We start from the raw sequence: 288,358 nt of genomic DNA on the forward strand, positions 1-288,358 counted from the left end.
GAAGACCGTGGAAAATTAGATCCCGTCCCCCTCCCCACTCCTCGGCCTCTCCGGGCCGTGGAGAGGCTCGGGGCGCGGAAACGTGCCGGCGTCCGGAGCTCCGCAGGCTGGCGGGCACGCACGCGCCGGCCTGAGAGCCCTTCTGCCCAGATGGATTCTCATAGTCTCACAGACGCGCGGGGGATCGATACCGGAGGGCGGCCGTGCCCGCTCCGTCCCGAGCCTTCGGGTGCCGCTCGGCAGCTTCTCCTCAGCTCAATACGGCCGAGGATGTTAACCCCTTCCCGGCGGACTCCCACCTGGTCGCTGCCACGGGTCCGTCCATGCGTGGGGGTGGAAGTGGGAGTTCCGTTTTGAGGGTGCCCTGGGTACTCCGCAGCTGTTCGTCCCTGCAGGCGGCGGAGGCCAAGAGCGCTACAGGGCTTCCTTACTGTCCAGGCCGTGGCTTTTGTCGTCTTTGCCCGGGATAGGATAGGGGGCCGTCCGGGGCAGGGTCGGGGTGCGGGCGCCCTTGCGAGGCCACGAGGCCGGCCAGGGGTCCGCGCACCTCCTGACCTGGGGCCCACCCTGCCTACACCACCCACGGGGGGCCCCCGCAGAGGCCACGCCCCCGGGCCCGCGCTCACTCCTGATTGGCCGGCTCAGCGTGGAGGTGGCTCAGAGGGCCACTCGGCCCGCGTCTCAGCTATAAAGGCAGCCCGGGCATGATCGCCTGGCGAAGCTTTGGTGGCTGCCGCTCTCGCCGGCTCCCACGACTCCCTGCCGACCCTCCCGTTTCTCCTGGTGGCTCAGAACTCCGGACTCCACCATGCCGAGGGGCTTCTTGGTGAAGCGGACTAAGCGGACGGGCGGGTCTTACAGAGTTCGCCTAGCCGAGCGGGGTTTCCCTCTGTCGGGTCCCCTGGTGGTGGCGCCGCCCGGCCCCGACGCCAACCTGCCCCGTGTCGAGAAGGCAGCGCCCCCCACCCAGGAGGAACCTAGAGAAGAGCTGACGATGGAGGCGGCCCAGGAGCTGTCGGGGCCACCCTGTCGGGCGGCCGGGGTGAGCCTGGGGGAGGGCGGGCAGGAAGGTGCCCAGTGGAGGGCCAATGGGAGGGAGGGCCCCGGGCCCAGCCCCGCCAAGCCGGCGGGCGCGGAGCTGCGCCGCGCCTTCCTGGAGCGCTGCCTCCGCTCGCCGGTCTCCGCCGAGTCCTTTCCCGGGGGCGCCGCCTCCCTGGCCACTTTTTCCTGCTCGGTGGCGCCCGCCGCCGCCCCGACCTCGGGGGAACAGTTCCTGCTGCCGCTGCGGGCGCCGTTCCCCGAGCCCGCGCTCCAGCTGGACCCCGCTCCGCTCTCGGCCACCCTGCACGGCCTGAAGCGGGCGGCGGGCAGCGAGCGCCGCGCCAAGGGACCTGCAGGCTGCTCGCCCGGGCCCGCCGCTCCCATCGCGGCGGGGATCAAGAAGCCAAAGGCCATGAGGAAGTTGAGCTTCGCGGACGAGGTGACCACATCCCCGGTCCTGGGCCTGAAGATCAAGGAGGAGGAGCCAGGGGCGCCGTCCCGGGTCCCGGGGGGCAGCCGCACGCCGCTGGGGGAGTTCATCTGCCAGCTGTGCAAGGAGCAGTATGCGGATCCCTTCGCGCTGGCCCAGCACCGCTGCTCCCGCATCGTGCGCGTCGAGTACCGCTGCCCCGAGTGCGACAAGGTCTTCAGCTGTCCCGCCAACCTCGCCTCCCATCGCCGCTGGCACAAGCCTCGTCCCGCCGCTACCACCACCGGCTCCTCCGCCGATGGGAAGCCACCGCCCTCATCGTCTGCATCCTGCGCCGATTCAGGGCACCTGGCATCGTTCCTGGCCGAGGGGAAGGAGAACAGCCGGGCCGAGCGGACTACGGATCAGCACCCGGAGGCTGAGGACAGCTCCGGGGATAGTCAGCACCAGGACAGCGCTCCGCGCCAAGGCCTCCAAGTGCTGGCACACCCCGAGCCACAAGTACTACCGGCCCCGTACACGGAGGGGGTGTTGGGGCATCGAGTGCCCGGGCCGAGCAGTGGTTCGGGGGGCTCTGAGATCTTCGTGTGCCCGTACTGCCACAAAAAGTTTCGTCGCCAGGCTTATCTGCGCAAGCACCTGGGCACTCACGAGGCGGGCTCGGCGCGCGCGCTGCTCCCCAGCTTCGGATCGGAACGGGGCCCGGCCCCCCTCGCCTTCGCTTGCCCGCTGTGCGGGGCACACTTCCCATCGGCAGACATCAGGGAGAAGCACCGGCTGTGGCACGCGGTCCGCGAGGAGCTGCTCCTGCCCGCTCTGTCGGGGGCTCCCCCGGAGGCGCCCGGGCCTGGAGGGGCGTCGGAAGGGAGTGCTCAGCAGATTTTCTCCTGCAAGCACTGCACGTCCACGTTCTTCAGCTCTCCGGGCTTGACCCGGCACATCAATAAATGCCACCCCTCGGAAAGCCGGCAAGTGCTGCTGCTGCAGATGCCACTGCGGCCGGGCTGCTGAGGACCAGGGCAATTTCCGAACTGGCCTCGGAGAAAGCAGTTCCTGGGAGACTTTGTGGGGTCTTTCCGCAAGTCCCCTTCCCATGGTTTTTCTCCTAAAACTCTCCTAGTCGTTCTTCCGCCAGGGGAGCGGACAGAGAAGTAAAACCCCTCTCTAGAGCAGGTATGTATATTGTATAAAACAAACATTCACGGTCAAAGTCAGCTTTAAATCCGCCTCACGTTTCCCAGTAAAATAGGATTGTTTCCCCCGCAAAACTCTGGAGACCCCAACGAATCCTATGATTTGTAATTCCTATGGAAAGTCGCAGTGAATGTGTGCATGTCTCAGTGGCTAACCAAAGTGAGAGGCCATCGGTATTTTTTTTTCTCTCTTGTCATCACAGGCGCCTATGTAGTCTCTGTCTCAATAGGGTCAGACATCTTGAATTGTATATTCTGTGAATTAAAAGTTGTGACTGGTGCCAAACACAGGAGGAAATATTCAAGACCTAGATTCATGGCAAGGAATTTAAGAGAACGGTTGCTGCTCTTGGGGATTGAGAATCTCCCGTCTTTTCGTAATTACACATATTTGTCTATTCTGTGTTTGGAAGTGAGGAGGGGCCACTTTTCTGGAAGGAGTTGAGACACCCGCTAAATTCTTCAGAGCTGTTTTGTGTGCAGTATTCAGAAAGCTACTTCAAACTTTTAAAAAAGCTATGTAGCTTTTGGGAAATACGGAACTTTTTTCCCCTGAAGTTTGACTGTTTTAGTAATAAAGTTTCACCCAAATGAGTGTTATGTTGTAAATCTCATACTGTATATTATATACTAAATGGTTCAACTTGTGTTAATATCTATAGTACTTTATGGATCTAAATGACAACGTCCTCAATATTCTATATTTTCTTTTCAGCAGCAAATTTTGAATACATTCTGTACCCATCTCCTAATAGCCAGTGTTACACACTGGCTGAGCAGTGCTTGACAAATAGTTCAGATCTGTAAAATGCTTACCACCAAATAAATGTACATAGACTGTGCTTTTTGTCCTGTGTCTTAAGAATTGATTGAATACAGCATATTTTCAAAGCCACATTTCTTCTCTCCACTATGCCAGTATTTTATTTTAGAATCATAGTAACCAATTTAGACAAAATACAAAGACAAGGGATATTATATTTTGCAAATGAATATAATGGTACAGGAATGCAATGAGAAATTTTCCTTTGAAATTTAGCTACACAGATTGAAGCTACAAAAGAAAGCACATGTACTTTCAAAAGACACTCTTCTCAAGAAATGGCAACAAAGTGCATCTTAGTTATTTGAATATGACAAAAATGAATAACAATAGTGCTAATTTCACTATTAGAAGCTGGCATTTACATGCCATTTTATTGCATACATCAATACTTCAGATATTCATTTTAAAAAGAGAAAGCATCTTAGAAACATGTAAATAGTTAAGTTTGAGTTTCTCTTTAAATAGTTAATCTTGGCTGTGGAAAACGGTCTATACTGTTTTTTCGAAGGGACTCCAGTTATCTATTTATTTAATAAGCTTGCACAGGAATTTGTCATCACAAGAAAAAAAAAGTGCAAAGGAATTCCTGTTATTTTAGAAAAAAACTGTAAAGTTTTATTCCTGAAGGTGTATTATTTATAAAACTATGAGAAATTTAAGGAACAAGGTGAGATAAATTGGATGCTTCAACACTGGTATGTTGGTCAAAGTTTCTAGCCAGACTTTTTGAAGTGTAAGATTTTGTGTTTCTGATGACTGTGGTAGGATCTGAAAATAAGTTGGAGTGTGCCCTGAAAATGGGATTTACCTTCACTTTTCATGATTAGCTTTAGGCTTTAAAGTCCAATCAGCTAGTCCTGCTATTAAATCTGAAAACATATGAAACAAGACAAATTATGGAGAGCAAGTGATAAGAATATTTTTATTGTGTTGTTAAACACCATGTCATCTTTTTAAATCTCCCCCATTACAAATTTGTAGACACTACATGAATACATAATTTATATGCTACGGGTGCCAGTATGATGTATTTACACATGCAGTTGGTACCAATGTCATGCTACATTTCCTTACAAGATGGCCATCCAAAACAGAATGTAAGCAGCTGATCTGCTATAGGAAAACACTTTTGGAGGGTGGAGTGTACACCAACTTGCACCTGTGACTTTATTATTAACAGTATTAGATTTAACTTAAGATTTCTAGGTCACATTCTCTTTTCTTTTTAATAATACACATAATTTGAGATAATATTTATATCAGAAAAGTATTTTCCTCCTGCACACCACTTATTTTTTGGTACTGAAGAAAGAACATAGATATACCAAGATCTACAATAACAAAGGGCCAAAACCTCAAAACAAATAGCATATACTGGTGATACCACTTAAAAAGCAGAACATTGGAAAAGTGTTTGGAAGCTAAACAGAAATCAAATTTCAGTAGTGATTTTTCTCATTATTGGCTATGTCATGGTGTTACACAGCCAAAAAATGAAACACTGCCTTAGAAAGTAGTTAATGCTAAAATCATTTAGGTTCGAATTTGAGATACATGACCATATACTGAATATTTTATAACATAAATAATCTATACACACCCTGTGTATTAACAGGTTTGTAACAGGCTAATGTTGTTCTAACTGTATAAATGTTTAAACTTAATTTTACATTTGTAAGGATGGGATATAGCTCAATAGTAGAGTGATTGCCTAGCATGCTTGAGACCCAAGTTTGATCCCCAGCACCACAAAAAAAGTTTGCATTTGCAAAAGATTTGTATTTATTGAGCAATGAAGCTGCAATGGGGCACAATAAATAAAATGAAACTATCTGTCCAATTATGCTTTGGCTCAACATTAATCATGAAATTAAAGGTAAAACTACTTAGACATAATTCTCTGGGCAGGTAGTGAGTATAGATTAAAACTCTACCCCCTCAGGATATGACAGCTTGCAGCATGGGTGGGGGGAGAACTGATTAAATAGCCCAAACCTAAAATATTAAGTTACAAATTATTTTAAGTCCAGTGTTTTCTCAAATGTACAGGAAAGAACATGCATATTTGGCAGACATGAAGGCCTGAAAGAGTTAATGCTATGTTTGGACTAAAGTGGCTAGCTGCTGATGACTGCTAGGCTGCTTGTGTCCTTAGGATTTATTGGCTGAACCAGAAGAACGACGCAGCTTCATGGACATGCGGCTTTTGCTAGTTCGAGGAGACATTGGAGAGGCCAGGTCAGCCCCATCTACCTGCGTTGCTGTGGGAGCTTCACTGGGTAGAACCTCTGGGTAGGAGCCTGTAAGAAATAGCACGGCCATTAGTGTAGTTATCTAGGCCTGTCATCCCATCAGAAAAAAACCTTTCTGTTACTATCTGGACCAAGTATACTAACTCTTAATGAGGTCTTTTGAGGGGAAAAACAAGCCCCAAACTTGCTTGTTACAACAGCTTATGAATGTATTTAAAACAAAGTGATCTGGTAGCTCATGCCATCATATCAGCAAGAAAAGCACCAATCATCATCTCCAGAGCTAGAACCGTTGGAAAAGCAATGGGAAGCTTTGGGCAGAAAGAACAGATATCCAAAGCAACACTGGCATGCAGAGGAAGACACACGAAGCCGGTGAGAAAAGACCAATCTTATCTCTAGGGCACAACCAGAATAGGGCTTTTACTGTCCAGACTAGAGGAAAAGAGTGCCCCACAGTTCTAAATAGTTATATCCCAAAGAGGAACTAGGCATTTATGAGAACATCTAGATGCTAGGTATTTAAGTAGGGTTTTAAAAAGAGCAAGATAAAGCTTGGGGAGAGGAAAGATAAGAATTCTCATCTAAAATCAGTAAACAAAAAGACCAACTGACCTTAGAAATGTAGACATGCTAATATAATTTCACTAAACCTTTTTTCTTTTCTTTTTTTTTTTTTTTTAGCCAGAACTGGGGCTATGTACTGTCCTAGGGCTTTTTTGCTCAAGGGCTAATGTAAACTTCTATACTTATACTTTTCAATAATAACAAGTAGGTGACCAGCGGAACTGGTCAATATAGAAATTGAAAACAAGCAAAACAAATTTAAATGTATTTTTTGTGTCATTTACAAAACAGTTCTTTACTCCTATGATTCTCCAATGAATAACAATACTGCCCAAACTTGAAAAATATACCATCTTAAGTATTTACTAAATAACTGAGTAAGATATTAGAAAGAAAAATACTTTAGAAAAAAAGAAAAAGTACAAATAAAATAGCCAAATTAAAAAATGAGTAAGGTACTTCAGTAGACATTTTGTGGGTCTTAAATATGAAAAAATTCTTTGTGTCACAAGCAAAACACCATACAGGCATACAGGCTGTATGCTTGAACTTACATTCCTCCTTTTGGCATATTTGTTAGCCAATGCAATACTTCATTGACACATCCAACTTGGAGACTATTATGCTAGCTAGTACTTACACATTTGTGCTTAAAATGAAGTTATAAATATTTATAAGAAAAACAAAAAAATGTTCAATAAGGAGTTCAGATCTTATTATCTTCATCAAAAATGTGTATGTGTAGAACACTTCAAAGTATTTTTTAAGGCCAAATGTTATAATTACGCTTTATTTTTGAAAAATATCCTGTCACTCATAATCCAAGTCAATATCCTTCTTAAAGTAATTTCCAACATTTTCCTAATTGAACTGAGGTTGGCCTTCAAAATAAACGAGGAAATACTTTGTTCAACTTTTCCCAAAGATCTGAATCCACTTATGGTAGACTGTAATGGCTAATCCTGAGAAGAACATGAATCCATGGTGCACTGTGGGAAGTCCTATAAATGGAAGGCAGGAGGAGGGGAAAGCAATAGCTGATGGTTTTCTGCTAATGCATACTATTCCCAGCCAACACGAGAGGCCTTCCCATGGCTGTTTACCTTGAGGTGGCCAATGTTTTCTAGCGGAGGTTTTGGGAGGAAGAGAACTATCACTGCATTTCTTTCTTTGTTGTGAATGAAGAAATGGAGTAGCGAGCAGAAGTGAGAAAACAAAAGAGAAGATAGATAACAGATAATGAGAGACACAGTGCAGAATTTACAGGTGTTAACTGAGGAGCAGAGTAAAGAATAATCAAGTTTTTATTAGGAAATATAATTGGGCATGCAATGAGTTAGGGTGATGATGTTTCACAATGGTCAATGCTTTTTAAATTCAAACATTATACTTACCAACTAATAAAACAAGTTCAAACAGGAAAAAAGAAAAGAAGAAAGAAGTCTATGAGAGGTTCCATAAATATCTTTCTTTTAAAGTCACTGTACTGGTGGTATGTTATCCTATCACTTGGTCTTGACATCTCTAGACATACTCTGATATATTAGAAAGCTATATAGATTATTATTTGGTCGGTCATGGGGCTTGAACTCTGGGCCTGAGTGCTGTCCCTCAGCTCTTCAGCTCAAGGCAAACACTCTACTACTTGAGCTACAGCACCACTTCCAGTTTTCTGGTGGTTTATTGGAGATAAGAGTTTCTCGGACTTTCCTGTCTGGGCTAGCTTTGAACCACGATCCTCAGATCTCAGCATCCTGAGTAGCTAGGATTACAGGCGTGAGCCACTGGCGCACGGCTCCACATTAGATTTTAATTACATAAAATTAAATCAGATCCTTGGTACATTAGCCTTTCAACTGTCCAACAGGCAAGTGACCAACACAGTTTTTATTAAAGTATGCCTAATTCAAAGAACATTGTCTTACATAATCCTTTTCTTTCACTACTTCAAAAAATAACAGCAAATAAATTGAATAGATGCCTAGGTAAGTAATCTCAGCTTCCTCACTTAAATATATTTTTTTGCCAGATGCTGGTGGCTCCTGCCTGTAATCCTAGTTACTCAGGAGGCATAGATCTAAGGATTGTGGTTTGAAGCTGTCTGAGTGGGAATGTCTATGAGACTCATCTCCAATTAACCACCAAGAGCTAAAAGTGGAGCTGTGGCTCAAGAGGTAAAGTATTAGCCCTAAATAAAAATTAGCTCAGGGAAAGCATCCAGGCCATGAGTTCAAGTCCCAGCACTGGCTATAAGTGTAGAAACAAGAAACAGCATTTCCTCCATGTCTTCCTTATTGCCTTCAGCCAACTCACACTCAAATCAGGCTTTTTAGTGTGTGGTATATAGTTTTAGCCAATGATATACGTGGTATATACTCAGTATACCAAAACTCCATAAACAATTTATAGTAGGGAGACCTCAATTTTAGATATAAAGAATATAGTGACACATTTTAGGTCATGCTCTATTCTGCCTAACTAGTGATCTATGCTACCCAAGTCATTAAGAATGTTCTTAATTACTTTTATTATTATATCTTCAAGAATGAATTTGAAACATTTCTATGGGGTGTTATATTTATACATAAGGCATCGGTTACACACTTCCAGTGCTCACACAGATTGTATCACTATCTTGATAATATAATAAACTGATTATATATTGCACACTGGTTACAGCAAACTATTAAAATAACATGATGACTTTGACTTCAGGGTTCTACACACATTTAAAAAAGGAACACAATGGATTTTAGTTTATTGTCATTTTGTTTGTACTGTTAGGTGACAAGCATAACAGTTTAAAACTACTGAGTTACTGGGTAAATACAGCCTTTTGAAAACAATTTGAATACTGAACTAAGACACACTGAGAATATACTAGAAAGGACATGGACCAGACAGACAGTTGTAGATTAAATGCCAAGTCTGACACCTAATTAGCTATCTGACCTTGAAAACTTTTATTTGTAAATAAGAGACAATATGTTATTTTGCCAAGTTGTAGTGGAGATTAGTGGATCACATGCAAAGATCATAGAATGTAGTAGCTATACAATAAAACAAAAAATAGAGCAACATTTAGTAGGCTTTGAGTCAGAAAAATATTAAAAAGAAGGGGTTGAACAGAATTATTTTTTAAAATAAAATAGGTGATGATAACCTCAAATATGATGAATACAATATATCTTCAGGTTTAGTTCTGGGGGAATCAAAGAATTTATCCTCTCCTATTTGATAGCCCTATAAAATATAATCTTAGATTATCCAAGTAACTGTAATATGTTAAAGAGGTTGGTGAGGGCTGGGATGTTGGCTCAGTGATAGAGTGCTGGCCTTGTATGCATGAGGTCCTGGGTTCGATTCCTCAGCACCACATAAGCACAAAAAGCCAGAAGTGGTGCTGTGGCTCAAGTGGTAGACCGTTAGCCTTGAGCTGAGGAGCTGAGCGACAGTGCCCAGGCCCAGAGTTCAGGCCCCACAACTGACCCCCCCCCCAAAAAAAAGAGGTTGTTGAGTGATTAAGATTAGCATGGATACTGCACTTAGTGTCATAAAGAAAACATCGCTACATAATTTAAAATAAAGCAGTACAGAAATACAAAGAAGCAGTTTCACCTAAAAATACTTTAAAAATGGCTGGGTGCTGGTAGCTTATGTCCTAAAATCCTAGCTCTTCAGGAGGCTGAGATATGAAGATTGTGGTTTGAAGCTAGTCTGGGCAAGGAAGTCCGTGAGACTCTTATCTCCAATAAACCACCAAAAAAAGCCAGAAGTAGAGCTGTGCGAGTCTTGAGTAAAAGAAACTCAGGGATAGCATCCAAGCCCTGAGTTCAAGCCCTAGGATTGGCACAAAAAATGTATCTTAAAACTACTAACTGCAAACATAGAACAATTCAGATAAGCTTAATAAATTTTACCTCCTTATGAATGAGAAAATGGTATAGATTAATTTCAGTTTATATAGATAATAAATAGCAAGATTATGATTAAAATTCAAATCCAGATCAGCCTGATTTCAAACCCTTGTCAACCTTAAAGACTCTATCTACCTATCTATCTATCTATCTATCTATCTATCTATCTATCTATCTATCTATCTATCTATCTATCTATCTATCTATCTATCTATCTATCTATCTATCTATCTGTGGCTTGAATCTATAATCCTAGCTACTTACGAGGTGCAGCCTTAAGTTTGAGGATAGCCTGCATAAAAATGCTCATGAGACTCCATCTTGATCAATGGCTGGGTGTGGTGGTGCCTCCAGTTATCTTAAGCTACAAGGGAAGCACAATGGCTGGATGTGGTAGCATGGCTGGATTTGGTAGCATGTGTCTGTCATGCCAGTCACATGGGAAATCACAAATAGGAGGAACACAGTCCAGACTGGCCTGGCATAATGTGAAAACCTACCTAAAAAGTAACCAAACCCCAAAGCAGCTGTTAGAATGGCTCAAGTGGTAGACTACCTGCTTAATAAATGTGAGATGCCAAGGTCAGACACCAGTACTACAAAAAAATTTTTCCCCCAAGGAGTAGGAAAAGTAAAACCCTCAAAATAAAAATTACTTAATTTGTAAATAAGATAACTGGACAATTATTCTATCAAAAACAAGAAAGGATGACAATTAAGCCAATGTGGTGGCTCATCTCTGTAATATTAGCTATTTGAGAGGCAGATACTGCAAGGATCATGGTGTGAGTCTAGCCTATAAACAAATTTGTTAGACAATAACTAGTTGCAGTGGCATATGCCTGTCATTTTGGCTAAAATAGGCATAAAATAGAAGGTTCAAAGTCCAGATACTTTCGTTGTGAAAAAAAAAAAAGATCCTCTCTCCACATTACCATTGCGAAAAGGACCAGAGGTGTGGTTCAGCAGCACAGCACCTACCTAGCAAGCACAAGGCCCCACATTCAATCCGAAAACTGGGGTGGGGGTCGGGGGGGGGGGGGAGACTAAATGGATAATTGTAATAGTTAAGACCGTGCACTCTGAAGTCAGGCAGGTGTACACTGGCAAGCTAGGTTCAACAAGAATGAGGTGATTATTTCTAAAGGTAAATAACACTTTGTTTTTATTATTTTTAATTTTGTAAAAGTACCATGAGGACTGAATGAGAGAATGCATGCACAGTAGTTAGCAAAGTCTGGTATTTAGTAACTGCTCAACTATCACTTTTATTTTATTATTTGCATTTCAAAAAAATTTACATTGGGTTGGGTATAGTGGTACTATACTGGGAAGGTAGAGATCAGAAGGATTGCAGTTTGAGGCCATCTTGGGCAAAAAATGTAAGACTATAAAAAACAACTAAAGCAAAACAGGACTAGAAGCAAGGCTCAAGTGGCAGAGCACCTGCCTACCAGGTTTAAGTTCCAACTCTGAGACAACTACCAAGAAACCTCCCTCCCCCTGAAAATACAAAAACACATCCAAATGAAACAATCTAATAATATTCTACTCCAAAAGGTCAATAAATGCTATTTAAGTTCAGCATTATTTGCCTTTGGGCCAACAATATATAAGCCAAATTTCCAAGTTCAAAGTACCAAACAGAATGTGTTTGGTTGCCCATAATTTCAAATTAATCTAGTGATAATTATGTACAAGCAGGAATCTTTCTTTCTTTTTTCCTTTTCTTTCACAGTACTGGGGTTTGAACTCAGGGTGTTATGCTTCCTGAATGTTCTTAATATTGAGCCATGAATCTACCCTGGTTTTTGTTACTTTTCATAGGAGCTTGCTTCTTGCCTGAGCATGCCTGGGAGTGGATTTCAATCCATCCAGCTCTTCATTGAGAAGAGGCCACAAGAATTGGCTAGCCTTGAACCAAGATCCCAATAATCTCAGCTTCCCAAGTAGTGGGGATTATAGATATGAGCTACTGGCACCAGGCTAAAGTAGTTTCTTTCAGATCACTTCAATACTTGGAAAGGTGAGGAAATTTTAAAATAACTTTTAAAGTAGAACATTGACCTTAGGCTTTTTCCTTTTTTTCCTTTTTAATGGTACTGGAAATTCAACTCAAAGGCCCCTGCTTGCCTAGCAGGCATTATACTGTTTGAGTAATGCCTCTGAACCTTGGGCTTTAGTTTTTTTTTTTCAGATTTTTTTTATGGGGCTGATCTCAAACTGTAATCTTCCAAAGTCTTCCCCATGAATAGCTGAATTACAGTTGTGTACCACCATGCCCAGCCTACAAAGGCTAAATTTTGATAATTTGGATCTCAGAGATTTAAACAGATCTGACAATCATAAATCCTACGCTATTTGTAGATGGTAAAATAGTATTTGTAACAAAAATGAGCTTAGAATGAAGGTGAATTTGACGCTATTTAAGTCTTCATAATTATTAACTTATTTGATTTTGTTTTGTTTTGTTTTTTGTTTTTGGGTCCGGTCATGGGGCCTGAACTTTGGGCCTGTGTGCTGTCCTTCAGCTCTTCAGCTCAAGGCTAGCGCTCTACCCCTTGGGCCACAGCACCACTTCCGGCTTTTTTCTTTTTTTGCTTATGTGGTGCTGAGGAATTGAACCCAGGGCCTCAGGCATGCAAGGCAAGTGCTCTACCACTAAGCCACCTTCCTAGCCCAACTTATTTGATTTTGATGGCATAAATATGTAGTATATATTTTAGTATTAATTTTTTTTTGTGCTAGTATTAGGGCTTGAACTCGGGGCCTGGGCACTGTCCATGAGCTTTCTTGCTCAAGGCTTGGGACTCTACTACTTGAGCTACAGCTCCACTTTTGGCTTTTATGAAGATAAGAATTGCAGATTTTCTTGCCAGGACTGGCTATGAACCACAAACCACGATCCTCAGACCTCAGCCTCTTCAGTAGCAAGGATTACAAGCATGACCCACCAGTGCCCAGCTTATGGTTGTATTTTTAATGTTGAAATTGAGAAAGAGGAATGTATATTTTCAACAAAACAGACTCCTTTTTCTTGAAAACAGTAGGGAAAAATTTAACAATTTCTGAACTACCACAGGGAGGGGCAGGAGGGGAGAGGTGTTATAAATGTTAAAAAAAAGGTTATAAAAAAAGTCATTATCAAACTTCTGATACTTTCTAATACATGTCTGATAATGATAAAAGGTTTTTCCTGTATTTTTTAAAATAAAAGACAAGAAAAATCTAATAATGTTTTAATGTAGTTACAGAAGATGAACAAAATGTGACATCACAGTATTTCCCTCAATGACCTTAGGGATAAAAATAATTTCCCTTAAGTATCCGTGTAGTGCCACAGACAGTGCACTTTGAGAAAATATAGTTATAAATTTTATCAATCACAAAACATCAAAATCTTTCATTTAAAAAAAACACTGAAGGTTATATTAAAATCCTTTTGGGGCCATGTACAGTGGCTTATGCCTATAACCCTAGCAACTTATGAGGCTGAGATCTGGGGCATCATTTTCAGGTCAGCTGGGTTCAAAAGTTCCCAAGACCCCCATCTCAATATTAACAAAACAAAACAAAAAGCTGGGTATAATGGCATGTGCCTGTCAGGTAGTTGGAAAGCATAAATATGAGCAATGCGATCTAGGCTGGACAGGCAAAAAGGGAGAACTCATTTAAAAAATAGTGGGAAAAGGGCCTATGTATTAGAGCTTAGCAAGCACAAAGTTCCAGGTTCAAATCCTAGCACTACTAAAAACAACAAAGTCACTGAATTTAAATATCAACACTTGATACCTTGTTAACCAAAAAGTAAATTTTAGATCATCTTGTACCAAATTATATAAACTTAAAAAACATTTCTCTTTCTCCCTCTATCTATACGTATCCTCAATTTTTATTTTCTACTGGAGATTGAACCCAGACCTTTGAGCATGTTAAACATGCAGTCTTATCATTGGGCTGTGTATTCTGTACCGCTACAAAGTATGTTTCTATATTATTCACGAAGTAAGGATGGCTTGAAAGTATATAATTATCACATTTGCTATTTCTTTATACTCAATTTCAAATTAGTGCATTAATAGTGATTATTTTATATATAAGAACCTAAAATTGATTTTCAATTGCAATTATGAATCCATTTCCTCAATAGGGTAAATAAATTTTTATCATTATGTTAAAAATAACAAATCTACCCATGCTAGGCACTCAGGAGACTGAGGCAGGAGGATTGTTTGAGACCAGTCTAGGGTCAAGAAACAAAAGAAAAAAGAAAAAGCAATGAACAACCACAGAAACAAAACACCTAAAAAACTTAGCTGTATTATGTTTGAAAAGCTGATGTCAAGCCCAAATTTCTCCAATGGCTTAACTTCATGTCTACTCTTTCCCACTCTGAATTAAAACTTTAAAGACAACTCTATAATAATGTAAAGAAATATATTAAGCAACACAAAATAAAGATAGTTCTCTATGTATGTGTCATGACAGAAAAATCAAGATTTGAAATAAATGAAGACAAAAATTATTTGTTAGATACTTTAAGACATTTTTGTTGACACTGTAGTACACATGTAGTCTTTAACTTTGTGTATGTGTGTGTTTTCAGGTACTGGAGTTTGAACTTGGAGCCTAGCACTGTCACTACTTTTTGCTCACAGCTGACTCTCTACCACTTGAGCCACACTTCCACTTGTTTTTTTTTTTAAACTGGTTAACAGAAGATGATCATCTCATAAGTTTATAAGTTTATGTATGCCCAGACTGATTTTGAACTTTGATCCTTAGATCTCAGTGTCCTGAGCCACCAGTGTTCTGCCAGTATTTATCTCACTGTGTTGAACTCAGAACTGCTCTGATAGAAAATTTATTTCCTAATGATTAAAACCTCCAAAAGCTTACACAGAGAATGAGTTTAGTAATATAGTCACAAGCATTTACAGGCAAAAACATTCTTAAAAAAACTCAAAGAAATTTACAGCACAGCAGTAAGTTTATATTCAAATTAACATTTTATTACTATTTAGGTAATTATACTTTAAATAACTTGTAGGATAAATAAATGAAACATTAACGTACTGAAAAATGAGGGCAACTGAGCTTTGACTTGGCTGTCATACTTAATGTCTTGGAAGGTGAGAATACTAACATATCTTACACCTGACTGAACATGCAGGACAATATGCAAAATATGTAAAGAACATTAACATTTGTACTAAAAGAAAAACTCCAGCTGGTAAATAATTGCAATTGAAAACTGATGAGCCTTTATGTACATATAAAGGGAAAAGTTAGTCCAAATGTGGTCCAATTATCTATAGTTTATGGCTTGACTTTATGATACTCAGGACTGTTATTCATACCTATTTCAATGGAGTCTGATATTCTCTATTATTAATAATGACATTGCCAGGTATTCTTAAGTAGTTTTAATGTTGCTGTTTACTAATGTCTTTTATTTTTCCCCCAATACTAATTTTAGATAGTGTCAATCCATTAAAGCTAATTTTACAATTTTTGTTTTATTAAAAAAATTCAACCTAGTCTAAGGTAATTTTTTCTTTGCTAGATCTTTTATATTAATTAAAAGGGCTTTAACTTTTTGGCAAAGTTATCTTTTTAATGGCAAATCACTGATAGGAAGGGAAGCTTTGGTTTTATTAACTATACTTTTATTGAGAAGTATAATTCTAAAAAAAAGAGAAGTATAATTCTTTCTTCTTCTTAATGTAGATGTAGATACGTTAGGTTAAAATAGGAATGCCATGTCTTTAAACTTATTTATTCACCATAAACAAAAGTAAAAGGTTTCTTACCATTAACTTCCTATTATGCTCTTTTACTACTTCCCTTGAACACCATTACAACACTCATCTTTGCACATTGGGTGCCTAGTGCAGAGCAAGGCACACAGAGGAAAGCCATTTGATGGAGTTATCTAGTAACAATCCAACACATTACAAGATACAAAAACACACCACTTCAGTTAAATAGTACTATTTTTTCATGCTGAGAAACAAACAAAAAGGGTCAATATAACTAATTTCAGCAAAGGAGTCCTATTATTAGTTATTTAAATCCCCAAACCATGTTAGTGTTTCATGCAGACCTGGGTTAGTACTTCTGTAAAAAATTTAGTGAAAATTTCTGAAATGTTTAGTATAAACAAGGGCAGTGTTAAGTTTGCTTACTGTCTGAATTACAAGCTTAGAGCTTGCTACTTTTGAAAAAAGGAAATGGGAGAAGAACAGAGGATGTTTTGATTGACACTTTGTCTTACCTTCAGATAAACAGAACTGATATTTAATGATCTAAAGAGGGAAAATAAAATAAATGAAACAATCATAAGGAGTGCAAGATATTACAGAATAGGAAGGCCACGAGTCATTTTATTCTTACTGATTTCTTACAATTAGTTAATTGTATTAATGCAGTACCCTCTTAATAATCCTTAAATATAACATAATTTGCTATAGCAAGTACTTCTAAATCTAGACCACTTTAGCTTTATTTATAAAAGTAGAAATGATGAGGCAATATTCTTGGCCATAAAATTTGATCTCGTAAAGTTGAGAGCACATACTCAACTTGTGTCCCTTTGCAGATACTTCAGTCATGATCCCATGAGATTCAGTCATTAACTTTTAGCTCGGATAAAATGTGGTACCTGTACTTTTATGAAGATTGTCGAACCACATTTAGGTAAAAGAAAACATAAATCAAATGTACAGGTCAGATTCAAATAGTGGTGAAAAATATATTTCAATGATTAGAATTTCACTCAAGCAAAACTTTTGTTTTTTTCTTTTAGAAGAAAAGGGTATTGCATTTGAAGTTCCAGTGACAACAAATACTTGCTTTTAATCTTACCTGCATCACAAGGTAAATGATGGTAGGGAGCTGGAGAAAAAACCTGTGCTGCAAAATCTTCAAATGTTGTTGGTTCTAAATGGTGCTGGACAATTGTTTGTAAGTATCGTGCTCTCTCCTCATAGCTGATTACCCTCTGTTAAGGATGAACTTAAATACAGCTTACATTGGAAATGAACAGTTCATACAAAAGGACTTTTTGACTGTTTCTCCTTACTAATAAATTACTAATCTTATCTATAATTAAAAGTATGCCTTCTTAAAGTGTAAAATACACCTGTTAACGTAAGTTTACGCCTCATGATATTGCTATATGAGACACATTTATTAGAAAAATATTATAATTCTAAACTGCTGCTAGATTTCTTAAGGTCAGCCTGGGCTCCTCTAACATTGTTAATCAGCTTCTGCCTACAGATTTACTCTCAAAAGCCATGCAACAAATGCTATAACACTGCTTAAAATACTGTCAAAAAGTCTATATTTTTCCTTTGAAAACACTTATTGTAAAGAATTCCTGCATTATCATCTTCTTTTTCTAAAATCCCCAAGTTTTCTCAACAATTGTTCTCATTTTGAATGGAAGACTACTGTTGCTGTAATCCTTGAATAACTTCATGTGGTTAAGATAAACACATAGCTGAATCTGTATGTCAGGAAAAATACCTGGTCAATTATAACACTGAAACAAGCAGGAATATTTGCAAAGAGTCCACAGGACTCCTAAATACTGTCTAACAAAGCATCTACAGGGTACTGACACTGACAGAAAAATACTGTACTTCCCTTTCACCACATTTTCTTCTCTGATATTATTGACAAGCAACCAGTACCTTGAAGTGTTGTTGCTTTTGAACAACCCACTCCAGGCTTCCTGTTTCAGCAGGTCTGATTGTGCTGTTAGCACAGAGAGGGCGAGAAAGAGAGAGAATATTTCTGTTGTTCACGAAAGCAACTATGGAAATGGCTGTCAAAATGTAGAGCAGCAGGCAGCAACATACAATTATCAGGAAAAACTCACATGCTGACTTCATGTCGTATAGTTCCTGAACTGAGAAATCAGTTAACCTTTCTTCTACAACTTTGAAAAGTTTTCCTGCTGTACTGGATGTGCTACATTGACATTTAAATAAGGATAATAAAACATGAGACATTTAAATAGGGACAATAGAAATTTGGGTTCTCTTTGCTGAATTTTTTCTAAAGCCCATTTTAATATTTCCTTCTCAAATTTTGTTATTTTTAAGATTGTAATTTATTACAGTTGTACAATTCTAGAAATTATAGCTTAAGTGATAATTCAATGGGAGACACTGTGGCTAGTTATAAAGATTTATTGACTGCAAAGAGATTAAGAAAGGCATAAGAGTCAAAACTAAGATTGTAATGGATATCTATTCAACAATGAACTTTGATGATTATGTCTTTTGCTTTTAAGTGGCTTGTATACTATCTCTGTATTACAATTTTACATATCAAATATTGAAATAACTTGAATTCAACTTCCTTACAATTTCATATTTTCAATTCTGTACACACTGGACACACTGGGATGAACTTTAAAGAATTTTACTCATGAAAAGAGTTACAACAGATGCTATAACTAAAATGATCGGTGGTAAGAAAGGATTTTATGGAAGGATAACATTTTTAAGTCCAATTTACCATAGAAGAATAATATATCACACTTTTAAAAGAGGGTATATGGTTATAAATTGAAGAGGATGAAACTGATGGTTCAATCTAAATAATACCACATATCTCACAACTTGTTGGAAAGTACTTTTTTCATTGGGGGAGATTCACAGCTGCCGAATTTTCTGCAGTTAATAGAGTCCTTTGATTCACAGCAGTGCCCCTTGTACAAAAAATACTGGCCTTTGTGTATTACCAGAAACTAATTTTCTATTTGGCTGAAAAGGGAAAAATGGGGTTATTGCTTCTCCCTCCTACAGAGCTTTTCATTATGCCTGATGCACTCAACTTCTAAGCTCTTCTGAGAAAAAAAAATAACTGAAGAGGCAAGAGGTAGAAAAATGAGCTTGTTAGCACATTAGAAGTGAAGTATCTTGGTGGGCCCTAGAAATTCCCAGTGGTGTGTTAACTTATCACTCTATGCATGCTGGCACTGATAGTCTCCCAATTGATCACTCTCTTTTCGCACCAAAGGTGCTGCCAGGAAGCAAGGGCTGAAGGCCCACAGGAGAACAGTCTGCTATCAAAACAAGCTGTTTTTAAAAGTCTGCTTGAATGGGTAAAATGCTTCATGAAAAGTAGGGTGGAGACACCTACCTGCTTTGAAAATGCTCTACTTTCAGAGGACCTATAAATGAAATATTTTACTTTATATTTTATTTTAGAGATTACACAAAAAATTAGGCAGAAGGAAAGCAGATGTTAATATTTGTAAAACAGGGAGGATATTTCCAAAGCAAGCAAATGATTATCTAAATACAACACATTTTGAAGGGTAATCTACTTTGCTATAGAAAAGGTTTATAAAACTGAAGAAACCATAGTACGCTGTTTCTAAAAACTAAAATTATCCAGAGATACAATATGTTCATTTTATGTAAGATATAAATGGGTTTAATTAAATTTCAGTAATTTTTTTTAAATGATGGAATTTTTTCCCCCTGGTCCTGGGTCTTGAACTCAAAGCTTTCTTTGCTCAAGACTAGTGTTCTACCACTTGAGCCACAGCTCCACTTCTAATTTTTTGGAGGTAAGAGTCTCATAGACTTTCTTGACTAGGTTGGCTTTGAACCTTAATCCTCAAATCCCAGCCTCCTGAGTAGATGGGATTATAGGTATGAGCCACTGGTACCTGGCCTAAAATGATTTAAAAAAAAAATTGAAGTCTACATGGCAAAGAAAAACAACTTTTCTGAGGGGGGAGAAGGGAAGAGTCTGGGACTCAAACTTGGAACCTGACACTTTCACTCACTGACTTGTGCTCTACCAACTGAGCCATGCCTCCAGACCCAAGAAAAATAACCTTTAATGACTGATTTAAATGAAAAGATGGTGTACACACACACACACACATCTAGTTTCATTTTTGGCAGGTTAATTTCAGAAAACATTGTTCACTTGGTAAATAATTATAGTCCAAGGTAACTCATCTTCTAAAAGCTATATGTTTTTTTTATAATTTTACAATTTTAATGGAAAAATTTAAATTAAAAAACATCAAAACCAACATAATTTATTATACTATAATTGAATATATATATCTTCATTTTACTTCAGAAAACATACTAAGGAGATATAATGAACTTTAAGTATTTATACCACAGTCTTGGGTCCACAACAGGGTCCTTTTGTGGTTGCAGTCATAAAGTTCCAAACAATACTGTTCATATCTGCAATTGTAGTCAGAATCTTACAGTTGTGAATTCTTCTATCTCCTTAAAATAAATTACCTTTTTTTGGTGCTAGTTCTGGGCTTGAATTCAGGGCCTGGGTGCTGTTCCTAAGCTGCTTTTTGTTCAAAGCTATAGCTCTATCACTTAAAGGACTTTTTGTGTAGTTTAGTGGAGATAAGAGTTTCACAGACTTTCCTGTCCAGGCTGAACCTCTATCTTTATATTGCAACCTGCTGAGTAACTAGGATTACAGGTGTGAGCCAGTGGCACCTGGCTGATATGTACTTTTAAAAGGCAGCCTTCTAGGGAAGAGTTATTAGTACCTATACATTGATTGGCACAAAGAAATTCAGTGGCTAGTCATAAGAAAGCTCACATTCCTACTATGAGAGTTGCCAATGGAACTGAAATTAAACAACAACAACAACAACAACCCTGAAATGGTTAAGATGATTAAAAAGGACAAAGGTAAATCACCACTACCACCAACAAAAATCCAGAAAATTTAAAGTACAAATTTAAGTTGAATTCAGAATGTTTTTCTTATAAATTTAGAGTAACTCAAGCTAAAATTAGCTAAAAAGATTTTGATAAGGGAGATTTAGCTGGTAGGAATCTTTAATACAGAAGTAGTCAATCAAAAGAAATAACACACAGGTGCTGCAATCATAGCAATATAATTACCCACTAATCCTCCTTCCTTCTACTTTCTGTAAAAGCAGAAAAGAGGAAGGGAATATTACTATTCAAGAAATAGTAAAAGGAACTGAACATGTTCTGTCATAAAGAAATAGCTAAATCGAATCTGAACTTCATTAATACTAAGTTAATATAATTAGACATTTTAAGTATTTTACATTTCAAGACCAGCTGAACTGGGGTTCAATTTCACCTCGGTTCTGGAAACTATGAATTCTCTTTGCCACAGTCTATCTGTACATTAAATGGGGTTAACATACCTGACCCTATTTACTTCCTTCAAATTTAAAGGATTGAATAGAGGACACCTGAAAAGTACTCTGACATCTCTGCAGCAACGCATGTAATGTTTGGCTTACATTTTTATAAATAGCAAATGCTGTTGTTTTTTTTTCTTTCTTTCTTTTTTTCTTTTTTTTGTCGGTCATGGGTCTGAACTTTGGGTCTGGGTACTGTCCCTCAGTTCTTCACTCAAGGCTAGTGCTCTACCACTTGAGCCACTTCTGGCTTTTTCTGCTTATGTGGTTCTGAGAAATCAAACCTAGGGCCTCATGCATGCAAGGCAGGCACTCTACCACTGAGCCACCTTCCCAGCCCCAGCAGATGCTGTTTCTTGAGAACAATTTTTCTTTTCTGTCTTTGTTTTTTCTTCTGAGACAGGCCTCCCATGTTGCCAAGGCTAGCTTTAAGCTTAAGGTCCTCCCACCTTAGCCTCTCCAAGTGGCTGAGACTACATACCACTTGTAGCCTGTACTATCATGCCTTCAGATAATTTTTCCTGTCAGTAAGAAATATACTTACATGTTCAAGAATCTACTTAATATTATGTATACAGGGATTCATTCTGATGTAAGGAAACTGATTTCTTTGGGGAAAAATAATACGAAGAAAAGGTACTGCAGAGAGTTAAATAATATCAAGTATTTCAATTTTATTAATATATGGGGAGAAGAGATTGAAGATAGATTTGGTTTAACAACTTGTAACTGGTATATTAGATTGATGTATGGAAATGTCACAGTGGACCTCTTCTGCAACTTTTGTAACTAATATAGCTTTTAGAAAAGGAAAAGTAGTAACAACTTATACTCTTAAGAAAATTTGAGATTTCTTCATTCTGAACTGCTTTTATTGCTACAACACTTTGTTCTGTGATTGCCAATTCCATGTCATACTCCATTAGGGTGTATATTTAAGTTACTTGTAATTTATAATCAGCCTAAAAGAAATATTTTTTGTACACATATATGTCTACATATGGATTTTTGTGTAAATACATTTCTATATACATATATACAATGCAAGAATATAATTTATACAAAAACTATAAAAATTACAAATGAGGGCTGGGAAGGTGGCTCAGTGGTAGAGCGCTCGCCTTGCATGCTTGAGGCCCTGGGTTTGATTCCTCAGCACCACATAAGCAGAAAAAAGAAAAGCCAGAAGTGGCACTGTGGCTCAAGTGGTACAGTGCTAGCCTTGAGCTGAAGAGCTGAGCGACAGCACCCAGGCCCAGAGTTCAGGCCCCATGACTGGACTCCCCCCCAAGAAAAATTACAAATGAAAGAAGATATCAAGATTTTATGCTATTATTTTTCTTTTAAGTTGAGATTTAATGTTCTATTTCCTAAACAAGAGGGAAAAATAGTTTCCTTTTTGTTGTTGTTGTTTTCCCTAGTGGGGCTTGAACTCTGGGCCTGGGTGCTGTCCTTGAGATCTTCAGCTCAAGGCAAGCACTCTACCACTGAGCCACAGTGCCACTTCCAGTTTTCTAGTAGTTAATTGGAGATGAGAGTCTCACAGACTTTTCTGCCCTGGCTGGCTTTGAATGGTGATCTTCAGATCTCAGCGTCCTGAGAGCTAGAATTACAGGCATGAGCCACTGGCGCCTAGTTTACTGTTTACTTTTTAAAGGTAAGTATGAAGTGTTTGTGTCTATGATAAATGGGCTAGTTTGAGGTATTTAAAGCCCAGTCTGAAATTCCTAATTTTGTAATCATTTGCTTTAACTATATTTCTATGGCTTCTTTATAATTTTAATACTAACACATTCCATGCTTGTTCTCTATATAGAGAATTCCAAGAATGATAATTATGCTTGACATGAAATGTACTCACTGCCTTACTCATCTAACTGTAACCCCTCTGTATAGCATCTTTACAATAAAATTTAAAAAAGAATGATAATTATAGGAAAAGGGAAAATTCCAATAGAAAAAATTACTTAGAAATTTTGAGAGAGAAATTTGGACACAGTACATTAAATTTCATTTTGAGTTGTAATTTAAGTAAGTTGAAATTTGAGTACAATATTCAATATTCACAAATTTGAAAGCCATGTTTGTGATCTGGTTAGGTACTGAGGCTATGAAGATGAAAATATACATGGTCTCCGCTCCAGGAAATGACTAAAATTCTAAGTATAGTTTCTCTGAATGTGAATGTGTACTGCTTTTCACATAAAGAAACCATGTAAAATTTAAATATTATAGGTTGAACCAATATACACTGGGGACCATCTGTATTTGGCTTTAAAAAACCATTTAGCGAGGGATTATACCAAGTCAAAGTAACAGTAAGAGTATTTAGGAACATTTGAACTAGAAGATAGATATATCCACCAACATTCTTTTAGGAAAATAAGCAAAATGTTTATTCAGCCATAGATCTTGCCTAAGTAAGAGTACAGACATTTGTTTGGAAAAATAAAGCTGCTGATGGAAAAATCTGGAAATTAGACTCCCAATCTCTTAATAGTCCAGTATTCTTTCCTCAGCCAATCTCAATGATCTAAGTTTTATGAGAGAGAGAAAGAAAAAAGTTCTATCAGGCAGGTTACCATTTTTATTATTAAGAATTTAAATTGTTATTATAAAGGTGATGTACTGAGGGGTTATTGCTTCATAACTCAAGGAATGAACACATTTCTTTTGGGACAATATCATGCTTTCCTTCACTCTCCCAGTTCCCCCCCACCCCCTTTCCATGCCCACAAGTTGCATAATTCATTTTCAGCATTAGGCCTGATATCTTAAGAGTGCCAAAACAATGTTAGCTTACATTCTAGGATTTCATGAGTTTTGGAAAATGTATGTATGCTGTACTATAATTTACTACATTTTAGTTACTATATTAGAATAAAAATACTTGGATATTCTAAAATAAAAATGAAAAAAAGTCACATTCAACATTTTAGCCTTAGAGGGCCTTGAAATATCTTCAAACATTCTGAGCTAATATTATTGCAGTTTTGAAAAATGAAAAATAAGAATTTTATTGAGATATATGGTCTATTTCAAGATCTCATATTATTATTGGAAAGTAGCATATTTCCCTAATGTAGCTTATGAAATAATAGGTACTGCTTATTTATATGATGAAGGTAAACTAGAATGCTTACCCTATAAAACAATGTCTGGTAAATTAATAATCTAGTGGGTGAAAGACATTTCATTTCTCTTCTACTATAGCTAGCTTCTTCAAGAAACATGTAGTTCATTTGTAGTAAAAAAAATCCCCCTAAACAAATGGTATAAATTTTGGTATTGCTTAATTATTCCATGTTAATAGAAATTCTTCTGAAAGTCTGCAACAGGTTATGACAAACTATTTTTTGTGGTGATTTATTCTAATGAAATTCTTTAGTGGCTGATACTATCTACATGGTGAAGGAAAAGCTGTGATTTGTCAGAGCAGACAAAGCTGGGCTCTAATCCATCCTTTTAACCATATTGCCAAGTCTATATTGTTTTCACTGCGTCTCAATTAGAAGACAGGCAGGACACCTGGTACTTCTTTATCTAAGTCCCATGGGCTGCCAGATGACTCAAAATCCATAACAGGTGCTAAGGCAGTGTGAGGATAGCCCTATTATTGAAAGCTGGAGTTGAATAAAATTCGTACCATATATAATTGCTTATAAACCAGTCAATTACTAAATGAAAACATTAAAAAGTTGATAAGTCTATATTTACCAAAGCTCATATAAAATATGTTAGAAGATTAACTTTAAATAATTTAAAACTAACAGCTTTGAAAATCTTTGTGATTTAATCTAATTTTGGTGGTTTCCAAAACCATTACTATGATTATCAAATATGCATATTATCTATCCTACTTTCATAAAATCATATAAAAACATTTAATAGAAAAACGAAGTTACCTCTATATCAAATTTAACGGCAAATTCTTGATAAGATCTACTTGAAAACGACGTATATATTAACACATATGTGCATATCATATATAATAATATCAAGCTTTTATAGATAGTAGAAAATTGTTTCAAATCATTAGTATTAGAATAAGTTTAAAAAACACTGGGGGAAGCTGGGCATGGTGATACCTACCTGTTATCTCAGTTATCCGGAGGCTGAGGCAGAAGGCTTGAGAGTTCAAAGCTCACCTGGGTTACAAACCAAGTTCCAGGCCACCCTGGGCTACATATATATGAGATCTTGTTTCAAAAAACAAAGCAAAACAAAACAACAAACAACAATAACAACAACAAACACACTTTGGGAGACAGAAACACAATCACTTTGGGTTGCTTCTTTGGGGAATAAAATTTCAGTACATGAAGACTGAGGAAACAATGTGTTTGAATTTAATATACTAAACTTGGACCTTGTAACAATATTGCAAAAAAGGAAAAAAATCCCTAAATAAGTAAAATTTTACAGTGTACAATTACTTAAGTATTATCTTTGCCCAAATGTGAACTAATGTAATTAAGAGTTTTTTTTAATGCTGTAATTATTAGGAATATAAAAAAGTGATTCTATTATCATATTAAGCAGTAACAAAGTACAGCAGCAAACTGTCAGTTAAGACAGTGTCACAGAATCTATGACAAACAGTATATTAGCTTAAACTAATGCACTATATGCCCCCAGGGAATGACAGGCTTACACACTGGACTTTAACATCAAAATCTATCCATTAATCTTGACTTAAATATATTCTATTCTGCAGTAAAAGGAAGAATGGGCATTCAGTGAATTAATGTATTTGAAATATTGCACTGCTGCCTATTTACTAAAATCACTTCAGGAGAGCAAGGAGAAGGAATACTGATATATTTATACAGATTTACTAATTTTACAAAAAATACATTTGACTTCTCCAAATTTAGCAAGATCATTTCATTTATAAAAAGTTTACAGACTTATAAAGCATTCTTAAAATATCTCTTCCTGATACTATTTAAGGACACGTTACATAAACCACAATTCTGCAATATCATTTAGCCAATTTAATTTTAGCTGGAAAAGAAAATTATCTGTGGAAATATACTATTAGACTAACACCCTTGAAAGCTGAGAACTAGTTTATTAGTTGTATACCTTAGTTGTACAAGTGGGGCTCCACTTGTACATATGCACAAGGTATTCCTACCAGACTCCCTGCCTCTATCACTCTCTTATCCCTCTCCTGCTTCTTAAAACAATTTCAGCTGGCTTCATTGTCCTTTTTTGACACAGGAAAGGAACTACTTGTACCATATTCATCTTCATTCATCCTCTTCATTTGGCCAACTCTATGCTGCTCCTTCTGTTACCAACTCTCCAACTGAGCTTGTAAAAACTAGTTTTAATAAAAAAATTGTAGCTGATTGTTTCTTTGTATTAGAACTATCAACTACTTGTTGATAAGCCTAACCATCAGCTGCTTGTTGATATGGCCAACTGGAGTGCTTAGACAAATATCATGGCCCATTTACTTTATATAAAAAAGAAACAACCTACACATTTTTAGATATCCAAATTAGAATCCATCCAGATAACCAAGTACTACTAAAATGGTTATGTTACTCATTTAAATAATATAGTATTTAAGTTTGAAATGTGCTAATATTATTTTTGGTAGGTTATGTTAGTACTTTTAATTGTTACACAGAAAATGTACATTTTTATACTTATATAACGTAAGTCAGATACTATTTGGAAATTCTAAATGGGACAGTATAAAGAAAATTAAAGCAAATTTATAACTTTATCTGGTATGTGAAATGTGGAGAGTTTTGATCGACTTCCTCTTAAAATTTTTTATGGAGAGAAAAGGATACTATTTTAATCTAAATATAAAAATATCATAAACCAAAACAGATGTTTACTCTGCTGTAATCTGTTTGACTGAAAATAAATAATGGCATGTTAACAATGGATTACTACAGGTGGTTGCTTAAATATATTCATTTGCTTTCTTTTTGATAGTAGCTATGTGCTAAATAAAAGTCAACACTCCTATCAAGAGAGTAAGTAAATATAGAAACATCAGTTCTACAACAGCTATTTTTGTTCCTTCTCTTTTCGAACAGCAATTAGTAAAGCAACCCCTTCCCCTCCTCCCTAGCTGTCAAGCTGTTCAGAGCAGTTTGCAACTTGACAATGGTACCATTGTGAATGCTCTCTGGGCTTCCTTCCCACAGAGAGTTAAATGGGCAGTTCCTGCTGCCCATGATTGGTGTCCAGTGAAATAATACTCAAGAGCCAGGTTTTATCAGCTTCACGCCAAAGAAGTGAAGCCAGGGAACCCAAGCCTTCATATCATACTGGACCATATGCCAACCCTGAAGGCCCCAAAGGTTTATCACTAAGAATCAGGATCCATCATGTCCCTTGTGAAATTTTCACTTCACACACCTTATGTGAAATGCAAGGCTTCACTAAAACTGCGCCTTCTTTACAACTGGCATGAACAGATGGACAGTAACAGTGGTTTGGCAAGCAAAAGTTAAGATTTAAATAATGCTGTATTCTAGTGTTTGAGAGGGAAAGCAGTTACAAGAAAATGGGGAGAGTTTTGACCCCCCACTTAATTTTAATTCCATTACTGAATTATAAACTCAGTATCAAAAGCCTTATGTTTAATAAGTAAAAATTACTTAAAAGCACCTGATTTTTATATTTTAATAATGATTTCAGCTTTAAAACTTTAATTTGCTTTCAGAATTCCTAAATACCATATTATCTTTTAAAAAATATTAAAAAGACTGGGATAAAATTTGTACATTATGTATTAGGCATGGTGAATAATAATGTAAGTATACAAGTAGATCTTCATCACCTACAGACTAACTCTGGGTATTTGTTTTTTTTAAAGTGTATCTTAAACTATTTTTTAATTTAACTTACTGTAATGGTGATTTACAGAGAGGGGTTATAGTAACACGAGTCAGATAATGAGGACATTTTTTTGAGCAGTGTCACCTCTCCCTCATATTCTCCCAGTTTTTCCCTTCCCACTCCCTCCCCCCTATGTTGTATAGTTCATTTCCAACATAGTCTCCAGTGGGTAACACTGCTGAATTGGTTCACCCTTTGTCCCATTGTTTCAGTGCTTCCCCTTCCCAAATCAGATAAACTTACTTACAAGACAAAGGGTACAGAAATAAAAAAACAGTGACAAAGGGAATAAACTGAAGGGAGAAAAATAACTGCAAATAGTACAATAAAAAACCTCTTGTTTCTATTTCTTGGGAGTTCATTTCAATAAGCACCATTTTATATGATCATATGCACATAGTTATTGAGCGCTGTGATCCTCTCCTAAGAATATCATCCTTTAACACAGGATTTTAATATGAAAAAAGAATCCCTGTTCTATCATAGGTGAGAAGTTAAAGATGGAAGAAGAGAAACATCAAGTTTGGTTGTTTTTGGAAATACCCTGCCTGTATCATCATTGCAGTCTGTGTCTTCATTCTAGTGCTCTGAGGTATGCCTTAACTATCTAAATTGGCATATATAGTAGTGCTTTCTTTTTCTTTGCTATTTTTCCCCCATGCACTATAAGAATAGGATACTTATGGGTACTGGTGGCTCGCACCTATAATCCTAGCTACTTGGGAGGCTGAGATCATGGTTCAGCTTGAGCAGGAAAGTCTGTGAGACTCTTATCTCTATTTAACCACCAAAAAACCAGAAGTGGCACTGTGGCTCAAAGAGGTAGAACATTAGCTTTGAACAAAAAGAACTATGGGACAGTGCCCAGGCCCTGAGTTCAAGCCCCATGGCTGACAAAAAAAAGCATAAATGCATTTATTTATCAATAATGTATAAAAGTGTAACAACACAGGCTGGGTTCTTGTGGCTCATAACTGTAGTTCCGGCTACTGAGGTGACTGAGATCTGAGGACTGCAGTTCAGAGCCTGCCTAGGCAAAAAAGACTGAAAGATTCTTATCTCCAGTGCATCAGCAAAAAACTTGAAGTAGAGCTATGGCTCAAGTTGTTCAAGTGGTAGAGAGCCAGCTGTGAGTGAAGAGTAGAGCAAAAGGCCCTGATTTCAAGGACCAGTACCAGCACAGTAGCACACAAAAAAGTATAATCTATAAGAGGACAAAAATTATTTTATAGAAGTGAAAGGGACTGTTATGCAAGAATGAAGAGTCTAACCTCCAGTTGTGGTCCCTTTGCCTTATATTACCCAGTGGCACACATTCTTTGCACACATCCACTTTATGCTGTCATGCCTTTTATCTGCCTCTAAAAAACTCGCTCTGAATTGCAAAAATTGTGTATGTCTTTAAAGTAAGTAGAAAAGAATTCCTTGGTAAAACTACTCCTAGTACTTCAGCCTCTACTATCTGCTACCAGTTAAAATTAATCATCTTCGTTGGCCTATTTTGTGTATCTCACTACTGCTGGATTATCATCACTGTGCAATTCTTTCTCCTCTCCTCTCCTGTGGCAGATAAGCTCCACGAAAGCAATAACTTCCTCTCTATTTCACTGCCTCCCATAGAAATAATATGGTGAATTAATTAATGATAGATATCAAATTACCTGGGGGATAAATAATTTCTTAGGATTTTTGCTAATTCTTAATACTAAAGGAAGTGAGAGCTCTTAGGGATACTCTACATACAGCATCTTCTTAGCAGAGACACCAAGTAGTATCCTCCCCAAGGCAACATCTATTACTGACAGCAAGTAAGAGTGCCTTAGCTGGGCTGGAAGATGGCTCAGTGGTAGAGCACTTGCCTCGCATGCTTGAGGCCCTAGGTTTGATTCCTCAGCACCACATAAGCAGAAAAAAAAAGCCGGAAGTGGCACTATGGCTCAAGTTGTAGAGCGCTAGCCTTGAGCTGAAGAGCTGAGGGATAGCACCCAAGCCCAGAGTTCAGGCCCCACGACCGGACCCAAAAACAAAACAAAACAAAAAGAGTGCTTTAGCTAACAGATGTTCCCTTACCTCTTCCCAATACTGACAACTCATCTCTGAAAATTATCTCAATTATCCTGCTAATAAAAACACACCAAGTCATCACCAAAATATAAAATCTGATGTGTGTGTGGTTGTTATTTTAGTTTATGCACATGTCAAAGGCAATTTCTTATAGTCCTGGTTTTCCTCTTCTTATGTACCCACCATACAAATTTAAAATTATAAGTTAGTGTAACAGAAAGACTAGAAGGGAGGGATAGAAGAGTGACAGTGATAAAAGATGAGCTGGTGGCTCAAGCCTGTAATCCTAGCTACTCAGGAGGCTTAGATCTGAGGATTACAGTTTGAAGCCAGCCTAGGTAAGAAAATACATGAAATTCTCTTTAACCATCATTACAAAAAAAAAACAAAACCCTGGAAATGAGGCTGTTGTTTAAGTGGTAGAACTCCAGCCTTGAGTGAAAAAGCAAAGGAATAGAGCCCTAGCACCATTGTGTGCACATGCACACAGACATACACTGCACTCATAAAATGACAAGTTGAATTGAAACCCCTTTGTACAACTACTTAAAAGTACTACTACAAAAGGACAGAGATTTTCATTCTTAAAAGAAACTATGCTAATCAGAGTATATCTGAGGATGTGGGAGGGAAGTGATGGTAGGGGAAAAACCAAGGAGGCGGCAACAATGCTTGATAAGAAAGTACTCATTACCTTGCTCATGTAACTGTAACCCCTCTGTACAGTATTCTCACAATAAAAAACTTATTAAAAACTATACTAGTCATAACTTCAATGAACAAGTAAACTTGTATAGGGATGTTTGAAAACAGTCTTGGGATAAACAGGAAGTTGTGAGGGTAACATAAAAAGAATTTCTCACAGGTAAATAATGTAAACCAGTTTCAGTAACAGTCTAGGACCATCATAAAAGTCTTTTAATAAATTTAGGCTTGTATTTTAGAATATTTCCAGAGTTTGCATAGAGGACAATAATACCATCAACTACAATGTTACTGTGATTTTCCAAGCAGTTGTTACATATAAAAGTTTAGTGTTTCATGTGGTTAATTTCTTGAATCCTTATACCAATCCTGAGTTTGACTCTGTAATTGTACTCTTTTTACAGATTAAATTAAGAATAGTCCATACTTATTGATGTTATCTTCTGAGAAAATGATCCAAAAAAGACAGTAGATAAGTAAAATTACGTAGTTTCTCAAGAAACTAATTTTCTTCTAACATGAAATGGCAGCAATATTGATGGGCCCCACAGGACACTTCACAATGTCCTATCATAATGAAAGGCAACCACATTAGTGGAGCCAATCAATTACATTTCATTTGATTTCTGGCTCTCATACTTTTGCAACAGGTTCTTTACATTTGAGTAGAACTTCAGGGCCAACAAACTGTGACTAATTGAACAGTGATTATTGGCTTTTGGTAATTTGTCTGATAAAGTTAAAGGAAAACCTAATTCTGGCATTTAATAAAAAGTCAATTTAAATACATTAGAAAAAACAAGTAATATTGTTTGTAGGAAAGCATATTAAATCTAGGTAAAATTCACATTATTATTATTATTATGAAGGTGATGTACAGAGGTATTACAGTTTTGTCAGGTGATGAATACATTTCTTTTTGGACATCACCCTTTCTTTCCTCTAGTATAATGTATTCTTTAAAGATGTTATTTAATTATGTAGTACCCTTCATACTGTATTATTTCAGAATACTACATATGTAAATGTACATACACATACAGCTCCAAGCTATCAGTTCTAAGAATGACAAGTTTTATTTCATCTACTTAAATCCTATCCCTAGAAACTTCAGATTTTCTATATATTCTTGATCTTATTCCATATTACTTTCTTCTTCTTTGGAACTCTTCATAGTAATTTGCTTATAATCCTACTATGACATTTTAGTAGTATCTGTATTTAACCTACACAAATCCTCTTACATACTTTAACTCATCTTTAGATTACTTGCATAATGTAAATGTTACATTAATAATTATATTTTTAGGGAATAATGACAAAAATAAATAAGTCATTGTTTAGTAGACATGTCTATTTTTTCTCCCTACATTTTTGATCCAAAGTGATCTGAATACATACATGGATGCAGAATCTATAGATCAGAGTACATTATAATGTATTTTAATTCAGTTTAGGGACTGGCAAACCCAAATTCTGTAGGGGACCCAAGGAAGAACTGATGTTTCTTGAATCTAAAAATTAAGAATTGTTGTTACCTGAATCATCTGGCAATAGAATTCCCTTAATTCTCAGGTGACTTCACAGTCATTTTTTCTCTTAAGGCCTTTGACCAGATGAGGCCATCCTGCTTTATGTGAGGGAAACGGGCTTTATTGATTTAAATAGCAATAACATTTAAAAAAAAAACAAAAACAAAACCACTTCCAGTAACATAATATGTAACCATGACCAGGCAAGTTGGCAAATTAACTATGTAACCAAAAGACTATGTCTATGAACCAGAGGATTTGTTTATGTTAAATGCAAATACTATATCTATGTAATATAAAGAGCTTAAACACTTGCAGATTTTGGTATCCTCAGGAGTCTTGGAACTAATTGTCCATGGATTTGGAGGGATATAACAACATAGTCAAAATGTTTTTTAGGTCAAAACAAATAATTTTTTTTTAAGGAAGAATCATGAAATTAAAACTTTAGAATTATTTCCACTGGGGGGTGAAACTAATGAAACAAACAAAATACACACTCTTTGTAGATAGCTAATAAAATGATGGCTAAGAGCAAACCTGAAATAGTCCTCTGATCCAGTGGTTACCCAGAATCTGTCTGGTCTTTTTCCTCAGTGTTGCATTTCAATTCTAATTGCATGATCAAACAACAAACTGAGCTCAAGACAAAAAAGTACCTAGCTGAGAAAAAAATCTAAGGTTGCATGAAAATGCTTTTCAAGTACAAGAAATGACAAGTGAAGGAGAGATTTCAAAGCCTGAAAGACAGTCATCAATGCTGACAGATTACTGTAATTCTCGTTGCCAGCATGATCGATTTGGGCAGCATATGACAATCAATACTGCCCTCATTTAGTGAACAACATTAGATTCATAGGAACAGAAGATGTTCCTAGGATAAATTTTAAACTCTTTTTAATGATCATAAACAGAACAATTTATGCTGTGGAATCTTAGTGGGCACTAATACTGATATAAGGTAATTGACCCAGCAGGACAATTACCCAAATATAACTAAGTTTATTCCATTTTTTACTTTTTTATTTACGAGGAATAAAATATTAACTAGTGATTTTAAAATTCTACTTCTACCACAAGTTTGATTAATTACATTTCTAAAATCACTTCTTAATTCAAATGAAGAGGTATTCCTAAATTTAAATGTCTAGTAAATTTATGTAAACTTTCATTTAAAAAGTAGGTAATCTTCAAGTATAGTGGAGCATACCTGTAATTTCAGCTACTTGGGAGCTGAGACAGCCAAGTTCAAAACCTGTTTCAAAATTAAAATACAAATTAAAGAAAAGTGTTGGGAGTTGGGTGTTGGTTGCTCACACCTGTAACCCTAGCTACTCAGAAGGCTAGGATCTCAGGATCCCAGTATGAAGCCAGCCCCAGCAGGAAAGGCTGAAAAATTAATGTGGTACAGTGCAGCCTTGAGGAAAAAAAAGTTAAGGGATAATGCCCAGGCCCAGAGTTCATGTCCCAGTACAGTCACAAAAACAAAACAAAACAGTTGTTAGGGATGTTGCTTAGTGATGGAGTGCTTACTTGCCCACTCAGCATATGTACTGGGTTCAATCCCTAGTACAATAAATAATAACAATAAAACAAAAAGTGAGTATAATATACCTGTTACTGTCTTATAACATTCTTTCCCTTCTTCATTCTTTTGAGATGAGGTTTCTATGTTGTCTAAGATAGTTTCAAACTCTTAGGCTCAAGTGCTCCTATCAGCTTAATCTTCCAGGTAGCTACAGGTGATAGCTACAGCTATCACTCCCTACTGCTCAACATTTAGAATAGAGAACTTTGTGTATCTTTGTGAAAAATGATATTCTTAATATTAAAAGGGATAGGGGCAGCCAGGTTCCAGTAGCTCATGCCTATAATCCTGGCTACTTAGGAAGCTGAGATTTGAGGATCGAAGTTCAAAGCCAGCCCAGGCAGAAAAGGCCCTGTGGGACTCCAATTAACCACTCAAAAGCCAAAGTGGAGCTGTGGCTCAAAGTAGTAGAGCCTTGAGTAAAAGAGCTCAGGGACAGCACCTAGACCCTAAGTTCAAGCCCCTATATCAAGGGATAGGGGCATCTGTAACTATATGGCGTTGTCCCTTGGTATCTGTAGATGACATTGGCATATAACCAATATAATTCTCTTGTACACTATAATCATCTCTAGAATACTTATAGTAATACCTATCCAAATGTAAGTACATATAAATATAATACATTATTTTGTTAAGGAAAAAAGAAAAAAAATCTTTTCAATATTTTTCATGCACATTTGAATTTTTGAATCTGGAACCACGGATGTAGACGGATGACTATACCTAAATACGACAGGGGAAAAATTTCTATAGTTTCCAAATTCAAGATTCCAAGTCAAGAAAAATCTGTTTGGTCTGATTTAATATTTTTACTGTAACTGTTCTACAAGCATTTTTAATTGGTAGAAATTCTTCTGGTTTGCTTTTTAAACAAGTTTTCATGTTTACTATTTTCATCTGAAATCTCTTCTCATCCTAGAATTTTCTCTAATGTGGTTTATATTAAGGTCTCAACACGGTTAACTGTTATAAATGTCATAATGTAGGGCTGGGAAGGTGGCTCAGTGGTAGAGTGCTTGCCTTGCATGCCTGAGGCCCTGGGTTTGATTCCTCAGCACCACATAAGCAAAAAGAAAAAAGCCGGAAGTGGCGCTGTGGCTCAAGTGGTAGAGTGCTAGCTTTGAGCTGAAGAGCTGAGGGACAGTGCCCAGGCCCAGAGTTCAGGCTCCACGACCGGACTCCCCAACCCCCAAGAAAATGTCATAATCTAGGTCTGAGAATGTAACCCAATCAAATAATCTGCTAATGAGTCAAAAACAAAAATCCCAAGTAGGCAATTTCTTGGTATTGGGTGTTATTTTTAAAAATAGAATATAACCTTTAAACGTATGAGAAATTATTACACAAAATAATGTAGCTCATTACGACTATTAAGCACATCCAAATTCAGTAGGCTATTTAATCTTTACACAAATTCTGAGATGGGTAGTAACAGCGTTCTCTCTCTCTCTCTCTCTCTCTCCCCCTTTTTACCAGTCCTGGGGCTTGAACTTAGGGCCTGGCCTAGACACTGTCCTTATGCTTTTTTTTGCTCAAGGCTAACACTCTACCACCTGAACACAGCATCACTTCTGGTGTTTTTTGTTTATGTGGTACTGAGGAATCAAACCCAGGGCTTCATGCAAGCTAGGTAAGCACTCTACCACTAAGCCACATCCCAGCCAGTAACATTTTTTAGATAGATAAAGTAAGTAGTATTCAAAGATTGCCTGATTTAGGTGGGGTTACAACTCTGGTAGAGAACTTGCCTAGCATGCTCAATGACCTGTGTTTGATCTACACTACTGCAATAAAGAAATTCAAGGGCTGGGAATATGGCTTAGTGATAACAGTGCTTGCCTAGCATGCATGAAGCCCTGGGTTCCATTCCCCAGCAACACAAACAGAAAAAGCCAAAAGTGGCACTGTGGCTCAAGTGGCAGAGTACTAGCCTTGAGCAAAAGAAGCTCAGGGACAGGGCTCAGGCCCTGAGTTCAAGCCCCAGGACTGGCAAAAACAAAAACAAAAACAAAAACCCCAAACCAGGAAATTTGATGGCTTTACTAAGGTCAGAAGCAGAACAGAAGTGAAATTCCTTTATTCATTCCTCCCTTCCATTCTTACTTTCCTGCCCTGGCTGGCTTCCAACTGTGATCCTCAGATTTCAGCCTCCTAAGTAGGTAGGGTTACAGGTGTGAATCACTGAGGCTCAGCCAAATTATATTCTTAATACTATCATTCATTAATGTGATAATTTCAAGTGCAAGTAAAGATATGTAACATTTATATGTCACTAAACTTAATTTAATGTATCTGTAATTCCATTTCATAGTGTCAGAATATATATAATATGGGAATCAGAATGCTAAAGTCAATTTTATCAAAAGAAAAAACTGTATGTAGCAATTCACCAAGTTATAATCACAAATCAATTTCATAAGATATTTTCAAAGATTCCTCCTTTAAATTATTATTATTAATATTATTATTATTATTGGTGGCAGTATTGAAGTTTGAACTCTGGGCCTTGTGCTTTCCAGGCAGGCTATCACTTGAGCTATTCTGTTCAATTTAAGCCATCTCTTTAAATTTCCAAGACGTGTTATGTTGTCCACAGTGGCCTTGAACTCTCAGTCATCCTGCCTCAACCTCCCAAGTACTGGGATTATAGGTATGCTTTAGCACACCTAGCTTCTTTTTAAATCTTAACAGTATTTTGTTCCTTAGTACCAGCTACTTGGGAAGCTGAGGGTAGATTATTTGGGTTCATAAGCTCCAGACCAGGCTGAATAAAATGGCAAAAACTTCATATATATATAAAAAAAAGATTATTGACTGGGCACTGGTGGCTCACACCTGTAATCCTAGTTACTCAGGAGGCTGAGATCTGAGGATCGAGGTTCAAAGCCAGCCTGGGCAGAAAAGTCCAGGAAACTCTTATCTCCAATAAACCACTAGAAAACCGGAAGCGATGCTGTGGCTCAAGTGGTAGAGTGCTCACGCTGAGGACAGCGCCCAAGGACAGAGTTCAAGCCCCATGAATGACAAAAAAAAAAAGAAAAAGAAAAAGAAAAAAGATTATTTGTGCATATTGTATGACAGCCACTATTTTAAGGACTTATACATTGTTACATATACTGAATTATTATCCCACAGTATTCTCTTTTTATAGATGAGTAAATTGGGGCCCAGAGAGGTTAAATAATATGCTCAGCTCAAAGTCCAGACACCATCTAGTCTCTAAAACTAGACTTCTAAGCCTTCCATAGCTTCCTCTCATAGATTCATATCTCTATGTTATTCTCTCTGTTTGAAGGCTCTTCTTAATCTACCCAATATGATAACACTTATTCATCAAAAGAGTTTCTGGATACCATTATCCATTCCAGCTGAGTGAAAGTCTCCTTGTCATATATCTTGCACACATCACTTTTAAAGCACATATACACTTTTCTGAGTTCTTCACACTGTTTTGGTTATTTCTGTACCTTCAGAGAAGTAGACGGTTTGCATTTTTGGAACATTAATGAGTTAATCAAAAGGTTAGTATTTGTGAATAATATATAAAAATATACATGCACATGGTGGCATGTACCTGAATCCCTGCAGATTACAGAGAGGAGGATGATCTCAAGTTAAAGGATAGCCCTGACAAGTTAGTGAAACCCTACCTCAAAAACAAAATACAAGATTTGTGGCATACTTCAAGTGGTAGGATGCTTGTACTGGGTTCTATCCCCAAATTATAGAATAATAAAAAAGCATATCAAAGAAAATACATCATTCAAGTATCATAGCTACTTAATCACTTTACCGAGAAATTTTACTAATTATCAATAAAAAGAAATTCAAAGGTCTTTAACACATAAAGTACACATATATTGCAGTAGAAATGATAATTTTAAAAAAGGATACAAGTTTTGATACAATGGAATTAGTGATTTCAGAGCACGGCTTGCATTTATAGCTGTTGATCGAACCATAATGGGAAGAACCTTTCCATTCACAATAGCACCATCAAAAAGGGGGCCAAAAAAGGGAACCTGAGAAATTAGTACATAATTATACATTCAAATAGAAGAAAGATTGTAAATAAGAGTAATCAAGATACCTAGTGATACCTAGTATCTAAAAGTGGTTTTTTTTGGCAAGTCGTGAGGCTTGACCTCTGGGCCTGGGTGCTGTCACTGAGCTCCTTTTCTCAAGAGGCTATCATTCTACTACTTGAACCACAGCGCCACTTCCAGCTCTTTGTGATTAATTGGAGATAAGAGTCTCCCGAACTTTCCTTCCCTGGCTGACTTCGAATTGTGACCCTCCTGAGTAGCTAGGATTATAGGCTTGAGCCACTGGCGCCTGGCTCTGAAAATGTTTTTGCTTCCTCTTCTTTTAACAAAAATACTAGGACAATAAACAAACTCAAATACCAATATCTAGATTATGTCCATTTAAAAGAATTATGTGCTTCATGTAAAAATGACTAAACAATTTATGCTCCCTGACCATATTCAGTTTTCTACAGTTTTAATTATGTATACAAATCAACAACATTGGAAGTAAATTTCTTTTCTCTCCATTGAACATACAAAGGAAAATACATGTATTTTTATTGTCAGGAGGTTGGTTTTTCATTATTTCTATTAGATACCAACTTTATAATTGTTAATATGTTTCACATGCAATGCTCTCTGAACTCAGGTGTTGACGGTTTGGTCCCCAATGTAATGTTTAGACATGGAGCACTGGGACTGATCATGAGGGTTCTTACCTGATCAATGGATTTATCTATTGATGGATGCATAATTTTATGACATTGAGAAGTTGGTAAAAACGGAAGTGAGGCTTTACTGGAGGAAATAGGCCACTGGAGGCATGCCATTGAAGGATATGCCTTATCCCTTTTCCCTTCTTCCCTTTGCTTTCTAGTTGGCATAAAGTGAGCTGCTTTCTTCTACTACACCCTTCCTTCTGCCATAATGTGCTACTTGCCCAGAAATATGTGACCATGGTCTGAGCCCCCTGTAACTGAGCCAAAATAAACACTTCCTTTTTTTTTTCTTCTGACCCTGGGGCTTAAACTCAGCACTTCAGTACTGTCCCTGAGCTTCTGTGCTCAAGGCTAATGTTCTGCCACTTGAGCCACAGCTCCACTTCTGGCTTTTTAGTGGTTAACTGGAGATAAAAGTCTCATCGACTTTCCTGTCTGGGCTGGTTTTGAGTCATAATTCTCAGATCTCAGCCTCCTGAGTAGCTAAGATTATAGGCATGAGCCTCTAATTCTTACCTTGAAAGAAAATACTTTTACAATAGATGTTTTAATTCTTTTATTACGAATTTGCAGGGTTCTTGTTTATTAACATAGGAATCATATGTCATAATATAGAAATCATTCCCTAGTCTAATGACAATGATTATTTCTTATTGTATCTTTCAGGAATAGTAGTAATTCTCTAATTAGAAGGTAAGTCCTTTTATGACCATAGTACAAAGGCACTTTTACTCATAATTTACTTAGCATTTTTCATTTGAGCACAATTTCTTGTTATTTAATCTAACACCTCCAGAACCAGACTTAATAGAATCTTTCTAGCTGCCAGAATCTGTGTTGTAATTCCTTCCCATTTTGAAAACTTGATGCCTGGTATAATTTTTTTCCTATGGTATGGAAAGAACCCACAAATATACACTTCAATATAATTCAAAAATATTACTAGTATGGAAGCTAAGGAGTTCTTACCTCTGGTTTTTTCATGATTTGGATGCTGAACATATGATTTTTCATTGGATATATTATAATTAGGACATCACCAAATTCTGTAGGGATAATTCCTCTCCTGTAGTCTCTAGTATGCTCTGACCAAACAATATGCACTTCGTCATTTCCTAAATGTCTTAACTGGAAAAGAAGAAAAATAAATGCTTTATAAAAGCTCCGTGAGTATAGTTATATAGTGACAATATATCATAAAGAGCAAAAGTTAAAAAAGTTTAAATTTCATTTTATCATTTTCACTTGATGCACACTCAAAGACATTAAAGGAGACACTGAAAAAGACCAGATAATTTTGACTATCCAGTCAGTGAGAAACAGACAGAACTTAGATAAAAAGAGTCACAGTCCACTGTTCTAAACTAGTAACTGCATCAATTTTCTACTACCAAACCTTTCAAAAGGCTGTTTAAAAGAGTGACTGATTTGACATTTTTTTTTTCTGATCACTCTCTGGACGTACTAATAAGCAGTGATGTGGCTTGAAAAAGTCAACCAGAAGAAAAATGAAAAAGATTATTAAAAATTTGGATAATCACTTATAAGCTGGGAAAAAAAAGCTTCAACAAATTAACTTCCAGGTTTCCTTGCCTATAAAAACTTAGAATTTCCTAAAAAAAAAATAAAAAACTTAGAATTTCCTTCAAACAGAGCTTTTGAGTTCTTCTGGAAGCTCAAAACGTAAATTAGGTATCTGTAGTGCTTATACTGTTGGTTATGGCAAAAGTTAATGTTATGATAAAACTAAAAAGACATTAAAAATTGGATTTCTAGTGAATTAATAAAAAATGAACTCAATGTCCATTATTCTTAAGCTTTCTTCTTGGAGAGTAATGTATGAGCCTGGTTTTATTATAAATTTTCATCATCATGTAGACGATGAATACAACCATTTAAGTCTAATTTTGGTACATATCTTACATAGGCTTTTAAAAATTTTTTTTATTGTAAAGATACTATACAGAGGGTTACAGTTACATCTTACATAGGCTTTTAAAAGTTACTTTTAGGTAACTGTACACATTGGAGATGGAAGTTTGGAAGACAGATGTAATAAGTATCAGTGATATTTATACTGAGAGCTACTGTATATAATTTCCATTTTTCAAATACAAAATTTATGTTAAAGACTAAAGATTAGCCCAAAAATCCAATATATGACTTAAATAGAGAGTGAGGCAAAGTCCATCTAGTGAAAGGGTTTTTTTGTTTTGTTTTGGGTCTCTCCTTAAACCTGGAGTTAATTCCTTATACTTGTGTATAACACACACAAATTATATAAATGTAGGACTTGGACTTTGTGACATTTTTAAAAATCAAAAAAGAAATTACACAACTCAGAAAAGCCATGGCTTCATAATTTCATTTTTTAATCAAAATACTTTAAAAATATCCTTCCTATACAGCCATTCCATGTGTCAGCTTCCCTAATAGGTTTATGTTAACTGAATACAAAAGAAATGTGAAATAAATTTAACCAGGAGGGATGATCCAATCTAATTTTGATACATTAATGTCATATGCTGTACATGTTACAATAGCAGCCAGATCTAATACTAAGCTCCGGGCTATACTAAGATTTCCAAATGGCAGATTGTTCTAAGTGATATCAAGTATAATTGAAGTAATAAACGATAGTAAAAGCTGAGCACACTGTCAGGAAGAATTTAAGTATTTACTTTTTAAAATTAAATGAGTTAGGTTAGGAAAGACAAGACAACTGAAATAATGCAGGTCTCAATTTACAGAAAATTCCTTTTATTTATCTGCTACATTAACCCTTGAACTCTTGCCAAAACTATCTGTAATTTCTAGTGTCTACTTATCTAAAGAAACAAGAGGGGAAAAGAGGTACTGTATTTTTATCTTATAACCAAAGCTTGTTAAGTATCTTTCATAAAGTATTAAAAGGATGTTACAGAAGTTGCATATAAAAGAAGACACATTTTTGCCAAGAACCTGTAATGAAAGTTTTTGGCAATGAGCCATGTACAAAATAAAAAGTCATTCTAAACATGTTCAAATACTTAAGTGAAAAAGTTTTGGGAAAATTTTGTCACTGAAATTTCAATACTGAAAACATAATTACTGAAGGCTGTGTCATGATGGGGCATTTAAAAATGTTTTTTTATTGTTAAAATCTGATATACAATAATTACACAAAAATTATAGTCATTTTTTAATTTTTACCTTGAGAGTTGTGTGTGTGAGCCAGTCAGTACTGATACTGGGGCTTGAACTCAGGATCTGAGTGCTGCCCTTTAGCTTTTCTGCTTAATGCTAATGTTCTACCACTTGAACCACAATTCCATTTCCAGTATTTTGTTGGTTGATTGAAGACAGCAGTCTCATGGACCTTCCTGCCTGAGTTGACTTCAACCAAGATCCCCAGATCTCAGCCTCCTTAGTAGCTAGGATTATAGGTGTGAGCTACTGGTTCCTGGCTACTGGGAATTTCTGAAATACTATTGAAAGAATGATTTTTATTTTTGTCAGTTGTAGGGCTTGAACACAGGGACCAAGCTCTTTTGCTCAAGGCTAGTGATCTACCACGTTGAGCCACACCATGAACTTCTGGTTTTCTGGGTGGTTAACTAGAGATAATAGTCCCATGGACTTTCCTGCCTGGTCTGGCTTTGAACCTTGATTCTCAGACCTAAGCCTCCTGAGTAGCTAGGACTACAGGTGTGAGACAACAGCACTAGGCTCAAAAGAATTATGTTTTTAATGATTAAAAATTAATAGATATTTCAAGTATACCTTATATAGCATTTTGTATTTATTTTATGTATTGTCAACAGATTTTCCTATACTCTGAAAATTCTCAGAAGATATCTTATTTACATATGTTTAGACCCAAATGACAATTCATTCTGAAAAAAACTTCTGAATACATGGAATAAGTCTAATAAAATGACCGGCAATAACTCTTCCAAATTCACTTCAACTGCTACTAAGTCATCTTGAAATCCAAAGTAACATAGGCTATAGATTACCACTATTCATTTACAAAGATTATGAAATGAAACTCAGTGTGTATAAGATTTAAGTCCTTGATATATTACAGAATTTTAATACTGAAGAGACCTTAAGGGAGTATTTTCCCTTCGCATTATCCCAAAGTTATAAACAGCCTGTCTTTTCTCAGTTTTAAGGTTATAGATTTTAATAGTTCACAAATTAGCTCATTCTACTTTTAAAGTATGGCAATCACTAAAGCTGGGTGCTGGTGGCTCACACGTATAATCCTAGGTACCCAAGAGGCTGAGATCTGAGAATCTCAGATCTCAGAGAAGCTAGCCCAGGCAGGAAAGTCTATGAAACTCCAATCTCCAATTAACCACCAAAAAAATAAGAAGTGGACGTGTAGCTTAAGTGGTAAAGCACCATCCTTAAGTGGAAAAAGCTAAAGGACAGCACCCACATCCTGAGTTCAAACTCCAGTACTGGCTCACAAAACAAACAAATGAAAAAAAAAAAAAACAACAAACCCCAAACAACCCCCCAATCATTAGAACATTTTGTGCAAACCTGAACTCCTAAAGCTAGTCCTTCCAAATTGAAACTTCCCAAATAAAACCAATTTATATCCTATATATTTTCAGATATCTGAAGGTGAGTCTAAAAGTTAAAAGTGATACAAGTATAAATGAAGTAATGAATGACAGTAAAAGTTGAGTACACTGTCAGGAAGAACTTTTTCAGGTTAAAAGTGTCACTATTAATTCCTTCTTATAGTTTACAAGCATTCATTATCCTGATTATTGCCTCAGTTGACTGATGTTTTTACTAAATTGCACTGTTTGGGATAGACTACAGTATCAATATATGCTCTTATGTAGCAAACACACTAGTGGCTTTGTTTCTTCCTGCTTTGTTTTTTTTTTTGCATCTTTATTACATTGCTTAAATGGACCTCTAAGTCAGTTTTCAAAGTTCTTTTAAACATATACAATCAACTGCTTAGAATTAAGGAGAAGATTTCACATTTATTCCTATTAAATTTTTTTTTAAATAAGTTTTTTTTATTGTGAAAATACTGTACAGAGGGGTTACAGTTACATGAACAAGGTAATGAGTACATTTCTTATCAAGCATTGTTGCCTTCTCCTTTGTTTTTCCCCTACCATCCCTATTAACTTTCTTAAGTTTGTCAAGATAATCATCATATTAGCTTGATTCGGCTATTTAATATGTTAGTTCTTTTCTAGACTAGAGTTATCTGTAAAGTCAAATTTCTTCCTTTCTTTTTTTTTTGGGGGGGGGGTCCAGTCGTGGGGCCTGAACTCTGGGCCTGGGTGCTGTCCCTCAGCTCTTCAGCTCAAGGCCTGAGCCCTACCACTTGAGCCACAGCGCTACTTCCAGCTTTTTTCTTTTTGCTTATGTGGTGCTGAGGAATCGAACCCAGGGCCTCAGGAATGCAAGGCAAGCGCTCTACCACTGAGCCACCTTCCCAGCCCTCAAATTTCTTTATCTTCCTAACTGTTGGATGGGACAGGCTTGATAATCATAGGTTTTCTTCCTGGTTAAAAAAATACTTATAATTATCAAAGAAACTTATCATATGCTTTTTTATTAAGGGCTTTATTAAGGATTTACTATTTTAAGTTATTTGTGAGAATTCACTAACTTTTCAGAATATTATAAGACAAGCACAATTAGTATTACTGCTGTTTTTTAAAGCAGGTGAGGAATTCGAGTTTAGAAAGAGGAAGTGGCTTATATAAGATCAAACCCCTGGTAAATGGTAAGGATTAGTCTTCTAACCCAGATAGGCCAGTTCCAGAACCTATATTTTAACCATTTCCCTACATTAACCATTTCCCTCTTGTTAAATAATTAAATGTTCTGAATATGATTACAAATCAGTCACGAACACAGTTACCAAACTATTAATACTACATTTCTTTAAGTTGTCTACAACAACTTGGTTAAAACTTTAGATACTAGTTTATGGCTGTCCCTGATATAGTAATCCTATTAAAACAAATTAAGTTATCTTGATGTGATTTGTTATGGTGAACTTATGGTGGCTCCTAATGATGGCTACTTCATTATCTGAGTGCTCACAAACCATCTGTTTAATAATCCTATTTTGCTGGGCATTGGCATTGAGCTCATGAATGTTGGTATTTTCTGAATTCTGGCCTGTTTTGTCCTTTGTGAGAATGAAATAGTTGTCATTGCTATAGACTGAATATTTCTGTTGCTGCCAAACTTAAATGTTGACATTCTAACTCCTGATATGATGGCATTAGGATCTTGGGAAGTGACTAGATCCTAAGGGCTCTTTTATACAGGAGAAGTGCCTTTATAAAAGACACCTGACAGCTTGATTGCCACTTTCACCATACAAGGTTACAATGAACCTGCCAGTACACCTTTATCTTGCCTGCCTCCATGACTATGAAAAATAAATTTCCATGTTTACCAGCCATCCCGTCAATGCTATTTTTGGTATAGCATCACAAACAAAAGAAGATACCTATCTTATGGCAGTGCTTTTATGCTTCATGAGATCAACAGGAAATCCAGAGTTAATTCTACATTTGCTCAGTCAAAATATCACTCAACTGGGGCTAGCGAGAAGTCATCTATAGTAACTATTATTGCTCTCATAAACCAGCTTTCCATGACTTTCTCATTTGTGTTAAAGACAAGTAACTATCAACTAATTATAATCACAAGCAAAACCTGAGAGTCTTCTTTGATTCTATTGGTTTGCTTGCTGAATTTCTAACATGCCCATTAAAAACATATACATTGCCTCATGTTGGTGGCTTACATCTATAATCCAGCTACTTAGGAAGCTGAGGTCTGAGAATGAGGGTCAAAGCCAGAAATAGCAGGAAAGTCTGTGTGACTCTTCTGTCTAATTAACCACCAAAAAGCTCAATTGGTAAGAGTGCCAGCTTTGAACAAAAATGCTTAAGAGACAGCACTTAGGCATTGAGTTCAAGCCCCACTACTGGCACAAAAAAAACATATCAGCCCCACTACTACAACTGTACTTTTTTTGTACTTTCGTTCCCATTTTCTCCACTGTTACCCTATATCAGATGCTAGTAATTCTATATTCCTGAACTAGCCATGAGTTTTTGAAAGTTCTCCTTTTTCTCCCTTCATCCTTCCAACTCATCTTTTTTTTTCACTCACTGACAAATGTGAACTTACTGACTGCACTGAAGTAACTTTTGCAAATGCATTAATGAGGAAATATAGATGCAGTCTCTGCTCTCAAAAGGAAACACAGAACTGGATGCCAGTGGCTCACAACTGTAATCCTAGCTACTCAGAAGGCTGAGGTTTGAGGATTACAGTTAGAAGCCATCCCTGGGAAGGAAAAGTCCCTGAAACTTTGATCTCTAATTAACTACCACCACCCCCCCCCCCCCCCCCCCCCCCACACACACACACACACACACACACGAAATGAAGTTGTGGCTCAGTGTTAGAATACTAGCTTTGAGCAAAAAAGCTCAGGGATAGCACTTAGACCCTGAGTTCAAGCCTCAGGAATGGCACCAAAAAAGAAAAAAAGGACATAGTAACCAAATGAGAACTAAAAGAATTATTAAAAATACAGGTAATACTCTAAATATATTACACAGAATAACACTGATCTGTAATGGCATTTAACCCAAAAGTTGAAGTACACTTGTACTTAGCACAACATATATTAACAGATTCCTAAAGTGTGTGAAAAATACCCTTTCATATTTTTATCCTTAAGTGTTTGAAAAATATCCTTTTTTTTTGGGGAGGGGGGACTGGTCCTGGGGCTTGAACACAGGGCCTGGGCTCTGTCCCTGAGCCTCTCTGTGCTCAAGGGTAGCACTCTGACACTTGAGCCACAGTGCCATTTCTGGCTTTTTCTGAGTAGTCTATTGGAGATAAAAAGTCTCAAAGACTTTCTTGCCCAGGTTGGCTTAGAACCATGATCCTCAGATGTCAGCCTCCTGAGTACCTAGGATTAGAGTCCCCAGCTCCTTTCATAGTTTTATGTAACATATATTTTTCTACTTTTATTCCCTGTCTGGATCATTATTATCAATTTAAAAAAGCTTCTCAAAGGCATGGTAAAGCTTTTCATGGCATTTGGTAAAAACTGCTATTTAAAACAATATCTTGGTCATAATATTTTTTTTTTTTTATTGTAAAGCTACTATACAGAGGGTTACAGTTACATGAGTGAGGTTATGAGTACACTTCCTCTTGAACATTGTTACCCCCTCCATTGTTTTCCCCCTACCATCCCCTCCCTCCCTCCCTTCCCCGAGGTTTTTTTTTTTTTTTTTTTTTTGATTGTGATTAAATGATTACATAATTTCAAAGTCACAAGTTCATTCTAACTTCCCTGGAGCAAATTGTCTACCACAGTCTGTAATATATAACAGTGTTCACATGTTATATACCATATTTGTGATCAGCAGCATGAGGATATTTAGTAGTGGTTCAACCAGATGAGCGAGAGTTCTTTGTTTCTTAAGTCCTGTTAGTTTTGTCGTATCACCTAACCTTTTGGATTTAGCATCCACTTATCAGGGAGACCATGTACCGTTTGTCTCTTCGTTCTTGGCTTACCTCGCTCAACATGATTCCTTCTAGCTCCATCCATTTCCCTGCAAATGCCATTATTTTGTCATTTCTAATGGCTGCATAATATTCCATTGTGTATAGATACCACAATTTTTGGATCCATTCATCTGTGGTGGGGCACCTAGGTTGTTTCCATATCCTAGCTATTGCGAACAGTGCTGCAATAAACATGGAGGTGCACGTGTCCTTGTATATTGGTTCCTGTTGTTCAGGGTAGATGCCTAGAAGTGGTATGACTGGGTCGTAAGGGAGGTCAATCTTTAGCTTTCTAAGGACCCTCCAGACTGCTTTCCAAAGTGGTTGTATAAGTGTACATTCCCACCAGCAGTGTAATAGGGTTCCTCTTTCTCCACATCCCCTCCAGCATTTGTCGTTGGCTGATTTGTGGATGTGGGACATTCTGACTGGGGTAAGGTGGTATCTCAGGGTTGTCTTTATTTGCATTTCCTTCACCACTAGGGATGATGAACATTTCCTCATGTGTTTCTTTGCCATTTTTATTTCTTCATTTGAGAAGTCCCTCTTTAGTTCCCTTGCCCATTGGTCATAATATTTTTTGTGATTTTTTTTCTATCATTACTAGATACACAGTATAGAAACATAAGTATCTTTAATTGTGGCATTTATTTAAATACGCATTAGTCATATAACAGATGTATATAGGTAGTTAGCTCTTTTGATTTGTGTCCATTTGTTGCTGTGGTAATTTACTCATCAAACATTCATTAGGTACCTATGCCTGGTACTAGATGCCAGGAATATAGTAGTAGTAGAAGACAAAACATGACTTTTATATCCTAGTTGGGGGAATCAAGTAAACAGATATAAAGACAAGCAAATGGGGTGACTTTACATGGCAATAGTGCTATAAAGAAAATAATACAGAGAATACTTCTGCATAGAGGAGAGCTTCTTTAGCTAGAAAGGTCTGAGAAACTGTCATGTGAGTTTGACAACAGAACAATAAGAATGAGCAAGAAGTTGACAGAGGAGATCAGAGATGCAGGAAGGCATGTGGCCAAATCACACAGAACATTAAAGGCGAAGTACATGCAGTGAGAAGCTACTAGTAGCCTATTCAAATTAAAGCACTAAAGGTGGTGAGACAAATTTAAGCTACTAGTAGCCTGTTCAAATTAAAACACTAACAGTGGTGAGACAAATTTGCACTGAACCATTAATATTTCCTGTTTCCTTTATCCTCTCTTTGTCATCAGGAGTATACTTGTAAAAATTGGGGTTATCAGAAGTGGCACTGTGGTTCAAGCGGTAGAGAGCTCGCCTTGAGCTGAAGAGTGCAGGGATAGCGCCCAAGCCCACAGTTCAAGCCCCATGACCGACAAAAAAAAAGGAAAAAATTTGGGGTTATGGGTAGATCTATGATACTAAAATAGAAGTTTATTAGGTTAATTGTTATATTTGGAACTGAAACCATGAGTATAATTCCACAGTATTTACTCATGATAATATTAACCTCATTTTTACTAAAATAATAGAACTTACTTTTCCATAAACTTATTTTCTAAAAAAAATTAGTATTATATATTTAGCACACTGTCCATTGGGAAATATCTCATGTTTTGTTTTATGCAAAATAAAAAAAGTGTATTTAAAGTTAAGATTGGACCAAGCAGGTCTACAAGGCTTGATTATTTGTGAAACTATTGTGACCAAATTTCAATACATGAAATATTGTCCTTACACTAATAAAATGTCAAAGGAAACTGACTTAAATAAAGTACTTCTTTCCCCTCTTTTTTTTGGGGGGGGTGGTAGGGAGTTCTACAAAATGAAAGACAGACAAGAGAGTCCAACTACGCATGTTGCAATTATCTCAACTTGAACTTCATGAAACTTCTAAAAGGATGATTCAGCTATCTTGGAAGCAGAGTATCAGAAAGTGGCTAGAACAAGGAGACAGAGGAAATGAGAGATGCTCCTCTCAACACTTTATACCAATACTTCCAGCACTTTTGATTTTTAGGGGTAAATAGTCAGTTAAGTGGAAATTAGTTTTAACCATTTTCCATCAATCTTTCTCAGGTAGAGATAATTTATAGGCCAGATGGCCTAGATTGGGGTTATATCAGGATTTTTGATATGGTATAATATTTTTAAGAGAGACTTTACTAAACTGGCTAATTTGGTATGCTCTATGTTGTAAATTTGCTGTTAATGTTTTGAGCCTTGGAAAACCTTTTATTCATAAAAATAAAAAAATGCTACAGTTTAATGGGCCAAAGGACACTTAATTCCCATTCTGATATAATGTTTAAAAATAATTTATAGAAACACCACATATTTTAAATAAGATATCAGAACCAAAATTACTCTCTATAAAATGTATATAAATGCTTTCCTCCTACCAACTTTAAAACAAAGAACTAGAGTCATTAATAATTCTAGCTTGCCAGAGGCATGGCTATTTCTTTATACTGACTGTCGACTATCTAACTTAATTAGAGGTATTAAACTCCATGCTGAGGTCAACAAGCTTTACTTTCTCCAATATTACACTTCAACCAGTGCTCATTAATGTGTCTACTGAATGGATTAACACACCTGAAGATATATGTACAAATGACAGAGGGGACAACCTAATGACATTCAATTGTTCATTTGTAATAGGACACATGTTCTAGGCCTCAACTTATTACCACTAATGTGGAATTTATTAAATTCAGGAGAAAAAATACCAATACAGAAAGCAATATTTCACTAAGAAGAACTGGTATAAGGCAGTTGTTTCTGTGATTGTTTAAACAATTGACCTATTAAGAAAATGATACAATAATAAAACAAAAATATAAGCTTGTTGAAAAATATCTTACTAGGTCTTTGAAGAACAGATTGAGAGTCATAAAGAATGGAATAGAAAAAGCTAGATATTATAGTAATTAACATAAGATGGTGCTGGCACAAAAAGAGAATGACCAATGCAATAGAATGGAATCCAGAAATCAATACAGACATGAATGGTGAAATTTAATTTGCTAAAGGTACCAAGAATACATATGGAGAATTTAGTCTCATCAATAAATGGTGACGAAAAACCTGGATTTACACAAGAATAAAAATGAAATCAGACTGTTAGTTTGAGCCATACATAAAAATCAACTCAAAATGGATAGAAAACTTAAATGTAAGACTGAAACCATGAAACAACTAGATGAACACACACACACAGAGAAAGTTCCTTGATACTGGCTTTGGCAATGGCATTTTTGGATGTCAGATCAAATGTCTAGGCTAGAAACACAAAAATAAATAGGATTATATCAAACTATAAAGCTTCTGCATATAAAAGAAACAATCCACAAAGTAAAAAAGGGACCTACAAGCTGGGAAAACGGCAAATTATATATTTCATAAGATGTTTAGATCTATGCTGGATGCTGGTGGCTTACTCCTAGCTACTCAGGAGGCTACGATCTGAAGATCACAGTTCGAAGCCAGCCTGGGAAGTCTGTGGAAAGGAAAGGAAAAGGAAAGTCTGTGAGACTCTTTTCTCCAATTAACTACCAGAAAACCATTAGTGGAATTGTGGCTCAAAGTGGTAGAATGCTAGCTTTGAGCAGAAAAGTTGAGGAACAGTGCCCAGCCATGGAGTGCAAACCCTACAACTACCTCCCCACTTCCCCACCCCCCAAAAAAATAAATATCTAAATTTATAAAGAACATTTACAATTTAGTAGCAGAAAATCAAGAAGCCATTAAAAAGGTAAGCAAAGCACCCTAACACATATTTCTCCAAAGTAGAATGGCCAGATGATATATGATAAGGTGGCTATATTGAGGAAATTGTCAAGGAAATGCAAAAATTAAAATCATTACAAGTCAAGTGCTGGTGGTGGGGACTGTGCTTTGAAGCCAGCATCAGCAGAAAAGTCCATAAAGCTCTATTTCCGATTAATCAGAAAAATGCTAGACTGGAGGCATGGCTCAAGTCCTATCTCTAGCTGAGCAAATAAGCCAAGCAAGTACAACCCCTTGACTTTAAACCCCAGTACCAGCAAAAAAAAAAAAAAGGAGACAAAACAAAAACAACAAAGCTACTGGGAGATTTGTTAATATGGCTAATATAAGAAAGGCAATAAACGATTATGAGAGTGTAGAGGAAAGGGAACCCAGTATACTACCAATGGGAATGTAGATTGGTGTAGCCACCTAGTGAAAATAGTATGGAAGTTGTTGAAAAAATTAAAAAGAAAACTACCAATACACAAGAGCTGAAATCACCCTCTCATCTGTTCTTCCTTGTTCACTGTAGTATTATTCAAGATATCTAAAATCTAGAAACATCTTAGTTGTTTATCTATAATAAATGCATACTAAATGTGTTTGTCTGTACATGTCTGTGCCTATTTCTGTGTACTCAATATTCAAAAAGAAGATTTTGCCATTTGTTTCAGCAACATGGATGGACCTACAACAAAAAAATACATAAAGAATAATACAGCTGGGCTGGGAAGGTGGCTCAGTGGTAGAGTGCTTGCCTCGCATGCATGAGGCCCGGGGTTCAATTCCTCAGCATCATATAAACAGAAAAAGCCAGAAGTGGTGCTGTGGCTCAAGTGGAAGAGCACTAGCCTTGAGCTGAGGAGCTGAGGGACAGTGCCCAGGCCCAGAGTTCAAGCCCCACGACTAACAAAAAAAAAAAAAAAAGAATACAGCTAGACAGAGTAGTGCTTGCTTATAATCTCAGCCCTTGGGAGGTTGAGGAAGACCATGAATTCAAAGCCACCTTGGGCTTCATAGCAAGACTTGTTTCAAGCAAAGCAAAAGAAAACAAACACCACCCAAACACAACAAAAATGGTGAAAAAACAACTACTTTTCCTAATAATACAGTGGTTTAATACAGTGGTTAAAGTGAATGAGAGGATGAAATGGGAAGATATAGGTCAAAAGATTCAAATTAGCAGATACATAGGATGAAAAGGCTAGAGGTCTAATAAATAGGAAGAAATGTAGTTTTATAAAATTAGATGGTATTTGAGATTTTGTTTTGTAAGCATATTTAATTCTATCTGTCAAAGTAACTGTGATGACAGATATGTTATTTTGTTTCACCACAGTAATAATTTTATTATATCTATATAGCTTGTAACATTATGTCATAAACCTCAAATATACACAATAAAAATTTACTAAAACTGGAAGAACTATAATCTCCAATCACAGCTTTCTAAGGAAAACTACAACAATCCGAAGATAGCAATGGGTATACCCAGAAAGAGTACTTAATAAATTGTTACTTTTTTTTTTTTTTTTTTTTTGGGTCCAGTCATGGGGCCTGAACTATGGGCCTGGGTGCTGTCCCTCAGCTCTTCAGCTCAAGGCTAGCATTCTACCACTTGAGCCACAGCGCCACTTCCGGCTTTTTTCTTTTTTCTTATGTGGTGCTGAGGAATCGAACCCAGGGCCTCATGCACCTTCCCAGTCCCTACTTATGTATTTTATATTAACTTTCTTACTAGGATTTTACATCTAAAACACATTTTTCTCAACACTTACTTTTTTGGTCAAAGAGTCATCAGAATCTGAAGGCATTCTTGTTGACACATGAAATATTACTTCTACTGTAGAGGTAGCAAAATATGGAGTGGTCAATCCAGTGCTTTTGTTTTTTTGTAGTCCTCCCATAAAACCACAATGATTTGTAAGATTTACCTAGAAGCAATGAAAAACTCTATTAACTAGACAGAACAAAAATCCAAAACACTTTTGAAAAGGACTTGAACTTGAAAGTGAAAAAGGTGACATTGTCCAAAAGAGAAATGTAATGTATTAGCTGAATGGTAACACCTTAATAATAACAATAAATCATATTTGAAAAAGACTTCAACTTTTTTTGCTTTGCATAACATTAGGAATAGAGGAATAATGTGTTTTGGTTTTTTTTTTTTGTCGGTCAAGGGGCTTGAACTCTGGGCCTGAATACTGTCCCTCAGCTCTTCAGCTCAAGGTGAGCACTCTACCACTGGTGCTACAGCGCCACTTCCGGTTTTCTGGTGGTTTACTAGAGGTAAAGAGTTTCACAGACTTTCCTGCCAGGGCTGGCTCTGAACCGTGATCCTCAGATCTCAGCCTCCTGAGTAGTTAAGACTACAGGTGTGAGCCACCGGCGCCCAGCTAAAGTTTTGTTTTTCTTTTTGCTGGTCCTGGGGCTTGAACTCAGGGCATGGGTGCTGTCCATTAGTCTCTTTGTGTTCAAGGCTAGCCCTCTACCACTTTAGCCACAGCATCACTTCTGGCTCTTTCTGAGTAGTTTATTGGAGATAAGAGTCTCATGGACTGGCTTGGAACAATGATCCTCAGATCTCAGCATCCTGAGTAGCTAGGATTACAGATGTGAACCACTGGCATAAAGCTAGGAATAAAGTCTTTTATATATGATTAACTAATACTACATCTAGAATTATAGTCTTCCCCTCAGTATCTGGGGTTTTTACATCTAGGGATTCAATCAACTATTAGAAAATATTCAGAAAAAAGGTCGTGTGTTCTGAACACAGACTTGTCATTCTCTAAATAACACAGTATAACTTACCTATCATTTATTTCATTAAACACAAATCTAGAGATCAAATTATTCAGAATAATGTAAATCATGCTATACTCAAGTGAGTATATGCAAATTTTGGTGCCTAAGGGAGTTCAGGAACCAAACCTCCATAGACGTTGAGAGACAATTGTATTAATTTATTGTTCATATTATTTTTTCCTAAAGTATTTGAGAATTCATAATTAGTAACAATTAGCAATCAACTGCTGTTCACTATGAGTCTTTTATTAGGCAATGAGATATTAATGGTGAATTATAAAGATCAGAATAAATATAAAATCTGAACTAAAATAATTAGGTATATCAGTATTTATTCATAAGTTTGTGGTATAAACTGGAGCCCAGAATATAAAAAAGCACAAATTATACTTCAATTCCATTTAGTAAACTATAAATTTTAATCTGTGAAAAGATTCTTTTTCTTTTTTGGTGCTAGTCCAAGGCCTTGAACTCAGAGCCTATGTGCTGTTCCTCAGCTTCCTGGCCCCCCCCCCCATCCCCCCGCTCTCGCACTCCCTGCCCAAGTCTAGTGCTCTATTGTTTGAGTCACCACTCCACTTATAGCTTTTATAGTGCTTAATTGGAGATATTAATCTCATGGACTTTCCTGCCCAGATGGCTTTGAACAATGATCCTCAGATTTCAGCCTCCTGAGTACCTAAGATTATAGGTATGAGCTGTAGCAGCACCTGGCTTAATCTGTGAAAAGATCTAAAGAACACTTTCACGTTCTCTGTGTGTGTGTATTTATGTATGTAAATGTGTGTATATATGTATATTTTAGAAATTAAGTGTAATTAAAATTCATATGTGTGTACATATATATATATGTATATCACCTTTATTTAAGGGCTGTTGTTAGAAGTATTACATAGGACAATCATTAAATTGTTAATCTGGAATTTAAATATGACACTGCATGGCTTAAAAAGATAAAAATCATTTTGAGTGATAAATTGGAGAATAAAAAAATATCTTCACATTGTTAACTGAACAGATCTCATATGTCAGTGTTATTAATGGCTGACTTATATAAATGACAGACTTATTTTTACGCTATTACTAACAGATTGCATCTACTCATATACTCATCTACTTATTTCCTTAGCAGTGCTAAGGCTTGAACTCTGCACTTCTTGAATACTAGGTAAACACTAGTATTCACCTGAGCTATACCCTCAGTTCTCAGTCTTATAATTAAAAAAAGTATTTTTTGATTCATTAATACAATTATGTTAAAAAATTAGTATAAAAATTATACCAAATTTTTCATCTATCTACTTAGTTTCACTAAGAAACCAATTTAAGTTTGCTTCCAAAAGTATTCTGTCCAATTAAATTTTTATATGTGAATGCATTCAGAGCATGGAGATAGTGTTCTACAACTTTCTTTTTGTACTTAAAATGTTTTGAAAGATACTGCTGGTTAAATTTTTGTCTCCCCAGCGTTAAGGCTTGAACCTGGAACCTGGTATATTCTAAGGCAAGTGCTTGAACCATGGCTTCATAAAAGTTCATTTTATTGAGGAACAAGAATTTAACCAGTGTCCTACTGATGGATATTTAGATGGCTTCCAATCTTTTGGTATTGGTTAATATCTTTTGCTATTGGTTAATATTGCAATGAAAAACATGAACATACATTATGTTGTAATCTGTGAAAGTATATCGGTGGACAAATAGTTAAAACTTTTAAGTCAAAGTAAAAACTTCAAGTGCATTTCTAACTTTGTAACAATACTAAACTGCATATCACAGATAACACTAATAATGTATGATAGTATGAGAAATACACCATAATGCCTGATGAAAAATAGGTTTTTGTTTTACTTTAGTAAGGAAAGTATATTTCCAAGTAAATTCAATGATTATATAAAGAAGAATGTCTCAATTTAGTGTTCCTTTGCCATAAACACTTTTGTAAATTTGCTAATCTCTAGTTTTTTACTTATTTAAAGTCATATGCAGATAAAATGATAAAGAAAATTCGGTGTTCTTTGCCTGGAGCCTCATAATGCAAAACTCATATTATATACTTGCAATACAGCGATGATATGGTTAAGAGAAGGACATGTTTTCAACACGAGGATCCCCCATGTTTGTTACCATATCATATGAACAATACCCATACTCTCTCCTCCCATCTCAGCTCCTTCATGCCTTAGAAAAACAGAAGTTGTTCTCAAGTTCTGTAACTGTCATTTCAATAATATTATATTAATAATATGTAATATTCCAAGAGCCTGAAGATATTCTTATTGTCTTTTTGTTAATGATTTCAGGTTTCATCCCACTGTGGGTAGAGATCACACCATATGATTTCAATGCTTATACCTGTTTTTTTAATAGCATAGAATATGATCTATTTTTTGTATATGGTCAAAGGATATTTGAAAAGAATGAATTTTTTCACATTCTTTTTAGCATTCACATTCTTTTGCTCAAACTTTTGTGCTACTAGCTGAGTCACAGCTCCATAAGACTTTTGGTGTTTATTTTAGGGCTCTGTTGGATAAACACACATTTAAAACTACCATGTCTTTTAAATGGATTGATCTTTGCATTATTATATAATATATCCTGTCTCAGGTAATTTTCTTTCCCTTGAAATCTATCTGATTTAGTATTAATGTACCTGCTCTGACTTTTTTTAATTATAGAACTCTTTCTATCCTTTAGCTGACAGACTATATATTCTATTTGAAGAGTTTCCTTTAGATACATAGATAAGCAATGCTTTTAAATTCACTTGCTAATCTATGTCTTTTAATGGTAATATTGAGACCATTTATATTTCATATAATTGTTGAAGACTTAAGCCTGCCATCTTATTTTTGCTTTTTATTTTCTGTCCTTCCCTCCCTTCCTCCCTCCCTTCCCTCCCTTCCTCCCTACCTTCCTTCCTTCCTTTTGTTCTTTTGTTCTGTGTGTGTTTTGGTACTGGAGCTTGAACTCAGGATCTAGGCACTGCCACTTAGCTTTTTTGCTCAAAGCTGGCACTCTACCACTTAGGCCACAGACCTACTTCCACTATTTTCCATTTCTTGGTTGTATTTTTCCAAGCTCTTATGGGTTATTTAAATGTTTTCCAGAATTCTTTTTGTTTTGGTGCTGGGCCTAGGCCTTAAACTTAGGACCTGGGGGTCCCTGAGCTTTTTTGCTTGAGGCTAGTGCTGGAGCTACATCTCCACTTTGGCTTTTTTTTTTTTTTTTTGTAAGATAATGTCAGTCTCCTGAGTGGCTAGAACTACAGGTATGAGTCTCTGGTACCCAGCTCTGTTTATCATCTTTTTTAGTTTACTGTTTTAGTGTGTGTTCTAGGTACATTATATGCACATAACTTTTTCACAGACAACTAGTATATCTGTGTCTAGTAATGCTACTTTCCTATATGTCCCTTTACTTTCCCATTTGTAATATAAATATAATAAATAATTCTTGTACATGTTTAGTTTTGCTCCAATTGTTATATATACTAAGAAAAATCAAGAGAAGTTGGATATTTTTCTTGCCATGCTCTTTCCCTACTTGATACTTGAAAGTTCTTTCTTTTATTATTCTCTCTAGCAATAGAACTTATTTCAGCAACCCTTTGTGTGTATGTGTGTATGAGTGTTTCTGTTGGACACAGGGCTTGAACTCTAGGCCTGGGTGCTGTCCCTGAGCTTTTGTGCTCAGGGGTAGCAATCTACCAGTTGAGTCATAACTCTATAGGCTTTTTGGTGCTTAACTGGAGATTAAATTGGAGATTAGCCCTGACTAAACTGGCCTGGTCAATCCTCACATATCAGCTTCCTGAATAGCTAGAATTACACATGTGAGCCCTCAGTACCTGGCTCTATAACACACTGTATTTAAGTCTACTCTTTCTTTGACGTTCAGTTTGATTTAGACTGTTTTATTATCTTCCAATTATAATGATAGTTTCTGTTGTATTCCTACTCTACTCTATTTTGAGGACTAACTACTGAATGTTTTGTTTGTATTTTAATTTCTAAAATTTCTATTTGTCATTATTTCATTTTGTATTTCTTTCTTTTTTGGTGGTACTAAGAATTGAACTCAGGGCTTTGTGTTAGTAAGGTAGGTGCTCTACAACTTAAGCCAGCTTCTTATTTCCTTGGTTATTTTTAAGGTAGTTATCTTGTTTATGCTTAGGTTGGCTCTGGCTGTGATACTGATACTTGTGATTTCCTATACTGTATGGAATGACAAGCACATACCACTGGACTCAGTAATTGTGCTTTCCCTGTAGAATAATGGGCACATGTGGTTCTGTACCCAGATAGTGAGATGGAGTATCTTAAACTTTATGCCCAGTTTGGCCTTGAACTATGATTTTTTGATTTATAACTCTTAAGTAGCTAGGATTATAGGATTGAGCCAACTGCATCCAGCTGTATTTTCTATTTCTTTGCTGAAACTTTCCATCCTTTTATTTAGAAACACAGTTCCTAATTGTTCACTGAAGTATTTAAAATCTTTGTCATTTTTCCCTAATAGCTATGCATGTCAAGGAGAATCTTTTCTAGTGTCATAATTTTTTGCCAAATCTGATGTCAAAAATATTTGCTCTTATATTTTCTTTTCTAAGGCTTGCACTCTGGGCCTTGGTAATATCCCTGACCTTTTTTGCTCAAAGTTAGTTTCCTACCACTTGAGCTACAGCTCCACTTCTGGCTTTTTCATGGTTAACTGGAGATAAAAATCTCACTTTCCTGCCTGGGCTGGCTATGAACCATAACCCTCAGACTTCAGTCTTCTGAATAGCTAGGATTATAAGTATGAGCCTATATATGGAGTGAAGCAAGTGACTGACTTCACCCTTTTATATATGGCTTCTCAGGTGTGTTAGCAAAAGACTATTCTTTCTTCAAGGGATTGTCTTGGCATCCATGTAAAAAACTAGCTGAATATAGAGGTGTGGGCTTATTCTGGACTTTCATTAATTTTATTCCACTGATCATATGTCCATCCGTCTAACAGCACCAAACTATTAATAGTAATAACTTTTGGAATCCACAAATATAATTCCTTCCAATTTGTTCTTCTTCCCATGTTTTCCGCACTTGCACTAATATTTCTTGGCTTCTTCAAAACTGAGAAAAATCTTTTTATAATGTTTTAAACAATTTTCAAGGAACTTTTCATAAACATTATCTATCTCAACTGAACTTTGGATAATCTCTGTTACCACCTGTGAAATTTAATAAAGAGGCCTAGAAAGCTCATATAACTTACCAAAGGAAAAATATCAAGTCAGTCATAAAAATATATACTAAATCAATAGAGTAAATAAAAATATACTAAATACCAAATATATATAAATGATTCATCATAAGTTTAAATAATCACCAGGATATGATTTCCAAGGCAATGTATATCATATGCACATCTGCTTTAAATATATTTTCATCAAAATGTTGAAGCTATGGGTTAGGCTGATTCAATATATATTAAATGTTATTAACCTATTAGCTTAATGATAAAACAAGTCATATCAAATTCACTTTCTGTTATAACATACCTGACAGTTCATTTTTTAATTCAAATAAAGATACTATTCTTTTTTGGTACTGTGGATGGAATCCAGTGACCCACCCTTCCTCCCTCCCTCCCTTCCTCTCTCCCTCCCTTCCTTCTTTTTTTGTTGGTCATGGGGCTTGAACTCTGGGCCTAGACTGCTGTCCCTCAGCTCTTCAGCTCAAGGAGAGCTCTCTACCACTTGAACCCCAGTGCCACTTCCAGTTTTCTGGTGGTTAATTGGAGATAAGTCTCATGGACTTTCCTGTCTAGGCTGGCTTTGAACTGTTATCCTCACATCTCAGCCTGCTGAGAAGCTAGGATTACAGGCGTGAGCCACCAGTGCCTGGTCCCAGTTTTTTTCTTACTAGATAAACACTTCACTACTAAGCTACATCCCAACCCATAACTTGAGTTGTTAAATGTTTTGTCAGTACTAGGGTTTGAACTCAGTACCTCCTTGCTAAGCAGGTGTTTTACTGCTGAGCCATGCCTCTATTCTCAAGTTATAAATTCTAAAATGGATTCAATATGAATTAGTTGCCACAATAACCTAAATGTTACACTTTTCAATATTTCTTCTATTACTCTCATTAACTCTCAGGAGAACAATGTGACAAATTATTTCTTTTCTTGGTGCCAAACAAGTAAGATTTATTGGGTAGTAAGCAACACAGTTTTCTTTTACACAGCAGACAAATAGAAAAAGAAAAGCAAGAGACCACAGACAGGTTCTCTGGCATTAGTTATTAGTAAAGATGAGGAACTGGAAACTCATTTTCCCCAAACTAAGCATGCTCATGCATCCCTGGAAAGCTGTTATATAGCTCTAAGGTCTTAGAATGAAAATTATTTATTGTTCTAGTGGTTATGTAAATAAGGAAAAAAGTCTAGACTTTTCTAGTTCATTACTCTTTGACAATACAGTAGCCCCACCTTATCTTTGGACTTATTTCATATAGTTTTGATCAACTGTGGCAAAAAATAAAAACCAAAAGGAATTACACAGACAAAAATTTAAATTCCCACATATGTAGGATGTATTACACAGTTCAACCTGATGTTTGCTGAGTTTAAATCATTGTATGATCTGTTAAATATTTCTCTGCCCTTAATTCTGTGATATCATGATTCCAAAAAAGCAAATGCTATCCCTAAAACAAGGTATGTTATTATGCTTAAGTGAAGTGATAATGTAAAATTTTGTAATTTTTTTAAAGGTGGCATATCTTTAGTAGAAATTGGGTGGCATTACAGGAATAATGAATCAAGTATCTACATAGTACTGTATGTAATTCTATGCATTATTTTTTCCTCAGTAGTAATCTCCTTGGTACCAAATATGTCTGAGGATACCAAAGATCTATATATAGTCTTAAACCAACCAATACTTTTCCCCCCAAGACCCCTATTTTTGCTGTATTTGCAGATGAGATAAAAGGTAGAAAACAGTTTTTTAAAAAAGTCAATTGTTAAGCTTTTGTGTCTCCTAAAATAGTGTTTCTAAATAGCTGAAAAGACAAAAAAATTTTGTTATAAAATAGTCATAGGTTTGGTATCCATGGATTCAGGTAACCATAGATGGAAAGTATTTTCTTAAAAAATGCATTTGTGCCAGGCTCCAGCTGCTCATGCCTGTCATCCTAGCCACTAAAGAGACTGAAACCTAAAGGATCATGGTTTGAAGCCAGCCTGGGCAGAAAAGCCCATGAGACTCCACTTCAACCAACAAAAATCTGGGCTGAAGGTGTAGCTCAAGAGGTAGACTGCCAGCTGTGAACAAGGAAGAGGGTGAGGCATACTGAATTTTAAAAGTTTTTTTTAAAAAAAAAAAAGTACTTAACATTTTTTCCTCATTATTGCTTAAGCAATATAGTTTAATGACCATTATATAAAATTTAGTATTAGGTATTGTAATTTAATCTACGGATGTCTACAAGTAAATAGGTTACGTGCGAGTTATAAATAAATAACTCAAGAGACTGGAACACTTTTGTATTCTGATATCTGCAGAAGTATTCTGAAACCAACCCTTACTAGCTACCACAAGATTACTTTAGTGTGACATTTGCTTTCATTAAAAAAAGTACCTCCCAACCAAGACCAGCTACAAAATCTTCATATGCTTGACTTCCTCCTGTGTTGGTAAGAATGGAGTGTTTGTCTTCTTGTCCTTCTGCAACATAAAATACTGCAATCTTGTGGGTCTCTCGGCTATTAAAAAAAAAGATTACAGCATTTATTCATTTATCCATTAACCCCTCTAGTAATTCAATTCTATGTACATAATGTGTTAGTTATAATAGGGAGATGAAAAAGACATGTTATGGTCTGTGGAAGAAGACAAGTAATTGCAATAAATTAAAAGATTACAAAGGTGACACAACTGCTACTGGAACAGAAGGAAGGCACTATTTCTTTTGACTGGGAAAACAGAGCAACTCAGAGGAGAAGGTAAAACTTAAGTTAGAGTAGTTAGCTTCATACATTATGTTTTTCTATCCTTATATGTTTTCAGACAAACTTTGAATCCAACAATTGTGAATCCCAGTTTTAAAGGAAATGTCTTAGAACTGAGTAGGAATACAGAGATGAGTGAGAAATGTATTCCTTCAAAGCACATATAATACTGAAGAAATATATATATACAAAAAACTATGGATTCATTTTATTACTATGGTCTTTGATATTTTACTTTTGGTTTCCTCTTTTTTCTTTCTTTCAGATTTTGAGACAGTCTTGCTGTGAAGCCTAGCTGGTCTTGAAGTTACTATGTAGCTCAGGCTGGCCTTGAATTCTCCATCTTCCACCCTCAACCTCTCTAATGCTGGTATTACACATGTGTATAACTATACCCAGATTCGAGATTTAAAAGGGTTCATAAATGTCACCTTTCCAAGCTAATTAGGGCACAGTATGTTTAATCAATATTGATTTAACAAGCATGGGTTAACAAACTTATGACCAGAAGTAAAGTTTCTATTAATTAACCACTTAGAAATATTGGTGAGGGGCTGGGGGTTTAGCCCAGAGGAAGGGCGCTGCCCAGCGCGCACAAGGCCCTGGGTTCGGCCCTCAGCCCTGGAAAAAAAAAAGAAAAAGAAGAAAAGCTACAAAAGACCAAAAAAAAAAATATTGGTGAATATACAGAAAAATTTCAATGTGCCATTGAATCAACATTTTTGGAGTGGAAGACTTCCTGAGTTGTAGATTAAGAATCTTACTAGTAAAATACAATTTAATTGTGTGTGTGTGTGTGTGTGTGTGTGTGTGTCCAGCAAAAATGATTTTTAAAAAAAGCATCATCAAGTTTTTGTTTTTTTGTAAAGACATTTAGGAATGAGGAAATATTAATTTAAGGAAATCTACTAAATTGTTAGCAATAGTGATTTGACATGAGCCATATGTGTTCTCTTTTCTCATCCTCTCAGCAATATGTTATAAATGTTTTGCCATGGGCATCTTACTTAAGCCTAGAAGAGGAAGGACCGTAAGTTTTATCCTGGACAATGTGGGCTATTGGTAATATTTTTCATCTTTTTCCAGGTCCATGTCACAAAAGCTCTATTCTAGCTATAAAAGTACAGATAAATGGACCACATAGCCCTTCCCTTACCTAACATCATTTCTAGACTAGGTGCTGAAGGCTGAGAATCCCAATATTCTTCATTCTCACTTGCCTACAGAGAGAAGGGTGAAGGTTCTTCTAGTAGAAGTAAGCTAAGAAGATCAGGGACTGTCAACCCTTCTAGTGCCTAATTGTAGAGTAGAGCTGAAGGTGTCACTTCAAATAAGCCCCTAACCTCAGTTATAGATACTGGTGCTCAGGGTGAAAGGCAGGTCATAAGGACAAAGAACTTAGAACTACTTCTGTTTAAGAGGACTATCTGGAAAAGAGCCTGGGATAAATTCATTAAGAGAAACTGGTAGCTATGACACAAATGACATATCAAAGCATCTAATTTAAGGAACCAGGAAAAAGACAGTAAAAAAAAAAAAAAAAAGCCCTTCTGGGATCACAGTTAATTCTGGAGGTCAAGAAACCTGTGTACATGCACTAGGCTAAATCTAATTAGAAACAACTGGAATAAGGTATATGACAGATACATATATTTATTAACACACAGTCAATTCCTAGGAAGAAAAGCCTTAAATATAATATCTAGTCATTCCTGGAAGACTGATAATCTGTGTACAGGCCCAAGGCTATATAACATTTTTGGAATGACCAGAGTGAAACTTCAAGCTATTAGGCTCTGTGTGAAGGTGGAACAAAAATGGAACAATGATCTGTGATAATAGCTTCCCAGTTGCACAAATCCAGCAGTAAATAGTGAAAATGTGTCTGCCTTGAGCACAAACTTTGATGAATAAGTGGGCGTTGTAAACCCAAGGAAGATGTTCTCATTGATTAGGCTAAAACAGAAAAAAAAAATTGGAGTAAGGAGATCAGATTTTTTTGGAAGCCAAATTGCTTCCAATGAGGAACAAGCCAACAACCACTAACATACTTTTAATTCAAAGATCAAGCTAAAAAGAAATGAAATAAGTACCATGCAAAAATGAAAAAAGTACCAATACAGCTAGAGTTAAGTCTTCTGTCAGACTTATTTTAAAATCAAAATAATAAACAAAAATCAATGAAGCTAAAACCTGTTTAAGATGATCAACCAACAACTAAAGTGAGGAAGAAAAGTAGAGACTTACATTACTAAAATCAAGAATTTAGGTAAAGACAACATCACATGCCTTCAAGAAATAAAAAGGATAGGAAATAGAGGCTGAAAAGGTGGGGCTCAGTGGTAGAGTGCTTGCCTTGCATGCATGAGGCCTTGGTTTCAATTACTCAGTACCACATAAGCAGAAAAAGCCAGAAGTGGCGCTGATTGAAGTGTAGAGTGCTAGCCTTGAGCTGAAGAGCTGAGGGACAACACCCAGGCCCAGAATTCATGCCCCACAACCAACAACAAAAAAAAGGATAGGAAATAATATGAAAAAGTCTATGCCAATAAATAAGTTAGATTAAATAGGTAAATTCGTAAAAAGACACAGTTTTCTGAAACTAATAAGATGAATAAAATTCGATTTGTAGGTAGTAAAGATGACTTTCGTTTAGTAATTTGATTGAAAAGTAAAAATGTTCCTACTTGCAGATGGCATCATTTTATATGTAGGAATAGCTCAGTAATGTTAAAATACACAAAAACTATATACAGAGATCAACTGCATTTCTCTTTTTTTTTTTTCTTTTGTTGTTGATCGTGGGACTTAAACTTGGGGTCTGGGAACTGTCCCTGAACTCTTTTGATCAAGGCTAATGCTCTACCACTTTGAGTCACAGCACTACTTCTAGTTTTCTGGTAGCTAACTGGAGATGGAGAGTCTCATAGACTTTCCTGTCTAGGCTGGCTTTGACCCATGATCCTCAGATGTCAGCCTCCTAAGTAGCTAGAATTATGGATGTCAGTCACCAGTGCCTGGTTTCAACTGCATTTCTATACACTAACAATGAATAATTAAAAAAAAATGAAGAAAAAAATCCTTTTATGAAAGGATAAAAACTATATTTTACAAATGTAAAATTTATACTCTGAAAACAATAAAACATTGTCAAAAGAAATTAAAAATCTAAATTGAAAACTTTCCCATGTTCATGGACCAAAAGACTTAATTAATATTGCTAAATGACAGTACTACCTAAATTGATCTATAGATTCAGTGCAAGCTCTATAAAAATCTAAAGTACTCATCTTACAAGAATCAACAAGATTAGCAGGCCCAGTGGCTCACCTGTAATCCTAGCTATTCAGGAGGCTGAGATCTGAGGATCTCGGTTCAAAGCCAGCTCAGGCAGGAAGGTCAGTGAGACTCTATTCTCCAATAAACCACTCAGAAAACCGGAAGTGGCGCTGTGGCTCAAGAGGTAGAGCACTTGTCTTGAGCTGAAGAGCTGAGGGACAGCACCCAGGCCCAAAGTTCAAGCCCCACAACCAACAAAAAAACAAAAAAGAATCAACAAGATAATCCTAAAAGTCACAAGAATATGCAACAAATGTGAAACAGGCAAAGCAATTTTAAGAAAGAATAGCTGGAGCACTCACACTTTGATTTCAAAACTTGCTGCCAAAGAAATCAAGGCCTCATAATACTGCCATAGGAAGAATCACATGTCTAGAAATAAACTCTTATCAATTGCTTTTTGATAATAATGCCAGAATCATTCAATGGAGGAAAAGAATAATTTCTTCAAAAGTAGATATCTACCCGCAGAAGAACAAAGGTGTTGTACCATCTACAAAAAAATTAAGTAAAAATGCTCAATAGGAAATGTACTAATTACCTTACTCATGTAACTATAACCCCTCTGTATACTATTTTTACAATGAAAAAACACAAAAATTAAGTAAAAATGGATCACAGACCTAAATTAAAAGGTTAAACTATGAAGATTTTAGACAAAAACACAGGACCACATATTAAGCAAGAGCTTCTTAAATAAAACATGAAAAACACAAATGATAACAGAAAATAATAGATAAACTTGGACTTCATCAAAATTAGAAATTTTTGTGTTATGGATGCTATCATTAATGAAGTGAAATGACAACCTGAATATTGTTGATTTATGAGACTGTTTGTACAGAATTTGTATCCCAAAAGATATAAAGAACTCTTACAACTCCTCAAGTTGAAGACTGTCAAGTAATTGTTTCCTAGGGCTTCTATAACAAATTACACAAACCAGGTAGCTTTTAAACAATAAAAATTTGTTCTCATATATGGATCTAGATGCTAGAATTCAGGAATAAAAGTGTTGATTCTAGAATGAGGTTTTTTTTTGGTCTTTCCTGATTGTAGACAATCCTTAGCATTCTTCACTTCTAGCTGCAATTTCTGCATGGCCACATGACTTCTGTGTGAATATGTGTATGTGCCTTCAAATGGCTTTCTTATAAGAATGCCAGTTATGAAATTTAGGGGCATATCCAAACTAATATGACCTCATTTCAACTAACTGCAACCCTACTGCCAAATTATGACCTGAGGTTCTGGTGGATATGAATTTTTATGGAAAATGCACAAGAATAGTCATAGCAGCATTGCAGTGTTCATTATAGTCAAGAAAGTGAAGTCCAAATGTCCTAACAGATGAACAAAATGCATTTTATCCTTATAATAGAATGCCTAGCAATAAAAAGCAATGAAGTACTGAATGAAGCATGCTGCAATGTATATAGACTTTGAAATCATCATGTTGATCTGGGCCCATAGTCCAGCAGTAGAGCAGCTACCTAGCATGCACAGGTCCTGGGTTAGATCTTAGCATAGAAAACAAAACAAAAACACGTTTTCTGTGACATATAGCTGATACTTTGTGTGAAACCATCATGTTAAGTGAAAGAAGCTTCCATAGGAGACTACATAGTGTTTTATTTCACGTGTGTATAGTCTCCCTCACTATATTGCAGTTCACTTACTGTGATTTCCCTATATTACAGGTTTAAAAAAATACTTTATATCTAATTCTGTATTACTGAGTTTTTGCTGTATCATGGGACTTTGCAGTATATAGGTATTTATCTAATATTTATGATTTTATTTTTTGCCTAAAAATTTAAATATAAACAATATAAAATGTTAATTCAAACATATTAAAAGGATGTTATATTGAAATAAAATGCAATATATATTTCATCAGCAGATGGCTACCATATTGAACTCAATGGAAATTCGGTAAGCCACTACTGCTTGTGCAAGTTTTGCTAAAGTGAGATTGTACATGGCACACTACTGGCTGATGGAATGGAAGGTGACCACCACAGCACTGTGTTCCAAATCCTGGGCGCTGACTGGCTCAGTGACTGTAGCATAGATTTGTTTGCTCTCCCCCACTGTGCCCATATGTTTAGCATCTCTCCTTGTGCACTTCACATCAATGTGTCATTGTTGTGTATAGTGTTGCTCTGTGGTGTTGTGTGAAATTTTTGTAAAAGTTTAAATTTATTTTAAGCCCAAGCCCTATTATGACACCTAAATGTTCTGTACCTTCTAAGCAATACACTGCTTCTAGCAATGTACCCAAGCTCCAGAGGGAGATGCTTACCATTAAAGAAAAGGTGGAACTTCTCCAACATGTTAAAGGAAGGCAAAAACTATGCAGCTGTAAGCCGCCATTACAGGATTAATGAATCTATTGTTTGCTACATAAAGAAAGGCAAGAAGAATATTAGGTCTATGGCAACAATGACTTTTAACAAGCCTACAAAGAGAGTGGTTATTTCCCACAATAAGGCCATTGTGTGGATAGAGTCTGCATTGGCACTGTGGATAAATGACTACAAGAGGAAGAATATCTCGATGGATACCAACACCTTCCAGATGACGGTCAAGAAACTTTATGATAGCATGAAAGCATGGATGTTGATGTTCACAATGGTCACAAGATGAAGACAAGGACAATGATGCAGAAGTAGGACATCTGAGTGCTTCTCCCACCAGACCAACCCCATTCAGTGCCAGCAAGGGCTGGTTTGACAAATTTCAAAGACTCTCTGGACTCAAGAGTGTTTCTCTGCATGGAGAAGCTGCTTCTGTGGATAAAGCCAGAGATGAGGAGTACTTGAATGACATGTTCAAATCCATCACTGAGGAAGGGGGCTATAAGCCTGAATAAGTTTTGAACATGGATATGAAATGGGCTTATTTTGGAAACAGATGAGGTCTTGCACTGTTATTAAGAAGGACAAAGCAAAAGCCCTTAGTTTTAAGGCCCCAAAAGATTGAGTAACTGATTATGTGTGGGAGTGCTGCTAGCTTTATGATAAAGCCAGGGCTTATTTATGTCAAAAAACAAAAACAACCAAGGACTCTAAAAAACAAAAATAAGAATGTGTTGCCTATGTACTAGATGCACAACCCAAAGGCCTGGATCAGGAAACTCCTCATGGCTGATTGGTTCCACCAGTGCTTTATCCTGGAGGTTAAGCTTTATCACTCTGCTAAGGCTGTGAAGCTGGCAAAACTATTGGGAGGAGATGGTTTCAAGACTATGACTCCTGGCGCTGTGAATGACTTGATTAATGTTCACTCAGAACCACTGATGCACAATCTGACTGGGATGACAAAATTAGTAAGTGAAGAATGGGATGAGGAAGAAGATGAACTACAGGCTGAAGAGGAAGAGAAGGTTGGCCTAACACTTGACTGTCTTGCAACCAGGGTCAGAATGGCCAAAGAATTTCAGCAAGTGGCTAAAGAATGGGATGCCCAGATGCTTCATTCATTGCACTTCATAAATACAATCAAGAGAAAAACCTTCTCACTCAGAAGAAAAAGCAGCACCAGCAACTTGGATAAAGATCAGTTACTCCTTCATCTTTAGTGGGAATAAAAGTTATGGTCTAGGGTGAAGATATTGCACTATCTGATAAAGCGCCTGATGAAGTGGTGCCTTCACAAGAACTGAAATGTTCTTGGCTGTGCAGTACATTCATCTCATCATCATCACCTTCATCACCATCAGTACTACACAGCTACATAATTTGTAATTCAAGTTGTAGTACACTTCACTGGTGAGTACCCATATAGAATTTTATATATTGCTAAAATTACATAGGTTGAAGAGTGTAGAAAGTGTTTAAGAGCATATCAAGTGTTTGTAAGAGAGTGGGAAAGGTTTATAGGAGAGTGGGAAGAGTTTATAAAGCCTTAAAAAGATATACACAAAATAATAATAAAAATAATGCTACTTCACAGATTTTCACTTATAGTGGAGGTCTCTGGAATGTAATTCCTGTGATAGGGATATGTATATATACATATATGTATGTATATATACATGGGTGTATATATATATATATATATGAATATACATATGGATATAAATATATATATTCCAGAATGGAAAAATTCATTGAATAGATTAATAGTCTATGGCCAGGGGATAAGAAGTAGTGTTTGAGAGAAAATGAGGAGTGCCATGATAATTGGGCTTCTTTTCAAAAGGACTAAAATGTTCTATAATTAGGTTACAGTGATAGCTTATGCAGCCTTGTGAATATACATCTACTAATATATTACTAATTGTATTTCAGTGTTGGTTTGCTAATTTGTGGGGAGTGAGGAAGATTATCTACTAGATATGAAAGTGTATTATAAAGCTATAATAGATGCTAGTGGCTTACGCTTGTAATCCTAGCTACTCAGGAGGCTGAGATCCGAGGACTTCAGTTCAAAGCTAACTCAGGTAGACAAATCCTAGAGACCCTTCCCTCCAATTTAGCAAAAATCTGGAAGTGGAGGTATGGCTCAGACGGTAGAGCATCAGCAGCAAGGAGGTGAGGCCCTGTGTTCAAGCCCTGGTAGTGATACAAAAGGGGGGGGAAGCTATAATAAAGTTATATTTGTATAAGAAACAGGTAAGATTTGGCAGCTTAATATTTGGTAAAAGAAACATCAAATCAAAGGTTAAGGTATGAGTTCATTCAATAAATTATTGAAACATTATTCACCAACATTCAAGCTAGTTCCAGTTCTCGTTCCATAACTGAAAATGTATTCCAGAAGGAATAAAGAATTAAACGTAAAATAATTACTACCTCCACCAAATAAATATCTTTAAAGAAATATAGAATCTTTAGATGACTTCAACATTTCATTCTGTAAGTACATAGTTGTGTGTCTATTTATATAGAGGGAATCCAAAGGAAAATACAGATACAACTCTTTTCATTTTTATGTAGATCTATGTTAAACAATCTTAAGTTGAAATGGAAAACTAAACAACTAGCTTTCACATATAGTATATTTTTTTCTTTTTCTTATTAAGGAATTGTACAAAGTGATTGCAAGTCTGTAAGTCAGGTTAATGAGTACAATGTTTCTTAGACAATGTCACCCCTTCCTTTGCTTTCCTTCATTTTCCCCCTCCCATCTCTGCCCTCAACTTGCATAGTTCATATTTGAATATATTGAATATTAAGTATATTGAATAACAATGGCTACATTTTCTCATCCTTTCTCCCCAGTCCTGTCTTCTAAACATTGATTTTTAACACATATATACACATATGAATCATTATTGCAAGTAAGAGAAATTCCTTAAAACCAGAATTAAGTGTAGTAAGAATTTTATTTTTTATTTTTTTTGTAGTAAGAATTAAAACATTAAAATTTCATTTGAATATATGAAAATTACAGGGCCAGGGATTGAAAACAGGGCCTTATACATGCCAGGCAAGTAGAGTTCTATCAATGAGCTATAACCTCAGCCCATTTAACTTCCCTAATAGTAAAAAAATAAAAATTTGGTCAGTTATAGTCCTAGCACTCAGGACATGAAGGCAGGATTGTGAGGTCAAGATCAGCATGCACTACATAGCAAAGACCCTCTTTCAACCAAGCAAAAAGAAAAATTAAATAGATAACATGATCAGTCTTTCAAGCTATAATGATTGGTAATACATGACTAATATCCTATATGCTGGTCAGGTTGAAGTTACATGAGTATTCTTACAAATGTTGGTAGAATTATAAATTATCACTTAATGGAAAGCAATTTTGTAATATATATGCCTAAAATGTTTTTGCACTTTGACCTAATAATTTTGTTTCTAGGAATCTATCCAGGAGCAACTAATTTTAAATGTCTAATAATCACAGAACTTGATGCCATAAGAAATTTTTGATACACATCTAAATGACTAAGGAAAATACAATAATGAAGTTAAAAAATGGTAACTTGGTACACCATAGGTATGATTTCAATTTTTTTAAATAAGGCATTTAATACAGAAACACTGAAAATTAGTATTAGCAATAGTGTCATAAATAGATGAATTATTTTTATTTTATGTTTTCTGTAAAAATCAAGAGAATTGAAAAACTTTTAAAAAAACATTCTGAGGAAAGCTAAAATCCCCCTTCACAAAAGCCAGTTAAGAACTATAGGATAATGATATTTACCATAAATAAACTAGTACAGGCTATGAAAGGAATAAGGACTATAAACTGAAACTGAGGAAAATGTTGGGTTTTTTTTTTTGGTATGTTTAAAGACAGATAAGATGTTTATGGTAAGAAGAGTACATAGAAATAAAGATAAAAAAGATTATTTGTTGAAGATTTCAAAATAGGCAGAAAAGGTAGAAAGCAGAGAAATATATGTAGTAACAAAAAGATGATTTGTACAACTGAGGTAAGCAAGAGATATCTCAACAGAAATTTTACAGGAGAGGGGAGGGGGTGGAGACTTGTTTTGTAAAGGGAAGAAAGGCCTGAATCATCTCATTCATTTTGGATTCCTGTACTCCTGTCATAGTCAATAATTTGTTTCATACTAGCTTCTCAGTCAGAATCTTTGGATGTATAATGTTTGTCCAAGCAAAAGGGAAAAAAAAAATCTAAGAATAATTTATAGGTGATTCAAAAGATGACAGGGAAATGTATAAAAAGGATATAAACAATTCAAGCATACCAAGTAACAATACAGCTCTAAATTTTTCTTAAAAAATACAATTTCTAAAATAGAAATAAAAGTTTCTGCTCAGAAAGTAACTCAACAGTGTGGCATTTATTTAATACATTATTCACGGTATTATTCTTAACAGAACTAGCTGAAAGTTGCTAGTTATAAATATGAAGATTTTCCAGCAACTTACCACTGCCTTGAATCCAAATTCCTAAGTTCTCTAAGTAGCTTTTCATTTTTTTTCAAGAGATGAAAGCTCCTCCTAAACAGAGAGACTTATAAACATTTTCATCACCTTAGCAGTAAACATTATATAGTAGCAGAAATATTTTCCATTCTACTCATGCAACTTATACACATTTCTTGCCTTTTCATTCTTCTAATACAAAGGAAAACAGACCCTAAAAATGTAAAGAATATATGTCATTATTTCTACAAGGCTCTTATTCATTTCTGCTAGCAGATCATATCTACTGGCCACTTCAATCTCTCTTGAAGATGTGTGCATCCCAAACTCAACCAGAAAAGTGGATATGATTATCTGTAGGAATTTGTTTTCTTCCTTGTTAAATATTTTATTTTTAAGCTATAAAGGAATATATATTAACTCTTATTAGTGTTAATATGTACATAAAATCAAAGTTTACTGTGGTAAAAATACAGCTTTTCCCATCTTTAATTTTTCTTGGGCAACAACATACAGACCTTTCTATACCAAGAGACTAGTCAGGGAACAACATACAGACTAGAATGAATTTAGACAACTACTGAATGAAAACGACTTGCACTTGGACATCCCATAGGTAAACCATGTGCCTGATATAATTGGTTTAAGGTAGGGATATTGCCTGTTAAGTATGAAATGAGTATACAGTTATATCTGGGTTTCTTGTTCCCCTCCCCCATAAACCAAACAAAAATGATATATTAAAGAATGCATTGTCTTCCACTTTCCTACAACATTTCATAGCACAGAAATTAACACAATGTATACCAGGTACTGGTAGCTCACACCTATAACCCTAGCTACTCAGGAGGCTGAGAGCTGAGAATTGTATTTAAAAACCGCCCCAGGCAAGAAAATCTGTGAGGCTATCTCAAATTAACCAGTAAAAATCCAAAAGTGGAGCTGTAGCTCAAGTGGTACAGTGCTAGCACAAAAGCTCGGGACCAGCATCCAGGCACTGAGTTCAAGCCCCCAGGACCAGCACAAACAAGAACAAAAAAACAATCCAACAATGTAAGGAACAGAATTCAGAGGTAGAAGCTGTGCTTCAGCATGTATCAAGAACCTGAGTTCAATTCCTACTATCCAAACAAACCCACCCCCAAAAGCCCAACAAAATCTAAATGTATATCAGTAATGCTTTATATTAATGTCAATCAATCTTAGTGTTTCTTTTTGTATAATATATGATTCTCTCTACTATATGAAGTGGGAATCATTCTCAATTTATAGATTATTTCCAAAGACTTAAAGATTAAGTATCTCTAACCTAGGTCTTCTGATTTAAGTTGAATATTCTTTTCATTTAACTCTCACCTAACTTAAGTACATTTTTTATAGTAAGATTTTTCTTTTTGGGGTTGGTCATGAGGTCTGAGTGCTGTCCTTGAGCTCTTCTGCTCAAGGCTAACACTACCACTTAGAGCCACAGTGCCACTTCTGGTTTTCTGATGGTTAATTGGAGATCAAAAAGAATCTCATAGACTTTGTGCTTGGGCTATCTTTGAACCACGCTCTTCAGATCTCAGCCTCCTGAGCAAGCCACCAGCGCCTGGCTAAATTTTTGTTTTGTAGTACTGAGGGTTGAACTCAAGGTTTCACATGTGCTAAGCATGTACTATACCACTGTACTATCTGCCTTATCTTAGTTATTAATAAGGTTTTGTAAGAAATCAAAATAATAAGATTAAAAAGTCCAGATTCTTTCCTTGATTTGATCTAGAATCTTGAATTCCACTAACTAAAACCAGAAATGATTGCAGTTGGTCTAAAAAAGTTGTTAAGCCTACATGAAGGCTGAAAGAAAGATTTTTTTTCCAATCATATGAGCAATAATTTCTTTCTTTTTTTTTTTTTGGGTCCAGTCATGGGGCCTGAACTCTGGGCCTGGGCGCTGTCCCTCAGCTCTTCAGCTTAAGGCTAGCCTCTACCACTTGAGCCACAGCGCCACTTCCGGCTTTTTTCTTTTTGCTTATGTGGTGCTGAGGAATCGAACCCAGGGCCTCAGGCATGCAAAGCAAGCACTCTACCATTGAGCCACCTTCCCAGCCCAAGACTTGCTGACTTTTTTCTTTTTGCTTATGTGGTGCTGAGGAATCGAACCCAGGGCCTCAGGCATGCAAAGCAAGCGCTCTACCACTGAGCCACCTTCCCAGCTGAGCAATAATTTCTAAGCCAGAGATTTATAGCAGTCATTCTCAAAATGCTAATAATTAATCAGATTAAATGGTATTTTATGTTCCTGAGTCTTTTTTTTTTAATTTAATTTAATTTTATTTGAGAACATACTGTACAGAGGGGTTACAATTACATGGGCAGGATAATGCATATGTTCCTGAGTCTTGATATAACTCAGTAGTCTTAAAAAAAATCCGCAGTTGGGTGCTGGTAGCTTATTCCTTTAAGCTACCTACTCAGGAGGCTGAGATCTGAGGATTGTAGTTTGAAACCTGCCCAGACAGGAAAGTCTGTGAGGCTTTTGTCTCCAGTTAACAACCAGAAGCTGAAAGTGAAGCTGTGGTTCAAGCAGTAGAGTTCTAGCCTTGAGCAGAAAAGCTCAAGGCGAAGGCCCAGGCTCGGAATTCAAGTCCCAGGACTACCACTCTCATACTCTCCCCTCCCCCCTCCTTCCCTTTTTCCCTCTCCCCTCCCCCACACACCCCTAAAGGTTAAAGAACTAATTGGGAGATAAAATTTGGTAAGAAAAAGATTAGAGAATAAAATCCTTGATCCAGAAGATGCTTAAGATTCACAATTAATCAAGCCAATAATTACATCAATAGTGTAGCTCTACACAGGAGATGAAAGGTATAGTTAGTATGTATGATCTGTAAAATAACTGGGATGAATTCCCATGTAGACCTGTGTAATTAGATTTGTTAACTAAAATGTACTTTAAGATAAAAATCTGTAAATGAATAATTTATAAATTAAAAAAGATTAAATATTTAAAACAAATGAAAAAATATATATTTTTATTCTTACCTTTTGTCCCAGGAATTCATTCCCAATATACTAAGAAGCAACCTGCAATAATAAAATGCTGACTGAGGTTTTTGAGGTACTGGTTCATCTTGCTCCACAGCTTTCATGTTTAAGTCATTAAAGTGCTTCTCAACAAATTCTTTTTCTTCTGTATATTGCTTAAGGATAGCATTAATAACATCATTTTCCTGCTTTTCAGAAATGCACACAGGTTGTGGTGCAGGAATATTAAGCGAGATTCCAGTTCTCTGTAAGCATTCAGGACTAGTAACACCCAAATACTGCAAGAGTTCATCAAGAACATCTTCCTCATCTCTTATTGTATCCCAAGTTGGTACAGTTTCTCTAAATCTTTTAAACTGGAGAGAAAATCCATCTTTTACTGTCATATCTTCTAAGCATTCATTAGATGTAGGAGACTCTTCTAATTTCTCTTGGTGAGGCAATGAAAGTATGAAAGATGTAGGTTCTGAGAAGCTGCTTAAAGGAGGTGGTCCATATAGTATTGCAGAATCCCATGAGTATTTTCCAGAAAGATCACGTACTATGATTCTGACATTTGAATTGGCTGATGCAAGTCCAGCAGATAAACCACCTCCAGGTATACTCTCTTCTGATCTGATCTGGATACAAGACACTAAGGTTGTGTTGTTCAACACAAAGAACTGGATATTTGGACTCTCAAAGAGTTCAGGAGACAGCTCAGTACTTTCACTGTAATGATTGTCATGATTTTCACATACCTGACTTGTTAACATAGCAGGGCCACCGCTCATTGGGTAATGGCCCAAGTGATTTACCAGATGGGTAATAACAGTTCGGGCTGCTATAGAGATTAATCCTTGTTGCATTTGAGTTTTCACTAGAAATAAAAAAAAAAAAAAAGAATACTAGTACTGCTGCTTCCTGGAAGTCATGAAACAAATAAAATATTAGCTAACAGGGCCTCTATCACAATGTTAAAATCACAATCAAATTATTTGCATTAGTATTTTCAACTTAGAGTCCACATAACTGGAATGAAGGTAAAGAGGAAAGGAGACATTTTCTTCAAAAGTTTTTGCTAATGGGTCCAAATTTAAACCAAAAATTTAAATATAAATTCGCTTTTGAAATATCTAAAGTATTATGAGCTAATTCTTTAAAATATACTAAACACACAGATCAAATATCTAATGAAATCTAACTTCTAAATAATTTTTTATCTCAAGAATAGATTCCAGGTTCAGAGACATAGTTTGCAGCATCCTTTAAATGTCACTGAATTCTGGCCTTTACAAATGATATAAAAATGTTTTACAGAAAAGTGATAGTTCAAATAAACTTCAGGACTCAGAATGAACTTAATAAGTGCAGCACATATATACACACACACACATACATACATACATACACACATAGTGTATATATATATGCTGCATTGGTTGTTTAAGTTATATATATATGTATCAAGGAAACTTTTAAAGGCAAAACTATTTTATGGGTCTGCTTATATATTATATAGTTTTCTAAGGAATTCTGGGTCAATGTGATCTAGTCTAACAACAGCAGGCCAAAAGCATTGTTTTTCTTTTGTAAGCACATTAAGGAAAACAAACAGATAAGCATATTCACGTGAGTAATTTTAAAATGTTTTATGAAAGAATGAGAAAACTCAAAGAATACAGAGTAGTTTGAGAAGCTCAGAAAGGTGAGAGGTCTTGTTAGGATCTGGAAAAGGAAAACACAGTGATAAGCCAGAAGACATAAACAGTAAAAGGGAGAAGGAGAAAGGATGTGGGCATTAAGTTGTCAAAGTCACTTGTTAAACACTGACACTGATTGAAAGGAAGACTGATGGAGAAACCGGTTCTGGATTGAGTACTGTCAGGAAGTGGGGTAATAGGCTTATTGGTTTTTTTTCCCCCTTTTCTCATATCATTTGTTTTATTTTTGTTTTTTAAAATGGTTATTCTACAGATGGTGTAAGAGAGGGGTTATAGTTACATAAATCAGTAATGAGTACATTTCTTTTCCCTTGCCTTTGTTTTTTTCCTCCTGACCTCTCCCTCCCACCAAATTGTATAGTTCATTTTAACAGTGTCTAGTAAGTGTCATTACTGCATTTATTCACACTTTGTCCCACCATTCCTGTGCTCCCCCTTACCCTACCCAAAACATAACCTTACGTGAAAGACAAAAAGTATAGAAAACAAAAACAAAAAATAAATAAAAAAGAAAACAAAAACAATGACAAAGGAGAAAAAGTACCTCTTGTTTCCATTTCTTAGAGTTCATTTAGATAAATATAATGTGATATGTACAAAGCAATTGAGCACTTGTGATCTTCTTTTAAGCATATCCTCCTTTGGTCTCACTGTGTGAATGTATAAAGTCCACTATAATTTATTATGTTCATGTGTATTTTTTTGTCTTTTACCATTCAGCGTGTTTACTTGTAGATTTATAGGCTCATTCTAGTTACAGAAAATGAGGGAAACCTTGCAACCTATGTTTCATTGGGTCCGGCTTACTTTGCTTAATATATTTTTTTCCAAGTCTTTCAATTTCCTTACAAATGATACAATATCATTCTTCATTTTTATTTTTTATTATTATCTTTAAGTAGTTGTACAAAGACGTTCTCATTCTACAAAACAGTATATGAATACAAAGTGTCTGACAACATTGTCACTGACTGCTCCTAACCCATCCCTTCTCTTTTTTTCTTTTAAATTGAGATTAGGTGATTACATAAATTTTATTGTGGAATAGTGATACTTAGAGTCACAAACACATTTTAACTTTTACAAGGCAAATTGTCATTATCATGGTCTATAAAGTTTGTGAATTCTATGAGAATTTGACAATATAAATTATTTCTTCCACATCCGGTAATGTTTACATTTCTTTCCTTTTGCTTAGTGTAGGCTGTTCCCTCTTTCCCTCTCATTCCTCCCTTCCCAGGTTGACTGGTTTTTTGTTACTTTTCATTTAAGAAGTGGAAGCTAAGTTGTCAATGGTAAAGATCTATTAGTAATTCATGTAATTACTAATTAGTAATTAGATCTATTAGTAATTCATATTAGTAATGCATTAGAAGAGGACATTTAATTGTCTGTGTGTGGGAAGGAGGGAGACAGAAAGGGAGAGGAAGGGAGAGAGAGAGAGACAGAGAGGGAGAGAATGTGGTTTTACCACTACCTATTTTTAGCTATAATTACAGAATAATTATGTATCTATATTATCAACCAGTCACAGAATAAATCTTGCTTTAGTACTGTTTCTATGCTCTGAAAGTTACCAGGTGGAAACACTAGGGCCTGACTATCAGAATATATATTTGTCTGAATATAAATATAAAATTAAGTGTGGTACTATGTGCCTATAATCCCACTTAATTGGAAGTAGAGGCAGGAGAATAATATAAATAAGGCCACCTTATTCTAAAATACAAAATAAAAAAACAAAAGGGATGGGTTATAGCTCAAATCCTTGTCTACCATGTGTAACCATGTGAAGGTCTCCTAAGTTCAATCCCCAGTACTTCAAAAATATTTAAGGATGCCTTGATTTACATACAATAAAAGCCCCAAATATAAGTGTTTAGTTTGATGACTTTGGGTAAATTGTTTAAAGTATGCAACTACCAACATAATCAGTATGCAGAAAAAGTCCCTCATCAAAAAGGATATTTATTTTATAGTTATTTATGTAAACTATAACTCACTGAACCTAATGTTTAAAAAAAAGGCTGGCTTGGGTACTGCTGGTATGATTTCTTAAAAAGAGGTGAGAGAGACCAGTGTCAGATTAATGCAGTAGTGCTCAAAATTTAAAACTAACATGTCTTGTTAGAGGTTGACAGTGAGCAACCAAACACCTGCTATGTCATCCGTACTAAAAACAACTTTTCCAACTGTAACAGAGAACAGCTTATGGCTTTTGTTGCTTTAAAAATGTTATAATTGAACCAGGAATGATGTCTGACACCTGTAATCTAGCTCCTCAGGAGGTGGAGATTGGGAGGACTGTGACTCAAGGCCAGCTTGGGCAAAATACTTGCCCATAATAACTAATAAAATGGACACAGTGACTTGCACTTGTCATTCTAGTTACTTGAGAAGCATGAATAAGATAACAATCGAGGTTGGTTCAGACCCTATTGAATAAATAACGAAGTAGAAAAGAAATAAGGATGTGGTATAAGACCTGCCTAATTAAGAGCAAGGACCTGAGTTTAACACCACCAAAATAATTACAATCAAATTTTTTTCTAAGCCTAACACTGGTGGTGTATGCCTGTAATACTAGTTACTCAGGAGGCTGAGATCTAAGGATTGAGGTTCAAAGCTACCCCAGGTAGAAAATTCTATCAGAGAGTCTATCTCCAGTTAACCAGCAAAACAAGCTGGATTGGAAGCATAGTTCAACTGGTAGAGTGCCAACCATGAGCGAAAATGGACAGCAAAAGTGTAATCAAGGCCTTCAGGGAAAAAACAAATCGTTTAAATAGGGATACAAGTGGACCCATGGCAACAATGAGATGTACAAGTCGTTATGTCAAAAATGAACTTTCGTGAGGGATGGGGAGGATTGGGTGGGGAGGCGGGGGGGGGGGGCGCGGGGAGGATGGGAAGGGATGGGAAGGGGAACAAAGGAGGAGGCTACAATGCTTGATAAGAAATGTACTCATTATCTTGCCCATGTAATTGCAACTCCTCTGTATTTTCACAATAAAACAGTATTTTCACAATAAAAAAAGAATTTTTAAATTATAAAATTTAATTAGCTTACATTAATAGTATGAGGTGGTTTCATTGTAATAATTCCACAGAGCCTACAGCCTACTTTGTTCAAGTCATCCTACCCATTATATTCTCACATTCCTCTCTCCTAGCTTTTACAAACAGCATTTTGGGGGTTTCATTATGCTATCTTCATATGTCAATATTTATTTATTTATTTGGTTGGTTGGTTGGTCGTGGGGCTTGAACTCTAGGCCTGGACACTGTCCCTGAGCTCTTCAGCTCAAGGCTAGCACTCTACCTCTTGAGCTACAGTACCACTTCTGGCCTTTTCTGTTTATGTGGTGCTGAAGAATTGAACCCAGAGCCTCATGCATGCGAGGCAAGCACTTTACTGCTGAGCTACCTTTCCAGCCCCCATACATTAAAATTTAAACCTTTAATTACTGGACAACTTTTATAAATGTATATATGTAAATATAAAGATTTCTTAGCATCTAAGTATATCAAACTATTTATAAATTATTACTCTAGTCCTAAAAATCTGTTACATAACACTAGATAATTGAAATCAAGTTAATTTTCTTTTTCCAAGACTGTGTAACTGAATGCTATGAAACAGGGTTGGCTTCAATCAATTGTCTATTTTTTGCTCCCTAATAGTAATTTATAATACAATAAATGTTCACACTGTAAGTGGATAATCAAGCTAGTGCTCCTCATTCTGCACATAAGGACAAATGATTCACAAAGTTAAGTGATTTAAAATTTAGTTTTTCTAGGCATAGGGGCTTTACGTAATTGTTTCTACATGTCACAAAGAAAAAAGCAGTTTAAGAAGGAGTAAGTCGCTGGGTGCTGGTGGCTCACACCTGTAATCCTAGCTACTTAGGAGGCTGAGATCTGAGGATCACGGTTCAAAGCCAGCCTGGGCAGGAAAGTCTGTGAGACTCTTATCTCCAATAAACCACTGGAACCGGAAGTGGCGCTGTGGCTCAAATGGTAGAGCGCTCACTGTGAGCAGAAGAGCACAAGGACAGCACCCAAGCCCAGAGTTCAAGCCCATGACCGACAAAAAAAAAAAAAAAAAAAAGGAGTAACTATAGAAATTAGAGCTGTAGGGAAGCGGGAGATAGTAGTGAGCTCAGGGAGAAAAAGACTAGCCCTGATATGAAATAAGTAAATCACTTAATTTTGTGAATCATTTATTTTTTTGTGCTGAATGAGGAAGACAGTATTACTGCTGGCTCTCGCCTATCTCAGGACGCTAAGATCTGAGGATTGCTGTTTTAAGCCAGACAGGGAAGAAAGTCTATGATAAGACTCTTATCTTCAATTAACCACCAAAAAGCCAAACATTCATGTGTTAGAATACTAACCTTGAGCAAATGCCCAGGCCCTGAGTTTAAGCCCCAATACACTCACAGAACACAGTATTAGCCTACATTATTAAATAAGATCAACTGAGTAAGATCAACTAAAAGCCCCATATTGGTCCAGATGCTTGAACTCTGGGCCTGGGAACTGTCCTTTAACTATCTGTGCTTAAGGCTAGCACTTTACCACTTCAGCCACCACTCCACTTCCAGCTTTTTGGTGGTTAATTGAAGAATCTCATAGTCTTTTCTGCTGGCAGTTGGCTTTAAACTATAATCCTCAGATTTCAGCCATCTGAGTAGCTAGGATCACAGGCATGAGCCACCTGCACCTGACTAAATGATTTTTTAAATAGTAATGAAATATTACAATTAACTACTTAAAAATTTTGATTCAGGATTTTAAAAAATTCTTTCCTCTCCCTTTCTTCCCATTCAGTGTTTATTTAAATAAACATTTTAAATACTAAATCTTTTTTTAATACTGAATCTTTTCAGAGCATAAATGTTTGTTTTAAAGAAGACAAAGAATAATTTCATAAAAATAAGAACAGAAAGATTCACAGACTTTGGTTTTCTCTGTGAACATAGACAAACTACGTAATATTTCTTAAACTTTTTTTCTGTAAGAATAACATTTCTAAAAGTGAGTTAAAAACTTATAAACAATATAAGCCATTTTTGAGAACACTATAATAAGCACTGGTTTTATAAGCTTTATTTTCCTTCAAATTACTCATAAATAAACTCTAAAAATGAGTCCGTTTTTTCCCTAAAACACAACCCCCACAAGTCCAGCTACCAGACCATCCTAACCTTCTTCCCAAGGGAAGAAACAGTGGGAATGAAGTTTAAAAGAGCTTATTCACAAACTGACTGTAATTATTAACATTGAAAATACTTAAAGGATAAATCTAAATTTCAGATGTAGGCCAAGCTGCTGCTCTAAATTCAGGATGGTATGTATGTATATGTATAAAAGGAAAGAAAGATCTTTAGATATTTCCATATGTTAATTGGGCAATTAGATTTCTTTAGAGCAATAAACCATGGAACATACATATTTCTCTTAGGTTAGGTATAAAAAAGACACAAAATTCTCTAGTTTAGAAATTCAAAATGAAATTTAAAAATAATCAGTCTAGTGAGAAAATGCAAAATGAAGATATCGATGCTTCTAAGGCTTTGTGTAACTAGCATTCATTTAAATAAGCCTATTCAGGGTTGTCTTTTCAGATTGTCAGATTAAACAAACCCTACAGCATTTGCGGCAAACCCATAATTACAGATTATTATGGCACACAAAAGCAGCAAGACATAAAAAGCTGCTGCAATTCACTGTACTGTAAAAGAACATGCAGAAGAAGTTAATTTTGGCAAATGCTTTAAATATTAGCTTTGCATAGTATGTATAGGTGAAACTATAATTAGGGCAGAGTGAATCCTTTGGAGCCTCCTCTGACTCTGCTAATGATGACTTTTTGCTAATAAGACTACTTTACCATTTGACAAAAAGCCAACTTCACTACCTTGTCTTATTCTGCAGTAAATTTAATAATTATAGCTACTTCTGCCAATAGTTCTCAAATCAGACTTGTTTCAGCCAATATTGAGCTGATTAGGGATACTCTATGTTTAGAATTCATTGCCTAAAAAAGTGCTTGATGATGATGAAGCATGCCTTCAACATGAGCACAATGATTAGTCATTTTAGCCACAGTATAAAAACCACCCACAGCATGTATTCACTACAGTTTAGAGAATCACCTGCTGATAACTCATGGCTGTTCCTAAAAAATTCTGCATTGATATGGTTTTCAATATCTTTGATAAAATCCAAAGAGAACAATTTAAAACATTAGGGAATAATTGTACAAAGAATATCTGATATAAGTTCATCTATGTATAACTTTTCCTCTATCTACATTCACTGGACTATTTGATAATGTACAGTAAATTGTGTATGAGATACATAAAAACTTTTCTAACTCCACTCCCTGCACTGTTTAAAAAAGTTAAAATAATGAAAAATTACCATTTCCTACCTTTGCAAATGCAAAGAACCATTTTTTCACATAACTTTGTAAAATACTAATTTACTATGAAAATAATAATTTATCTAAATTAATTATTGTCTAAATTCTTTGCTGTATTAATTTGTCAACTTTACCTTTCTTTGATTGGAACACTAAATCAGATATTTTATTTTGGAGAGTCCCTGGAGTGGGTTCTGGAAAATACCAGACACTGCCGCATCCCAGGGCTCCCCTCTGCTGCAGTTCTACTTTATAAAGATTTAAAAGTTAAGCTCCACCTATAATCCTAGCTACTTGGGAGGCTGAGATAGGGACAACTGAAGTTCCAGGCCAGCCTGGGTAGAAAAGTTCACAACTGAGAGAGACACAGTGGCCTGTGCCTGTCATCTTAGTACAAATAGGAAGTGTGAAATTGACAAATTAGTCTCAGTACACAAAAGGTCAAGAATTGAGCCCTTATTTCAAATTTTTTTCATGCCTGAGTTCAAATGGTGGTACTGAAAAAAAAAATTAAAAATTGGGCTTCCTTATAAAATTTATTTGAAGAAGTTCTACTAGCTACAAAAACAGAAGAATTATAGTCCATAGTCTTAATATGCTGATTCTCTCAGAGGTTCTCAACCATGGCTACATGTTAGTCGTAAGCAGAGTTCTTAAAAGTCCAACAATCTTAGAATAATATATCAAAACTTCTACGGAACACATTAGTATTCTAAAGAGCAGCTTGGGCTGAAAATCACTGCTCTACTTTTTTTTTTTTAAGATCACAAATCACATATACTTTTTGCCTCTCTATATTACTCAGTTGTCTTCTAAATTATTAGTCATTACTAGCAGTACTTCAATATTTATAGGACTGGGTTTCATGGCTAAACCACATACCAATATTCTGAAATCTATAGTTTCCTTATATTTGTGTTATATCAATCTCTTTAATTACTGATTGGTACAACTAAAACTTGGTTTCCATTTTCTATTGTGCTTTCAATAACTCCAGTCAACTCTGTTAATTTATTTTTATTTTTCTAGTCCCAGATGAAGAGCTAATTCTATCACCAATGCATTTCAGCTCATTCCCTCATGGACTGCACTTAATTATAAATCAATTCAACACTCCATCTTCAAAATTCCTTTAATTCCAAATTATCTTTAAAAAATATTTTTAGTTAGAGTCTCACTATGTTGACCAGGCCATGCTCAAACTTGCACATCTCCTTCCCCTTCTTCCCAAATTAATAAGACTAAAGCATGTGCCACCATGCCTGGCTATGAATTATTCTTTAGCTTACCTACTTTTTTTTTTTTCCAAGCAAGTTTCTCTTTCTCAAGTAAAGTTGAACTCCAGCTTTGAACTCTAGAGTCCTGTGCTTCCTCTACTGGTGCTCTAATAAATCTTGCACTTGAGCAAAACCCAAGCTGTGCTTTTTTTTTTTTTGGGTCCGGTCATGGGGCCTGAACTCTGGGCCTGGGCGCTGTCCTTCAGCTCTTCAGCTCAAGGCTAGCGCTCTACCACTTGAGCCACAGCGCCACTTCCAGCTTTTTCTGCTTATGTGGTGCTGAGGAATTGAACCCAGGGCCTCAGGCATGCAAGGCCAAGTGCTCTACCACTGAGCTATCTTCCCAGCCCCAAGCTGTGCTTTTTTGGTAGTTATTTGGAGATAAGAGTCTTGAAAGCTTTTCTGTCTAGGCTGGCTTTGAACTATATACCTTTGAATCTCAACCTCCTGAATAGCTGGTATAGGCATTAGCCACTAGGACTCAATTTCCAGCCCTTTCTTGCATGGATTAATGCCTGGGCATGTGGCTGGATTGTGAGCCATCTACTTTTAGGCTTTCAACAGTGGTTGGGATGACTGTGCATGGTGTCACCTTTTTCTGTTGTGATACAGTCTCACAGACTTCTCATTGGACTGGTTTAGAACCACATCTTACCATTCTTAACCTCCCACATAGTTGAGACAACAGGCATGTACCCATATACTTAACTGTGGGTTAAGAAGGGGTCTTGTAAACTTTTCTGTCCAGGCTGGCCTTGAACTGTGCTCTTCCCATTCTCAGCATCCCAAGTCGCTAGGATTACAGGTATGAGGCACTAGTATGTATGTATATATGTATTCATCTGTCTGTCTGTCTCCCCATCCTCCTACCCACCCACCTACAATAGTCATTCTATAAAGAACACTTTTGGGATGACATTGGTAATGTAGCTCAGTAGTAGCGCACTTGCCTACCATAGGCATGAAGCTGGGTTTGATCCCTAGCACTAGGGGGAAAATGTATTCTCTGTAAAATGGCTCTACTTCCTTACCTTTTACTTAAGCTCATAAGCTTCTGCCTTCTACTTCCCTATAAGTCCTTTTATATTCAACTTCTCTAACTGTTGGCCAGTTTTTGTTTTTGTTCTTGTTGCTTTTCAGTTTTTTCCTTTCATGATTTCTGACGTTTTCTCACAACTATTTTTTCCTTTGCCAATTTTTCTTCTCAGAATTGAATCATATACATACCTATATTCCTACAAAGATCTTTTTGCTAAGATTTAGGTATGTGTGCATATGTGTATGTGTGTATATGTGCACATGTGAGCACGTGTGTGTGTGGGGGGTAATTATACAAATAGTACAAAAGACTCCAAAGCAAATTATATTCAATATAGTCTTCTCCTCAATTTTTCCTTCTAAACTGCACTCTTATTTATATTCGTGCTGTGGTTTGGGGAAAACATCTAAACAAGCCCCAAGTCAGAACCAGTCAAACATCACTCTTGAGCTAGGTGCTAGCTAGATATTCAGAAGGCTGAGATGTGAGGATTGTGGTTCAAAGCCAGGCTGGGCAGGAAAGTCCACGAGACTCTCCAATTAACTAACCAAAATGCTAGAAATGGTGCTGTGGCTCAAAATGGTTAAAGCACTAGCCTTGGGCACAAAAAAGCTCAGGGACAATGCCCATGACCTGAGTTTAAGCCCAGGAACAATACACACACACAAAATTACTCTGAATTCCTCCTTTTCTCTCCCCTATCACTAAAGAGTTTTAAATATTTCTCAGGTCTACTTTCCTTTCTATTCCCACTACTGTTCTTTAGTAGAGAAATTAAAAGTTCAGTTTAAACTATTAGCAGCTCATGAGTGATCTTTTTCTAAGGTAATCAAATCAATCTAATAATGCCAAGGATCAGTAAACAATTTGTATGAAGGGTGATAAAGTTTCATTTCTGTGGGCCAATGATTTTTGTTGCTACTCAACGTTACTGTTACTCAAAAACAGTCACAATGATATATCAATGTGCATGAGTGTATTCCAGGAAGTTCTTTATAGAAACAGGCCTTTTGTAAAGGTTAATTTGCTATTAAAATACTATTAATACTAATTCCAAATGTCTCCCTTACTTTTTACACTCTTGTAAGATTTTATGTATGTCCTGTCAGCAAATAAACTAAAGCTTTCAGAAGTCAAAATGGCTTTAAAATGTGGATTAAAAACATGTTACTGAGGGCTGGGAAGGTGGCTCAGTGGCAGAGTGCTTGCCTTGCATGCATGAGGCCCTGGGTTTGATTCCTCAGCACCATATAAACAGAAAGCCAAAAGTAGCATAGTGGCTCAAGTGGTAGAACAGTAGCCTTGAGCTGAAGAGCTGAGGGACAGCACCTAGGCCTGGAGTTCAAGCCCCATGACTGACAAAACAAGAACAAAAACAAAAACAAAAAAAAGCACAAAACCAAAACATGTTATTAAGCTGGGAGCTGGGTACTGGTGGCTCATGCCTGTAATCCTAACTACTCAGGAGGCTGAGATCTGAGGACAGTTGGTGCAAAGCCAGCCTAGTTGAAAGAAAGTCCATGAGACTCTTCTCTCCAGTAAACTAATAAAAAAAAAGCCAGAAGTGACTCAAGTGGTAAAGAGCTACCCTTGAGCAAAACAACTCAGGGGCAGTGTCCAGACCCTGAGTTCAAGCCCCACAACTGACAAAAAAAAGTTATTGAAGAGCTGGAATTGTGGTTCAAGAGGTAAACAGTGCCTGATTAGCAAGCATGAGACTCTGATTTCAAATTCCAGTACTGCTTAAAAAAAAGTTTGTAGTGAGTCTACAATATGCCAGGGATTGTGTAAAGTATACTTATGCATATAATCTCATTTGATCCTCAAACAACTTATGGAACTAATGTTATCTGTATTTCACAAATAAGGAAACAGACTGACAAGTTTATCAGACTTTAAAGTTCTCTTATTTGATATAAATCCGATGATGTGTAAGATAAAATATAAAAAAGCATTTCTAAGAATGAGCCAGAAGTATAAAAAGAATATTATCACATTAATATCAGTAATTATACATATGAAATTACTTCTTAAGCTAAAATGGTAGAATGTTCATGTATAGGTAAACAAAAAACAACTACAAAGAAAAACATTCTGTTCTTCATTATTTTAACACACAGCCTCAAATCACACCTAGCAAGAACCCAAGTAGTTACTGTCCACAATAGAACTGATGTTACCTTCGGTTACAGGCTGGAGTTTAGAAGAGCGTTCCGAGTCAGGAGAATGTAGAGGTTCAGGCTCTTTCAAACATTCCAAATGCATAAAAGGATCATAATCTACAGATGCTAAGTCAGACAGACTTATTGGAAAATACTTTGGATTGCTAAAACACTGAGCTCCATACACACAACCATGTAAAACCTAAAGGAAAAGAAAATACCAAGTTTTACTTTTATTTACTTATTTTTTTGGCTGGTTGTGGGGCCTGAACTCTGGGCCTGGGTGCTGTCTCTCAGCTCTTCAGCTCAGGGCTAGTGCTCTACCACTAGACTCACAGTGCCACTTTCGGCTTTTTCTGCTTATGTGGTGCTGTGGAATCGAACCCAGGGCCTCATGCATGCAAGGCAAGCACTCTACCACTGAGCTACCTTCCCAGCCCCCAAGTTGTACTTTTAAATAAAAGCAAATACATTTAAAACAAAAAGAAGCAAATGGTAACATAAGACCATGGCAAAAACATAATTTAAAATTTACTTCTTAAACCACGGTAAAATTTAATATCTCTTAAGAAAAGGAGAAAATAAAATTTCACTAGTGATTCTAACTCCTTTCAAAATTTCGTGGTGAGATAATGTAGTATTTAGGAAGTACTTTTAAAGTGCCTTTAGGTATTGTCAGGTAAACCTACATTCTTCAAAAATAACTAACTGTAAAACAATGAAAATGTTATAGACGTTTCTATATATATATTTAATTTTTTATTGAGATTAAGTGATTATATAAATTTCACAGATTTCACAGTATTGTGAGATAGTGATACTTAAGTCACAAACACATTTTAACCTTCATGAGGCAAATTGTCATTATCATGGTCTTTAATGTTTGTAAATTCTATGAGCTTTGACAATACAACTATTTCTTCCACATTGGGTAATATGTACATTTCTTTCCTTTTGCTTACTGTAAGCTGTTCCTTCTCATTTCCTCCCTCCCTCCCATTACTGCCCTTGATTTGCTTGGTTCATTTCCACCAATGTCCAGCTGATGGGCCCCTCTGCTGTATTTTTTCCTATTTCCCTCTGATTCTATGCCCTCCTCCTTGCTTCCCTCAGATGTGCACGTTTATATCCCATATATATGGTCAAAAACATGGAGTCATTTAGTAATGATACAACAAATTGAGTGGAGGTTCTTTGTTTCTTGAGTCCTGTTTACTTTGTCATATCTCATTGCATTCTGGATTTAACATCCACATATCAGAGAGACCATGTGCCATTTTTCTCTCTGCTCTTAGCTTACCTCACTCAAAAAATGATTTTTTTCTAGTTCCATCCAGTTTCCTTATATTTTTCCTTTCTAATGGCTGCATAACATTCCATTGTATATAGGTAACACAATTTTTGGATCCATTCATCTGTAGTGGGGCATCTGGGTTGTTTCCGTATCTTGGCTATTATGAACAGTGCAGCAATGAACATGGAAGTGCATGTGTCCTTGTATTCCAGTTCCTGTTGCTCAGGATAGATGCCTAGGAGTGGTATGGCTGAGTCATAGGGAAGGTCTATATTTAGCATTCTGAGGAAGTTCTAGAGTGGTTTTATTAGTGTACATTCCCACCAGCAATGCAATAGGGTTCCTCTTTTCTCCACATCCCTGTCAGCATTTGTCATTGGCTGAATTTAGGATGTGGGCCATTCTGACTAGGGTGAGATGGTATCTCAGAGTTGTTTATATTTGCATTTCCTTTACAGCCAGGGATGATGAACATTTCCTCATGTATTTCTTTGCCATTTTTATCTCTTCTGAGAAGTGTCCCTTTAGCTCCCTTAATGATTAGAAGGATTAGTTTCTTAAGTTCCCTGTATATAATGGATATTAGGCCCTTGTGTGATATATTGCTGGTAAATATTTTTTCCCAATTAGTTGGCTGTCTTTCTAGTTTGGTAGCTATGTCTTTAGCTGTGCAGAAACTTTTTATTTTAAGGTAGTCCCATTTGTTGAGTCTCTCTGCAATTTGTTGTGACCCTGGTACTCTGTTCAGGAAGTTCCTGCCAGTGCCTGTAAGTTCAAGTGTCTTTTCTACTAGCTTCAGAGTTTCAGGTTTGATGTTAAGGTCTTTAATCCATTTTGAGTTGATGCTTGTACATGGTGACAGGCTGGGGTCCACTTTTAGTTTTCTGCAAGTGGCTGCACAGTTTTCCCAGTACCAATAGTTGAAGAGGCTATGCTTCTTCCACTGTATGTCTTTGGTGCCTTTGTCAAATATCAGTTGACTTCAAGTAAGGTGGTTTTATTTCTGGATCTTCCAGTTTTTTCCATTGGTCTTTGGGTCTATTTTGTTATTATGGTTCTAGAGTAAAGCTTAAAATCTGGTATCGTGATCCCTCCCACATTGTTTCTTTTGCCTAGAATTGCTGTGGCTATTCTAGGTCTTTTGTTGTTCCATATGAATTTTTGGATTATTTTTTTCTGTTTCAGTAAGGAACATCGTTGGGATTTTGATGGGAATTGCATTGAGTTTGTGTATCATTTTTTGCAGAATGGCCATTTTTACTGTATTACTAATTCTGCCTATCCAAGAACATGGAAGGTCTTTCTATTTCCTGGTGTTCTCTATGATTTCTTTCTTTAGGCTTTTATAGATTTCACTAAATAGTTCCTTTACAACTTTGGTTCATTCCTAGACATTTTTTAGGTTATTGTAAATGGGGTTATTTCCTTGATTTCCCTTTCTGCTTGTACACTGTTGGTGTTCAGAAAAGGCAACTGATTTTTGTGGGTTAATTTTGTATCCTGCTACTTTGCCAAAGTGGTTTATAAGCTCTAAGAGTTTAGGAGTGGAGTTTTGGGGTTTGTTAAGTTATAAGATCATGTCATCTGCAAATGGGGATAATTTAAGGTCTTCCTTCCCTATGTGGATCCCTTTAATGTCTTTTTCTTGCCTTATTGCTCTAGCTAAGGATTCCAGAACTATATTGAGAAGTGGAGAGAGCGGGCATCCTTGCCTTTTAGGAGAATTGGTTGTAGTTTTTCTGTTTAGTATAATAATGGCTACTGGTGTGTTATATATGGTTTTATTGTTTTAAGAAATGTTCCTTCTATTCCTATTTTCTTCAGAGGTTTTTTTTTTGGGGGGGGGTGGGACTTGAACTCTGGGCCTAGGTGCTGTCCCTCAGCTCCCAGCTTACTCAAGGCGAGTACTCTACCACTTAAGCCACAGCACCACTTCTGGTTTTCTGGTAGTTTATTGGAGACAAGTCTCATGGACTTTCCTGCCTGGGCCAGCTTTGAACCGTGATCCTCAGATCTCATCCCCCTGAGTAGCTATGATTACAGGCGTAAGCTACCAGTGCCTGGCTTTCTTCAGAGCTTTTAACATGATTGAATGTTGTATTTTATTAAAACCCTTTTCTGCGTCAATGGAGATAATGTAGTTCTTGACTTTGAATCTGTTGAAGTGATAAATTACATTTATTTTGATTTACATATGTTAAACCATCCCTGCATCTCTGGGATGAAGCCTACTTGACCATAAGGTTGGCTAAAATTTTATTGAAGAGCTTTGCATCTGTGTTGTCTGTAGTTCTCTCTTTTTTTTTGTTGGATCTTTACCTGGTTTGGGGATGAGTGTAATACTGGCTTCATAGAATGAGTTTGGGATTGCTCACTCTGTTTCTATTTCTTGGAAGATCTTAAGGAGTATAGGTATTAGTTCCTCTAGGTCTTATAGAATTCCATAGTGAATCCATCTGGTCCAGGGCTTTTCCTCGTTGGAAGACATCTGATTGCGTCCTCTATCTCATTATAAGTTATTGGCTTATTTAATTGATTTATTTTTTCTTGGTTTAATTTGGGCAATTTGTATTTCTCTAAAAATTCATCCATTTCTGCTAGGTTTTCCTTCCTGAGTATAGATTCTGAAAATAGTTCTTCATAATTGTTTGGAAGTATTGGGTATTTGTTGTAATTTTTCCTGTGGCATCTCTGATCTTACTGATTTGAGTCTCTTTTTTTAGTTAATCTTGCCAGAGGTCCATCAATTTTACTGATTTTTTTTTTTTTTAAAAACAGCCTTTTGTATTAATTTAGTTTTCTTAGTCTCTATCTCATTAATTTCAGCTCTTATTTTGGTTATCTCACTCTGTCTAATATGTTTAAGCTTCAATTTTTTCTTGCTTTTATAGCAGTTTTAGTTGCATCATGAGATTATTTACTTGGTCTATTTTCTTTTTTTTTTTTTTTGGGTCCGGTCATGGTGCCTGAACTCTGGGCCTGGGCGCTGTCCCTCAGCTCTTCAGCTCAAGGCAAGCACTCTACCACTTGAGCCACAGCACCACTTCCGCCTTTTTTCTTTTTGCTTATGTGGTGCTGAGGAATTGAACCCAGGGCCTCATGCATGCAAGGCAAGCGCTCTACCACTGAGCCATCTTCCCAGCCCTGTCTCTATTTTCTTGATGTGTGCTCTGAGAGCAATAAATTTGCCCCTCAGGACTGCTTTTGACATGTCCCAAAGATTTCTTTGTAATGTATATTCATTTTCATTGAATTGTAGGAACTTTTTAATTTCTTCTGTGACCCAGGTGTTGCTCAGAAAGGTGCTGTTTAATTTCCATGTATTTGAGTAATTTCTACGGTATGTTTTGTTATTGAGAATTAGCTTGATTTCACTATGGTCAGATAGACTACAAGGGATTATGTTGATCCTCTTGTATTTGCTTAAATTCTTTGTGTGCACTATAATATGGTCTATGTTGAAGAAAGTTCCATGATACTGAGAAGAATGTGTATTGTGGTTTTTGTTGGATGAAAAACTCTGTAGATGTCAATTAAGTCCACGAGGTATAGCATCATTTAATTTGGAGGCTTCTTTGCCAGTCCTTTAGTGAGAGTGGAGTATTAAAGTCTCCTAGTATTATTGTATTTGGATCTATTTTTTCCTGTAAGTCTGAGAGTACTTGCTTAATGTATTTGGATGCACTAAGGTTTGGAGAGTATAAATTGATAATGGTGATATCCTCTTCTTGGATTGTTCCCTGCGTTAATATGTAGTGTCCTTCTTTGTCTTTTTGTATTGATTTTAATGAAAAGTTTATTTTTTCAGTTATCAGGATGACAACTCCTGCCTTCTTTCTGGGAGCATTTACATGGTATATCTTGCTCCATCCCTTCACTCGGAGTTTGTTTTTATCTTTGGCTGTGAGATGGGTCTCTTGAACACAACTAATGGATGGATCTTGCTGTCTGATCCAATCTGCAGTTCTTTTTGTTTTGATTGTGAATTGAGCCCATTAATATTTATCATTATTATAGAGAGGTACATTGTGTTTCCTGTCATTTTCCTGCTTTTCTAAGTTTTTCTTCTTTCCTTTCCTCCTGTACTTACTAAGTTGGTCTTCTAGTGATATCTGATATGGATCCCTGATCTCGATTGTCTTCTTCAGATTATAATCTCCCTCTTAATATTCTTTGTAATTGTTTCTATATTTCTTAAAAACCTTTGGTTATTAAGTAAATAGTAAACCAAGCAAGAGAGCTTACCTTATAAATGCAATTAAGGACTGATTTTTCTGTCTTATCATTTTCTGTTCCTGCAGCACGGACTGGTTGGAGTAATGTCTTTAGAGGTAATGCCATAATCCAGTCCAAAAGGCAAAGAAGTAAGGATACAACCAACTGTAACAATAATAAGAATGAGAAAATAATGAATATTGAATATTTCACTTTATTCTTGGGCTTCCATAATTTATTTCAGAAACCATTAATTCTAAGTCCAACTATTGACATATACATAGCTCATGCCATTAATCTTAAGATACTAAGGAGGCTGAGATCTGGAGAATCCCTGAATGGGGAACCAAAGCAGAAAAGTTTGCCAGATTCCATCTCCAAAATTGCCAGAAAAAAGCAGGGTATGGGGATGGCCCAAGTGGTATAGTGCCAGTCTAGGAAGCATGAAGCCCTGAGGTCAAAGCCCAGTGAAAGAGAGAGAGAGAGAGAGAGAGAGAGAGAGAGAGAGAGAGGGAGAGAGAGAGACAGAGACAGAGAGACAGAGACAGACAGAGACAGACAGAGACAGACAGAGAAGAAGGGAAGGCAGGGAAAGGAGGGGGGAGGAAAGGGGAAAAAAAGGAAGAGTTAAGACTTGGAAAAGCTAAAGTTAAAAGCATAAGCAAATGTTTAAAAGAAAAATTAGACTTCGAACTTAATAAACTAAACTGATAAATGACAAAAATGGTAATTCTGCCAGTGGCTCACACATGTAATCCTAGCTACTCAGGAGACTGAGATATGAGTATCAAGGTTTGAGATGTTTGAAGCCAGTTTGCCTCAGATTAACTCTTATCTCCAAATAAATCATCAAAAAGCCAGGAATTACCAAAATGGAGAGAGAAAGGGTGAACAAATGCAGCAGTGGTACTCATTAGACACTATGTTGAGAAGGTGTGTGGGTTGTGGGTTTGGGAGAGAAAAACAGAGAAAGAGAGGAAAGAGGTGACACTGTCCAAAAAGAAATACATTTCATTACCTACTTACGTAAGTGAAACCTTTCTGTACATCACCTTTTTTAAAAAAATTTTTAACCCAAAAGTAAAGTAGAGTTCAAGTGGTAGAGCACTATTCTTGAGCAAAAATGCTCAGGGATGGCACCTAGGACCTGACTTCAAGCCCCAGAATTGGCACAAATAAAAAATTAACTCAAAATGAATATAAAACATGAATATTTACATATCCAATAACATATTGAGTACCTTTTAAAAAAAACTACAAAAAATACAAGGAAAAAAATACTAATATTGAAGAATTTAATATACCACTCTTTCCCTTGCAGGGAATGGTTGCTTATGCCATGATCCTATATACTTGGGGGACTGAAATCAGAAGGATTAAAGTTTATGACTAGTAGAAGGTTATGAGAACCACTCTCAACCAATAAGCTGGGTGCAGTGGCATTATGTACGTCATCCCAGGTATGGAGAAGCATAAACATGGAAGGCTGTTTGCATAGTATTCATTAGGCCCTGGTTCAATCCCCAGTATGCTAAACAACTAAAACTAAAAAAACAACACCTAAAATTTCATTCTAACTTAAAACTCAAATGAAAGTTCTAAAATGATGTCAGCTGAACGAATATCAATTTTGGTATATGTCTTCCAATTTTAGGTTCCATTCTTCAGCTTAATATTTAGTAACAAGTGTAAGAAGCTGGGAGACTTAACCTCTCTAAGTCTTAACTCTCTCTGTAAAGTGAGGATTAAAAGATACTCATCAAAGTCAAAAAGGTTTTTTGAAGGTGAAATAATACACACAATCCAATATATTAAAATTTTTTTAATTTCTTTTTCTTTCAGTATCTAGGCCTTTTATGGTGCTAAGTGAGTGTTCTACCATTGTGTAAAACACTCAGACTCCCTTTTCACTTTTTTAGTGAAACTTTTTCACGTTAAACTTGTAAGACCATATTCACCAGTGATTATGAACTGTTTTAGAAATTTAAAACTCCTTGCACATGAAAAATTTGCTCATATTCTTCAAAGTTAAAGTTAAGATATAAGGACCAGCTATTTCTATCCTAACAATTTGAAGGCCATGTATGAGAAATGTCTCTTTATATGGTGGCTTACATAAAGACATTAAGAGATAATATAATTAAACAAAGTAAACAAAATAACTCTGTATCTTTCTATATGTAATAAACAAGCTTCTAATAAGACAAGACCACCCTGACCAAGAAAAAATTAAAAGTATTAGGGGCTGGGAAGGTGGCTCAGTGGTAGAATGCTTGACTTGCATGCATGAGGCCCTGGGTTTGATTCCTCAGCACCACATAAGCAGAAAAAGAAGGAAGCAGCACTGTGGCTCAAGTGGTAGAGCACTAGCCTTGAGCTGAAGAGTTGAGGGACAGTGCCTAGGCCCAGAGTTCAGGCCCCACAACCAAAAAAACAACAAAAACAAAAAAGTATTAGGATGCACTGTTATGTGCACTCAACTACAGCTGTTTTCATCATGTAAATTACACTTGCCTTCTTGTATTTAGGACATTATCTAAATTCCTGTTTATATATAAAATGGCTGTCAATAAAAATGAAATTTGGAAGGTGATAGTTTTTTAAATAAGTATTAGGATTCAACATAGAATATTTAGATAATATTCTGTTGTTCATCTTTCACAAAAGAAAGCCAGATATATATGTCTCAAGATGACAATAATAAGGTATATCTGAAAAACATAGAAATCTGTAACTAGCCCACAAAAGATGGGTAAATCATGCTGAATGATGATCCTGTCTGTTGGAACATATAGGTTGAAAGGTAAATTTCTTTAGTCAAGTAGCTAGGCTATAATTGAGTATCTCTATTTGTTCAAATATGCTGTTGTTTGAGCTTGCTGATTTGTATAAAAGTGATTTTCTTTCTGCCTCTCCTAGGAGTCCTTTCAGTAACTTTTACTGATTCTTCTGCTGCTGTTTATCCCCTGTCAATCTTCACTGTCTCATATTTTGCAAACTCTTCTTACTCAGTTGTCTTTCTTTACATGATCTTGTACAGTCCCACAAATTTAATACTACTTACGTATTTAAATGCCAAGATTTCACTTCCAGACTTGAATTTTATAATCACATTTATAACTGTTTGCTGTTGGTTACTATTCCCAAAGGGCACAGAAAATTGAAATACATATTCCTCCAATAGTTCTGCTTTTCCCCCCTACAGTGCTACGAACTGAACCCAGGGCCTTGTTAGGAAAGTGTTTTGCCACTTAAACTATGCACCTAGCACTAATGATTCTCATCTTTTGCCTGTATTCTTTTTCTTGCTTGTGAATTCCATTTGATATTTCTAAACGTCAATTCTTATAGATAATTTTAATAACAATGATCATATTACTCCTCTTGGTTCCCATTTTTTCTTAGCTTATTGGAGATTTCTTAGCTTATACTAGTCTCACAGACTTTCCTGACCAGGCTCCTGGCTTTGGACTGTGATCCTCAGATCTCTGCTTCCTAAGTAGCTATGATAACAAATGTGAGCCACTGGTGCCCAGCTTCAGTTCACATTTTCTTAAGTAATTTTTCATAAACTGGTCTTAACTCATTGAATTAAACATCTTAAAAAATCATTTTGAAGAATTTTCACAAAATTTTAAGGTTTCCCGGCTCTATCTCTGTAATTTCTTTTTTCCCTTTTCTCAACTTAAACTAATAAATCTAATATCAAATAATTAAAAGACTCAATGATTTCATGATGGTTAATGTCACTTGTAAAAATTTGGTGAATAGACTATCTTCTCCTAAATGGTATGTATACCTCTATGTACTTTGCTTCCTGAAATATCTTTACTTTTCATCAATAACGACTATATAAAAACAAGTGACTGCCCTTCTGAAGTGGTAAATTTCTCAGAATCAATAGTTTTCAGGAATAACAGCAAAATGTTTTGTCAGGATATAGCAAAATTACTCTAAGTGAAAAGAATATTCCCTAAGGTTCTTTACTATCTTGAGAGTCAAAGAATTTTCCAGTGTCATGAAATATACTTTAGTTATATTCAAAAATGGGAAGATATATTATACATTAATTTTATTATGTAAATGTATGTAGCTTAAATTATTAAAAGTAAGTATTCTACATAACCACATATTAAATGTCAGACAAAATTTACCCTCTTGTCCATTTCATAAGATGAAGCTTCTGTACTTGGCAAAAGATGAGTGATAGTGGCTATCAGGATCTGTCAGCAAAAATAAATCAATAAGCTCAAAATATGTTAAATTCATATGTCTTAAACTTAATTGTTATATGCTAAAGTGATAAAAAATCCACTGCCACAAATTAATCCTAAATACATTATCTAAATATATTACTTAATATACACACTATAATTTCAAGTAACTTAATAATAGGTAAGCTTTTCAAGTATACACACAATTATTATTTTATTTATTTTTGCTGTTCCTGGGGCTTGAACTCAGGGCCTGGGCACTATCCCTGAGCCTCTTTGTGCTCAAGGCTAGTGCTCTACCAATTTGAGTCACTGTGCCATTTCTGGCTTTTTCTGAGCAGTTTATTAGAGTCTCAGGCACTTTCCTGCCTGAGCTGGCTTAGAACCACAATCCTTGGATCTCAGCCTCCTAAGTAGCTAGGCTTATAGGCATGAGCCACAAATGCCTGGGTTTATACTATTATTTTTACATAACTTATAATAGGTAGCCTTTTGAAGAATATTTAACATCAATCAATTTCAATATTCATGCACAGAATCAAAATTCCACGTTCTGTCAATAAATAACTTCATGCTGAATGAGGTGAATATATAGAAAAATTTAAAGATATAGATAAGTAAAAAGATTTATAAAAATAACTGCAATCCTAGCACTTCAAGAAATCTATTTTGCTGCCTTTCTAGATTTTCCTATATATACTAGATAGACATCCCTAATCCTCAATTCAAAATGCTTTGAAATCCTAAACATGGAGCACCAACATGATGCTCAAAATTTTGGGTTTTGAGGCATTTTAAATATTTTGGATTAGGGATGCTCAACTGGTGAAATCTATAAAAGAAATCCATGATTCCCAATTCCAAAAAACTCCAAAGTCTGAAACACTTCTGGTCCCAAGAATTTCAGATAAGAGAAACTCACTGTGTACATATAAACATGCAGCTTTTTAAATGAATAAAAACTATTTGTTGAATATATATGAAGAATATGGGACGAAAATAAAAGGCAAAATATTTATATATAGTAATATTATTTACCCTGGAAAATTTTTGGTTTCTTTCAAATTTATTTTTTGAGATGAGGTCTTTCTAGGATAACATCAAACTGCTAGGTTCAAGTGACTTTCCAGCCTCCATCTCCCACATAACTGGTATTACAAGTATGTACCCCATTGTCAAGCAAATCAAGCTTTGAGTTTTAAAATTTTTTTTTTGTGACACCAAGTGTGAACTCAGGTCCTTTGGCTTGCTCAGTTAGCACTCTACAACTTGAACCATGCCTCTACCCCAGCTTTTTTTTTGTCGGTCGTGGGGCTTGAACTCTGGGCACTGTCCCTGTGCTCTTCAGCTCAAGGTAAGTGCTCTATAGCTTGAGCCACAGGGCCACTTGCAGCTTTCTAGTGGTTTATTGGAGATAAGAGTCTCCTGGACTTTCCTGCCCAGGCTGGTTTTGAACCCTGATCTGCAGATCTCAGCCTCCTGAGTAGCTAGGATTACAGGCGTGAGCCACCGGCACCCGTAAGTTTGAGGAAAACATGGGATAATATACATGTAGACAGATAGATAGCAAGATCATTTCCAAAAAAAAAAAAGGCTCAAAGAGATAGTTAAAATGATAGTTATGACAGATATCCTAACTGACATGATTTGATCATTCTACTACTGAAATGCAATAAATACATGCAATTTTGTTTCAACCAATAATTAAAATAAATATACTTTTATAAAGAAAAGGACTATTTTGGTCAAATCTAGTATATGAGAAGTATCTGCTTCATACTGGTAACAAAATTTGGGTTCTATACTTAATTCTGCAACTAGGTAACCATTAGTGATATGCTTTAGTACCGAAATCCTTTTATAAAACTACATAAAGATAAAAGAAATAATAAAAAAAAAGAAATATAGGAGCCTGGCACTTGTGGCTCACGCCTGTAATCCTAGCTACTCAGGAGGCTGAGATCTGATGATCACCGGTTCAAAGACAGCCAAGTTCAAAGCCAGCCCGGGCAGGAAAGTCCACGAAACTCTTATCTCCAATAAACCACCAGAAAACTGGAAATGGCACTGTAGCTCAAGTGATAGAGTGCTAGCCTTGAGCTGAAGAGCTGAGGGACAGCACTCTGGCCCAGAGTTCAAGCCCCATGACCGACAAAAAAAAAAAAAAAAAGAAAGAAATATAGGAAAGATTGTGGTTGGGAAAAGCAGATAGAGATTTTTATTCTTTGAGGAGATAGTTTTTTTTTGTTTTTTGTTTTTTTTTTAATACATCCTAAGATTAAGGTAGGAGCTTTAATAATCGTCTTTAGACTGGAGAATGTTATGCATGATTGAGTAACAGAAGTTTTTATAAATATTTAAAGAAATGCTAAAAAAATTTTAAGTTTTTTTTATTGTGAAAATACCATACAGAGGGGTTACAATTACATGAGCAAGGTAATGAATTCATTTCTTATCAAGCATTGTTGCCTCCTCCTCTGTTTCCCCTTCCCATCCCTGTCCTCCCCACTTCCCTCCAGGAGATAGTTTTTAAAGCTAATAACGAAAAAACATGAAACATTTCAGGTAATAGCAAGAGAGTAAGAGGTATATCTAAATATGAGTAAGCCTGGACAAAGGAATCTGCACACAATTTTGGAAAGACAGGCGGGGTCCTCATTTGGAAATTTTCAATTTTCAGAAGCAAAAAAAAAAACAACTGGACTATATTTATAGTGGAAGGGAAATGATTTTTATTTTCCTTTTTTTCAGGCTACCTAAAAGAATAATGTGAATAGGAATGGTGCCTTCAAGGGGAACATTGTACCAGCCAGAAGAAGGCTATTACAATATTTCAAAAAAGAAATAAATGACCAAAATGTCAGGTGTTACAGAAAGTATATGAAGAATGAATTAGAATGAAAAAATTATAGTCCAGGGGCATAGCTCAAATGGTAGACCAGAAGGCCCTGAGTTCAAACTCTAGTATCTCAAAGGAAAAAATAAAGAAAAAAATCCAAACCCAACCCACCTAACCAAAACCAACAAAGCAAACTAAAAACTAAAAACAACAACAAAAAAATCCACACAATCAAAATCTTCATAAATAACTGAGAAAGGACATAAAAGAACTAATGTCCTAACTTTGATAAATGGCAAGATGTAATATCTTAACTAACTTAAGAGAAAATGGAGCAGAATATAGATTTATAGCTTCAAGAATAAAATTTGCATTAACATTTAATGTTCTATTACTAATAAAACTGTTTTTATTATGTTCAAAATGAAAACTTTTTTTCTTTTTAAAGATATTTAAATCACTTTAAAATGCAATATTAGCTGCATACTGGTGGCTCACACCTGTAATCCTGGCTACTGAGGATGCTGAGATCTGAGGATTGCAGCTCAAAGCCAGCCCGGGCTGGAAAGTCTGTGAGACTCATCTCCTATCTACCAGAAAACTGAATTGGCGCTGTAGCTCAAGTGGTAGAGAGCTCGGCTTGAGCTGAAGAGCTGAGGGACAGTGCCCAGGCCCAGAGTTCAAGCCCCACAACCAACAACAACAACAAAAAGCAAAATTATTGAGTAAGTGTTAAAATTATTTAATAAGTGTACAAAAGGGTTTCAATTCAACAAGTCAGATTATGAGTACAATGCATCTTGATAAATGTCAATATCACTCTTTCTATCCTTCATCCCCTATCTGTCCCAATACTGTTCATTTCCTCAAAAGTTACTTGGTACATTTTTACAATGTACATTAAAGTCTGTCAAAAATGAAGAAAACAAACTTCTAATACAAAATACAAAGGAAGGGGAATTCTGAAAGTACAAAAAGCATGTGGTATAACCATTATAGAATTATGCAAAAAATTTAACACCTATTAAATTATTTTTCATTTTAAGATATCTAAATCTAAGACATTTTTACAAGGTCATAATGGAAATAAGTGAGAAGTTACTTACCTGAATAATTTTCAAGGGAGAATCAGGCTGGTAAATCTGAAGTCTAGGTATGTAATGAACCAGCATGTGAAGCATATTACAAGCTACATGAGCTACTGTTTTATTAGTAAACTGTAATAGTAACAACAAGATCACTGTTATAAAAAATTTCTTTATGAATTATTTATCAATGAATTAGTTGATTTTAAATTTTTATTTTTCTTATATCACTGTAATTTTGAATATTATAATGCTAGTAGGAAGATAAATCTACAGCTGCAAAATTTTTAAAAACATAAGGACAAAATCATTTTACATTTTCTTTGTAATGTTTGACTAATAACCATTAAACTTGAATTGCATTTTCTTTTATCTGGAATTCTGCAATGGTTTCTAAACTTCTAATCTTGTTATCAAGTTTCCACCATTACAATCTACTCATTACATTTCCAAATTAAACTTCTAAAGCATTGCTCTGATCCTGACATTCTCTAAGCTTAAAACTCCTAAAAGATTTCTGCAATAGCCAAGTCAAACTTTTCATGCCTATCTCTCTATATCCAAATTTCATACATACTTCAAGCTGCAACAAAATGTTTTCTTTCCCCAAGTCTTCTGATAACTAAGCCATACGATCTCTGTTTTCTCTAAAGTAAATCAGCAGTTTGTATGTACCACTCCTGTAGTAATCTGTTTTATAACTCATATTTTAACACTTCACAGCTTATTGTCTCAAAGATAATGTGCAGTTTTTATTCTTTTATCTTCACTTTGTCTAGCAAAGTAATTTGAACATAGTATATATTCAGAAATATCTATCAAGTAAATAATACTATTCAAGAACATATTAGCAAGTTGTATAGTTAAGAGTCTTCAATGGAGGGACTGGGAAGGTGGCTCAGTGGTAGAGCACTTGCCTTGCATGCTCGAGGCCCTGGGTTCGATTCCTCAGCACCACATAAGCAAAAAGAAAAAAAAAAGCCAGAAGTGGCGCTGTGGCTCAAGCGGTAGAGCGCTAGCCTTGAGCTGAAGAGCTGAGGGACAGCGCCCAGGCCCAGAGTTCAGGCCCCACGACCGGACCCAAAAAAAAAAAAAAGAGTCTTCAATGGGTGTTATGGTTGGAGTTCAATGATAAAAATAATATACATCTAAATAATATATAAATGGGTAAAAAAAAGAACCCATTTAAATTGGGCAATCTTTGTACTCAGGAGGCAGAAGCTGGGGGATGGTAAGTTTCAGGTGAGCCTGGGCTACATAGTAAGTTCAAGGTCAGCTTGAGATAATAGTGAGATCCTGTTTCAGAACAACAACAAAAATAACTTATTCAGATTTTCCAAATTATTAGATTAGTTCTTCCACACAAATCTATGCAGGCTATAAAGGCAGCATTTATCTTTAATGAGAAACACAAAAGCTAAATAGTTCAAGAATTTAGGAAATAATAAAGATCAAAAAGTCACAAAAACACTAGTTAAAAAGCTAATTGGTTTTTGTTTTTTAAGAGCCCTCCTCAAACATTCAAGGGACAAGGCCAAATACATAAAAAGTTCAATCACAAAAATACTCTAAACTCAAGATGAGAACTCTGTGTGTGTGTGGGTGTGTGTGTGTGTGTGAGCGCGCGCACACACACACTCGTGTGCATGTGTGCTTAAATCAGGGCCTGGGTGCTGGCCTTCAGCTGTATTGCTCAAGGCTTGTGCTCCATTTCTGGTGCTTATGAAATAAGACTTAGGAACTCTTACGGACTTGCCTGCCTGAGCTGGCTCTGAACCACAATCTCAGATTTCAGTCTCCTGAGAAGCTAGAATGATAGGCAGGAGCCACTGGTGCTTGGCTAAGATAAAACCATTCTTAAGGAGAGTCAGGATCAAAGAAATCATGTAACAATAAACTAATTGAAGTATTTTTTCAATGTTTTATTTCACAAATGCACAAGGTAACATGAACATGTACAAGAAAAATATGCATTCTATATTAGCAATTTATCGAATCATTTTCCTTACCTTTAAGGAAACACAAATTACATTCAGAGCTTCTTTGATTTGAGGATGGTGAGACTCGTGGACTAGTTCTTCACAAATCCAAATGCCTAAACTGCAAAGTGCTACACATCTGCAAAAAAAAAAAAAAAAAAACCCAAAAAACAAAAAAACAACAACAAAAAAAACAGCCAACACTGAAACAATCACAAATAGAGAAGTCTTTAAAATACAACAATGTACCACATTGTACCAATTAACAAACATATACTGTGTTTGTTAATTAATACATTTGTTACTCTAATGACAATGCTATAAAGCTTTGCAAGTAAGTATGTAACCTGCTTTCAACAGTGAGGAATATAATTCTATTGACTGACAATAGTAAAATGAACTTAAGGGAAAATATGAAGCTAAAGTCTAATATTCTTTTTTTATCTTTTAATATAAGGAGGTATACATTTTTTTAAAACTGAGAACAACTTAAAATTTATGGAAGAACTCCAACTGAATTAAATCTCAAGTACAGAATAAAGAAAAGATTTGTAGAATTTCTATTCTGTTTCCTTGTGTCTTTGGGAGTTTAATTTCCCTAGCAATATAACTGCAGCCACGTTTCAGCTTAAAGGAAGTTATGTGATGATCAAAACCAGGAAAAACTTAGTGTGTTCAAGTTTAGGTTTCTGAAAACAGAGTATAATGGTTCTCTTTTAAATACAAAAAATATGTGGCATATTCTAATACTGATATTGTTAAATCCATCAGAATGCTAAATTATGAAACAATTCAATATAGAAAGTTTTATTTCTTAATAGAGCAGAGAAAAGGTAGTTTTTTGTTGTTGTTAATTTTTTAATACTGGGGATTGAACAGAAAGCCATGTGCTAGCATTCTTCCACTTGGATCTATGCCCCCAGCTCCAGTCAGTATAGTATAAAAGCTATTAAATTGTTTCTTATAAAAACTATTAAAGGAGGCAACAATGCTTGATAAGAAATGTACTCATTACCTTGCTCATGTAATTGTAACCCCTCTGTACGGTATTTTCACAATTTAAAAAATGATTTAAAAAAACTATTACAAAGTCTTCAAAAAGTCTATTGCTACTCACAAGCCTTACCACACTTGTAGATTTGAATAATCATGTCTTAAATTTAGCAACAGAAACAACTGTAGTCCTAAAACACCAATAAATTCTCAACTGTAGCATAACTCTTCATTAATTCAACTAATTATAGTCAGATCTGGGAGTATGAATGCACAAGTTTTGTTGTAATAAGAGAGAATAAGAACACTATGTTTCTGAAGTATGACAGAGACAGAGAGGGAAAGGGGAGGTAGGGAGAGAGAGGAAGGAAACCAAAGTTAAGAGTGAGCACAAAGAAATACACGGAGAGAACACACACACACAGTTTCCCGTATTTCCCAAATTATCTAAATGATCAAGGTGAATCAATTGTTTGCTTTGGCTCAGAGAGTGGTAAAAGCTTCAAAGCTTTTGGAGTGTAAGCTTCAAAAACACAAACAAAAGATATGAAACAAGTTGAGACAATGCTCAAGTTCCATTTCTGAGATGTACTAATTCTCAATAACATAAATTACTATGCTAATAAATCCAGGGTCTACCTCTAGGCAACCATGGTTTAGGCTAGCACATACTTTCCTTGAGAGCATAATTTTAAAAAAGAAAAAAACAAGGAGCAGAAGATTTAGTCTTTAGGTCAATATTCAAACCTTGTTCTGCCACTTATACATTACATGCATCTAATGAGACTGAAGACAAAGTGTGAGAGCAATATTTATAGTCTGCTATATCTGGGAGATAGAGTCAAAAAATCCCTAGGTTCTAATTTCCCTATCTATAAAAAGGACAAAAATTGTGCCCAATCTAGAGTTGCTACAAAATTCACTGAGACAATAAATACAAAGTGTATAGAGCATGCTTATACACAGGAAGATCTTGATAAATATTAGCTTTTAACTGGGGAGATAAAGGAAGGAGTGACATTGCCCCCAAAAATGTACTACTTCCCTGACTCATGAAATGGCCATCCCTCTGTACAATACCTTAATAATAACAGTAAAATACATTAAAAATGTTAGCTTTGGATTTAATACATGTTAATTTTTTTTTTTTTTTTGTCATGGGGCTTGAACTCTGGGCCCGGGTGCTGTCCCTCAGCTCTTCTGCTCAAGGCAAGAGCTCTACCACTTGAGCCATAGCACCACTTCCTGTCTTCTAGTGGTTTATTGGATATAAGAGTCTCATGGGCTTTTCTGTCTGGTCTGGCTTTGAACCATGATCCCGAGATCTCAGCCTCCTGAGTAGCTAGGATTACAGGCATGAGCCACCGGTGCCCAGCTACATATTAATTTCTAATCATCAGTTTCTGACTAGCAAGCTGGAATACAGTGAGTCCATTAATATCTCAGAACTGTGATGAAGATAAAAATGAAATAAATATTGCAGGAAACTCTTTGTAAAAGTGAGATGAGTATAACTGAAGAATTTGCTCTAATAAATTTATGGTAGTTAACTTGGCCATTAAGTAAGACAAAAATGCAATAATATATTTTTTTTAAACTGGAGCTATTCTCATTACATCAAATAGTTCATTTTCACATGTCTTTACTTGCAACTAAAAAGTTTAGAATAAAATTTGATCCAAATGGCCAAAGACAAATTCTGTACCTTTTGAACAACAAATATGAAGATAACTGATGAGGCTAATGATACATTATTCAAATTAGTATCAAGTAACTGAAAAATAAAACAGTGATATTTTAAGGAGAAGGAGCACAGTGGGTTTCTGGCAACCCGATAATTTAAATTTCAAACTTTTGGGGCAAGATTTATATAGCAAAATAGAAAATGTTGATTTTCAATGCTTAAGACACAAAGAAGAAGATAAAGCACACAGCTCAGTGGAAGAATGCTCACTGAGCATTCACAAGGTCCCTGGCACCAAAAAAGAGAAACAGGTAAAACTTTCCTAAAATTCACAAATATGTGAATATTAAAATATACTATTTTCTTAGATAAATTACTTTCTACAGTAAACATAGTTTCACTCAATTTAGTGAGCATTCAATTCTATTTAATGAAATCAGTGATAGTACCTATTATTAGTGAATAAGGTACAGTAGTATTTACTACTATTATATTTCAAGGTATCACTTTAGAAACAATAAATAAAATATAAAACACAAAATATACTTAATGGAATTAAAACAATTCATTTTAGCTATAGAGAATAAAGTAACTATAAAAAAGAACACTTTTTCTTTTAAAAAAGGAAGGTAAATATGTTAAATCATGTGAAAGAAGTACTTGATCATTCAAATAATTTAACGTTTTAATTCTGAAATAATCTGGACTACTACTACAATTCAGTAAAATAAAATTTCAAACCAGAATAATTAAGTGATGAATCTAAAAATATCTGACCTACCGTGCAGGACCAGAGGGTTCATCTCTTGCTGAACTTAATACAGTTTTAATGATAAGTTCCTAAAACAAGAGGAAATAGTTAAAAGCAATGACTAAGATTAGTTCAACAAATATTTATTAAGAAGCCACTCTGGGCCAGGCATTATGTCAGGTAGAGGTAGAATAGTTAAATAGTTAAATAAAAGTCTGTTCTTATCCCCAATTACCCATTAGAAAACTTTAAGTGGAACTGGCTCAAAGTAGTTGAGCACTAGCTCTGAAGAGCTCAGGGACAGTGCCGAAGCCCTGAATTCAAGCCTCATGACTGACAAAATAAATAAATAAAAATTAAAGAGTCCAATGTTATTCCTATAGGTAGTTAAGTCACAAAATAATTTATGATGTCTGTAATCAAAAGTATATTATGTTTGGGGGGTGAGGGATGGGGAGGGTGGGAGATAGGGGATGGGAAGGGGAAACAAAGGAGGAGGCAACAATGCTTGATAAGAAATGTACTCCTTACCTTGCCCATGTAATTGTAATCCCTCTGTACAGTATTTTCACAATAAAAAAGTATATTATGTTCAAAATATCTTTCTTATTAGAATAATAATAAAGGCTACTAAAAGATAATTAATAGCTCAAAGATATCAACAACTTTTTTAAACTTTGAAGTGATTAAGAGAGGAAAAGGGAGAAGAGCTATATGAGACTTTAGATAGGAGATAGTTTTTCAAGAACACAGAATTGTGAAACACAACAGCATGCTCCAGGAGGCTATAAGTCAGAGTACCTGAAGAGTTAGCTTTGGTGAAAATATGAAAATAAAATATGACCATGATGATATGTAACTCTCCAATATTCATTTTCTGACTAAAAACAATTATAGCTTTATAGGCTTTTTTACTTTCTTCATCAGTATTAAAATTGGCACTGATTTTGGAGATTTGTTTCCACAAAAAAAATGTTTTTAAAAAAGTCATTTTTAAACCATGACTGTCTACAATAATAGCTACCAAAGATCCACTGACAGATGCTACTAGTAGACTAGTCTAACCTTGAACAAACAACTAGCTAAGTGGACTGAAACTATTACCTATCCTTGGCCTTCGGGATCTTCTGAAAATAGAAAAAAGCAAAAGTTGTATTGTTTTTATTATTGGTCATTATAACTTTGCACTGGCCCATATGATTTTAAGTATAATTGAAGTTTATTTACTTAACTATTTCTGAGTGTATACTATACACCAAAAAGTGTAATAGCACTGTGGTAACAGTAATAAGGCTCTGCGGTATTTATTTAAAGCAGAAAACAGGTACTGCACAAATAATTACAAGCATACTAAATATTCCAAACAAATACAGATGCTATGAGAGTGTATGTAACACTTCTGATATAAAAATGTCTTTTACAGAAAGCAACTTTAAAAATTATCAGCATAAGCACTGAGAAGCTATAGAAGTAGCTTTTTCTCAACTATTCTAAGGACCAATTCAAATTAAACAGGGAGATCATCTGGTAATGACTGTGACAGGCACTATTACCTAGGATTCTTAAGCCTTTGGGTATTTGTAATATATGGGCATTCAGTGAGAGACAAGTCTTGACTCAGTGATGAATTATTCACAGCCAGTCACCTGCAGGTCCCTGAGCAGTGATTGTCTTTATCTTCACCAGGACAACTTTTTCATACCAGTCCCCTCTACCTTAGTTTAAGAATTACTGAGTCCAGAGGACTAAGGAAATGATCATGTCACACCTTTCCTTCTAAACAGAAGCTGACCACTACAAAGGCACAAAAGAACTTCTCACTAATTTTCCACCTATGAAACTTATATTTTAAAAAATGATTATGTATAACAAGGGACATTTGGCATATTTGTTCCTGAATACTGTTCAAGCCTGTTAATGTTTCAGGTACATGAGATTGCCATACCAACTCCAAAATTTCAGAAATAGTATACTATTACTATTACTTGGAACAAAAATGTTGAAAATTTTAAAAGAGTCAAATATGCAGGGTTAGTCTGCCATGTCTATCTCAGAAGCCTTACCCTAGCTGCACAGTATGTGGCTCATGATGTTCAATGACAGAATAAATTTTACCTAAAAGATAGACATTTTGAGTAAGTTTAAGAATTAGAAAAAGGCACCAAAGCCATTTTTTTTTCCAGCCATAGGGCTTGAACTCAGGCCTAAGTGCTGTCCCTGAGCTCTTTTTGTTCAAGGCTTGTGCTCTACCACATTGAGCCAGAGTGCCACTTCCAGTTTTCTAGTGGTTTATTGGAGATAAAAGTCTCACAGACTTTCCTGCATGAGCTGTCTTTGAACAATGATCCTCAGATCTGGATTTCCTGAATAGTTAGGATTACAGGCGTGACCCACCAGTACCAGCTCCAAAGCAATATAAACACAAAAAGAAAGTTATATAAATTTTCCAGGTCTTTCCATTTCTTTATGAATGGGGCAATGCTATTCTTTCTGATGGAAGCACAGAACTCCATTGTGTATATGTACCACGTTTTCTTGATCCATTCATCTACTGAGGGGCATCTGGGTTGGTTCTATATCTTAGCTATAGTAAATAATACTGCAATGAGCATGGTCGTGTCGTGCTGGTAGCATTAATATGGTCTTGTTTGTGGTCATTGGGTAAATGCCCAGGAGTGGGATTGCTGAGTAATAGGGGAGCTCTATGTTTAGTTTTTTGAGGAACCTCCACACTGCTTTCCAGAGTGGCTGAACAAGTTTGCAGTACTACCAACAGTGTAGTAGGGTTGCCCTTTGATCACATCACCACCAGCATCTGTTGTTATTAAGATTTCTTAATAATGGCTATTATAGCTTGGGTAAGATGGTGTCACAATGCTGTTTCGATTTGCATTCTTTTATGGCCAAAGAAGTTGAGCTTTCCTTCATCTATCTACTGGCGATTCTTATTATCTCTTCAGAAAAGTCTCTCTTTAAGGGCTTAGCCTACTTATTGATGGGGTGGTTGTTTCTTTGGGAATTTGCCAGGCCCAAAGAGAAGTAGGTTGCATGGTTTCCCTCATTTGCAATAACTGGAATATGCCTATGATATTCTTAACAGGGGATATCAATAGCCCAATTGTTAAGTGCATAGGACCAATATAAACTTATCAACATAAGCTCCAAGAATTGGAAACAAGAGGTTCTGTATGTAGTTATTTCTTTTTGTTGTTTTAGTTTTCTGTGCTGTTTGTCTTGTATATAAGTTTATCTGATCTGTGGAAAGGAAAGGGATTCATGGGAACATCAAGACAAAGGATGATCTAATGCAACAATGATGCTCATTTGAATTTATGTTGGAAATGAACTATACAACTTGTCTGGAGAGAGGAGTAAGGAGTGGTAAGTGGGAGAAAAATGAAGGCGAGGGTAAAAGTATTTAAAAAGAATGTACTCATTATTTACTTATATAACTGTAACCCCCGTTCATCACCTTTACAATGGATTTTTAAAAAATAATTACAAAGAAAAAGCAAAGAAAGAGTACATATTTTATTATACAGATTTCACAGCTATAAAATTACTAAAATGGTATTTCACAGCTATAAAATTACTAAAATGGTATAAACTAGTATCTGATTTCTTACCTTAACATCTGTAAACTGAGAGACAGCAATATCAGGTACGTTGGGATGGAGAGCAGGCAGTTCAAAATATAGGTTGGGAAAGCAAACTAACGATCCCAGAAGAACTTGTGCTTCCACTCTTGGTGCCTGTGTATCAGATGTTAAAAATCTTTAAAATGTATTTGTGTTCTTAAACTCTCTCTGTTAAAATATTCATTATTCAATAATATTATAGAAAGAAATGAGTATAAAAAATTCAGAAGGAAAGGGGATACACAAAAATATATGGATGGAAATCTAAGTTTCCAGGACTCTGAAGGCAGAGGCATGATGATTATGAGTTTGAGCCCAATGTAGGCTACATATTGTCCTGCTTCCAAACAAAACTCTTATCAAGATTTTTTTTTCAAAATCTATATTTACAGATATAGGAAGCATATATGAAAAAGGCAGGGTAAACTAACATCTACCATCCTATAAAACATGAAACTGAGCCGGGCACTGGTGGTTCACACCTGTAATCCTAGCTACTCAGAAGGCTGAGATCTGAGGATCACGGTTCAAAACCAGCCCGGGCATTAAAGTCTGTGAGACTCTTATCTCCAATAAACCACTCAGAAAACTGGAAGTGATGCTGTGGCTCAAGTGGTAGAGTGCTAGTCTTGAGCTGAAGAGCTGAGAGACAGCGCCCAGGCCCAAAGTTCAAGCCCCATGACCGACAAAAAATAAATAAATAAAATAAAAAATGAAACTGATAAAAACTGAAAGAGATTAGCAAGGAGTTTTTCTGTGAAGATGAGTAAAGTAACTGGGAATGTTTGAGTGTGTGGATATAATGAGAACAGACCTGAAATATGACTAAGTAAGAAAGGCAAACTCAATCAATTATTTTGTCATCTGTCTAAGAGGGGAGGGATACATTAACAGAGGAAAAATGATATACATAGGATCTAAAGTGGGAATTCAAAAGCAAGATTTAAGATCATTATTTCTGAAACCATTAGAGACTGAGTGCCAGGCTTGATTTCAGCAATGGTTTGGTTCCCTAAGTAGCCTTCCTTAGTAAGTATTTATCATATAAATAAAATACAACATGACTATTTTCTGTATTTTCCAGAGCATTTTGTTACACAATGAATATCCTTCTAGATGTATTGGATAGAAATTAGTAACATAAAAAATAAAGATGGTAGTATTTAATTCTCTGCAGAACCTCAAGAAAAGCTGTAGGAAATGTAGATTCATCATCTGTGGCTCACTGAAGAATATTAGTTTCCAAAGTAAATAAAGTGATGTTGGTTTGTATATTAGCTTTCTCTGAATTTTATCAACATTTGTTACTTTCCTAGAAACCGATAATTTTGTAAACTGACAATACTACAGTGATCTTATAGCTTATTTAATATCTGTGGGTTGTTTTCCAATTAATCTACTCCTAGCTTAATATATTTAATATTCCGAAGGTTCAATCATCTTTCTCCTCACATTAAAATATTTAATTGGTTATCTAATATACTGTTATAACCTGGGCTAGTTGCATTCAAGAACTTCTAAGATATCAAGAGCAGTGATTCTCAATCTATAACCAATTATTTTACCCATCATTTGTGATGTAATTAAAAGAGATTGATTTAGTAGGTCTGGGATGAAGTCTAAGATTCTGAGTTGCTAATAAGCACCCAGATCATGCCCAATGCCACTTTGTATATTTAGACATACCTCTACATATGCTATACTTTTGCAGATTAGTGTCTAAATATTAAAGTAGATTATCTGTCATTGTCTGAATATATTTTCCTTAGGTCTGGTTTACTTTGCATGCTTCTCATTGTAGACCTCAGCTTCCTGAGTAGCTAGGATTACAAAACTGATCCAGTCCAAGCTTGACCTGTACTCTTTCTTCTTCATTTGCACATTTTCTCTAGGTGATTGTATCTAGTTTCTTTTGGAGATGGGGGTGGGGGTGGGGGTGGGGGAAAGAGATGACCTTATTATTATTAATTTTTTTTTTTGTCAGTCGTGGGGCTTGAACTCTGGGCCTGAGTGCTGTCCCCAGCTCTTCAGCTCAAGGCAAGCACTCCACCACTTGAGCAACAGTGCCACTTCCAGTTTTCTGGTGGTTTACTGGAGGTAAGAGTCTCATGGACTTTCTTGCCCAGGCTGGCTTTGAACCACAATCCTCAGATCTCAGCCTCCTGAGTAGCTAGGATTATAGGTGTGAGCCACCGGCGCCCAGCAAGATATGACCTTCTTGAGCTTATGCACTGTCCCTCAGCTCTCCAGCTCAAGGCTAGCGCTCTACCACTAGAGCCACAGCACCACTTCCTCTTTTTTTTTTTTCTGCTTATGTGGTGCTGAGGAATCAAACCCAGGGCCTTATTTATGCGAGACAAGCAGTCTACCACTAAGCCATCTTCCCAGCCCTGTTTTCTTTTTTTAATGTGGAAGAAGCGATCAATTTAAACTATAGAAAAAACATTTTTTTGCATACAGTTTCAAGGCTTGGGCTATCACCTAAATACAAATGCCACCCATTATAAATTTCAGTTCAGCTGGGTGCCAGTGTCTCATGCCTGTAATCTTATCTACTCAGGAGGCTGAGATCTGAGGACAGCAGCCCAGGCAGGAAATTCCTATCTCCTATTAACACCCAAAAAGCCAGAGGAGGAGTTTCAAATTGTAAAGTACTAGCCCTGAGCAAAACAGATCAGGGACAGTGCTCAGGGCCTGAGTTCAAGCCCTAGGACTCGCACAAAACAAAACAGAAAAATAAAAAATAAGTTTCAGTTCAAACAGCTTTCTTGAGCTCCTGCTTATATATGCAATTATTATCCTGACATCTTAGGAGATGTTTAATAAAAGCCTTACCATGCTATACATACCATTCCTTTTTTAAAAATTAGCATACATTAGTGATACTGGGGGTGTGAGAGTACCTGTGACATTTCCACACATATAAATAATATATTCCTTCAGCTCCCCGACTATTTTCTCCATTTCCACTTCTCCTTAAAACAGTTTCAACAGGTTTCATTGTTCATAAATGCAGATAAATTAAAGAGGCTAAAGCCATTCTCACCTTCTCCAGCTCACTTCTGACACCCATGTATGAATATTCTCCAGCTATTGTGTCATGGCTCCATGACTATATGAAAAATTCCTCACTTGCAGTGTTGGGGTTTACTACAAGGGCACATTTCTCTTCCTTATTTCTGTTACTAGCCTGCTGCTTTTCCTCCACCTTTTTTCCTTCTATTTCCTTAATTTTATTCTACTTTAAATTCTGTTTTGCTCCACATATATTTTTATAGCTTTTAAGACAAAAAAGTAATCTCAGTGATTTTTTACATATCATAAATGCTTTATTTTCTTTCTTTTTTTTTTTTTTTTTTGTGGGGCCTGGGTGCTGTCCCTCAGCTCTCTAGCTCAAGGCTAGCGCTCTACCACTATAGCCACAGTACCACTTCCTCTTTTTTTTTTTCTGCTTATGTGGTGCTGAGGAATCAAACCCATGCGAGACAAGCAGTCTACCACTAAGCCATCTTCCCAGCCCTGTTTTCTTTTTTCTTTTTTTAATGTGGAAGAAGCGATCAATTTAAACTATAAACTTTCCTGAACATCACTTTGCATCTTTTCAGTAATAATTGCTCCGTCCTTATTGCTTTGTTAGCTGAGTCCTTGATTCATTAAAAGTTGGTTTATATTAACAGAACTAGAGATAAAACTTACATTGAGAAAAGCTGACGAGGCCACTCTACCAGCTGCTATAATAAAATCCATAATAAGCATTGTGGCACCAGGCAATCCAAGTGAAAAAAACTGAGGTGAACAGTGCTTGATAATTGTATTGACAATATCCTTAAAATAAAGAATGAAGAAAAAGAATATCACATATGTAATCTTGGTTACCAGCAAATCAGTATCTTTAAAAACAGGTAAGATGTGAATTATAAAAGGTAACAGATGTACACTGGCTAACTGGAATGACTAGTTTCAAGTTTTCTAAACAACCTATGCTTAGTATTATATATTCTTAGAGAAAAGTAAACTGATAATACATTTACTTAACTAATATAAATAATATACTTTTTTTTTTTTTGTCGGTTGTGGGGCTTGAACTCTGATACTGGGCGCTGTCCCTTAGCTCTTTAGTTCAAGGCTAGTGCTCTACCACTTGAGCCACAGTGCCACAATATACATTTTCTTTTTGTCGGTGTGGGGCTTGAACTCAGGCCTAGGTGCTGTCCCTCAGCTCTTCAGCCCAAGGTGAGTGCTCTACCACTTGAGCCACAGCACCACTTCTGGTTTTCTAAACGGTTTTATTGGAGATAAGAGTCTCACGGCCTTTCCTGCCTTGGCTGGCTTTGAACCACGATCCTCAGAGTTCAGCCTCCTGACTAGCTAGGATTACAGGCGTGAGCCACCAGCAGCCGGCTACATATTTTTATAGTAGACAGCAATGATTGCTCTTTGCTTCATAAAGTTAAAAATGTTAGGCCCATATATTGTAAAACCTACTTGTTTCAACATAACAAACATCTTGGAATTCACATAATTTGCTATATGCAAGCTAGAGAGATACTTTTTTTTTGATAAATTGAGGTTCTTTTTTTTTTTTTTGGGTCAGGTCATGGGGCTTGAACTCTGGGTGGGCCTGGGAGCTGTCCATCAGCTCAAGGCTAGCGCTCTACCACTTGAGCTACAGCACTTCCGGCTTTTTTCTTTTTGCTTATGTGGTGCTGAGGAATCGAACCCAGGGTCTCAGGCATGCAAGGCAAGCGCTCTACCACTGAGCCACCTTCCCAGCCCAAATTGAGGTTCTTTAATGATAGAAATCTAGAAATAAATTTCTCCTATCCTTAGAGATACTGGGGGTAGATCTTATATTGTACCACTTAAGCCGTATTCCCAGTCTTTTGCTTTTAATAGAGTCTCAAATGCTATTTTCCTTGCATTCTGGCCCACCCCCAACCTCCCGCCCCTGCCCTCCTGGTTACTAGGGCTTGAACTCTGAACCTGGGTTCTGTCCCTGAGCATCTTTTGCTAAAGGCTAGCATTCTACCACTTTAATTGGAGATACTTTTCTGACTGGGCTGGCTTTGAAACATAATCCTCAGATCTCAGCCTCCTGAATAGCTAGGATTATAGGTGTGAACTACAGGTGCCAGGCTTGTACACTTTTAAGGGAACATTCATTCACTATATCTTTGGAATTTACAAGGATCCAGTATATTTGAATGTATTACTCAATGTGATATATTAAATAAAAGCTCTATTTTTCTAGTAATCCAATTATCATTCTGAAACAAATTTACAATCTACATTCTATTTATATATATATATATATATATATATATATATATACACACAATGTAATTTTGAAGTTAATGTAAGAAGTTCACTGTCAAAAAGAAAGTTATCTTTTAATACAAATTTAACACTAAACATTATGTACAAGTTTAGTCAGTATAAAAATGTGTTACTTAGATTTGCAATCTCTTCAGTTTTATGACAAAGATCAAGATCCCTTAAGTGACAGTCTATAATATTTGATTATTTTGAAATTGTAAGTGAAGCAATCATTAAGTCAATGTAAATGTTACTATACTACCATAATTGATGTTAATAAGAAAATGAGAGGTACTGATTCTTAGAGTCGAAAAAAATTTCTTATTGCTGCATAGTCATTAGCAAATTCATATGCCTCAAGTACTAATTATCAAGTATTATTTATAAGCACATAATAATAGCTACACTGGAATATTACAAAAAAAGTGCTGCTAATTCAAGTAAAAGAAACATTTAGAATCTTCAAAATGAGAACTGGTATAACAATGTAATTGGAGGAATATTCAAATTAAACCTAGCTTCTACACAGAGCTTGTTTTCAACCATGTTTCAAGAATAAACATGCTATGGAAGTAAATTGTATATAAGCCACTACATATGAAGATTGTTTTAATTTCACATCTTAAAAACCAAGAGTTAAAACAATCAAAGGTCAAGGACAGAGAAAATAACTTTTTAGAGGCACATATATTTACCTGATCAACATGTAGCAATCCACAATGCATTATATTGTAGAAATGTGTTAGAAAATCTCTGTTTGGAGATACATCTTGTCTTCTTTTCATTGTATTACAAATAAGTTTATAAGCATGCAATTTGCCTTGTTTATATTTATCAGTCAACATGGTTGCCTAAAATTAGGAGATAAGCTTTAATATTCCTGAACAAATATTATTTGCTAGATCCTTAAACAACTGAAAAGAACAGCACTGTATCTGTATTCATTTATTTCTATGCTGATCCAATTTCCTTTCCTTTTCTTTTCTCTCTCTCTTTTTTTTTTTTTTGTAGTATTGGAATTCCAACTCAGGATCTTTCTTATGATTTGTGCAAGCACCCTTCTACCTGAAGCATACTTCCAGCCCTTTTTGCTTTAGTTATTTTTTCACATAGGATTTGTTTTTGCCTAGACTGGTGTAGACTGCTATCATATTATTTATGCAGTTGGGATGGAAGGTGCATATACTACCATACCCAGATTTTATTGATTCAGATGTAATCGACTAACTTTTTGTTTTTGTGATAGTAGGGTTTGGACTCAGAGTCTTTCTGGGCTAGTGCTCTACCACTTGAGCCATGCCTCCAGAGATGGAGTGTAGTGAACTTTCTTTCCTGGGTTGCCTTGAACCAAAATCCTACAGATCTCATCCTCCTGGGATGAGTTTACAGTTAGGATGAGATTATCGCTAGGATTATAGGTGTGGAGCACCAGGATATGATGGTTTCACTAATTTTAGTCCAAGCTGGCCTCCCACAGAGATCTTCAATATTTCTGTCTCCCATAAAAATGAGCTACCATACCTGTGTTGTCTCAATTTCTTCATAAGCTAGAAAACAGGACTACTAGTTTATTGAAAATTATTCAATTCAGGTGTGACGAGTCACAAATTTCACTTAGGAAAATGTACCAAACATCAAAAAATACTTAAAGGAATTCAATCTCTAAAAGTATACACCATAACCTGATACACAATTTTTTTGTTTTGTTTTTTTTTGGGGGGGGTCCGATCATGGGGCCTGAACTCTGGGCCTGGGCGCTGTCCCTCAGCTCTAGCTAGCACTCTACCACTTGACCCACAGCGCCACTTCTGGCTTTTTTTTTCTTTTTGCTTATGTGGTGCTAAGGAATAGAACCCAGGGCCTCTGGTATGCAAGGCAAGCGCTCTACCACTGAGCCACCTTCCCAGCTCCCTGTGACACAATTTGAGGTTTAGCTTTTACTTGATTTTTATACAATAAAGATATACTTTCTTGGGGCTGTGTAACTCAGTGGTAAACCACTTGTCTAGCATATATAAGACTCTGGGTTAGGCTCCTAGTGCCACAAACAAACAAATAAATACCCTATTATCCTATACCAACTTTTGCTTCTTTGAATAAAATTAAAACAAAGAAATATGTATAATAATTTTGTCATGCTGACTCTCCTTTCTGTATGCCTAATGACTTCATAAAGACACAGTTAAAATCTAAGTATTGTAAAAGACTACATAATAGCTGTATTTTCTATACATTATTTAGTAATGTACTAAACACAAAATTGTAAACTAATGCTTTATGTATTAGGCTTACCTTAAAGAGCCAAGGTGTAAGAATTCTTAGTGGAGGAATCAAAACAGGTGGAGAAGGGGAGGTCAAGTTATCAGTTGAAATGCCAAGGTTATCTCTGATCTATAATTTTCAAATAAAAAGTAACAAACTTATAAAGATTGTTCGTTCAGCTTTCTTTCCTTAAACTGAAGTTAGATTCAGTTTCGCTACTAATTATATATTTCATTATGGTTCAGTGACCCTCCCATAGTGGACATCAGTTTTATGTATAGTAAGAGGTTTGGGTGTAGCAATGTTCTCCAAGGATTCTTCTAGTAGTTTACTGGAGATAAGAGTCTTGTGGGGGCTGGGAAGGTGGCTCAGTGGTAGAGCGCTTGCCTTGCATGCCTGAGGCCCTGGGTTCGATTCCTCAGCACCACATAAGCAAAAAGAAAAAAGCCGGAAGTGGTGCCGTGGCTCAAGTGGTAGAGCGCTAGCCTTGAGCTGAAGAGCTGAGGGACAGTGCCCAGGCCCAGAGTTCAGGTCCCATGCACGCCCCCCCCCCCCCACCCAAAAAAAAAGAGTCTCGTGGACTTTCCTGCCTGGGTTTGACTTTAATCATAATCCTCAGTTCTCAACCCTCTGAATAGGTAGGATTACAGGTCTGAGCTACTAGTGCCGGTCTAAGATTCTTCTAATTGTTCTCCCCCTTCCTGCCTTTAATCTGGCTGCTTCCCCCCACCCCACCTTTTTAAGACAGTGTTTCACCACATAGCTGATGTAGGCCTGACATTTGCCATATAGCCCAGGCTTGTCTTGGATTAAAGACCTTTCTGCCTCAGCTTTCTAAGTGCTGGAATTATAGGCATGCACTCCCAGATATTTCCCTCTTCTATTTCTTTTTTTGCCTGTCTTGGGGCATGAACTCTGGGCCTGGGCACTGTCCCTGAGCTTCTTTTGCTCAAGGCAAGTGCTCTACCACTTGAGCCACCGTGCTACTTTGAGCTTTTTTGAGTCGTTTGTTAAAAATGATAGTCTCACAGAATTTCCTGCCTGGGCTGGCTTCAAACCACGATCCTCAGATTTCAACCTCTGTGAACTACTGGTGCCCAGCTTTCTGATTTCAACCTCTGTGAACCACTGGTGCCCAGCTTTCTATTTCTTAATACTATATTTTTCATTCCTTCTTCTGCTAAGGCCTTTACTTTCTCTTTTACCTTGGCTAGGTTCTGCCAAAGTTCACAGAGGTAATCAAAAACTTGAGCATGTATTTCAGGATCCATAATAGCATTGACATCACCCAAAATGCCTAGCATTCTTCGCCACATAACAGTAGCAACATCTGCATGCCATCCAGTGAGAGTACCTCCTGCCATTACACTACAACATTCAGATGGAAATTCACTGATTTCTGTAGGAAAAAAAATGATACAAAAGTGTCAGTAATTTCTAAAGAAATTATCACAAAAAGCAAAAGCACCAACTGAAATAAATAATTTCACATATCTACAAAAGTAAATAAATGTACTTGTGTGTGTGTGTGTGTGTGTGTGTGTATTTTTTAATTTTTTTCCTGAGTTTCCTGAGGTTAAAACCTTACCACTTCATAATTTGCTATTATGGCAACAATTCTTCAACAGTGCTTCTATCTAGATTTACCTAAGGAGGAAACTATACAAGTACCACTCACTGAACAGATACCAGATCGAGAAATTTATATTTGATATAAATACCCATTTCATAAGCACATGCTATTAGTCAGTCTTCATAGGCATATATCTTTGTAGTGAAGAGAAACATTTTTATAAGTTTAATACAGATCTATCATTAAAAGATTTCACAATATCATGAAAATACATTTTATTAGAAATTTGGTTTTGTTTTTTTTTTTTGTCAGTGGTGGGGCTTGAACTCTGGGCCTGGGTACTGTCCCTCTGCTCTTCAGCTCTAGGCTAGCACTCTACCACTTGAGCCACAGTACCACTTCTGGTTTTCTGGTAGTTTATTGGAGATAAGAGTCTCATGGACATTCCTGCCCTGGGCTGGTTTTGAACTGTGATCCTCAGATCTCAGCCACCTGGGCAGCTAGGATTACAGGCATGAGCCACCGGTGCCGGCTTTTTTATTAGAATTTAAACATAAAAATTAACATAAACAGGCTGGCAACGTGGCTCACTGATAGAGTGCTTGCCTTGCATGCATGAGGCCCTGGGTTTGATTCCTCAGCACCACATAAACAGAAAAAGCCAGAAGTGGTGCTATGGCTCAACTGGTAGAGTGTGAGCTGAAGAGCTGAGGGATAGCACCCAGGCCCAGAGTTCAAGCCCCACAACCAACAAAAAAATAAAAAATAAAAAAAATTTAAAAAAATTAAAAAATAGCATAACTATAATTTATTAAGTGAATTATGGGACTTGAATCAGGGCTTGGGTGCTGTCCCTAAGCTTTTCCACTCAAAGCTAGCACTCTATCAAATGAGCCACAGCTCCACTTCCAGCATAACTATATTTTTACCTACCAGTATTGGCAAAATAATATAGGTAGCCATGGTCCTTGTCTTATTTCTCCTAACTATGTACTAAACAAGTTATTTAATAATCTCACTAAGGCTACAATTCTCCTCATGTGTAAAATACATGGTTTAGTTAAATATCAGTATAGGTCTTCCTCCCGTTTAAGAGTTCACTATTCTACCACATATATAACTACTTTATTCAGTGTATGGGAAAATCATTAAAATAAAGGGAGCTGGTGCAGTGGCTCATGCTAGTTGGGAGATGGATATCAGGAGAAACGTGGTTCAAGGCTTGCCCAGGCAAAAAGTTCCAGAAACTCCAATAGGAAAATTGAAGTCAAGCAAGCCTGGGCATAAATGCAAGATCCTATTCCAACATAACTAAAAAGAAAAAAGGCTGGAGATGTGGCCTAAGTGGTCGAGAACCTGCCTGACAAGTATAATGCTGAGCACAATCTGAAGCACCAATAAAAAATATAAAAAGTGAATAAAATATCCTTATATATGAAGAACTTTGAGAATTAACATTTTGCAGACTGAATCTTAAGATTATGATCACTTCTGTCTGATACTAAAGTATTCATAAATGTATAGTAAGTTGATTTATACTCTATGTCTTTGTAATACTTAAGGTTCTTTCCTCTTTTTATGGGAAGTATATAATAGCAGATTGTTTTGTTAAAGAGGTACCAGATAACTTTTCTTCATAATACGAACAGGCTAAAAAAACACTGAAACAAAAGAAAACAAAAACACAATAAAGTTCTAACCATTGTTGTAATGATTTCCTATTCTATAGCACCTGTATAATACAGATGAACCAACTAATTGGTCTCTAATTTATATTTCTCAAAAAAAAAAAAAAGCTAACAAAATTTTCAATGATTAAAAAAGGCAAGTAACAATGTGTGATGTTTAAGTTCTGGAATGAGTTGTTGGTGTAGGGTAGTTATAAAGGTCATTGTTTGGACAACTGATAAAGTTTCATTATTGAATAAGACAATAATAGTATGTCGATGTATTCAGAATGAAGCCATTATACTGTGGTAATGCAGGAAATGTACAGTTATTCTTAGGACATACCCACTGTCATATCTAGGTGTAAAAGGTCTAATATTTGCAAATCTCTAATAGGTCAAGAAAGGAAAAGGCAAGGGTTTTTGTGTAAGTTTGAGCACATGTGGAAACAACATAAAGCCTAACTGTTAAAACACTAATAATTGCTATATTTATGTGAGTGATTTTTGAGTATTCATTTTGCTAGTTTAACTTTTCTGCTAAATATTTTTCACAAATGATGGGATAAAACTGTAAACAAACAAAAATTTCAAAGACAAAATGAGAGGGAGAAAAGATTTCAAATAATCCAGAAGCCAAAAATAAAGGCTATTATGTAATTTTAACTAATTGCACCTTAAAGAACGAGGCCTTTTTAAAAAGACCAAAAGTAGCCAGGCACCAGTGGCTCCCGCCTATAATCCTAGCTACTCAAGAGGCCAAGATCTGAGGATCACATTCAAAGCCAGCCCTGGCAGGAAAGTCTGTGAGGCTCTTATCTCCAATAAACCACTCAGAAAATGGGAAGTGGTACAGTGGCTCAAGTGGTACAGTGCTCGCCTTGAGCTGAAGAGCTGAAGGACAGTGCCCAGGCCTAGAGTTCAAGCCCCATGACTGACCAAAAAAAAAAGTCCAAAAGTGGCAGGAGTAAATGAGAGAGGGAGTAACATTGTTGGACAAGAACTATACTCATTACTTTTTTATGTAACTGTAGCTCCTCTGTACGTAACTTTTACAATTGAAAAAAAGCCCAAAAGTTATATGGGTTTAAATTTCTTCATTTGGGTGAAGGTGAATCTTGTCTATAGTACTTTATACACATGTACAAAAATAGGACAATAAAACATGTTGAAGCTGTTTTGAAAAAGAGGGAGAAAGAGGGAAGAGTTTAATTGGAGTACATTGTATGGAAGTATTTCAAACTATCCTATACAACTAATACATGCTAATTTAAAAAAATCTTTAAAGCCAAGTGCTGGTGGCTCACATCTATAATCCTAGCTACACAGGAAGTGATCTGAGGATCATGGGTTGAAGCCAGCCTGGGCAGAAAAGCCTGAGAGTCTATTTCCAATTAACTAATAAAAAAGAAGCTTCACTGGAGGCATGCTCAAGTGATAAGAGCACCAACTGTGGGTGAAAAAGCCAACTAAGAATATGAGGTCCTGAGTTCAAGCCTCCATTTCTGGCACACATAAAAAAATAACTTTTTAATTTTTTCTTTTTCTTTTTATGGGGGAAGGGTCAGTACTAGGGAATAAGCTCAGGATATCTCATTCTCCCTTAGCTTTTTTGTTCAAAGCTGTCAATCTACCACTTGGGCTATATGGCTCCATTTCTTCTTCCTTTATAGTAAATGTGCTGCAGTAATAAAAAGTAAACAAAGGGTTGGCCTATGGCATTAGTACTAACAGAGTGCCTAGAAACGACAAAGCCCTGAGTTCAAACCCCCGTACTAGTCCCCTGACCAAAAGCAAAGGAAAAAACCATATCTTTTGTATCTTCATTATAAATAATCTCAATGTCTTTGACCAAAATTTTTGACACAAAGTGTCTATTTCATGCTTGTTACATAATGCAGGATTTAACAGAAATACGATTTTTAAAAAAACAACAAGGGCTGGGAAGGTGGGTCAGTGGTAGAGTGCTTGCCTTGCATGCATGAAGCTCTGGGTTCCATTCCTCAGCACCACATAAGCAGAAAAAGCAGGAAGTGGTTGCTGTGGCTCAAGTGGTAGAGCGCTAGCCTTGAGCTGAAGAGCTGAGGGACAGCACCAAGGCCCAGAGTTCAACAAAAAACAAAAACAATACAAAATATATAGTTTTGAAGTACCCTAAATCACTTTATAGTATTTACTTAAAAATACTGCAAGGTGTTGATTGCTCATGCCTGTAATGCTAGTTACTCAGGAGAGTGAGATCTGAGGATCATTGTTCAAAGCCAGCCCAGCAGGAAAGGCTATGAAGCCCTTACCTCCAATTAACCACCAGAGAACTGAAGTGTCATTGTGGCTCAGCTACTCTACCACTTGAAATATGCTCTCGCCTTTTTTTGGCTTTAGTCATTTCTTAGGCCACATCTTCTGTTTTTTTCTAGGTTTGGCCTTTGACCAGGATTCTCCTACCTACAGCCTCTTCTAGAGCCTGAATTACAAACATGTCCCATCACACTTGGCTTATGTAATAAGATGGCTTGAAACTTCTTGTGCAAGCTGGCCTTGACACTGGATCCTTTTGTTACTTGATTTCTACCTCCTAAGTACCTGTGATTACATGTGTGACTTACTGCTCCCAGTCTTGAATGTCTACTTCTTAAATTTAGTTGATAAATTTTAAAAAAAAGCATCACTTTTTTATAAAAAGGGCTGGGACTCAGTGATAGAGCACTTACGCGCAGAAATAAATTACTTCACTGAGCTTGAATGACCAAGAAATAATGCTATGTTTTTTTCCTGTGAGTCAACAGTACAATACAAACATAATATTAATAATAATGATTGCAAATTATTTATTTTCCATTTTAGGAAATAGTATCCTAATTGATAAACAATAATATAACTCAACAATGTCATTATTAGCTGTGTGCCAGTGGCTCTCGCCTGTAATCCTAGCTACTCAGGAGGCTGAAATCTGAGGATCACAATTCAAAGCCAGCCCAAGCAGGAAAGTCTGTGAGACTCTTATCTCCAATAAACCACTCAGAAAATGGGAAGTGGTACTGTGACTCAAGTGGCAGATTGCTAACCTTGAGCTGAAGAGCTAAGGGACAGTACCCAAGCCTAGAGTTCAAGCCCCATGACTGACAAAAAAAAAAAAAAAAAAAAGCTTATGAAAAAAAGTCAACATTAGTACTATGTATGATAAAATAAACAACAAAAATCAGAGTTATTTTATAGCTACCTTTTTCTTATTTTTCCCCCAACACGAGTGATTTAAATTACCATCTCAAGCTTACATTCTACTACTGTGCCATGGTCTAAACTCTTAGGTTTAATATTTTATTTTATTATTTACTTATTTTTAAAAAGCATGTTTATTTATGTATTTTTGGTCGGTCATGGGCCCTGAACTGGGCCTGTGTGCTGTCCCTCAGCTCTTCAGCTCAAGGCTAGAGCTCAAACACCTGAGCCACAGCATCACTTCCAGATTTTTCTGCTTATGTGGTGCTGAGGAATCGAACCCAGGGCCTCATGCATGCTAGGCAAAGCACTCTACCACTGAGCCACCTTCCCAACCCCTATATTTTATTTTTTTGAATTCAGGGCCAACGTGCTGTCCCTGAGCTTTTTGCTCAAGTCTAGCTTTCTCCCACTTGAGCCACAGGTCTGCTTCTGGCTTTTTTGGTAGTAAATTGGAGATAAGAGTCTTACAGACTGCCCAGGCTGGCTTCAAACCATAATTCTCAAATCTTAGCCTCATGAGTATCTAGAATTACAAGTATGAACCACCGGCTGTATTTTGTTTTAGATGTATAGTCTTATCATTGTTTCTGTTGACCTCTAAATCTTGATCCCTCTGCCTTTACCTCCCAAGTAGCTGGAATCAAGAACTTTCATTAAGAGCAAGAAAAATTATATAGTAACAAATCTCCAAAAGACTTAGAAAATGCTTGGTGGGTATGGTGGTGCATGTATGGAATACCAGCAATTCAGGAGGCAGCCTAGGCAATAAAGTTACGGACACTTAACCAGTAGACCAAGCAGGGTATCACACAACTGTAACAATAGCTATCCAAGAGGAACAGGTAGGAGCTGTAGCCTGAGGTTAACCTGGGCAAAATATGAGACCTAATCTGAAAAATAGCAAGCAACAAACGTCTGGAGGTATGGTTCAAGTGGTTGAGCACCTGCCTAGTAAGTTCAAGACCTGGATTCAAATCCTAGTACCTCCAAAAAAAATAAGAGGGTAGGGCAGGGCATGGAGAGGAAGAAGAAAAAGGAGAAAAAGACTTAGGAAAGTTCAAAGACCTACAATAATCATATGAAATCAATTTTTATGACCTGAGATCTCCTAACACTAATTAGCCTAAAAGGAAAAATGGCAAATATATAATTTCTAAATATTGCCTAGATCATCTGGTGTCTGAAGAACAGAGTGATGGAGCTTCTCATCAAGTTGTAGATCTTTCTGTTCCATGTGATCTATATTCAGTGTAGAAGGGGATGGTGTCTGTGATCTGGATCCAAGAGCTGAATGTACCGGGGAAGCACTTCCTGAACCTGTAAATATAATTTTGTAAAGTTACTTGAAGAACATACTCAATAACCTACTTGAGATGTAATACTTAAAAGCTTAAAAAAACATAAATCTACAACTTTGAAGACAAAATGAGTTATAAATTAGCCAAGCATGTCAATAAAATATCATTAATAATGATAATAACTATAATAATAAAATATAATATGATTTATTATAATATGGTTGCGTTTGGTCATTTATATATAAAAAGTATCTGAAAAACAAAATTTTCTGTATAGAGAATAACAAATATATTAACAACTAGACCTTTTATTACAGTGTTTTATACTTCCTGTAACAAATACTTTACCCCTTACCCTCCAAAAACGAAATCTAGACCCTAAATGACATGTAAAAAGAACAGCACAGTACTTTAAGACTTTTTGATCTAGTTAGAAATAACTGCAGGAGGTTGATGTCCTACACCTTTAATTCAAGCTACTCCAAAGGTAAAAATCAGGAGAATCATAGTCCAAGAGTAGCCCAGATAAGCAAGGAGTTCCCAAGACCTCCCATCTCAACTAAAAAAAAAGCTGGGTATGGCCAGGTACTGGTGGCTCATATCTGAATTCTAGCTACTCAGGAAGCTGAGACCTGAAGATCATCGTTCAAAGTCAGCCTGTACAGCAAAGTCTCTAAGACTTTCAGCTCAAATAAACTACAAAAAAAAAAAAAAAAAAGCTGGAATTGGAGCTGTGGTTCAAGCAGAAGTGTGCTAGCTTTGAGCAAAAAAACTCAGGGATGGTGTCCAGGACTGGCACCAACAAAACAAAACAGAGCTGAGTAGGTTGTGTATCCCAGGTAAGCATGAAGAATAAACTGGAGGATCCCAGTGCAGGTTAGTTCAGGCATAAATATGAAACCGTATCTCAAAATTAACAAAACAAATAGGGCTTGAGGTTTGGCTCAAAAGTGGTAGAATGTTGTCTGGCAACTTGAGATGCTAAATTCAAGCCCCAGTATCACAAAACAAAACAAAAAAAAAAAACAGGAAGGCTATCATGTATTTCATAGAAAATATTAGGAGTTTAGAGGATCCATAAAACTTAAGACACATAGACTTCATGTCAAGAACCTAGTCTAGTATTTCCTCCCTCATTTAAGCAACACATTCTTTCCAATAACTTTACCAGTAACTGTTGCAACGTCAGCAGAGAAAGCTTGTTGGTTGAGACTACTTGTTTCAGAATCTATATGAAGTGTAGTTAAACTGGCTACTTCCTGCTCTTCTGTGCTCTGCTGATGACCAGAACTTGAGTCCACATCGGCAGAGGATGCAATTCCAGTGTCAGCTCCAAACCCAAAGTCTATGAAGAAGAAATGACAATGTACAAGCCCCCGCTATAAAAGGTATCTGCAATTATAACTAAGACACAGCTAAATCAGTAAAATGATCAAATAAACATTTCCTCTAAAATTCTATTTATTCTGGCAAGTGTATGTAATGTCAACATTCTGAAGATTATAACAAAAGACAAAATGTGTCATCATTATTCCTGTCCATGTATTATGATAGCTAGTAACAAGCAGTGCTTTTCAAGTATTTCATAATCTCTAGTATAAGAATAAACCTAAAATTACATATATACAGTATAAACTTTCTTTTTAATCATATCTGATTTAAATCATAATAGTATAGAATCAGTTTATAAGGGGAGGAAGCATGGAATTCCCCAGCACATCTCCAGTGCATCACAAATCTATTTAGCTCTAAGGATTTTACTTTCTTCTTTTTAGCTTTAGTTGCTTTTGCTGTCTGCCAAGTATAACAGAATTTCAGCAGAGTAACAATGTGGTAATATAGTGCCAAGTAATATCACTGATGTTCTTCAACATGGAGCACTTTAGTCAAGGAAGGTACTATGATAGCTATAGGATTGCATATAACTGCTCACAAGCTATCAGGTAAGAGCATATAAGAAAGTGGCAATTCACAATTTTAACTGGCCTTAAATTTCAATTCCATCCAAATTTATTTTTCTTTCTACACTTTTGGTCTTAAAAATATGCTTTGTAAAAATCAGTACTGGAGGAATATCAATACCAAATTTCAAGCTACAAAGACATAGTAATTAAAACAGCTTGGGACTGGCACAAGAACGAACCTGAGGACCAATGGAATAGAACTGAAGACTCAGAAATGAACCCACAGACCTACAGCCACCTAATTTTCGACAAGGGAGCTTAAAAAAAAAAAAAAAAGAATGGAAGAAAGGCAACCTCTTCAGTAAATGGTGCCGGTAAAATGGTTAAACACCTATAGAAAATTAAAGCTAGATCCTTATATATCACCCTGCACCAGAATCACCTCCAAATGGATCAAAGACCTCAAAGTAAAACTGAAAACATTACAAGAAAGAATAGAAGAAACTTCAAGAGCTCCTTAGCACAGGCTGAAACTTTCTTAATAGAGACCTATAAACACAACAAACCAAAAAAAGGTTGGACAAATGGGGTTGCATGAAACTGCAGAGCTTCTGCATGGCAAAGTACACAGCTAGCAAGATCAATAGAAAGCCCGCGGATTGGGAGAAAATCTTCAGTAGCCATACAACGGACAAGGGCCTCATATCTAAAATATACGTTGGAACTCAAAAATTAACCCCCCAAAAAACAAATCCTTAAAGACACAACCGCCTGATTAATACGTAGGCTAAAGACTTAAAGAGAGACTTCTCTGAAGAGGAAATAAGAATGGCCAATAGACACATAAAGAAATGCTCAACTTCTCTAGTCATAAAAGAAATGCAAATCAAAACAACACTGAGATTCCACCTCACCCCAGTTAGAATGGCTATAATTAAGAAATCTAACAACAACAGATGCTGGAGGGGATGTGGCCAAAAGGGAACCCTACTGCATTGCTGGTGGGAATGTAAACTTGTTCAACTACTTTGGAAAGCAGTATGGAGGTCCCTCAAAAGAGTTCCCCTATGACCCAGCAATATTACTTTTGGGCATTTACCGAAACAATCACAAACAAGGCCATACTAAAAGTACCAGCCCAACTATGTTTATCGCAGCATTATTCTCCATAGCTAAGATATGGAACCAACCCACATGCCCCTCACTAAATGAATGGATCAAGAAAATGTGATATATACACACACACATACACATACACACACACACACACACACACACACACACAAAATGGATCAAGAAAATGTGATACACACACGCACACACACACACACACACACACACAAATGGAATTCTATGCCTCCATCAGAATGAATGACACCGCCCCATTTGTTAGGAAATGGAAAGACTTGGAAAAAATTATACTAAGTGAAGTAAGCCAGACCCAAAGAAACATAGGTCTCATGGTTTCCCTTCTTTGCAGTAACTAGTATACGTCTAGGAAACCTTACCAATGAAGTAGAAAAGGTCAAAAGCTATGCACATATGACCATATAAAATGGTGCTAATTGAAATGAACCCCAAGATAGAGACACAAGAGGGTTTATCTTTGTTGCTGTTGTTTTCAACGTACTTATAATGTAATGTGTTTTCTTTTGTTTCTTTCATATGTTCTTCCCATGGTATAACCCCCATTTTCACTGTGTTTGATTCTGGTACCCTGCATCTTGTATATACATTTTTCTAATTTGGGGAGAGGAAGGGAAATAACAAAATGCTGAATCAAAATGTTGAATCAAGAATACAGGCCGACCTGTACAATGAGATGTACAAGACACTGTTAAAAATGAACTGTACAACCTCGGGAGAGGCGGGAGGAAGAGTTGAGGTGGGAGGTAAGGGACAGCTGGTTGGGGTAACAATGCTCAAGAGGAAATGTACTCATTACCTTACTCATGTAACTGTAACCCCTCTGTACAGTATCTTTACAATAAAAATATTAAAAATATGCTTTGTATAATGAAAGGGCAGTGGTTTTTTTTAATGTCCTAGTTTGTAAAAATAGTTTCAACATGACATGATTTCCTACAACTTGTATTGGAATTTCACTAAAAAGTGAAACCAAAATATGTGGTAACTACTCTCTAATTAACAGTAGAAAGTAAAGTGAACAGCTATGTAATCCATAAGTAAAGCTTGAACAGAAAGCAAACAATATAAAACACATTGTTCAAATAGTAAAAGATACTTGCTGTCAAATTTTCGGCCATCATATTGGAAAGCACTAAAAGAATCTGAATGACTATCTGAGCTGATAAGATCACTGCTCCCTGCACTAGCAGGGGAAGTCCATTCCGAGGGCACTCCTGGGTCATCAATAGGGCGCATCTGATTTTGCTTGTTTAGAATATCAGGCAGGTCTTTGGGAATTTCGAGGCTGCCTGGACTACTTCCTCTTCTTGTCATAGTCTAAAAATTAAAGAAACATTTTACCATTTGAAAAATAAAACTTTTATTCTCGTGAAGTACATGAAACCTCTACTTTCCAAGATTATCAGTACAATAAATGAGGCAATTGTGGTGTCTCACAAGGAGAAAAGAGAAACACACTCACTCAGCAATCTATGCAACCTGTTAACAGTATGGAACTGGTGCCTAAACTATTGTTGGTCTACTGAAAACAAAAATCCCAAATATGGGGCTGCAAGGTGGCTCAGTGATAGCGTGCTTGCCTTGCATGCATGAGGCCCTGGGTTCAATTCTCCAGCACCACATAAGCAGAAAAAAAGGAAGTGGCACTGTAGCTCAAGTGGTACAGCACTAGCCTTGACCTAAAGAGCTGAGGGACAGTGCCCAGGCCCAGAGTTCAAGCCCACGACTGGCAAAAATAAAAAATTAAAAAATTAAAAAATCCCAAATATTAGTGTTGGACATGAAATTCTTAAGCCTTACTGGTTGGTATTCATGGAGTGAATATAAGCTAACTCTAGAGTAAGTAAGTGGAAAAAGACTCAAGAGAAGAAATAGTGAAAGAAGAAAGAATAATGACAAATGTCATTTGATACTGACTGTACATGACTTCAACAGAAAAAAAAAACCTAAAACCAAAACAACGTGACAGTTACAGAACAATGTGAAATTCAAATGGAGTATGGACTTTTAGCATTATTTGGGATACAAATCTTCTATTTTCATTCTGATATTTAACATTCAATATAATATATGGTAGCTTACCAGGTAACTCCATTGTAACCTTTTCTATTAGTGTCACTAAGGACACTATGCAGAAAGATGAAAAATATAGAGGGGAACTAGGAAGGCAGAATATAGCTACTTGAGCAAATAAGCATTTCAATCTTTCTTTAGTGAATACTGTTAGTCTGTTTGTTTTATGTCTTTGAATGTAAAATATTATAAAAACCAAACAAAGAAAATCAACTTACCGAGGCATTACCACTTCGAAGTCGTTCTGCTATAAACTCATCCATCAGATCAGGCACATTAGCACTGCTGCCAATATCACTATTAAGAGGAGGCAGTTTGGGGCTCATGTCCTCTTTACTGACTAAAAGTAAATAAATAACTATATATAATAAGGAACACTTTAAGTTCACATTCTAAATTTGAAACAAAAAATAACCCCAAAGTACCTCTGCCATACCAATTATTTGCCAAACATGCACTTATGAATAATTTCCCTCCTTTTAGGTTTAACTGTAAGAATTAGTAAATTGATATTTACTTTATTTAACTAAGCAGATGTTAGTCAATCTTCAGTATAACCTTGAATAGCAAGAAAGCTTACAGATAAGCACTGGATGAAGTCAGGTTAATATTGCCTATAAAGAAATTGGTATATTTCTTTTTCCTACTGCCTGTATGCTTCGATTTAGAGCCTTTAAAATGTGTAAGTTTCCTGTTTTCCCCAAAGCATACTAGAGTAAAATGTTCTTTCAGCCTATATAAATCTTAGTGAGATACAAATGCATAAAGTTTGGATATTTATAAGAACAATTCTACAATTAGGATATATTATTGCTTCTATCCACTATAAAATCTAATCTAAATGCTTTGACAAAAATATTTTATAATTTTTAAAGATCAATCAAAATAGGCATTTTGGTTTTTTATAACATTATGATTTATTTTAACAAGAATATTTTAACTTGAGAAACTAACTTATAGAAAACAAGATTTTTTATTTTCACTACTATGCTGTTGAAAAGTTGGTTTCTCTGTAATATAAATAAGTTCAGAATTGTTTATGCTTCTAATAAAACTATAAAGCATTTCAGCTTTAAAAAATACACTGGTCAGAAGTTCACTGTGAAATACCATTATCTTTATATTACTGGCCAGGCTTTGCTAAGCTGCCAAATACTGCCCTCAGGTGGCATTAATGGCTCGATGCAAGATGCACTATTCAGCATTGGTTAATCATGCCAACAAAACCATGTTAAAATAAAATCAAAACCTACCTTACTGCTGAAAGTTAATTTTCTGTATTTGTAAAGTTAGTTTGTTTACCTTTGACAAGATAAAACAGTTACCATAGTCTTACTTTATTACTGCTATCTGTCTATGAAACCTTTATTCACATTTAAAACATCAAAGTATTTCAAGGACGTAACTTGCATTCTGCTATGAATGAATGCAAAACTAAAAACCCACAAGATTTTATAAATGATTTAAATGAAATGTGACTAAATCTACTTTGAAAGCTGGGACTGGTTATAGAACCTTAATTGCTGGTTAGAATTCAAAATAATTTTCTACCAAGAAAAAATACAAAACCAAATTAAGTCAGCACTAAAAAATACATGATTTCAATTAAATACTAAATATAGCTAGTGCTCTTTAAAATATAAACTATAGTGAGGCAAGAGAAAAAGTACAGGAACTCCTCAGTAAACTTTAAATTTTAAGACTCACATAATACACACTCAGTCTTGAAAGGTTGTTAAATTCTATCTTTTTTCCTATCCTGTTCAGCAGCAAAGAGGTTTAACTAAATGGCTTATAAGGGAAATTAGTAATTTAAATAAACATTTTATGCTGGGAAAAGTACAGCTGGGGGAAAGGCGCATGCATAACCAAACAGAGAGAAAGCAGTGACCATCCCAAAGCTTTTTGATTGCTTATAGCTTGCTTCAGTTGCATTAAGCCAAACTGGTGCTGTCTTTCTCCTTTTGCGCTCTGCACACTGTTAGTGCTCACCTGCAGCTTTCCTTCCAAAATAGCCCATTACATGACTGTACAGATCCCTCAGTGGAGCCTCTGGTGGCATTCTGTTCTGCCTCTGTGGGGAAACATTTGCCTTCGGCTTCGAAAGAGCATGTACAACAGTTTTATAAACGCCACCCAGGGAGCCCTGCTGTAGTCCTGCCTCATGATTTGCTGATCTAACTGTGCTACGACTACCTAATTGGTTAGCTGGAATTTCTTCTTTCTGTAGTATGGTGGTGGGAATCTCTGTAGATTCCTTCGCTGTTTTGCTAACTGATGATGTAGTAATTGTATCTAAAGGCCTGTACACACCAGGCTTTACAAACTCTGGACCACTAGGTGAGCTGGTATGGGTGTTGCTAGTGCTGCTGCTGCTGCTACTATTACTAAAGCCACTGAGCTTCCGCAGTCTCATCTTCCATGGAGCCTCTTTGTTTTCCAGAGGATTATAAAACTGAACAGATTCAGTAGATGGTCTGAAAGTAACATGAACACTGTTTCGTTTCTTAGCAGCAATTTTCATGATTTTGGCCCTATGAGTTACTGTTTCAGACAAGCTCCTTTTAGTTGGAGAAAGCTTGCTAGTATTTGAAACATAAGGCATTCTACGGTTAACTGGTGTTTTAAGTGTAGTTTTCTTGGCATGAATTATATGTGGGACAGTGAGTTTTTCATTAATTTTCACACCCCTAAGCTTTTCAACTAGTGTTGCATCTACACAGGCATCTAATTCTGTGGCTGTTTGTCTATACAGGTATTTCTTTTTTTCTTTTTCACCAGGACTATCTGAACTAGGATCCGATGACTGCTCATCAATGTTTAGTTGCTTAGATTTTTCAGAAGTTTGTGTTCTTGTTAAACTATCTGACTGGATAGGTACGATATTACTCATGAAGACAGCTGAGTTTGGTTCTTTTTGAAATTGTATGTTTTCAGGAGTCCCGACAAAAGGCATGAAATTTTCTGATCTAATTTCCTGATCTATGTATTCTAATTTATCCAAGGATGATCTTTCATCCCTGGTAACTTCAACAATCACTTCCTGAGAAGTTGTATCTTTACCTATCTCATTTTTACTATAATATTCCTGGTTTTCCTTAAAATATTCTTTCAAGGAAGAAAGAAGATCATCATCTCCTTCAAGGTCAATGTACTGGATTTGTTCAAAAGCTGAATCTGCAAGTTCTACTGGACCTATTAAGTGACAAAGATGGTCATATATGCTATCACCAACTTCCAGAGAAGACTCTCTACTATGAGTATCAGTGATGTGGCTTTCAGTGGATCTAGTTATTGAAGAAGCCTCTGTGGAACTCTGCAAGCTTGGTGCATGACGGGATGAACTGTCAATGACAGGAACTGCACCTTTGGCTCGTTCAACTGTGAATGGTTCCAAGATGTCAGAAGTACTGCTACTTCGAGGCAATGGCTGTTCCTCATTCAAGGCACCAAAAACTTCATTTCCAGTGTCTTCACTCTGTGAAAAATGTCTGACTCTAGTTGAACGGGGAAGTATTTGAGCATCATCGATATCTGTAAGAGAGAAAAATTACACATAGTAGAAACTATATGAATATGAAAAATAAGCTCATTTCAACCACAGTGTAAGCATCCTTTTTAAAAAATAAATCAAGATTTTTTTTTTGTTCAGTGAAAAAAAATACAAATCTTTTTTTAAATAATGGGAGCAAGCGAATAAACCATGTAGTGTCAATGAATTAAAAAACTACCAAAATATATTTTAAATGTTAACATGCACAGAAACAGATAGTGAGACAATGAAACATTTGGAAGTGCATTTAGAGATAGAGCTGTGCCAATAAGTCAAGCAATTCAAATTCATTATTCAATTTTTCTACATAAGTAGAAAAAACCATATCTGAACATATAAAATGGTTTTAAATATTGCACACTAGACTCATCAATTTTTCTGCTTTCATATAAGCAGATAAGAGACACCATATTTTCTTCAACTCATTACCTTTCTAACAGATCACAAATTATAAATGAAAATCCCTATTTTCCTATCTTAACGTTTTCTTTGTCAGGTTCTACTGAGGTGCTTATTTTCCTTTACTACAGTGTTAAAATATATTCATCACCCCCAAATGAAGCCAGTATATTATTTTAAAATTCTACTTGTTTTGTTTTTGACAAATTACTTAAATATACTATTAAAAAATACCAAAACACCACCTGCCTTGTTAAACAACCAAACTCTAAAAACTGTTTTCTTACATGCATGTTTTGTGGTTTGCTTCCAGGTCCTGGGACTTGAACTCTAGTGCTCTACCACTTGAGACACAGCTTCACTTGTGTGTGTGTGTGTGATTTATTGGACTTGAACTCTAGTGCTCTACCACTTGAGACACAGCTTCACGTGTGTGTGTGTGTGTGTGTGTGTGTGTGTGTGATTTATTGGAGATAAGAACCTTGTAGACTTTACTGCCTGGACTGGCTTTGAACCATGATCCTCAGATCTCAACCTTCTGAGTAACTAGGATTACAGCCCTGAGCCACCAATGCCTGGCGTCCACTTTTTTATTTTTTTTAAGAGGGTTAAGTATAGAGCCAAGTTGGCCTAAAATTCTTGATCCTCCTGCCTCAGCCTCCCTTTTACAGGGATTCAAGATGTGTGCCATTATACCAGGCTGAGACATCCCTTTTAAGAAAGGATCCTATAATCAAAATGGAAACTTAAGAGATGATCTAATTTTATTCTTTATAGATGACAAAAATGAGGCCTACAGAGGTCAAGTTATTGTCTAACATTTATGATAATGAAGTATGTAAAGTAGACAATGATTAATTTTTTTACTAAGTATATATACTAAGTATATTGTAAATTCTCACAATATATATGAACCTAAAAACAACCAGCAAGAGGAATTTTTTTTTTTTTGTCCTGGGGCTTGAACTCTGGGCCTGGACGGTCCCTCAGCTCTTCAGCTCAAGGCTGGTGCTCTATCACTTGAGCCACAGCGCCACTTCCGGTTTTCTGGTGGCTAATTGGAGATAAGAGTCTCATGGACTTTCTGCCAGGGCTGGCTTAAGAACCTGGATCCTCAGATCTCAGCCTCCTGAGTAGCTAGGATTACAGGCAGCCACAGGTACCCGACCCTCTCTCTCTCTCTTTCTCTCATACACACACACACACACACACACACACACACACACACACACACACACACACACACACACACAGGTACCCGACCCTCTCTCTCTCTTTCTCTCATACACACACACACACACACACACACACACACACACACACACACACACACACACACACACACACACACACACACACACACACAATCTCAAAGAGGAATTTTAAAAATTAAATGTCAAGCCAGGAGCTGGTAACTCACATCTATAATCCTAGCTACTCAGGAGGCTGAGCTCTGAGGTTTGTGGTTCAAAGCCAGCCGGGGCAGGAAAGTCCATGAGACTCTTATCTCCAATAAACCACCAGAACACTGGAAGTGGCACTGTGGCTGTGGTACAAGAGGTAGCGCACTTGCCTTGAGCTGAAGAACTGAGGGACAGCGCCCAGGCCCAGAGTTCAAGCCCCATGACCAAAAACTATATTAAGTGAAGTAAGCCAGGCCCAAAGAAACATAGGTCCCATGGTTTCCCTTATTTGCAATAACTAGTATATGTCTGAGTCAAGCAGAAAAGGTCAGATAAGTTGATGTTAGGGGAATTAACCCAAAGATAAGTATTTAAATGTTTTTTTGGTTTTTTTTTTCCTTTCATGCAATTGTTTCTAACATATTTATAAGATGATTTCTTTGTTGCTTTGTAGGCCCTTCCCCCACTGTATAACTCATGCTTTCACTGTATTTGATCTTGGTATAATTTGTGGCGGGGAGGGGAAAAAAACAAATCGTTTAACTACGGATACAGGTGGACCCATTGCAACAATGAGATGTACAAGTCGTTATGTCGAAAAACGAACTTTACAACTTTGTTGGGGGGTGGGGGGAGCATCAAGTGGGGGCAGGGGGGGGAGTATGGGAAGGGAGGGGAAGGGGAAACAAAGAAGAGGCAACAATGCTTGATAAGAAATGTACTCGTTATCTTGCCCATGTAATTATAACTCCTCTGTACGGTATTCTCACAATAAAAAAAAAAATTAAATGTTTATGATTCATCATCTTTAGGTTACCTAGGAATTACAAAAAAAAAATTGTTCCAGAAGCCAGTAAGATATAATGAAAAAGAGGACAAAAAAATTCATTGCTACTACTCATTAGGCTTGGTTTTGCAAATGTTAAAGGTAACAGAACCAAGGTAGGCATGGTAGTACAGGTCTGTATTCCCAGCACTTGGAAGGCAGAAGTACAAGTACTGAGAAAAGACACTGAAGCCAGAATGGGCTACACAAATAGTCTTAAAAAGAATAACAGAATAGAAGTATAACTGAACAATTACAATAAAAAAAAACTTACATCTACAGATAATCAGTGACTTGTCGGAGAGTACACAGTAATTTCTTGAGATAAGTAGGTGTTAAACTTTAGGTGCCTTTACTCTAGATTCTGAAAGTGGTTTTGACATATAAAAAAGGAATTGTCAATCAAAGTATTTCAGGAGCTATGCTATGAAGGAAAGGAGTTGGTATTTTATCTCAGTAATATCACCATCTCTCTGACTACTTTGTACCAAATTCTCATCAATGGAGGTTTGTATTATGATAAGACGCTAATGTATTCCTGAAATTTATGTGTAAACTCCTAATATAGACAAATAGTAACTCCTGAAGTTTTAATAACTAAAATTTTTTTTCATCATATAATACATTTAAAAAATTACATTGGCTTTCTTCCACAATGTATTCCACTAAGAAATTTTTCTAAATAAAAAGCAAAAAACTTTTTACAGACTTTGAATTTATGCATTTATACTCATTACATATCTGTTACTAAAGCAGAAGTCTAATGAATATTTGTGCATCTTGACAAATTTGTTATGTCTCTTATACAGATCATAAAAGCCATAGATTTGAAAACAGATTATTGAAAACAGATACTGTTTATAACATGAATTCCAGGTTTTCCTAAATGACACAATTAAAGACTATACAACTTTTCTATAAAAAGAATTTTTACAGTGAGGATTTTATTAAAGTTCAAAGTCAAGAATTCAACATGTCCAATTTAAAGTTTTAAGGTCAGAAAATATATGAACTTAAGGAAAAGTAGAGCACTAGATTTAATTTTTAGTTCCCTTTACTTATATTTCATAATTTTTCCATTCCAAAGAAGCCAGGAAAGATTACTAAAAAGTTCTACTTTAAGAAAAATTTTCCACCCCTCTGTACAGTATGTTCACAAATAAAATAAAATTAAACTAAAAAAAAAAAAAAAAGAAAAATTTTCCAAACATAGTTTTCACCTTGCTTAATTGAAAACTGCTGTTTGCTTAAATGCTGATAGCTAAAGCACATATAGTACTTTCTATGTGCAGCATATTATTCAACTCCTTACATATATTAACTACTTTTATCCTCAAAAATGAAAGTGGTTTTTTTTGTTTTTGTTTTTTTCTGGGGGGTCCGCACATGGGGCCTGAACTCTGGGCCTGGGTGCTGTCTGTCCCTCAGCTCTTCAGCTCAAGGCTAGCGCTCTACCACTTGAGCCACAGCGCCACTTCCGGTTTTTTTCTTTTTGCTTATGTGGTATTGAGGAATCAAACCCAGGGCCTCAGGCATGCAAGGCAAGTGCTCTACCACTGAGCCACCTTCCCAGCCCCGAAAGTTTTTTTGTTTTGTTTTGCTGGTCCTAGGGCTTGAACTCAGGGCCTGGGTGCTATCCCTGAACCTCTCTGTGCTCAAGGCTAATGCTCTACCACTTGAGCAACAGCGCCACTTCCAGCTTTTCTGTTTATGTGATACTGAGGAATCAAACCCAGGGCTTCATGCATGCTAGGCAAGCACTCTGCCAGCTAAGTCACATTCCCAGTCCTGTGATCACTCTTTTATAGATGAAGTTATTTCAAGTGACTTACCCAAGGCTATCTACCTTACACTTTTTAGTTTATTATGAATATTTTATATTGATGAACTAAAATTTTTAAATAAGTTGGTAAAAACGGTTAAGAAACTACAATAGTTACTTATCTCTGTAAAAATCTCGAAAAATAAAAACCTTGATAAAACAAATATTAGATTATACAGAGAAAAACTTCCTTATTGCTAAAAATGTCAACATCAGATCTAATAAAAATGTCCTTCAAAGCAATTTACTTATATTCTAATGTGAAAAATAGAACTCTTTAAAATATTTTAACCTAAGCTAGATGCCAGTGGCTCATGCCATTAGTAATCCTAACTACTCAGGAAGCTGAGATCTGAGGATCCTAGTTCAAAGCCAGCCCACAGGAAAGTCTGTGAGACTCTTATCTCCAATTAACAACCAGAAAACCAGAAGTGGTGCTGTGGCTCAAATGGTAGAGCTCTGGGCTTGAGCTGAAGAGCTGAGTAACAGCACCCAGGCCCAGAGTTCAAGGCCCATGATTAACAAAAAGAAAAAAGAAAAAAAAATTAACCTAAAGAACCATAAATCATTTAATGAGCAAAATAAAAAGTGTTTTGAACAAGGAAAATGAGAAAATGCTTCATGGAAAACTTACACTTTTATAAAAATATTAAGTTTTATCTCTGGGTTTTCTTTTTTTGGTCGTGGGTGCTGTCTCTCAGCTTTTTAGCTCAAGGCTAGCGCTCTACCACTTGAGCCACAGTGCCACTTCTGGCTTTTTCTGCTTACGTGATGCTAAGGAATTGAACCCAGGGCCTCAAGCAAGGTAAGTACTCTACCACTGAGCCACCTTCCCAGTCCTCTCTGGGTTTTCTTAATAATACTTAATATTAAAATACTAAAATTTCTATATTAAAATATAGCTTTTATCAGAACATCTGAATATTTCAAAGAAACGTTTCCTTTGCTAGTTTAAAGCTGTGTGTTAAATCTCAGATGCTGGTGGCTCACCCTAGCTACTTAGGGGCTGAGATCTGAGTATCACGGTTCAAAGCCAGCCCAGGCAGGAAAGTCCATGAGACTCTTATGTCCAATTAACCACCAGAAAACTGGAAGTGGCATTGTGGCTCAAAGTGGTAGAGCACTGCCCTGGAGGTAAAGTGCTCAGGAACAGTGCCCAGGGACAGAGTTCAAGCCTCAGGACAGACAAAAAAAAAAAAAAAGCAGCTGTGTGTTAAAGTATGCATGTTAGTTCATCATATGTAGGAACAACCTTTTACTTCAATTTACGTTTCTAAAGAATTTCTATATGTTTCTCATGGCACAAAGCTTAATAAATACTGATAGAAGGAAAGCATATCTTCTTTTCAAAAAATTATCACTGCTATTAAAAATCAATTTTGATTTTTACCAGGAAACAGCCTCTGAAACTAGAATACTAACAAAAGACTAGAAATTTCTTAAGTTTTGAAATTATGTACAGAAATACCAAAATCTTTTGCTCAAATTAAATTTTTTTCTTGGTCAAGCATGAATATTCAATCAGTTATATTTTTATGGATTCTTAATTTATAAAATCACATATTAGTTTACACAGAGAATCTACGCTAGTAAAACTTATGCATCATTTAAAAATATTTAATTTGCAGGCAATTCAAAGGAGTATCTACATTACTAAAATCATATGAAAAGACTTAATTAAAAGCAAACAATCAAGCTCAAATAAGTAATTTTAAACCACTAAGATTAAGCGTGCTAAACTATTTTCTACTTCCAATTGTTTCACCATTCTAATATTGATTTGACTTTTAATTTCTGGGCATGAAGCAATGATACACTATTTTTTCACGTGTGCGCGTGTGTGCTCGTGCGCGCGTGTGCGTGTTTTCTTGGAGGGGTGGGTGGAAGAGGTAAAAAGGTGATGAGACAATACTGGTGCTTGAACTCCAGGACCTTGCATTCTTGTTCAATAGTCCTACTCATGGCTGGAACTCTACTACTTGAGCCATATCTGCAGTTTTAGTCTTTTGCTGGTTAATTGGAGATAAGATTATTTTCAATTTTCCAGTCTGGGCTAGCTTTAAACCTCCTGAGTAGCTAGGATTGTAAGCATTACCCACTGGCATCAGTTTCAACATATTTTTTATTTTTTGGGGGGTCCAGTCGTGGGGCCTGAACTCTGGGCCTGGGCCCTGTCCCTCAGCTCTTCAGCTCAAGGCTAGCATTCTACCACTTGAGCCACAGCACCACTTCCAGCTTTTTTCTTTTTGCTTATGTGGTGCTGAGGAATTGAACCCAGGGCCTCAGGCATGCAAGGCAAGCACTCTACCACTGAGCCATCTTCCCAGCCCTCAACATATTTTTGTATTAAGAAAACAACAGTATTTTGTTTATGAATATGTCATATATCTCCATTTTAAGTTAGTTTGAACTTTTCCTTTTAAAAAATTAAATTATGTCAACAACAAGAAAGTCTAACATGGAAATACACTATAGCCAGCAGATCATAGGTGGAAAGGCTATAAAAATGAATATCCTAGCCAGGCACCAATGGCTCACGTCTGTAATCCTAGCTACTTAGGAGGCTGAGATCTGACGATCGAGGTTCAAAGCCAGCCTGGGCAGGAAAGTCCATGAAACTCGTCTCCAATAATCCACTCAGCTGTGGCACTGTGGCTCAAGTGGTAGAGCGCTCGTCTTGAACTGAAGAGCCGAGGGACAGCGTCCAAGCCCAGAGTTCAAGCCCACGACCGACCAAAAAAAAAAGAATATCCTATGCACATTGATAACAGGGAAAAACAATTCCTTGATTGTATATAGCAAGACATGCTTTTAGCTAGGATAAGAGAGTAAAAACACACAGTACTTTTAAAAGACAACAGAAGTAGAAAGATTAAAATATTTTGTTCCCTAGAACTTAATTACAAGATTTTTTTTAAAAAGCCATCAAGCGGGGCTGGGAAGGGTAGCTCAGTGGTAGAGCGCTTGCCTTGCATGTCTGAGGCCCTGGGTTCGATTCCTCAGCACCACATAAGCAGAAAAAAAAAATCTGGAAGTGGCATTGTTGTTCAAGTGGTAGAGCGATAGCCTTGAACTGAAGAGCTGAGGAACAGCGCCCAGGCTCAGAGTTCAGGCCCATGACCGGACCCCCTCCAAAAAAAATAAAAATTAAAAAGCCATCAAGTCTTCTAACATATTTATAAGATGATTTCTATGTTGCTTTGCATGTCCCTCCCCCACGGTATAACCCCTGCTTTCACTGTATTTGATGTTGGTATAATTTGTGGAGGGGAAGGCAAAACCAAATCGTTTAACTAGGGATACAGGTGGACCCATTGCAACAATGAGATGTACAAGTCATTATGTGGAAAAACGAACTTTACAACTTTGGTGGGGGCGGGGGAGGATTGGATGGGGGTAGGTCGGGGGAGTATGGGAAGAGATGGGAAGGGGAAACAAGGAGGAGGCAACAATGCTTGATAAGAAATGTACTCGTTATTTTGCCCATGTAATTGTAACTCCTCTGTACAGTATTCTCACAATTAAAAAAAAAAACCAACAAGCACAAAACATTAACAGGCTATTTTTTATGGCCTTGATAGTTCCTAAATGCAAGGCCTTATTTGAAAGGTAACTAAGCAAAAGGACTGGGGGCATGGCTTAAATAGCAGAGAATTTGTCTTGCAAACTAGAAGCCCTAAGTTCAAAATCCTAATACATTTTCATTTTTCTAAACAAATTAAAAATAGTTTGTATAAAATGTCTTAAGTACACACATTCTTAAAAACTTGAAGTTGAAAAAAATGTATCTAGAAGAGGTTTACAATAAGCTGGGACTTTCTTATTAACTATATACAAATTTAGAATTACAGAAACATTGTTTTGTTTCACAATTTAATTAAATATGATAACAATCACAATTTAATTAAATATAATAACAATAATTATTATTATGTCAGTCTTGGGGCTTGAACTCAGGGCCTGGGTACTGTCCCTTAGCTCTTTTTGCTCAAGATTAGAGCTCTAACACTTTGAACAAGGTCACATCCAATTTTTGATGGTTACTTGGAGATATGAGTCTAATTGACTTTTACTGCCCAAGCTGGCTTTGAATCATGATTCTCAGACCTCAGACTCCTCAGTAGCTAGGATTACAGGTGTGAGCCATCAGTGCCCAGCTAATTTAACTAAATTATATTTGATATAAGCCACCAAAAACCATGTTACTCACATAGGAAAGGTACACAGTGCTTAAATGGAGCACTAAAGTACTAAAGTAGCTAAGCACCATAAGTAACAAAATGTATTATTTCAGCCATCTATTAAGATTAATATGATTTATGATAATCATTTATATTTAAATTTTAACTATTTGTGATTTATTCCAAATATATCTGGTTTTAATCTTCTTACTTTTTAAAAATAGTAATACCCTAAAATATTCAAGTTGCCTAGTTTTACTAGTTTGAATTTATTCATTCATATATTAAATAAGTCCATAGCATTCTCAGTTTGGACTGAGTCAAATTCTTACGACTGCTATCAAAGTTCAAAACCAAATGACAATTTAATTATAAAGTGCCTCTAACTATATTATGGCTTCAAACTAAAACTGAAGACTTCTCAAAAACAGCATTAAAATATCTGAACATTTTTATATTAAAATGACAATCTCAATGCATTCTAAACTAGAAAACAAACATATCCAATAAGTACTTATTTGTCAATTTGGTAAGTTCGGTCATTTACAGTATTTTAAAAGAACATTAAGCATAAGTCATGTAGACAAGTTTAAATACCTACATATAGTAATTCTCAATTATCTTATCTCTGTAGGTTTACAAAATCTCTGATGTTAATGGAACTAGGGATGGGAGAAATGTTACCTGAAATATCAATATTAATACAAATATATCTTCTCTCACAAATCCTTTCCCTCCATTAAGAAGTGAAAGATATGAAGATGAGCTTAAAAAACAAACAAACAAAAAACAAAACAAAACATTAAGCTGGGTGCTGGTGGCTCACACCCATAATCCTTGCTCCTCAGGAGGCTGAGCTCTGAGGATCACAGTTCAAAGCAAGCCTGGGCAGGAAACTCTGTGAGACTCTTGTCTCCAATAAACTACTTAAGCCAGAAGTGGCTCTGTGGCTCAAATGGAAAGCACTCACCTTGAGCAAAAAGCAGCTCAGGGACAGTGCCCAGGCCCCGAGTTCAAGCCTCAAGACCAGCAAAAAAAGAAACAACAACAACAACAAAAAGCAAAACAAGGGCTGGGAATGTAGTTCAGTAGTAGAGTGCTTGCCTCACATGCATGAAGCCCTGGGTTTGATTCCTCAGTACCACATACACAGAAAAGGCCAAAAGTGGTGCTGTGGTTCAAGTGGTAGAGCGCTAGCCTTGAGCCAAAGAAGCTCAGGGATAGCACTCGGGCCTTGAGTTCAAGCCCCAAGACTGGCAAAAAAAAAGCAAAACAAAACACAAAACTTCATCAAAAGTGGCAATGTCAGGCAACTACTAGTAAGAAAAGTGATCTGCAAGTGTACAAGAAGTTTAAACACAAGTTTGCTTCTGTCCAAGAGACAATGGTATATGGATGTTTTAGACAAAAAATATCAGTGACTAAACGAAGCAATCTATGGTGATAGTAAAAACTAGAGTGTGTGCAGAGGTGGTGAATGGAAGGTTAGCAACATAGAGTAGGGAAATACTAGCATAATGAAAACTCCAAATTTTGTTTGGGTGATTGTGAATATAGGAATGTATATAATTTTTAATGGCTCACTGAACTGAGTCAAGGTATATGTACTTTAGCATATGTTAATTAAGCAGGCCATCCTTACTGAGGATAAAGGTCCTAAGTAGAATGAGAAAGCTGAGCAGGTTTTCAAGCATCTTAGAATTCAAGTGTTCACAAGTATTTATGTACTATCATATCTATTTCAAAAGGACATTTATATCTATGTTCTTTTCTAATAAACTGGTTGTCCCTGCCTACTTCCATTATTGTAGAAGATGAAGTAATTATTCAAGGCTTGCCACATTGTTAGTCAAAACAATGACAAATTAAAAGTCAAGGTCCTAATAATATTAATAGCAATATTCATACTATTTAACCACCTATGTAAAAAAATCAAACATAAAGGAGAAAACTGGCTGTTCATATCCAGTAATATTGTACATTGGCACAGCACTAAACTTAGCACTTCCAGAATGAACTGCAAGGATAGCATTAGAGTTCAAATAACTCAAAATGTTGATTTCTCAATCATTTCCCAGTTTTCCATACCTCCCCCAAGAAATTAACTAAAGAGTTTATTTGATTAAGCAAAATTTGAAAGCAGAGGATTATCAGTGAAAAAAGTGATGCAGAAATTAGCAGAGGTGGCACTACCTGAAAGCTCATCAGAAAGGGGAGTGAGAACAATATCAGGCAAGAAGGGTTTGGAAGTATGGATCAGAACAGGAGCACTTTTAGCACTGCGTATATAGGCCGATGGCAGAGCACATTCACCAATGGATCGGCTTCTCATGGCTTTAAAAAAGGAAAAGAAAGAAGTGGGGAAGGAAAAAAAGAAGAGTGACTATAATGAAAGGCTTGTGTCACAGAAAAAGCAGCAACAGAGAAAACTAAAAGATACAAAGGAAGGAAAGTTTAAATTAAAACATTTCAGCACAGCAAATACTGGCAAGCTGTAAGAAAAGAAATCAGAGAACACACACATTTTGAATGTAAAATTTTTGGTGTAAAGCAGGAAAATGCGTTTTATTATTAGCAATTACAATGGAACAGTATTTAAAAAACAGACACTTTTAGCTATGTTTTCAATACCAAGAACTGAGAAGTCTGTTGAATGGAAAGACTGCAAATAACTCAGTATTATTACTAAAAGTAATTTTTCTGCTATATTTGGTAATTTATCTAGGCAATTCATTAAGAGCCAGTCTTCTTAATGAAATTGAATTCCAAGAACAAATCTAATATGGATTTAAAGAACAAATTTGTATATCCTCCAAATAAAGTCTCCAAGTCAGTTATAAGTATTTTTTGGAATTTTTCTTGACTTCAGTCTGTTGCTTCTTAAGTTCTAGGGTGTAATATTTTTAATTTATCTCCAAAAACACTGTTTTTATTACATTATTTCCTGTTCAAAGACAAGGCTAAATTTAAAATTCTTTTTGGCTTTGACATGCAACTTGTTATATGGCAATGCTGTGAAGTTATACTAGAATACCCTATATCCAAGTAAATTAGTATTAGTTCAATATTAAAATTAGCCATATGTTTATAAATATCAAACTAATAAGGTCATGAACTTTCTGAGGGGATACTGTGCTTTAAACTGAAGATTATTACCTTGGTTTATAAAATAAATGAAGCTACTCTTCAATCCTCTTAAGTATATTCCTAGGAATGAAAAGTGCTGGGTAATCTGCTCAACAGTTTGGTATTTCAAAAAACTGACAAAGTAGTTGTAGTGTCTCACATTTCCATTAGTAATATATGTGGTCTCCAATTTTTCCACATCATCACCAGCACTTGTTATTATCTGTCTGATGGACAATAGTTCATGAGTGTGTGAGAGTGTGTGTGTGTGTGTGTGTGTGTGTGTGTGTGTGAGAGAGAGAGAGAGAGAGAGAGAGAGAGAGAGAGAGAGAGAGAGAGAGAGAGAGAGAAAGAGGTAGTATTCCATTGTGATTTTCATTGGTATTTCAATAATGGTTAATATAAAGCATGTGTGTATTGGCCATTTGTGTACTTTTATGGCGAAATGTCCATTCAAATCCTTTACCTATTTTTAAATTGAGTTGTATGTTTCTTATTTATTTTTCAAGTTTAAAGTTAATGCTGTAATGCCACAAGCTCCTACACACTAACATAAACAAAAGGAGTATTTTCAGAACACTTAAAATTCTTATATGATATTACATGAACTGACCATATTTTAATCTGTCCTTTATTCTAATTCCGAAAGAATTATTATACTTAGAAGCGTTTAATTTGTCTATATGTTTAGTCATTTCTTAGGTCATTTCTTACATCTCAGACTTTAATTCTAACTTTTTAGGATATATCATTACAAACTGACTTGGTCTCCTAACACTCACTTGCTTTCTTCTTCCACATTTCACTTCAGCCATAGTGACTTTACTATTCCTCAAATACTCAAGCATACCACACAGGGTTTTCAGACTTTTCTTTTGGCTCAGAATGTACTTTCTATTAGGAATCTGCTAAGCTCATTCACTTTATTCAAGTCTCTGTTCTTATATGATAAAACAGATCTCTGTTGATCTCCTTCAGGCTCTAGTCCTTTATCATGCTGTACTTTTCATCATAATTTACTACTATTACTACCTGATATGTTTATTGGTTCAATCTATTTATTAAATGTTTCCCCAAACACTAGACTGCACGCTCCAATGGACTTTGTTTTGCTCATAATTTCTGCAAACAGTGCTTCCATATTGAAACTTAAACTTGTTTTTATCCAAATGTGTAAAACCTATGGCTCATATTAATATACGTATTATGCTGTATGTTTGCATATGCATAAAGGATCTTTAGAAGGATGTTCAAAGAAGTTAGTAACAGTGGTTGTTTCCAGTCAGGTATCCTGCATGGGTGGGGAAAAGGATGAAGGAAGACTTACTATAATGTACATAATTTTTTCACAGATGAAACTATGTACATTTACATTTTTAAAACTAAAGAAAATAAGTGTCCAAAGAATATCTTAAATTAAATCCTATGCCTTTTAACTGTTTTCCAATTTTGTGGGGTTTTTTTAACTGTATTTTTTTTTTTTTTTGTCAGTCATGGGACTTGAACTCTGGGCCTGAACGCTGTCCCTCAGTTAACTGTATTTTTTTTGTCTTTTCTTTTTTGGTACTGCGGATCGAACCCAGGACGTTGCACTTACTAGGCAAGCGCTTTGCCACTGAGCTACATCTCAGCCCTGTTTTCCAATTTGATGCATGTTACATTTCTAATGTTTTAACATCTGCTTGACAGACTAATTCACTAAACAAGCTAGATACGGACAGTTGATAAGAATCAAATAGTTGAATTCAAGATATTTTTTACTTTACACATTACTAAAAACACTACAAAAACTAAATGTGTAAATGATTACTTTTAATGTTTCCTCAGACTTAATATACTAAGCAAAAATGACTTCTACAATCAGAAAAAAAGAAAAAAGAATGTACTTTTAAAAGATTCAGGGCTTAGCCATGCACCAGTGGTTCATGCCTGTAAACCTAGCTACTCAGGAAGCTGAAAGCTGAGGATGATAGTTCAAAACCAGATGAGCAGCAAAGTCCATGAGACTCTTATCTCCAATTAACCCCCAAAAATCACAAGTGAAGCTGTGGCTCAAAGTGGTAGAACACTAGCCTTGTGCAACAAAAGTTCAGAGAAAGCATCTTGGCCCTGAATTCAACTCCCAGGACTGGCATCCAAAAATCAATAAATAAAAATAAATTCAAGGTTAAATCTAATTTTAAAAATCTTTAACATACAAATATTTCCTGTAAATGTGAATGAAGAAATGCATTTCAGATGTAGTCATTATTTACAGGGTTAGAGATGTAACTCAGTAGAGCACTTGCCTTGTAAGTAAGTGGTTTTGAGTTTAATCCCTAGCATCAAAGGCAGGAAGGCAGCAATTGAAGAATACAAATATTCAAAGTAGTTGTATTGAGATTCCTAGATATTTCTAATACCCTTTTTTCCCCTCATATCATTTCTTATTTTTCTATCTTGGTATATACAATTAATATAATTATATGGTGAGTTAGGTAACATGAGGCAACTCTTAAAATGTGATACTTTCCTAAGATTTTAAATTATAGCTTTTAGTTCTTTTAAAGTTTTTAATTTTCCAATTTTCTAAATCTGTGTCTTTACACTTGAGAATCTACTTTTTATTGAAGACATTTCCTTATAACAATGGTTTTAAATTTAAAATTAATAATATTTACTACTGGTACCATTCACATAGATGCAGTTTCATGGAATAGTCTCTTTTCCTAAAATCATAAATTATAAAACTTGAACTAACGTAATTTTTCTTCCAGCAAAAGAGGTATTATAATCCTTACTACAGAGAGATGAAGTACTTAAAACCTAGGAAGATCTGATAAATTGTTCCAAATAACCTAGCAATTTAGTGAAAAAGTAATCAAGAAAAGAGATTATAAGGCTAGAGGCATGGTTCAAGTGGTAGATTGCCTGCCTAGCAAGCCCAAGGTCTAAGTTCAAATCCTAGGCAAGAAAGGGAGAAAGAAACAGAAAGACAGAGAGATCATAGCTAACCTTCATTTATCATTGTGATACATTTTCTAATATAATTATACTGAGTTATAAAAGTTCCTTTGAAAGGAAAAGGAATGGGCATTATCTGCTAAATCTGTGCTATGGTAAATGATCCTATCCATAGAATTTTCCCCCAACAGTATTCCTTAACTGCTATTTCCTATATGACAGAAATTTCTTATTAAAGGTATCAAGGAACCAAACAAAAGATTCTATGTTGACCTTAGCTATCTATTTGTAGTGAGACGAATTCCCTTGTTGGTTTGTAAAGCTAATATAATTGTAGGATTGAAGACTAGCCTAAATTCTCCTTAGTATATTCATTTAACAAAGATTATAAATTCAGGATTGAGTACTATAAGGTGTATCAGAGTTCTACTTCTTGCATTCTGTAAAATATCATTTAAAAAGGATATTTATAGTAAAATAAAGCACATAAAAACAAGAATATACAATAAATCTTAATATCATAAAAGGATGACTACTACTGTAAAAAGAGGTTTGCTACAGAAGTTTCTCATTTCACAACAAAAATCAGCCTTAAGAAATTATGATACACTGTTTCTAAAACTTGCAAATGTACTGGAGTTATACAATTCTCACTATTTTAAGAATACATACCAACAGTTTTTTGCCGCACTATACTCCTTGCCTTTTCAGTTCCTGGGGAGCCAGTGGTTGTGGCACTTCGCTGTCTCATTGGGGCTTGGCTGGGTTGATCACGACTCCATCCTCTAGAAAATGACTTGTCAACTGAAACTTTTTGAAATTCATGTCCAACTCCTAGAAATGTACATTTTCAATCTCAATATACAGTGTGTTGATCACCTGATGTATAATATCTTCAAATTATGGGGACCATATTGCTTCAGAATCTTACCCTTAGCCTTATAATTACAAACTAATTAGCAAGATAAAATGTTGGATATTATAAGATTATACTCTAAAACTTAATGCAGAATTTAAAAATTACACTATTAACGAATAAATTATTATGAACTGTCTTCACTTGCTTTATCATAGAAATAAAAATATCTGGACAGCATGAGAGAGAGGAAATAAGAGGAGAGAAAAAGAAGGCGGTAAAGAGGGAGGGTATAAGGGAAATGAAGAAAGGAAGAAAGGGAGGAAGAAAGCTAATGAGTAATAACCATTTGGAAAACAGTCTAAAAAATGTAGTCAAAAAGTGCATTATTAAAACAGTGCACAAAGGGTTAAGTATGAAATATGACTTGAGTATGATATCTGCCTGGCAACAAATTATAAAAAATGAAAAAAACTAACAAATGAAAGATGATAAAATCATATATTAATGATATTATTTTGCTACTGCCCACCCTATCTCTTTTGATATTAGACTAAGTATTTCATACTTCCAGAATCCTTTGTTTCAACCAAATTTTTTTCCAAATAATTATTTTTATTTTTAAATTAGGCAAAATGAAATCATTCTTTATTTTCTAACTAAAAGTTGCTTGACCCAAAAAGGAGTGACATATACATTTCATTTTTTGATTAATTCTTAAAAACAAAATATTTAGGGTTCTAGATTATTTATTTAGCTTTAACACTTTTATCTCTTATTAAAGTTGGTTAAGGGTTTTGTTTTGTTTTGGTTGATTGTAGGGCTTGAACTCTGGGTTTGGGTGCTGTCCCTGAGCTCTTCAGCTCAAGGTGAGCATTCTACCACTCGAGCCACAGCACCACTTCTGATTTTTTGGTGGCTAATTAGAGATAAGAGTCTCACAGACATTCCTGCCCAACTTGGCTTTGAACTGGGATCCTCAGATCTCAGCCTCCTGAGTAGCTAGGATTACAGGTGTGAGCCACAAGCGCCTGGACTATTTTAAGGTTTTAAGGTTTAAGATTTTAGGAGTAAGAAAAATTACTAATATCTGCTTGTTTTAGTGCTGGAACTATTAAGCCTCCAGGCTTACTGAAGGGGGACTAATTAAGGAAGAACAAAACTTTTACTCTCACTTCTTTCCCTGACTTGGTTTTCTCCAGTTATTTAAACAAACTAGTACTTTTCATCTCTGAACAATGCTTACCTTTCCCTTTATGCTTTTTCTGCTTCTGTTCACTCAGCTTATCCAATGGTAAATCACTGAGATCCAAACTATATAAATTTCTAGCTAAAACTTTAGTTAGTGTCTCCATAGTTAATGACCACTCGGTGGCCAATTCTTCCCAATAAGTCAATGATGATAATACTGACAATAAGTCGTCCCAGAGTTCTCGAGAGATATATACATTCAGATTTGCTTTGATCCAGGCAACTATAAGAGTCTATAAAGACAAATATTCAGAAGTAACAATAAAAATGTATTAATATATGATTTCAAAAGTAAATATTCAATTCTTTAAAAATGACCTAAAAACAGAAACATACTATCCACAAACCTTCCTTCCCCACCCCCCTTTGGTTGGTTGTAGGGCTTGAACTTGGCCTGAGTGTTGTCCCTGAGCACTTTTGCTCAAGGCTAGAGCTTTATCACTTTGAGTAACAGCACCACTTCCAGTTTTCTGGTGGTTAATTAGAGATAAGAGTCTTACAGACTTTCCTTCCTGCCTGGCTGGCTCTGAACTGTGATCCTCAGATCTCAGCTTCCTGAGGAGCTAGGATTACAGGCATGGGCTACAATCCTTTCTTAATAGAAAACACCTGCATAAATAAATCAGGCAACCATTAGTATATACAATAAATTTCACTTGAACTGCAAATTCTTAGCATCCAACAATTCAAACCGAATTCAGGAAAAAAGCAATTTAAAGGGAGGGGTGAGGCTGGGAAGGTGGCTCAGTGGTACAGTGCTTGCCTTGCATGCATGTGGCCCTTGTTTCGATTCCTCAGCACCACATAAGCAGAAAAAGCTGGAAATGGGGCTGAGGCTCAAGTGGTAGAGTACCAATCTACAGCTGAAGAGCTGAGAAACAGAACCCATGCCCAATGTTAGACAGGAAATGTATTCGTTGCCTTACTCATGTAACTGTAACCCCTCTGTACAGCATCTTTACAATAAAATAAATTTTTAAAAGATTATACTTAGTGCTAAAAACTATTAAGTATAAAACTCTGAATTAAAGCCCTAGTACCACTAAATAAATAAATAAATGATAAGGAAAATTTATTAGGTTTTCGAGTTATATACTTAATAGGCAAGAACTTTTAACACTAGAGCCATACTCCCAACCCTTTTTGACTCTTAAAAAAAATATTTTCAGGCTGGGCACCAGTGGCTCATACCTGTAATCCTAGCTACTAAAGATCATGGTTCAAAGCCAGCTCAGGCAGGAAAGACCATGAGATTTAGCTCCAATTAACCACCAGAAAACCAGAAGTGGTACTGTGGCTCAAGTGGTAGAGTGCTAGCCTTGAGCTGAAGAGCTGAGGGACAGCACCCAGGCCCAGATTTTAAGCCCCATGACGACAAAAAAAAAAAAAAAAATCAAATTAGGGTCCATTGTTTTTGTCCGGGATCAGACTTAGATGATAACTTGTTCCACCTAATGCTTCCTAAGTAGCTAGTATCATATCACAGGCATATACCTAGCCCCATTTATTTCTTGAGGTAGGTTCTCACTAACTTTTGCCTCAAAAACTGGCCTCAAACTGTAATTCTCCTGATCTCTGACTCACAAAAGTAGTATTACAGGTATGAGCAATCACACCTGGTCTTTCCTTCAATCTTATTCTAGTTTTGAAATAGACAAACAACCTATTTCCATGAGTAGTTTTTAATTTTCTCTACAAAAGATCCTTAAATATGAACAGATTTCTGACTTAATGACTCCTACTCTAGATAACATTTTCATGTATATGAATCTTTAAGAAATACTTATCTATCATCTATTAATTTATTTTTATTGCCTGGAAAAGTGGTCCTGCAAGTCGACCTGCCAAAGTCATATTTTTTTTCCCCTGGAACTGTAGAAAAGCCTGTGATGACATCTTCAGTACAGACTCCGTGACTCTGAGTAACACAAGCAGCATCTGTTCCCTTAAAGTAAAAAGATTAATTAGTATTTTCTTCTTACATATGTTTGCTTTTGTTTACTGGTTAATGCAAATTAATGTTATAAAATTGGCATTATCTTTATAAATCTTTTTGAAAGACAATTTCAAATTTTTAGAAATCTTTAAATATTAAAAAATTTTTAAATTCCACTTTATATCAGCCATTTGTTCATTCACAATGCCTAGATGGAAAGAAGCTTTTTGTCTTTTTTTTTTTTCCAGTCCTGGGGCTTGAACACAGGGCCTAGGTGCTATCCCTGAGCTTTTCTTTCTGCTCAAGGCTAATGCTAAGCTATAGCTCCACTTCCACCTTTTGTGTGGTTAATCAGAGATAAAAGTTTCATAACCATTGTTGCTCTGGCTGGCTTCAAGTAACAGTGATCCTCTGATCTCAGCCTTCTAAGGAGCTAAGATTACAGGTGTGAGCCACAGGCCCATGGCTAATAAGGTAGTTTTATAGTTTTAATAATGAACATTCAGGAGAAAAGAAAAAAATGATAAGGATGTTTCTGCTTTCTATCTTTTTAAAAAATCCTTTTTCTCTTTGAGAACTGGAAACAAAATCAATGCTAACATTTTTATCCTACATGCATACTATAAAAATTATAAAACTACACTTGATATTTCAGAAACTGATTCAACCCTACAGAAAAAGAGGCTAACCAGGAATTTCAATTGGGCATATAACCATACTGTAGTCCAAGTCTCTATCACAGACTCCTCCATTTTTTGGCTAATTTACAGGCCCATTTGAGGCACAGTATTACATGGGACAATTATTGTGAAAAATGTAGCCAAGGTAGGAAAAGTCTCAGATCTAGATGTCTTGTTATTTCTGGTAAATAAGGAAAGACTCAAATAGAAAACAATGGTTCAGTTTAAAATACACTGTATATATTGGCTAACAAATGCATGTATTAATTTAGAGGATAAAAATCTAAAGAATCACATTTGAAACCATGGGTTATTAACCATATAAAATAAAAAGCTATTTGAAAACAACTATACTTGCAATCTTTACAAAATAAACTACTAATGGTCAAACCTTAACTCACTCATTTATCAGGTGATCTTTTCACTTTGTAATACAGTAAGAATAATTTTAATCAAGAAAATCTTCTAAGTTCAATGTAAATCTGAATACTACCCTCTAAAGTACTATGACTTTAAGGAAACCTAAAAACATACTAAATAAATTCTACATAATATTGTACACAGCAGTACTCCTGCTCCTCACTGATTCAGGCCCTACAGAAAGAAAAGCACAAGAGTAACAAAAGAATTATCTAATTCAGTGTACTTTCAGAAGTCAGAAATTCTGCAATTCAAATCTCTGCTCACTACTCAAAAGCTGTGTGAACAAGGACAAAACTATCTTTGTGCCTAAACATTGTTTCATGTAAAAATAGGGATATTACATTATTATATAAATCAAACAGTGCTATAAAGATTAAGATATATATGCAAAGTGCTTAGAAAGATACCTTGCAAAAAGAAGTGTTCCAAGATGCTATGTCAAAAAATGAACTTTACAATTTGCGGGGGGAGGGCCCTGGTGGGGAGATGATGTAGTTGCAGAGATGAGATGGAAGGGATAGGAGGGGAAAAACAAAAGAGGAGGCAACAATGCTTGATAAGAAATATACTCATTACCTTGCTCATGTGATTGTGACCCATCTGTACAGTATTTTCACAATAAAAAACTTATTGTTTAAATAAAAACTTATTTAAAAATAATGTTAACAACTACTTCTACTTATTCTATTAATGCTGTTCATAAAAAATGTTTCCAAATAGTCATTTTCCCTAAGTAGGAAAACATAAACCAGGTACTTTCTTTGACTAAGTACTCTCTATTGAAAGAATGAGACAAATGAGAAAAAGAAGATGTTACCATTCTCCTTCCCACTAAAACAAAAAGAAAATACATGTGCATTAATAGAAGACTGATTTAAAAAAATCATGGTTATATATATGGTATAATACTCATACCTAACTATTCGTGGTTTGGTAAATCAGATTTTTTTTTTTTTTTGGTCAGTCATAGGGCTTGAACTCTGGGCTTGGGAGCTGTCCTTGCGCTCTTCAGCTCAAGGCGAACACTCTACCCCTTGAGCCACAGCACCACTTCTGGTATTCTAGTGCTTTATTGGAGATAAGAGTCTCACGGACTTTTCTGCCCGGGCTGGCTTTGAACCACGATCCTCAGATCTCAGCCTCCTGAGTAGCTAGGATTACAGGTGTGAGCCACCAGCGCCTGGCCTAAGTCAGATTTTTTATGAATGGGAAAATACTTACTGCCTCAAGAGAGTGAACTTTGGGAGTAACTTTTTGGAGGATGGTGCTACAATTGAATTTAAGACCTCACATCTGCTAACTTTTTTTAAGCTTTTCTTTGAAGTTTACAAAAACAACATAGCATGTTTATAGAAATTACACAACTGGGGGCTGGGAAGGTGGCTCAGTGGTAGAGTGCTTGCCTTGCATGCATAAGGCCCTGGGTTCAATTCCTCAGCACCACATAAGCAAAAAGAAAAAAGCCGGAAGTGGCGCTGTGGCTCAAGTGGTAGAGCACTAGCCTTGAGCTGAAGAGCTGAGGGACAGCACCCAGGCCCAGTTCAGGCCCCACAACCAGAACCAAAAAAAAAAAAAAGAAATTACACAACTGCTCAATCCCAAAAATTTCACTTTTCCATCCACTTAAACAATTATATAGAGTACCAACAACACACAATAGCTTATGCTGGGAAATGCAGGAAATACCTATCTTATACCTTCTAGGGCCTCTAATTTACCTCGAGGGGTACACAAACACCTACAACTACATAAATAAGATAGAAATCAAGGTAATTTTAACAAGAACTAAATACAGGTATAAATACAGAATGAAAGGAAGTAAAGGAGAAAATGTAAGAAAGGATATCTACAAAGAAGATGGAATCTAAAGGACAGTTTGAGAGACAACAGGAAAAGATGGCACATGTTCATTCTAAAGGATAAGTTTAAGAAGGAAAAAGCAGGCAAAGGTTTTGAATGCCAGGCTAAGGAATCAGGTATCCAAACAGCTAGTAAATCACCCATCCATCCATTCATTCAATCATTCATTCATTATTCATACATGCATAAACTACCTCTCCATATATGCATATATGATTATATTTATTCTTGAGTGGGAGAAGTGATATACTCACACTTCAGAAAAGATACTCCAACGAGTCTTTTCAGATGTATAAGTTTAAGTAGGGTTTATTTAGCAAAATAGGATAAAATGGGGAGAAATAAAAAAGGGAAAGAGAAGCACCTTCACTTGATACACATAGAAGGTAGCAGAGACACTCAACACAGAGTCTTGAGGAAGCAGTATCATAGATGTTTGCGAGGCACAATGAGGTGGCTCATGCATAATATAAGCTACTCAGGAGATGGTGATCAGGAGGATCTCAATTTAACTCTGCCTGAGCAGAATTAGAGAGACCTTCTCTCAACCAATAAGCCAACTGTAATCTCAGGTTAGAGGATCATTACAGGTTAATTCTCTAACCTGGAATTATATGTAATCACAGGAAGGGAGATTGGGGTCAGAGGCAAAACAAAAGGTCTCAAAAATAAAGATAAAAGGGCTGGGGGAGGTGGCTCAAGTGATGGAGCATCTGCCTAGCATGCATGAGGTTCTGAGTTAAAACCCTAGTGCCGCTAAAAACAAACAACAAAATTACTGTTTGGCTGGGCACTGGTGGCTCACGCCCGTAATACTATCCACTGAAGAAGCTAAGATGTTAGGATCAAACTTGGAAGCTAGCCCAGGCAGGAAAGTCCCTGAAACTCTTATTTTCAATAAACTACTTTAAAAAGCTGGAAGTAGCTCTGTGGCTCAAGTGGTAGAGGGCTTGCCTTGAGCTGCACAGCTGAGGGACAGCTTCCACGCCCAGAGTTCAAGCCCACAACCGACAGACAAAAAAAAAAAGTTTGAGAAAATGTGACTGGAACTACTGTCATCATTATTAAAGTATTATTTTTATTAATTCATTCAATAACAGAAGCCTTATAATGCTTTAACATATCCTATTCACAAACAATTTATCTTTAAAAATTCCATATTTGTTTATAAAAGAAAAAAGGAGCTTTTACCAAGTCTTTTTGTCCATTGATACTTGTACAACCATGTATCGATAAATGTTCAGAATGCGTTTACACATATCAGTATGTTCATCCAGAAGATTTTTTATTTCATTTGCAGGTTCAAGAAGAAATATGTTGGCTGAGTTTATAATAAACACCTGTAGTAAAAAAAAATTAGCTATTTACAATGGAATTTCAATGGCAAATTTCTTTAAAAATTTTAAATACTATGGATTCTAACTCTACTTCTACTACCAACTTAGTACCTGAAATTAAAACTCATTAAACCTACTTATTGCCATGTTTATCTAAGCAAATACAACATTACTGGTAGCTGCTCAAAAGAAAATGATCTAAATGCAAAAGCAGCACTTCTAAACAGAGTACTAATACCATAACCCTACTGTAATCAACAACAACAAATAAGTATAATTATTTAATAATAAAAGATGACATTGATGTCAGGAAGAATTTTCTGAGTAAGTTGTATAAACATTTATCCTCTGTTCTTCTTTTAAGGTGTGTATATCTGAATTAAGAATGAAGTCAGATGCCAGTAGCTACTAAGGAGGTGGAGATCAGGATTGTGGTTCAAAGCCAGCTCGGGTAGGAAAGTTTGTGAGATTCTTATCTCCAATAAACTATTCAAGAAAAGCTGGAAGTAGTGGTGTGGCTCAAGTGTTAGAATGCTAGCCTTGAGCACAGAGAGGTTCAGGAACAGAGCCGAGCCCCAGAGTTCAAACCCCAGGACTGACTGTTTTTCCTTTAACAATACTGAATTTAAGTATCTTTTCTCATCTATTAGTTGTTTTTCAATATATATGCTATGAAGTAAAAAAAAATAAGGATTAAACTATAACATGGGGTATAATGATAACTGAAAAATGTAGGTGGTAAACTTTCATATTAAAAATTATACTATATCCTGGAATCCAGTAAGTACAGGGGTTGAACTCAGAGCCATGTACTCTTCCAGCATGCTCCTGAGTAACTAGAACAACAGGTTTGAGCCACAGGTACCAAGCTGAAATCCTGAACTTTTAGAATATCTAATGATGATTTTACTTAAAAAAAAAAATAGCAATAAAGTGATCTACCTGCAAAACTGCCTGGGTACCAGCTCGAATGTTTTCTTCTGTGGCTTCTTCAGAGGCATCTTGGTAAGTGCCATTTTTTGCCCAATTAGAATTTCGAACATGCTCAGCAATACTGGTCCCATTTTCCTGAAATAAAACATCAGTAATGAGTATTTCATTAACAAGAAAGCTGCAACAGGTCAGCAAACAGGAAGGTTCATGAAATTATTAGAGCTTACTACTAAAGAAGTTTCTCTCAAAATGGGTAGAAAAACTAGGGCTGAGATAGGGCTAGAGGCATGGATCTAGTCATACTGCACTTACCTAGCATATGTGAGACCCAAGATTCAATCTCCGGAACCTCATGAGAAAATCAATCAATCAATAAAAACTCACACTGACAAAAAAGTTGTGAATAATTAGGCAGTTAGTTAATAGAGTTTTCTAGGTTCTAATGCGTAAACCTCTCAACCATACTCTCACACATTCAACAAATGGATTATACCATTTACAGTTTTGTAAAAGATGAAGTTTGTTGTAAACTGAAGAATCTAGTTGACAAAAAAATTTAAACTTATCTTTATCCTACTTCATAGTAAAATTTCCATTATTATATAATACTGATGCTTCAGATCTCCAATGCAGTTAAGGTCCCATTATTGGAAGAACAGTGATAGTTCAAACCACCTAAGACTGCAGCTTTTTGCCTGATGTTCAGTATTAGTACAGAAGTTTCTTTAGGTAAAAAGCATGTAAACAGAAATTCTACTCAGGGTATTTCTGTTTATAAGTCTCTCCACAGTTTCTTCCTGCTTTTAAATTTCTTTTTAACTACTTTTGTTGCAAAATAAAGAAATTTGAAGGTGGGTGCCAGAAACCAAAGAGTTTTGCAGATGATAAGCAAGGGTTCTATCATTTAGGTATGGCCTCATGTCTTTCTTGCCAATAACTTCAATGAGTTTATGTATGTACACACACACACACACACACACACACACACACACACACACACACACTATGGTGTTTATAATTGTAACATGCAAGAGATTTAGTCCAATATTTACTTCTCTATCATTACCAGAAATAGTATTGGAAATAAGAATTGAGGAGCCAATATAATATATCAAGGTCTAGTCTACTAGCCTTTCTCTTGAACTCTCTATCTCTATGATAGAGACTTACCAAGTCTCCCTGACTGTCAATAGTGGTGTGCTTCACAAAAACCTACATATATACCTAATACATATACACACATTTACACAATGAATCCTCATAGAACTGGCCTAATTTTCCCTTGTATCAAAAGTACCTGAAGTTCAACATAATTAAAGAAGTGAGAAGTGATGTAGCTCAAGTGCTAAGAGTACCAGCTGAGCAAGAAAATGCCTCAGGTTCAAGTCCTAATACTAACCAGGAAGGAAGGAAGGAAGGAAGGAAGGAAGGGAGGGAGGGAGGAAGGAAGGAAGGAAGGAAGGAAGGGAGGGAGGGAGGGAGGGAGGGAGGGAGGGGAAGGACAGGCAGGGAGGGGAGGGAGGGACAGGCAGGGAGGGGAGGGAGGGACAGGCAGGGAGGGGAGGGAGGGACAGGCAGGGAGGGGAGGGAGGGACAGGCAGGGAGGGAGAAGAGAGAAAAAGGACGGAGGGAGGAAAAGAGAAAAAGAAAGAGGGAGGGAAGGAAATAGAGAAGGAAGAGAGGGAGAAAGAGAGAAAAAAGTGAGAGAAGAGGGAAGAAGAGGGAGGGAGGGTGGGAGAAAGAGGAGAGACAGAAGAGGAGGGAGAGAGGGAAGGAGAGAAAAGAAATGGGATCTCTCCCCTTTCCCCATCTCTCAACCAGTTAATAATCAAGACACACTGGCTTTGCCTAGGACTGGCTCAGTCCTATTCCAGGTACTCACCATATCACTTCTGAACTCACTAAACTTTCTAACTAGTCTCCAATCTATCCTCAATGATAGTCTGGTATAATCCTTCTGAAATATGTAAGTATTCCTGTTATTCTACTATTCATAATCCTGTAAGTGTTTTCCAATCTCTAGAATATAACCCAAGTACACTGAATATATACAAATTATTGACCAGAAACTAACTCTTATTTCTAGTACTTCCTATCACTTTGTCCCATTTGCTCTTAGCTACAGTCAAATTAAAGTATTTTAAAAGTCTTTCACATTCTTAGAGATGCTATTCACACTCTGTGGTCCTTTCCTATTTCTCTACCTGCTTTTCATATTATAGTACTTATTCCATGAATCATTCTTCTATTTCCCTCAGCAGAGTATGAATTCCCTCTTTCATATTCTAGAATAATATTTCATAATTCCAGTAATAATATTCTATATTCTTATTTTATAAAGTTGTATTCTCAATTTTTGTACTTTTGTTTTTGGGGTATGTGTGTGGTGTGCGTGCTGAAACAGGGTCCTGTGTTCTTTCAGCTTCTTTGCTCACAGCTGGTGCTCTACCACTTGAGCCATACCATCAGGCTAGCTTTTTTCATGTTTAAAAATAGATCTGAGGATCGTGGTTCAAAGCCAGCCATGAGACTCTTATCTCCAATCAACCACCAGAAAACCGAAAGTGATGCTATGGCACTTGCCTTGAGCTGAAGAGCTCAGGGACAGTGCCCAGGCCAGATTAAAAAAAAAAATAGTCTCATAGTTTTTCTACTCCCGCTGGCTTCCACCTCAATTCTCAAATCTTAAGTGTCCTAAGTAGCTAGGATTCTAGGCCTTAGCCATCAGCTCCTGGCTGTATTCTTGTTAACAGTAAGATACATGAAGGTAGAAATCATATGTGTTCAGATTTATACTTCCAACATTGACTCTTATGTTTAAAAGGGAATTCTAGCTATTCTGTAGGCTGAAATCTAGAGAAATAGCAGTGAAAAGTAGGGCTTGAAGTGTGTGGCTCAAGTGGCAGAGAATCAGTCTAGCAAGTGTGAGACTGAACTGAATGTCCCCTTAAAAGGGAAAGGGATTTTGAAATTGCAGGGATATTTTATTATAACAAAAATTGAAATATATCACTGGAATTTAATGGGATAAACAAAGGAATACCAAACATCTTGCAAGGTATATGTCAGTCTTGCACACATACTACACACACTATCCTGTGTTCTACATTTTTTCAAAAGTCATAATTATCTGAATCTCTATTTGATAATTTGAACACCAAAAATTTTTAGTGATCTTAATATATATTGAGTTTATAAAAACTGACAGTGAGTGATTATACCTTTTGGGTTACATATAAATCATTAATGAGACGATGCATTTGAAAAAATTCACACCTCTAATGGCAATGTTGTTGTAGTTAAGTCACCAGTAGAAAATGAATATCTAGCACACTGTATCATCAACTCATTCTCCTTTCATTCATGCTTTTTTTTTTTTTTTGGCAGTCGTGGGGCTTGAACTCTGGGCCTGGGCGCTGTCCCTCAGCTCTTCAGCTCAAGGCGAGCGCTCTATCACTTGAGCTACAGCACCACTTCCCGTTTTCTGGTGGTTTATTGGAGATAGGAGTCTCACGGTTTCTCCTGCCCGGGCTGGCTTTGAACCGCGATCCTCAGATCTCAGCCTCCTGAGTAGCTAGGATTACAGGCGTGAGCCACCAGCGCCCGGCTTCATGTTTGTTTTTATTAAATGAGGCATACAGTTTGTACTCATCATTTTTATTTAAAGATACAAGATAGGCTCATGACACAGACAAAGAAATATTTGTAGAAATGTAAACGTTACTGACAGGTTTATTTTCTAACAATGTAAATATTTGATGTTTTTCATTGGTATATAACAAATAGTGCTATCTGTTCCTAATTTTGAAATTTATATTATTAATTTTAATTACTATATTCTCCACTCCCTTTTTTGTTGGTGGAGATTGAACCTAGATTTTCATGCATGCTAATAATCATACACTCTACTATTGAGCTATCCTCAGAACCAACTATTTCCTAATTTTTTTTCCTTTTTAGAAACAGGACACCACTTGGGAGATTGAACTAAGGAATATCAAAATTTCAAAGCCGATCTGGACTAAACAGATTTAATGGGACTTTAAAAAAAAAACCAGGAAAGATAAAAGACGGTAGTATATTGTTGTAATACCAGAATTTAGGAAGTAGACACAAATTCTGTGTCCAGAATGGTACTACACAAATAGACCCTCTCTCAAAACCACAGAAAGGTCAAGAACTCATTTAGACTTAAGGAATAAATGAATCAGGGGTCCAAATATTATCACCATTATGCTCTATGTCTTTCCCCTGTCAGAGAAAATTCATGGACCTATTTATTACCTTATTGCAATACTGCTTATTTTATTATACCAAGAAGCTTTACATTCTGCAGTTGCTTTGCTGCAAGAGCCCAGAAAAGAATTCAGAACATTCTGATTTGTGGTGGGTAACCACTCTGGAGAAAAGAGGCACCACTTTCAGGGAAAAAGGAACTATAGTTAGGTAAGCATCTCACAAAGTATGTCCTATAAGCATTTTCATGTAGTATCACAGTTTAAATGACACCATTTAATTTTTATCTATTCAATGACTTAAAGAAACAGTATATAACTGCAATATACCTTTAAAAATTATGACATCACAGATGTCATATTGTTACACTATCTAAACTGCAAAATATATGGAAAGACACCTTCCCTTCCTATTTAAGTATCTTTGTGATAATATATTGTTATATTTAATGAAACTTTTATCAATTAAACTTATAAAAATATATAAATCTTTAATTTTACCTCTTCTCTTTTTTCATCTTCTTCCGCTGAAAGATCATGATCTGTGACATTTTCAATGCAAGGTATGTCTAAAGAAGTGATCACAATTTCTTCAGGCTCTTGCATAAACAAAGGTTTTTCTTCTTGTTGGATCCATTCCTGATATACTTTTACTACTTTCCTCATAGCTGCTGCTTCACAAATTGGTAATAAAAATGCCTAGAAAATAAAGAGAACTTAGATAATGATACTTTTTCTTTTGCCACAACCATTAAAATATTTCTATAAGATATAAGACATAAAATTAAAAAATATAAAAGTAAATTATCACAAAACCACTTTATGTTGAAGTACTTTGTAAATACACTGACAGAGACATGCTTATGGTAGATGGCTACAGACTTTAAGTGGAACAAAGATTTGTTTTAATTGTGCCATCTCAGAATAGTAATATTGTCTCATAAAATTATTCCATTACAAGTTCAATATATATAATTATATAACTATACATTGTATGCAATTGTATATGTAATTATTTATATACAACTGCATGTTGCGTATACATTTGTATATATAGCTTACATATTATATGATATATTGTATACATGTGTATACTGATACATTAAAATAGCTTTTAGCAACAAGATTTTAAAAATTAAACAACTTTAAAAAAGAAAAAAAATCACATGTAAAAAAGCACTGTAGTTTTTAAGCATATAGAGAAAAATATTAATGCCTCATGAATTTTTATTAAGTATATAAAAAGATGAAAGCTTTTTATGAATCCCATGTATGTGTGTATTGCGTGCGTGTGTGTGTGTGTGTGTGTGTGTGAGTGTGAGTGTGTGTGTGTGTGTGTGTGTGTGTGTGTGTGTGTGTGTTCTGGTACTAGGGACTGAACTCAGGGCCTGGCCTGTGTGCTATCCTGAGCATATTTGCTCAAGGCTGGAGCTCTACCATTTTGAACCATAGCACTACTTCTGGTTTTCTGGTGGTTATATGGAGATAAGAGTCTCACAGGAACTTTTCTGCCTGGGCTGGCTTTGAACTGAAATTCTCAGACCTCAGCCTCCTAAGTAACAGGCATGAGCCACCAGCGCCTACCCATCACTTTTTATATATAATTAAGTTCTACGATCTAAAAATGAAGCAAACACTTAGAAATTTAAAAGGATTATCTTTTTCTTTTGTCAGTCGTGAGGCTTGAACTCTGGGCCTGGACGCTGTCCCTCAGCTCTTCAGCTCAAGGCTAGCACTCTACCACTTGAGCCACCGTGCCACTTCCAGTTTTCTGGTGGTTTATTGGAGTAAGAGTCTCATGGACTTTCCTGCCCAGGCTGGCTTTGAACTGTGATCCTCAGATCTCAGCCTCCTGAGTAACTAGGATTATAGGCATGAGCCACTGGTGCCAGCAAACAAGGATTATCTTATAGGTACTCTTTGGTTTGGGTATTTTCTGAATTGTCAAAGTGCAACGTTTTCATCATAAAAACACATTTTACTGGAAAAATCCTATCTAAATATGGAAAAACAAAACAAAATTAACTCAAACCTTACTTCACTATCAAATTCTTTCCCTTAGATGTGTTTATAGTTAGCATTTTTTACATTTTACTAATGAATAACACTACCCATTAATTTAAATTTTAAAACTCAAAAGACCTTTATTTAAAAAGTGTCAGTTCCTACTCTGGAGTTATTAACAGGTATATTTATTTTTTAGGTATTAAAATGAATATAATTTGTCTATATGAAATTAGTTTTAAAAAATCAGCATCAAAGACAATGAGGAAACATTCATATGCAATATAAATAAGATATTCTGTTTGCTCAGTAGATGAATGGATCAAGAAAATGTGGTATATATACACAATGGAATTCTATGCCTCCATCAGAAAGAATGACATTGCCCCATTTGTTAGGAAATGGAAAGACTTGGAAAAAATTATATTAAGTGAAGTAAGCCAGGCCCAAAGAAACATAGGTCCCATGGTTTCCCTTATTTGCAATATCTAGTATATGTATGAGTCAAGCGGAAAAGGTCAGATAATGTGATGTCAGGAAAATGAACCCTTAGATATGTATTTTATGTTTTTTTCTTTCATGCATATGTTTCTAACGCATTTATAAGATTATCTCTTTGTTGCTTTGTATGTCCCTCCCCCACAGTATAACCCCTGCTTTCACTATATTTGATGTCAGTATAACTTGTGGAGGAGATGGGGAAAAACCAGTTGTTTAAGGATACAGGTGGACCTGTTGCAACAATGAGAAGTACAAGTTGTCATGTCCAAAACCAGCTTTACAACGTAGGTGAGGGGGGCGGGGAGGAGAAGGATTGGGATTGGGGGGGAGGGGGGAGGCTGGGAAGGGAGATGAAGGGTAAACAAAGGAAGAGGCTGCAATGCTTGGTAAGAAATGTACGCATTATCCTGCCCATGTAATTGTAACCCCTCTGTACAGTATGTTCACAAATAAAATAAAATTAAATTAAAAAAAAAAAGATATTCTGTTTGCTAGTTCTTTTATTTACTGTGAATGACTGCCTGGCAAAATGCATTATGTATACTTTCCTCAATCTAATAAATCTGTTTCTTAATTCTTACTGTGATATTCAAGTAGCTTAATGGCCATACTCCATCATTTTGACAATCAAGGCTTGTTATGAAATTATTATAGCGCAGCAACAACTCAGCCTAATATTCAAAATAAATTTTAAAAACTAAGTTCATGCCAGATGCAGGTGGCTGGAATCCTACTTAGGAGGATGAGATCTGAGGATGGCAGTTCAAAGCTAGCCTGGGCAGGAAAGTCTGTAAGACTTTTTTTTTCCAATTTAAAACAAAAATATTTTATTTCAAAATTGAAACCAAGAAAAATGAACTAGGAATTTGTGCAACTGTTAAAGAGTTCCAACCTGGCAAGGATTCAAAAGCATACCAAATATATAAATATATATGTAAACATATGTATATATATATATATATATTTAGATCTTTTTTCTTAATTCAATTTGTCAGAATGCAATCATCAATTTAGTAGCACAATTCAGTTTTTAAAGATAATAAATATCCATTTAAGCAATCAGAATTGTTAAGTGGTGTTTTACAGATCTTTGGTAATATTTATTCATTCATTCATTCATTCATTCATTCATTCATCTGTTTATTGTGAGACTCTTATCTCCAATAAACTACTTAGAAAAGCCGGAAGTGGTACTGAGGTTCAAGTAATAAAGTACTAGCCTTGTGAAAAAGAATCTCAGGAACAGTGCTTATATCCTGAGTTCAAGCCCAGGACCAGCAACAAATAAACAAATAACAACAAAAAAGCTCAAATAAAAACATTGTATTTTCTTATAAATACTAGAGTTCTAAATGCTAAAAACTTAACTTATTTTCCAAACTTGTATGAAAACAATACTTTTCACTTAATTTTGTTATAACCTTTCAACTCTAAAGCATAAAGCATGATAGTTTAAAAAAAAATAGTGATCTCCAAAGCTAAGATATTTATCAGTAAACAAATTAGCAGACTATTACCAAGTAGTTTGATGAATTTATTTACAAACCAGAGTACAAAAGGTTGTTTCTTACCCTTAGGCTTTCCTTACCCAAGATTTACTCTTGCACATTCAAAAATGTTATTTTACTGACACATTAAATATGGATCTGATGGAGACTGATGTCAAAGAGACTGTCACTCAAACTAAAATAATGAAGTCCTTGTGTCACTGTCATTTATCACTGTATGATAAGAATGAAGAACTTAGAATAACCCAAGAAATCATGAGGAAAAAAGTAAAATCTGGAGACATCACATTTCCTGATCAAGCACTCTCTCTCTCTCTCTCTCTCTCTCCCCAAAGCTATACAGTAAGTGAAATAATATGGCACTGGCATCACATGCATATAGACCAATAAACAGAACAGAGAGCTCAGAAATAAATCTACTCATCTACAGCCAACTGATCTTCAATAAAAACATGGAGAAAGGAAAATCTCTTCCACAAATACGAATGGGAAAACAGAAGAATAAAATTAAATCCATACAAATATCAACTCAAAATACTCTAAAGACTAATATAAGATCTGAAACTGCATAACTAGTAGAAGACAGCACAAGAAAGTAGTTGTTCCTTGATATTGATGTAAACAATATTTTTGAGGATATGACAACAATATTACAAGGAACAAAAGCAAAAATAGACAAGGAATTATTTATACTAAAAAGCTTTAACATAAGAAAGCAAATAACATAATATAAAAAGCTTATGAAATGAGAAAATATTAGCAAACTATTTATTTGGTAAGGGGTTAATACACAAAATGCACATTCACCTCAAATAACAACAGTAAAAATCAAATAACTCAGTTTTAAGCATGGAAATATAATTCAACAGCCATTTCTCAATAAACACAACAGATACACAGGCAACCATTTCTGAAAAAAATGCTCAATCATTTAACCAATCATCAGGAAATGCAAATGAAAACAAGTTATCACCACAAACTAGTTAGGATAGTTATTTAGATAGAAATGAATAGATGTATAGATGGTTAGATGGGTTTTGCTGATGAGACATTGATTGACTGATGGCAGGACTATAAATTGGTATAGCCATTATGAAAAACAGTATGAAAGTTCTTCAAAAACTCAATAATGGAACTAGCATATGATACAACAATCTGCTCTCTGGGTATATTTCTAAAGGCAATGAAATCAGTACCTCAAAAAGATGTCTATATACCCACATTCACTGTGGCATGTTATTCACAATAGTTAAAATATAGAAATAATCAAGTGTCCATTAAACAATCCCAAGTAGCTAGGATTACTGACTCTGGACACCAAACCTGTCTCCCCCTTACCTTAATTTATTTCTATCTTCTATAATATATTTTGAACGATTTCTTTGGTTTTTCACACATCACAATTCATAAAAGCAGAAACCACCATCTGGAGAACCATTAACTCCATTCTGCTCATGTAGGAGGAAATCTCTCTCTGGGCTCTGAAAGCACAGTTCTGTCCAACACAAGTGAGCTAATTGTGAAATGTTGCCCATATGAATTTTCCTGTTATTGCACTAGGCATTTTTGGGTTTTACTCAACTTAGAAATTTTTCTAAAGAAACTTAACTCCGTAGGGAAAGAGAAACTGATAATATAAAGTGCAACTGAAATATGCATACTCAAACTGTTGCCTTAGGTTACTTTTAATGTGTGATAAAAGAGAAAATGCTCTGTAGTTTTGAGTGGCAGAAATTAGAGATCTGAAAGCAATGTTAAAAACTTAACCAAAGACTAGATGGCAACTGATGGCATTCCAGGCCTGTTTAAAAATGTCACACCAGAGCCTGGTGTGGTAATGCACCTAGTCTATAGCAAGTCTTAATCTCAAAAAAACTCAGATACACAATAAATAAAAGTAAATGAAAAACAATTTCATGCTTGGTTCTTCATTACAAGAGCCTTGATCCCATCACAGAGACCAGTAAAAGTTACAATTGTGGGCATGCCCAGATTTGTTAACAATTTACCTTTTGGTAACTGCCCCTGTGAAAGAATAAGTTTGCATTGTAATTATTCTACCAAATCAGACCTAAATACAGATAGATGAGATTCTGGCAGATGCGTTAGTAAAGATACTTTTATCTCTTTTCAGTCTACATATTTTTCTGTATTTTAGAGGAATAATTGGATGAAACATAAAAAGGAACAACCCTATACAATGCCAATACATTTTTAAAGCTTGTTTTATTTCTTTTAGTGTTAATACTAGGGCTTCATTTAAGGGCTTCAAGCTCTGGCTTGGTTTCCTTAAGCTGTGTCTTTAGTCTGGCAGGCCTTTTGCTGGTTTATTAGAGATGGAGTATTGCAGTCTTTTCTGCCCAGACTGGCTTCAAACTGGTCCTGCATGTCTCAATCTCCTGAGTAATTAGAATTTCAGGAGTGAGCCACTAGCACCTGGTTTTTGTTTTTGCACTATGGATAGAACCCAGGTAGACACGTGTGCAATACCAAGAAGGTACTTTACAACTGAGTAACATCTCTAGCCCTCGTGTTATTTGATTTGGTTTGGTTTGAAGATGGGATTTCACTTTGTAGCTCAGATTGACTTTAACTTGCCATGTAGCCTAGGCTAGCCTCTAGAATGCTAGGATTACAGGCATGGATCACCACACCTGTCAAATTCTTTTCACGGACACAAAATAGTATGAGAACTGACTATGTACTAGGTGGGGCACATTTTAAATATTTAGTATCCTACAGCCTATATTCTCTAAAATAAAACTACATAAAAAAAAAAAACTTTAAAGGAAAAAAACAGAAAATATCTAATTTTTGGAAGATACATATTTCCTAATAACTCATAGGTCAGAGGGTATCATTAAACAGAGGGTATCATTAAAAAGAATGAATAATTACAAAAAATGCTACACATAGCTGGGCACCAACGGCTCATGCCTATAATCCTAGCTACCCAAGAGGCTGAGATATAAGGATCACTGTTTGAAGCAAACCCATATAAATCTCAAAGACTTTTATGTCAAATCAACAAACAACACAAAGCCAGAAGTGGCTTTTTGAAGCATGCCTCCAGATCTGAAGATCACTGTTTGAAGCAAGCTCAAGCAGATACATCTGAAAGACTTTTATATCAAATTAACAATTAACCAGCAAAAAGCCAAAACTGGCTTTTAAGGTGTGGCTCAAGGACAGAATATGAGCCTTGAGTGAAAAAAAAACAAAGTGAGAGCATGAACCAAGTACCAGCATCAAAAAAAAAAAAAAAAGGAAAGGAAAAGAAAAGCTGCAGATAAAAATTTATAGAATGTAACTAAAACAGTAAATAAGTAAATTAATATCCTGAAAAATGCTTATATAAAGAAAAATTGAGAGTAATATTTAATTAGCTAGGAAAAGAACCATTTATACAATCAAGAAAATTAGAAAGAAAAAAAATGAGGAAAAAATGAAAGAAAAATGTAAATATAAAGCAGAGAGAAGTCAACAAAGCCAAAAGCAAAAATTTAAGAGAAATAAAATAAGCAAGTAAGTAAAATAACAATAAGCAAGTAAGTACTAATGGGAATAAAAGCAAGAACCAACTGGGCGCTGGTTGCTCATGGCTGTAATCCTAGTTACTGAGGAGGCTGAGAACTGAGGATCACAGTTCAAAGCCAGCCCAGGCAAGAAAGTTCTCCAATTAACTGCCAGAAAACCAGAAGTGGAGCCATGGCTCAAAGTAATAGAGCACTAGCCTGGAGCAAAAGAGCTCAGGGACAGCATTCAGGCCCCAAGTTCAAGTCGCATGACTGATGGAAAAAAAAAAAAAAAGCATATGCAATAAAAATTTATATGAGTAAGTTTTTTAAAAAAATGTAATACAAAACTCCTAAAAAATATTCAAACCAGTTCAAAACTTAAAAACTGAATAATTCTTTAAGTTTTAAGATTTGTGACAATTATCTAATCAATTAGAAGGCTGATACTGTTCCCACAAATAGTCCTTGTGCTTGAAAAGAAATGGTAGGTATTGTATATGCCTGTTATCACAGCACATGAAAGGCTAGCCTGGGCTACTTAGTAAGGTTAAAATCAGCCTATGATACAACATGCGACCATACAGACAGACAGACAGACAGACAGACAGACACACACACACACACACACACACACACACACACACACACACACAGAGAAAAAAAAAGAAGAAAAAAGAAAAGAAGGAAGCAAAGATTAATTCAGACATCAAAGATCTGGATATCGTTATCTCAGATCTACTACTTGATTGCTTTGAGAACTGAATGATCCTTCTTCAGCTATAAAAATCAATGATGTTTACCTGAAAAAGGTTAAATATTGTTGCAACAATTAAGCACCTGCTAAATTTTCTTTTTTCTTTTTTTTTGGGTCTGATCATGAGCCTGAACTCTGGGCCTGGGCGCTGTCCCTCAGCTCTTCAGCTCAAGGCTACCACTCTACCACTTGAGCCACAGTGTCACTTCCGGCTTTTTTCTTTTTGCTTATGTGGTGCTGAGGAATGGAACCCAGGGCCTCAGGCATGCAAGGGAAGCGCTCTACCATGAGCCACCTTCCCAGCCCGCCTGCTTAATTTTCATGAAGTACATTTTCCAAAAAAAATTTCTATGTGCTTGGGAATATGTACTTTCAAATTTCTAGTTAATTTATGTAAAACAGCTATTTTATTTCCTCTTTTCCCCCCCAATAACACTGTTTAGCAACTTAAATTTCAGAATGCTCTAATGGACAAAACTGAAGCTCTGAAAGACGAAGGCAAGGAACCATCACTGATATTTATAAAACAACTTTTAACAATCACACAAAAAATAACTTTACTATAAAATGATGGGAAGGAAAAAGTTTCAATTCATAAGGTGAATATTTAAAATTTAATCTGACATATCAGGTGCCTCATATCTATAATCATAGTTACTCAGGGGTGATATCAGGGGGCTGAGGTTTGAAGCCAGCCTCTGTAAAGAAAAAAACTGTCTCTAGTTAACAAAAAAAAAAAAAAAAATGCCAAAATGAAGATGTGGCTCAAGTGGTAAAGCACTAGCCATGAGTAAAAACAGTCAAATAATAGTACAAGACAAAAAACAAAAAAGAGCTGGGCACTGGTGGCTCATGCCTGTAATCCTAGCTACTTAGGAGGCTGAGATCTAAGGATCACAGTTCAAAGCCAGCTGTGTCAGTAAAGTCTATGAGACTCTAATATCCAATTAACCACTAGAAAATGGGAAATGAAACTGTGGCTCAAGTGGTGGAGTGCTAGCCTTGAGCTAAAGAGCTAAGGGACGGACAGCGCCCAGGCCCAGAGTTCAAGTCCTATGACTGACCAAAAAAAAAAAGAAAAGAAAAGAAGAAAAAGCAAAGTATACTATGCATCAATGAAATTACTATCATGAAATTCCTTTGAACAAGTTAATGCATGTTAATTTTATAAAGGAAAAAAATTATGAATTCAAATTTTTTTTTTTTGGGGGGGGGGAAGAGTGTCAGTGTGCTGGGGTTTGAACTCAGTGCCTTGCTCTGCTAAGCTGGCTGGATACTGAAGAGCCATACCTCCAGCCCTAAGAATAGCTAAAAAAGTTAATAACAACAAAATAACAACAACTCAATATTAAAAACCCAAGTCTTCATTACAATTAAAAAATAATGAGAAGCATTTTACCTGGCGAAATATCTCTGTGACAAAGTTTACATTGCTTCTTTTGGAAGAAAAAACTCTTCGAACTATTTCAATATCTGTGAGATGTTCTTCATCAATACTACAAAGACTGGATGAGCTGGGTTCTCGCTCTGTGAGAGTACTCGTATTCGAATGAGATTGTTCTGGTTCTGTATTTCTGTCTGCTTTATCGGCATTATCACTTTTGTTTTCTTCCCTGGATACCAAACTAGCAGCTGCTCTCTAAAATTAAAACACAAAGGAAAGAATATTATAAACATTTAACTGAGTACTTTGTTTTTTATCAAATACTAACTAGAGCCAAAGCATTCTATAGTAACTTACAGCACTATTTGAAGTTTTATTTAAGATTCATTCTGGAGGGGCTGGGAAGGTGGCTCAGTGGTAGAGGCTTGCCTTGCATGCATGAGGTCCTGGGTTCGATTCCTCAGCACCACATAAGCAAAAAGAAAAAAGCCAGAAGTGGCACTGTGTCTCAAGTGGTAGAGCGCTAGCCTTGAGCTGAAGAGCTGAGGGACACACCCAGGCCCAGAGTTCAGGCCCCATGACTGGACCCCCCCCCCAAAAAAAAAGGTTCATTCTGGATAATTAAGTGGAAATGCTAATAATGTAATGTTTAAGTGATATAAAGAAATTCAAAAAGTCAGGAAAATGAATCATTGACTATATATAATTAAATATAGAAAATTCAAAGTTACTAAGGGTAAGTGAAAGAGCTTTCAACAGGGAGGCAGCTAAAGTCCTTAAGAATAAATAACTTACAAGCAAACTACATTGAAATATTTAGTTAATGATGATGATATTTTAAAAATTTCTGAGCTGGGCGCATTTGGCTTACACCTGCAATCCTAGCTATTCAGAAGGCTGAGATCTGAGGATCATAGTTCAAAGCCAGCCTGGGTAGGAAAGTCTATGAAAACTCTTATCTCCAGTTAACAATAAAAAAAAAATAAGTAGAGTTGTGACTAAAGTAGTAGAGTGCTAACCTGAGCAAAAGAGCTCAAGGACAATACACAGGCCCTGAGGTCATATCCCAGGACCAGCACAAAAAAAAAAAAAAAGAGCAAAAATTTTATCAAACAAAAAACAAGAAATTGACAAAAAAAGCTGAGATAAAGCTAAAAGAAAATCTTAAAAAAAATCAGAGAAAAGTTTTTTATTCTAGTAAAAGAAATTTGTTTTACCATTACTGGAGATCAAACCACACCCTAGAAAAAGACAGTGATTAAGTGAATTACTACCATCATGTAGTAGGTTTCTCATGACTTTGTTTTATGACAATACTTTCTGGCACCGTATTCAATGTTTGGTCTGTTTCCTCATCCAAAAAATAAGATTAAATAGATGATTTTAAATTAATCATAACAATAAAGTCTAGGCCATTATTAGGACTAGAAAATACTGCTTCACTTTTTGCATTTAATAATTGCATGCAGAGAGTTTGAGAAGCATACAATGTGATCTGCTACTCTCGCAAAGGAATAAAAGTCACATTTTTTAATTCTAATGAACTAAACATACTTCCTATCTTAATTTTGGAAGATTTAAGCAGTTACAGTAAAAAAAAAAAAAACATGGTTAAGGATTTTTCAAACTTAGTAAAAATTTTAAAAACGAAGAGTTGGAGACATAACCTAAATGTAACAGCACTTCAAGTAGAATTCAAATACCAGCACTGCCTCCTTGTCACCCAAAAAACCCTAAACACTAGCACTGCCTCCTTGGCCTCCCCAAAAACCTATTAGTGAAACCTGAGTAAAGGTAAATAGGAAAAGTACTGTAATTTACACAAACAGAAAGAAAACATACATGAGGGGAAACAAACTAAGAAAAAAGTATGAAGAACTTGATCCAAAAGTGTGATGTGGAAAATTCTAGAAACAATTAATAAATTTTCGGTAACCTTTATAAAAGTATATCATTATAATTATTTGATTTTATTATTTATTATTGCTATTTGAATTTATTGTAGTTGTTGTCACTATTCTCTTAATCACTACTCTCAAAGTTACTATGTTGTTAATCTCTTAAACTTACTAAAGTTTAATTTATAAACATTACAGTATATGTGTATATATACGCATATGAAAAATACAGAAATATAGCTAGGTTATAGTAGCTTATGCCTAATAATCCTAGCTACTCAGGAAGCTGAGATCTAAGGATCATGGTTTGAAGACAGCGCAGGCAAGAAGGTTCTTGAGATTCTTATCTCCAATTAGCCACAAGAAAACTGGAAGTGGAGCTGTGACTCAAAATGGTAGAACACTAAAAAGACTCCGTGACAGCACCCAGGCCCTGAGTTCAAGCCTCATGACCACCACCACCACCAACAACAAAAAGCAAGTATAGGGGCTGGGAAGGTGGCTCAGTGGTAGAGTGCTTGCTTTGCATGCAGGAGGCCCTGGATTTGATTCCTCAGCACCACATAAGCAGAAAAAGCTGGAAATGGTGCTGTGGCTCAAGTGGTAGAGCACTAGCCTTGAGCTGAAGAGCTAAGGGAAGTGCATAGGCCCAGAGTACAGGCCCCAAGACCAAGAAAAAAAAAGTGTGTGTGTGTGTGTGTGTGTGTGTGTGTGTGTGTGTGTGTGTGTGTGTATACACACTTATGTATATATATACATATGTGTATATATATACACATACACATACATATACATATATATACTTTTATATATAAAATATATACACACATATACTATAGATATATATATACATATATATATATAAAGATAGCACATGTAAGGTATAATGTCAATATTATCCATGGTTTCAGTAACCTGGGGGGGGGGGGCCTCTTTGAATATATTTTCCAGGGATAGAAAAGTATTATAACTAAAATACATAAATAAGATTAATTCAACTAAAATTCTATAATCTCCAAGTTTTATTTTCTATTAAGAAAATTATTACTTCTATAATTATTAAAATTTGAATTTATAAAATATACAAAAACGTACTTGTTTAAAATGCTGTATACCTAAGTCAATTGTAATCAGTGAATTGAATCTTAAGAGCCATGTCAGTCTTCAACATTCTTGCCTCAATTGTGTATTACCTGAATATTCTTTGGCACAACTTCACCTTCCATCCCAGGAATATGAGGTCCTGTATGTGGTTTTGGTTCTAGCCAGAAAGAAACCAGCCAACGAATGACAATAACTCGTGCTTTAATGAAAGGCTCCTTTGTACAATAGATTGCTTCATTGGTTTCAGCATCCTTCTTTATCATGACATAATGTGGCTTGGGTCTTATCTGTGGAATATCTATGTAAAACAAGAAAAAAAAACATAAATAAGATAGTATTTTTCCTAGGTGTATTTTTAAACATTTAAGGAAACACTAAAATGCTACATTTATAAGTTTATAAGTCGTTTTATAAGTGGCTTTATAAGCCATTTATAAGTGGCTTTAGTAAAGAAAAAAAATACACTTCATTAAATGTCATCATTGAACACAGAAGAATAAACCACATTTACTAGTATCATCAAAAGTTCAATTAACTGGACATGGTATCACATGTCTATAATCCCAAGATCTGGAAGAATGGGGCAAAAGGATCATAAAAGAGGCCACTTGTACTATACATTAAGAGCCTGTATCAAACAAAACAAAAAAACAGTTCAAGCTGGCCAAGGTAACTCACACTTGTTAATCTTACTCAGGAAAGAGTTGAGAGGATCAAGATTCAAGGCCAGCCCAGGCAAAAATCTTGAAACAACTCCATCTCAACCAACAGCTGAGCATGGAAATATTTATTTGTCATCCCTGCTATGCAGGAAGCCTAAAACAGAAAGATCATCGGGATAAACAAGAGACCTATCTCAAAAAATAACTGAAGCAAACATGCCTGGGGCATGGCATAAATAATAGAGCACCTGCTTACAAGGCAAGAAACCCTGAGTTCAATCCCAAGTAACACTATTTTTTAAAAAAAAGGTCAATAGATCTTGCCTAAGAGAAAAAAATAAACCACTAGAACCAAGCCATACATAGTATGAACTTTTGCCTGTTAATTGTGTAATTTGGCATTTAAAGCATCTTTCTATCAAACAGATATTTTCTGCAGACAGATTATCAATGTCATCAGTCTGCTTCATTTGTCCACAGGTTCTAGTATTAAGAAACCAAACATGGGGGGCTGGGGGTTTAGCCCAGCGGAAGGGCGCCCGCCTGGCGCGCGCAAGGCCGTGGGTTCGGTTCTCAGCCCTGGTTTAAAAAAAAAAAAAAAAAAGAAACCAAACATTGGCTGGGAATGTGACTTAGTTGTAGAGTTCTTGCCTAGCATGCATGAAGCCCTAGGGTTGATTGCTCAGCACCACATAAACAGAAAAAGTCGGAAGTGGTGCTGTGGCTCAAGCAGTAGAGTGCTAGCCTTGAGCAAAAAAAGCTCAGGGACACTGCCCAGGCCCTCAGTTCAAGCCCCAGGACTGGCAAAAAAAAAAAAAAAGAAACCAACACAGATGCTGGCAAAGCCACAAAATATTAGGCAAGAACAATAAATATATAATAAGGCTATTATTCATACAGAATTTGGATAATACGAAATTGAATCTTTGAGGGATAAAAACAAGCTATGAGTGGCTTATAGCATGTAAACCCTACCTTCTTAGAAGCTGAGATAGAGGATAAAGGTTCAAGGTCAGCCCCGGCCAAAAATGAAAAAAAGTGACAAGACCTCTTTTTAACCAGTAGCTGAATTCAGTCAAACGTGCTTATTATCCTAGCTTCATTGAAAATGTAAACAGAAGGATCATGATCAAGGTCCATTCACAGGCCAGTTGCAAATTAGTTGCCATCTCAGAAATAATTAGTATTAGTGTACCCAGTAGCTCACACCAGTAGTCCTAGCTACTTAGGAGGCTAAGACATCAAAGATCATGGTTCAAAGCCAGCCCTGGCAGAAAAGTCTGCAAGGCTCAGCTCCAATTAACAAGGGGGGGAGGAAGGGGAGAGAGAGGGAGAAAGGGGGAGAAAGGGGGAGAGAGAGGGAGAGGAGAGGAGGAGGAGGAGGGGAGGGAGATGTGGGGGAGAGGGAGAAGGAGGGATGGGGGAGAGAGAGAGAGAGAGAGAGAGAGAAACAGATCATACCAAAAAATACAATTCAGTTAAGTATACAAGCCACAAATATCTCTTCCTCTCTTTTCCTCCCTCTCCCCTCTCTTCCTCCTCCTCCTCTCTTTCAATTTCGCCAGTCCTAGGACTTAAACTCTAGCTCAGTCATGGCTGATGTTCTACAACTTAGCCACAGCTCCACTTCCAGCTTTTTGCTGGTTAACTGGAGGTCAGGGCCTCACAAGATTTGTCTGCCTGGGCTGGTTTCAAACAGCAATCCTCAGTTCTCAGCCCCCTGAGGATTACAGTCATGAGTCACCTGTATACAGCCTCATAAATATTTCCAATGGGCTAATTTGAGAGAAATGGGTGAATCAATGAGATCTAGAGAGATTTTCTTTCTTTCTTTTTTTTTTTTTGTCAAGTTGTGGGGCTTGAACTCTGGGCCTAAGTGCTGTCCCTCAGCTCTTCAGCTTAAGGCTAGCACTTTACCACTTGAGCCACAGTGCCACTTCCAGTTTTCTGAGTGGTTAATTGGAGATAAGAGGCTCATGGATTTTTCTGCCCAGGCTGGCTTTGAACCATGATCCTCAGATCTCAGCCTCCTGAGTAGCTAGGAGTACAGGTGTGGGTCACCAGCACCCAGCTTGAGAAAAAAAAAAAAAATTTTAACTCTTCATTCCCAATGAAAATCTCTAGTTCATATAAATTCACTTTCAATGTAAATCTGGATATGGTATCTCTATAATTCAATACAAATAGTAAATGTGGACAATTTTCTGTAATATATGTCAACTTTATACTGAAAGATTAAAAAAAAATCTTTATGTGTGATTGTTTAGAAAATTCTAAATACTACCTACCAAGTACTGGATGATATAAACTGTTCTCCTTGCAGATGTTTGGAAAAATGTAAGGCAAATAATATTTTTTAAAATGTGAAAACAAAAATGAAAAACCTCTTTCTTGGTTTTCTTTGTTCTTCCATTCTAAACTTTTTACCTAAAAATAAATAATATGATTAGAACGATACCAGAAGACAGAATCTCTTAAACATTTCACTAACATGTATTTGCAAAAGTAAAACTATCAATCTTCCAAGAAAATAAGCAAATATGTACTTAGAATTAAACACGTTGGACAGAAAAAGGAATTGCTCATAGAATGATATCAAAGAAGGTAACACATACCTGAATTACAATATATTTTAAAAGTGCTTCAAGAAAATAGCTTGTGAGGTCTTCTTGTCCTTTATCTCCTGATTGTGGGGGGACAAGAGGAGTGATTTCCTCTATAGTGACTTGAGCTACCCAAAGACAAAAGAATAGTAGTATAAAACAAATTCATTAATACAGTAACATAACCAGATAAAATTTAATTGCAAAACATGTATACAAGAAGTGATTCAAAAAATTTTATCAATAAATCTGAAGTGATTCTAATAATTCCTTACAATGACCAACCTCAACAGCTGTTTTGTGGACTCTTGATTAAGAGAATATGACATAGAGATAAATAGGCAATTATTAAGAATAAATAACACCTCACTAGAAGTGGTGATTTCAAATTTACATTCAGAGAATACATTACAAAAGCCACAATAAAATGAAAAGCAGTGATAATGTACTTACAGCTTACAGTAGGGAACATTCTGATTAAACTTGTAAGAAACTTACATTTACTTTTCAGGTTTTTTTAATTTATAAGAAAATCAACCCTCGAACATATGAATTTTCTCAAGCATTTTCTAAGAAGCATAATCAGTACCTAAAAGATGCGTGTCTAAAAATCTGTCTGAAGAAAATCAAGTAAGCAAGCTCACAACAGAGGCATATCTCATCTCAATTCTAAAGTAACACATAATCCACTCCATTTCTACAAAATATTCTTTACAAATGCTTTGTTTGGTGAAGCTCTAAAATATCTGTAAAGCCCACTAGATATTCCCAGTCATAGACATTTCAACGAAGTAGAAAATGACTACAGTGGGACAGTGCCTTTCATGTGCAAACCAACCCATTCAGAGCCCAAATAGCCACCAACTCCTGTATACTTAAGACTCCTTGCCTAAGTACCAGATAACTAGAGTCAACCTTTAAGTCCTAACACTCACTGAAATTATTAAAACTATTAACTAATTTCAAATGTGATTCTCCTAGCGGGCCATTCCATCCCATAAAAACCAAAATAAAAGTTCTCGTATAGATTTACTTACTTTCCCTCTGCCTTTTGACAGACCCTGATACTTTTCCCACATAGCCTTCATCTTCCCCACATATCTCTCAATGACATCAGATGTTCCCTTCTTCTTCGAAACTGAGTAACAAACTATGTTTCCATCAGTTTGCACAGCTGGTATCACCATACCAAAATAAACTAAAGTGGACATTTAAAACACTGCCTTGGACTACCCATTTAATAGCTATACATTAAGAACACTACAGAAAACTTCAAAATATTTATAGATAACATCTGATGAATCTTACTTTCTTGAAGGTTGAGTGGAGGATTAATAAGATTATCTAAAGTTCGAGGTCCATGTTCAGATTGTGGTGCTGAAAACCCAGGGATTAAGCAAGAAAACATCCAGAGCTGTTCTTTGCTACAGTTATTTTGAAGAGCTTGCAACCATAATAGGAAAAGACGAACACCTTCCCGCCTAATCTAAAATAAAATGAGAAACAATATTTTTCTTAATGTAAACACTTTCTTCCTCTTAAGGACACAGTTCTCCAGAAAATTACAAATGATATTTTGCAAAAGAAAGACTCCAAAGCAACTTTGTCTGGAGGTAGGGGTTGAGATGGAGATGGAGTTAGATATTACACCTAGAACATCTATTGAACTTTCACTATTCTGAAATCTAAATTCATGGACTTGCCTAGAGCTCTAACACTGTAAGTCACAACACCACTCCTGGTTTCTGGTGGTTAATTGGAAATAAAGGTTTTATGGACTTCCCTGCTTGAGCTGGCTTCAAACCATGATCCTCAGATCTCAGCCTCCTGAGTAGCTAGGATTACATGCATGTGCCATGAGTACGTGATATCATGGACTTTTAATAGGAATAAACTTAGTATCTAACCCCTTAAAACCTGTAATATTTTTCCTATAATTTCTGAAAAAAAAATCAGAAAACCATTTCCTTCTTGTCTGCCTTTTCATTCCCTATCTTCCTTCACTATAATCTAAGAGGCAAAAAGATACAAAGCAATGGTTGTTCTTGCCATAATGAGTTCAAAAAAGAATGATTATAGAGATATTAGTATATAGCAAACTCAGTGCTACTAACTTTAAAAAGTTCTGAAATCATTAAAATTACAAAATTTTATTTAAATAATGTTAAAATTTAATTGTTAAAAAAGTATAATTGTTTACATATTACTATCACAAAATTATTTTAAAGGTCTCTGAAATTATCTCAGGTTCTTATTTGCAAATCAGGAATTTTGCTCCATTATTATAGCTAAGCACCTAAAACAATACTCATAGATAAAAAATTAATAAATATTTGAGTCAAGTCAATGTTCTCCAGTAGGAGAACAAGAAAAGAGAGATAAGAGAAAAATCCAATCTCTGACAAGGAAAGCACTAAGTTCTTTACTAATTTAACCTCACTGGTAGCTTTGGGAATTACTCTTTGAGAACTTTGTTAATGACCACTGTCCAACCTATTTAACTACCAAAACTTATTATTCTTTTGTATACTGTTACACCCAAACAAAATTACATATGTGACTCTACCTAGCATATAGCAAGGTGCTTTAGAATAGGCAGCTTCCTTTACTGAATGAAAATTAATAACTGAAAAAAGAAATAAAATCAGCATTTTTTTTTTCTTTTTGTTGGTCATAGAGCTTGAATTCAGTGCCTGGGTGCTGTCCTTGAGCAGTTTTTACTCAAAGCTAGTGCATTACACCACCTTTGAGCCATAGCACCACTTCCAGATTTCTGATTATTAATTGGAGGTAAGAGTCTCGCTGACTACTGCATGAGCTGGCTCTGAACCTTGATCCACAGGTCTCAGTCTCCTGAGTAGCTAGGGTTACAGGCATGAGCCACCAATACCCATCTTAAAATCAGCATTTTCTATGTATGTATATATGTATGTATACACACACAAATACATATATTTTTATTATATGTATGAACATATATACTATACACACATTTCCTATTCCTGATGTACCTAAAAAAGGTATTAGAGAATAATTTGCTGAATGACACTAATTTTATTCTGATTGCCACAGAAAGGAAAGATTTTTTTCGTGGGGAATAAGCCAGTGCGACAATATGTAATAGTTTTACAATGTCTTGGCCAATTTACTATGTACTCTGCTCACACATACTGAGTATGGAACAATATTTTAAGTGAATTTACTCAAGTAAGTGAACTGAAGACAATCTTTAGGAAAAAATCTGAGATAAGAAGAACAGGTGGCACATAATGCTTTACTGAGGTTTTTCTCTTTGTTTGGATTTTAAAAATGTTTTTTATTGTACTGTACAGAGGGGTTACAGTTACATGAGTAAGGTAATGAGTACATTTCCTATCTAGCATTGTTACCTCGCCTTTGTTTTTCCCCTACCATCCCTTCCTACCCTACTTCCCCAACTCCCCTCCCCCCCAAGTTGTAAAGTACATTTTCTACATAGTGTCTTGTACATCTCATTGTTACAATGGGTCATCCTGTATCTTTGTTTCAGCATTCTGTTATTTCCCTTCCCTTACCCAAATTAGAAAAGTGTATATACAAGATTCAGGGCACTGACATCAAATACAGTGAAAACAGGGGTTGTACCCTGAGGGAAGAACATACAAGAGAAACAAAAAAATAACATAGTACATATTAGATACATTAAAATTTTAATTAGTTTTAAAGTCAAAGTAATTATACCTTTAAGGAGTTTCCTGTGTGAAGGAGTTTCTTTAAAATCAATCCTGAAAAGAAAACATGACTTTAAATATTCATATCTTGGTATCTATTTTAAATGTCAGAGTTCTCGGTCAGACTTGAAAATACTTTTAAACAAGTCCTTGGCAACCTCTGAATTATTCTTGGTGACCTTGATATCCCTCTAGCCAAACTTGAGACAAGAGAGTATGTAAAGAATATCACCTTTTCAACACAACTAAACAAGATTTACTTTATTAGCAAAACCTGCATCCAAAATTATCTTTAGCAAAATTTATTGTATATATACTATTCAGATTAAGAAAATAATTAAATATTTTATCACTAATACAAAAAATCCACTGTTCAATACTTTTACCTCATTAATAACATCTATAATTTTTCCTAACAAATATTTCTATAATTTAAGTTTCAGACATCAATATTCCTTTTTCTTTTTTTTTTTTTTTTTTTGCCAGTCATGGGGCCTGATCTCTGGGCCTGGGCACTGTCCCTCAGCTCTTCAGCTCAAAGCTAGCGCTCTACCATTTGAGCCACAGCGCCACTTCCGACTTTTTTTTTTTCTGCTTATGTGGTGCTAAGGAATCGAACCCAGGGCCTCATGCATGCAAGGCAAGCGCTCTACCACTGAGCCACCTTCCCAGCCTTCCTTTTTCTTTTAAATCATGAAATAATTCAAATCTACAATACTAAAATTTAGCAGTAACAAATATCCAGAGATCCACCAGTTTAAACAAATATAAACACAACTCCATGTTTGTTACAATTTAAATTTTTAATTTTAAAATTATCTTTAATAATTTATTTAACCATAACAGATATCACTGAAGCTTAAGTCATTTTATTCTTTTCTTCCCAAAAGAAAATCATTATATAATTTTTGTACTAATCATTTCTGAAAGTACTTTTATATTACTACATATTTATAAATCCATAAAAAAATTCATCAAAATCTTATGTAACTGATATCATACAAAACAATTCATGTATGTGTTATTTTACAATATAACATTGACTTTTAGTCTAATACTGATTTTAGGCAAGGCTTAAAGGGAAATTTAGTTTTAAATATCAGAAAAAAAACCCAAAGGTATCAATATGTATCTGCTACTTGAAAAACTAAAAGAGAAAATTAAACTCAAAGCAAGATGAACTTTTTTTTTTTTATTGTCGGTCATGGGGCTTGAACTCTGGGCCTGGGCGCTGTCCCTCAGCTCTTCAGCTCAAGGCGAGCCCTCTACCACTTGAGCTACAGCGCCACTTCCGGTTTTCTGGTGGTTTATTGGAGATAGGAGTCTCACGGTCTCTCCTGCCCTGGCTGGCTTTGAACCACGATCCTCAGATGTCAGCCTCCTGAGTAGCCAGGATTACAGGCGTGAGCCACCAGCGCCCGGCAAGATGAACTTTTTATACAAAGGATTAGAACAAAAATCAGTGGGATAAACAGGAAAAAAAAAGTGTAGAATAGGAGCCTGACTCAATTCTCCTGAATTGAGTCTGAGCAACAGCATTAAACCATATTTCAAAAAAGGAAAAAAGTATAAATAAAATCAAATGATTACAAATGTTAGTTTAAAAGATTAACAAATATGATAAATGTTTAGACTGGTCAACCAAATAAGACCCACATTACCAAAATCAGAAATGAAAGATAGAACAGCACAACTGACCCTTTTAAAATTAAAACAATTACAAAGGATTAACTTAAACAACATTACACAAACAGGTGTGGGGGGGAATGGCTTAAGTGGTAGAGCATCTGCCAAGCAAGCATGAAGTCCAAAATTTAAACTTAGGGCAGGGGCTGGGAAGGTGGCTCAGTGGTAGGGCACTTGCCTTGGATGCATGAGGCCCTGGGTTCTATTCCTCAGCACCACATAAGCAAAAAGAAAAGAGCTGGAACTGGCGTTGTGGCTCAAGGGGTAGACCACTAGCCTTGAGCTGAAGAACTGAGGGACAGCGCCCAGGCCCAGAGTTCAGGCCCTACGACCAGACAAAAAATAAATAAAAAATAAACTTAGGGCATACTGGGAAGCATATACTGGGGTTTGAACATTTGTTAGTCAGGCACTCTATCACTTTAGCCATGTCCTCAGGACTACCAAAATTACTATTTCACTGAGAGAAGAGGAGAAGAATGAAGGCAAAAGGAAGAAGAAATAATTAAAAGTATTAAATAAGAAATAAGAAGTAGGCAGGCACTAGTGGATCATACCTGTAATCTTAGCTACTCATTAGATTGAGATCCAGAGAATTCAAGGTCAAAGCCAGCCCATGCAGAAAAGTTTGGAAAGTCTATCTCCAAAATAACCAGCAAAAAGCTTGTTTGGCAATACGGCTTTATTAGTAGCAAGTAAGCAAGCAAAGCCAGCAAGTTCAAGACCTTGACTACAAAACTCAGGATTGTAAAAAAGTAAACAAACTAACAATAAATAACTGTCCTAGTTAACGTAACTATCTCACAGTAGAAAATCCAAAGGAATCCACAATAAATACAACTATTAAACAAGATACAATAAATTGGAAACAATACAAATGTTAACTGAAGAGCATAAAAAAAATTTATATCCACAAGACAGAATGCTATTTAGCAATGAAAAAGAGTACCAATATAATATGGACAAACCAAAAAGAAACTATGCTCACTAAAAGAAGCCAGATACAAACACATTAAATTGGATGACTTAATGAAATATATACACGCAACATTTATTTGGGAAAGAAAACAGATTCCTATTGGAAATATCAAAAGACTATAAATAAGTTCAAAACATACATGGGGATGATGGAAGTATAAAAAAATGGAATATAGTAGCTTTATTTAGTTAAAAAAATCATCAATATTTTGGAGTATTTTTTTGGCAATATTGAGGTCTGAACTCATAGTCATGTCAGGTTTTCTATTATTTGAACCTCAAAAAACAAACTACAGCCAAAAATCACTGAATTGGTCTTCTTTAAAAGGGCAAATATAGGGGCTAGGAATGTGGCTTAGTGGTAGAGTGCTTGCCTAGCATGCATGAAGCCCTGGGTTCGATTCCTCAATATCACATAAACATAAAAAGCCAGAAGTGGGGCTGTGCCTCAAGTTACCACTTGAACTAGCCTTGAACTAGCCTTGAGCAAAAAGAAGCTCAGTGACAGTGCCCAGACCCTGAGTTCAAGCCCCAAGACTGACCCCCAAAAAAAAATTTTTTAAGGGTAAAAATAGCTGGGCACTAGTGACTCATTCCTATAATCCTAGGAGGCTAAGATCTGAGGATCTCAAGCTTGTGGCTCATGACTGTAATCCTAGCTACAGCCTAGGAGGCAGAGATCTGAGGATCACAGTTCAAAGCTAACCTAGGCAGGAAAGTCCATGAGACTCTTTATCTCCAATTAGCCACCAGAAAACCAAAACCAAAAATCAAAGTGGTAGAATGCTCGCCTTGAGCAAAAGAGCTCAGGGACAGTATACAGGTCCTGAGTTCAAGCCTCAGGGCTGACAAAAAACAAAAACAAATAAAAGGGTAAAATTTAGCTGAGTACCAATGGCTCAAACCTATAGCTTTACTCATGAGGCTGAGAATTGAGATCTGTGAGACTCTTAACTCTAACTAATCACACACACACAAAAAAAGCCAGAAGTAGAGCTGTAGCTTAAGTGATAGAGCACTGGCCTTGAGTACAAAGTTTAAAAACAATGCCTAGGATGACCCTCAGTTCAAGCCCCATGACCAGCACACACACACACACACACACACACACACACACACACACACACACACACACACACACACACACACACACACACACACACACACACACACACACACACACACACACACACACACACACACACACACACACACACACGATAAAAGCCCCAGGCACCAGTGTCTCACTCCTGTAACCCTAGCTACTCTGGAGGATGAGAGTTGAAGATTGTAATTCAAAGCCAGCCAGGGAAGAAAAGTCTTCGTGAGACTCTTTTCTCCAATTAACCACTCAAAAACCGGAAGTGGTACTGTGGTTCAAGTGGTAGAGCGCTAACCTTGAGTACAAAGAGGCTCATGGACAGTGCCCAGACCCTGAGTTCAAGCCCCACAAACAAACAAAAAAAGATAAAGATTAATTTTTATCTATATAAATTATATCTTAATGAAATTTTTTGTTTTAAGGGGGTATACTGGGGTTTCAACTAGGGCCTCACACTTGCACACAAGCAACTCTACCATTTTAGCCAATTTTAGCCATGTCTATAAGCCATCAGTTAAGCCATATTTTAAAGTGTGAATGAATCCAAATTTTCTTTTCCTTTATAAATAAAACCAAAAGAAAAAAAAAGAAGTTGGAGGATTCTTCTGAGCAACAAAGAAAAATTGATTATATACAAATCTTTTCAAGTTACAGGCCATTTGGGAATACCATCAAGCATTTTAAGTAGATGACCCTATACAGGTCCTTTGATAAAGACTATTCACAAAATACAATGTATCAACCAGGCACCAAAGCTTGTAATCCTAGCTACTTGAGAGGGGAGATCAGGGTTTGATCCCAGGGGGGAAAAAATGCCCAACGACTCTATCTTTACCAGTGGCTAGGTACTGGGAGGAGATCAGGGGATCAAAGTCTAAAGCCATCCTAGGAAAAAAAGGGGGGGGGAGCCCAAAGACTCCATCTTAACTAATGGGTAGGTACTGGGATGGTATACTTGTCATCCCAGCTACTCAGGAAGCAAACGTCTGGGCAAAGTGGTAAGCACCTGTCATTCCACTAACAGGTGGGGCCATAAGTAGTAGCACCTGCCTAGAAAGAACAAGGCCCTAAATTCAATCCCAAATTCCTCCAACTAAAAGAGATAAAATGTATCTTTGAATTTCAGATATCTCAAAAAGTTTCACTGACAACTTTCATCATAGAAGTCCAAATAATATTTCACTATCCTATCAAGCGCCTTAACATGTGCTCATTAGAAAATTTTCAGTTTATTAAAATACTTATTTTAAAAGTTGACTTGCTCACACTTATAATCTTAGCTACACAGAAAGCTGAGATCTGAGGATCTTAGTTCCAAGCCAGCCTGGGCAGACGAATCTCCAATTAACTAGAAAAACAAAATTGGAGGCATGGCTTAGCTGGTGTAGTACCCACTGTGAGCAAAAACAGCAGAGACAGAGTTTGAGGCCTGAGTTCAAGCCCCAGTACTTACTTACACACCACACACACACAATTGACTTGTCTTTTGAATATACTATGTTTAAAGAGTTCTTCATGTATTTTTTGGGGGGAAGGGGGTCCGGTCATGGGGCCTGAACTCTGGGCCTGGGCGCTGTCCTTCAGCTCTTCAGCTCAAGGCTAGCGCTCTACCACTTGAGCCACAGTGCCACTTCCAATTTTTTTTTTTTTTTGCTTATGTGGTGGTGAGGAATCGAACCCAGGGCCTCTTGAATGCAAGGCAAGCATTCTACCACTGAGCTACCTTCCCAGCCCCAAGTTCTTCATGTATTATGAGACCATCTCTTTTTATCTTCACATTTCCTTTTTTTTATCTTTTTTCTTTGTTTTTCATAGTGCTGGAGATCTAACCTTGGGCATGTCGAAGCACTTTGCTTCAATACAGTGAACAAAGAGCATATATTCCCCATCAGAGAAAGGGCCTGAGAATCACTAGTAATCAAGCCTGACACTGCAATATTGAACAAATGCTGACTACCAATAATTGCCTACCCGCAGACCCCTTTTTTAATCTGAGAGGAGAAAAATCAGTCTTATAATGCCAGAGAAAAGTCAGTCTTATAATGCCGGAGAAAAGTCAGTCTTATAATGCAAGTCAAGGGCGTGCTGTGATGATGCCATGTTTGTTACGAAACCATTCGGAAGCAGTTGGACTTAATTCCCAATGACAGAAAAAGTCTTAATTTTGCCCTTGTGTGGTCTATGACAGTAAATGTACACCAAGTTTCTTTTCTTTTTCAGCTTTGCTTCTTAAGATAAGCCCTATTTTGACCCTTCAAAGTTAGCTAAAACTCTAGTTCTACCCTTTTGTGTATGCATGGTGTAGACTCCTAGTTCACACTGGTTTGCATTTTTTTAAGTTACTAATTCTTATGGTAATTGCCAAGACTTATTAAGCATTTTCATATATTACAATTCATTTCAAATATGAAGTATATATTTACATTACTTACCAATGCTATGAAATTGCCATCTCTGATGAATTCTTTCTGGAAGAAGTTGTAAAATTTTCTAAAATTCAATATGAACAAAATGAAGACAAGAATGAAAAGCAAGTAATAAGTCCATATCTAGTGAAATGTGAAGTATTAGAATAAGAGTTAAATCCTTAAGAGTTTCTTACAGAAAAGAGAGGGAATAAAATTGATCAAAGTATATTATATGCATGTATGGAAATGCTACAATGAAACAACTTGTACAATTAATACATGCTAATAAATTTTTTAAAAACAAAACTTAATAAGAAAACAAGTTTTTTACATAAAACATAGTATACAAATACAAAATAGTCTTAAACAGTGCAACTCCTTATAACTACTAGTGCTATTAGGATTTGAACTCAGGGCCTTATACTTGGCTATGCAGGTGACTCTACCCTTGAGCCCAGACAACACTGTTTATTTTAGTTATTTTTTCAAGACAGATTCTAGCATTTGTACATTTATACTTAGGGCCAGCCTCCAACTTCATCTGGGTGTGCACCACCATTCTGGCCTAAAATACGTTATTTTTAACAAAGGAATACTCTGAAAGGGCTTCTATTAACTCATCACTCATTAATCACAATCATAAACTTCTGAAGGAAAACCTCCCAGGTTCTATTCTGTATCAAAATACCTAAATTTCAGTAATCCCTTATAAACAGTCAGGCAATCTCTTAGGATGGTTTATTTACCACTTGAAGTGGTATGACTAATGAAAAATAAGTTCAAAATATCAAATACTGATCTAGAACTCATTGTATAGCTTAGGCTGGACTATAATTCAAAATCCTCTTGCCTCCAAATAGCTGAGATTGCAGGCCAGCACCAGGACTCCCAGCTCTTTTTATTACTGTGTTGGCTGCCCAAGCTGCTCATAAACTTCTAGGCTCAAGTGATTCATCCCTCTGCCTCAGTACCCTGAGTAGCTGTTACTTAAAGGTGCACACTATCACATTTGGTGAGAAACAAATTCTTTGCTATGGCTCTGAAGTCATAGTGTATAGTCCATAGTCTTCTACAGTTCTTCAAATTCTTAGTAGAAGTTAAGGTAGAACAAAAACTAAGTTCTTTTGAAAGTGGAAGTATAGCTCAAGTGGTAGACTTTTGTTCAAGTTAGCCTTGAGCAAAAGGCCCTGAGTTCAACACGTACACTAAATTAGCTTAAGCTGGATGAGGGAGATCAAGACTAGCTATTCAGAGACTGAGCTATTTGAGGCCAATCCAGGCAAAAAGGTTTACAAGACGATGTATCAATAAGGAGGGATAATGATGTTTTCCTGTCATTCCAACTACCCAGAAAGTATAAATAGGAGAATCATGATCTAGCCCAGTCAAAAAGTGAAAATTTATTTTTTAAAATAATGAGAGCAAAACAGGCCAAGGATCTGGCTCAAGTGGTAGAGTACTTGCCTAGCAAACACAAGGCGTTTGGTACTGCCACCAAAATAAATAAAGAATAAGTTATTTTTTAAAGGTGGAGGCAAAGATGGACATCAATGGTTCATGTCTGAAATCTTAGCTGCATAGGATGCTGAGACCTGAGAATCATGGCTTGAAGCCAATCTGTGCAGAAAAGTCTGAGAGAGCTCCAATGAACCATCAAAAAAGCAGTTGGACTGGCAGCAAAACTCAACTGGTTGAGTGCCAGCCATAAGCAAGAAAGTAAGTGGGAGATCAAGGCCCTAAACTCAAGCCCCAGTACCATCAAAAGAAAAGAGAAAGGAAAGAAAAAAGGCGGGATTAGAAGATAATTTGTTTTTGTAGACTAAAAATATAAAACAAATTTTATCAGAGTATCAAAGTTTGCTTACCCACACCTAAGCTCCATTTCCTATTTTCTTTTTTCATTTTTGGTAGGTCATGGGTCTTGGAACTCGGGGCCTGGGTACTGTCCCTGGACTTTTTTCGCTCAAGGCTAGTGCTCTACCACTTTGAGCCACAGAGTCACTTCTGGTTTTCTGAAGTTTAAATTGGTGATAAGAGTCTCTAGGGATTTTTTTACCTGGGGAGGGGGGAAGGGGGGGCTTTGAACCTTGAGCCTCAGATCTCAGCTGCCTAAGTAGCTAGGATTACCAGCAGGAGCCACTGACACCCAGCCGTTTCCTACTATTTTTATAAAAACACTTACATGATAATTCAAAATAATATAAAATAATTTTAAACACAAGACTCTTGTATCAACTAACAATGAAGTCGTTAAAAGCAGAACTGCTTAATACCCACACTCATACATCTAGATTTTTTTTTTAATTGCATATATAGGAGTCTTTAACTCTCACTTCCTACATGGAGAACAGGGAATGTTTTTATTTTCCATTACTCCCTACTTAACCTATTTTACTAAAGTAAATACTTGCTTTAAAAAAAATCAGTATATAAATGGTATATTAAAAATTTCATTTTTACAAACAAATTGAATTTATTAATTCTGTGGTATAAATGCATAAAATGATTCTACCTCTACCTAAAGATAATACATTGTACCAAAAGATATAAAAATGTAATCAGGCATATTTTATATTAAAAATTAAATTTAGCTCTTCAGAAGACTGATAAATTCAGATTATATGGTTAATACAGATTTATATGTTCCAAAAATTACTTCTAAGAAATATTAAAAGGTTATAATACATGGTACTTACTTCAAAAATAAAAAGTATAGCATCCAATTCCTCTCTTTGAGACTTGTGACCTACAATATTTTACAAGAAAAGTATTAAATATTACCATGAAAAATCATCTAATGAGCTTCAATATTTCAAGTAGTAAAGGGTTGATTTTTATTGTCCTTTGTGTATGTGTGTGTTTGTGTGCATGCGTGCTGGAGCTTGAACTCAGACACTAGGCACTGTCCCCGACCTTTTTATGCTCAAGGCTAGCACTCTACCACTGGAGCCACGGCTCCACTTCCAGCTATTTTGGTAGTTAACTAGAAGTACCAAGTTTCATGAGCTTTCCTGCCCAGGCTGGCTGTGAACTGTGATCCTCAGCTCTCAGTTTCTTGAGGTAGCTAGAATTACAGATATAAACCACAGGCATCTGGCTTGTCATTATTTTAAAATAAGTAAATATAGCCTCTTTCTCCCTCTGATCTTGCCCACTTGCTCAAATGACTCTCACACTCTGGGAACTGATCAAAGGTATCTTTTCAAAAAGACATTTAGCTAGATGCTAGTAATGCACCCTTGTAATCCTAACTACTTAGGAGGCTTAGATCAGAGGATCGAGGCTTGAAGCCAGACTGGGCAGGAAGATCCATAGGATTCTTATCTCCAATTAACCACCAAAAAGCTATAAGTGGGACTGTAGCTCAAGTAGAGCATTAGCCTTGAGCAAAACAACTCAGCTACATAGTATTCATAGCCTGAGTTCAAGCCCCAAGACTGGAGAGATATAAAAATATTTTAAAATGACTCCTTTGATCAAAGAAGTGTTTGAAAAGGAAAATTATCTTAAGGAAGGACCCCTTTCTTGAAAAGAACATCTGGCAAAGTCCATCTTTTAAAGAGATGCCCAAGAAGAAACAGACATTTTGTAAATTGACCAAATTTCTAGGCCCAACTGATAATTCCAAAACAGTGTAACCAGCCAGAGTGGGAGACTCACTCCTATAATCCTTGCTACCTAGGAAGCTGAAACCTGAGGATCACAGGTTTGAAGTCAGCCCAAGTAGACAAATCCAAAAGATTCTTGTCTCCAATTAACAAGCAGAAAGCGAGAGCTGGAGGTATGGCTTAAATGGCCAACTGTGAGTGAAAAAGCTGAGCAAGAGGGCAAGGCTCTCAGTTGCACAATAAATAAATACATACGTGCATACATATATACATACATATATAGTGTAACAGCAAGAATGATCTAACGTACTAGATATTCATAACAAAGGGGCATAGCTGTCATAAAGCAAATTTAATCCAAACCCCCCAATATTTTTTCCACCACAAATACACCTTATGTTGAAGCACATCTAAATGTTTTTACTATACTTACTACTGCTTTGCTTTAGTAACAAACTTTGGTCTCTACTTTCATGTATCCTAAATTCTTTTGGTGATGTCATGAGCCCAGTAACCAAGAGCCAGGTAAATAGCTCCTCCCTTTTGGAGACCTCTTTGGAGCCTTACCATTTCTAGTAATATTAATACCTTAGTTTTCTTTCAAATAAGACCTATGAGTACAGTGAGAGTGATATTAAATAGCCGTCTAATGAAATAAAGTAACGACTTTCTCATGCCCAAATACCTCTGTTTAAAACTGTTTGTGGCAATTATTGGAAATATCAACATAAGCCAGAACACATGTTAACATCTTACCTTTCTGTTTAAGACTAGCTTCAATAGTTACAAAATTTTCGAAGAACACGTAGTATATATGTGAAAAATGTTGGTCAAAAAACTGCTTAAGATCAATAGATTCTGCATTCTCTGAAAAATAAAAAAAAAAGTTTTCAGCAATTATTTTATAAAGGTTAAATAAATCATGGTTAATAAATATTCGTAGTGCCAAATTTCCTTTAAAGAACTACCCTTAATTTCTATCCTAATAAAACATATGGAATGTGTACTTTCATATATCTTATCTTCTTCCCTTAATTTTACTCTTTACATAAATATTTCATTTTTTAATTTTTTTGTCGATCATGAGGCTTGAATGCTAGGCCTAGGTGCTGTCCCTGAACTCTTCAGCTCAAGGCAAGTGCTCTACCATTTGAACCACTTCTGGTTTTCTGGTGGTTAATTAAGAGATAAGAGTTTCAGACTTGCTGGGCGCTGGTAGCTCACGCCTGTAATCCTAGCTACTCAGGAGGCTGAGATCTGAGGATCGCGGTTCAAAGCCAGCCCGGGCAGGAGAGACCGTGCGACTCCTTTCTCTAATAAACCACCAGAAAACCGGAAGTGGCGCTGTAGCTCAAGTGGTAGAGCGCTCGCTTTGAGCTGAAGAGCTGAGGGACAGCCCCAGGCCCAGAGTTCAAGCCCCACGACCGACAAAAAAAAAAAGAGTTTCAGACTTTCCTGCCTGGGCTGGCTTTGAAGCACAATTCTCAATTCTCAGCCTCCTGAGTAGCTAGGATTACAGGCATGAACCACCAGTGCCTAGCATTATTTCTTTAATAACTAGAGAAATAAGGGCTGGGAAGGTGGCTCAGTAGTAGAGCGCTTGCCTTGCATACCTAAGCAGGCCCTGGGTTCGATTCCTCAGCACCACATAAGCAAAAAGAAAAAAGCCGAAAGTAGCGTTGTGGCTCAAGTGGTAGAGTGCTAGCCTTGAGCTGAAGAGCTGAGGGACAGTGCCCAGGCCCAGAGTTCAGGCCCCACGACCGGACCAAAAAAAAATTAAAAAATAACTAGAGAAATAAATATATGCCATCTCTTAAAAGAAAATAAAGGCTAAATGATGGCTCACACCTGTAACTTCAGGCAGAGGCAGAGATTGGGAGGACTGAAGTTCAGGCCAACTCAAGCAAAAAGTTAGGAAGACCTCCATACCAACAAAAAGGCTAGGTACAGTGGTGTACACCCAACATCCCAGTTATATGAGAAGCAAAGGTAGATCATGAAGTTCAGACTGGCCCTAGTAAAAACCTGAGACCCTATTCAAAATAACTGAAACAAAAAAGGCAAGGGAGCCTAGTGCCAGTAGCTCATACCTGTAATCCTCGCTACTTTAGGAAGCTGAGATCTAAGGATAATGGTTCAGCCTGAGCGGGACAGTCCATGACACACTCATTTCCAATAAACCACCAGAAAACCAGAAGTGGTACAGCACTTGCCTTGAGCTGAAGAGCCAGGGACAGTGCCCAGGGCCCAGAGTTCAAGCCCCATGACCAAAAGAAAAGAAAAGAAAAAAAAAAAGGTAAGGGATGTAGTTCAAGTGGTACAATGCCTACCTAGCAAACACCAGTAGCATCAAAAATAAAATGATGATGATGATGATGTAAAAGCTGGGCTATATTTAAAATGCTAACTACTCAGACAGAAAAATTACAACCTGGGTAACATAGTGAAATCCTGTCTCAAAAACAAAATCAAAACTCCTAACCATTGAAAAAAAAAAAAGTTAGATCTATTTAAGATTAATGGCTACAGTTTCCTGAATGTCTGTCCACAAAGGTTAAAGAACTGCTCCTAAGGATAATTTATTGTATGAAATATATTCTAAGTAAATCGGTGCCTAAAGGCTTTGTAATAGGCACTTAAGTGTAATAAAGTTCAGACATAGAACTCTCTATGAAAATTGTCAGCATAGTGCAGGGCAGGAAAACTTTAACATGTCCCCACAGAATGTATTAGATACTGAAAATGCCAAATACCACATATGGAAGTTCAGAAACATAAGATTACCTTCAAATTCAAAGACGCATCAAAGTAGAAGAATGTATGGCATGCTGGTGAATGCCTATAGTCTCACTACTAAGGAGGTGAAGGAAATAGGATTGTGAGTTCAAGGACAGCTTGGGTTACTTAACAAGACACTGTCCTTAGTGGGGGAAACGGAAGAAGAAAAACATAATGAGGGTATTAATATTGTAAAGGTTCTTAAGTGTAAGAATAATTCTGGGTATCCAAGTGGTTGCATGAATCCAGTGTCCATGTTCTTCATTTCTTTCTACTTTTTTTTCTTTGAACTCAGGGCCAGGTACTGTCCCTGAGCTTTTTTTCTTAAGGTTAGTACTCCACCACTTGAACTACAGCTCTACTCTGGCTTTTGGTGATTAATTGGAGATAAGAGTCCTACAAGAATTTCTTTTTTTTTTTTTTTTTTCCTACAAGAATTTCTTGCTAAGGGATGGTAGGGGAAAAACAGAGGAGGTAACAATGCTCAATAGGAAATGTACTCATTACCTACTCATGTAACTGTAACCCTTCTGTACAGTATTTTTACAATAAAAAATATATAAAGAAAAGAGAAAAAAAGGATTTCTTGCTAGACTAGCTTCAAGCTGTGATCCTTAGTTCTCAGCATCGTAAGTAGCTAGCTAGGATTACAAGTGTGAGCCACCAACACCCAGCTTTATGTTCTTCATTTCTACGCTATTCAGCCTCCAATGTAACACATTAGAACAAAACAACACTAGTAATTTGCCTATCCTCTGTCTATCGTAAGAATAGTCATCTAATACTACTTCAATGTATTTTATAGATTATCAAGATAAAAACATACAATTGAAATAAGTATTGATCTATATTCAATAGTAAAATATGAAATTAGAATAAAAATAAGCTGTTATAATTACACTTGATGCTTTTAACACAATCACAGAAGAAGACAATGAGAACAACAGCAAAGTAAACCAACACCCAAAACAAGTCAATCAAGACTTTGTGACATTTTAGGAGCCAAGGTATTTTCTATTAATCGCTTTCCCATATGGCATCTTAACAAAACCTGGAAGCTACGCATTTGTCAATACAAATAAAAGTACATGGTAATATTTGCCTGTAATCCCGGTATTCTGAAGGCTGAGATAAAGAATTGAGAGGTTGAGGCCATTAATCTCAACTTCTCAAATCTTAAGAGAGGAAAATACTAGAAAGAAACAAAGGGAATAGTCTCAGGAACTCACACAGCTCAGGATGAGGGACTGTTCCTATTAGATAACAGACTAGAAAAATTCACTAAGGAAGGTGCTTCAAACACAACTGATATAGAAGAGAAAATAAATGAACCTTGAATGGAAACCATATGAGAAACACACAAATACACACACAGGCCCTAGAATTCATATCCCCCCTTCCCCTTCTCTCCCTCCCCTCCCACACACACACCACACATGCCCCAGAATTATTCATATTCTCTCTCTCTGTCTCTCTGTCTCTGTCTGTCTGTCTGTCTGTCTCTCTCTCTCTCTCTCACACACACACACACACATAGAGGCCCTAGAATTGAAAAGTACATAAAAGAATTGTAAAACAAGTGGCCTAAAAATTGAATGAAATCCCAAGAACAAGAAAGACAAAAAAAAACTTCACCAAAGCCCATCAATAAGAAAAAAAGAAAGAAAAATCTCAAAAGTAGCTTGGGGGGGGGGGGGGGGAGGGGAGGGTAAGACATGATATAGAGCAAGTAAAAACATATTTCTCATTTCTGATGTTTTTCATCAGAAACAGTGTATTAAAAAAGCTGGAATCCCATTATCCAATAATTTTTTAAAAACAAAGCAAACTGAAGGACAGATATTCATTACCAGCAGATCCAACCCACATATTACCAAAATTAATGAAGGAAAAATACAGAAATATGGATATCTATATAAATGAATAAAGAGTACTGAAAAATGGTATTAGAAAACAGGTAGATTATACAAGTTTGTTCCTTGTTATTTAAAACTTTAAAAGAAATAATTGTTTGTAGCCCAGGCAGGAAAGTCCATGAGACTCTTATCTCCAATTACCCACCAGAAAGCCAGAAGTGTGGCTCAAGTGGTAGAATGCTCACCTTGAGCTGAAAAGCTCAGGGACGGGGCCCAGGCCCAGAGTTCAAGCCCCATGACTGACAAAAAAGATAATTGTTTAAGCAATGACAACACAAACAAAAATACCAACAAACCTATGTGCTGTGGAGTTTATATCATACATAAAAGTAAAATGGATGAAAATGCCAGGAGGAGAGAAATGGAGGCACATTATTCAGTTATGCTACACAAGTGGTATACCACACTTGAAAGAAGACCATGATATGTCTAACAATTTTAAATATCCTAAGTACTAAAACAACCATTTAAAACAATAGCAAAACAGGCAGCACTAATAGTAAAATACTAGAAAAATCACAAAATAATAAGCTTGATTAATCCAAATGAAGTAAAAAAAGAGAAGCAGTGATCAAACAATATAAAACGAATTTTAGATGATACTTTAATCACATGAAGAATAGTAAATGTAAATAACCTCTAATAAAATGGCAAAGACTGTTAAACTATATATATAAATAAAAACAGCCTCACACTGATAGCTCACAACTATAATCCTAGCTATTCAAAAGACTGAGACCTGAGGATCGAGGTGCAAAGTCAACCAAGGCAGATATATCCAAGACACTCTTAGTTCCAATTAACTAGCAAAAAGCTAGAAGTGAAGCTGTGACACAAGTGGTACAGCACCAAAGCCAAGTGAGAGCACAATGTCCTGAGTTCAAGCCCGAGTATCAGCACACGCACACGCACACACATACAAATTACTCACAAACATAAATTATATATTTAAAATCTATGCAGTTTACTATTACTGCATAGATTTAATAAGGCTGTTTCAAAAAAAATCTAACAATCATGTAATATTTCCACTATGTTTTCTGAAGTGAGGGAAGAGGAATAGAACTATATTATTATAAAAGCAGAGCAGCTAATATCCTTCTAGGAACTAAACTGATTCATAAAATTTTTTTTCTGTCTTAAACTTAATGTTCATCAATGCCTATAGAAATCTGTTTTCTTCTTCGTAAGAAAAAAAAATCTTGAGAATCTTTGATTTAAAACACTCATACACAGCTAGGTGGGGAGGGCAAGTACAGAGGACCAGCCTAGCAAACAAGAGGCCCCGAGTTCAAACCCTAATATCACTAAACATAAATATAAAACATTCGGATATATTTTATAAAGGAGCTTAAAGCAAAATGAGAAATAAAAGATTACTTTCTTAATGTGTTAACAAAGTCTAGTGTCTCACTAGTAATGATAACTAATTCAACCAGAAATATTCTCATAAAAAAAAAAATCATTAACATTGGTGTGTGTGTGTGTGTGTGTGTGTGTGTGTGTGTGCGCGCGCGCGCGCTGGTCTTGGGTCTTGAACTCCAGGTCTGAGCACTGTCCTTGAGCTTTTATGCTCAAGGTGAATGCTCTACCACTTGAACTACAATTCCAGACTATTATGGGACAAAGTACGCTAATTATTAGCACATGCAAGATCCTGGTTTAAACATACAGCAACAATGGTGATGATGATGATGATGTAACAATCTTAAAAGTTAGGCACACTTCTGTGCAAATGCTTAAAATATGTTCTTCTTTCAAATATATATTATCTATTACTCCATTTTAAAAAGCAAGATAAAGACACAAACAGAATTACTGGTAGAAATGACATTTTAAAAAACCTACTGAAGTTTCAAAACAGGCAAAATAGTTCAAGATACACTGTATATCCCCTTACTGGACAATTTAAAATAACTTCAGAGATCTTGAGATCTGTGTAGTTGCAATTGATAGCAAGGTAGTATTTCCTAAAATTAAAACAAAAAACAAAAAAAGAACAATGTCATCCTTTTCCTTGCTCTCTCCCAGATGTTCCCACCTGTCCCCACCCACAAATTGTATAATTCATTTTAAAAATAGTGTCTACTAAATACCATTGCTGGATTTGTTCACTCTTTGTCCCTCCATTTCTGTGCACCCCCTTACCCACCGCACCCAAAGACAGATAAACAAGACAAAAAGAAAACTGTCCAAAAAGAAATGTATTCACTACCTTATTTATGCAAGTTTGTACATCATCTTTATAACAACAATTTTTTTTAATTTTTAATGAAAAAAATTAAAAAGCCAGGAGCCACTGGCTCACTCCTGTAATCCTAGCTACTCAGGAGGCTTGGGATCTGAGGACTCTGATTCAAAGCCAGCAGGGGCAGGAAAGTCATAAAACTCTTATCTCCAATTCATCACAGAAAAAGCTGGAAGCGGTGCGGTCTGTGGTAGAGTGTTGAAGAGCTATTGTGAGCAAAAGGAGCTCAGGGATAGTGCCCAGGCAAGTGGCAGAGTACCTTTCTAACAAGCACAAGACCCTGAGTTCAAATCCTAGTATGGCAAAAAAAATCTAAACAAAAGAAAATATGCAGGCTGGGAAGGTGGCTCAGTGGTAGAGTGCTTGCCTTGCATGCATGAGGCCCTGGGTTTGATTCCTCAGCACCACATAAGCAAAAAGCCGGAAGTGGCTCTGTGGTTCAAGTGGTAGAGCGCTAGGCTTGAGCTGAAGAGCTGAGGGACAGTGCCCAGGCCCAGAGTTCAGGCCCCACGACTGGAACCCCCCCCCCAAAAAAAGAAAAAGAAAATATGCACAAATATCAGCTTTTACAGAAAAGCTCATAATAAGCAGAGACAGTATCACTTTAACTTACCCTACTGTCATTCTTATCTCCCCAGCAATATGGTAGCCTTGAAGAAAAAAAAAAAAGAGCCCAGGATCATAGTAATAACTAGCAATTTATCAGCCACTGAATAAGAAAGAGCTTCAACACCTCATTCTCAGAGAACTGACATTATTTAACTTGTCTACAGATTTCCAGGAAAACTCCCACTTGCAAAATTTGTCTTAGTATTTTTTAACCATACCAGAATTTGAACTCAGAGCCTCATGCTTGCTCAGCTTGCTTACTGGGCTGGCTTATTCAGCTGGCACTCTACCAATTCAATCTTGTTTCTAAGGTTTGCTTGTGTTTTTGGTGTTTTTTTTTTGTTTTGGGGGGGGTTTTGCCTTTGGAGATGGAGTCTCTCAGATTTTCTGCCAGGGAGATTCAAACCTTTAACAGGCTTCTTAGGGGCATTCATCTAAAACAAAGATAAAAATAGCTGTAGCTGACTCTTTTAGAGCTTCCTGTTGAATCAAACAAAAACTTAACCAGAAACATTGAGGAAAAACTGGATAATGGGATATTAATTACAGATTTTGACAAGTTCTGAAACATTCCTGTAAATACCAAAGGTCATACATTTGCTTAAGGCTGTGAACAAACTCGGTGAAGACAGAGAAGTGGGCTCTCTTCTCTAGCTGACCTTGAGATTCTATGCAAATAGCAAATGTAGGCAAAGGCAGAACTGTAGATGCTATGACTGAATGCCACAACACAGACACAGCAAAGTGTAAGAGACTTACAGTTTCCAGATTTGTAAGGAAATCTCTAATTATTATCCACTGAGCTCATGAATGAGTGAAGAATTCAGCATATGGAACAACAACCCCCCCAAAAAGACTACTAAAGTCACTAAAAAGTCACAAGGCATACAAACAACAAACCCTGTACAGGAAGGAAAATTTCCAGAGCTGCCACATTGTATTACTTATTATTGTTTTTCCTTTCCTTTTCTTTTTGTGCAACAGGGTCTCATTGCGTAGCCTAAGCTGGCCTCAAATTCACACTCCTCCTCTCAGCCTCTGAAGCACTGAGATTTACAGGTGTCTACCAACATGGCTGGCTAAAATTATTTATTTTGTTTTAAATAAAGGAAGAAAGAACTTGAAAATATAAGCATTTTAAAATTAAATATTCACTAAAAGAGTTCAATAGTAACTTTGAATTAGCAAATAGATCGAATAGGGATTGAAGGTATGGTTCAGGTTATAGAGCACCAGCCAATAAGTGAAAGTGTTACATACCAAGTTTGAATCCTGGTCACAAATAAACAATAAAAGGAAAAAAAAATTTAAATGAACAGTGTCTCAGAAACCCAGAATTCATCATTAAGCATACCAGTTCATATGGACATTTAGTGATAAAGGTATGGCTCTCAGGTAGAACATACCTTCTTAAGCAAGTGTGAGGCCCTGAGTTCAAATGCCAGTACCAAAAAAAGTTTAGATATATTTTTTGTTTCATATTAATTTTCCCTCCATATGACCTAAATAGTACTGAATAAGGCAATAATTATAAACCTATGTTATAGACATACAACTTAAAAGATGTAACTTGTTTAACAATAATACAAATCAGGGAAAGGAAATGAAGCTAAACAAAAGTAAAAATTCTATAGGTCATAAAAATTAAGCTGGCATTAATACAAAATAGACATGTATAAAGATATGAAATATGGAAGAAACAAGAGGAAAGACACATAAGACCTATAGAAAACAAAATGGCCTATGTAAAATCCTACATTAACAGTAATCATATTAAATGTATATAATAAACAAGCCAAGTGTGATGGCTCAAACCTAATCCTAGCTACTTGGGAGGTAGAGATTAGAAAAAAGCCAGCCTGGACAAAATTCATAACATCCTATCTCAGCCAATAAAAAACTGGATGAAGAAGGGTGCATTTGCCATCCCAGCTGTACACAGGTAGGAGAATTATTGTCCAGGCAAGCCTGGGCAAATACATGAGACAAAAAGGACAAAAAGGTCAGTGGCAGAGTGTCTACCTATCATATACATGGCTCTGAGCTCCAAAGTAAATAAATAATACCACTACAACAAAAAGATCAATTTTTTAAATGTGTGTAAACCAAACACTCAAAATAAAAGAGAGAGACAGCAGGACTAGGAATTTGGCTTAGTGCTAGAGTACTTGCCTAACATGCATGAAACCTTGGGTTCGATTCCCCATTACCACATAAACAGAAAAGGCCAGAAGCTGTATCACAAGTGGTAGAGAGTTAGCCTTGAGCACAGAGAGGCTCAAGAACAGTGCCCAGGCCCTGAATTCAAGCCCTAGGATTGGAGGAAGAGAGAGAGAGACAGAGAGACAGAGACAGAGAGGGAGAGAGAGACAGCGAGAGAGAGAGAGAGAGTGAGTGAGTGCGAGCGAGTGAGAGAGCAGAGTGAATTTTCAACATGCATGAAGGCTATGGATTCAATTCCCAACACTAAAAGAAAAAGAAATATAATACAGAACTATATGCTATTATGTGCAAGACACACATTTTCAATTCAAATGCACTAAAAAGACACTTACAATGGCAGTGAGTAAAAAAAATGGAAGTTTATCCCATATAAATAGTAATATAAACAACAAAAGCTGGATTGGTTATACTAATATCTGACAAAATTGACTAAGATACAAATGGTTATTACAGAAAAAAGGACATTTTACAATGGATTAAAGGATTAATCTATTAGGAAATATAATAATTTTGAACATATATTACACTTGACAACAGAACAAAAAATATGAGGCAAAAACTGGTAAAGGGATATGCAGACAATTCAATAAGGGTAATTGGAAATTTCAGTACTGTACTTTCAAATAATGGATAGAACTTACACAGAAGATCAGTAAGAAAAGTTATTTCAATAACACTACAATGCAAACAGAGTTATCAGACATGTGCCAAAAATTCCATAATAACAGAACACATATTCAAGTATACACAGAACACTCTCCAGATAAGACTATATGCTAGGCCATAAAACAGGCTTCTATTAATTTAAAAGGCTTGAAAACACAGTGTGTTATCTGATTTCAAAAGAATGAAATCAGATATCAGAAGCCAGATGTCAGTGGCTCACATTTATAATCCTATCTACTCAGAAAGCTGAGATCTGAGGATTAAGGTTTGAAGTTCACCCAGCTAAACAAATTTGAGATATTCATCTCCAGTCAGCCAGCACAAAAAGGAAGGAAGGAAGGAAGGAAGAGGGGGAGGGAGGGAGGGAGGGAGGGAGGGAAAAGAGAAAGAGAGAAAGAATGAATGAATGAAAGAGAAAAAAGGAAGAAAGAAAGGGAAAAAAGCAAAGAAAAGAAGAAAAGAAAAGAAAAGGAGCTGTGGTTCAAGTGGTAGAGCACTAGCCACAGATGAAAAAAGCCAAGTGAGAACATGAGTCAAGAATTCAACCCCAATACCAGTGAACACACAAACATACAGGCACACACACACACAGCTGAGCCTCAGTGACTAACACCTATAATCTTACCTACTCAGGAGTCTGACATGTTAGCATGAGGGTTCAAAGCCAGCCCAGGCAGAAAAGTCCTCAAGACTCCATCTCCAGTTAACCAGCAATCAACGATTGGACTAGAGTTATGGCTGAAATGGCACAGCACCCAGCCCTGAGCAAAGAAAAGCTGGGCTAGAGCTCAAAACACTAACAAGAGCCAGTATCAAACTCGCACGCACGCACCCATGCACACGCACGCACCCATGCACGCGCACGCACACACACACACACACACACACACAAATCAAGCAAGGTACAGGTGGCTGGCACCTGTAATCCTAGCTACTCAGGAGGCTGAGCTCTGAGGATCTTGATTCAAAGCCAGCCTGGGCAATAATACCAACAAGATTCTGATCCCTAATTAACAACTAAAAAGCTAGAAGTAGAAATGGAGGTGTGGCTCAAGTGGTAGAGTGTTAGCCTTTAAGCAAAAAAAGCTCAGGGACAGCACCCAAGCCCTGAGTTCATGCCAGCAGTTCAGGACCAGCACCAAAAAAGAAAGGAGGTGGTGGGAAGAAGTAAGGAAAAGAAAAAGAAAGAAGGAACAGAGGGAGGAAAGGAGGGAGAGAAGGAGGGATGTGGGAGAGGGAATGGAGAGAGGGAAGGTAGGCAGGTTAGAGAGGAGAAAAATAAGAGACTCCCTATCTTAGCTATAGTAAATAATGCTGCAATAAACATAGTTGTGCTGGTAGCTTTAGTGTGGTCTTGTTTGTCAACATTTGGGTAAATGCCCAAAAGTGGGATTGCTGGGTCATAGGGGAGCTCTATGTGGAGTCTTCTGAGGAACCTCCATACTGCTTTCCAAAGTGCTTGAACAAGTTTACACTCCCACCAACAATGAAATAAGGTTCCCTTCTGTCCACATCCCCTCCAGCATCTGTTGTTATTAGAGTTCTTGATTTTTGCCATTCTAACTGGGGTGAGGTGGTATCTTAATGCTGTTTTGATTTGCATTTCTTTTATGGCTAGGGAGGTTGAGCATTTCTTCATGTGTCTATTGACCATCCTTCTTTCCTCTTCAGAGAAGTTTCTGTTTAAGATATGGAACCAACCCAGATGCCCCTCAGTAGATGAATGGATCAAGAAAATGTGGTATATATACACAATGGAATTCTATGCCTCCATCAGAAAGAATGACATTGCCCCATTTGTTAGGAAATGGAAAGGCTTGAAAAAAGTATTAAGTGAAGTAAGCCAAACCCAAAGAAACATAGGTCTCATGGTTTCCCTTATTTGCAATATCTAGTATATGTCTGAGTCAAGCAGAAAAGGTCAGATAAGGTGATGTTAGGGAAATGAACCCTAAGATATGTATTCAAATGTTTTTTTTTCTTTCATGGGATTGTTTCTAACCCATTTATAAGATTATTTCTTTGTTGCTTTGTATGTCCCTCCCCCACAGTATAACCCCTGCTTTCATTGTATTTGATGTAGATATAATTTGTGGAGGGGAAGAGGAAAAACAAGTCGTTTAAATAAGGATACAGGTGGACCTGTTGCAACAATGAGAAGTACAAGTCATTATGTCGAAAACGAACTTTACAACTTTGGTGGGGGGGGGGGGGGGCAGGGAGGATTGGGGGGGCAGGGGGAGGATGGGAAGGGCTGGGAAGGGGACACAAAGGAGGAGGCTACAATGCTTGATAAGAAATGTACTCATTATCTTGCCCATGTAATTGTAACCCCTCTGTACAGTATTTTCACAATAAAAAATAAATAAAAATTATAAAAAAAGAGACTTCCCCCAGATATGAAAAATCTTAACTGAGAAACTTTTAGCTATCGGGGTAAGGAAGCTTTTTCCTTACAAGAGCTGATGTTATAAATTTGGATCTTCATAACATCATTCAAAGTCCATATAATAATTATCAATGCAGGCATAAGGCAATCAGCAGCCAATGATAAACAGACAGGAAACAAAGATATTTGTCCTATAACATACAAATGATTTCTTAGGCCATAGAGGGCCCAACATCTAGATAATCCCCACCAGAGTCCAAAATATAAAAGATGTAGGATCCAAATTATTAATCTGATCTAGACAGGACAATAAAATTTTTTTAAAATCAATCTTTCTATAGTAAAGATCAAAAAATCATGATGGTCTCAATAGACAGAAAAAGTTCTTGATAAAACCTAACATTTTTACGTTAACAGGTATTTCAGCTAGGTATATATCTATTGATATATCTATCAATCAGACAGCTATCAAAAATCTATAACATCATGCTAAATGTAAGACTGACAAAAAATGAACAAGACTAAGATAACCTATATTTACACTGCAGATTGTAAACTAAAAAGCATTATCTCTACTTCTCAAAAAATTTATATACAGAAAATCCTAAGGAATTCACAGATTAAAAAAATCTATTAGCAGTAACAGACAAGTTTGATAAGTTACAGAACTTGATCAAAATACAAAATCAGTTTCTATAGGTGTGGTTCAAGTAGTAAAAGCACTTGTCTTGACATCAGCAATACTCTGGTTTAATTCCAAGGAAAGAAGGAAGGAAGGAAGGGAGGGAGGAAGGGAGGGAGGGAGGGAGGGAGGGAGGGAGGGAGGGAAATAGGGAGGGGAGGGAGAAAGAGAAGGAAGGGAAAGGGAGGGGAAGGGAAAGGAGAAAAGGAAAGGAAGGAGGAGGAGAGATGGAGGGGAGAATGGAAAGGAGAAGAGGGAGAAAGGAAAGGGGAGGGAGAAAGGGAATGGGAGGGGGAGAGGAAGGGGAGGAGGGAATGGAAAGAAAGAGAAAGAAGGAATGGAGAAGGGAAAGGGGGGGAAAAGGAAGAGGGAAACTCTGGAAGAGGGAAGGAAACAAAATCAGTTGTTTTTCTATACACTAACAATGAACAATCTAAAATCCAAAAGTGAAAATTTAGTAAATGAAATAAAATACTTAAACTGGGGGCTGGGGAGGTGACTCAGTGGTAGAGTGCCTGCCTTACATGCACATGCATGAGGTCCTGGGTTCGATTCCTCAGCATCACATAAGCAGAAAAAGCTGGAAGTGGCCCTGTGGCTCAAGTGGTAGAGCACTAGCCTTGAGCTTAAGAGTTTAGGGACAGTGCTCAGGCCCAAAGTTCAGTTCCCACGACCAGCACAAAAAAAAAAAAAGTTTAAATTGTCAAAAGAAACACAAAACTTGTACACTGAAAACAAGACACTATTGAAAAAAACTAAAGAACAAAACACTGGTATTCATAAATGGGACTTTTTATTGCAATGGACACTATCAAGTAAACAAAAGGATGGCTGGGAATGTGATTTAGTGATAAGAGTGTTTGCTAGCAAGCATGAAGCTCTAGGTTGTTTCTGTACCACATAAACAGAAAAAGTGTGGCTGGTGCTGGTGGCTCATGCCTGTAATCCTAGCTACTCAGGAGGCTGAGATCTGAGGATCACAGTTCAAAGCCAGACCAGACAGGAAAGTCCATGAGAACCTTATCTCCAATAAACCACTCAGAAAACCAGAAATGGCACAGTGGCTCAAGTGGTAGAGTGCTAGCCTTGAGCTGAAGAGCTGAGGGACAGCACCCAGGCCCAGAGCTTAAGCCCCATAACCAACCAAAACAAGAAAAAGAAAGAAAGAAAACAGAAAAAGCTGGAAGTAGCACTGTGGCTGAAATGGTAGAGTGCTAGCCTTGAGCAAAAGAAGCTCAGGGACAGTGCCCAGGCCCTGAGTTCAAGCCCCAGGACTGGCAAACACGCAAACACATGCAAACACACACACGCAAACACACACACACACACACACACACACACACACCTCACTGGTAGCTCAAACCTTGAATCCTAGCTATTCAAGAAGCTGAGGTCTGAGGATCACAGTTCAAAGCCGGCACAGGTAGGAAAGTCCAGGAGACTCTTCAATTAAACACCAAAATAAAATGGAAGTAGAACTGTGGCTCAAGTGGTAGAGTACCAGTCTTGAGTGAAAAAGTCAAGCAAGAGCATGAAGCCCATTCATGTCCCAGTATCAGTGTGTACATGTGTATGCACACACATGCACATACACACACAAAAGGAATTTTAAAAATTGTAAACTGAGTGATGACAAAGGACAAGCTCCTATAATAAATTAAGAACTCTTACAAGTCAGCCAAAAGAATTACAATCCAGTTGAAAATGGGCAAGTAATTTGAATAAGAGTTTCTCTAAAAATAATTCAAAAATAGTCAATAAAAATAGGCACACGTTTCTGTTTATTTCTTGATCCTTTTAGCTCTTCTAACTAATATTGAACTCCTTACTATCTGAGATTGCCTGGTTCCACCTAGCTGAATGAATCTGAGAGTAAAACTTCTTGAGAAGTAGAATTAATGCAAGTCTGACTGAAGAAACAAAATTTTATTTCTAAGTATAGAAATTTCAAACTCTTATATAGCCAAATAACTGATGTCTACTGTGGCAAATGTACTGTCTTCACTTTTTCAAAGACAAGCTAATCATTTGTTTAAGCACTATTATAGAATAAATCATCCTTTTTTAATTCAGCAATCAAATGAGTAACCAAAATAAAGCACTATTTTCTGTCCATATCTAAAATAGATTATTTCTTAAATCAGAGAATAACTTCTCTAACATTTAAAACATTCCTAAAAAGCTAAACATATGCTATCTAGGAGTTTAACACACAAAATAGAAAATAGGCAGACATATTTTCTATATGCAGTCTTCTCAAAATCCAATTAAGTATCTTGTGTATTATAAAAATTCTGAGAGAAATACTATTACACTTGGAAAAGAAAGTACATATTAAGTCAACAGAAGATAAATGCAAACCTAGTCAGAATGAAGAAAGTCAGTTCTCAGCATACTAAACAGATTGTACTCTTCAAACTACCTATAAAGGACCAACCTTTCGTCTTTGTTTTCCAGTTCCAACTCATCAGCAACCAAAGCTTTATAATAAATGAATAAATAGGAAATAAAGCAGTTGGAATTATGTAAGCCCATACATCCACTTAGTGAATCACACATTTGGTTACCACAGCACTGTCAAAACGAGGTGAACTCAACATACAATGTTTAAGTATAGAAACTAAGTATAAGACTTACAATGGGGCAGGGAAGGTGGCTCAGTGGTAGAGCGCTTGCCTCGCATGCATGAGGCCCTGGGTTCGATTCCTCAGCACTACATAAGCAAAAAGGAAAAAAACCGGAAGTGGCGCTATGGCTCAAGTGGTAGAGTGCTAGCCTTGAGCTGAAGAGCTCAGGGACAGCGCCCAGGCTCAGAGTTCAGGCCCCATGACCGGAACCAAAAAAAAAAAAAGACTTACAATGGACAATAACTAACACCAGTCTTCAGAGTATATTGTCATAGCAATAGTATTGATTGTAGGACAGAATAACCTTACAGTGTTAGCAAACCTGAGAAATCTATTCCTACAAATCTATTCCTATTGCTACAAATTCATCAATAAAACCAGGATTTCAAAAAATAGAATGATGTAGAAAAGAAGTGTCATCATCATGGACTTAAATTCTCATTAAAATCCCAGCCTCTTGGAAACAGTAAAATCATGATTCAAGACCAGCCAAGGAAAAAAAGAACCTATCACAAAGAAAGCCAGTTGAAATGGTGCATTCCCGTAATTCCTACACCACAAGTAGAGGTAGGAAGATTGCAAGCTGAAGACAGCCCTATCTAAAAAATAACTAATATCTGAAAAAATAACAGCAAAAAGGTCTATGAGTATGGCTTAAGGTATAGGAAGTTTGCCTAGCCAGCTTAAGGCCTTGAGTTCAAAAACTCTAGTACCAAAAGAAAAAAAATTATATCTGTTTTTATCAAATCTTGTAAAGAGATACCTTTGCACCAGTATCTCCCCAAACACCTATTCCTTTCTGTGCTGGTCGTGAGGCTTGAACACCCTATCCCCCAGCTTTCTTTGCTCAAGGCTAGCATTATACCCAATTGAGCCTCACCTCCATTTCTAGCTTCTTTAGTTAGCCTGGGCTGCCTTAAAAAACTGTCATCTCAGCCTCCTGAGTAGCTAGGATTATAGATGCAAGCCACCAGCACCCAGCTCTGGTTGTTTTGGGGTTTTTTTGTTTGTTTCATTTGGTTTTTGTTTTTTTGAGACAAGGTCTTATTACTATGTAAGACCTTGGGATGGTGCCACTAAGCCTGGGTACACTCATTCTTTTCTACTTGCCTTCCTATTAAAACAAAATCTTGTAGTTTGAAGCTTGCTTATTGTTTTAAAAGCCTACTGTCCTACATCTGTATCTGTGCTATTACAATTAATTTCACCCAAACTGAACTTCCTTCATTTCAACTTACTGAAACTTGAAAGAATATTAACCTTTCAAGACTCAACTCAAATGTCCCAGTCAGTATGAAGCATTCTCAAGGTATTCATTTAAATATTATTTATAATTGTGTGTTATACCTATTTCACATATAGCATATGACATTCTTTATTATACCATCAACTCCTTTACTCCTCTGAATTACCCAAAGTACTACAGTTACCCAAATGCTTGTTAGATCCATCGTTTTTTAAATTTTGAAGTAATAGACATAAACACAGATGGCTATTTTCCTTAAACCTACTTGGTAAGAAATGATGCTTATAAAAAACAATGGCTTACAATAACAACCTACTTGCCTTTAGAAGACCCTAAGAACCATGATGGAAAAGGAAAAATAACTGGGAACCAGGAAACTACTGACTTAAAAGAATTCAGAAAAAGACAACACATTTTGATAACACTACCACACCTCTTACCCTATTCTATTTGGGGTGTGGGTGGAGAGGAAAAGGGCTATAATTGCTAAGTGACTTCCTAACATTCATTTGAAATAAAATACCAACAATAAAGTTTATTTCCTTTCATTCAATTTCCTTTGTTTTCTAGCAAGTAACTTTGCTATTTTCTAAGTTACTCAATTTTTTTTGAGGAAGAACATGAGTTTTATATTAGGGACTGTGTTTGCTTCATAGGCACCTTATAGTTGAATCATGCCTCCAGACCTTTCTTTTTTAATTTTTTTGTCATTTGTAGGGCTTGAACTCAGGGCCTGGGCTCTGACGCTAAGCCCTTTCACTTAAGGCTAGTGCTCTACCACTTTGAGATACAATGCTACTTCCGTTTTTTTTTTTTTTTTGAGTGGTTAACTGGAGATAAGAGGACTCTTCTGCCCAGGCTGGCTTTGAACCGTGATCCTCAGATCTCAGCCATAAGTAGCTAGGATTATAGGCATGAGCCACCAGCACTTTGCTTTAGTTTTTTTTTCTTTAGTTATTTTTATACAGTCTTATGTGTTTTTGCCTGGACTATATCCAATCTATGCTTCCACATAAATGAGACCATAGACATTCAGAATACCTAGTCTGGTGACTGAATCAACAAGCCTCCCAAACTCCACCTCCCAACTAGCTAGTTTTATAAATGTGAGCCACCAAAAGATTAGAAACTAAAGTACAAAGTGTAGAAATGAATAGACATAAGATACAGGAGATTTTTGTCCAACTTACTTTTGCATAACAGAGTGCAATACTATTTTTCCACCCAGAGCTAGGCAGGCACACCATGCAGGACAGTTTGCAATCCAAACTGTCCCTCCTCCTACCTAGTTAAGGAGTTAGGCTCTAAGAACATTTGATTACCCAGTTTAGAAAGGGGGCATTTTTTCATTCCTATCAAAGGTTTACTTTTTTTTCTCATTATGGCTGGCTAGGAGTGGGATAGCTGGAGGAGGTTGATGAGGCCAGTGAAAAGCTACCACTAACATTTCTATTAACTCCATTGATAAAGAGTTCTCCTTTTTTCCCAGTAAGGGGGGGAGGGGTGTTGTTCTTTCCCACTTATTTCAAATGATGCTCTGAGGTTAAAAAAAAAAAAAATTATCAAGACCTAAGAAAAGAAACATCTAATCATATGCCATAATACAACAGCATCACTATGCCCTTTTGTCTAACTGCCTGCCATTTTGCTTTAATGGTGTTCTAATAAAGTGTTGTTTCTCCTTAAAAAAAATTAATTTTCTTTGTCTAAGACTGGGACTTAAACAGCATCTACCTGATGCTTTTGCTCAATGGCAAGAGATCTACCAATTGAACCATACCTCCAACCCCCAAAAATTAAATTTTTGCAAGAATAATTTTTACTTCCAAGTCTATTATAAAAATATTTAGGCTGGAAATGTGGTTTAGTGGTAGAGTGCTTGCCTAGCATACATGAAGCTCTGGGTTCAATTCCTCAGTACCATATAAACAGAAAAAGCAAGAAACGGCACTGTGGCTCAAGTGGTAGAGCACTAGCCTTGAGCAAAAGAAGCTCAGAGACAGTGCCCAGATCCTAAGTTCAAGCCCCAGAACCAGTTTAAAAAAAAAAATTTAAGGGGCTGGGAAGGTGGCTCAGTGGTAGAGCACTTGCCTTGTATGCATGAGGCCCTGGGTTCGATTCTCCAGCACCACATAAGCAAAAAGAAAAAAAAGCCGGAAGTGGCGCTGTGGCTCAAGTGGTAGAGTGGTAACCTTGAAAAGCTGAGGGACAGTGCCCATGCCCAGAGTTCAGGCCCCACAACCAGACCCAAAAAAAAAAAATTTAAAAAGACCGACAGACAGACAGACAGATATAATCTTGCTGGGCACTGGTAGCTCAGGCCTGTAATATATCTACTCAGAAGGCTGAGATCTGAGGATCTCAAAGTCAGCCTAGGCAGGAAATCTATGAGACAAACATTTCTCTTTTTAACAAGCAACATACTTGGTAACTACAGTTTATTAACTCCTTCAACATAAGATTTATCTCCCTAACATGGCTAGCTGGTCACAAGTAGCACAGATAATAGTCAAAAGGCAAATAATTATCAACATCATTCAAGAACCTCTGCTCAACGTATTCCTTTTGGAGGTATTAGCAACTAAACCTCAGGAGCTTACACTTGTACTCTACCATTAAGCCACACCCTGTAGGTTTTCTTTTTTTTTCCAGCTAGGGTCTTGTGTTTTTATTTGGGCTGTCCATGGACCAATATCCTCCTACCTTTACCTCCTGAGTAACTTTGAGATGACAGATATGCATCCCCAAGCCTAGCCTCAACTGAATTCAAAAGGGTTATTAGAGTCCATGAGAAGTTAAAAAAAAAAGTCATAAAAAACAACAAATTCTACTGTTACAACATCTCATTCTTTTTTTTTTTCTTGTTTGTCTGCTTGCTAGTTTTTCAATGTTAGGGATGGAATCCAGGGTTTTGCACTCACTAAACATGTGCTCTACATGAACTACGAGCCCAGCACTGATTCAATTTTATCGCATTTATGATTCTAATTAAAAGTCAAGTAATATTTCTAATTCCTCTATAAATCTGGTGTTTGAATTATTTTTTCTTGTACTTTTGCAACAATATTTGAGGTGTCATTACTCTAATTTCATATACAGAAAATTGAAAATCATAAGTGTTGCAAAAATAATATAACTAAAAAGATCATAATCCAATCTTCTGACTTCTTATCCCTATATTCTCTATTACTCAAGTGTTGTCCTTGGGGATTATTATTTATGATATAAAATTATTTCAGGGATTAAATAAAGTAATACATGTAAATTGCTTGGTCTAAGATCTGCCACATACAAGTGATCAAAAATGTTAACTATTGAAATGGGTACTAGTGGTTCTTGTCTATAATTCTAGCTACTCAGGATACCTAGATTTGAGAATCAAGATTTAAAGCCAACCTGGAGAGACAAATCGGTAGAGTGCCGGTCTTGAGCAAAAAAGCTAAACAAGAGCAAGAGGCCTGATTTCAAGACCAGTCCTGGCAAAAAGAAGGAGGAGGAGAGCCGAGCATCGGTGGCTCATGCTTGTAATCCTAGCTACTTAGGAGGCTGAGATCTGAGGATCGAAGTTCAAAGCCAGCCTCGGCAGGAAACTCTGAGAGTCTTACGTCCAATGAATCACTCAGAAAACCAGAAGTGTCGCTGTGGCTCAAGTGATAGAGCACTCGCCTTGAGCTGAAGAGCTGAGGACAGCGCCCAGAGTTCAAGCCCCACGAACAACAAAAAGAAAAAAAAAGGAGGAGAAGGAGGAAGATTTATAGATTCAATGTAATAAAAAAATTAATTTTTTAATTCTGAAAAAACACTAGCAAAGCCAGCTGTGATGGTCTATACCTATAATTCCAGCACTCCAGAGACTTAGGCAGTAGGATTAGGAGTTCAAGATCACCCAAGCTACAAAGGAATAGACCCTGTCCCCCCAAAAAACAAACAAAATTCCAATGATACATGGAGTTTAATCGGTTGATTCTCAAATTCATATGGAAGAACAAATAACCAAAGTGGCTAAGAAACTTGTAATAGTGTCCTGTGATTACAATCAATGAATGACAGTCACAAATTTGGTGGCTTAAAATTTCAAAAGTTTATTCTCTCAAAAGCCTCAAGTATAGAGTCTAAAATCAGTAGTATGGGTTAAAATTCAGACAGTGGCTCTAGGAGATAATCTCTCCTTTTCTATCTTATGGTAGTTGTTGGCATTACTTAGCTTCTATAACAAAGTCCCATCTTCAGGGCAAACATTTTTAAATTTCTTTCTACTCTTGCTTCATTCTTTCTCCTTTGTGTCCATAAAGTTAATTTTTTTAATAATGGAGATAAAAGTGGGATGATGAGAATGATACTTTGGGGCCATTCCACCACACTTTCAAGCTAACATGCTGTTGGGTTCATCAGTATATGAATTTTCTAAAATTATTATGTAAGAGATGATAAAAATTTCAATGATAGGGGAAGATTATCTGGGTATTATCTTCCATAGGGCCATAAATAGTCTTCAATTAACATCTTAGTTTTTGTGTTCACCTGCTTTTCTGTTTTATACAGTATAAACTTTAGTTTCTAAGTCTTCTGTCCCTACAGGTACTTAAAACCACTCAAGTTTCTTTCTGAGCAGAAAGGGTTATAATAGTCCATGACAAGTTAAAAAAAAAAAAAAAAAAGACATAAAAAAAAGAACTGACTTTCATGGTTTTGTTTGTTTTTGTCATTGCCAACTAGTTGCTCAAAACTCAGAACAATTCTACTTTCCTCATATCTACTATACTTATTCATGAGCTGAACAGTCTTTTAATGAATACCTATTATAAAGCATGGTACCATGCTGATTCCAGAAATATAAAAAGATGTCTTTTTGCCCTGGTGAGAGAAAGTCTTTTCTGTCAAACTAAAGTATTTCTGTCTTGCATATTGATACAATTTTTTTTTGGTATTGATATGTCCTGAAATTATTTGCTTTTGACTATTATCTGTACTACTTACGATCAGCTAGCCATGTTAGGGAGATAAATTTTGTGTTGCAGGACTTAATAAACTGTAATTACCAAGACTGTTGTTTGTTTCAAGAAGAGAACTCTTTACCAATGGAGTTAATAGAAATGTTAGTGGTAGCTAACTGACCTCATCAACCTCCTCCAACCATCCCACTCCCAACCAGCCAAGAGAAAAAAAAACAAACAAACCTTTGATAGAAATGAAAAAATGCCCCCCTTTCTAACCTTGGTAAGGCAAGGTACTTAGAATGTGAGCCTCACTCCAAATTATCCTGCATGATGTGACTGCCTAGTTCTGGACAGAATAACAGTATTGCACCCTTTTGTACAAAAGTAATTGCCTGGACAAAAATCTCCCGTATCTAATGTCTATTCATTTCTGACACTGGAGAGTCCTGCAGTTCTAACACTGGGGAGGTCATAAGATCTGGGCATGCAAATATTTACCTTGTAAGAAAAGAGCCACACTGGTAACGTTAACTATGCATAATATAGATTTCCAGGAGTAGAAGTTTCCAGGCAGTAAGAGTGTTAGAAAAGCAGTCATCAGTAAAGGCACAAGCATCACAGAAAATTATTTCTAGTTCAGTATAAAGTGTAAAGTTCCAAAGTGAAGTAACAAAAGGTTACAATAGAAAAGAAAATGTAAGATTCAAAAGTTCAAGACAGGAATGGGACATACAAGGGTCTAGAGTGGATGTGTCAGAGCTAAAAGTTCAGAGTGCAAGGGAGGGAAATCTAGGGGAGGAGAGGTGTAGTTACTAGTAAACATACAGGCATTTGAAACTCCAAGGGCAATTTACCCAACAATACTATGTAGTTAAAAGAGACTATGAGGGCAGAATCCTGGATCATCACTGAAGGGAGAATTTGGTTACATAAGAAAAGCCTGTGACACCGGTGGCTCATGTCTGTAACCCTAGCTACTCAGGAGGCTGAGATCTGAGGATAGCAGTTCAAAGCCAGCCTGGGCAGGAAAGTCTGTTAAACTCTTATCTCCAATAAACCACCAGAAAAAAACGGAAGTGGCACTGTAACTCAAGTGATAGAGCGCTAGCCTTAAGCTGAAGAGCGCTCAGGCCCAGAGTTCAAGCCCCATGACTGACAAAGAAAGAAAGGAAGAAAGGAAGAAAGGAAGAAAGGAAGAAAGAAAGAAAGAAAGAAAGAAAGAAAGAAAGAAAGAAAGAAAGAAAGAAAGAAAGAAAGAAAGAAAGAAAGAAAGAAAGAAAGAAAGAAAGAAAGAAAGAAAGAAAGAAAGGGAGGGAGGAAGGGAGGGAGGAAGGAAGGGAGGGAAAGAAAGAAAAGCCTGGCCAGGTGCTGGTGGCTTAGATTGAAGGTCAAGGTTTGAAGCCAGCCTAGGCAACAAAGTTCATGAGACTCTCTCCAATTAACCACAAGAAAACCAGAAGTGGCATTGTGACTCAAATAGTAGAGCACTAACCTTGAGCACAGAGGCTCAGGGAAGCACCCAGGCCGAGTTCAAGCCTCACAACCAACAACAACAAAAAAGCCTGAAAAAGTAATTTCTTAAATGGAATAGTAATGAGATTAATAAAGACGGTAAATACAATGAGCATAGAAAGTCCTTTAAGATAACCAAAAATGATGAAGACCATAAGCGAGGTACTAAAGTCCTTGATAAGTTTCTGGCACTCATCACAAGGTTGATAAATAAGAGCAATTAGAAAATCTGAACAACAGTATGATCAAGTATCATGTACTCCAAAGCATAGGGTTTTCAGATTAGTGAATAAGTGTAATGGTGGCAACAGAAGCATAATAGTAACACTTACTACAATAGCAAAAATGCTGCTTTCTTCAAGCATGGGACAACATATCACTCAATAGAGCAATAGAGAATTAGGATTTGGATAAGGGCATATACAACATATATTTTACACTTTGTCATAAAATATGTTAATCATTTATAGTAAAAAGGTATATATTTGTGATAGTGTCTCTAACAATGAATCCTATGAGATACATCTGGTAGACTTTTTAGAGCAATGTATCAAAAAAATGCTTTTTTTCATACAATAATAAACACTTTATGGCAATAATCTGTACAGTAATCACAACATAAATACATTAGGTAAGGTTAAATTAATTTTCCATATCAAGAAGATTCAAACTATAAAATTAAACTAAAGAGTATAAACAAATGAAAGAACATAAAGGACTTAAGGTTACATATATAATATTACTTACTAAAACTGCATAGCAAAACCTTAACATATATCAAACTAGCTTGTTTATATAGTAAAGTTATACACATTGCCAGGTTTTCAGCCAAATATGTTCCAGTTAATTTATAGCATTTTCAATGTACTATATTTCTTCCTGCCCTTGTATGCTATTCATAAATACTGAAAACTTCTTGTTTTTCTGATTCAACATACGTACAAGTAAAATGCACGACAAAGAGCATAAAGGTTCTTAGCAAAAGGCATATGAGACATTTATCAAATTAAATCACATTCTAGGTCATCAAAGAAATTCCATGACCTTTAAATTTTTTAAACAGTTTTCTGACTATAATGGAATTCAATCTGAAATACTTAAAAGAAATAACAAGAGGAGGCTACAATACTTGATAAGAAATGTACTCATTATCTGCCCATGTAATTGTAACCCCTCTGTACAGTATTTTCACAATAAAAAAAATAAAAATTAAAAAAAGAAATAACAATATGGAAAATCCACAAATATGAGAAGCCAAAGAACCCACTTGGAAATAGAACATGGATCGAAGACGAAATAAAAAACAAAGTTAGTGCTCAGGGACAGAGCACTAGCCTAGCATGTAGTATAGACTGGGCTTAATCCTCAGCACTGCCAAAAAGGAAAGCAGGAAGGAAGAGGAGAGTGGAGCAGAGGGGAGGAAAGGCCTTTGGAACTAATTAAAAATCAAATTACAGGGGCTGGAAAGGTGGCTCAGTGGTAGAGCTCTTGCCTTGCATGCCTGAGGCCCTGGGTTCGATTCCTCAGCACCACATAAGCAAAAAGAAAAAAGGCTGGAAGTGGCGCTGTGGCTCAAGTGGTAGAGTGCTAGCCTTAAGCTGAAGAGCTGAGGGACAGTGCCCAGGCCCAGAGTTCAGGCCCCACGACCGGACCCAAAATAAATAAATAAATAAATAAAAATCAAATTACAGAATATTCTAGTTGATGGGATGCTACTTAGGGGAAAAATCTGTATCATCAGATGACTACAGTAGAAAGAAAAATGTCTCAAATTATTTACACTTAAAGAAACTAGCAAATTAAACAAAGTTAAGATAATGATCAAGTCAGAAATCAATGAATTTTTTTTTTTAAAAACAAACATAAAAGCCCAGTGCTGGTGGCTCACGCCTGTAATCCTAGCTACTCAGGAGGCTGAGGTCTGAGGACTGCAGTTCAAAGCCAGCCCGGGCAGGAAAGTAGTGCAGTGGCTCAAGTGGTAGAGAGCTCGCCTTGAGCTGAAGAGCTGAGGGACAGCGCCAGGCCCAGAGTTCAAGACCCAGGACCGACAAAAAAAAAAAAAAAAATAGAAGATAGGAGAAAGAATTCACAAGTGGGAATATATCAAATTAAAGAGTTCCTGCAGATCAAAAGAAACGGTCACCAGCACCATCAGACAACCCAAAAAATTAAAACTAAGCAGAAGATCAAGTCAGAAATCAGTGAATTTTTTAAAAACAAACATAAAATATAGAAGATGGGAACAAGAAGTGACAAGTGGGAATATATCAAATTAAAGAGTTTCTGAAGAGCAAAAAAAAAAATCACCATCACCAACAGACAACTCACAGAATTGGAGAAACTTTTTAAATTGTGAAAAATAGCTATCCAACAGATAAAAGGCTAATATCCAGAAAACACAAAGACATTTTTTTAAAAAATTAAACAGCAAAATAACAAATAATCTAAATAATGGTCATATAAGTTAGTTCTCAGAAGAAACACAAATGGCTGATATATGAAATGTTCAACATCCTTAGTCATAAAGGAAATGCAAATAAAGCCACACTAAAATCAGAACAGCAACATCAAGAAAACCAACAAGCACTGGGAAGGTGGCTCAGTGGTAGAGCGCTTGCCTTGCATGCATGAGGCTCTGGGTTTGATTCCTCAGCACCACATAAGCAAAAAGAAAAAAGCCAGAAATGGTGCTGTGGCTCAAGTGGTAGAGTGCTAGCCTTGAGCTGAAGAGCTGAGGGACAGTGCCCAGGCCCAGAGTTCAGGCCCCACAACAGGACCCCGGAAAAAAAAAAGAAAACCAACAAGCCGGGCACTGGTGGCTCCTAGCTACACAATAGACTGAGATCTAAAGATCATCATTCAAAGCCAGCTGGGGCTGGAAAGTCCATGAGACCCTTATCTCCAATTAACCACCCCAAAACCAGAAGTAGAGCTGTGGCTCAAAGTGACAGAGCACTAGCCTTGAGTGTAAAAGTGTTCAGGGAAAGAGCTCAAGCCTTGAGTTAAAGTCCCATGACCAACAAAAAAAGAAAGAGAGAAGGAGGGGTGGGACAGAGAGAGAGAAGCAGGGAGGGAGGGAGGGAAAGAGGAAGGGAAGAGAGGGAGGGGCAAGGAAGGGAGGGAAGGGAAGAAAGGGAAGGAAGGGAAGAAAAGAGAAAGGAGGAAGGAAGGAAGGAAGGAAGGAAAGAAGGAAGGAAGGAAGGAAGGAAGGAAGGAAGGAAGGAAGGAAGGAAGGAAGGAAGGAAGGAAGGAAGGAAGGAAAGGAAGGAAGGAAAGGAAGGAAGGAAGGAAAGGAAGGAAGGAAGGAAGGAAGGAAGGAAGGAAGGAAGGAAGGAAGGAAGGAAGGAAGGAAGGTGCTGTCAAGGATGCAGGAAAAAAATAAACCTTATAAATACATTGCTAGTGGAAATGTAAACTAGAGCAACCATATCAGTATTGGGTGTATATATATCCGAAGGAGAGCAAATCAACATACCAGAAAGACATCTACATGCAGCACTCTTCACAATAGTCAAATGACAATATCAGCTGAGATGCACAACAACAGACAGACAGAGATGTGAGATACACATATACGTGTTACACACACATACACACAATTGGGGTTAGGCAGATCAAAAATAGTGTAAATATATTATATGCAACTATGATATACAACAATACTTGTTGACATAGTTTGGGAAAGGTGGACAGGAAATGATGGAGTGACATTGATTGGAATGCATTGCTAAACATGTGTGGAAAGGTAACAATAAAATTCCACCTGTACAATTAGTGTATGCTAATTAAAAAAACAAAAAGGAGCTTAAGATCCATGTCACCCCAATCAGAAAGGCAGGCATCAAGAAAACAAACAACACATGCTAGCAAGGATGGGAGTAGGGGGAGGAATCCTTATACACTGCTGTTGGGAATATAATCACTAGGGAAATCAGTATGGAGGTTCCTCAAAAAATAAAAACAGACCTCCTACATGGCCCCACCAAGCAATTATTGGGCATATATCTGAAGGACAGGAAATCAATACACAAGAAAGACAAATGATACAATCAATTTAGGTGCCCAACAACAAATGAATGGACAAAAAAGGTGTTATATATGTAATACACATATTGTGTACATATGTGTGTATATGTATATATAACACCATCTTAAACAGCCAGAAAGAAAAAGTTTATGTCATTTTGTCATTTGCAAGAAAATAGATGCAACTGGTGGACATCATATTGAGTGAGACAAGACAAAGATCAAAAGACAAAAAATAAGGCTGGGCACCAGTGGCTCACACCTATAATCCTAAATACTCAAGAAGCTGAGATTTGAGGATCATGGCTCAAAGCCAGACTAAGCAGGTGAGGCCATGAGACTCTTTTCTCCAATTAACCACCAAAAGACCAGAAATGGAGGTGTGGTTCTAGTGGCAGATTATGAGCCTTGGGCCAAAAATGCTCAGGGATAGTGCCTAGGCCTTGAGTTCAAGTCCCAGGACCAGCACCAAAACAACAAACAAAAAATACATACCTACACACACACATAATATTTTCACTCATGTGGAAGCTATAAAAACATACACATTAATGGATATGTGTGTTTGTATATATGGATAAGCACAAAAGAGTCTAAGGGACTACTTAGAAGGAGAAGGGAAAAGGGGGAAAGATAGAGAAGTATATAGGGGAAAAAAAGCATAAAAAATTTTAGTGAAAACTGTTGGTCAACAGGGGAAATACAGAGTAGGGTATAGAGAAACAGTTCTGTTAAGAAGTGGGTACTTGTAGCGGGGCACCAGGGGCTCACCCGTCTAAGCCTACTCAGGAGACTGAGATATGAAGATGGGGGTTCAAAGCTAGCCCAGGCATGAAAGTCCATAAGACTTTTATCTGCAATATACTACTCAGAAAAAGCCAGAAATGTTGTTATGGCTCAAGTGGTAGAGCATAGTCTTGAACACAAAGAGGCTCAGAAACAGCACCTAAGCCCAGAGTTCAAGCCCCTGGATTGGCTAAAAAAAAAAGAATAAAGAAGTGAGTACTTGTGAGGAGGAGGAGGAGGAGGAGGACAGCTAATAATGTTGAAAGAGAATGCACACAGTTCAAATACACTGTGGCATGTGTGATAATAAAACAATGAAACTGGGCTGGGAAGTTGGCTCAATGGTAGAGTGCTTGCCTTGCAAGCATGAGGCCCTGGGTTCGATTCCTCAGCACCACATAAGCAAAAAGAAAAAAGCCAGAAGTGGCACTGTGACTCAAGTGGTAGGGTGCTAGCCTTGAGCTGAAGAGCTGAGGGACGGCCCCCACAACTAACAAAAAAATTAAAATCTAAATTAAAAAAAATGAAGTCTGCTGAAATTGTTTTAGTAAGGGGGAAAGGAACTAGGGAGTAGGACAGAGAAAGGGAGATTGATTGGAATATATTTTATACATGTGTAGAAATGTCACAATGAAATTCCTCTTTATAGCTAATAAAAATAGTAAAAAAAAATTAATAAAACCAAAACATAGTTCATTTAGAAAATCAGTGATAAGCTTCTAATTAGATTGACCAGGGTAAGAAAGACAACTGCTAATACCATGAATGAGAGGAATGGAATCACCCAGGTTTCTACCTCTGAGGAGGTAGCCCAGTAGAGTCATTGCCTGGCATTTGTTAAGTACTGAGTTCAAGCCTCAGCACCTTCTCCCCCACAAAAAAGGAGTGTTTCTTTCTAAGAAATCTATCAAAAGGATTTATCACTTCTGTACTTGTATTCTGTGCCATCGTGGAGATTATATTCAGTTTAATAAGGCCAGGCAGGTTAAGAGCTGGGTGGAAGCATTCCAGATAGGGGGAAAAAGTTAAACTGACTTTATTTGAAGACAACGTGATTCTCTATGCTAGGAGGGAAAAAAAGTTGGCAAGTCACATATTTGCTGTTTTAAAAAACCAACAAAACGGGCTGGGAAGGTGGCTCAGTGGTAGAGCGCTTGCCTTGCATGCCTGAGGCCCTGGGTTCTATTCCTCAGCACCACATAAGCAAAAAGAAAAAAGCCGGAAGTGGCACTGTGGCTCAAGTGGCAGAGCGCTAGCCTTGAGCTGAAGAGCTGAGGGACAGCACCCAGGCCCAGTTCAGGCCCCACGACCGGACAAAAAAAATATTTAAAAAAAAACAACAACAACAAAACTTGTATTTAAAAGCAAGATCTGGGTTTGATTCAGAGCATCACCAAAAGAAAAAACAAAAAACAAAACACCTGGATGGGAAGGGGAAACAAAGGAGGAGGCTACAATGCTTGATAAGAAATGTACTCATTATCTTGCCCATGTAATTGTAACCCCTCTATACAGTATTTTCACAATGAAAATAAAAAATTTTAAAAAATTTTAAAAAAACACCTGAATCTAGAATACATAAAGAACTTTCCAAACTGATTAAGAGGGCTGGGAAGGTGTCTCAGTGGTAGAGCGCTTGCCTTGCATGCCTGAGGCCCTGGGTTTGATTCCTCAGCACCACATAAACAAGAAAAAAGCCGGAAGTGGTGCTGTGGCTCAAGTGGTAGAGCGCTAGCCTTGAGCTGAAGAGCTGAGGGACAGCACCCAGGCCCAGAGTTCAGGCCCCACGACCGGACCAAAAAAAACAAACAAACAAAAAAAACTGATTAAGAAAGCAAACTCAATTTAAACAAAAATGATTTGAACAGAAATTTTGTAGGAAAGGATATTCAGCATTGTTAAGACAATAAGAAAATACTAATTACAGTTGCTGAAATTAAGAAAAACCTAGCTACACAGAATGATGTGATATAATAGTAGAAGTGCACATATAGAAGGTGTGTGTGTGTGTGTCACCAGAACTGAGGCTTAAACTTAGGTCCTGGGTGCTATCTTTAGCTTTTTCCATTGAAGGTTAGCTAACACTCTATCGTTGGAGATGCAACTCCACTTCCAGCTTTTGGTGGTTAACTGGAGATAAAAGTCTCATGGACTTTTCTGCCCAGGCTGGCTTTGAACAGCAATCCTCAAACCTTAGCTTCCTGAGCAGCTAGGATTACAAGTGTGAGCCACGGACTCCTGGCTGCAACAATTTTTTTAATTTTTTTTGGTGGTGCTGGAAATTGTAATCAGGGCCTCAAAACACTCTACCACTTGAATCACGCCTACAATTCCAATTTGGCAGTGTTTTTCTTCTTTTAAAGATTTTTATTAGAATGTATTAGTTGCACAAGTTTTCATTGTGACATTTCTGTAACAACTTTAACAGCACCTAACATACTAGAAGATGCCCGTAACACTTCTCCCCTGTTGTGAAAAATAATCTCCAGGGCGGGAGTATAGATTAGGTGGTAGGGCACTTGACTAACAAGAGGCCCTGGGTTTAATCCCCAGTAGGCCAAAAGAGAAAAAAAAAAAGTCTACAGACATTATCAATTATCTCCTGTTGGGTAAAATATCCCTGACTGGGAACTACTGTTCTGAAACTACTCAAATGTAGTATCTATGTACCGACTACCTCTACTCACAGGGCAACTAATCACAAAACAGAATAGCTAACATTTTAACATTTTTAAGAATATTACAAATACGTGTTATATAGTTATATAGTTTTTGAACTCCATACATTACTGAGAGCAAAAGAATATTACAAATATGTGTTATATAATTTTTTTAGCTCCATACATTACTGAAGAATAAAGGGGGTTATTTTCCTTTTAAAGCTATTTTCAAACTAAGGAAGCAAAGTCCTATAAAATATCTGACGTATGACCTCTTAATACAGTCCATGTCTCTCAGATGAAAAAAAAAAAAACTTTATGCCAAAGAACTATATATAAATTATTTCTTAATTGTGGCAGTTAATTTAGGAAATCTCAATGCTTTTTGGAACTCAACTTTATAACTGCATTTACATATCCTATTGCATCTCTCAAGTAAGTGTCAAATTCCACTGCGTCCAATTTCAAATTGCCATTATCAATGACAGATACATTCAAACACTAACTTTCTGTGTCCCACTCTCTCTTTTTTTTTTTTTGATCTGGTCGTGGGGCCTGAACTCTGGGCCTGGGCACTGTCCCTCAGCTCTTCAGCTCAAGGCTAAAGCTCTACCACTTGAGCCACAGCTCCATTTCCAGCTTTTATCTGCTTATGTGATGCTGAGGAATCGAACCCAGGGCCTCATGCATGCGAGGCAAGCGCTCTACCACTGAGCCAGATCCCTGTGTCCCACTCCACCAAATCTTATCTTCCAAATTTAACTTTAAAGGAGAAAAAATAACAACATCATAATCTCTATTTTTAACTGGACTTTTTTTGGATTGCTAGTCCAGTTTCAATTGTTTTCTTACTATACCACAGGAATAAACACAAGTTACTTGCAATACAGATCAGCTATCATAAGTGAAGGAAGAGGTAAAAAAAAAAAAAATCTAAGCTCCTTTTGACTCAGACTCCTAGTAACTAGAGGACTACTTCACCTTCCCAACCTTCAACTTTCTCATTCGAAAAAATTAAATTTAAATAAATTGGAGACTATATATATATATAGTTCTACAGTTATTTTAAAGACTAATTATGAAAATTTCTGTGAAACACTATGTAAACAAGTGAGGCACCAGACAAATATTGGGTACTATAGGTCGAATGAGTAACAATACAGTAAAAAAAAAAAAAAAATGCGCTTGGAATATAAAGAACTTATATTACTTCACACAACACGCATTAGAAACACAGCTTGAGACGATAAATTCTGAATTCGGATCAGGCTCTAAACTCAGTTATGACATTAACACTACATTCAACACAGCTGGACTTAACTTTCCTTTTCGCCTCAAATTTCTACCCCAGAAAAAAAGGCAAACTGGGCGCCAGTGGCTCACACCTGTAATCCTAGTTACTCAGGAGGCTGAGATCTGAGATCTGAGGATCGAGATTCAAAGCCAGCCAGTGCAGGAAAGCCCGTGAGACTCTTAATTTCCAATCAACCACCAGAAAACCCCAAGTGGAGCTGTGGCTCAAAGTAGTGAAGTCTAGAAAAGCTCAGGGACAGCACCCACGCCGTGAGTTCAAGCCCCACGACTGACAAAACGAAAAAAAAAAAAAAAAGTCAATTACTGAAGCGAAGTTTCCAGAAGTATTACTTTATCACTTATCAGCCAAGATTTGGCGTCCCAAAGTTGCATGTAACGTTATATTCTAAATCAGAGGTTTATCAGAAAACAGGTTGGGCAGCAAATGGTAGGGGAAAATTGTAATTAAGAGAGAATTCTATACCATTCCGGAAAAAGCAAAGGTAACAGTACCTTTGCTTTCAATAATTAATTATAGTTTCTTTCTAAATGCCAGTAATGAAATGCTAGGTCATTAACACAAGGGCGGGGCTCGGGTCCCCACCAGTTTTGGGGAACCACCCACTTCCCAAAGAGGTGCGACTGCTTCCTCCAGGCCTGCCAAGAAACTTGAAAGATGAGGAATTATATACATATATTATATATATATATATATATATATATATATATATATATATATACACACACAGTCTGTGAAAGGCTTTGACTTTTTCTTTCCACTTGGCAGAGGTGACAGTAGTCATCAGCCAACACGTCCTACAAACACCATCACCCCAAGTCTCAAAGACACAAGTTTTTCAGGGTAATTCTATATACATATTTCTATATATTTTTAATGAGTCCAGATGATTCACTCAACTCTGAGTTATTCTTGTGTTTCTGGTAATGAGTTTTTGTCAACTGCCAAGTTTTTTCCCTTCTCCAAATCCTCGGCCCTGCCGCGCGTCTCGGCCCAGGCGACGCTTCGTCCTCCGCCCCCCCCCCCCCCCCCCCAGCCCCGGCCCGCGCCGGGTCCCGACGCCAGACCCGGTCTCCGAGGAAAGCCAGGCCTCAGCGGCCCCCGCTCGCCACCGCCGCTCACCGATGACGATGCGCAGGTGCTTGAGGCGGGTCAGCGCGTCCTTCTTGGAGTCCAGCACCTTCTGGGTGGACTTCTTCACGTCCCCGTGCGGCTTCTTGGAGAACATCCTGCCGCCGCCACGGCCAGCTCCGCTTGTCCTCCCGGCCCGGGTTCTGACGGCAGAGGTGGAGGGAGTAAGGGAGGGAGGGAGAGGGCGGGAAGAGCCTAGCCCGAGCAGCTCGTGCCCTCCCCGGCCTCACGGGCCCTGGCCGGGGCCGCCGCCGCCGCCCGCCTCGCGCCGCAGCTCCGAGAACCTCCCGCTCTGGCTCCAATATGGCGGATCCCCTGTCCCGGCCCTGCACAGAGCGAGGGAGGCCCGTGCGAGCCCGGCCGCCGCCGCCTGCCTCCAGCCGACGCCGCTCGCCGCCACAGGCCGGGGCCCCCCGGACCTGGAGCCGCGGAGGAGGAGCTCCCGGCCGCCGCCGACACCGCCGCTCCGCTCCGCTTTCCCTGAGGCCCCCTTAAGGTGAAAGCTTCCTTAGCAGCTTAGACCCTGCAGACGCCTAAGCCCGGGCGAGGAGTCTGGTGATGGGTTTTCACGACTCTGCCGTCAGTGACGGGCGGTCTCCATGGCAACCGTCTTCTGGCGTCACGGCTGTTGACGTCATGCCAACGTGAGATCATCCCTGGAGCTACTTGCTTGGGTTTTTCCGGCGTAAGACACCAAAGGAGAGGCCTGAGGAACGTCAAGGAAAGTTATTTGCCTCAGGCCCCTTGGTAAACAGTTGATCCTTAGCCATACACCTAGGAAGGTATGGTTTCCATTAAAAAGGTCCATGAAGGCCTGGCACTGGTGGCTCACGCCTGTAATCCTAGCCACTCAGGAGGCTGAGATCTGAGGATCACAGTTCAAAGCCAGCCCGGGCAGGAAAGTCCTGAGACTCTTATCTCCAATGAACCACCAGAAAACCAGAAGTGACGCTGTGGCTCCATTGGTAGAGCGCTGGCCTTGAGCTGAGGGACAGCGACCAGGCCCACAGTTCAAGCCCCACGACCCACAAAGTCCGTGAAGGACCTAAATTAGCTCAGACCAACTTAGGAAGGTAAGGCTAACACATACAAGCAGGTGTGTGACACATGCTTGCTGCCATTTCTCAGAGCCTCAGATGTCGCATCAATTCATTGCTAAATTTGGATTTTGTTTAAAGGACTTTAATGTGTTTTTCATAGTGATGCTTAGCAGTTTACTGTAGTTTAGTTATTAAAAATATGTTCTTTTGCTTAAAATTATCTTCCACGTGGCTAAGAAAGGAAGGAAAAAACGAGAGCGAGAGAGAGAAAGGGTTGGAAGCATGACTCAGTTGGTAGAACGTCAGCCAATGAGCAAAAGGATCAGGTACCTAGTTCAAGTCCAGGTCTCAGATGAAAGAAGGAAGGAAGGGAGGGAGGGAGGGAGGGAGAGAGGGAAGGGAGGGAAAAAGGAGAGGGAGAGAGAGAAAGAGAAAGAAAGACAAAGAAAGAAAAGAAAAGAAAGGGAGGGGGAGCAACAGATCATAAAAGAAACATCATAAAAGAAAGAAAAAAGCCATGGGCTGGCAGCTCACATCTATAATCCTAGATACTCAGGAGACTGAAAATTGAAGCTCAAAGTTTGAATCCACCCTGGGCAAGAAAAATCCTTGAGAATCTTATCTCCAATTAATCACCAAAAAGCTGGAAGTGGAGCCCTGATTCAGTAGTTGAGAGCTAACCTTGCCCCAAAACGCTGAGTAACAACTGCCCAGGGCCAGAGGGGGTAGGTGAGGGAAAGAGGACTTGGGAAAACTAGAAAATTTCAAAAGCAATTTTTTCAATTTTTTGATTGTAAAGATGCTGTACAGAGGGGTTACAGATACATAAGTAAGGTAATGAGTGCATTTCTTGTCGAACATTGTTACCCACTCCATTTTTCTCCCACCATCCCTTCCCTCACTCATTCAAGTTGAAAAGTTCATTTCCAACATGGTGTCCTGTGAGTATGATTGTTACATTGGGTCATCCTTTGTCCTTGTTTCACCATTTTGTTATTCCCATCCCTTCCCCAAATCAGATAAACATATGTGCAAGATGCAATGTACCAGAGATGCAGAGTACCAGAATCAAAGACAGTGATTGCCAGGGATACACCAAAGGAAAAAGAAAAATGAAATAAAAGGAAAGAGCTTGATGCAGTATATTGACAACAACAAAGTCACCAACCAAAAACATACCTATTGTTTCCTATTGGAGGTCATTTTGATTAGCATCATTTTATATGGTCATATGTACATATTGAGCTATTGTGATCCTCTGCTAGGACTATCCTAGACATATACTAATTTTCACAAATGAGGGAAAACATGGAGCCTATGTTTCAAAGGTAAATTTTGTCAATATGTAAAGCATTCACCTAAACTTGGAGAAAATTACTAGTGTCAAAATAGAAATTTTAATGAATAAAAAACAATAACAGATATGCATATCTCTTGCCCACTAGTAAGTCCTCTCTTCCATTGCCCACCCCTGTTTCCCAGGCAACTCTGGTTTCTGTCATTGAGTTCATCACTGAATTCACATATCCTATAGGTTTTTGTCTTTATTTTTTCCCTTAGAATTTTACATAAAACACAAAAAAAATAAAAAACTTTAGTGTCTGTCTTGTACTATTCAACAAAACTTATTTTAAACTGCCATGTATTTATTAGCCAAAGTAGTAATGTTTATTTGTTTTTTGTTTTTTGGTCAGTTATGGGGCTTGAACTCTGGCGCTGTCCCTCAGCTCTTCAGCTCAAGGTGAGCGCTCTACCACTTGAGCCACAGTGCCACTTCCAGTTTTCTGGTGTTAATTGGAGATAAGAATCTCATGGACTTTCCTGCCCAGGCTGGCTTTGAACCATGATCCTCAGATCTCAGCCTCCTTAGTAGCTAGAATTACAGACATGAGCCACTGACACCCAGGTAATGTTTGTTTTTAAATTAGAAATCTTGCCACAAGAGAGACAAGCAAACAGTCCCATAGCATTAATTACTAGAAACTTTCTAGGAAATAACATTTGGCATCAGGAAAGATACCTAAAAATGTTTATATACCTTGACTTAGAAGTTTTACTTTTAGAGCTCAATTTAAAAGAAAACCAGAAAGGGAAAAATGTTTTAAAATATCAAAGCTTGATTTAAAAATCAAAAAGGAAATTAATGATCAAATAGAATGCTATAAAGCCATGAAAAATGATTGCTGTAATAAAGAATTTTTTTGAGGCAGGTTCCTACTATTTAACCTAGGCCTTGAATTTTCAATCCTCAGTTTTGGGTTCAATCACAAAACTGAAAATATAAACATTAATCAAATTGTGAAAGAAATTAGGTATGTAAAATAGAAAAAAGATGGGAAAATAGTATAAAATTGGTGGTTTTTTATTTTCTTCTATATATCTTAGTTTCTACTCTTTTATATTAAAAACATGCTGCTTTTAGCCGGGCACTAGTGGCTCACGCCTGTAATCCTAGCTACTCAGGAGGCTGAGATCTGAGGATCGAGATTCAAACCCAGCCCGGGCAGGAAAGACCATGAGACTCCTATCTCCAATAAACCACTAGAAAACCAGAACTGGCGCTGTAGCTCAAGTGGTAGAGCGCTCGCCTTGAGCTGAAGAGCTGAGGGACAGCACCCAGGCCGAGTTCAAGCCCCATGACAGACAAAAACAAAAACATGTTGCTTTTATACAATTTAAGAAAATCTAGTGTAGTGATTTTTTAACTCAAAAATTAAGATGTATATGTAAGAACAGAAATTCCTTGAAAATAAATGTTTAAAAAATTATCTTCATGTTCAAAATATTTATTAATTTAAAATTATAGATATTAAATTATTGATTGTTAAACCAGGAGTCGTGGCATACACCTGTTATCCTAGCACTGAGGAAGAGGAGCGTTGTAAGTTTGTGGCCAGCCCAGGCTATACAGTGAGACTTTGTCTCAAAAAAAAAAAAAGAAAAAAGAATTATGAATTATTGTTAGAGATTAGCTATTTTAAATTATTAGATACTTCAGATTCCAGTATCACTATCTATAACCTGAGATAATAACTGGACCTCACAATTCAGGAATTTTACAAGCTACTTACATTCAGTATATATACAACTGAATCTGTCATCCTTAAATTTTTAATGAAAATTTAGCGTATCAATTGTAAATTCCAAAATCAAATTGAAATGCAGCAGTGGTACTCACTAGACACTATGGAAAATGAACTATGCAACTTGTGGGTGGGGATGGGAGGGGAAAACTGGGAAAAGAATGGCATTATTCTAAAAGAACTGTACTCATTTCCTGATTTATGTGACTATAACCACTTTGTATATCACCTTTATAATAACAATTTAAAAATCAAGTTGATAGGTATGTATAAGAAGAGAAACTCCTTGAGGGGTAGCAGAGCAAGTGTAGAGTGCCTACCTTGCCATTGCAAGGCCCTGAGTTCAAGCCCCAGCTCTGCCACAAAAAAAACAGTAAGAGAGTGGGGCAGGGGGAAGGAGGGAGGGAGAGAGGGAAGGAGGGAGAGAGGGAAGAAGGAAGGAAGGAAGGAAGGAAGGAAGGAAGGAAGGAAGGAAGGAAGGAAGGAAGGAAGGAAGGAAGGAAGGAGAGGGAAAGGAAAGGAAACTCTTGAAAACAAGGGATAGGGCTGGGAAGGTGGCTCAGTGGTAGAGCACTTGCTTTGCATGGCTGAGGCCCTGGGTTGGATTCCTCAGCACCACATAAGCAAAAAGAAAAAAGCCAGAAGTGGCGCTGTGGCTCAAGTGGTAGAGCGCTAGCCTTGAACTGAAGAGCTGAGGGACAGCGCCCAGACCTAGAGTTCAGGCCCCACGACTGGACCCAAAAAAAAAAAAAGAAAGAAAAAGAAAAAAGAAGAAAAGAAAAGAACAAGAGAAAGAAAACAAGGGCTATTTTGGGCTATTTTGTTTTTGTTTTGTGTGATTAGGTTGTTTTTTTTTCTTTGTTTTCATAATCTCCTAACTCCCAAGCCTTACCTTCATCTAGTATGACCATTAGCACAGTTTTTCAAACCAGAAACCAGCATTGTCTAGTCCTTGCCCTAGGGCCTGCTCCTCATGATTCCCAGGTATTCCTTCCCCTAGTCATCCCTTCTCTACTGTCTGAGCTTTTATCCAAGCTCAGGTTCCATTTCTAGTCATGAGTGTTTCAAATGGCAGTTATTTCCTTCCCAGCTCCCTATCCCTATCTGTCTGTCTGTCTTTTGGGTAGTGATCTGAAGGCCTCAGGCTTGCAGGGCTGGTGCTCTACCACTGAGCCATGCCTCTAGCTTGTTCTACTACCACATCTTAATAGGCTGTGAATACTGTCTATTGTCCTTTTTAAAAAAAATTCTAAGAAATTAAAAGAAACTAAGATAAATTCAAAATGCAAGGAGATATGACAAAGTAAAAAGGACTCAAGAAACAATTTGTCATATCATTTCTAAATGGTTCCATGTTCTTGACCACTTATATGGTATATACATGTGCACATCTGAGAGAAGCTAGGAGGAGGGCACAGAACCAGAGGAAAATGGGAAAATTCACAACAGAGAGGCCCGTCTGCTGCTCTGGACATTGATGAAAACGAACTAAGAAACTCAAGGGCAGCAATGAAAGGGAGGGAATGAGAGGGAAAGAGGGAACAGCTTACACTAAGCAAAAGGAAAGAAATGTACATGTCACCGGATATGGAATAAATAGTTGTATTATCAAAGCTCATAGAATTCACAAACTTTTTATACCATGATAATGACAATTTGCCTTGTGAAAGTTAAAATGTTGGGGGGGATGGAGGGGGGGAGGCGGGGGGGGGGGGGTGCGGGGGGAGGCTGGGAAGGGATGGGAAGGGGAAACAAAGGAGGAGGCTACAATGCTTGATAAGAAATGTACTCATTATCTTGCCCATGTAATTGTAACCCCTCTGTACAGTATTTTCACAATTAAAAATAAATAAAAATTTAAAAAAAGAAAGTTAAAATGGTTTGTGACTTTAAATATCACTATCCCACAATACTGTGAAATTTGTGAACTTTATATAATCACTTAATCTCAAAAAATTATTAAAAAGAGAAATAAGAGTTTTATGTTCTTGGAATCAATACTTGAATCAGTCTTAGCAAAGAAAATAGTATGAACTGGGAGTGTGGCTCTGTCAGCGGTAGAGCACTTGCCTTGCATGTACAGGTGTACAGAGTCCTGTGTTTGATCTCAATTTGGCAATGACCAAAAAATAAAAAATAAAAGTATGGTTAAGGCAATCCAGTCTGGAGTGGGGAGTTATGGGTCATTTGGTTTGGGATTTTTTTTTTTTGTCAGTTGTAGGGCCTGGGCCTGGGCACTGTCCCCTGTCCCTGAGCTCTTCAGCTCAAGGCTAGTGTTCTACCACTTGAGCCACAGTGCCACTTTCAGCTTTTTCTGCTTATGTGGTGCTGAGGAATCAAACCCAGGGCCTCATGAATGCAAGGCAAGCACTCTACCACTGAGCCAACTTCCCAGCTCCCTTGGGATATGTTTTATAGTACCACTGATCAAAGAACAAATTCCCCATTGACAGACTAACTTAAGAAAAGCTAGCAATTTGTCTATGCTGTATACCTTTCCTATACTTTAGCCTGATTTTGGTCAGTATGCCTGTTTTCCCAGCTATAGTGGGAAGTATAAATAAGATTAAAATCCAAGCCAGGACAAAAATGATCTAAAAGTAAAAATAAACAAGGGCTAGAGGTATAGCTTGGGTGGTAGAACATAGCAAGCATACCTAGCAAACTAGAGGGCACTGAGTTCAAAACCCCAATACCTCCACAAGAGAGACATCCTGTTCATCTAAACAGGGAGTAGAATTTAAAATAAGATTAAAAACTACTTTAGGGCTGGGAAGGTGGCTCAGTGGTAGAGTGCTTGCCTTGCATGCCTGAGGCCCTGGGTTCGATTCCTCAGCACCACATAAGCAAAAAGAAAAAAGCTGGAAGTGGTACTGTGGCTCAAGTGGTAGAGCGCTAGCCTTGAGCTGAAGAGCTGAGGGACAGCGCCCATGCCCAGAGTTCAAGCCCCACGACTGGACTCCAAAAATAAACAAATAAATAAAATAAAAACTACTTTAAAAGAATTTTGCAGCCTTTTTTTGCATTATTTTTTCAAATAGAGTCTTTTTTGTCCAGAGCTAGACTTGGACCAAAACCTTCCTACCTCTACCTTCCAAGTATCTAGAAGTATAGACATAAGTCACTACATCTATCTTTTTGAGATGCAGGCAAGAGGTAGGCTGGTGGGGGGAGATCTCACTAACTTTTGGTCTGGGGTTGGCTTCAAAGCTTGATTCTCAGTATCTCTGCCTTTGAGTAGCTGGAATTAATGGTAAACTGTGCCATCACCCTCATTGGAAGTCTTGTACAATAACACTCACCATGCTGTGTTGCAGTCATTCTTTGCTTTATCTCTCTTAGACTGTAATCTTTCCTGAAGAAAAGTTCTTTTCATTCTTCAGTGTTTCACAATATAAGACTGCTCTTTCCTGTCTTCTCCAGTGATGCTTGACATGTGGTAGATACTCAGTGTATGCATGAAAATGCTGAAGTCAATGTGAATTTGGTTTTTTGTTTTGTTTTGATTTTTGCTGACACTGGAGTTTGTACTCAAGACCTTGCACTGATAGGCAGGCACTCTACCACTTGAGCCACATCCCCCCTAACCCACATGTGGAAAGATTGAGTGAACAGTACATTAAAAATGTTTATTTTAGCCAGGCACCGGTGGCTCACGCCTGTAATCCTAGCTAATCAGGAGGCTGAGATCTGAGGATTGCGGTTCAAAGCCAGCCCAGGCAGGAAAGACCGTGACTCCTATCTCCAATAAACCACTAGAAAACCGGAAGTGGCACTGTAGCTCAAGTGGTAGAGTGCTTGCCTTGAGCTAAAGAGCTGAGGGACAGCGCCCAGGCCCAGAGTTCAAGCCTCATGACCAAAAAAAAAAAAAAAAAGTTTATTTTCCCCCTATTTTCTGTATCACATCCTTGGTTTTTGCTGTAAACAACTTGACAACAAGATATGTGTGTGTGTATGTGTGTGTGTGTGCATGTGTATGCATTCGGTAGTACTGACCTCAGTGCCTCAAACTCTTGCCTTTTTCCACACAAAGTTAACACTATCACTTAAGTAACATCTCCATTTCTGATGTCTTGCTGTTTAATTGGAGATAGAATCTCCTAGATTTGTGTCTGAGCTGGCTTTGAACCACAATCTTCAGATTTCAGCATCCTGGGTAGCTCCTGCGTGTGAACTGAATAAATTTTAAATTTTTATAAGCTTAAAAATTCAATTATAAGGGCTATAATGTGGCTTACTGGTAGAGTACCTGGCTAGCATACATGAAGCCCTGAGTTCAATTCCTCAGTACCACATAAACAGAAAAAGCTGCAAGTGGCACTATGGCTCAAGTGGTAGAATCCTAGCCTTGAGCAAAAGAAGCTTAGGGACAACACCCAGGCCCTGAGTTCAAGCCCCAAGACTGGCAAAAAAAAATTTTTTTTAGTTCAATTATAAGCTGAATACCGGTGGTTCATGCTTATAATCCTAGCTACTCAGGAAGCTAAAATCTGAGGATCAAGGTTAAAAGCTAACCCTGGCAGGAAAGTCGGTGAGACTCTTAGTTCCAATTAACTACTGAAAAGCCAGATATGAAGCTGTGGCTAGAATGGTAGAGTGCCAAAAAGCTACAGGACAGTGCCCTGTCCCTGAGTTTAAGCCCCAGTATCAACATACACACAAGGATAATAAAGGTTGGAATTATACACGTTGCAGAACTGGTTTTGAGGAGGTATTATGATGCAATGATACATGAATTAGTCAAGAGATTTAATTCTAGTTCCTCTCATTCATTTTCTTTTCTATTTGTTTGTTTTGGTGGTGGCATAGTGTTTTGTTTTGTTTTGTTTTGTTTTTAACTCAGTGCCTTGGCAATTCTAGGCTGGCACTTGAGCCACACCTCCAGTCTAGCTTTTTTTTGCTGGTTAATTGGAAACAAAGTCACATTGACTTTTCTATACAGGTTGGCTTTAAACCTTGATCCTTCAGGTATTAGCTTCGAATTAGCTTCCTGCAAAGCTAGAATTACAGACATGAGCCACTGGTCCCTGGCTTTAGCTCTTTTTTTTACTGGTTATTTTGGAAACAGAGTTTATCACACTTTTCTTTTCTGGGCTGGTCTGGCACCACCATATTCTAGATCTAAGCCTCCTGAGTCGCTAGGACTATAGGCTTAAGTCACAGATGGCTGGATTAGGATTTTTTTTTTTTTAAATCAATGCATGCCTATAATCTCAGCAAAATTCTGTCAAAAAAAAACATGGAAAAAAATCAAAGCCAGATATTCTGGCACAAGTCTATAATCTCTGAAATCAGGAGGCAAAGGCAGGAGAATCTTGAGTTTAATGCCAGCCTGAGATATCAAAAACAGGGTAAGAGAAAGAGAGAAAAAAGGGAGTTGGAAGGAAGAGGGAGAGAGAAAATGGAGGAAAGGGGGAAAGAAAAAGAAAAATCACGATGAGGTATGTTGTTTACAGCTGTGTGAAATTCAGGCACTACAGTGTTTTCAAGCATGCTCTTTAGAATTAGGTCTTAATGAGTCATTATATTTCAGGACTTACTTGCTCTGGGACTTTTGACATATAGTTTAATCTTTCTTAGTCTCATTTTCCTCATAAATGAACTACAGCAGTGATTATGATAATTAGGTGGGGAAAATGTACTTGTATGACTTATCTCCTAACATTCCTTTCCTTCTCTTCAAAGAAAGTCATCTGTGTAAGTTTGAAGACTTGCTCTTTCTAGGCTATAAGTAAACTCCTTGAGAATACAGACCATATAGTTTTGTTTAAAACTGTATCCCAATCTTTTTACAAAGTACCCTACAGAATACTTGCCATAAATCTTTGTTTAATGGGTAATCACGCAACCATCCCTTCCCCTCCCTCTCTCTCAAATAGGCATTCAGCGAATGGTGAATTCATAACATAATCTCGAAAATGAAAATGTAATAATTATAGATCTGGCATCCTGATAAAAATGGAAACTTGTAAGGGGAAACAAAGGAGGATCAACAATGCTTGATAAGAAATGTACTCATTACCTTGATCATGTAATTGTAACCCCTCTGTACAGTATTTGCACAATAAAAAAATAATTAAAAAAATAAAAATGGAAACTCATTAAAAACAGCTAATATAATTAAGATAAAAATAAAAAGTTAATATAATTTAGATCTGTCATGTCTAGCCCACTGCTTGGTTTTCCCCTTCAAAGGACTTAAACAGGCATTAAAATTTTTTGCAAGTGTTAATAACCAGATGAGCATATATAGTCAATTGTGAATACATTAAATATGAGTTAGAAGGGGGCAAAGAAAACCTTGGTTTTAAAGTGTGATGAGTATATTTCATAATATTTGTAGCAACTGTTATGTAATATAAAATGACCTTTAATTTCTGGAGATAAATGCTTTATGGTTTCACTAGTATTATTATTGATTGGCCACATTTGTAATTGTGATCATTTCTATGTTTCATAAAGTGAAAATAAGAAGTGTAATGTTTTCTTATCCAAAAAAAATTTTGCAAGTGTAAGCTCTTCCCACCGTAGACATTATTATAAAAAGAGAAACCCCAAAATGATCATTCAGATATTATTGATGAGAACTAAAATTTAATTTTTTGGGGGGTCAGTCATAGGGCTTGAATTGAGGGCCTGGGTGCTGGTCCCTCAGCTCTTCAGCTCAAGGCTAGCGCTCTACCACTTGAGCCACAGTGTCACTTCCGGTTTTCTGGTGGTTTCTTGGAGATAAGATTTTCACAGCTTTTCTTGCCTGGGCTGGCTTTGAACTGTGATCCTCAGATCTTAGCCTCCTGAGTAGCTAGGATTGCAGGTGTGAGCCACTGGCGCCTGGATAAAATTTAAATTTATGTTCCAAACCATGAGCTTTCCCTGCTTAAAAAAGGGGAGGAACTGGTAGCTCATGCCAGTAATCCTAGCTACTCAGGTAGCTGAGATCTGAGGATTAGAGTTTATAAACCAGACAGGGCAGACTTTTATTACCAATTAACCACTCAAGAAAAGCTACAAATGGAGCTATAGCTCCACTGGTAGAGAAAAAAAAGCTCAGGAACAGCACATATACATACCCTTGAGTTCAAGCCTTAGAATTGTCACAAAACTACATACTTACATACATGGTTACTTACATACATACATACTACATACTTAAAAAAGAAGAGTGATTGTGAACTTCCCAAAAATATACATACATATATGCATGAAAAATAGCATCATCGTCCCCAAATGTGAACATGTTACTATTTTTTTTTTTTTTTTGTCGGTCGTGGGGCTTGAACTCTGGGCCTGGGCGCTGTCCCTCAGCTCTTCAGCTCAAAGCGAGCACTCTACCACTTGAGCTACAGCACCACTTCCGGCTTTGTGGTGGTTTATTGGAGATAAGAGTCTCACAGTCTCTCCTGCCCGGGCTGGCTTTGAACCGCGATCCTCAGATCTCAGCCTCCTGAGTAGCTAGGATTACAGGCGTGAGCCACCAGCACCCGGTGCATGTTACTATTTTTAAAGTCATCTCTATCCAAATATGGAAGTTTTTTACTTCATAGAATTTTTATTGCTTCTTTTCAGATAATATCTTCCAGTGTTGCCCAGGCAAATTTGAAACTCCAGCTGGTATTGAAGTAATCCTTCTGCTTCATTCAACTTCACAGTGGCTCGGATTACTGGCTTGTACCAACACATTCAACTCCAGAACAGCTTTTTTTGTTTTGTTTTTTGTTTTTGTTTTATTTCTGAATCTGGTGAATTGAACATAGGGCTTCACACATGCTAGGAGAGTGCTGTATCATTACAACAGTTTTAATTTCCAGAAAAATTGAGTCAATATTACAGAGAATTCCTATATACCCAGCTCCTAATCCTCTTACTGTTATCATCTTATGTTAGTAGAGAGAGAATGTATGTGTGTGTGCTTGTACCAAGACTTGAGCTCAGGGCCTTGTGCTTTTGCTTTGCTTTCTTGCTTACAGTTGGCACTCTACCACTTGATCTGTGCTTCCAGTCCAGCATTTTTAGTTCTTTGCAAATGGAAAGACTTTTCTGCCCAGGTTGCTTTCAAACTGTGATCCTTCAGGTTTCAGCCTAGTGAGTAATTAGAATGTACAGGTGTGAACCATTGTCACCCTGCTTTATATATTCTAAGCAGGGTGATATCTCCTTGGAATCCTTTTGGCTGTGATAGTGTCTCTCTCATACTTATCCTGGTTTTGATGACCTTGTCTGTTTTGAAGAGTTTAGGTCAGAAATGATAACGATAAGCAGTTCTCAAAACTTTTTTGATAAAAATTATTGGGGATCCCTATGAAGCCCTTTTGCTTATCCAGTACCTCGTTAGAAATTAATCCTGTGGAATCTACACAATTCTGATGGAAGAAGATATAAAGAGCAACTTTGTGAGTGTAAAAATGGTGCTTTTTTTTTTTGGTCAGTCAGGCCTGAACTCTGGGCCTGGGTGCTGTCCCTCAGCTCTTCAGCTCAAGGCTAGCACTTTACCACTTGAGCCACAGAGTCACCTTAGGCTTTTTTCTGCTTATATGGTGCTGAGGAGTTGAACTGGCCTTATGATACAAGGCAAGCACTCTACCACCTCCCCAGCCCTGCATTTATTTTTTTTAGATATCAATTCTTTCTAAACTGAACTATAGACTTAATATAATTCCAAACAAATGCCCCACAAACTGTAGATAACCCTGATTGTAGAACTTACACAAAAAAGCAAAAGAGGCAGAATAAATCAACTTAATTCTTGAAAAAAAAAAAAAAAAGACCAAAGTTCAAGGCTCACAGGACCCACTATAGACTTTTCTACCTAGCTGGCTTTGAATTGAGGTTCTCAGATCTCATCTCCCTGATTAGTTAGGCTTACAGATGGGAACAACTGACACCCTGTCAATATGCATTTAATAATTAATATAGTAGCATTATGAAATATGAGAAGTAATTTTTAAACAAGAATAATAATGGGAGATATAAAATATTTTACTCATTCCTTCTCCAAAACCATACATCAGAAAAATAAGCTACCTATATTAATCAAGATTCTTTTAACTAAAAATATCAACGAAACGGCTTCGATAAAGAGGAATTAATTTGTTTATGTAACTGAAAGTCTTAGGACTAACTTTGAACATATATGTCCCTGAGTGTTTAAATGTCATTAGAGATTTTCCTCTCTATTTCAGTTTTCCTTGTCCTCTGTGCTGTCTCTGCTTGTACTAGAGGTAGTTTCTGGTACCTCTTTGTTTTTCTAGCCTCCAGTATCTGGCCTGGGTCAATCAATAGTGGGAAGATTTGTAGGCTATGTAGCTAGGACCTCAGCACCACCATGTGGTAGAGTTTGGATTTGCCTGTTTTTCATCTGTGACAGATCTGTAGATTGAAAACAAGCACACTGAAACGAGAGTATTGAAAACAAGTTGTGATGAAAATAAATTGGAACTTTAAAGATGGAATTGAGCAGGGTACCAGTGGATCATACCTGTAATCCTAGCTACTCAGGAGGCTGAGATCTGAGGATTATGGTTCAAAGCCAGCCTGGGCAGGAAAGTCCTTGAGACTCATCTCCAATTAACCACCAAAAAGTCAGGAGCTGTGGCTCAAGAGGGAAAGTGCTAGCTTTAAGCAGAAAAAAACTCAGGAACAGTGCCCAGTCCTTAAGTTTAAGTATAGGACTAGTACACACACACACACACACACACACACACACACACACACACACACGTTGCTTCCCAATAACTACTGTATTCCAAACAAAGATGAGCTTTAGAGTTTTATAAATGTTAATATTTCCTTCCTGCCCCTCAGGGCAATCCTGAATACACATATCCCATTTTGGAAACTACTCTCCTTGAGAAACTCTCACATGTAACTTAAAATATCTAAACATCAGTGTTCATGGAGGCAACATTTTTGTGTGTGTGCTGGTCCTGGGGCTTGAATTCAGGGCCTGAGTGCTGTCTCTGGACTTTTATTGCTCTACCACTTGAGCCACAGCTTCACTCATGGCTTTATGGTTACTAATTGGAGATAAGGGTCTCACAGACTTTCCTGCCCAAGCTGGCTTTGAACCTCCATACTTAGATTTCAGTCTCATGAATAGCTAGGATTATAGATGTGAATCACCAGCCAACCAGAGGTAACTGTTTTTAGTAGTTATAAAAGTGAAAAAGCAGCCTAAATATGTACTAGCCAGCACATGAATAATATTCATCCAATAGAATCTATTAGAACAGGTTAAAATAATTAGATTAGGGTTACAATATTAAAATATATTTGTAAATGAAGTTAAGTTGTAGAATGAGACATAATATAGAAGACCATTTAAAATATATGTACCTTAAAACATTCTAGACAATATAGTATATTATTTATAGATAATACATACACAAAATTAACATGCACACATGTATGGTAATCAAAAGCCACAGTGTTAAGATAGTTTCCCCTGCCAAGAGAAGGAGAGTTGAGACTGAGAAGGGTCTGAAGCTAATAATAGTAAAATGTCAAGATTTAACAAAGCCAATAGGTCAGCTCTGTGTCATATAATAAATGACTTTCCAGGTATTTACATTATTATGTAATACCGAAATACTTAATACAACAGATTAAGAAAAAGCTCTGTTCCCTTAAAGATACATAAGTAATACTAGAAAGAAAATGCCAAAATTATTTTATGTGCACTTTGTACCACAATAAGCCCAGTGGTGTGGGGTCATCTGAGCAAATACCCAAGACAGCCAAATAGGTGCTGGTGGCTCATGCCTGAACTCCTCAGGACGCTGAGAACTGAGTATAGATGTTTGAAGGCAGCACAGGCAGGAAATGTTTGTGACACTCTTTATTTCAACTAATCAGCAAAAAGCCGTAAGTGGACTGTGGCTCAAGTGGTAGAGTACCAGCCTTGAGATAGTGCAGTATTCAGGCCCTGAATTCAAGGCCCAGTACCTGTACAGGGCAGGAGAGAGGGGGAAACCACTAAAGAATTGGAAGAGTGACAGAGCGCATGAGATTGAGTGTATGGAAATATAACAATGAAATCCTCTCCATATAACTCACGCAAACAAATAAAGAACTAAGAATTATGATAGGCATACCTTTAGAGAGAATGACATTAAGCCAGTCACTAAAAATTCTTAAAAAAAAAATTCAATGCCAGAGGTGGCTCATGCCTGTAATCCTAGTTCAGGAGGCTGAGATCTGAGGATCACCGTTGAAAGCCAGCCCGGGCAGAAAAGTCCATGAGACTCTTGTCTACAATTAACCACCAGAAACCTGAAAGTGGCACAGTGTCTCAAGTGGTAGAATGCTTGTCTTGAGCTGAAGAGCTCAGGGACAGTGCCCAGGCCCAGAGTTCAAGCCCCATGACTGACAAAAAAAAAAAAAAATCGGTGCTAGCCATGGTATAGATACTGCAGGTACATCATGAAGACAAGCTAGAGGGATCTAGGGAAGGAGGTTAGGACAGTGTGAAGAACAGAGTATACCTGCTCTATGATGAGACTCAGTGGGTGGGGAATTACAAAGGAAGTAGGGTCCTAAGGGGAGCCAGAGCCATGCTTTCTTTAGAACAAGAAATTTAATTGAAGAGCCAGCTCAGAGAAGAGTTTGCTGAGATAATTATGAGCTCCAGATGGATTTCAGCAAATGTATAAATATGGATAAGATTTAAAATGAGTGCCATGCTTATATAAGCCCTCTGTAAAAGTGGTACATGAATGTAAGTTATCATCATTGCCTCTTTAACTCCTTGATTGTGGAAAAATCACTGTTTTCATTGTCAACACTGATAATATTTATTGTTAGAATTTCAGAGCTGGCAGAAATTTAAAGATGACATAATGCAGACTTTTTGCTTTACAACTGACCAGAGGTGATTTCATGTCAATTTTAACTGGCTAGTTTCTAGGGGAGTAAGGGCTCTATGTCTTCTCTTCTCCAAATTTCTTCCATTTTTTATGAACTGCAGAAACAGAAAGCTCCCACTAGATCAGCCCAACAAAAACACTGCGTGTATGCAAATCTGATATTAGATTCTCCAAGTCTAAAGCTTAGATCTGTTATTAGCTATGACCTTGCCAACTAATCTGTTCTGTGCCTGTCTCCTCATCTACAAAATGGAAGATATAATAACGCTCATAGAGGATTAAATAAATTTAAAATACGTAACAGTGCCTGGCATATCAAGAGGGACCAGGTAGATAAATGATTATTACTATTTAACACATTGTATGTGCGTTTTAATACAAGTCAGACATTTAAATCCACAGTTGGTTTTCTTTCTTTTTTTCTCTTTCTTGGTAGTATTAAGGTTTGAGCTCAGGGCTTTGTGTTTGCTAGACAGGTGTTCTATTGCTTGAGTCACATTAGTCTTTTTTGTCAGTTGTAGGGCTTGAACTCAGGACCTGGACACTCTCCCTGAGCTTTTTGTTTTGTTTTTGCTCAAGATTAGCACTCTACTACTTTGAGTCACACTTCTGGTTTTCTGGGTGATTAATTGAAGAGTCTCACTTTCCTGCTCAGGCTGGTTTTGAAGCACAATTTCAGCCTCCTGAGTAGCTAGGATTACAAGTGTGAGCCTCCAGAGCCTGGCTCACATCAGTCTTTTTTGCTTTAGATATTTTCTAAGTAGGTTCTTGTATGCCTGGGCCAGCTTGGATCATAATCCTTCCTAGGTAGCTGAGATGATAGATGATGAGATGAGTGGAGATTTTAGTAGGTTTGTGTGGGCCTTATCCTTCTATCCTTCCAATCTCTACCTTTCAAATAGTTAGGATTGCAAGATGAGCCCATGTGCCTGCCTACGTGGCTGTGTTGATTTGATCTGGAGTTTAAGAAACAAAAACAAACCAAAGAGATAATGTTTACAAATTTAGATATTTCATACAGATACCTAAATCTAACATTCTTAGGAGATTTCTCAAGTAATATAATCTGGCTGGGAGGAAGAAAGCAATTGCCCTCTTTAGCCTATAAAGTTCTATCTTTTAAATTTACCTGCCTGACTAATGCTTGCCTTTGGATTTGCATCCTGGACTAAAACAATCTCCATTCTCAAGGAACTCAACATCCAGTAGGTGATGTGTATTTGCTAAACAATTCACAATGCAGTGGGATAGAAACAAATAAAAAATTGTCAAATACAAAGTATAGCAGTAATACAATGGTACAGAAGTCTTCAGAGAAGGTGCTGGTAGTGATATGTGTTGTCAAGAAAATGTCTTTGATAAAAGAAAAGGAGAATAGACTTGCAGAGAATAGAATGTGCAAAGACATTGAAGCTGGGGATAGTTTTATGTATTTAGTAATTATAAACATCTCTGTTTTATAGAACATAGAGAGAAGGGAAGGTTGACAATAATGCCTTTGATCTTAATGTTTAAGAAATGTCCTACAATGCATAATACTCTCTCTCTCTCTCTCTCTCTGGCAGTACTGAGGTTTGAACTCAGTCTGGGCACTGTTTCTGAGCTTTGTTGCTCAAAGCTAGCACTCCCTGATTTAAGCCACAGCTCTAATTCTGGCTTTTGGTGATTAAGTAGAAGAGTCTGACTTTCATGCCCTGGCTAGCTTTGAATCATGATCCTCATATATCAGGCCTCCTGAGTAGCTAAAGATTTCAGGCGTGAGCCATCAGCACCTGGTTTATGAAATACCTTTTTTTTTTTTTGGTCTGTTGTGGGTCTTGAACTCTGGGCCTGGGCGCTGTCCCTGCACTCTTCAGCTCAAGGCAAGCGCTCTACCACTTGAGCCACAGCGTTACTTCCAGTTTTCTGATGGCTAATTGGAGATAAGAGTCTCATGGACGGTCCTGACTAGGCTGGCTTTGAACTGTGCTCTTCAGGTATCAGCCTCCTGAGTAGTTAAGATAATAGGCTTGAGCCACTGGCATCTAGCCACCTGCTAATTTTTATATATTCAAAGCCATTTAGTATTAATTTACTCTAATGTTTGCATGGTAAATACCAGGCTCTGGGTTCAACCCCTAGTACCCAGGGGGTGGTCTAAGCTATAATATTGCCTGGCGCCAGTGGCTCACGCCTGTAATCCTAGCTACTCAGGAGGCTGAGATCTGAGGATCACGGTTTGAAGCCAGCCCTGGCAGGAAAGTCTGTGAGACTCTTTTTGCTGTTGTTGTTGTTGTTGTTTTTGGTTGTGGGGCTTGAACTCTGGGCTTGGACACTGTCCCCGCACTCTTCAGCTCAAGGCCAGCGCTCTACCGCTTGAGCTACAGAGCCACTTCCAAGTCTGTGAGACTCTTATCTTCGTTAAGCACCAGAAAACCGGAAGAGGTGTTGTGGCTCAAGTGGTAGATGCTAGTCTTGAGCTGAAGAGCTAAGGGATAGCACCCAGGCCCAGAGTTCAAGCCCCACAACCAACAAAAAAACCCAAACCTATATCTTTAAATGTAGCAGTTTCCTAATTTTGACACTTTTATGGTATTGTGATATATGGTTTGTTTTGAGAGTGTAGCCTCAAATTCTCAATCCTCCTGCCACAGCTTTTTTTTTTTTTTTTTTGTGCCAGTCCTGGGGTTTGAACTCAGTGCCTGGACACTGTCCCTGAGCTGCACTAGCCTTGAGCAAAATAGCTTAAGAACAATGCCCAGGCCTTTAGTTCAAGCCCACACAAACAAAAATGTATTTCACTCATTAGCTTTTAGGTCCAAAAACTTAGTATTACACTTTGGTATGTTCTCTAACTTCATGAACAATTAGGAAGGTAGCTTGTAGGGGAATAGAGATGAAAGGTATTTTTTAAACTAGAAGGAGAAATGTGGATACTCTATATGTGCAGAAGCCACTGGCCAAGTATCTTGCCAGAAAGTTCTAAAATGTAAAGTGCATGTATATATGACTGTAAATTGATATATTTAAATAATGGGAAAAGTCATATTTTCATGACACCTTGTAAATTTCCAACTTGACTGCCCATTTCTTATGCTAACATCTATCTTTTAGGCTATGTCTGAGACTCTTTGTTAAAGCATTAAATAAGTATAATTGCTATTGCTAGAGCCATCAGCAAAATCCCGGCTTAAGACTAAGAGAACCATCACATAACAACTCTTATGTGCATTTACAGTTTTAACTCTTTGGAAACAGTGTATTGTATTGTATTGCATTATGTTGTGCTGTATTGTAAGATCCTCATGTCTCAGCCTCCTGAGACATTTAGGATTACAGACAGGCATGAGCCACCAGTGCAGGGCTACTTTCCCACTTTTTATGTCTGAACACTACTGTAATTATGAGACATCTCCATTGGTTTAATAGTGTGTTATCAGTAACAATGCTAGAGTAAATACATTGCTGTTTATCTGTGGTATGGTTTCCTACACATGGAAGTCCTAGTGTATTTGTAATCCTGGGCAGATATTTTCTGTCTTGGGAAAGTTAAGTCTATTTTCCTTAACACATTATATAGGTGATCTCTGAAAGATCTTTTTTTTTTGTTGTTGTTGGTCATGGGGCTTGAACTCAGGGCATGGACACTGTCCTTGAGCTTTGAGCCACAGCACCACTTTGAGCTACAGTGCCACTTTTTTTTTTTTTGGTCGGTTGTGGGTCTTGAACTCTGGGCTTGGGCACTATCCCTCAGCTCTTCAGCTCAAGGGGAGCACTCTACTGCTTGAGCTAGAGTGCCATTTCTGGTTTTCTAGTGGTTTATTGGAGATAAGAGTCTCACAGTTTCCTGCTCAGGCTGGCTTTGAACTGTGATCCTCAGATCTCAGCCTCCTGAGTACCTAGGATTACAAGAGTGAGCCGCTGGTGCCCGGCCTTACTTATGTTTTTGATTTTTTAAAATTGTTATTTGGTGGTGTAAAGAGGGGTTACAGTACCATAAGGAGGGTAATGAGTACATTTCTTTTTGGACAATGTCACTCCTTCCTTCGTTCTCTCCCAGTCTAAAATATAATTTTTAGATTTAGTTGGGCCTGATAGCTCAGACCTGTAAGTAATCCAAGCCTTCTGGAAGTCAAGATAGGAAGATCAAAGTCTGACACCTGCCCTACTGGAGAACTATCTGAAAAATAACTGCAGTGAAAGGGGCTAGGGACATGGATTACATCACATATCCCTGAAGGGAATTTGAGGCCTTAGGTTCAAGCCTCAGTACTGACTGAAAATGAAGTTTATCTGTAATAATGACACTTACCTTAGGGTTTTTTGTTTTTGTTTTTGGTCATGGGGCTTGAACTCAAGGTCTGGGAGCTCTCCCTGAGCTCTTTTGCTCAAGTCTAGTGCCCTACCACTTTGAGCCACAGTGCCACATTTGGCTTTTTCAGAGTAGTTTATTGGAGATGATTCTCATGGACTTTCCTGCCTGGGCTGGCTTTGAAAGGTGATTCTCAGATCTTAGCCTCCAGAGTAAGTAGGATTACAGGCCTGACCCTCAGGGTTCTTGAGAATTAAACTCATGTAACCTTTGTAATAAATTTCCCAAGATATTTGATAAAGAGTATAAACATAGTCAATTACTATGGGTTATTATGATGATATTGGGTCTTCATTGTCTATGGAATAACTTGTCTGAGAAAAGATAACATCTTAAATCAATTATGTTTTTTTCAATGGAAACAAGTTAAATTAAGACTAATGATGTTTTGGTTGCATTTTTTTAAAAAAAATAGAAAATATACACTAAAAACGCGAAGACTTCTTTCTCATCTAGATTGTTGGTCGAAAAAAGTTTTTAAAGTGCAATTTACTTTCTACAGTGACTGTTCAATATAATAGTGTATTAGAGGTAATACAGGTAGAGGAGACTATTCCCTAGTTCTGTAGGCTCCAAGAGTAGGCAAAGACCCTTTCCAGCAGAAGACCTCACCATCTTACAAAAACATCTTGACTTGTCAGGGAGGTCAGACAATCACTTGGCGGGAAAAGGATAAATTCAGACCAAAACCGCACAATCTGTTTCTGTTTAGTTTATAAACTGCATTGGAGTGTCTCAGCTTTCATGCCTTGTGGGACTTGAAGTCCAGCAGGAAGATAAGAGCTGGATTGCTGAGCTATGGAAACCCACAGCCAGGGAAGGTCTGAACACTATGGACTACAACTCCCGATATGCACCAGGAGGCCGCGCCGTAATTACAGCCAACCAACCGTACTGGAGTAAAGTAAGCCCCGCCCCGGGCCCGGAGACGGCCTTCGCCAATGGCAGAGCTCCCGTGGCAGAGCCTGCGGGTTAGGCTGTGAGGCCCGGGCCGGGGGCGGGGAGGAGTCGAAGGGGTTCCAAGCGAGCACGGCCGCTTGGGGTGGGTCGGGGCTTTCGTCGCGCCCTTCATTGAAGCGGCGGTGGCCGGGCTGGGCGCCGGAAGGGGAAGCGACGGCGCGGCTGGAAAATGCCGGTCCATTCCCGAGGGGATAAGAAGGAGACGAATCATCACGATGAGATGGAGGTGGACTACGCCGAGAACGAGGGGAGCAGCTCGGAAGACGAGGACACAGAGAGCTCGTCGGTCTCCGAGGATGGAGACAGCTCAGGTGTGCGACAACGCCCGGCCTGGACCCCCGAATCCCTCCCCCCACTCCTTTTCCGCGGCGCGAGCCAGGCCGCTCGCGGCACGCCGGGCAGCGGCGTCCCGCTGGGAGAGGGGGCGGGGAAAGCGGGAAGGGGCGGGGACTAGCTGGCCGCCCTGACTGACAGCCAGCGTGCACCCGGCGGGGTCTCGGGCGCTGCTGGGCTCCCCGCGGGGTCTCGGGGGCGGGGCGGGGCGGGATGGGATGGGCCTAGGCTAGCGGAGCCGAGGGGACGCATTGGCGTCAGGGCCTTGGTGGTGTCACCCCCCCCCCCCCCAGTTGGTTGGGGAGATTGAGGAAATTCCTCCCCGCCCCATCCAGATTTTTCACCTTTGCAACTCTGAACTCTCCCCGTGGGTGGGTTGTTCCTGCCCAAGCCTTGTCCGGCTGTGATCCACACTTCATCGCTGTGCTCTTTCGGGTTGCACTTGGGAATTGTCCACTTTATGATAATCTGAAGTTTCAAGGAGAGAAAAGGACCAAAGAGAGGGATGATTTGGGATTCCCTACTGATTTATAAATTTTTTTTTTTGGGGGGGGGCATGGTTGAAATTCTCTAGAGATTTTCTTCTCTTCAGTTTTCCATCTTCAGGTTGTTTCAGAATTTTTTGTTGTTGTTGTTGAGGGGGGAGTGTGAGGAGGCAGGTTAAATTTCGAAACTTTAGGAGTGAGTATTTAAAAGGGAATGGGATTTGTGATTACTAGGATCCTTTTCTATTAATGAAGATGAAACTGAGTCTTACCATCTGGATTTTAGTCGGGTAGAGAGAAGCATGGATTACAGGTTGATGACTATGGTATCTGCCACACCTTCTTTTCTGTTTCCCTGTCAGAGCAAATCTTTTTGGAAGTATATCATTTCAATCAATAAATCAATATTGCAATCAATAAATCTCCCCAAATAAGTACTTCTGAATGACATCTTTGTGCAGCACCAGATGCTACTCAGTGTGATATGTAAATAGTTATGATCTAGCCCCAACTAGAGCTATCATAAGTCACCACTTTATTCAATTGCCCAATGAATGCTTGAGAGTAAACAATGCTGTGGGAATTCAAAAGCAGAGGAAATAAATTTTAGAATTGGGTGGTCAGAAGTGTTTGAAGAAAGTGGAATTACTGGACTTATCTTGAAGAGTGAGTAGAATTTAGGTTGGTGTGATAAGGTTGAATGTGCCTAGAAGAGAAGGAATGTGAGAGAAAGTGCAAAGGCCAGAACTGAAGGCATATTCAAGAGTGAGAAAACTAGTTTGGTTGGGAGAAGGGCTTGAGCTCCAAGAGGAAAAGGAAAGTGTGTATGTGAAAGATTTCAAAGAAAGAGGCATACAACAGAATTGATGAATGCAAGTTTAGGAATGAAGATAAGTTAAACCCAGATACAAGGAGAATGGTGTAGCATTAACTGAAAATAGAAGAGGAAATCTTTGAGATGAAGATAGACAATGAAGTATTTTAATGACATAAGTTGTATACTTAAGTAACAATGCATTGGAATCTACCTGAGATGGAATCTACCTCAGAATAATCCTGAAATCATCCCCCTTGCCACGGAAGTACATTATATTTCAAAATAGGAGTTATAAGGAAAAACATCTAGACTTTATGAATACATTTCTTACATCTGTAAAACTTCTTTTGAGACAAGGTATTTATTTTTTATTTTTATTTTTATTTTTTGGGTCCGGTCGTGGGGCCTGAACTCTGGGCCTGGGCGCTGTCCCTCAGCTCTTCAGCTCAAGGCTAGCACTCTACCACTTGAACCACAACGCCACTTCCAGCTTTTTTCTTTTTGCTTATGTGGTGCTGAGGAATTGAACCCAGGGCCTCAGGCATGCAAGGCAAGCACTCTACTACTGAGCCACCTTCCCAGCCCGAGACAAGGTTTTATGATGTAACTTAGAATTAAAGCATTTTTGTCAAATGTTCTTTGTGTGTGTGCGTGTGTGTGCGTGTGCGTGTGTGTGCGTGTGTGTGTGTGTGTGTGTGTGTGTGTGTGTGTGTGTGTGTGATGTGTGGTATGCCTGTCCTGGGGCTTGAACTGTCCCAGAACCATCCCTGAGTTATTTTTGTCCAAGGCTAGTACTCTGCCACTTGAGTCATAGCTCTACTTCTGGCTTTTTAAAAAGTAGTTAATTAGAATAAGAGTGTGATTGGGAGTCTCAGATCTCAACCACTTGAGTAGCTAGGATTACAGGCATGAGCCACTGGTGCTTGGCTGTCCCCCCCCCCCCCCCCATCCTCTCTTGCTCCCCACTAGACTTTGAACTCAGGGTCTTACATTTACTAGGCAGGCCCTTTGCTGCTTGGGTCACATGTCCAGCCCAATTCTGCATTTTTGATGGGAGATAGACTCAGAAAATTACATCTGCATTTCCACTTGCGATTTTTATATGTTGTAAATTTTCACTTGTTTTCTATTTCATCAGAGAAAATAAAGTAGTTCGTGAAGATTCAGTGATATCTGAATAACAAGTCAGTTTTAAACCTTACATACATTTTGTAGTGTGCTTCTTATAAAATCATTTCTATTCTACCATGTCTTGCATGTTAAACTTCCAGTTTTATGCTTCTGAAACCTTGGTATTGAGCAGATCCTAAGGCTACAGAGAAACCTCTACTACCTAAAAAACTTGAGAAATAAGTCATGTTAACGTACCAAGGTTTTATTTCTGTTTTTGTAGTGCTAGAGAGAAAACCTAGTGCCTTGCGCATGCAAGGCAAGCATTCTACCATTGAGTTACACAGCTCAGTGAGTATGTTTGTAACCCAGGGACCAAGTTTAAACAGCTATGAGCTCACTTATTAAAACCCATAAATTTTTTTTTTTTTTTTGGTCGGCTGTGGGGCTTGAACTTTGGGCCTTGGCACTGTCCCTCAGCTCTTCAGCTCAAGGCGAGCACTCTACCACTTGAGCTACAGCGCCACTTCCGGTTTTCTGGTGGTTTATTGGAGATAGGAGTCTCACGGTCTCTCCTGCCCGGGCTGGCTTTGAACCGCGATCCTCAGATCTCAGCCTCCTGAGTAGCTAGGATTACAGGCGTGAGCCACCAGCGCCCGGCCCCAGAAATATTTTTAATTTGATTTTGAAAATTCAAAAGAACTTTCAACGTGAAAATAAATAAGTGAATGTAATTTAACTCTTTTCCTCACAATTGGACTTTTATTTGGTGAAGATTAAGGTATAGATCAGTTTGTGCTTCAGATATTTTGGTGTATTGCCTATATAAGATGTGAAAATGGAATATGTGGAATATAGGACAGATCTGATAATTAGTAGCTGCTTTCCTTAAAAGTTGGTTTATTTTTCTCCTTCATTGCCTCTTTCTTTTTCTTTCTTTCTTTTTTTTTTTTTGTGTATGTTGGAACCGGAGCTTGTACTGATGACCTTTTGCTTCTTGCACAGCTTTTTCATTCACAGATGTGCTACCACTTGAGCCACACTTCCAATTCAAAATTTTGCTATTTCAATAGAGATACAGCCTTCAGATCTCAGCCTCCTAAATAGCTAGAATATAGGTGTGAGCCTCTGGCACCTAATTTCTCTGCCTCTTTTTCACTGACTGAGAGTAATTTGGGAAGAGGAAACAATTCAAGCATGAGTGGCAGTCCAAGATACCATGTGTGGTAAACATAATGAGACTAGTTTACTTTTTTATATTTCTGGCTAATCAGCCAGGTGAAAACTTGTGAAGAAAGAATTCTGGTATTGACTGGCATTTACCTTTTTTATTTTGGGTCCGGTCGTGGGGCCTGAACTCTGGGCCTGGGTGCTGTCCCTCAGCTCTTCAGCTCAAGGCTAGCGCTCTACCACTTGAGCCACAGTGCCACTTCCGGCTTTTTTCTTTTTGCTTATGTGGTGCTGAGGAATCGAACCCAGGGCCTCAGGCATGCAAGGCAAGCGCTCTACCACTGAGCCACCTTTCCAGCCCCATAGAGTTGCTGTAATTTTAACTCATCTATATCTTAGATTAATTCTGTAGTGGAAATTATTTTGGATAACAGTTATTTATTTTCCCATAAGGTTTAATATACATCTTACACATTTAGTTTCATATTCTCATTTGAATTAACATCAGATAAAATTGCAACAAAACAAATCTGATATTAATCTTGATTCTTTGATATTTGCTTTTTTGTTACAGAAATGGATGATGAAGACTGTGAAAGAAGGAGAATGGAGTGCTTAGATGAAATGTCCAATCTTGAAAAACAGTTTACCGATCTGAAAGATCAGTAAGTAGTGACTTCAGAAAGTCCTTGCCATTGAGTCTCAGTTGCGTCACATGTACACTAGCACAATACCAATAACGTTTTCTCTCAACTGTTTTCCTTTTTGTATTTTATGGGATAGGCTGTTTTGATTTAAGAGATGTTTCACCTTTTTTTTTTAACTGCCAAGAGACCCCATTAACTAAACAGAGTTTTGAGGCAGATCTTATTTTTGGGGGGATAGGTAAGGGAAGGTCTACTATAAGATTTGTTATGTAGGTATTGGTGATTAAAGTATTTTCCATGAATTTCTGAACCCTTGGTTCTTTGGTAAATAATTGGCTAAAGATAGCATTTTTAAAATTTGAAGATAAAATGGTTTGTCCCAAATATTCTTTTTTGTTTTGGTTGTAGAGCTTGAACTCTGGGCCTGGGCGCTGTCTCTGAGCTCTTCAGCTCAAGGCTAGAGCTTTACCACTTGAGCCACTGCGCCACTTCCAATTTCCCAAATATTCTATGTCTGATGAATTGGTTTTGTTTTTGTCCTACTCTGCATAGTATGACTGTTACATATTTATATAGCTTTGAAATATATCTTATAAATTTTCTTTTTCTTCAGATTTCTATCACCATGGCCAGGCTTGGTAGTTCACTCTCCCAGTATTTGGGTGGCTGAGGTAGGACAATTGTAAGTTTAAAGCCAGCTTAAGCCATAAGCCACCTAGTGAGATCATGTCTCAAAAGAAAAAAAAATTACATTTAAAATTTTAAACTGTTAAGTTGTTATAAAAATAAGTCTTATTTCCATTTTACCTATGAAAAAATTACATTTAGCAAGGTTAATTAATTCCCATAGTTTATTAGAAAGTGCTAAATAAAGCCAGGTTTTTTGCCTCTTGGTGTTTCTGTGTTCATTCTAATAAAAGTCCATTAACTTTGGAGGAAAGTTGGTGGACCAGAAAGAGCAGGGGCTCTCATTCCAGACTTTTGACTGGTTTAATGATGATAATAAAGGGCTGCGGTATAACTCAATGGTAGAATGCTTGCTTAGCCTGTACAAAGCCCTGGGTTCAATCCTAGTTCCACAAATGAATGAATGCATGAGTGAATGAATGAGTGAAAAAACAGGTAACAGTAGTATTCTTATTATCTACTGTGAAGATTGAGGAGTAGTATGAAAATTTTTTAGCCATTTGCTTGGTATGATATATATCTATTAGATACTGTTACCTTCTTCCGTTCTCACTTTTTCTCAGTTTTGAGGTTTGACCCATGGGCTTTGTGCATGCTAGGCAAGCACTGAGCTGTAGCCTTACCACTTTTTGTTTTGAGATAGGGTCTTGATAAGTTGCCCAGGTTACCTTTAAACTTTGACCCTTCTGACACAGCCTCTTTAGTAGCTGGGATTACAGGATTGCATTACCACATCCAGCTTTCCCTTTATGTGATTTCATTGTAGTATGAGGCATTTGAAACTTATGAACAAATAAATATCTGGATGGTATGGCAGCTGCTTTCTCCTTCTTTGGGTTGCTAGAGCAGCTTGTTGGTTTTTTTTTTTTTTTTAAGTTGTGGCTCATGCCTATAATCCTAGCTACTCAGAATGCTGAGATCTGAGAATCTTGGTTTCCATGGAGCCAGCCCAGGAAGACAAATCTGGAGACTCAGATCTCCAATTACCAGTAGAAAGCTGGAAGTAGAGAATGTTGCTCAAGTGGTACTCTACAGGTAGAGTACCTGCTGAGCAAGAACATGAGACCTTGAATTCAGGCCCCAATACAGTCCTTTTGCATTACTTAAGTCTTTCCAAGGCATGAGCTGGCACAACACTGGCATGAGCTGGCACAACACTGGCATGAGCTGGCACAACATGAGCTGGCACAACTTCTGTCAGATGCAGCTAATCTAATGTCCAGATGCTGTGCTTAACATGGTGGCAGCAACACATTGCACCTACTCTCACCCGCTCGTTTGTGCATCTGGAGGAGTACAGGGGAGAGAAGGAAGGAAGGAAACAGTGTGGGAAAGCCAGGAGGAGGTCAGCTGAAGTTGTGCAGGGCACAACCCAAGCATTGTTGATGGCGGATCTTCACCCTGGGGTCTTCATCAGCTTTGAGCCGGTCCAGTACCATGCTGATGATATAGCTGAATACACTGTGAGGCTGGATTTTCTGGAACGAAAGGCTAGACAACTTCTCTGCAATGGCAACTTTTCCCTGGAATTGCTGTTCTTCCCATGTTGTATCACTATGAACAGTGTCTAGTTCTTTCGTTATCAAATGTTGAATAAAGCTGGATCTAGTTTGCTCCCAGATGGGCTTGTGTGCCTTTAGGGAATGTCACCCAGCTTCACTGAGACTCAAGGGGCTGGAATGATGGCTTCAGTGGTGGTAAAAATTCAGGGCAGTCTGCTTTTTTTCCTTTCTTTCAGATGCCAGAACTCTTACATGAGAATGGACCTCCCTGGTGTTTTTTTGGGGGGGAGTGGGGATGGGTAGGATCTCTCTTTCTATGTAGTTCAGACTGACATTCAGCAACCTCTTGATTCTGCTTCCTAAGTATAGGGATTACATATGCCATCATACCCAGCTAATGCTCTTGTAATTGGAGAGAATGTAGAGTAGGTAAAGATATAAGCCACAGTGTCTTATAGGAGAGCTTTCATGTTGCAACTTTTTGGTATGGTCATAGGATGTGTACTAGGGGTTGTAATCTAAAGAGAAATTTATAAGCATATTGATACCTTAAGTTATTCAGATCCTAGCCTTTTATTTTTATGGATTCTCCATAATATTGCTGCTTATTAAGACATTAAAACTGTTTACTATATTTGGCATTAGCAGACTAACATAGATTTGTTTACTATAATAATTTTGTTGTTCTATTGGTGAATGTGTAGATATATGTAGGTATTGTTCCATGGTAGTTAACAAATTAATCTAAGTAATCTAAAATAATCCAAAGTTTAAAATTTTGGCTTTGAAATACACACTTTTGTTTATTCTAAAGATTTACATTACTGCCATCATGCTTTCTAGGGCACACTTGTAATCCCAACCATCAGGAGACTGAAGCAGGAGAATCTTGAGTTCAAAGCCAGCTTGATGTACAGAGCAAGACCTGTCTCAAAAGAAAGCAAAAGATTTACATTTCTAATTTAGAATTAAAATTAGTTTGAATCCCTAAAGAATATATTATTTGGGCAAAATGGAGTTCATCCTAGGGAATGATCATTCTGGAAAATTGGAAGCAAATTTGTGTTTTTATAATTTAGCACAAGTAATCTACGAACAATTCTTATTAAATGAATTAAGATCCACTCATTTAACTTTAAAGTATATTTTATAGTTATCTAAGAAAAGCTCTAGTATAATGTAATATATTACATAGGAAAACTTTGCAGCTAATGTTATAGATCTAATATTGTTCATTCTAGGACAGGAAGTTGCCTTGGTTTTGGCTCTCTATGGCTAACTATTGCCACCAGTTGTTTCTTCTAACAGCCTCACCCATCTTTAAAATTAAGAGTACACTGTGAGCATGAGCATAATTTAATAAGGTTTTTAAGGAATTCCTCCTTCCTTCCCTCCCTTCCTCACTTTCTTCTCCTAGTGCTCCTTTTCTCTCCCTCCATTCCTCTTTCCCTCCCTCCCTCCCTCTCTCTTCCTCTCTCCCTCTCCCTCTCCCTCTTTCTCTTTCTGTCTCTCCCTCTCCCTCAATCTTTCTCTCTCTCTCCCCCCTCTTTTTTTTTCTCTCTCTCACCTTCCCTTTGCTTTTTTGGTGGTATTGGGATTTGAACTAAGGGTCTTGCATTTGTAGGCAAATGCTCCATTTCAGCCATGCCTCCAATCCTTTTTTACTTTAGTTATTTTTGGATGGTATCTTAAGTTATGTTCTGTACTGCTTCCCTATAGCTAGACTAAAAGGTGCATGCCATCATTCCTGGCTTTTATTGGTTGAGATGGACTCTTGCTAATTTTCTGCAATCCTCCTCCTAGTTGCTTTCCAAGTAGTTCTTGGTGTGGGCCATTCACATGCTGCCTAGTTGCCTTATTTTTGTATTACTGTACTAGGTACTTTTTTTGTTGTTGTTTATTTTGTTTTTTATTGGTTGTGGGGCTTGAACTCTGGGCCTGCGCGCTGTCCCTCAGCTCTTCAGCTCAAGGCTAATAATGCTCTACCACTTGAGCCACAGTGCCACTTCCTGTACTAGGTACTTTTGTAAGATGTCTTAAATCCTTTTTAGAGGAGGTAGGAAGTCATTGTAATAATTGTATTCATAATCAAATTATCCTGCTTCTCCTGTTCTAGCACCACAGGGTACTATAGCATTCCCTTCATAAGGCAGAAAACTCACATTGCAGTTTCTGTAGTGTGGAAGGTAAGTTCTTCCACCTCATTCAAAAGGTAAAAGGATTGGTACCATCTAGGTTTTTGTCATTTTAATATTCAACATACAACAAACATTCATTGAGCTTCTACTTTGTAAATAGTGTTCTTTGCCATTGATGGTTTTATACTTCATTTGTAAAATTGTACTTATTTTGAGGGATATTTTCTACCTTCTAACTTCCTAAAAGGTTTTTTAATAGAATAATAATTCTTTTATCTTCTTCATTGAAGATGCTAGATCACAAATTCAAGAAACCCTGTCAGTATTTTGTATACGTTTGGTTTTCTTCGGATGTTCTTCCTTGGTGTCGTAATTTTAGTATTTTATCTAAAATTGAGTATTAACTTCAAAAATACGTTACCACTTTATATTTTTCTGACTTTATACATTTATCATTGTGTCTTGCATTTAGAAAGTTTTAACCCAGGCATGATAATGCATTTATTTTGGCAACAAATTCTTTAAGTTATATTGTGGTTGCTGCCAAGAGGCCATTAAAATAAAAAAGGAATATTTGTTTCATTAACATTTAAACTTAATTTTGCTCCTCAAGAATCATATTATAAAAATTGCTTATGCTAATTATATTGATTAATTACAAACAGTATTGGTTGTGTCACGTGTATTAGGTTATATTTTCAAGATAGAAGAGCAGAATTTGATATGAAACATAAGAACCATCAAGTTGGCCAAAGCTAACTGCTAGTTACACCAACACCTGCAGTATAACCAGTGGTTTCTTTGGGAAATTACTACATGCTGTCCTTCTGACATACCATGACATATTTGTTTTCGCCTGTGATAAAAGTAGCAAATGGAAAAAATAATTACAAAATGATCTTAAATCGGGCTAGGGGACTGACTGAAGTGGAAGAGCACCTACCTACCTAGCAAGTACCAGGCCTTGAATCCAGAACTCTGGTACTACTACAAACAGCAACAAAATAATTTAAATTGTTAAATTGGTAATCTGCTTAGTTTTTTTTTTTTTAATCACATCTTTAGAAATGTCGCAAAATCTGGATTAGTAGTATCTTTCATGAAGAATGACAATCTGGTTTTATAGAATTACTGCCAAAAATAAATACTGAATTATCTCATATACTTAGTTTTTGATAATCAAACTATTGTTTCAGCTGACAAAGATTTTTTTTTTTTGAGGTGTTGGTGACTGAACCCAGGGCTCTGCCCATGCCAGGAAAAATGTTCTATTACTGACATACATTTCTACCCTCAGATAAAAGTGTTTGTAAGCCAGGTGCCGGTGGCTCACAGGTGTAGCCCTAGCTACTTAGGAGGCAGAGATCTGAGGATCTCAGTTTGAAAGCTGGCCCAGTAGAAAAGTCCCCGAGAGACTCTTATCTCCAATTAACCACTCAAAAATCAGGAAATGGAGCTGTGGCTCAATTGGTAGAGTGCTAGCCTTCAGCACAAAGAGACTCAGAGGTAGTGCCCAGGCCCTGAGTTCGAGCCCCATAACCCACAAAAAAAGTATTAAAAAGTTCCCCCATTCCCTGTTTTTCGTTTCTTCATCCATTGAGTAACTCATTTGTTACGTTTTCTTCATTTGTAGTTGAGATGAATTGGGTATGTGAGATCATGGGGCCATACCCATTGTCTTTTTTTCCCTTCCCTTTTGCAGTATTGGGGTTTGAACTCAGGGCCTTATACTTGCTAAGCAGGCCCTTTTCCACTTGAGCTACTCTGCCACCCTCCCCCCCTTTTTTTTTAAATGTTGGTTGTTTTTTGAGATAGGATCTTGTTTAAGATTGTATAGACTTGTGAGACTCTGATCCTCCTGTTTGTGCCTTTCTGAGTAACTGGGATGACAGGAATGAACCACCATCTCTAGTCATTATTCCAAGATGGAGTGTTGTGAACTGGCCTATTTTGTTTTGCTGGATTTGTCCTGGAGAAGTGATCTCTTGATTTCTGTCTCCCAAGTAGATACAGGGCTCAAGCCACTCCTTGACAACTATCCATTGCTTTTATCTTCTCTGCTCTACTTCCTTTTCATTCTGTTTTAAAATTAAGTAGGCTTTGGGTGTGGTGGCATACATCCAGTACTCAGGAGGCTAAGGCAGGAGGATTGTAACTTTGAGACCATCTTGGACTAATGAGACCCATCTCAATATGCACCTCCCCTTACCCCCAATTAAATTGGCTAAGTATTGTATTGACTCCATTTTAGGAAAGACAGAAAAAAACCAGGAAATTATTTATTTTGACAACTAGTTAAAAAATGCTTTCCTATGTAGGTGTTGGGCTCAAGCCTGTAATACTGGCTAATTGGAAGGTAGAGATTGATGAATCATGGTTAGAGGCAAACCTGGTGGGGGGAAATTCATGAGACTGTATTTCATCCAGTGTCTGGGTGTGGTGGTATACCAATGTCATTGTAGCTACATATCAAGGCATAAAAAGGAGAATCATAGTCCAGGCTGACCTGAACATTTAGGGTGATCCTCTTTCAAAAATAACTAACCCATGCCCAGTTGGGCTGTGATGACTCATGTCTATAATCCTAGCTGCACAAAGCTAAAACCTAGAGGACTGGAGTTTGAAGCCAGCCTGGATGAAAAAGTTCAAAGGGCTCCATCTCCTGTTAAACCAGCAAAATGCCAGACTAGAAGCATGACTCTAATGATAGAGTGCCAGCTATAAGCAAGTAATCCCAGCATGTGAAAGGCCTGAATTCAAGCTTGTGTACCAGCAAAAGCAAAGCAAAACAACAAAAGAACGGCTCCACACAAAAAGGGCTGGCAGAGTAGCTGAAGTGGTAGAGCATCTGCCTAGCAAGTGGGAGACCCTCAGTTCAGAGTTCCAGTATCTCTAAAAGGAAAACTTCTTTTTAAAAACTCCGAATTTAAATGATTTTCAGTCTTAGAAATGATTTATTGTTTTTCAATCCAGGTTCTTTTTTTTTTTTTTTGGGCCCAGTCATGGGGCCTGGGCCTGGGTGCTGTCCCTCAGCTCTTCAGCTCAAGGCTAGCACTCTACCACTTGAGCCACAGCGCCACTTCCGGCTTTTTTCTTTCTGCTTATGTGGTGCTGAGGAATCAAACCCAGGGCCTCAGGCATGCAAAGCAAGTGCTCTACCACTGAGCCAGCTTCCCAGCCCCTTGTTTTTCAATGCAAACAAAAACAAAAATTGAGAGTGCCAGAGTATATGTGTGTATTTACTGAGATGGTGTCCTGGCAATAATGCTAGGCTGCTCTTGAACTTCTAGACTCAGGTTATCTTTGCTTCACCCTTTCCCGTACCTGGATCTGTAGGCATGAGCCACTAGCCCTGGCTTTCAGTAGTTTTTTTTTATTGTATTTTTTAATTAACAATTGTATTTTTTATTAATTATTATAAGAATACTGATGAAAAAATCATAGACTAGTATCCATCCTATGATGATTTGTATAAAGACAAATTTTTTCACTTGTGATCAGAGCAAAAATACATTTGATAGTTTATTAGAATGTCAATGATATTAGGAAAAATAATGTATACAAATGGAAAATTGTTAGCCATTGTTGGGATTTTTAAATTAATGTCTTAATTTCTGCTTTATTAAGACTTTATAAAGAACGATTAAGTCAGGTGGATGCAAAACTACAAGAAGTCATAGCTGGAAAAGCACCAGAATATTTGGAACCACTGGCAACTTTACAAGAAAATATGCAAATTCGTACAAAGGTAGCAGGTAGGAAAGTGAAACATTTTTTTAAAAATATAGTGTATTCTACGCTCTCCCTCTAAAGGTGTTTGTTAAGTTTGTTGTTGATGGTACTACAGATATATTTGCATTGATGGGATTATAGATATGCTTATATATTTACATTGCATTACAAGCATGTTGATAATTCATTGCGGTCAGCCTAGAGATTTATTAAAATCTCTTGGTTTTTCTCTGCTGCTGTGAGAGATTTACAAAAGAAAAACCAAACCAAAAAAAAAAAAAACAGCTGAAAGTGTGGTTCAGTGGTAGAGTATCTGCTTAGCAAACTTGAGGCCCTAAATTTAAGTTCCAGTATTCTCAAATAATGAATTCTCCAGTGGCTCACAATGTTATTTTAAAAATGTAAACAATTAGAAACTGGTATTTTCATTAAGAGATAATGATACTATCATAGATAATTCCCTATTAGATAATTTAAAGCTTAAGTATTTTTGGCATTTTTGATCTATGAGTGATAGGATTTTTATTTTATCTCATTAAAATTTTTTTTTTTTTTTTTTTTTTTGGTACTGGTTCTGGTGTTTGAATTCAGGGCCTGGGTGCTGTCTCTAAGCTTTTTTGCTCAAGGTTAGTGTTCTAACTTTTTGAGCTGCAACTTCTCTTTTGGCTTTTTGGTGGTTAGATATCAGAGTTTCATGGACATTCCTGCCCACGCTGGCTTCAAATGGTGATCCTCAGATCTCAGCCTCTAGTAGGATTACAGGTATCACTGGTACCTGGGTGCCTGGCTCATTTTATTTTATTTTTTTGTCAGTCGTGGGGATTGAACTCTGGGCCTGAGTGCTGTCCCTCAGCTCTTCAGCTCAAGGCTAGAGCTCTACCACTTGAGCTACAGCGCCACTTCTGGTTTTCTGGGGGTTTATTACAGATAAGAGTTTCATGGACTTTCCTGCCCGGGCTGGCTTTGAACTGCGATCCTCAGATCTCAGCCTCGCCTCCTGAGTAGCTAGGATTACAGGCGTGAGCCACCAGCGCCCGGCTCATTTATTTTTTAAGAGATGATTTTTATGTTGCCTAGGCTGATCCTGAATTCCTGGGCTCAAGCTGTCCTCCTGTCTCATCCCCTTGAGTACTGGAATTTTTGTTTTTTTAAATACTTATAAAACAGGGTGTTAATTACAGAACAGGAATTTAATCTCTAACCAGGTAATTTAATGATTCTTTTTTGTTTTAGTTTGGTAAATTTAGTTACTTATTTGTGGCAGAATAAGTGAAGATGTACTGTATTTGAATGGTTAAGCTTAGTCTTCTGTCTGTAACTGAATTCCAGTTTTAGTATGTCCTAGCATTTATCAGGGGATATATCCACTTGATGATAACTTTGGATTTCTTTTAATAGTTGAACTAATATCTGAACTTTAATAATGGAAATGCTGATTATTTTTCTTTTTTGGAACATGAATTGATCTTCATGTACCTGTGAAGTAAGACATTGTTGATAATAAGTTCTTCTTTACTAAATTTACCTTAAATCAAATTTTCTTCTTCTTTTTTTGGTAGTACTGGGTCTGAACTCAGCTCACTCTTCCACTTGAGCCACACCATCAACCCTTTTAGCTTTTATTTTTTGAATAAGATCTTACATATATTTATGGTCAGGCCAACCTGGACATTGATTCTCCTATTTACACTTCCCTTGTAGCTGAGGTGGCAGGCTACTGTGTCTAGCTTTCATTATTTAAATAGGGTCCCTTGACCTTTTTGCCTGCGCTGGTCTTGAACTGTGATCCTTCCAACCTCTGCCTCCTGAGTAGCTGTTGCTCACATCTGTTTTATTCTTAAGTTCTTAATAAATGTAGATGTGATAATTAACTTGGTGTCTTTGAAAATGGATTTGGCTTATCCTTAAAGTAAAAAAAAAAAAAAGCCCTACATTTCTTTGATGCTTTTAGACAAAATAGATGATGAACAAGTATTATTCAAGTGAATTATTTACTTTATGCTTTGGCCTCCATTTGTATATTGTAGATGGTATGTGTTGCTGATGTCATAGTTCTGGGTATGTGTCCCCTACTTTTACTTCACAGAAATGACTATATTTCTAAAGACATCTGTGGCAAGTATGCCTAGAGTTTTCTGTTTGCTGATTGGTGGTGACATATTGGTGTAGCCATGTTGCCTATTTTATACTATTGTCTTGATGTCTCTAAATTAAATATTGTTGGACATTTTTCCTATAGGTTAAGCCCTGTTGGAAGTACTATGAACATTGCACATTTTGTTATATCATTGTATACATTTGATCTCTTAATATTTGGAGTCAAAAAATAAGAAATATTTAAACATAGTGGTTTTGATGGCATATGCTATCAAACTTTCCTTTGAGTTTATATGACTAAGGAAACTAGAGTTTATTTTCTGTTTGCATTATAAGAAACTGAGTTGTCATTAAAGCATTTTTTTTTTCATTTTGATCATTCTCTATCAAATTCAGGAGTAATTTTTTGAAGAATGAAGTAAAAACAAAAAATTAGCAGTGTAGTTCGTTTCTTTGTAGGTCTTAAACTCTTAGTTTCTGGTCTTTGATATGTATTTTAATTGAAACTTTTTTGTTTTTGTTTTTAAAGATAAAGTTACCCATTTGCCAATTTCTTATTGATTCCTCTCATAAAATATGAAGACAGAGTTCCTATAGAGAAGTGATAATGAAACTCTTCATTGCTAACATAATCAAGAGTAATTGTGTTTGGTTGCAGGAATCTATAGAGAGCTCTGCTTAGAATCTGTAAAGAACAAGTATGAATGTGAAATTCAAGCTTCTCGCCAGCATTGTGAGGTAATTACACCTCTTCAAGCCTTTTCTGAGTTAGTAGTTTAAAAAGCAAATAAATAAATAAAAAACAATTACATAGTACTTCAGTCATCACTTGTGTGTGAGGTTTTTTTTTTTTTAATGTGGTTGTTCTGGAAGTATTGAAATAGGATACAAAGGAGCATAGAAAAGAAATGTGATAATTTTAGAAGTTTTGCGACTTTCTTTAGAAAGACTTTGTAAAGATAAGGTTATCTGGAATCTCTGAAATGATTAGTATAATTAGTATGATGTGGAAGTTTAGACTAAAACTGTGGTTTTAGTTGGGCTGTAGAATTAATTTCTGTCTAGATCTTCTTCCACTTTTTAGGGCAGCATTCTTTATAAAAAATGGTATATTTTTCTATAAACTTTGTTTATTTGAATAGTAGCCGAGGGTATCCTAGAACTTACCCAGGTTAAACTTTGAATCATCTTTTCTCTATCAGCCAAGTGCTAAGATTATAGGCTTGCTACCTGCTCACCAATTACTATTTAGATAAATGTCTTTTTTGTGAGTACTTGGATTTTCTTTACTAAGAAGGGTATATTTTTCATCTCTAGGTTGGTTTTTCCTTCATTGACTTCGCAAATATTTTTGCCCTGGAAATCAGATCTTTTCACTCTTTTTGATGGCTTCAAGTATCTTTTCACTTATTGTATGTGCTTTTTATATCTTACTTATTTTAGGTAAAAAGATACATTTTTCCATTAAGACTTCAAAGTTTACTTATAATATTTGGACTTCTAAACTACCTTTAATTTTTTTGTGTGTAGTATAAAATATGGTTCTTACTTTATTTTGTTTTGCATATGGATAGTTGATCTCAATACATTGGTTTCTAACAAATCATCAATTCTATCTCTTTATCAAATGTTTGAGTGTATGCTGATTTATTTCTAATATACTGATTTATTCATTAGTTTTTAGTCTAATACATATCGATAACTAAACTTGATAGTCTTACATTGTTCTTTTCCTTTGCACATTTTCTTTTTTGTTGGTTGTGGAACTTGAACTCAGGGCCTGGGCACTGTCCCTGAGCTTTTTCTTTTTCTTTTTCTTTTTTTTTTGGATCCGGTCGTGGGGCCTGAACTTTGGGCCTGGGTGCTGTCCCTCAGCTCTTCAGCTCAAGGCTAGCGCTCTACCACTTGAGCCACAGTGCCACTTCCGGCTTTTTTCTTTTTGCTTATGTGGTGCTAAGGAATCGAACCCAGGGCCTCAGGCATGCAAGGCAAGCGCTCTACCACTAAGCTACCTTCCCAGCCCTCCCTGAACTTTTTCACTCAAGGCTAGTACTCTACTACTTTGAGCCACAGTGCTACTTCTGGTTTTCTGGTGGACTTCACTGCTCAGCCTGTCTTTGAACCACGATCCTCAAATCTCAGCCTCCTAAGTAGCTAGGATTATAAGCATGAGCCACCAGCACCTGTCTTACAGTTTTTATTATAATTTTTTTTGGTACTAGGTTTGAATTTAAGGCTTTATACTTGCTCTTTTCAATATAATTTCGCTTTCTTTGATATATATCTAATCTCTCTCTAGATATATATCTGAAAGTGAAATTGTTGGCTTATCCTGTAGTTGTATTTTAATTTTTTTGCGGGGGGGGGGGGGGGTACTAGGATTAGAACTGAGAGACTTATTCTTGCTAGGGAGTAGCCCTACCACTTGAGCCATTCCTCCAGCCCAACTCATTCTGGTTAATTGAATATAAGATCTCACAGATTTTTCTTTCTGTTTAGGCTTTGAAGCATGAGTAGCTAGGATTATAGGTATGAGCCTATTTTGGGCTTTCTGTTGTAGCTGGGAAAACAGGCTTGTGCTACCATGCAGTTTCTTCTATTGAGATGGATCGAGTCTTGTAGATTTTTCTGTGTAAGCTAGACTTGAAGTGTGTGTGTATGTGTTTGTGTGTGTGTGTTCGTTCTGGGGCTTGAACTCAGGTTCTGGGCGCTGTCCTTGAGCTTTTTTGCTTAAGACTGGTGCTCTGCCATTTGACCTACAACTCCACTTCTGACCTTTTGGGGGTTAATTGGAGAAAAGAAGCTCATGGACTTTCCTGATGAGCTGGCTTCAAACATGATCTTTAGATCTCAGGCTCCTGAGTAATTTGGATACAGTACAAGCCACCGGCACTGGACTTGAATCTCGATCCTCTTTTCTCAGCTTCCCAAGTAGCTGAGTCGACAGGTGTGAATCACTTGTACCTGGCCTTTAATTTGTTAGTGAATCTCCTTTCTATTTTTTCATGTTGATTCTAATTTAGATTCCTACTAAGTGGGTTCCCTTTTCTCTACATCTTTGCTATTATTATCTTTTGCCTTTCTGACAGTAGTTATTCTCATAGGTGTGAGGTAATATCTCATAATAGTTTTGACTTTTACCATGAAAAATGGATAGATTATCTTAAGTGTATACATCTATTCAATTTAGTAATAGATTTTGGCTATTGAACTATTTAAAATGGTGGCTCATATTATTATTCTTTGCTACTGTTGAACCAGTCTGAGATTCAGATAGTGATTTGCAATTTTTTTTCTCCCATTCTCTAGGTTGCCTTTTTTTCCACTTATTACTTGTCTTTTGCTGTACACAACTTTTCTTTTTTAATTTTAGAAGTACTATTTGTGAGGTCATATCCAAAAAAGCATTGCCCAAATGTCAAGTTTATCTCTTGTATTTTCTTTTAGGAATTTTAAAGTTTTAATTATGTTTTTGTATGTAGTTTAAGATGAGGGTTCAGTTCTTTCTCTTCTCTCCTTCCCTTTTTCCCTCCCTCCCCTCCCCTTCCCTTTCCTTCCCTCTCCCTCATTTCCTTCCCTCCCCTTCCCTCCCTTCCTTCCCATCCCTCCCTTCCCTCTCTTCTTCCCTTCCTTGCTTCCTTCGTGGATATATAATTTTCCAGTACCATTTTTTTTGAAGGCTGTCCCTTTTCCCATTGTGTGGTTTTGTTACCTTGTCTAAGATCAGTTGACTGTATGTTTGTATGTATATGTATCTTTTTCATTGGTCTGTATGTTGGTCTTTATGCCAGTACTATACTATTTTGATTACTGCAGGTTTGTAATATGTTTTGAAATCAGAGGATATGATACTTCTTTGTTCTTAAGATTATTTGATTATTTAGGGTAGTATGTGGTTCCATATGGATTTTATAATTAGTTTTTTCTATTGCTATAAAAATGCCATTGAAATTTTGATAGGGATTATGTTGGAACTGCAAATCATTTTGAATAGTATGGGCATTTAAATTAAGTTTTAAATCTTCTAATATATGAACTTTGATTGTCTATCAACAACTTGTCTCCAGTTTCCTTTATCAGTGTTTGTAGTTTTCAGTGATTACTCTTTGCCTAAATTTATTCATTTATGTATTTTTTTTGTTGCTATCGATTGTGGCATTTTTTTTCATATTTTCCTTTTTAAATTTCCTTCACATCTATTACCCTTCTCTTCCCTACCTTCCCTATCTCTTTCCTCCCTTCTCTTTGACACAGAGTATCACATTGTGATGATACTCAACTTTGCCTTGAACTTGTTATATAGCCTAGTCTGTCTCAATCTCCTTGCCTCTGCCTTCATAGTACTGGGATTACAAGTGTACATTACAATGCCTGCTTCTGTTGGTTCTGGTTTGTATTTATTTATTTTTTTCTGAGTTTTTTTTTTTTTTTTTTTTTGTCCATTGTGGGACTTGAACTCTGGGCCTGGGTGCTGTCCCTGGGCTCCTCAGCTCAACTAGAGCTCTACCACTTTAGCCACAGCACCACTTCCGGTTTTCTAGGGGTTTATTGGAGATAAGAATCTCACAGACTTTCCTGCCCGGGCTGGCTTTGAACCATGATTCTCAGATCTCAGCTTCCTGAGTAGGCGTGAGCTACTGGCGCCTGGCTCTGAAGGATTTTTTTTTTTAAAGGGGATTTCTTTATTGAATTAAAAAATATTATAATAAAAGTGTACCTTATATTTTTATTATTACCTCTGTACCTTCCATTTCTATTGTTTTAATGGTTGCCTTCACTTTTCAGCTTGCATATCTACATTAGTAGGATCTAAAGTTAAATGTTGACTCTGCTCTCTTTTTGAGTTGGCTATATCTAACTCTAGTTACTGCCTTTTACAAGTTAAAAGTTTTTTTGTTGCCATTTTACCCTTCATGAAGACTTTTTGTTCCTGTCCTATAGAGTTAATTCTTTTTAGATTTATCTATACTTTTTTAGCTTAAAAAAAATCACTTTATTGTTTTAGAGGTGACATACAGCAGGGTTACCTTTACATAGTCAGGTAATAAGTACATGTCTTTTCTTTTGCTTAGTATCATCTGTTCCCTCATTCTCTCCATTCCCTCCCTCCCATTTCGGCCCATGAGTTGCCTGGTTCACTTTCATCAATGTCCAGTGCAGCTGGTGGGCTTTGCTACTGCACATTTTTACCTGCTTTCCACTGATTCTGTGCCCTCCCCCTACCTTCCCTCAGATGTGCACATGATATACCATAATACAGTGTGTAAAGAATACAGAATCATGAGAAAATGAAAAGACAAATTAAGAAAAGGTCCTTTGTTTCCTTTTCTTTGGAGTTTTAGTATGTATATTATTTGTATACATATGAAGAGGTGCTTGGGTATTACAACTTGGTGGACTCTTTTTAGCTTTCTGCATTGTGTTTTTCAGTTACCACCCTTCCTTGCATGTTCACTTTTGCTTCTTGAAGAACATCCTAGCTGTCTTCCCTTCTTTAATTGAAATTTCTGTTTTAAATGTCCAAAAATAGCTTTGCTTTTACTTATTGTTATGCTGTGCTTTTTCTTTCTTTCTTTTTTTTTTTTTTTGTCAGTCGTGGGGCTTGAACTCTGGTCCTGGGAGCTGTCCCTCAGCTCTTCAGCTCAAGGCGAGCGCTCTACCATTTGAGCCACAGCACCACTTCCAGTTTTCTAGTGGCTTATTGGAGATAAGAGTCTCATGGACTTTCCTGCCCAGGCTGGCTTTGAACTGTGGTCCTCAGATCTTAGCCTCCTGAGTAGCTAGGATTACAAGCGTGAGCCACAGGCGCATGGCACTTTTTCTTTTCATTGTATATTGTTCAATGAATTATGCTTAAACTTCCCCTCTCACACATTCTTTTCACCTTTGGATTAGTAATTATTTTATTTATCTTTAGCTTGCTTTTTTTTTTTTTTAGTTGTGAAAATACCATACAGAAGGGTTACAATTACATGGGCAAGATAATGAGTACATTTCTTATCAAGCATTGTTGCCTCCTCCTTTGTTTCCCTTCCCATCTCCCTAGCTTGCTCTGTGTGTGTGTGTGTGTGTGTGTGTGTGTGTGTGTGTGTGTGTGTGTGTGTGTGTGTGTGTGTAGGCACTATGTTTTGAACTCTCATGCTCTCACTTGGCTTCTTTTTTTTTTTTTTTGAGTACAGTCGTGGGGCCTGAACTCTGGGCCTGGGCGCTGTCCCTCAGCTTTTCAGTTCAAGGCTAGCTCTCTACCACTTGAGCCACAGTGCCACTTCCGGCTTTTTTTTTTTCTGCTTATGTGGTGCTGAGGAATTGAACCAGGGCCTCAAGCATGCAAGGCAAGTGCTCTACCACTGAGCCACCTTCCCAGCCCTCACTTGGCTTTTTTGTTTAAAGCTGTTGCTCTACCATTTTAGCCACGCCTTCAGTCTGTATTTTTTTTTTTTTTTCCTGGTTAATTGGAGATTGATTCTCCTGGACTTTTCTGCTCATGCTGGCTTTGAACTGCATCTTCTAGGTCTCAGACTTCTGGGTATCTGGGATTACAGGCATGAGCCGTTAGTACCTGGATCAGTATTGTTTTTTGAGAGGTCATTCTGCTTCTTGATTCTGACCTGTTTCCTTAAAATTTTTCTCTTTGTCCTTGATGCTGTGGAAGAGTAAGTTCTGTGAATGTTTTTTTATATTGTTACTTTAATATTTTCTTTTAGATTTTATTTTATTAGTTTAACCTTTTAGTCCAGGGTGGTGGTAGAAGGGATCAAACCCAGGGCCTCATACATTATAGACACATGCACTACCATTGAACCATACTTCTAGCCTCCAGGATACAGTTAAATTCATTTTCCTAACATTATTAGATTTCCAGTTGATCATTCCTTCATAACCAGGTTGTTTCTGTGTTTGAATTCTATCCTATATACTTTTTATTTCAGTACAATACAGTTGGGGGGGGGAAAACTATTAAAGCTTTCTTTGGTAGTATTGAGGTTTTGAACTCTGACCTCACATTTGCTAGGCAGGTGCTTTACCACTTGAACCATATTTCCAGCCCTTTTTGTTCTTATTTTTAAATAGAGTTTCGAACTGTTTGACTAGGCCATCCTTGATTGCAATTCTCATACATACACCTCTAAGCATATCTGGCATTACAGAAATGTAATTGGCTTGTTCTTTAAGACAGGATCCTTTAAGACAGCAATCTTCCTATCTCTGCTTCCCAAGTAGCTAGAATTACAGGCATGAGCCACCATGCCCAGTTATTGTAGCTTTTTAAATTTTATCCATCACTTTCTGGTAATGTCAGAAATCTCCCAGGGCTTTAGTCCTGAAGGAAGTTGAGAACTGTGAGGTATTTAAGTAAGGAAACTATCAAAGAGGATCTCATTCTGAACATAGGTCAGTGTGAGAAAGTGCCAAAATGGAACCTTGGGATACTCTCTTGGGGTTTCTTAAGACTGTCCTGATGAGAAAAGCATAGGTGTCAGCCTGAAATGGGCTAGTGAACAGGTTCAGTAAGTGCAGGTGTGGAGAATGGAAGTATACCAAGTGTTTATTTGTGTAATATTAAATAATTTTTGGAAGCACTGGGGATTCAACTCAGGGCCTCCCACTTGCTAGGCTAGTGTGCTACCACTTGAGCCATGGTCCCAAACCCATTTTTGTTTGTAGTTGTTTGTCATATAGGGTCTCAGGGCTTTGACCAGGACTGAAGTAAATGAGATAGATTATAGTCATGTGTCACTATGCCTCACAATAAGTATTACTATTATTATTTTTGGTGTTACTGGGGTTTGAACCCATAGCCTCACACTTGCTCAGCTGGTGCTCTACTACTTGAACCTTGCTTCTAGTTTGACATTTTGCTGGTTCCTTGGATATGGAGTCTTGTGTATTTTTCTGCCTAGACTGTTTTTGAATTTCTATCCTACAGATCTGAGTCATATAAGTAACTAGGACTATAGGTATGAACCTCTGGAACCCAACAAGAAAAGTAATATATATATTTGTGTCTGTGTGTATGTGGTCCTAAGGCTTGACTCAGGGCCTGGGAGCTGACCCTGCGCTTTTTTGCTCAAGGCTTTTGCCCTACTAATGAAGACAAGAGTCTCTTGGGTTTGCCAGCCCAAAGCTGGCTTTGGACTAGGAGCCTCAGATCTCAGCCTCCTGAGTAGCTAGGATTATAGAAGACCTGATCCATTTATTTCTGGCTCATTCTGGCTTTACCTAAATTGAAAAGAAGGATTAGTGGTAGGGTGCCAATGGCTATCCCCTGCAATCCTAGCTACTGAGAAGGTTGAGATCTGAGGATCATGGCTCAAATACAACTTGGGAAGAAATGTCTATGAGACTCTGATTTCCAATTAATTAACTACCAAAAAGCCAGAAGTGGAGCTATGGCTCAAATTATAGAGTGCTACCCTTGAACAAAAAACTCAGGGATAGCTCCTGACTTCAAGCCTCATGACTGGCGCACACACAAAAGATTAGTGGACTTACGATAGAATTTCTGCTTGATATAGGGCAAATTTATCAACAGAAAGGAAAGAGAATGGGCTGGGAAGTTGGGTCAGTGGCAGAGCGCTTGCCTTGCATGCCTGAGGCCCTGGGTTCGATTCCTCAGCACCACATAAGAAAAAAGAAAAAAAAAAAAAAAAGAAAGGAAAGAGAATACTCTTGTTAAACTTCTCTGTTCTTCAAAGGTCTTCATTTAACCATCTTTTCGTGGGGAACTGAGTGTACTTCAAAGGTGTGAGTCTGGAGGGCATCTGCTTCTCTTTTTCCTTTGATAGAGAACACTTCCCAATTCCTGTAGCACAATGTGGATGAACTGGAACATTTCCTAAGACAGGAGAAAGCATAAAAACGTACAGAGAGTTGGGTACTGGTGGCTCATGCCTGTAATCCTAGCTACTCAGGAGGCTTAGATCTGAGGATCGTGGTTCAAAGCCAGCCCAGGCAAGAAAGTCCATGAGACTTTATCTCCAATAAAGACCACTAGAAACCGGAAGTGGCACTGTGACTCAAGTGGCAAGTGCTAGCCTTGAGCTGAACAGCTGAGGGACAGTACCCAGGCCCAGGGTTCAAGGCCCAAGACCGACCAAAAAAAACAAAAACGTACAGAGAGCAGCATGCAAGGAGATCATTTTCACCTGACATCGAGTTAGGATTTTCTTCAGCTTGGCTGTCTTTTAAACTACTTACTGGCTTCGAGTGAACAAAAGCCGTCCTTTTTCTACCTTACATAAAACCATCAAGCACATATAGAGTCTATATTTCAAACCCCAAATGGGAGTTCATGATTGATGCCTGACACCATTCTCTGACAGAGTGCAACCTATATCCTAACTGATGACCCCACAGTATCTTACACAAGACTCATTTCTAATCTTCCCACTGACCAAGTATTTCCACTTGACATGAGTGTGTGGGGCAGGGGGTAAGGATGGGGCTGTTGGTGTAATAACTCTTGAGTATTTATGTAAAACATGTGGCTTTTCTAAGAAGGGCAGCAGTGTTATATAACCTCAAACAATATAGCCCTCGTAGACCTTGCTTCTAGTCTGTTTCTTCTCTTCTTTCTGTTCCTCCTCCTTTTCCTTTTTCCCACTTCCTTTTTTTAAAAAAATTTAATTTAATTTATTTTATTGTAAAGGTGATGTATAGGTTCTTTCTTCTTTTTTCATAGTTGTGGGGATCAAAGTCAGGGCTTGTGCATGCTAGTCAAGTGTTCTGTCACCAAGTTATATCCCCAAGATCCAAGTGTCTTTCTACATACAGTTTGTGGAGCTGTTTGGAAGTAATTAATACCTTTATAATTTTGTCAGTAATTATCTTAAATGGCTATAAAATTTATGTTTGATACTTTCTGTGATATTGGCCCACTGAATATGATGTGAAGACAATTCACATTAACAATGACCATTCCTATGAGAAAATATGCTCAATTTTCTGAGGATACAGTTCATATTGCTTTCCATTATGGTGACAGGCAGGCCAGTGATATTTCAAAAAGGCCAGAATTTTATAAAGTAAATATTTACTTTCTTAACACATGTAAATTTAGATATTCTTATTCATGTATTTTGGTGGGATAGGGAAGACTAGAATTAGACTTTGTGCTTGCCAGGCAAAGTATTCTCTACTAGCTGCTCTCTGCCTCCAGCCTCCCTCCTCTCCTCATTTTTTTTTTTTTAAAGTAATTTTTCAGATAGAGTCTTGAGCTTTTTGCCCAGGCTGGCTTTGGACTCTGATACTCCTACTTATATCTCCTGTTTTGTTTTGTTTTTGTTTTTGTGTTTTTTTGTATTACAGGCATGAACCACCATACCCAGCTTATTTATTGAGAAGAGGTCTTGCTAACTTTTTAGCACAGGCTGGCCTTGAACAAAAGTTCTTCTATCTCCACCTTCTAATTAGCTGTGATTACAGATGTGAGCTACTATATCTGGCCAGTTTACATTTTTTTTATTACTATCTTTAAGTAGTTGTACAAAGAAATTGTCATTTAACACAGAAGTTTATGAATATAACCTGTCTTGATCAATGCCACCCCTTTCAACATTCTCACCCATTCCCCCAACCCACCTCTTCTCCTTTACTTTTCTTAATTTTGTAGGATATACTTGACTGCATTCTCCAATTTACATCTTAAACAGTTTATAATTTTATGTAGTTTAAATTAATATTTAGCTAGTGTAATTTCTAGTTTTATATATTTCTTTCATACATTGACATTTCTTTAAAACATTTTTTTTTCATTGTAAATGAAAAAGCAATCAAAACTTACCATGTATTAAAGTACTTTCAGAAACTTGGCCCTTAGTTAGGATGGATGGATATTTTCTTTCTGTAATCGGTAGTTTTGTTTACCTCCCAGAGTGAAAAGCTTTTGTTGTATGATACAGTCCAGAGTGAGCTGGAGGAGAAAATCAGAAGACTTGAGGAGGACAGGCACAGCATTGACATCACCTCAGGTGAGGGCGCACTGTGACGCCGAACCTTTGTTTCTTCTAGTATTAGTGTATGCAGATGAAATGTCCAATAGGAGGGAAAAGGAGCCAATTTGGAAAGAATTGGGTTGGATTACAATTGTTCCTTTGATTTGAACTCATACTGTAGAAAGATATAAACTGAGGACAGCCAAAGGGACAAAATAGAAGGGACATACATAAGAAGCAGTGAGAGTCAGCTGCAGTGTTAGGAACCTTTCCGCTCTGGCATCAAGCTATAACTAATGGATGGAGCGAGGGGAGGTAGATTTTTGTCTCAGAAAAAGGACACTTGTTGGAAGTTAGATGAGTCCAGTGTGAAATGAATTGTTTCAGGGTAGCAGGTTTCCTAGTCTGTTTCAGGGCTCTTGAACATGTCTTATTTTGTCTGTTAGAAACTTCATTTCTCTGGTACAGAGCAGGCATAATACAGTCATGGTATCTTATACAGTCTTAATATATATGCATCATTTTCATGGAAGCTTTGTATAGTTTACATGTAAATGAGAAAAATATGTAGACCCTCATGTGGTTGGAGATCAAATAATCCTTCCTTTTTTAATTTTATTTTTTGCCAGTTCTGGCGCTTGAACTCAGGGCCTGGGCACTGTCCTTGAGCTGCTTTGCTCAAGGCTAGCATTCTACCACTTGAGCCACAGCTCCACTTGCGGCTTTTTCTGTTTATGTGGAACTGAGGAATCAAACCTAGGACTTCATGCATGTTAGGCAAGCACTCTACTACTGAGCTACATTCCCAGCCCTAATCTTTCCTTTTATTTGCTTTCAGAGCTGTGGAATGATGAACTTCAATCAAGAAAAAAGAGGAAGGACCCCTTCAGTCCTGACAAGAAGAAGCCAGTTGTTGTTTCAGATATCCTTTTCTAAATTGTAGGGTTTTTTTTCCCTCCTTGCTGGAAATTTTTTTTTTTTTTGTTGCTCCTAGAGCTTGAACTCAGGGCCAGCACTGACCCTGAGCTTCTTTGCTTAAGGCTAGCACTCTACCACTTGAACCATAGTGCTACTTCCGCTTTTTTCTGTTTATGTGGTACCAAGGAATGGAACCGAGGGCTTCATGCATGCTAGACAAGCACTTTACCACTAAGCCACGTTCCCAGCCCCACTTGATGTATATTTTACATCATATATACTTTTATAAATTTTACCAGCACATATTGACTTTAATTAGATGGTCCTGTAGTAAGGAGATTGAAGATAGAACATATTATTTAGATGAAGAGGTAGAAGAAGAAATCACGTCAACTTCGAAAATTAGTATGGTTTTGTGGCTTATGATGACATTGTGAAAGAGCTGTTTCTTATATAGCAAGAACAATTCTCATGTGTACATTTTTTAGACAATTTTGCTATGCAGTCCAGGCTTTTAACTCTTGATCCTTTTGCTTCAGCTTTCAAATGCTGGGATTACTGGCGTATGACACACCTGACCTCATATGTACTTTTTTTGTAGCACTGGGGTTTGAAGTTGGGACCTTGCACTTGCTAGGTAGGTGCTTTGCTGTTGAGCCATGCTTCCAGTGCTTTTTTCTGGGTTGTGGGGCTTGAACGCAGGGCCTGGGCACTGACCCTGAGTTTCCCTATGCTCAAGGTTAGCATTCTACCACTTGAGCCACAGCGCCACTTCCGGCTTTTTTCTTTTTGCTTACGTGGTGCTGAGGAATCAAACCCAAGACCTCATGCCTGCAAGGCAAGCGCTCTACTACTGAGCCACCTTCCCAGCCCCGTTAGTGTATACCTTTAAAGAATACCTTTTATGTTCCTGACATTGGAATATCTAGATAATAATGATGTATACATTGAGTCTTCACATTTCCTAGTCTTCTAAATCTTCACCTTGCCCCTAGCTGGCTTTCTCGGCTCCACTTTAACATTAGTGATTAGGTTGGTGATGTATTTTGCGATCAGTGATACAGGATTAAGGGAACTGTTTATGGCATCAGAAGTCCTAGAATATATTTGTCCTAAATTTCTTAAAGAATAGTTTGAAGTCAATTCAGGATGCCAAAGGATTATGTCTGTACTTCATTGTTTCAGTCTCTGAAAACTACAACTTTAGAAATAGAAATGAAAATGTGATGTTCTTACAACTGAATTGACCTTGACTTGTCAACGTCCATATATAGTTTATATGCTACAAGATCTTGATATTCTTGAAGACTGGACAACAATTAGAAAGGTAAGATTAAAGACCGTTAGCCATTTGTTAATTGGATGAGGGTTTAGTTTTTTAAGCTCTTTGTATATTCTGGATATTAGCCATTGCGTGATTTACAGATGGTAAAAATCTCCCATTCTGTAAGCTATCTTTAGCTTGCCAGGTATGTTCTTTGCTATCAGAAATCTTTTAGTTTGATACAGTCTCATTGATCAAGTCTTTCTTTGACTTGCTGTGCTTCTGGATCTTTACTCAGAAAGTTGTCCCAAAGAGTCTTAATGTTTCTTTTTTTTTTTTCTTTTTTTTTTGTCGGTCATGGGGCTTGAACTCTGGGCCTGGGCGCTGTCCCTCAGCTCTTCAGCTCAAAACGAGCGCTCTACCACTTGAGCTACAGCGCCACTTCCGGTTTTCTGGTGGTTTATTGGAGATAGGAGTCTCACGGTCTCTCCTGCCCGGGCTGGCTTTGAACCGCGATCCTCAGATCTCAGCCTCCTGAGTAGCTAGGATTACAGGCGTGAGCCACCAGCACCCGGCTCTTAATGTTTCTTATACTCCTTCCTGTAATGGTTTCATACCTTGTATGGTACGCAATTGTACATAAATGTATTAATTGAAATACAGAAGATTTAGAGGAGAACTCAAACAGTGTAATTCCTTAGAAAGGCAAAATCATAGTTCAACAAAATAAACACCAGGGTAGGGGTGGGGTCAAGGAGAGTGAGTGAGAGGAAAAAAGAGAAGGGAGGGAGAGACTGTAGTAACAAATTCAATATATGTTCTCAAAAATTAAGAAAAGTGAGAGGAGGCGTAGGTTGAGAGAGAGAAGTGAGAATGTTGAAAGGTATGACATTGGTCTGGATGCATTGTATTCAGAAGCTGCTTTGCTAAGTGGCAACTCTTTTGTATAACTACTTAAAGATAAAATATTAAAAATAAAAAATTAAAGAATAATGGAAGAGAATATTTTTTATAGTCATATTTGTTAGATTTTTTTCTGTTTTCTTCACTAGTATATCAAAATATAGTTGTTATATCTTATTTTGGTAACATTTTGGCAGTCTTTTACAAACAGTAATATAATCTGTTAAGACTATAATCTGTTAAGAACTAGGAATGTGTCAGCAGAATATTTCAAGAACTAGGGATGTTAATTATTTAATAACATGTAGAAGTGCTCCCAAATAACAATATCATTATTGTGTGCTTGGTTGTGGCTCATGGAAGGCACTCATCCTATCTGTTGAAGGAACACAAGTGAACATTTGAGCCCTAAATTGTGTCTTGTGTTTTGTCATTAGCCAAGAATTAGAAGCATTTTCTCTGCTTCTTTAGAAGTAGAGACTTAATTTCCATATTAAACTTTTCCATTTCTTATCAACTTAGTTGACATCAAAGGATTATTTCAGATACTGATAACAGGAGGAGGGATTATTATCTTTATATATATATTCTTTTTTTGTTTGTTTTTGGTACTAAACTCAGGTATTCATATCTGCTAGGTAAGTGTGTTAGCACCACCAGCCTCTTTGTTTTTGTTATTTTTCAGATAGAATTGCACTGTTTTGCCCAGACTAGTCTCAGACCACAGTTCGTTTGTTTTTTTAACTTTTTTGCCCAGGCTAGCTTTGAACTGTGGTCCTCTCAGTGTTTCCCTTCTAAACAGCTGAGATTGCAGATATGAACCATTGCACCTGGCCTTTCTTTTTAGCCTTAGACATAAAAAACTTATTAGAAGGCTTGGAGTATGACTCATTGGTAGAGTGCTTGCCTAGCATGAGCAAAACCCTGGTTTTATTACCAGCACTGAAAAATTAGAGCAGCTAATAATTATAGATTATTAAAGATTCCGTTAAGTGCAGCTAATGGTTATATTTTACTGTATTTGTTATTGTACCAATTGGGAGCATTGTATATGAGATATCAAAATACGTTTCAGTCTGAAGTAAGACAATTCTTTTTTTTTTTTTTTTGAATTAAGGCAATGGCTACACTGGGTCCACACAGAGTGAAAACAGAATGTAAGTATTGAGTGGACAAATGTTCTATATGAAGATTTGTTGAATATAGGTTATTAAAAAATCTGCATGTTAATGAATTATGCCCCCAATATAATTTTACCAGTAAGCACTAAAACAGAAATTGTGAATCCCTTGCTTCCTGTGAAAGATTCAAAATTTCTAAGTGCAGTATATTTCTTTTATTGATATTGTTCAGCTTCATTGCTCTAGCTAATATTGAGTGTGTAATTCAGAGAGTACTCAGTCGTTTTTAATGACCCAGTCATTGGACATTCTGGAATCTGTAAAGTTGTATGTGAAATTTCTATGTGTGTGCATTTTCTAAGCAGCTAAAGATTAGAATGCTGACAGTGGAGTTCATCTGTCCTATGATTTATACATCTTTATATACTCTATAAAATTCATACCAAATAATGTTTTCCTGAGGTTTTTTAAAAATCTGAGATGACTACCAAATTCATGATAGAAATTAGTACTCAGAATAACTTGTTCAAAATAGGAAAAGGAATTTCTTCTAGCTACATTCCAACAGATAATCTGTAAGAGATTAGTTTCCATATTATCTTTAACCAAAGATTCCTTCAAACTTTATATTGTGTCAGGAAGTTACAGCAGTGTGGTATAAAGTACTGACTTTGGGAACCATCTACAAGGGCAAATGCCTAATGTCTCTAGTGGAGTGATGGAGTGATTCTTTCTGTTTGGGACCATGGGTTCCTTTGAGAGTTTCACTACAGATTTGATCAGATCTCCTTCCAACTCCTTTAGCATTGTGTCTGTTACTTCTCCTGTCTTACCTCCCTTTTGTGCCAGTCCTGGGGCTTGGACTCAGGGTTTGGGTTCTGTCTCTGGGTCTGCTCAAGGCTAGCACTCTACCACTGAGCCACAGCTCTACTTTAAACTTTTTGCTGATTAATTGGAGATTAGAGTCTCACAGACTTTTCTGCCTATGCTGGCTTTGAACTGTGATCCTTAGATCTTAGCCTCCTGAATAGCTAGGATTACAGATATGAGCCACCAGCGCCAGGCTTCTGTGCTCTGTTCCTGAGCATTTTGTGCTCAAGGCTAGTGCTCTACCACCTGAGCCACAGTGCCACTTCCAGCTTTTTTGATTAGTTTATTGGAGATGAAGCCAGCCTAGGCTGGTTTGAACCACAATCCTCAGATCTCAGCCTCCTGAATAGCAGGAGTGAGCCACTGGTGTCTGGCTTGTGCTATTATTTTTATCCATAATGCTTACCTAAATTTGTACTTTGTAATTCCTTGTTTACTTGTTTATTTCTTTTTTTTTTTTGGTCATGGGGCTTGAACTCTGGGCTTAGGCGCTGTCCCTACGCTCTTCAGCTCAAGGCGAGTGCTCTACCCTTGAGCCACAGCACCACTTCCGGTGGGCTGGCTTTGAACCGCAATCCTCAGATCTCAGCCTCCTGAGTAGCTAGGAATACAGATGTGAGCCACTGGCTCCCAGCTTGTTGGTCTATTTCTTGATTGGACTAAACGCTAGAAAAATGAGCCTTGAACCTTTTAGTCAGGCCTCCCACCTCAACACTGAGCAGTTTTTTTTGTGTGTGTAGGAAATGCTAAGAAGCTTAATGAATGGGTAACTGAATGAGCAAATGCACACTTATACTAGGCATTCTTTAGGTTCTTGGGATACAATGGGGAAAGAGACAGGCCTCCTTGGGGCTGTGTGGAATTGTGTGTGTGTGTGTGTGTGTAGTTAAGATAGTATCTAGGATGATAATTGTTCCAGTGTTAAGACGTGTAGAGTCCCTGAGGAGTGGATTGAGGAGGTAGGGAAGATCTCTCTGAAGATCTTCTAAAGGATTCCCTACTTCATGGAATGCTTCTGAGAGCAATATTTTTTTTCCTGCATGCCAATCCATTTCCAGGTTTGAAAAGTGGAAGTTCCACTTAGGGTATTCCTTTTACAGAATGCAAAGCTTGGGGACTTCTTGGAATTCACTGAAGTCTGCTGCTTTGCAAGGGCAGATGCTTTGCTGGAGGAAAAATACGAAAAGTATATTCAGAGAAAATATGGCAGTTGATATTCTCAGCACTACTTAAAACTAGCACTAGTAACTGACAATTGCCTGCTCCCCTTCTGGCACTTGTCTCACTAGCTGGCAATTCATTGTTGATTGTTTAGCTTTGTTAGGCTAAAGCATAGTGAATTATCTAAAAGAATATAAGAAATCAACTTCTCATCTTTGGGTTTTTTATTTAAGAGATACTTTTAATGCTTTTGCACATAGATGCATATATTGGTGTCGCCTTTTAATGTATCCTCTTGTTCTTCTGACGATGTCTTATTAATATAACAGTTTTTGAACTGACCCCTTTAGTGCCTGTGAAACTAGAAAAGCATCTGCACAGTGCCAGGTCTGAAGAGGGGAGACTATATTATGATGGCGAGTGGTATATACGTGGACAAACAATATGCATTGATAAGAAAGACGAATGTCCCACAAGGTAAGCAAGTTTTTGGTCATTGAAGTGTGGCTTGTGATTATTGGTGTCAGGAAGTACTGTCCACGAGAGTGCACCCTCCTCTGTTGGCCAGCCACAGGACATTGCCAGTATTCTGTGCCACCCTTCTTCATGTGACCTGATCTGATTATAATTGTGCACCAATATTAATGTTTATATCTAGCAGACTACATATTAAGTCTTGAACATAAGCATCACACAAGTGAAATATTTGGAATTATTTACTCATGAGTAAGTGATCTTGTTTGTTAGTTCTTACAGTAGATTCATTATTGTGTTCCTAACACCTTTAATCCAGATCACTAATAATTTCTGGCCAGCCTATTAGTCCTTAACTTTTTGGGTCTTGTTACAGTATTTTGAAACAAAAACGAATTGTATCAATTAAGGTGAGAAAGGAATGAGAAATTAGCCTAGCAAACATAAGGCTAAATTCAATCCCTAGTACTGCCCCCCCCCAAAAAAAAAGACTGATTATATTTATATTTAACTTGAAAATTAGAAAATGCCTTTAAAAGTCTTAATTATTTAGACTGAACTAAAGTTTCTGAAGTTATTTATTTATTATTTATTTGTTGATCATGGGGCTTGAACTCTGAGCCTGGGGGCTGTCCCTCAGCTCTTCAGCTTAAGGTTAGTGCTCTACCACTTGAGTCATAGCGCCTACTTCCGGCTTTTTTTGTTTATGTGGTGCTGAGGAATCGAACCCAGGGCCTCATGCATGCGAGGCAAGCACTCTACCACTGAGCCACCTTTCCAGCCCCTATGAAGTTATTTTTATAGCCTCTTTTTTTTTTTTTCCTTTGGGTCGGTCGTGGGGCTTGAACTCTGGGCTTGGGTGCTGTCCTTGTGCTCTTCAGCTCAAGGTGAGCACTCTACTACTTGAGCCACAGCACCACTTCCAGTGTTCTAGTGGTTTTTATTGGAGATAATAGTCTTATGAACTTTCCTGCCTGGGCTAGCTTTGAACTGTGATCCTCAGATCTCAGCCTCCTGAGTAGCTGGGATTACAGGTGCGAGCCACCTGTGCCCAGCTTTTATAGCCTCTTTAAGTTGTACCTGGATGCAGTCTCTCTTCACCCCCCTCCTTACCCCTCATGGGTCCTGGGGCTTGAACTCAGGGCTTGGGTGCTGTCTCTAAGCATAGGAACACCACCACTTGAGCCATAGCTTCACTTTCAGCTTTTTTGATGGTTAACTGGAGATAGTCTCATGAACTTTCCTGATGGGCTGGCTTCGAACTGCGAGACTCATATCTTAGCCTTCTAAAGTAGTTAGGATTACAGGTATGAGCCACTGACACCTGGTTGTGATTTCATTTCTTGATGCAGTCAAGAGGTAAAGGATGAGACTGCTGCTGTAACATAGTGATCTGTCTTATTGTAAACCTTTTTCAGAAATAAAATTACAACAAGTTGTAAAGCTATAGAACAACAAAATTGTTGATCATTGCTATCAAGTGTCCATTTCTGTTTGTAATTACATGTGCTATTCTTCCTTATGCCTAGGAATGTGGCTTAGTGGTAGAGTTCTTGTCTCGCATGCATGAGGCCCTGGGTTCGATTCCTCAGCACCACATACACAGAAAAAAGCCGTAAGTAGGCACTGTGGCTCAAGTGGTAGAGCACTTGCCTTGAGCTGAAGAGCTGAGGGTCAGTACCCAGACCCAGAGTTCAAGGTCCTCCACTGACAAAAAGACTAGGCACAGTAGATGTGTGTACCAGCATTTTCACAAATATGGGAATAACAAGTTTTGTGACAATGTTTTGATGGCTTCAACAGAGCTAGGAACTTTTTAGCTCTGTTCTGATCTTACGGAGCCACTGTTTATATGCAGTTCATTGCTAATCAAAATGGCTGTAAATAGAAGATAAAATTTACCAATTCCATTAAGAAAAGAAAGGATGCTGTCTATTAAAAGTTGCTGAATGTGGTAGTTTGACTACATGCCCTACTGATAATGCAGCGTTTTGGTGATTGACAATTATTTACCTGAACCTACTGTCCAACCTTTTTGATTTTATATATAGTAACCTAAAATAGGATGAAGAGGCATATTGTAATTCATTCATTTTGCCTGTTTTTTTTTTCCTTTACAGTGCTGTAATTACAACAATTAACCATGATGAAGTTTGGTTTAAGAGGCCTGATGGAAGCAAATCTAAGCTTTACATTTCGCAGCTACAGAAAGGAAAATATTCAATTAAACATTCGTAATTATGATTTAAGTGTTATCTAAATCTACCTTATTAGTGTTACCAAGTGTGATGTGCCATGGGAGTTAAATAAATGTATTCAGTAACTTAATATTCTATCCAATCATGAGAGAATATGTAGTTCTAGGTAGTACTCGTAAATAGACCTCATATCTACGTTAGTAAAAGAAGCAGTGATAAAAATTTAATCATGATGGTTACATTTATTTGCTCCTTAAGCCCAATGACCAGTAGGTATGTATGGTAGGGGTTTCTTTCTGAATTTTTTTCTTTTTTTAAAAAAAATTATATGAATTGTCTTATCTATCCATATGAAACCATGGCTACGTTGATCTGCATTTTTAAAAGTATTCCATATCTTTGTAAATAAGATGGATAAAATGTTTCCTATACATGATTTGTACTAGTACATTAGTTTAAATCAGAATGAAATTTAAGCATATATATGTGAAGGTGTATATATATCATCAGTTTATTTAGAACTGATGGCCTGAACCTTACAATCTTGTTTTACCCAAAATGAAACTATTGGGTTTGAAAGGTAAAAGGAGCACTTTTGTAGACTAGCTTTCCTTCTCCTCTTCCTTGATTGTACGGTGGTGACCTGTTTTTACAAATTATGCTTAGTGTTAATTAGTAAGGTATGTGTCAAATGTTACGATGTTTCTACCTGTATTCCTGCAATCCCTTAGAGGGCAGGTGTTTGTGCCTGTATTTATGATGCACTATGTATGTGGTGAGCAGTAATGGCAGTATTGTGGTCTTGCTGTACTTGTCTCAGCTTTTGGAACAGATTTTTAGTAAGTATTTTTCAGAGGCAAACTAAGTCCTTATTCTAATTTTATTCCTAGGGCAAAATAGACAGGAATGATTTCTTCGAATCTATTCCCAAATTAACACTTTTGTCTTTGGTGTTTTTTTTTTTTTTACACTTTATGGCCATGTGGTGCAATTTAGACAGTATTGGCCTCTCTCCCCTTAGCTTCATTCAAAATGAACTCCCAAAGCCTCAGGAACAGTACAAAGGATTGAAGCTCTCCATATGTCAGGCTGCGGGACATATTTAGGGTACAGCCAAATCAAGAATTCCTGGTGGTCTTGTGCACTTTAATCTGTTACAGTGAGACTTAAGGGACAAGGAAGAAGTAAACTTAAAGCTGAGCACAGGCCAGCTGCATGATTCCGTTTATTTCTTACTATTTTACCTCTGCAGACCATCCTGTGCAGATTACCACTTCACAGTTGCCAAATTTTCACATGCTGACTTCTGAGATTCACTATCAGCAGTTAGGTTACTTTGTTCTGTTTCTCATTAACCTTAGCAACTGTACATAATGTCATAATCCAGTAGTATTTGACAGTCCTTATATATGCGTTTGATAAGCATTTTTAATGGGATTTGTATTTTTAAATTTAGTATGTAATAAAAAGATGTGTTTGAGTGTTATTTGAGTGTCTTGAATTACTTCTGCATGTTATGATGTATAACCTGGCCACTTTGAAGAAGAATTTGAGACAGTTTACATTAGGGGAGGACGTTGCACATGTCTCTGCTTCCTTCACAACTCAGCCTTTATTGGGGTCCATGTACATATTCAAGACTGCTAAGTTATATTTAACTAAAATAAATGCATGCAGCTGTACTTTAATAAAATTCTACTTATAAGTGATAAACAGTCCTTATGTTGAAAATATTTACTTTGAAAACTTTAATGTTTTCATCACATATACCCCCCCCCACTATCATATTAAGATTCAGTAAGGATATGCTTGTCTCTCACTTAAAATACTATAAAGTATATTTTGCTGTTGGTACTTTCCCATTACTCTCCTGGTTGTAATGTTTAATTGAGAAGACTTGTTAGAATTCTGAAATGAGATCTTTATGATCAGCTTCTATTTTAGGAACAACTGTCACAGGTCCTGTTTCTCATGTTCAGTCTCCTGGCTCTGCCAGGCTCAACAAGTGTTGATGACTAACAAATATTAGTGGCCTCCATTTCATTCATGGCCTTCTCATTGTTAAATTGGTGGGCCTGACACTGAATACTTTTCATGTTATCTGTGTATTAAAGTTTTCTGATATTCACATTGTCATTCAAGAACTTATTACAGAACTACTTGCATCTTATTGATAATTTGTTTTCGAAAGTGAAGAACAAGGAAACTGGCCGTTACTCTTAAGATTTGCTTTGGGGGGGGGGGGGTCCGGGAAGGTGGCTCAGTGGTAGAGCACTTGCCTTGCATGCATAAGGCCCTGGGTTCAATTCCTCAGCACCACATAAGCAAAAAGAAAAAAGCTGGAAGTAGCGCTGTGGCTCAAGTGGTAGAGTGCTAGCTTTGAGCTGAAGAGCTGAGGGACAGCGCCCAGGCCCAGAGTTCAGGCCCCATGACTGGACCTCCCCCCCCCCCCCCCCAAAAAAAAAAATTTGCTTTGGGAACCAGTAAGTCTCATACAATAAAACTGAGTGAAGATTAATTTATATGTAAAATGGATTTAGGATGAATGAATATATTAGTTAGGATTTATGTAGTCTCTTGCCAAATTGGAATGTAAACTATTTGAAAAAGTTGAAGAGATCTAAAATACTTAAAAAATGCAAAAAGAAAAAAACAAAAAGCTCAGAATTGGGCTCACACAATGCCTGTCCTTTCCATTTTTGCTATGATGAACTTAAAGGAACTGTGATGGTGCACTAGGTGGGGTTTGGTGGGCAGTTGCCTCACAGTTCCCCCACTGGCTATGTGGGCCTGAGTCTTGGCCTCCCTCTAAGTTCTTTTTACACTACTTTTCCACTGTGGCCAGCTTATTTAAAAAATGTGAATCCTGACTCATGGGCAGCCAGTAAGTTTGAGTGCCTGCTGTGTTCTGGGAACTGTGTAATGTGTAAACCGAAAGTCATTGACATTCACATACTCAAAACAAAGTGATCGCAAATGTTAGAATTGTAACATGTTGAGACTCTAGAATTTGCCATGTATTGGGAATTTGGGACTATGATACTTTCTCGGAGTAGGAGAGATACAATATTATGGGAGAACTTATATTTGAACATTTTTAAGTAGTTGGTCTAAAGTTGCTAATCTGAGAAAGGATGTATGTTTAAGTTGTAAAAAGCTAAAATGTACAAATCTAGAATTTTCTATAGTTTAAACCAGTGCCATCTCTCTCAAGGCACATTTGTGTATGTATGTGTGTGCTGGTACTGGGGCTTGAACTCAAGGACTCAAAGCTGTCAGTAGACTTTCACACAGCTGGTACTCTACCATTTGAATCACACTTTCAGTCTGGCATTTTGCTAGTTAATTGGAGGTAGAGTCTTGTGGACTTTTCTGCCAGGCTAGCTTTGAATCAGGATCCTCCTGAATAACTAGTGTTTACAGATGTGAGCAATCAGCGCCTGGCAAGATGCATTTTTAAAAGGAAGTCCAAGAGAAGTTATGTAATAACAGTGCTTGGGGTCCATTTTTCCTTCTCTTTTTATGCTTCTAATACAGATTTGAGGTGGGTGACCTGGCCAGGAGATTGTTGCAGTCTTCTGATGAGAGAATTGCCATCATTCTAAGCCAGAAGCAGATCATGTGGTACCATTTCATCTCTACTACTAGAGATTACAAATTATGTTCAACTGTGGCAAACTGGACCATTAGACAGAGGCTAAACATCTTTAGAGAAAGAAATACATATTCTATTTATTACTGAAGAGTTTTGCAAATGCGTTGTTAATGGCAGAGATAGTGAAGTGTCTGTACTTGTTTGAAGATAAAATTTTGATTCTAGCACATTATATTTAAGTACATCTGTAGGTATTTGCACTGTAAATACTTCACGTACTTTAAATTATCCTTTGATTCTAGCAGCTTCAGATTTGAGTATTATATTCCATGGTGTTAACTAGTATTTTATAAATATATATGTACATGTAATAATAGATTATCCACCTTGGTTGGGGCTCTTCTGGCACACTAAAACCTTTCTCAGGCCCAATAGTTTCAGCTGAGTGCCTCAGCTTCTACCAAAGGGAGCCCATAGGACATGTAGTTCCTGCATCAGCCTTATCTGGAGTGCATAGTCAAGCTTCATTTCCACCTTGAATTTGGCACACACAGCGTTCTGGACATCCTTGATTGTCACCATGATGACGTCTAATAGATTTGCTCCCTACTGGAAGTTTCATTTTGGGAAGCTGAAAGTCAGGTCTGCCTTCTGTCATCCCCTGTCAACTGCCATCACTACTGTTTGAGATTCTGTTTTTATAAATTCAGCTCCTGGTGTGCCACAACCTCTCCCAGTGCTTACCAAGTTGCATCTAATGGACAGCCCAATCTCCTCTTAATTCTTTTTTTTCTTTTTTTGGAAATCCTGACGCTTGAACTCTGAGTCTAGGCACTGTCCCGGAGCTGCTTTTGCTCAAGGCTAGCACCCTACCACTTGAGCCACAGCACCACTTCCAGCTTTTTCTGTGATTAATTGGAGATAAGAGTCTCATGGACTTCCCTGCCCAGGCTGCCTTTGAACTGCCATCCTCAGATCTTAGCCTCCTGTGTAGGGTTGCAGGCATGAGTCACTAGCACCTGGTTCCCCTTTTATTTTTAAACTATGTCCCGATGATTGCTATGGTCTGGGCATCCCATTAAAGGTCTATTGTGATTGAAGGTTCAAAAGGCTTAGCCATTGGGAATGTGCCCTTGGTTGGTAGTTTTTATTGAACTTGGTAGTTCTCATGAGAGAATTGTGAGCTTGGGCTTACTTGGCTTTTTCTGCTTCCTTGTTGGACATGGGATTCCTTGCTCATGTTTATGCTGCTTTCAGGAAGAGTCCTTACCTGCTGCCTTCACCAGAGGCCAATTCTTGGCTTTGGCCTTTGAACTTAAAAAACTGTGAGCTAAACAAGACATTTCACAGCACTGGGAATTGAACTCAGGCCTTGTGCTTGCTAATCACATACTACCTCTTGTCTAAAACCCCAGTCTATTTATTTACATACTATGTATATATTTATTTTTAACCCATACTGGGCTTGAACTCATGGCCTCATGCCCTCACTTGGCTTTATCACAAAGGCTGATGCTTTACCACCACACCCCTACTTCTGGCTTTTTTCTGGATAATTGAAGATAAGAGTCTCAGATTTGTCCTGCAGGCTTGCTTCAAATCTAGACCCTCAGATCTCAGCCTTCTGAATAGTAGTGTTACAGATCTGAGCCATCAGTGTCTGCAAGACCTTTCATTTTTAGGGTTTTGTTTGTTTTCACCTAGGGTCTTCTGATAACTTTTTCTTAACTGGTTGGTTTGGGCCAATCATCCTCCTGTCTTGAATTCTAGTAGGTAGGGTTACAAGCCTGTCCCACCATGTCTGGCCCCCAACTTTTTCTTTGTTTCAGGCATTTCTTTATAGTGACAGGAAGCTTGACTAATCAATAATGAAATGATTTTTTTCCTATCAGCCCTGAGAGATCTGCCTTATTCTTTTGCATGGCACATAATATGAATTTTTTTTTTTTTTGGTGCCAGTCCTAGAGCTTGAACTCAGGGCCTGGGCATGTCCCTGAGCTTTTATGCTCAAGGCTAGCCCTCTACTACTTGAGCCAGAGCTCTACTTTAGGCTCTTTTCTCCTTTCCTTTCCTCTCCTCTTCCCTCTCTCCTCCTCCTCTCCCCTCTCCTTTCCTCTGCTCTCTCCTTTCCTTTCCTCTCTCCTCTTTTCTCTTTCCCTTTCTTCTTTCTTTTTTTCTCTCTTTATTTCCTTCCTCCCTTTCTTTGTCATCTTGTTCGTTCCTTCCTTCCTTCCTTCTTTCTTCTGTTTAATGGATATTAAGAGTCTCACAGACTTTCCTTCCCAGACTGGCAGGAAGGTTTCTCAGATCTCAGCCTCTTGAGTAGCTGTGATTATAGCAGTGAATCATTGTGCCCAGCCATAGTATCCATTCCCCCCACTTTAAATTGTTATTATAAAGATGATGTACAGAGGGGTTACAGTTACATAGGTTAGGTAAAGACTATATTTCTTTTTGGATAATGTTATCCCTTCCTTTGCTCTCCCAGTTTTTCCCTCCCATTCCCCACCCACAAGTTGTATAGTACATTATTAATACAGTGTTTAGTGGATACCACTGCTGCACTTGTTCATTTTTTGTTCTTCCATTTCTGTGTCCCTCCCAAAGACATATAAACGAACAAACAAGACGAAAAGAAAACACCAAGAAAGAAAAATATCTCAGTTCCATTTCCTGGAGTTCATTTCTATTTTATATGGTCAGATGGACACAGGCACTGCATCTTTGTTTCCTAAGAGTATATAGTATTCTTTTATTTTTATTTTTTTGCTAGTCCTGGGGCTTGAACTCAGGGCCTGGGAACTGTCCCTGAGCTTCTTAAGCTCAAGCTAGCACTCTACCACTTGAGCCACAGCACCACTTCCAGCTCTTTCTGTGTATGTGGTACAGAGGAAAGG

At 37.1% G+C, this 288,358-nt stretch overlaps 3 protein-coding genes across 9 annotated transcripts; 2 read left to right on the forward strand and 1 right to left on the reverse strand.

Moving 5' to 3' along the window:
• The first annotated feature begins 808 nt into the window (after positions 1–808).
• Positions 809–2,482, forward strand: Insm2 (INSM transcriptional repressor 2). Its single transcript, XM_042677776.1, has one exon. It carries the CDS (start codon positions 809–811, stop codon positions 2,480–2,482), a length of 1,674 nt encoding a protein of 557 aa, XP_042533710.1.
• A 1,916-nt stretch (positions 2,483–4,398) lies between these two features.
• Ralgapa1 (Ral GTPase activating protein catalytic subunit alpha 1) lies at positions 4,399–226,535 on the reverse strand. 6 transcript variants are annotated; one of them, XM_042677922.1, is made up of 41 exons: positions 226,002–226,534; positions 193,019–193,129; positions 191,351–191,400; positions 188,679–188,736; positions 182,491–182,534; positions 180,079–180,256; positions 178,783–178,898; positions 178,456–178,594; positions 175,595–175,803; positions 172,519–172,758; positions 163,336–163,533; positions 158,609–158,734; positions 157,521–157,669; positions 153,246–153,375; positions 151,426–151,663; positions 149,996–150,157; positions 133,063–134,604; positions 131,289–131,410; positions 130,098–130,314; positions 127,113–127,289; positions 125,811–125,963; positions 119,390–119,583; positions 118,215–118,313; positions 116,618–116,773; positions 114,303–114,431; positions 110,595–110,720; positions 106,999–107,057; positions 103,571–103,679; positions 101,583–101,693; positions 97,578–97,646; positions 93,454–93,588; positions 87,933–88,116; positions 75,298–76,159; positions 72,277–72,348; positions 61,708–61,831; positions 53,044–53,199; positions 39,896–40,054; positions 38,074–38,201; positions 17,094–17,218; positions 16,504–16,534; positions 5,703–5,790 (listed from the first exon to the last, which is right to left on the reverse strand). In XM_042677922.1, the coding sequence occupies exons 1-40, from the start codon at positions 226,105–226,107 to the stop codon at positions 16,527–16,529; spliced, it is 7,470 nt and encodes a 2,489-aa protein (XP_042533856.1). In that variant the 5' UTR covers positions 226,108–226,534; the 3' UTR covers positions 5,703–5,790; positions 16,504–16,526. The 6 variants fall into 6 exon arrangements, with proteins under 6 accessions (XP_042533855.1, XP_042533859.1, XP_042533856.1 ...); XM_042677926.1 differs by having other exon boundaries at positions 134,437–134,604; positions 226,002–226,531; XM_042677923.1 differs by lacking the exon at positions 5,703–5,790 and adding an exon at positions 14,435–14,469.
• A 20,794-nt stretch (positions 226,536–247,329) lies between these two features.
• Positions 247,330–283,352, forward strand: Brms1l (BRMS1 like transcriptional repressor). Of its 2 annotated transcripts, none has more exons than XM_042677902.1 (10): positions 247,330–247,616; positions 251,795–251,885; positions 259,822–259,949; positions 262,682–262,761; positions 272,897–272,993; positions 273,796–273,879; positions 275,138–275,202; positions 277,160–277,199; positions 279,524–279,671; positions 281,789–283,352. In XM_042677902.1, the coding sequence occupies exons 1-10, from the start codon at positions 247,475–247,477 to the stop codon at positions 281,904–281,906; spliced, it is 993 nt and encodes a 330-aa protein (XP_042533836.1). In that variant the 5' UTR covers positions 247,330–247,474; the 3' UTR covers positions 281,907–283,352. The 2 variants fall into 2 exon arrangements, with proteins under 2 accessions (XP_042533836.1, XP_042533837.1); XM_042677903.1 differs by having other exon boundaries at positions 247,332–247,616; positions 279,545–279,671.
• Positions 283,353–288,358: the final 5,006 nt, after the last annotated feature.

Source organism: Dipodomys spectabilis, unplaced genomic scaffold (genome assembly GCF_019054845.1).
Source record: "Dipodomys spectabilis isolate Male_0828 unplaced genomic scaffold, ASM1905484v1 ptg000042l, whole genome shotgun sequence".
NCBI classification, from domain to species: domain Eukaryota; kingdom Metazoa; phylum Chordata; class Mammalia; order Rodentia; family Heteromyidae; genus Dipodomys; species Dipodomys spectabilis.

What these genes read in the sequence shown, in the direction of transcription:
- Insm2 (XM_042677776.1), top strand. Translation starts at nt 809, where the DNA reads ATGCCGAGGGGCTTCTTGGTGAAGCGGACTAAGCGGACGGGCGGGTCT.
- Ralgapa1 (XM_042677921.1), bottom strand. Translation starts at nt 226,107, where the DNA reads ATGTTCTCCAAGAAGCCGCACGGGGACGTGAAGAAGTCCACCCAGAAG. An exon ending in ATGGCAATTTCATAGCATTG is followed by an intron (nt 182,535 to 188,678) that starts GTAAGTAATGTA and finishes TTTTCTTTTCAG; the next exon opens with GATTGATTTTAAAGAAACTC. An exon ending in TTTTGGAAGGAAAGCTGCAG is followed by an intron (nt 131,411 to 133,062) that starts GTGAGCACTAAC and finishes ATTTACTTTTAG; the next exon opens with TCAGTAAAGAGGACATGAGC.
- Brms1l (XM_042677902.1), top strand. Translation starts at nt 247,475, where the DNA reads ATGCCGGTCCATTCCCGAGGGGATAAGAAGGAGACGAATCATCACGAT. An exon ending in TTTACCGATCTGAAAGATCA is followed by an intron (nt 251,886 to 259,821) that starts GTAAGTAGTGAC and finishes TGCTTTATTAAG; the next exon opens with ACTTTATAAAGAACGATTAA. An exon ending in AAAGACGAATGTCCCACAAG is followed by an intron (nt 279,672 to 281,788) that starts GTAAGCAAGTTT and finishes TTTCCTTTACAG; the next exon opens with TGCTGTAATTACAACAATTA.